Here is a 288358-nt window from a genome sequence, read left to right as displayed (position 1 = left end):
AAGTCATTGGTAGCTTGATGGGGATGGCATTGAATCTATAAATTACCTTGGGCAGTATGGCCATTTTGACGATATTGATTCTTCCTACCCATGAGCATGGAATGTTCTTCCATTTGTTTGTATCCTCTTTTATTTCCTTGAGCAGTGGTTTGTAGTTCTCCTTGAAGAGGTCCTTCACGTCACTTGTAAGTTGGATTCCTAAGTATTTTATTCTCTTTGAAGCTATTGTGAATGGGAGTTCACTCATGATTTGGCTCTCTGTTTGTCTGTTATTGGTGTATAAGAATGCTTGTGATTTTTGTACATTGATTTTGTATCCTGAGACTTTTCTGAAGTTGCTTATCAGCTTAAGGAGATTTTGGGCTGAGACAATGGGGTTTTCTAGGTATACAATCATGTCGTCTGCAAACAGGGACAATTTGACTTCCTCTTTTCCTAATTGAATACCCTTTATTTCCTTCTCCTGCCTAATTGCCCTGACCAGAACTTCCAACACTGTGTTGCATAGGAGTGGTGAGAGAGGGCATCCCTGTCTTGTGCCAGTTTTCAAAGGGAATGCTTCCAGTTTTTTGCCCATTCAGTATGATATTGGCTGTGGGTTTGTCATAGATAGCTCTTATTATTTTGAGATACGTCCCATCAATACCTAATTTATTGAGAGTTTTTAGCATGAAGGGTTGTTGAATTTTGTCAAAGGCCTTTTCTGCATCTATTGAGATAATCATGTGGTTTTTGTCTTTGGTTCTGTTTATATGCCGGATTACATTTATTGATTTGCGTACATTGAACCAGCCTTGCATCCCAGGGATGAAGCCCACTTGATCATAGTGGATAAGCTTTTTTAATGTGCTGCTGGATTCGGCTTGCCAGTATTTTATTGAGGATTTTTGCATCAATGTTCCTCAAGGATATTGGTCTAAAGTTCTCTTTTTTTGTTGTGTCTCTGCCAGGCTTTGGTATCAGGATGATGCTGGCCTCGTAAAATGAGTTAGGGAGGATTCCTTCTTTTTCTATTGATTGGAATAGTTTCAGAAGGAATGGTACCAGTTCCTCCTTGTACCTCTGGTAGAATTCGGCTGTGAATCCATCTGGTCCTGGACACTTTTTGGTTGGTAAGCTATTGATTATTGCCACAATTTCAGCTCCTGTTATTGGTCTATTCAGAGATTCAACTTCTTCCTGGTTTAGTCTTGGGAGAGTGTATATGTTGAGGAATTTATCCATTTTTTCTAGATGTTCTAGTTTACTTGTGTAGAGGTGTTTGTAGTATTCTCTGATGGTAGTTTGTATTTCTGTGGGATCGGTGGTGATACCACCTCCTTTGTTAAAGGACTTAAATCCCGCAATGTCACGCCATATAGAAAAAGTGGAAACTTACAAGGCCATGGTCATAAAAGAAGCAAGGGCATAAATGTCTCACCTTCCCATTAGACACACAGAGAGGCATCCTAGGGCCAAGGCATGGATTTGCATCTAGAAAAAACTCCCCTGTTCACTCTCAATCTTACAGCAAATATGACAGAAAATGTCCACAAATATACTCCTAGGCACCAAGCTATCCGGATTTGGGTCCCATCTGTTTACAGGAGTTGCCTGGGACCACCAACTCACCCGTACCTGGGGCCCACGGGGTCTATGAGAAGCTAAGCTTAGGTACAGAAATACTCCCACTGGGAGAAATTGCACTGACTTAGCTGAATCAAGTATTATGTTTAGTAATGTAATATTCTGTTGAAGATTTCTCTCTCTCTCTCTCCACACCCCGCCCACCATTTCTGAGAAATATAATGACTTGTATATTATACCACATATTTCCATATTTATGTAAATTGTGCTATTGAGAAACAGATAAGTTGCTTTTTATTTAGTTGCCATTTAGTTATCATTATTTAAGGACCGTTATAGCTAATTTGCTTTTTAACAAATGAGATGACATGATTAGATTTATGTCTCTAAAAATAATTTTATGAACAAGAATAGAGATTTGATTAGCAAGTTAAGATTGGGTACCCAGTCACTCCTGCTGGGAGAAAGTGGGGGCCCCACTCCAGCCAGCTCATTAACCAGGACACCCACAGTGAGCTGCCTGGGTCTCTGTTGTACAATCTAGATCCTTGCCTCCCAGAACCACTGCAAAATACTAATGTTTTAGCAATATCTTGGTGGACTATTTCAGTGAGCACTTTTAATTTTTCTGCTAGAGATGCCCTGATGCTCATGTGCACCATTCACTTCTTACAACATTCTCCTTGCTCTGCACATATACACTAGCTAAAAACCTCAGCTACCTACACTGATTACAGAAAAAAAAAAATGTAACTCTGAGTAGACACATTTACTAGGCAACTAGCCATATGAACATCCAGTCTCTTAAAAAGTAATTATAAATCAAAACAAGTAAATGACATTTGCCATCACTGTATCGAAATTCCAACAAGGTAGAGATGTACTTGATTGCTAAAATACAACCTAGGAGAATCAGAAGGGGCTAATGAGGACTTTTGATGTTGGGCTGGGAAACAATGGGAATACACTGACAAGCAAAACGTTGCCTCTATCCAGATTCTCTCTCTGGCCACCACTGCATTCATTAATTTTCTGCCTAGATGACAGCATGCCTCCTAATGTTTGCCTTGCCACTTTTATTTTTCCCAATCAGCTGCAGCAGTCCCCTTGCAAAAGAAAGTAAAAACAAATGCCTGGCAAAGAAAACACAAACAAAGCTTCATTGGTCTAGATAGACATATGCCATCATCAGCTCTGACAGCAGCCTTAGAATAGGAGCAGCCAAAATGTTTTCCTTCCACTCCTAAAAGAAAGAGAGAGCAAGAGAGAAAGGATAAAAATTACAGTACATATTGGGGAGATTTTCCCCAAATGAAGGAGGTAGTAAAAAATATCACCTTGTGTTTCAACACAATTGATTTTCAGTGTGTTTATAGCACAGACAAAATAAACATGAAGGACTGCAGGTAAACAAAACTGGAAATGTCATTTGGTACTGAGGGATGCTGCACCCGAACAGGGATAGAATCAGTAATCACGTTTTCTTTCAGCCTGTGCTTAACAAATCAGATAGAAGCACAGGGCTCTCTAGGTATAATGGCGTGCTAAAAATAACTTCCTCGCTTCCTTACGTAACCCAAAGGCAATCTCATTCAGTTTCTAAATTTAGAGCCCTCAGCAAAGGCCAGTCTGGTGGGGAGGTGGTTTGTGGTGCCAGTTAGCAGAATGACTCATAGGGCTCAGCTAATAAAAATTAAATTTATCTCTCTCTGGAATATATGAAGGGATACAGGTATAGCAAGCATTTTTAAGAGCCTCAGATGAGAAAAAGTTAAGCTTTGTTATTGCAGTCAGGGAAGGAGAGGATGAAAGGGGACCATTAGGACTCCAATTACCTTGTAATAGAAACAAAAATCATATTATGTTTATCTGGTAATCTTATGAGGAGGAATTTTGAAAGCATCTACACAGCCACAGCTTACAGACCATTTCTAAGTGTGGGTCAGCAACTAGATTCACGGTGACAATTTCCGAAGCAGAAACAAGATTTACTGACTTTGAAGTTTTCCATTAAACAGACATATGATTTCCTTCTGGGACCCATTCTGCTGTACTTCTCCTGTATCAGTTCTAACATCAAGTTTACAAGCCGAACTCCACACACACATGCACACATACATTACACAATCATTTCTCCCTCATAACTTACGAGGATGGTTAAATAATAAAATCAGCTTTGTTTCTGGTCTCTAAGCACAAATTATTATTTACCTTGGTAAGGTTTCCATTTATCCAGCATGTACACTGCCAGAAAATTCTAATGGCCAGAACCGTTTTGCAGTAATGTTCCACAGTAATAAATGCTCACAACAGTTTTCAATATCCTGAGGTATCCTTTGAATTATGATGGAAAGATAGTTTTCTGGTATGAAGGAAATATATTAGCGTTCTTTGAAAATTGTTTATCTGTGGTTGGAGAAGAGGAACTTTCCATGGGCTTCAGGGACTGAAAACCTGGATTTCAGTCCAGATTCATTGGCAATTTATTTCAGGACAATTCATTTCAACATTCTGAACCTCAAAATCCTTACCTGTAAAATGGGGCTAATGATAATATCTTAGTAAAGTGCTGTAAGCATACAATGAAATATTATATGCAAGAGTACTTTGGAAATTACAAATCCTATAACCTTGGTTAGTTTTGTTTTTAATCTCTAAAAGCTAGGTAGAATGGGAAATTTATCACTGTAACCCTTTTTTTCACGTAGTCAAATATATTAGGCAAAATGTTATCATAACAAAGACCCTGAGAAGTCCTGCAGTTCTTAAAAGTCTGCTTGTTTTTAAGACTGTTCCAATATCTTTAGCATACATATAAACCACTATGGATTCAATACTGAGAAATTCTGGACTAGATAATTCCATTTTCTCCTTCTAAAATTATTTCCTATATATTATAAATAAAAGAGATCGGTACACCATAGGAATAAGTATAATAAACTTTTTTTATTTTTTTAGAAAATGAAGTCCCAGTTTCAAATAGTCCAACTTATTGCCATCAAATGTTCATTCACATATGATACTTTTTAGTTTAAAAGGCATGTTAACCAATGATAACACTTCGTAGATATTCAATGGCTGACTCATTCAAATATACTCTGATAAAAGGAAAAGAGCACATTATTAGATGGTGTGTACTAAAATATATATTTGCAACCACATTGGACCGCCCAGATTTATTTTTCATTTATCTGAATCCCATCAAGGAGATAGACTTTCCAACACTATCTCCTACATCTTTGCTATTTCTTTCTTTATATGTGTGTGTGTTAAGAACATTTTACATGAGATACAGCCTCTTAACAACATTTTGAAGTGCATGATAGCACATTGTTAACTATAGGCACAGTGTTGTACAGCAGATCTCCAGAACTTACTCATCTTGTATTACTGAGACTTTATAGACGTTGAACAGCAACTCCCCATTTTCCCTTCCCCCATCCCTGGTATGAAGCATTCTACTCTCTGCTTCTATGAGTTGGACTATTTTAGAAACCTCATGTAAGTGGAATCGAGAAATATATTTATTGTACTTGATTTATGTATTTGTTCGGAAACAAAATTGGAGATATATCCACAATGGAAGAAGACATTAATCAACTTCATAACTTACACTTTTATTTACATATCCATTCCCAAAGCTAATTATTTATTCAAATATGAGCATCTTCCCTGAGGAGAGCCTGTAAGGAAATGAGATGCTGGACAAGATGGAAATATGATAATAATAGCTAACATTTATATCGCCCTTACGTTATGCTAAGCGTCATTCTGTACTGTTTGAAGTACTTTACAATATCGACCTATTTAATTCTCCTAACGATCTTCTTAGTAGATACTATTATTATCTTCATTTTGTAGATGGGGAAACTGAGGTGCTGAAAGGTTAAAAATAACTTTGTCCAGGTTTCTCAGTGTCTGAGTGGCAGATGAGAAACAAACTCAGAGAGTCTAGCCTCCAATTCTAGGTGCTTTACCACAATGCTATATGGCCTGGACCCTGAATCTGCTTTCTCTTCACGTTGAAGATGCAGCCTGCTGACCCTGAGTTTGATTCAAGATCCAGGAAGGGCTCAGATACTTGTCACTGTTTCCTGTTAAGGATATACGTTGTTTGTGGAAATTCTTCCTGGATGGTCACGTTAGCCAGTTATAAAAGACTCAGGCACAGCACAAAAGGAAGCACTCCAAGGCTAGCAGGACCAAACGTGTCTCAGGATCAGAGGTATCAAAGGCTGCTCTGCTGTGGTCCCCTGCACCTGCTCTTCTTTCTATAGCTGCAGCCCCCTCTCTTCTGTGAAGCTCCCAATCCTCGATTAAATCGATCAGGAATTTGCAGTGTAGTGAGTGTGGGCACTCTCACCATTCCATAGCTAATGAAGAACACTCATCACAATAAAGCCAGTATGCACTTTGCAAGTATGTTTCTACCTCCAAAACATTTAAAATTCACAAGGAAGGGTCAGTGTGACTAAAATGCTAAATAAATTAAAATAAACTAGATAACAAAACTAATCAGGGGTCCCAGTTCTGTCTTGTCACTGTCACTAATTAACTAGGGGATGGAACTTGATTGGATCGTTTAACCTCAGAACTCCTGTGTCATCATCTACAAACAATGCTCATTGGGGAAGAAGAACTCCAAAGCCTTTTATATAAAATTCTACAGATCTAAAGATAGACTTGACTTAAATGAACAAAGACACTTAGAAGTAGAAATATAGACATAAGAACAAGTATGGAGTTTGGCTTTTTCTTTGTTCAACAAAATAATAAGTCTAATCCTTGCCCAAGAAATCCCAAAAAAGTCTTGGGCCCTCAAGGCAAATGAGGTTCTAAAACCTGACCAGAATGTTCATGACATTCCCACTTTCAAGTGTATCTGCCAATGCAACCAAAACATCTGCAAAGTATTAGCCTGCCTTGGTATACAATACTCTGTCAGCCACATCCTCTAAACATCCAATCAGAACCATAGAAGCCTCCCATTTAGTGAGCCAGATGTGGAGGGCTTGGTGAGCATTAATGCTTCAGAGAGAAAGAAATGCAATGGAGAGCCAATTACTGAAGCACTGGAAGGAAATGGTATCATGGTCTCTGAATTCATAATAAATAATCTATGAGGGATGTCCTGGGAAGAAAAGCACACGCAAAGAATATGGTCACAATCCTCTGGTGTATAATTACCTATTTAGGTAATTAACACACAGAACATAGTCACTAAATTACAAGAATCCAAATTTCTGAGCAAACAAAATGTGTCAAGTTCATGCACAAAGCTAATACACTTTACTCATAGAAAGGGGCCTCAGGTCCTTAAGAGTATATGTGTTCTAACTTTACCTGCTGCTCCAGCAAACTTAGTTGTCTCATTGCCGTATTAAAAAAAGATTAACAGCTCTAAGTTTGAAATGGCGTGGGGGTGGAGATAATTGGCAGAAACAGGCACACTGACTAGGGGAATAGAGAGAAAAGACACAGAAACTTAAAAAGAGAAACCCAAGTATAATAGTATTCAAAAGATACAGTAGTGGCAGGCCATTTAGAGAATCAAAGCCCCTTGATTACATCAGTAGGGCCTGAAAACTTAGCACAACCATCGTTGCGTGATGCATGATCCTAAATCATCCAAAACATTTAGACCACATTCAGAATTCTGGGGTGAAGGAATAGAAGAAGATGGAAATACATTATTAAAGATTTCCATCAAGTAGTTAAAATAAAATGCTGACATGCATAGATTTTTTTCTCTCCACGGAATTTTTTTTTTATTTGAACCAAACCATTTTCTTATAATGCCAGCATGTTTGTTGGTGATCATCCTGAATAATCCTTGCAATGCACCGTACTAAAACCTTGAAGCAATGGCATGCAAATTAAGACATTAGGAGAAAATACAAAAATAGGGTTTAGGGTTTAGGGTTTACTCTCCAGGCAAGGTTAATGGACAGGCTGAATGTGATGAAGAAGGTCACCAATGATGAGACAGGAGAGGGAAGAGCATTTACGGTTGGAATGACGTTATCATTTTAGATACAAAAACCCTGAAGTGATGCTAACATTATCCGAGCTCGGATCGTCAACATTCTTATCAGATGTTAAGAGCTGCTATCTTTGAAATTTTAATCCCCGATCCTGTTTGCTTATGATATCTTCAGATTGCAGCACCAACACCTCAGATTTCGAGGGATGCTTTTAAGTCTCTGCGAAACAGCAATATTCTACAAAATCCGGTTCCACTGTGTTTCAGTGCCATGGGGAATCCCATGTAAGGTACTTGCTGTTATATAAGTACCTTTAAAGGCAAATGAGCAAATGACACAGCCAGGAGATTTTTGGGGGTGTGGAGCCTGGCTGGACAAATCTTCGTCACATTTCAAGCTAGCCATGAAGCACTAAGTAATGTGGTGCTTCTTTTGTGCCACCAGGACGAGGAGGCTCAACAAATCCTGATATATATATATAGATATATATACATATACATATTTAGCTGAATCCACAGCATAAATGCTCTTTATTTCCTCCTAGAAGTGCAGACTATTGATTCAACTGCTATTCCTGGGCAGAAAGCCAGAATTAAGGTTTCATCTATGTGCCTTTGTATAGAAATCTTTTCTATCCAATGGGACATGGAGGAATGACCTACATGGGCAGGCACTGGTATGTTTTTCTTTCTTTCTCAGTATTTTCCCTATATATGTGCATGTATGTACATGATTGCTTCCCCTACGACTACATAGAACTGAAAGAAGTTGGAATAAGATGACAGAAAATTCCCTTACAGAAATCCCAACTGTCAAACAGCATCTCTTACTGAGTCATTTACTCCTCTAACTGCCTAGAAAATGGCCTCTTCCAGTGAACTAAATGGCATCTCAAGTTACTTGAGAAATCTAATGCACCTCCTTCTACCAGGCAATCTGTTCTCTTTTCATATGTAGCATTAGGTCTATTATCCTTAATTCCACACCCACCCAGGCCGTTACCTAGGCAACAGCATCCCCAGATTGCACTGGTCAAACCAAAAATGTTGTCCATCTTTATGAATCAAATGGGTGGCTAATATAATCAAATAGACCCACATTTACTTTCAAAAGAGTCATAAAAGGAAATTTGTAAAAACAGCTAGAACCTCAGTGGTCAAAAGGAAGGTTGGTGTGTGCAGGGAGGTGTTTAGTTGGTAGTCAAAGCAGAAGGAGAAGGTGTCTGCAGGCCAGATTAGTTTGCCTGATTTAAGTAGCAACTGAGAAGGTGCTGATGGTGGATTGGGGAATTTTGTTTTCTGCTCCTTAGAGGAAAAATCAAAATGTATATTGTGTCAGTCTGGGCTCTTCCAGAAGCAGACCCTGAGTCAAGGATTTGGGTACCAATAGTTTATTTGAGAAGTGATCCCAGGAAGCATTCTAAGGAGGTAGAGGGGAGTGAAACAGAAAAGGCGGAAAAGCCAGCAATACATTAATAAGCTGGTTAGTGCTGTGGGCAATTGGTCACTGGAGACGATCTAAAAATGATGTGGAACACACCTCGGAATTGTCTGACAGCAAGGAAGCTGGGGCACTTATCTACCTATTCCTTTCCCTGGTAGGTTGAGAATGGTTCCCATGCATTAACCCCCAGGCACTTGCAGCCTGCCCCGTACAGAGGCCTAGGAGACACCTACTGCCAGAGAATACCTCCGCCTCTAACAGAGACACGGAAACCTGGTGGTAGATACCAGAACCGTCTGCAGTGACCTCCACAGCCTCTACTGCAGTACTGAAAGCAACTGGAAACAAAATTAAATTCCAAACCAATTTCAAAAGCTGATCAATAAAATTTGCAAGAGTTTCAAATATGTAGCCGAAATACCATGATTTGAAATGAGGCAAAAAATGAAGGTCCAAATATTAATCAGGATCAGTATTAATTACACCATCACGATTTTTCTGACAACACACCTCAGAAAGAAGGTGGCCTCAGAAGGTGGTGTTGTGATAAGGGCATATGCACATCTGAGGTCCTCACACCACACAGAAAGGAACTGGTATGTTGAAAAGGAATCCACACTAAGGAGAAAGTCAAAAAAGCTGCCCCTTATCAAATGCATATGTAAGAAAGCCAGAAGCCTCCACTCTGCTCCCTTGGGATCAGCTCTGACGTTTGGATGTTTGATGGTTGCCCAGAACGTCAAGGAGAAAGCCAACAAGTCGTGGGTTGGGAAGACATGAAGATCAAGGCATTGTTGGGTGTTGCCTCAAACCAGAGGACATGGTGGCAGCAAAGCATCTCAAGGAGTAATGAAAGAGTCTAGGAGCCATGTCTGACCTACCAGATTAGTTAACAACTCTCCCCTCACCCGCCTTACCCCCTTGCATGATTGGTCTAGACATTGAAGGGCCCTTGGACAATGGGGTGAAGGGAAGGGAGAAGAACAGCCATATATCTAGCCAGAAGGAGTCCTGGAGAGCAGCATGCAGGTCAAATGAAGCTGGGACTGACAAAGGAGAGGCCAGGTGTCGAAACCATAAAGAACACAGTGATTCCGAGCGCAGGATTTGAAGTGAGACACATCTTGCTTTCACCAAGTTTCCTAACTTCTCTGGGCCTCAGTTTCTTCGTCTGTAAAATGAGGATATATTAGTCAGTTCTTACATTGCTATAAGTAAATGCCTGAGACTGGGTACTTTATGAAGAAAAGAGGTTTCAGTGGCTTATGCTTCTGCAGGTTATACAGGAAGCGTGGTGCTGGCATCTGCTTGGCTTCGGGGAGGCCTCAGGAAACCTACAGTCATAGCAGAAGGCAAAGGGGGTGCATTCACTTCACATGTCCAGAGCAGCGGGCCAGAAAGTGGGGAAGTGACACACACTTTTAAACAACCAGATCTCAGCAGAGCTCACTCACTACCATGGGGAGAGTATCAAGGGGATGGTGCTAAACCATTCGTGAGAAATCTGCCCCCGTGATCCAGTTACCTCCCACTAGGCCCTACCTCCAACACTGGGAATTGCATTTCAATATGACATTTGGGTGGGTACAGACATTCATACTGTATCAGGGGATAATACTAATATCTACCCCAGAATTGTTGTGAGTTAAATGAGATGATGTCCATAATGTACTTAATACAATGCCTAGCATACTCACTAAATGGTAGCTTTTGAGGGGCGTCGGGGAGAGAAGGGCTTGATTGGGTTTGCAGATGGAGGCTGTGGAGAGCAAAATGTTTAAAGGTAGAGTTGGGAAACAACATCCTAGAGGGAGGGGAAGGGGTGGAATCAGGAATCAAAAGCTTTCTAGTCTCTAGGGAATTCTGTTTAAAACTTTCTAATTATGATATACCTTGTTGTGTTACAATTAACTGTTTATGGGGTCTAAATTTCCCCCTAGACTCTGAACTCCTTCATGAACCTATGCTTGCTGAGCTCAACCTATATACCAGGCACTGTACATAGGCACTAAATGAGTGAACTAAACAAAGTACTCTGCTTTCATAGGGCTTACACTAGAGTGTGGGGAGACAGGCATAAGTAAAGACACAAATATACGACAGGAAAAGTCATCTTGAGAACTATGGGTAATAATTAAGCAGAAAGAGAGAGAATGGGGCACCAGCGTGAAAGGCAAGGAAGATGTGGAAAGGCTTTCCTGGTGAAGTAACGTTTGAGCAGAGACCCCATGAATGTGGAGGGAGGGGCCCTGTAGCTATTCTGAAAGTAGCATTCCAGGCAACAGCACCACTGAAGAGTGTTGGGGAAGAGTGTGGGGCCAGCGGGGGCTGCAGTGGAGAGAGCCGGTGGGGAGCTGCCAGAGCTGAGGCTGGGGAGGGAGAAGGAGTATGAGGTCATGTAAGGCAGAGGGTCTCAAACCCCAGTACAGTATAGAATCACCTGGGAAACTGAAAAAGCCTGAATGCCGTCCTGCAGCACAAGCAAGTTTAATCAGAATCTGGAAGTGGGATCCAGGCATGGAGTGTTTTAAAGAACTCCAGATAGTGGATGTATATGAGTGCCACTGACCTAGGTCTTTGAAGTCCATTTTAAGGACTCCAGCTTTTACTCTGAGACAGGAAGCCATTGTGGGTTTTGAGCAGAGAAGGTACATGATTTGTATTTTCAAAGGCTCACTCTAACTGCTGTATATAGAAATGGACTAGAGGAGAGAGAGAGGAGTGACACGGCAAGACCAGTTAGGAGACAAAACACCATTGTATTGATTTTCTGTATCCACAGTGCCTAACACAATTGCAGACATAAAATTAATATCCCCAAAACGTTCCCTCTGCCTGAAACCTCATCCTCTGGATCTGTGAATGGTTTATCACCATAGTTCCTTCAGAGGATTGCCAGATAAAATTCAGGACATCCAGTGAAACTCAAATTGCAGATAAACAATGAATACTTTTTCAGTATTGCATGAGACATATTTATACTAAAAATTATTGGTTACCTGGTATTCAAATTTAACTGGACTTTTTATATTTATTTTTTATTTTAACTGGATCCCATCTTTTTATTTGCTAAATCTGGCTGCCTAACCTTCAAGGCTTACTCATAGGAGGCTTTCCCTGACTATCAAATATAGAAATAAAGCACTCTCCCCCAGGATTCTCTATCTCCTTTATCCTACTTCATTTATTTTCAAAGCTCTGATCTTTGCGTGAGATGATATACATTGATTTGTTTCTCAATTGTCTGCCCTGCTAGACTATGAGCTACAGGAGAGCGGGAATTCTGTTATATTCACTGTGGTATCCTCAGAACCTAGACCTATGCCTTGCATATACTCAACAAACATTCATGGAGGGAAGGAAGGAAGGGAGGGAAAAGAGAGCAAGCATGGGAGGAAGGGAGGAAATTGATAAATATGGGAGAAAAGAAGAAAAAAATGACACAACAGATAGGTTTTCTGGAGGAGAAATGGGAATTTAGAAAGCTCTATTCAGACGTTCTTTTCCTCAGGGTATAGGAATCGGGGTTATCTGCTAAGTCTGTAGGAGGCAGGATTAGGCAGAAATTTTAATGAGAGAGACGAATGTTTAGAAAGGTCAACAGAGGGGAAATGGGAAAGTGAGTAAACAGTGGAAAACAGATAATTGTCAGAGTAAGGAGGATCTACATGAGGTTGACAAGCATCATCTGTAAGGAGGCTCATCTTGGTAGGCTTGTGATTGTCTCCAATGGGGCTTAGCTGGCTAGGATTCATACACATAAAGGCAGTTTGGACAAAGAGCTGAGGTTTGAGAGGGCCAAATGATCAAGGAACCCAGAAAATTAATTTTTAACTTAAGATAGCCTCAGATTCAGGCTAGGTTAGGAGGTGAGAAGATCTCGAAGGAAGTTACTAGACTTATACCTGAGGAAGGGGCTGAAAACCGAATTTTGGTGCGGTGGGGTGTACCAGTCCATTCCCACACTGCTATGAAGACATACCTGAGACTGGGTAATTTATAAAGGGGAGAGATTTAATTGACTCACAGTTCCACATGGCTGGGGAGGTCTCAGGAAACTTATGGCAGAAGGAGAAGCAGGCATGCCTTACATGGCAGCAGGTAGGAGGGAGAGAGAGACAGATCATGTGAAGGGGCAAGAGCCCCTTGTAAAACCATCATATCTTGTGAAAGCTCACTTACTACCATGACAGCACCATAGGGAAAACTTCCCCCATTATTCAGTCACTTTCCTCCCTTGACACGTGGGGATTACAATTCTAGATGAGATTTGGGTGGGGACACAGAGCCAAGCCATATCGTTCTGCCCCTGGCTCCTCCTAAATCTCACGTCTTTTCACAGTTAAAAGCCAATCATGCTTTCCCAACAGTCCCCCAAAGTCTTAAGCCATTTCAGAATTAATTCAAAAGTCCACAGTCCGAAGTCTCATCTGAGACAAGGCAAGTGCCTTCTGCCTATGAGCCTGTAAAATCAAAAGCAAGTTAGTTACTTCCTAGATACAATGGGGGTACAAGCACTGGGTAAATACACTCATTCCAAATGGGAGAAATTGGCCAAAACAAAGGGGCTACAGGCCCCATGTAAGTCCAAAATCCAGCAAGGCAGTCACTAAATCTTAAAGCTCCAAAATGTTCTCCTTTGACTCCATGTCTTATATCTGTGGCACACTGATGCAAGGAGTAGACTCCCACAGCCTTGGGCAGCTCCTTCACGGGCTGGCATTGAATGCCTGCAGCTTTTCCAGGCACAGGGTGCAAGCTGTTGGTGGATCTACCATTCTGGGGTCTGGAGGATGGGGGCCTTCTTCTCACAGATCCACTTGGCAGTGCCCCAGTGGGGACTCTGTGTGGGGGCTCCAACCCCACATTTCCCTACCACACTGCCCTAGCAGAAGTTCTCCATGAGAGCTCAACCCCTGCAGCAGACTTCTGCCTGGACATCCAGGTGTTTCCATACATCCTCTGAAATCTAGGTGGAGGTTCCCAAACCTCATTACTTGTCTGTGCACCCACAGACCCAACACCATGTGGAAAGCTTGGGGTATGCACCCTCTGAAGCCATGGCCTGAGATGTACTTTGGCCCCTTTTAGCCATGGCTGGAGCTGGAGCAGCTAGGACACAGGGCAGCAAGCCCCAAGGCTGCACAGAGCAAGGGCGTCGCTGGGCCAGGCCCACAAAATCATTTTTCTGTCCTAGGCCTCTGGGCCTGTGATGGGAGGAGCTGCTCTGAAGGTCTCTGACATGACCCGGAGACATTTTCCCCATTGTCTTGGCTATTAACATTTGGTTCCTTATTACTTATGCAAATTTCTGCAGCCAGCTTGAATTCCTCCCCAGAAAATGGGTTTTTCTTTTCTACCTCATGGTCAGGCTGCAAATTTTCCAAACTTTAATGCTCTGCATCCTCTTGAATGCTTTGCTACTTAGAAATTTCTTCCACCAGATACCCTAAATCATCTCTCTCAAGTTCAAAGTTCCACAGATCTCTAGGGTAGGGGCAAAATGCCTCCAGTCTCTTCACTAAAGCATAGCAAGAGTGACCTTTGCCCCAGTTCTCGATAAGTTCCTCATCTCCATCTGAGACCACCTCAGCCTGGACTTCATTGTCCACATCACTATCGACATTTTAGTTAAAACCATTCAACAAGTGTCTAGGAAATTCCAAACTTTCCCACATCTTCCTGTGTTCTTCTGAGCCTTCCAAAGTGTTGCAACCTCTGCCTGTTACCCAGTTCCAAAGTTGCTTCTACATTTCGGGTACCTTTATAGTGGTACCTCACTACCTCTGTACCAATTTACTGTCTTTACTTTATAAAGACATACCTGAGACTGAGTAATTTATAAAGGAAAGAGGTTTAATTGACGCACAGTTACACATGGCTGGGGAGGCCTCAGGAAATTTACAATCATGGCAGAAAGAGAAGCGGGCACTTCTTACATGGTGGCAGGTGTGTGAGAGAGAGAGACAGAGAGAGGGAGGGGGGAGGGGGAGGGAGAGAGGCAGAGAGAGGCAGAGAGAGAGGGGGCCCCTTATAAAACCATCAGATCTCATGAGAACTCACTCACTATCATGAGAACACCATGGGGGAAACCCCCATGATCCAATCATCTACCTCCTTCGACAGGTGGGGATTACAGTTTGAAATGAGATTTGGGTGGGGGACACAGAGCCAAACCATATCAGGGGATGTATAAGTGAAGATATTGTGCTCAGAGAGGAAAATTTGAGAATCTGAATCATTGGAAGGGGTAAGGTGATATCAGAGCAGTTAATGCCTCACCCTCTGAAGCCAGACTGTCAGAGGCTGAATCCCAACCCTGCTACTTATTAGCTATGTAACTTTGAGTAAGTTAGTTACTTTCTATGCCTCAGTTCCCTCATCTCTAAAATGGAGTTGATAATTATACTTAGATAAAAAATTATGCTATGGTAATTAAATGAGTTAATGTATGTAAAGCACCTAGAATAGTTCACAGTGGGTAGTTTGTACGTGTTAGCTATTATCACCATGGGTACTGGTTGTTACCATTTATTAGAAATGAAAGTGATTGTAATATAGGAAGCTCACACTGAGACAAATCAAACTAGCCAGATTGGTTGCATCATAAGAAAAAGGCAAAAATAACTCCAATGAAATCCAAAGACTGGAAAAGTAAAAATAAATGTATAGAGAACAATCTTGAAAACAGCATTAACAACAGAACTGATTAATTAATTCAAAACTTAGTTTTTGGAAAAGCAATATGTTGGGAAAATGCTTTAAAGTAAAATATTACTTTTGAAGGTCTAATTTTTATAAGTGGCCAATTAAATGTAATCCTTTTACAATAACTATGGGTGTGTCTGTTTCTCCCCTCAGTTCTGCCCATTTTTACTTTAAGTATTTTGAAGCAACACTATTGGCTTCTTTTAATACCTTCCTGATGCATTAGCTCTTTTATTGTTGTAAAATATCTTTCTTGGTTTCAAATATTGCTTTTGCCTTACTATCTACTTTGTTTGATATTAGAATAAGAGAAGTGGCTGTCTTTTGGTTATTGTTTGCATGGTATATCTTTTTTGCATAATTTTAATTTTAACTTTTTGTGTCCTTAAATTCATGTTTCTCTTATAGAAAATGTCACAGGTGTGACTATATGGGCTGGTGTCGTAGGCAGTAAAGGAATTTACCAAGACAGTTGTACATAAAAAAAGGCAGATTTATTACAGAAGGTATGAAAATACGTTGCAAGGTTGCAACAGGCAGCACAGTAGAGAAGGGGCTGTCTGCAAAGAGGCATTTTTTCCAATATATTTTCTTTTACTCCATATATGTATTACTTACATTGTCCTTTTCTTTTTTTTTTTTTCTTTTTTTTTTTGAGACAGAGTCTCACTCTGTCACCCAGGCTGGATTGCAATGGCATGATCTTGGCTCACTGCTACCTCCACCTCCCAGGTTCAAGTGATTCTCCTGCCTCAGCCTCCCGAGTAGCTGGGATTACGGGCGCTAACCACCATGCCTGGCTAATTTTTGTATTTTTAGTAGAGACAGAGTTTCGGCATGTTGGCCAGGCTGTTCTCAAACTCCTGACCTCAAGTGATCCCCCTGCCTCGGCCTCCTAAATAAAGTGTTGGGATTACAGGTGTCAGCCACCGCGCCCAGCCCAATCTGTCCTTTTCAATAGCTGTATGTCAAATACTGTTTTAAACTGACAAATGAAATAATAGAAATACATTTAACAGTGTCATTATAAATATTAAGAAATTAAATACAATCAGGTTAAATCAAGTGGTAGAGTAGGGGTAAGAAAGAAGCCTACTGATTTTATCATTTCTCAAAATAAGAGATTAATAGATACTTTCTGAAGAAATAGAAGATTAAAAGCATTATATGAAATTATAATTATAAAGCTAGCCACCAAAACAAATACGTGAACATTTCTAATTAGCAGAATAGACTCACAAACAGGAAATAAAATGGACCAATGGACAATGAAGAATGTTTTCAAGATCTATACATATAAGAACTATAATAAAAATTAAGATGAGTGGACTTCTAATAACAGATTAGGTAATTTGGTTACACCTTCTCACTAAGAACAACTAGAAAAGTATTACAAAATATTTTTAAATTTGCTTAAGGGCCTTATAATAAGATAGAGAAGTATTACCTGGACAAAACACAGGGGAGAATGGATGCCCTGAGAAATGACCCCTGTGTTTACACTCTACTTCTAGGGGTGTTTAATGGTCCCGGAGGGGACATCTGAGAGGCTAAGCAGTAATTCAGTCAACCTGGTGAAGTTAAAGGAACAGACAGTGGTCAGTGGCATTGGAAGCCACCAAGAGGTGGGTGGGGGAGGGGCGCTGGTTAACCTTCCTCGTTTTGACTTGGATCTCAAAAAGTCTGCATCCTAAGATTAGTGTGAACTGGAAGTACATGAGCTATTTCAGGGATTGTAGGTCTAAATCCTCTCAATCCCTGAAATTGAACAGAGGTGATCAAGATTGCTAGTGCCTTTGGGCATCTGGCAGAAGCAAATGAGAATCCTCTTAGGAGGAAAATAGCATCATCTTGGACTCAGATAATTTGTACTAACAGTTTTTTCAAATCCCAGGTCCAACATGCCGACAGAAGCAGACAGGCCAGAGATAAGATGACATGAATTAAGACCAGTAGGGGGAAAAACAATAGAAATAGAATAACAAGGAAGGATATTGGAGATATCAGACAGACACTTTGAAATAAACATGCTCACCAAATTCAAAGAGATAAAAAGCAGTTTTCAGAATCGCAGTGGAAAAATGGAAACTATACAAAAGAATCAAGGTCCTTCTCCCAGCACCAAAAATCTACACGTCAAGTCCAAAAACAAGTGGACATTTTTATAGCATTGGTGTGTGAAGTTATTGATTCATTTATTTAATAGGCATATATTGAGCTTTTCTGTGAAAGCCACAGTTAGATTCTGAGGAAGATGGGAAGATAAATAAAACATTGGTACGCTGTTATAAAGGACTTTGCAGCTAATTACCATATTTATTACACATATTATTTAGTCAAGCACTGACTGAGATTCTCCCTATGTTGCTTTTTAAAAGGTGAAGAAAACAAAATACATTTTGATGTTTAAATGGTCTGATCCTAAATTTATTCTATAGGGGAGCTTCTAAATATGGGTGAATGAGAGACCATCATTACTGTGTGGTGTGCACAAGGGCTGGTCACTTTAATCTGGAATGGCAAGGGAAGAGTCACAATCGTTCATACCACAGAGTACAATGGCTTCAGTCTAAGTATTATGATCGCACAGGACTTCAGGTCAGCACCATTCTTCAGTCCACATGAGAAGTGTAAGAAACTTGGTCCCATCTATATTTGAAGGGGTATTGATTTGGGGGCTGTTGACAGCAATATATTTCTTTTCAATTTCTTTAGAACAGGAACCTGCTGGGGCCTCCTGGAGAAAATAACCTATTCTCAATGCTGAAAGGACACTTGAATTAAATCATAAGTTACTTAACTTCCATGATAAATATCTCTCACAGCAAATATGGCCTTGAAAAGTTTCCATTTGGAGCCTGGTGGGGGGAACAAAGTCATTTCTTAGAAGCGTGAACTTCTTCTCTGAGACAGATTCGTGAACAAAGGGAATGAAAGCTGGTCTGTCAAAAGAAAACATGTCCTGCACATTCCCTTTGTGAAAGGACTATAGGAATGTAAAAAAATCAATGTCCTCTTACACCACTCTCCTAATCTGTGTTCCTGTTTAGCCAAGTGGTCCATGGGTTGAACCCAAGGTAACATTTCTTAGCTTCATATGTCATTGTTGCATTGTGTTATTACAGATGCATTATACTTCCAGAGTGAATCCACAACCCCAATGGCTCCTAAACTTCTGCAGTTATAACAATCTGGGTGATCATGTTTGGTTCTAATAACACATGCAAAATAAAGCCAAAAAGTTACCCTCAAGATCAGAACATAACAATGTATTGCCCTAAAATAAAAGCCATATAAGGTAAGTAACTTGACATTCTGTGCTTAGATTGCCAGGTAATTTTCTCAAAACTTCTCTTCCTTCAACTAAAATCACAGTCTTTATTACCTTCAACACACTTAAACGGAAAGAAATTTTGTTCTGGCCTCTGCTTCAATGGCTAAAGGTACTGTTTGCCAGGGCTTTCTATTTTGATGTAAGATAGTAAGTAAAAATGTCAGATGTATTCTACCTAGTACACATTGTTCTCCTTAACAATACCCGAAGGGAGCTTTCAATTCAGGATTAGTAAATATGTTTTTAAAAATTAACTATCGAATTCACAGTACAGAATAAACTCAGCTTGAGATAAGTAGTCTTGCACTTAATTTGAAAATTAAGTATTGAATTCACAGTGCAGAATAAACTTAAGCATATTCTACAAACAGGGCAACTATAAATATCAGGCATGCATAGTCACAAACAGATTTAGAGGAATTCTAGTTTAACTACTCTTCCTTTCTCACCAGAAAATTGATAAAACCATTGCTTAAGGATAATAAATGATAGCAAGCTTGTTCGCTTGCGAGTTACTTTCTTTCATCGTGTCACTGGTACACCATCCACAAATACATTTCCGTACTGACCAATGTAGGTCTAAACTTGTCCATGTTGGACTGGTCCTTCTCTCCTATTAGCCACTACTGTAAGTCCTGGGGCCAGGGCTCCCCTTTTCAATAAAACGTACTAAATCACCACAAAGTTTCCAAACCATTTTCTTCACAAGGAAAGACAATGAAAAAAGGGAATCCTAGATTTCTCCAAAGAGCTTGAGAGTTAAGGCAAAAGGCGATATCAATTTTAATCAAATCTCCAAAAGTCAAGAATAAATTTTGTGGTTGGCAGAATAATATCCCTCTCTACCCTCCATAAAAGTCCACATCCTAATCTCTGGAATCTGTGTATATGTGTTACATAGCAAGATGAAATTAAGTTTGCTAGTCAACTGACCTTAAAATAAGGAGATTAGCTTGGATTATCCAGGTGGATCCAATGGAATCACACAGGTCCTTAAATAGAGAAGAGGAGGCAGAAAAGTCAGAAGCAGAGAGATGGCACCATGAAAAAGATTCAACCCAGCCATTGCCAGCTTTGAAGACAGAGGAAGAGGCCATGAGCCAAGGAATGTAGGCAGCCTGTAGAAGCTGGAAAAAGCTCAGAAACACGTCCTCCCCTCAAGTCTCCAGGAGGAACTCAGCCTTGCCAACACCTTGATGTTAGCCCGGTGAGACCTACTTCAGACTTCTGACCTCCAAAGTTGTAGGATAATGAAGTTTTATTGTTTTAAGCCACTAAATTTGTGGTAATTTGCTACAGCAGCAAATGAATGCAAGTGTTGAAATACTTCTGGGCATTCTGGACTTCTTTAATGTTGTCGGTCTATTTACAAAAAGCTGGCACAGAGGACAGTGTTCGTGTAGCATTCATGCATCTTCTTCCAAATCATTCCCAGGCATGCCACCATGGCCTGCCAGTCTTTTCCTATCACAAAATATTAAATGATGTATTCTTGACACAAATTGCTGGGTCTCACCCTCAGAGCTTATGATCTAGGGTATGGCCTGAGAATTTGCATTTCTAACAAATTCCCCGATGATGCTGCTGATATTGCTGGTCATTTTGAGGCCCACTGGTCTAGTGGAAGAGAAAGGCGTGTAAACAATTAAAATACAGTGTGCTAACTGGCATGATGTAGGCACACAAATAGTCCAGCAATCACAGTGAAGAGGCGTCAAAATCATGTGCTTGTCTGGAGAAAGATTTTTCGAAGAAGTGAACAAGAAAAAAGACAAGACACGGAAAAGTGAGAGGGGGAAACAAAGGAAAAGAATATGTCTGGCAGAGGGCAACCCCATATAAGAAGACATAAAGGGGAAACTGCTTTTGTTTTTAGGACCGTGAAAATATATAACTGGAGAAAAGAATGCCCAAGGGCAGGTGGTGGGAAATGAAGCCAGAGAGGGAAGCAGGCCAGATATGAGGGCATTTCTGTGCTAAGCAAAGGAGTCTGACATTGTCCCAGATGCTACAGCAATCCACTGATGTCTAAAAACAGACTTACACATTAGAGGACATACTTGGCAGCTGTGTTGGATGAGTGGGGCTGGTGATAAGACCAGAAGCAGAGAAAGCAATAAGAAGGCTCTTCCAGGAGTCCACCTGAGAAGCCACGAGTGCCAGCACCATGGTAAAGGCAGTGGTTTGGACGGCGTGGCCATGAGAGAAGCATAAAGATAGAGTCTGTAGACCATGGTTACCAATTAAATATGGGAAGTGAAAATGGAGTGTGGAAGACAAGAGAATGACTGCCAAGGTTCGGGCTTATACATTTGGTTGGCTATTGGAACCATTCACCAAGAGAGGACTGCCTAGAGGAGGAGCCTACCGTCTGGGGGAGGTGATGATTGAGTTATGATTCACAGGGCATAAAGTGCCTACATTATACCCAAGGGAATATGGCCAGATGAGGGTTTTAATTAGCTATAAGTTACCAGGATATCAAAGCACAAAATAAAATAGTGTTCAAATCAAATAAAAATGTTTACTTAAAGACTTTTTAAAAATAAAAAATGGTTTTATTTTGTCAGATACTTTTTGTAAAACAGTGTGCAACGTCCTCTCATTCTTCCCCAGGCCTAATGTGTGGCCAGTCTCTTTCAGAGTCAAAAGCATGGGAAAGGGAAAGGAGAGTAAGAAAAGATTTAGGGATGACTTATTTGTGATAGAACGCACCTACTAGTAACTATAGTGACTGAGATAGATGCTCCTTCTCAAAGCACGTTTTAGAGTTGGCTACCATTTTGTTCCATTCCCGGGGGTTGTGGATATGTTCTGTGTTTATCCTGAAGGCAGAACCAGGCATACTGATTGCAGTACAACACAGGGCAAAGTATGGACTGAATTAGAGTCAATGTTTTTAATTTTAAGAGACCATACAGACATAGCAGTAAGAAATTAAATAATTTGTGTATATTGAGCCCCAACTAAAGCATATCAAATGGCATTATATACTAAAATGCAAATAAGTCATTTGCTATCAAAAGTTGACCCTGTAATTTAATTTAAATAATTAATAATAGATTATAGGAAAGGTGCATTCTGGGAACTTTTGCAGAACACCATATAAATGCATGTAAAAATATATACAGAAAAAAATCACCTATAGAATCACAGATTGCTTTAATTTGCATTTATCCTTTCCTGTATTATATTTGTATTTAATAATGTACATGTCGTGCTCTTATAAACTAAAACATGAAAAATATTTTAAAGCTAAAATTTTCTTAATTAAAAATACAAGTATTTTTAAGTATATTCTGATGGAAACCTGAGATTATGCTGACATTGGTTCCTAAAACAGATGGTTGCCCAACTGCCTCCTCACCGTCTAATATGGAGTCAAGTGGCATCCAAAGTGATGTCAGCCTTGGTGTCAGACATCTAGGCTTACGCACAACTAGGGGACTAATAGCTTGCTCATATGTGTTAAAAATATAACAGAGAGAGGTGGAAAGGCTGGACTAAACAGGGGAGAGAAAGTTTTAGGACATCAATTTAGAAAGCTGTTTCAAATTGTTGGGAACCATGAAAGGATGAGGTTAAAAGGTTTTTCCTCTAAGGTAGCCCATGCTGACTTGAACCTCCTTAAATGCAACGATAAAGACTATGCTCCATAGTAACTATGGCTGTATGTACTACCTGAATGCAGCCCTGTCACAAAACTTAGGGCTAAATCTTCAAAGTAAGATCAGGCCACCATAGCTTGGCTATTACCCAGAGGGCTCCCACAAATATAGGAGATCCAAAGACACCTATTCAGAAGATAAAATTAGGAATAAGAATTTATGCTTATAAGCATGGTACTTCACATATATACCAAGACTCTAGGTAACACCAGCTACATATGCAATGCCTGCTTCAGCTAAATCCTCTGCAATTTGCTCAAGGTTACTGTGCAGTTTACTGAAGGTTAATCCTCCTTTTGACTATTAATGAGAAAACTGAAAAATAGGTGAAGATGACAAAACCTGAAGAAAATGTTTACTATTTTAAACCCTTTCAAAGGTGAATTCTTTTCATGTCTAAACATCAAATATTTATAATTCATATCTTGAAAACATCTCACATTAGTGCTAATTTTATTGTAAAACTGGACAGTGTGTAATTCTCTAACTACAGGGGGGAAATGGGAGTAAAAATGGCTTGTGTCAGTTAGCTACTGCTGTGTAACCCATCATCCCAAAACTCAGTTGCTTAAAACAATAAGCATTTATATTATTGCTCACGAAACTACAGATAATCTGGGTAGTTCATCTGGTCTCAGCTGGGCTCCTGCATGGGTCTGCAGTCATCTTTGGGTTGGGTTGGTAGCTATGTTAGTCTTGGTTGGGCATTCTCACATGTTTTGGAGTTGGCTGACTGTAGGTTGGTCTAGGATGGCTTTGAATGGGGGGATAATGAGTTTTCAGTGTGTTTTGTCATCTTTCAGCAAGGTGGGCCAAGTTTGTTCTCATGGAGGCAGTGCTCTACAAGGAGGTGGAAGGACAGAAGGCCTGTATGCTCAGACCTGGTACACTGACACTTCTACCACATTCTGTTGGCCAAAGGAAGTCATATTCAAAGAGGTGAGAAAATAGACTGTACCTCTTGATAGGAGGAACTGTGAAGACACATGGGAAGGGGTAAAGAATTGCGGCCAATTTTGCAATCAGTCTGCTATATGCATAAACCAAACAGAATACCCAAGTCAATTATTAGGGGAAAAGTTTAAACACAAATGAGTGATGGTCAGCAAAATAAGCAGACCATCTGTTTCTTATTGTGTGATGATATGTGATGAAAAATGCTAGTTTTATGCAGTAGAGGGAAAAAGTTTTATACCTCTACTCTATCCCATCCAAATAGAACTCCATCTATACCACATTTTTACCTAGGGCTGACCTTGGAAGAGACTTAAAAAAATGACTTAGTTCTTTCTATTGGAAACGAAATATATCTATTGACTCTTTTGTCAAAGAAAAAAATGTATAATTTTACTCAGCATAATGTTACTGGAACTGTTAGGAGATGTGCCAAATTCTGACACTTTTTAGAATGATTCAGATACTAAAATTTTGCCGAGAACATTTCAATACCTGAGGCATTTTTTTCTGAATTATCCATTTAATTGTGCACTTCTCCTTCGTTTGTTTTTTGTAGACGCAATTCAAACGGATTGCGTTTTCCCATCTGGGGTTTCTGAGCCATTTGAAAATAAAGCATAGTTGGATCTAGAGTAATAATAAAATTATTTAACAAATAGTATGGCATGGGCACTGGCCAATAAGAACACAGTCTGACTCTAAATTTTGCTATGCTGTGCGTTCTACCACCACCATTCCTCTTAGGAAAGGGATGAAGGATGCCTCCCACATCACCTCCCAGGAGAGAGGTGCTTTAACGAGACCACTCCAAGGGCTAAATATTTGTTCTCTGGAACATTAGGGACACTGTGGACTGGTGTCTGGAAAATCAAAGGTGCAGGAGACAGGCTAATTTCTTTGACAGCTGAGGGAAAGGAAGCTGGCAACATTGAGATTGGCCAGCACACCCAGAGTTTATCCGGGAAAAGGAGATGTGTTTCTCATGGGCCAGGTATGGCCCCTCACTAGAGGGAGCTGGAGGGATAAACACAACTCAGCTGAGAGAAGCTGTAGGTATTGCCAGATTCTCAGGGGCTGAGGAAGAACTAGGGAACTAACTGGAAGAGAGAAGCATTCATATTCATCAAGGGAACTACAAGTAGAGATCTGGATCAATGAGAGCAATTCTTTCTTACCAACCATGAAAGTGTCATTGAAAGAAAAAATTAATTCTTAAAACCTGAAGTTGGGCCCAGAAACTACTAACCCAGTTTCATATAGTACCAACCAAGTGAAGACTTTTCCTACTTCCCTCACCTCTCCTGCCCCAATCCTTTGCATTCCAACTCTGAAGGACCAAGACCTCCACCTAATGAAATAGGGGAGAAGAAATCAAAGCAAAGGTGGTTAAGGCAAGAAGTTGACCACAACATTCTTCCTAACTGCTGGTCTTCCACCAGCCACAGCTAGGAAAGTAAAGAAAGGACTCACCCTTAAATCGGTTCTAAAGTTTGACTGTCCCATCAGACTGGACATTTTAATAACTTTCCATTTAAGAGCTTTCCATTTAAGAGTGTAGAGGAAAGTTATGAGATGGCCCCAATTTTCACCTCGGAAAGAATAAAATGTAAAAAGAAGAAAACAGCAAGAACAAAAAATAAAACTGCTTTGTTATATATCACTCTTCATCCTTCTTCGATGGACTAGTACAAAGACCCACCTCTCTTGGAGATAACATTTTTGTGGAGGAAACAAAAAAAAAAAAAGAAGCAATTAGTAATTAGTTATGTAATAACAGGTAGTGATAGAGAATGAAGGAAAATAAAGCAGGGTTAGGAGATGGGTGTGTGGAGGGCAGTGCTATCTTCCACAGGGTAGCCAGGGAAGGCATTTGAACAGAAACATGAAGTGAGAGAGCCAGCCTTAAGAAGATTTGTAGGAAGATGGTCCAGGCAGGGGGGAAAAAAAAAAAAAAAGAAAAGAAAAAAAAAGCAATAACTGTAAAATGTGAGGCAGGAAGGAATTTGGTGCTCCAAGGATTTTTTTTTTTTTAAGTTTGTATGGCTGGAATAGGGGGAATGGAGAGAGAAGGGTAGGTTATGAGTTTTGAAAATTCACTAGGAGTTTAACCATATACAGTCATGAAACAGGAATTGGACTTGAAGTGCAACACAAAACTATTTGAGGGCTGAGTTCCATTCTTTTTTTTTTTTTTTTTTTTCTGAGACGGAGTCTCGCTCTGTTGCCCAGGTTGGAGTGCAGTGGTGCGATCTCAGCTCATTGCAACCTCCACCTCCCGGGTTCAAGCAATTCTCCTGCCTCATCTTCCCGAGTAGCTGAGATTACAGGCGCCTGCCACCATGCCCAGCTAATTTTTTGTATTTTTAGTAGAGACCGTGTTGGCCAGGCTGGTCTCAAACTCCTGACCTCGTGATCCACCTGCCTCGGCCTGCCAAAGTGCTGGGATTACAGGTGTGAGCCACCGTGCCTGGCCGAGTTCCATTCTTAAATGATTACCTTGGTCGCTGGGTACAGAATGGATAGTAGACCACTGAGACCGGAGACTGGGTGTCCAGTGACAAAATTTTTGAGTCAACCGTTTCTGAATCACCTAGGATACTTACTGAAAGAACAGATTACTAAACCCTATCCATTGCCAAAACCTACTGATTCAGAATCTTTTGAAAATAAGTAAAGCAAAGGATGCTAATTTGTGGTGATGCTCCAGGAGGTTCTTTCATGCTGTCAGAATCAGGAATCACAACCCTATATTAATGACCATTTTATGAGCACCACAAGAGAACTTTTGCTCAGTGTCACACTTATGTTTCCCGTGAAATGTGCATGCTTTTATCTTGCCTGTTTTGCTTTAACTACTTTTCATCCATCATTAACAACAGTGCAGGAATTAATTGTGCAAATTTTTTGCTTCCAACTTTAACTTGGACTCAATTTTACTATTTATCCGACCTTCATTTTCCCTTTCCCTGGTATTTCTGTTTATTTTTTAGTATTTATGGATCCATATTGTTTTTCAGACTTAAACTGCCACCTCAGTAGTCTTCAGAGCAATATAATGGAGCATACATACATTTAATTTAGACTTATGCCCATTATAGCTTCAAAGCCTTCTCTGAGTAAAAGGAAAGGATTCATATTATTTTTCCCTTAAAGAAACACTAATGGTAATTTTGTGATTCTTTTACCTGTCACTATCATTCAAACATAACTGGATGAGTTCATAACCAATATCATTTAAAAATCTTGTCTGCTACAACACATTCATCTGTTCTGCTTTGCTAAATAACATATTGCCTAAACCTAACTGAAAATAAATAATTTTTAAAGGCTTCTTCTAACATGTAAAATTTTATAATGATACTTTTTTTTGTCTAATGCATCATTTAAGTGGTTTCATACTGCCTTCAATCCTAGAGAATGTCAATAAACATAGAAGAGCTCTTCATAGATAGTTGAGAAGACTTAAATTGAATTTGGCTTTTATTACATGAAACAAAAAATTATATTGGATTTTAACAGTAATATTTTAACAGCTTCTAAGTAGAGGTAAGAAAGGAAATCAAGTGTGCACCAGTCCAAGTACCTATAATAATATAATAGAAGCATTTACCAACCAACATTTCACATAATCACATGCCATGCTCCTAATAACAAGGCTTTTTCACTAGAAATATTGCATTAACATTAGACTCTCAAATTGCTAGGTATGAAAAATCACTCACTTAAAAAAGAGTCTATTACTTATTTTAGGCTGGTCAAGGTTAAAATGGCCATTTATATATTTCTAACTTCAGTCCTAAGCTCAGAGAGCATCTGATCAGCCAAGACAAGAATTTATTTTGCCTGTACCCAACAGAGTAAAATGATAAGTTAGCCATCAGTTCATCCTTTGCTAAAAAGAAATATCTCCTAAATTTATATACTATAAACCATCCAGTAAATAATATCTGCATACTATACATTTCATATTTATGTTATGCACTACGGAAAGGGGAGAAAAATCTTCATGAGGGTTTATTCAAACGATATAAAATATCCCAAGAACCTCAGCTCATCCATATGAATTCTATACAAAGTACAGAAGTGTAAGTGTAAGTGGTCATCATAGCTGGACCGTAATTAGCCCCTAAAATGCAAAAGCTCATTCTAAAGACACTTAATAAAGCAGTGAAATTCATATAAGTCATTACTTTTCTCCAATATAAAGTCATCTAGTAGTCTTTACTGTTAACGTCATGCTAAAATGTCCCAAGTTTAGACTGTTTACCAAGAAAAGAAATAGGAAAGAATTAATAGTTTTTCATTTCAAGTTAGAGGAAAAACCCTTATCACACAATAATGAAACCCAAGCAAGTCCAAGTTTGTAACTATAACAATGCCCCTCATTAACAGATTATCCAAATTCCTCCATGGCGTTCAAACTGTAGTTTAAAACCTAATAAACAAACAAACAAAAAAACCACATAAGAACCGGATCAAACTCCACCATGAAATGAAGAATTATAATAAAGTTTATTCAGTCCTGAATATTTAATTTAGGAGCATGAGCAAAGTAGAACACACTTCATCTAAGTGACACCATTTAAACAGTGCTATAAAATAATGCTACTTAAGACTAGTAAGTGTGGTACATTATGTGATTTGAATGATTCTGTAAAAAAAAGCATTAACAAGTAACGTTGTCCCCACCAGCTTGGAGCCTACAGATACAATTACTTTGGCCATATCTTTCCAAATGATTTAGTAATGCTTTTTAACATTGCAAACATAAATCTATCATAGTACTGGAATTCTGATATATTTTGGTGCTTCTGGGGCTGCCTAAAAATGAAAAGGCATCCAAATGAAATGCACTATACACTTATTATACCTTAAAATTTCAGTTCCTAAAATGTGAAATAATTATCTACCATTTAGCTGTCTGCTTTAACTGTACATTGTAGTAGAATTTTACCTCTAGGATTTGTATTGTACTTTGGGAAATTAGTGGTAAAACAGGTTTAAGAAACAGCGTGTGACTATGCTTGAGTTCACATAAAAGAGCATTTTTACAACTGTATTGAAATTTAATCCTTTTACACAGGTTAACATATCACCAAAAAAATAAAAACCATAATACTTTTGAAAATGTAACATTGCATATTTATTTCAGGAAATCATCAGAGATCACCTTTAGGTGAGTGTACCACACCAGAGGAACAAAGTTGTTCAACTACAGCTCTGCTGAACTGAGCCACTTATCCACAGTACAGTATAGAACTTGAAGTTATTTTTCCCATCAGGTCTTCAGTTCAAAATACTATTATCATCCTTAATATGGTCTATGTCTTCTCTGGTATGAATGATGTGATCCACCATGTAGGGTTGAAGGAGGTGGACTCCACGTTGGTGGACAAGGTGGCAGTCCTTTCCATGCAGGCCATCTTCTATGATCCATTGCATCTGTTTGTGTAAACTGAGGGCTCAAGGTTTCTTGATTTTCAGTGAACTGAGGTAAAAAGTTAGGGTTATAATGGTGAAAAGCAAATTCACTTGCAGATGGATTACCATTTTGAGACTGGGGAGCACATGGTGGAGGAGAATTCATATAAGGTGGCACCTGGACAATAATATATCGAGATGATATATCATAGGTCGTGGTTAGAGCTGGCACTTGGCTACGAACCACGTTAGGAGTAACTACATCCTGAGGAGGATATGGCATTGGATGGTTTACTGGTAATGATGGAGATGGAGGTGGTGCATAACGCTGTTTCTGAGGTATAATATGATGAGGGGACGATACCGCTGGTTGCCTTTGATACTCAGGATGATGGTCAGGAGGTGTTGGCTTCTTAACACCAGAATCTGAGTTATTCTGAATATGATCAACTGTTAAATTGCCGTGTTTTCTCGTAAAAATACTAACGGTTTCCCACTGGATGGGAAAAGGCGGACTTAGAGATAGTTCTGGAGGAGGAGCCTGAATAGCCTTATGTGGCTGATTATGTTGCTCGTGTAGCATATGTTGCACAGACGGTAGTGACATCATAGTGTGCTGCTCTGGTGGAATATAGCTTAGATGGTCCCTGTCTAGCAGTCTTTTAGGGATTTCAGAGATTTCAGTTCGTGGCGGAGCAATATGAGGACGAACTTTTTCAAGCGAAGCGCTGGTAACTTGTTTTCGAGCTCTCTTATGGCGGCGTTTGATATGAGCCTGTAGGCTTTTCTGAGACAAGTATGTTCTCTTGCATTGCGGAACAACACTACACATGAAGACAGAACCTCGTTTATGCTCCTCAATTCGCAGCACGGGATAACGACAGCGTGGACATATTTTATATCCGATTTTGTCATCTAAATTAGCACAGTCATAGCAAAAAGCATGCTTGCATGGAATTATTCGCCCATAGATTTTAATAGGCAAATCACATTTGTCACAGAAATGAATTGGTGAATCATCCTTTTCACCTATGATGTTTATCTTAATGTCCCCCCAGTGGTAACCAGGAAATTTTTTCTTTTTTCTCACCAGTTTAACTCCTTTAGAGTAGTACTTCCCTTCTTTGTTATATTCACATTCTTGTTTACCAGCAGGCATCTTGTTCATATTCCTTGGAGTTCAGACACATACTTAGGTCTGTCTCCTTCCTCAAAAATGACGTTTAAAGGAATTCTTCTGCTAACACCAAGGCCACCCAACGATCCAGAACTATGAGTGCCTAGTAACCCATTATCAGCGTCATTAGGATCCAAGTTTCGGCTCACAAGGGACCGGGAGTCATGTGGCAGTAACACGTGCGCATTACAACGCACGTGCACCATCTTCCCAAGCCTAGGAGGCGAAAGTGCGATCCGATCCCTCCCCAACCCTCCACTGCTTTGACGTTTAAGGGCTTCCTTCTCTCCTCACCTACCCTGTCCCACCACTCTAGTGAGGGAGTTTGGGCAGAGAAAGAAAAACTTCAGTGTTGAGGTTGCTGATGCTGCTCTTCAGTAGTCAAAGAGAAAGGGGTCTTTATGGAAACAGAAACTGATGGGCGTGGGGAATAAATTCCCAGCAGGCCCTGCAGAGCTTTGCCTTCTAGGACGGACTTATTTTTATCCTATTGCATTTTTGTGAACTACCTTAAATCACTCATTGGAATAAGACAGGATGATATGTCTGTGTGTGTGCATGTATATGTACATACACACAAAATACGCACACCTTTTAAGATTTTTGTGATTTCACGATACAGTAAGTTTAAAATCACGTTTGTCTGGAAGAAGGGAGCATTACATTTATCTCGTCAAGGAAAAATCACGTAAAAAGCAGTGCATAGTGTCAGGCGCCTTGGCTCACTCCTATAATCCCAGCACTTTGGAAGGCCGAGGCAGGCAGATCGTTTGAGGCCAGGAGTTCCAGACCAGCCTGGCCAACATGGTGAAAACCCATCTCCACTAAAAATGCAAGAATTAGCTAGGCATGGTGGCACGTGCCTGTAATCCCAGCTACTCAGGAGGCAGGAGAATCGCTTGAGCGTGGGAGGCAGAGGTTGCAGTGAACTGAGATCGCGTCACTGCACTCCAGCCTGGGCGACAGAGTGAGACCCTGTCTCAAAAAAAAAAAAAAAAAAAAAAAAAGTAGTGAATAGATGGTAACTTCACTGGGCTTAGACATTTGCTGTTCTTGCTTAATTTTAAAAAGGGTTATGGGTATTTAGCCCACATTTCCTCACGTCTTACCTTGCCTCTAAGTACAAACTGGATCATAAAAACAGCAACACACCATATTTTTCTGCCTCCACTCCACCCATAATTGTGGCACCTCTATTCTCCTGAATGTGCAGACATTCACCCTTTTAGCTTTGTTGGCTGTCAACCCCTACTCCCTGCCCTCCCCTAAAATACTAGAAAAACGTCACTGATCAATCCAAGTGAAGTATCTTATGAGACTTACTGCAGTGTGAGAGAACTCTGCCTTAACAGTGTCTAGGCAGTGTCTCAGAGGGGAAATGACAGGATAGGTTATTAGGGACTAAGCTGGGTGATTTCGGGGCAGGTCTTGCAAGGCAGGCCTCTAATTGGGATTGGGTAGATTTTGTGACGTAATAGCTATAGATTGGTGGGCACAGCAGGAGGAGAGAATATTGAAGCAAGTTTTGATGGGGAAAGTGGTATTCTTGTTAAGTAAACTCTTTTAGTTGGTTCAAAATTTTAATTTTCAGGAAAAAGTATTTCCTGGAGCAAGTAGCTAAGTTTGCTTATTCTCAACATGGATTAATATGGGAACAGAAAACTATTCCCACGTCTGTTATTGTTTCACACAGCGACAGAGAATTATGTTGGCTTCAGTACTCAGTTACCACATAGCAGTGATCATTTTCCTTTTCTCTGGCTCTGGCTTGTTGGGTTGTTGACTCTTTTTTTTTTTTTTTTCCTCCTTCCAAGTAGATGGGACTATAGGCATGTGCCACCACGTAGATGGGACTATAGGCATGTGCCACCACACCTGGCTAATTTTTGTATTTTTAGTAGAGACAGGGTTTCACCATGTTGTCCAGGCTGCTCTCAAACTCCTGACCTCAGGTGATCCACCCACCTCGGCCTTCCAAAGTGGTGAGAATTACAGGCGTGAGCCACTGCACCCGGCCAAGTTGTTGACTCTTGACTTCACTAATGGTGACAACGCAACAATGCCCCAATAACCACCACAGGCACCAGTGTCCACCAATATGCAAAGTCACAATTGCCCCAGCAAAGACACAGTACTCACTGAAGGGGCCACTGAGTCCAAGAAGATAAATGGACTTCTGTGCTCCCTTTCATTTCCCTCTATTACATGGCCTACAAAACATTTCAGGTTTATTCTCCCCAGTGTCTTAAAGAGATTATTCTGAAATCATTCCTTCACTTGCTCTTAGTTATTGCTCCTCTACCAAGGACTCAGGTTATAAGCTCATGGTGGCTAGTTTAAATTTAAATGAACAGTGCCCCTTGCCTCTGATACTGTCCCCTAGTTCTTGACCTTCTCAATATCCCGGCAATGCTACTCTCTCTTAGGGTTCGTTCATTCACAGGAAGCAACTTCATCCCTCATGCAAACAAATTCCTTATGGGCTCCTCTCATGGAGTCTCCAAACATACCTAACCTACCTAAACACTAAGGCCAATGCATGTTTTTCTCTCAAACCATTACATGTTGATTTAAGTTTTAGATCATTTGAATTTCTGTTGGCTTAGAAACTTTTAAAGCGGTACTGTATTTTTTTTTTTTTTTTTTTTTTTTTTTTGGAGATGAAGTTTTGCTCTTGTTGCCCAGGCTGGAGTGCAATGGCGCGATCTCAGCTCACCGCAACCTCCACTTCCCGGGTTCAAGCAATTCTTCTGCCTCAACCTCCCGATTAGCTGGGATTACAGGCATGCGCCACCACGCCCGGCTAATTTTGTATTTTTAGTAGAGACAGAGTTTCTCCATGTTGGTTGGTCAGGCTGGTCTCGAACTCCCGACCTCAGGTGATCCGCCCACCTCGGCCTCCCAAAGTGCTTGGATTACAGGCATGAGCTAGCACGCCTGGCCGTTACTGCATTTTTTATAGGCCAAAGTGGTTCTTACAAAAGCATGGATGTTCTGCCCTATTATAAGCAGTGAACCAGAATTCTGAGCAAAAACTAAAACAGCATTAAAACATATGCGAATGTTCCTGTTTTAAAATTACAATTACTCATTTGCCAGGCTCTTTATGAGGGTTCAATATTTTTTTAATGACGTGCATATAATTCAAATGCCATGAATACAAAGGGAAAAATCTGTCAGATATAATGTCCCATAACTTGTTTTCTCTTTCCTTGAAGCAGTGTTAATTTTTTTTTTTTTTTTTGGTCAAAACTGAGACATTTTTCATGTGGCAGAATTCTATCTTTACCCGTGACCCTGAGTGAAAAAAGTCAGCTTCTTTTCCAAGTTGACTACATTTGCATTTGTCGCTCATTGGGTCTGCTTCAAATTAATTTAGAAATAAATTAAAAGTTCAGCTTTTGAGTAATGAAAGCGTGCTTTACCATAGACAAGCGATGTTAGCTTCTAGCTCCATACCCAGCAACTGTCCTGGTTCAGCACTTCCAATATCTCTGCTTGGAGTATTTCCTTGTTTATAGCTGAGAAACCCAATGTGAAAGTTCTTAGTAAATATTATTTGGTGAAATTGTTGATAAGAAAAAGGGTATTGACCTCCCATTTATCCCTATCAGATTTAAGAAGCTATCTTGCTACACCCAGAAAGCCGTCTTTACAAATTGATCCTTATTTAGTACCTTTAAACAAAAAATTAAATGGGCCTCCATTCAGCCACTTCCTTTAGGGCAAAGAGACTCACTCTTTCCTTCAATCTCATTGCTCTTAAAAGTTGCTAGACTTACATTCAATTGACAGAAGGGAGATTCAGTGTCTGTCAGCCTATAACAGTGATTGGATAGAAAAAGGTTTGGGTTTGGAGCTTTTGAAATAGCTTGAATTCATGGAGGCCTGCTTGAGTTCAGCTTCCCCTCAAAAAAAAAATCTCAATGAGGTTGACAATGAAGAATTATGGACTACACAATGGAGGAGTATCAATGTGCACAATTAATACAAGGAAACAGGTTGAGACATCTCCGTTTAAGCTACATGCCATCTGGCCTAGAAGCAGTCATTCTACCCGAGTGACATCAAAGGTCAGCAGGAGCGAGAGCCGTATGTCCCGCTGCCAGGCTCCTGGATTTTATTTCTCATTTAAGAGAAACTGATCTGTCATTCCTCTGGCTCCTTTGGGCTTTAAATTCACATAATCAACATATCACTGCCAGAGACTTAGTAATAGCTGAGGCAGTTTAAAGGTGAGTGGAGAATAATCGTGCTCCCAAGCCAGATGCCTTCAGTTCTGCAAGGAAATAAAAAGTCCATCTCGGGCTCCAAAAAGGAAGGCAAATTGCCCTGTTTGAAGGAGTCCTCACCTCTCCTCCCAAATGTGGGAGTAGCTACATTCTGCGTCCTGGGAGGGCTGGCCCTTTGCAAAAGTTTAAGAGCAGTGGTCCTCAAAACATGGTCCACAGACCCTTGGGGATTCTCAGGGACTTTTCTGAGGGTCATTGAGGTCAAAACTATTTCCATAATAATAGAAAGATGTTATTTGCCTTTTTCACCATTTGACATTTGTGACGATAGTGCAAAAGCAATGATGGGTAAAACTGCTGGCACCTTAGCATGAAGCAAGGTAATGGGACCAAATTATACTAGTAGTCGGTGTATTTTCTTACTGCTACACAGTAAAAAGAAAATGTCAGTTTCACTTAAAAATGTCCTTGGTGAAGTGCTAACAATTATTGTTATTAAATGTCAACTCATGAGTATAGATCTTTTTCATATTTTGTGTGACAAAATGGAAAGTACACATAAAGCACTTTTGCTGCACACTGAAGTACAATGGCTGTCTCAAGGAAAAGCACTAATGCCATCATTTGAGTTGGAAGGTGAACTATCTGCTTTTTTTTTTTTTTTTTTTTTTTTGAGATGGAGCCTCTCTCTGTCACCCAGGCTGGAGTGCGGTGGCACGATCTCGGCTCACTGCACCCTCCACCTCCCTGGTTCAAGCAATTTCCCTGCCTCAGCCTCCTGAGGTGCACACCACCACGCCCGGCTAATTTTTTTTTTTTTTTTTTTTTTTTTTTTTTAAGTAGAGATGGGGTTTCACCATGTTGGCCAGACTGGTCTCGAACTCCTGACCTCAGGCAATCCACCCGCCTCGGCCTCCCAAAGTGCTGTGATTACAGGCGTGAGCCACCGCACCTGGCCTATCTGCTTTTTTTTTTGAGGAACACTATTTTTATTTGGAAGAACAACTGACAGAATGTGGTTATTTGAAATTGGGTATTTGGCAGATATTTTCTCAAAAAAATGAACTAAATTGGCCAGTAACTTCAAAGAAAATAACTGGCAGTATTTATTGCCAATGATAACATTCAAGCTTTTGAATGAAAATTGGAATTTGGAAAATCTTGTATTTGCCACCGTGAGCCTAACAGTTTCCCAGCACTAAAAACTTATCTGATAAGATCAGTGGTGATTAATAATCAAGACAATCTTTTGAAATTGTATAATGAAATGTGCTTATATTTGGAAGATCTGCATAATTTGGTGCACTCAATATTTTCCAAGTGCCCAAGGTTTGGTGTTACAAAATCATAAATGATTAAAAGACACACTGAAATAAAGATAGCAATGGATTTTGTTGTAACAGAGCATGAAAACTTCATTGATATGTTTTAGATTCTGCATTGCAAGTAATCTTTAACTGTTAACAGTGTATTGTACGTTTTAATTTTGCTGAGTAAATTTCAAATGTTCTCACTACAGAAACTTAATTATTTTGACTTCATTATTCCCCATTTTATTCATAAATCATGACATCACATTGTGCCCCATAAATACATACAACTATAATTTACCAATTTACAATTGAAAACATTTCTTAAACTACCACTTGTTGAGTTTTGGTTTCATTTCAAAGAAGAATATCCACAATTATCTAAAAACCTATTCAAATACTCTTATGCCCTTTCCCTTTGTCAGCAATATATCTGTATGAACCTATATTTTCTTCCCATATTTCACCAAAAGCAAATACAGATGCTCCTTGACTTACGATGGGGTTATGTCCTGATAAACCTATCATAAGTTGAAAATATCATAAGTCAAAAATGCATTTACTACACCTAACCTACCGGACATCATAGCTTAGCCCACCTTAAACATGTTCAGAACACTTACATTAGCTTACAGTTGGGCAAAATCATCTAATACAAAGTGTATTTTATCATAAAGGGTTGAATAGCTCATGGACTTTACCGTACTGAAAGTGAAAAACAGAATGGTTGTATGGGCCCTTGAAATATGGTTTCTAGTGAATATGTATCACTTTCACACCGTTGTAAAATCAAAAATCCTAAGTTGTACCATTGTAAGTTGGGGTCCATCTGTGTTAAAGGAGATTGAACGCAGAAACAGAATCAAGAATCAGCTGTCTTCTATTAAACCAGACATTAAAGAGATTTGCAAAAATTTAAAACAATCCCACTCTTCTCACTAATGTTTTGAAAGATATAGTTATTTTTCATAAAAATGTGTTATATACATTAATGTATAATGGGTTTGTTATTGTTATTTTTAAATTTAAACTTTTTTTTTAAGTTTCTTGATAGACATACTCCGCATAAACAAAAGCTCTTTGGGGTCCTCAATAATATTTAAGAGGGTAGGGTAGAGGAGTCCTGCAAGTAAAACGTTTGAGAACTGCTGCTCTAGGTGATATTTAATGCCCTTCTCTTCCAGAGACAGCGCCATGCCTTCCCACATCCACTGCCCTAAGCTCTGTCCCAGGGGTCCCAGAACATTCCCATCTTCTAAATTAGCTGATGGTGGCATGAGGAAGGGAAAGAAAGATCAAAATCACTTTCGGCCAAGCACTGTGTCATGTACCTAATATATATCTCATTTAACCCTTACAACAGCCCCGTGAGGTAATAATAATAATAATAATAATACGCCCAAATAGTGGGGCAGCAGGACACATAAAGAGCCAACATCATTGATCATTGTAAGGGTGAACAAAGCCACACGCTGGCTAAGTATTAGACCAAATAAATAAAAACATCTTAAATACAGTTACAGCACTACTAATTTTCGAGTACATGGTGGTGATGCTATACCTAAATAAAACTTCATTGTAGGCCGGGCGCAGTGGCTCACGCCTGTAATCCCAGCACTTTGGGAGGTCGAGGTGGGTGGATCACAAGGTCAGGAGTTCAAGATCAGCCTGGCCAATATGGTGAAACCCTGTCTCTACTAAAAATACAAAAAAATTAGCCGGGCATGGTGGCACATGCCTGTAATCCCAGCTACTCGGGAGGCTGAGGCAGGAGCATTGCTTGAATCTGGGAGGCGGAGGTTGCAGTGAGCCAAGATCGCGCCACTGCACTCCAGCCTGGGTGACAGAGCGAGACTCCGTCTCAAAAAAAAAAAAAAAAAAAGAAAAAAAAAACTTCATTGTAAAGCATTAGCAAATTCATAAAAGCATCTGATCATTAAGGTATTTTTAAAAATGTTAATCAATGAACCACAGCACACTTGTTTATTGACAATGGAAAGGGAACAAAGAGATCTTCATCTTGAAGAATATTGAGAATCACCGCACTGTAGCATTGTAAACTACGCTGAAGCCACAGCAAACTCAGTACCTCCAGAACAATGCTAAGCTCTTTGGAATGATTTCCTTAACTCCAAAAGTCCACCTTTGCCATCAAAGTATTTAAGACACTAGCCAGGGAAGACAACAGACACATATTAAAGCCAACTAACAGCCCAGTATAGTGTAAGATTAGATGAGGGAAACTGACAGAAAGTGCTGTAAGAGATCTGGGGACATAGAGAAATTTTGGTCAAGATGATCTTGGATAAACTAAGATCAGATCTTCATCTTTCAAGATAGGATTTACATGCGCACAGAGGAGAGCCACTGGCCTTCCAAGTCAGGGAACAACATGGACAAAGACAGACATAGAAAGGGCAATATGCTTGACTCAATAGAGGACTCATACAGAAGCAATGGGAGATATGGTCGGGAAAGCTAGTTTAGGGCCGAATGTTGGAGGGTCTGGATGGACTAAGAAGCAATATAAACTTATCCCTATAGGTAATTCAAAATCCTCAAGTGAAAATATAAAAGAAAGACAGCAGAATGTGGCATAGATTGGCAAACAGGAATAGGAATCGAGAGTCCTATTAGGAAGCAATTTACTGTTCAGGACCGAGATTGTTCAGGTTTGACCGAGGAAAATAGAAGCAAAAAGGAATGAGCATGAGAGACATTGAAGAGTCACAGTTTGGTGATTAAGGCAATGGAGAGGAGGGAAAGAGAGAGGACTGAAGTTTTCAAGCCCAAGAGACTATCACATGGTCCAACTAGGGAGGGACCATTTGGGTTGGGGCCCATCTGCTTGCTCTACACCCTCTTAAGTTTGGTCCTGGTCCACTAGAAGGTCTGAGGCACATGTTTAGTGACATGGAGGAGTTTTGACTTAGTCTCACAAGGCAATCCGAACAGTCTCCTGAACTTACTGCTGGTCAGTTCTTCAGCTGTCTGTGAGATGCCTGCCCCTTCCCAGCCCAGGACTCTCAAGATCTAGATTTGCTTCAAGGCTGCAGCTGTCCACTCACTACTCAGCCCACATCCAGGCCTGCTGCCCTTACAGAACAATTCCTCTGGATTCTCCCTGGGCCTTTGAACCAGCAAGGACTTCGGGCTTGGCTTTCTTTTTTCTTTTCGTTTTTTTTTTTTTTTTTTTTTTTTTTTAGAATGCGGCCTTGGATTGGGGCCTTGGTTTTGGACTCAGTTGTACTCAGCTTTATTCCACAGCTGTGGGCAAGCAGCACCTACCTGTACTCTCCCTGTTGCTTTCTCAGACATTTTTTTAACCTGCCTTGTCCCCATCAGTTGGACAACAAGATCAGATAGACTTTTTGCATAGTACTAGGTTCAGTTCTGAAAAGTGTTTGGCAACAGTTAAAGGGGATCTTAGAAATGATAAGGAGAAGGAAAGGAAAAACCTAAAGATGAAAATTGTCAGTCTGGAGAATGGGAGGGAGGATGGCACGATGATGAGATAATCATCTTTGGGTACAGAAAGGGCTCTGCTGGAGAGAGGAAGCCTGGCTGCCCTCCCATCTGGCCAAGGGCAGACCAAGGGCTTAGTTACAGCATGGGGGATTTACGTAAGATAAAAGAATTTCTTGAACAAATGCGGAAATGGGTTTCAGAGGGGGTTTGTGTAATTGCCTTCACGGGAGATGGCTAAGAATAGCATAGCTCCTCCAGCAGCCGGAAGGCAAAGAGGTGTTCTGTGGACAAGCAGGAGGTGCACTTGGGTCATTTCTTTTGCCCCTTCCATAACTCCTACCCTCTTCTTTTTCTATAGGAATATACATTTCTGCAGTCTGTTAGGCCCCTGTGGAAGAACTCTGAACCCTTCCCCAGAACAAGGGCTCTTGGCCAATTCCTGGTATTTTTAGAAAATCAGCCTGTAAAGACATTGCCTCTGTGGCTACCAGAGCACTGTAGTGGTGATCATCTCGAAAGCCACAGACGCAATTTCTGACTAAATGATATCCTAGGCAGACTCAAAAATTGTTTCTTTAACTGAAGGGTTGCATGGCTGGGTTTTAATTAGAATGGATTAACACAGTGTTCCCGTTTATAAAAACCAAAATCGAAAAGAAGGAAATGCAATGAGGTAATTAAAGTGAGGAAAAAATCCTCTGGATCCTCCCCCACCCAAATGGAACCATTAAAAAGACAGGGAAAATTAAGTAAAAATGTATGTTATTTTTTGTATACCCTGGTAATGTCTGTATATAAAATCTCAAGAGTGTCACATAGCCGTTTAAGCTTCTAGTGTGTATATACATACATGTATGTTTGTTCATGTGTGTACATAGTTTTGCACTATATAATCATATAAACACATATACGGATTGTTTTTTGTTTACAGTAGTATATGACAGTATATATAGGTAACACTTTTTTCCTTTTTTTTTCCTCTCAACTGACTGATTTGGCAAAATCAAGAAGTTTGCATGGTAGCGCAATAAGATGACCTACTTGATTTACCACTGCAAAATTTTGAAATGTGTCATTGGGTTTTCATTCCAAGCAGCAATGGGAAATCATTGGTAAGCGTTCTCTCGTTCGTCATGGCAACATCCTTTGATGTATACCCCTGTAGAAAGGTGTTAAAGGGGGGGAATAAGGACAAAGGCTACATGTGTTTCATCATTTATCAAAATTAAGGTTCTACCAATTTTTTTTACTAGAAAAAAAAGTACCATGCCTACATGTCAATGTCAAACCCATCAATTACTGAGTCCTGTCAGAACAATTTTCTCCTCAGTAGCTCTTATGTCTGTCCCTACTTCTCCATCCCATACCACCAGCCTGTCGTATCTCCCGTGAATTACTGCAGTGGCCTCCTAACTGGTCGCCCAGGCTCCAGTCTTCTTAACCCTCTTCAAGTATTTCTCACACCATCACCATCTTACTCTTCATTAAGTAGAAACTTAATTGTGTCACCTGTTTGATTTAAATTGGTCAGTGGTTCCCAGATGCCTACAAGATTAAGTCCAACCTCAGTATCATGACCCTTTAAGATCTTTCTCTGTCTGACCTTTGCCAAACTCTCTTGCTTATCATTAACCCCTCCTCAGCTACTCTTCAAGCTCTAGCTCCAGCAAGCTCTGTCCACTCCCTCCCAGTGGGTTCTTTCTTTCCCTACCATACCTTTTTGCTTTCGAGTAGCCTGGCCTCTCTCCCTGGAACTGCCTGCCATCCACTTGCTTCCCTGGCTGTCTCTAATGGATGCTGCAAAACTCAGGTCCAGCTTCATCTCTTCCAGGAAAGCTTCCCAGCCAGAACCCCACACCCAGTTTAGTCTCTTACCTATGGTCCTACAACAAGTACAGGATTACCTACCATTGCCAGCAAAAAAAAAAGCGCTCCAAAAATGAGGGGAGAAAAGCTTTTTAAAAGAATTTGATATTCAGTATTTCCCTAGAAAAGCATCAAAGTGATTGTTGTGGGGAAAAAATGAGGACTTACTTGGACTTTCTTATATTTATTTTAATGTTATTTTTTTAAGAACTTTTTGATGCAATACACAGACATATACAAAAGTGCACAAATCATTAATGTAAAAAGCATCCAGATCAAGAAACCCAACATTACCAGAACTTCAAAAGCCCCACCTTGTGAACCCTTCCAGTTCCTAACCCCCAAGGGGTAACCACTCCTCTGACTTCTAACAGATTCGTTTTGCATATTTTTATATTTTATGTAAGTAGAATCATAAACTGTGTTCTCTCTTGTGTTTGGCTTCTTTCGTCCAACATTATGTTTGTGAGAAACACTCAGCTTGTTGCATGTAGTTGCAGTTTGTTTGTTCTTGTTACTGTAGATCAATATTCGATTATTTACCTTCTCTATTGTCGATGGGCATTTGGATATTTTCTATTTTGGGACTCTTACAGTGCTTCTTTGAAATTCTTCCACATCTTTTGGTGAACAGAGGTGTGCATTTCTGCTGGGTATACATTAGGTTAAGCAATATAAAATTGCCAATATTCAACCATTGTTTACCTACTAAGATGACAACTTAATACCTAGGAGTGGGTTGCTGGGTCGTTGGATACAAGTATATTCAGCTTTAGAAGATACTGTTAAATAGTTTTCCAAGGTGGCCATACAAATGTATACTCCCTCCAGCAGTCTATGAGAGTTCTGCTTGTCTAAATGCTTTTTGATTTTAGCCATTCTAGCGGGGAGGGGGTAAATAGTTGAATCATGTTGTGGCTTAAATTTGCATTTCCTTCACGACTAGTGAAGTTAAGCACCTTTCCATCTATTTGTTGGCAATTTGGAATATCCTCTTTTGTGGTTAGTTCAAGTCGTCTGCCCAATTTTCTATCGAGTTGTCTGCCTTATTCATTCTGTATTATTTTTTATTTCACAGCTGAGGCCATTAGAATTTTTTTCATTGCTTAGCTCTATAAATACTTTCATCCAGTTTTATTTCCAAAGAACTCTGTGTTCACCTCTATTCAATTATACATTACACTGCTGAAATTTATTTATATATCTACTGTTCCTTATGAGTAATTTTCAAATTGTTAAACAATTGGAAACTACAACCTTATTCATCATATTCCCAACCCTAGAATAAGATCTATTAAGTGCTTCAATAAATATTTGTTCAGTTAACTGTTATACACTTAACATTGTATACCTCCTAAATTTGTGTTAACTCTTTTGTACTTCTCTGTATAAAGTTTATTTCAGTAAGACAAATTGTGTGAAGTATTCTGCCCATCTCCATTACCTTACAAAGGAACACCGCTACTTACAAATGTACAAAGATGAGGATCAGAGAGTAGCAGAATTGTTTTCTAGTTAAGTAAGTGTCTATGAATAATAAGCAACAAAAACTTACCTAACTGATAAGGAAAAAATCAAAATCTTCTTTATTATTATACTTTAAGTTCTGGGATACATGTGCAGAACTTGCAGGTTTGTTACATAGGTACACACATGCCATGGTGGTTTGCTGCACCCATCAACCCGTCATCTACATTAGCTATTTCTCCTAATGCTATCCCTCCCCCAGCCCCCCACCCCCTGACAAGCCCTGGTGCGCAATGTTCCCCTGCCTGTGCCCCTGTGTTCTCATCGTTCACCTCCCGCCTATGAGTGAGAACATGTGGTGTTTGATTTTCTGTTCTTGTGTTAGTTTGCTGAGAATGATGGTTTCCAGCTTCATCCATGTCCCTGCAAAGGACATGAATTCATCCTTTTTATGGCTGCATAGTATTCCATGGTGTATATGTGCCACATTTTCTTTATCCCGTCTATCACTGACGGACATTTGGGTTGGTTCCAAGTCTTTGCTATTGCGAGTAGTGCTGCAATAAACATACGTGTGCATGTGTCTTTATAGTAGAATGAGAAAAAATCAAAATCTTAATAGCCTAATGGGTGAAGGGCCTTGATATGTGGGTAATTTATATCAAGAGAGGTAAAAACAAAAAAGCAAATTGGTAAAATTAACCAACCAGTCACACTTTATTTATTTACTTATCTACTTACTTACTTCAGGTTCTCACTGTCACTCAGGATGGAGTGCAGTTGCGCAGTCATGGCTCACTGCAGTCTCAACCTCCCGGGCTCAAGTAATCCTCCCTCCTCAGCCTCTCCAGTAGCTGGGACTACAGGTGCACATTCTATGCCCTGCTAATTTTTATATTTTTTGGTAGAGATTGGGTTTCACCATGTTGCCCAGGCTGGTCTTGAACTCCTGGGATCAAGCAATCCACCTGCCTCGGCCTCTCAAAGTGCTGGGATTACAGGCGTGAGCCATTGCATTCAGCCTTATTTATTTAATGAACGCAAAAATTACTAAAAATGAAATTAATAACACCTAAAGCTGATAAGGTTTTTCTAAATGTGGTACCTTCTTACGCTGTTCTTCATTGTGCTTTTTATTACAGCTGATGGTTTACACATCTTCTTCCCACATTATATTGTAACTTTCTTATGAGCAGGACCTACTTCTGATCCAGTTCTGTTGTAAAACCGGTAGGTACCCGCATGCATACAACCTTGTTAGAATGCAGTTTGTTAGTGCATTTCAAAAGCCACAACAGCATATACGTGCCTCCTTTGATGAAGTAAATTCACTCTTAAGTATTTATTTTAAGGAAACAACCTATAGGAAAGAAAATAAATCTACATATTAAGATTTTCATCTCTATTATTTACAATAGTGATAAATGAAATCAATAATAAATTTCTAAATAGAAACAATTGAACAAATTATGTCACAGAAACTCTAAAGAATATCATTCTGCCATTAAAAATTGAAGATTTTGCCAGGTGTGGTGGCTCATGCCTGTAATCCCAGCACCTTGGGAGGCCGAGGTGGGTGGATCACTTGAGGTCAGGAGTTCCAGACCAGCCTGGCCAACATGGTGAAACCCCATCTCTACTAAAAATACAAAAATTAGCCGGGCGTGGTGGCATGCGCCCATAATCCCAGCTACTCGGGAGGCTGAGGCAAGAGAATCGCTTGAACCTGGAAGGCGGAGGTTGCAGTGAGACGAGATCGCACCACTGCATCTAGCCTGGGCAACAGAGTGAGACTCCATCTCAAAAAAAAAAAAAAAGATTTTGAAGCACCTATGGATGCAGGCCGATGCTATTAGATGAAAAAGATTCAAAATCATATTATCCTCAGAATAAAATTATGCCATATAATTATACATGGGGCTATGGAAAAACACAAATACAAAAGAAATAGGTGGAAATTTCAAAGTAACAGGATGATGGAGTGTTTCTTTCTTAAATTTTATTATCGTTCATTCACTCATTTCCTCCCCTGCTCCTCTCCTGGACACAGCCACCATCATTTCTTGCTGGGATGATGGCAACCACTTCCTAACTGGTCTTCATGCTTCTTCCCCTGTTCAGCCACAGTCTATTCTCAACACAGCCAGAGTCATCATGGAAATCACAGGTTGGATCTTGTCACTTTTCTGCTCAAAAGTCTCCAATGGCTTCCCATCGCATGCAGAGTGAAAAAAAGAGTTCTTGCAGCAGCCTATATGACCATAGACAAGCTGAATGTTGTTGTTTTCATCTTGACATCATCTCATTCTGCACTCTTCCTTGCTCGCTCTGCTCCAACCACACTAGTTTCCTTGCTCTTCTACAAATGTCCTGGGATGCTCCTACCTCTAAGTCTTTGGACTCACTCCTGCCTCTACCGAGAAGGCTCTTCTCCAAGATAGGTTCTTTGCTCAAACATCTTCCTGACCATGCTATTTAAATTTGCAACACTCTGACATCCACATATTATATCCTCCTCTCTCCTCCATAACAAGTATTACCATCTACTATATCATGTTTCACTTATTTATTTTATTGTCTGTCTCCTAGAGTATAAGCTCTATGGAAGCAAGGCCTTCTATCTGTTTGGTTTACTGCAATATCCTCAGCAGCCCCTAAAGAGTGCCAAGCACATAGTAAATGATCAATATTTATTGGTGAAATGAAAGAATAACTTTACTAAATGTTTATCCAAGGGCCTATTATTTTTCAGACCCTGTTCTGAGTGCTAGAAATATAGTAGTGATGCTAGAAATATAAACAAAAGAAACGCTTATTTTTTTTGTTTTGTTTTGGTTTAGAGACAGGGTCTCACTGTGTCATCCAGGCTGGAGTGCAGTGGCACAATCATACCTCACTGCAGCTTCAACCTCCTGATCTCAAGCTATCCTCCAGCTTCAGCTTCAGCTTCCTGAGTAGCTAGGACTACAGGTATGTTCCACAATGCCAAGCTAATTTTTTTTTTTTTTTTTTTTTTTTTTTTTAAAGAAACTGGGTCTCACTATATTGCCCAGTCTGGTCTCAAACTCCTGGCCTCAAGCAATTCTCCCACCTCAGCCTCCCAAAGTGCTGGGATTACAGGTACGGGTCAACGTGCCTAGCCCAGGAGAAAGTTTTAATATCATGGGACTTACAAGACAGTGGAGGAAGACAAACAATAGGAAAGAAGAGAGAGAGGGAAGGAGGGAGGGGATAAGGAGGGAGGGAGGAAGGAAGGAGAAAACTAGCAACAGTGGTAAGATCTATGAAGGTGTCAGCCAGGTGAGGTGATAGACTACATAGTTAAGGGGCCTAATTTCAATGAAGTTATGTGAAAGACATACAAAAAGCATTTCAGGCAAAGCAGCAAAGGCCCTGAGACTGAGAAGATAGGAGAAAGTTTAGTAAATTTACAGAAACAGAAAGACCACCAGTGGAGCTAGAAAAAGGCTATGAAGAAGTGACAGCAGAAACAGAGCCAGGTCCTGTAGGCCGCCCTTTAAGTCAGGGAAAGTTGTTTCGATGTTATTATAAACACCATGAAAAAAAATCGCTAAAGGTTTCTTAAGCATAGGAATGACAAGGCTGTTATAATATTGTTCGTGAAGTTTTGGGCTAAAGTCACCAGAGTCCTGGATTACTCAAATTGCAATATGACAACTAGCACTCTGCCTCATGTGTTGTAGGCAGGCATTAAATGACAGTTGATTTTTTTCCTTATTCTAAATATCACTTAGTACATATCACCAACTGACCTAGGTGAGGGAATACCTTTATGATTAGCGCCTTTTGTAGTTTTAATACGCTGCATGTTTTAAAATGGTTTTTATTCAATGCTTAAAATAAAATTGAGATACTGAACTTTCTGTTCCTAAAGAACCATTTATCCTTAAAAAGGTTTTTGACTGATTTCTTCCCCACAAGCTATGTGCATTAACTCAAACTCAATCTGCACCAGAGACTCTTATGTGTGTGCAAATGAGAGTTGAAATGTGAATCTCCAGGGAGCGAGCTTAGCCCTTGTTGATATGTAAAAATTTCCTCCAGAGCATTTGTGACAAATCCACTCTAGCATTCTCCTAGATGTACTCCTAGGCAACTTTGGAAGGTACACAGAGATAGGTTCCTTCAATCTCAGATGAATTCTCCAAAGGCTAAGTTCTATGTCTTCAGGGGAAATGAAAAATACCAAATGTTCGTGTGTGTTTATTTTATTAAATTAACTAAGAAAAAATAGGATGGGTTTCTGCGTAAAATAAAACCTCCTAATATTCAACAGTTTAAAGGAAACTTTAGACTCTTTAGTCACAGACATTACCGGGGAAAGGCAATAATTCCATATAGAACTGTATCTATAGCAGCATTTCTTTCCAAATAAATTTTTATTAAATATCCCCACTAAAAAAATTAAATGTAGACTTCCAGTTGAATGTAGGAGACTTGGATGTAGATCTGCTCACCCTGTCACTTCAAAAAGCTAAAAATATATTTTTTGAAAGGTATAAACCTACATAGACAAAAATATTGGACCCCCCTACTAGAAGCAAACCGAAATACTCTACTCTGTAGAATACCAAAAGGCCTCAGGATTTGGAAGCTCTAGGTAACAGCAAATGTCAGAATGCATGATAAAGCTACAAGTGCTGGCAAGGATGTGGAGAAAAGGGAACCCTTACACACTGTTGGTGGGAATGTAAATCAGTACAGCCATTATGGAAAACAGTATGGAAGTTCCTTAAAATATTAAAACTAGAACTACCATATGATCCAGAAATCCCACTACTGAGTATATACCCAAAGGAAATGAGATGAGTAAGTTGAAGAGATATCTGCACTCCCATGTTTATTGCAGTACTGTTCACAATAGCCAAGACGTAGAATCAACCTAAGCGTCCATCAAGGGAGGAATAATGTGGTATATATACACAAGGGAAAATTATTTAGCCATAAAAAATAATGAAATTCTGGGCTGGGCGCGGTGGCTCACGCCTGTAATCCCAGCACTTCGGGAGGCCAAGGCGGGCAGATCACGAGGTCAGAAGATCGAGACCATCCTGGCTAACACGGTGAAAACCCGTCTCGACTAAAAATATAAAAAATTAGCCGGGCGTGGTGGCGGGCGCCTGTAGTCCCAGCTACTTGGGAGGCTGAGGCAGGAGAATGGCGTGAACCCAGGTGGCGGAGCTTGCAATGAGCCGAGATCGCGCCACTGCACTCCAGCCTGGGCGACAGAGTGAGACTCCGTCTCAAAATAATAATAATAATAATAATAATAATAATGAGATTCTGTTACATGTGACAACACGGATGAACCTGGAGCACATTATGTTAAGTGAAATAAGCCAGACAACAAAAAGATAAATACTGCATGACGTCACTCCTGTGAAATCTCAAAAGTTGTTCTCATAGACGTAGAGAGTGGAATGCTGGCTGCCAGAGACTACAGGGTGGGGAAGATAGGGAGAGGTTGTTCAAAGGATACATAATTACAGTTAGATGGAAGGAATTAATTCAAAAGATCTATTGTACAGCAAGGTGACTGTAGTTAATGATGATTTATTATGTTCTTGAAAAATGCAAAGAGAGTGAATGTTAAGTGCTCTCCCCACAAAAAATAACTGCATGAGGTAATGCAATTGTTAATTAGTGAGATTTAACCATTCCATAATGTGTATATATACTTCAAAACATCATGTTGTACATGATAAATACACACAGTGTTGTCAAATCTTAAATTTTAAAAAGAATGCATCATAGGGTCAAAACCAAAGTGATTGCTTAAAAGTCTCTCAACTACCCATAGGCAGGGCCACAAAGATTTTGTTCTCTGGAGAAAGTAACCTGCAAACTTTTTGGTTTCAGGGACTGAACAGACAGGGTGAGGGTAATCATGGGGCTGATCACAGGTAGATTTCAGGGAGGTCTGCCAACTGAACTGAGGGGATACCCCAGCCTGGACATCCAGGACTTAGAGTTACCATAGTTAACGTTTGCCTAAGAAAGCACTTAGACCAAACTGGATTCAAATCCATGCTGCCAGTTGCTAGCTAAATGATCATGAATGAAGTCATTACCCTCTCCAAGCCTCAGGTCTCTTACCTGTAAAGTAGAGATAATGGTATGTATCCGAGTTGTTGTGATAATTAAATTAGATAATATAAATAAGGTATTTAGTACGTGTTTGGCACATTATACACAATAAATGGTAACAAGCATTATCAGTAAAGAGCAGTGTCTAGAATCCTTTCTGAAGGACTTGAAACTACCAGTAAGTATAAATTATTGTAAACTGACTCCTTTCTTTACATTATTTTCTAACAGATTACTATAGAAGTATAACCTCAAGTCTTCAGTAAGTCACAGGTTACAATCATGTTAACATTGTTCTATATCCCAGGAGAACACTCGAGAATGGGCTCTGAAGTTAGACAAAATTGACTATTTCTGGCTCTTGCAATTACTAATGTGATCTTGACAAGTCACGTGTTTCTCACCCGTGAAGTTGGAACAGCAACAGCTATGTGCAAGATTGGTGTGAGGATTGGCCATAAAGCAGGCATGCCCCAGCAGAGTGCCTGGGACATAGTGGCTGTCAACAAACAGAAGCCATTTTCACTACGATTATTATTAGGCCAAAAAAAAAAAAAATACAAATGCCAATTGAAAATCTGGTCAACTTTGGAATAAATATGCTTTGGGCTATTTTTGACATTCATCAAATGTCACTGGGGTGGGAGGGCTGTCTGACTGTTATCCAAGTACTGGGATTCCACTGACTTCTAAATCAATTTGGAAATTAACACAGTGTACTTCTAAATGGTAAACTATACTTCTTTTTTTTTGTCTAGGACATTTGCAGACATTTCAGCCAGACTGGCAGGGAAAATGATACTCAATATTTTAGGTAGCTTTTTACACTGGGATTTTAACTTACTCAGTTTTTCTTTCACTGTAAAGTGGAGTCTCCGGCCAGAATTAATTAGAACAGCACTTTTGTGGCTTGCACATGGACACTCATCTTCATTTCTTGGACTCTGAGCCTCAATTTCTCATTCAAGTGGAGAAAGCATATAACGAGAATATGGTGAGTAGTATTTTTCATCTCCTAATCAATGGAGAAGTAAAAACTATTGTATATAAATTCTCTGAAAATACTAGAAAATATTGCACTTTCAACAGTATTTTGTAGGGTATTTTAGTTACTTTCTCAATGGTATATATTTTAAAAGCTTAGAACATATTATAAATTCATGGCTTTGCCACAGATTCTTATGTTCAGTTACCTTTCTAATTGAACCAATTAACAAAACAAAATACACATTCAAATGAAACATGTATCTAAACCATTTAGGAATAATTAAAATTATAGATCAGGTTTTCTTTCACTGATCACAAATCATGGTAATGCTTTTGTGGTGCTCATTTCCGGGCTCACTTTGGTGTGTTTATTAAAGCACAGTATTGTCAGATCACAGGGAGTATCTCATTTTCATTTTCGTATCTCCAATTCTAACGGGGATTAAATTATCCAATTAAGCTGTTAATTAAAAAGACTCCTACAGAATCAACTGCAGGCTACCAATGGCATTTTCAGTTTTCATTGTGCTGTGCTCAAAAGCAATTTTCTAAATTCAAAAGAACTCAATTTACTGCCCCATATGTCACTTTATAAGGTGTGCCTGGGAATGCTCCCTGAGAACTAAACCCATTTGCTCTTCATTCTGGGCACACAGCTAGACTACATGTCCCAGCCTCCCCTGCAGATAGATTTGGCCAATGCAATATGAACAGAAGTAATGTAGACAACTTCAAGGACAATTGCAAATCTTCCACTCAGTATCTTCCACGGCCTTTTTCCCTCCACTGGCTTCTTATAGATGAGCATACATTAAATCATGTGTTGAAAATGGCAGAACCACAATATGGAAGGGGGCTGGGTCCCTGAGTCACCGGTTAGAGGAGAGAAACTCACTGATAATTAATACCCATTATGTATAATGAAAACAAGAAATAAATTGGGTTAAGCCATTGAGATTATCTGCTTCTACAGCTAGTGTGATCTTAATAAAAAAAAGCAAGTGAACTTGAGGCACATGCAAATATCTTAAAACTAATTGGAAACAACCTCTTGCAAATTTTGATCAGGTCCACTTAGATACATATCTAACACTGTCATTTATATGCATCTTTCCTTGTGCCACTTCCCTATACACAAAAATTCTCATTTCATGGATCGGCTCAGAAACTAGAATAAACTCGCCAAGAAGGGCACAAATAGGCCATACTCAGCTACTTATTACTCACAATCTGTGTCATCTGATGTCCATTTCCTGTACATGATGATGATATGACCTATTACACAGAAGGGCTGACCTAGGATCCTACAAACCATTACTTTTCCAGATCTTTTTTTTTTTTTTTTTTTTTTTTGAGACGGAGTCATCTTGCTCTGTCCCCCAGGCTGGAGTGCAGTGGCACGATCTCGGCTCACTGCAAGCTCCGCCTCCCGGGTTCATGCCATCCTCCTGCCTCAGCCTCCCAAGTAGCTGGGACTACAGGCGCCCGCCACCACGCCCGGCTAATTTTTTATATTTTTAGTCGAGACGGGGTTTCACTGTGTTAGCCAGGATGGTCTCGATCTCCTGACCTCGTGATCCACCCACCTCAGCCTCCCAAAGTGCTGGGATTATAGGCATGAGCCACCGCGCCTATCTTAGAACATATCAGTGCCAGAAAGGTGTTTAATCAACAGGGGACTCAGTTTGCACTGTCAGCATAATGCTAAAAGACACCACAGAGAAATCAGTATAAATTCTATTATATGCCTCTGGATTTGTCTGAACTCAGGGAGGTAGTCAGGCATGCAGAGTCCCATACCACTCAGTCATTGTCTAAGGGTCACCAGGCACTTCCACGTCTCTGAAAGTGCATTGGGCAAAGAGGCTCCGGTAGCATGAGGGCAGCCATCCCAGAGAGCCACAGCCAATTAGAAACAAAAGCAGACCGAAGATGAGATAAGGCCACCCAGTAAAAGGAATTTGCTGGGATCTGTGCAGAGGAAACACCAATAGTATCCACCAGACAAAAGTTGAATAATTCTTTCTTTCTCTGTGTTCCAAACCACAACCTGATTTACTTCTATATCATAATCACTCAGTAGGGTAATTGAAACAGTTTATACATCCATCATCTCCCATGTTAGACCAGACTGTTCACTGAAGCCCAGACACTGTATATTATCCACCTAAATATAGCTAGTTTGGTGATTTAAATATAATGGGTGCTCAGTTACCGTGTGCTGTATGAATAACTGTAAATTGACTGGATTGTTAAAGAATGATGATAACACAGAGATTCTTTGATTTGATAGTAACTGTGATGTTCATTGTCACTTTTGTGAGATCAGCCCTATCCCCTATCATCATCGCTGATAATTTCCTCAGAGGCATCTCTTTCTCTATAGAAATATTATTACAAAGGGAATAAACCATATCTGCTGACTTACATTCTGGAAGAAAATATAATGACAACCTCGTAAATACCTTCTTGTCTATGGAGAAAGTTACTGCATTCAAATCTCACTTTTCTAAGCCAAGAAAGCTAGTAAGTACAGTTATTGTACACTGTTTTTTGGCAAATGTTGTATAAAACAGGACGGAATATGTTAGCAGATCTAATAGATTTTAATATTTTTAAAAAAGAAAGACACAGAAAGCCTTCAACCAACTTTTTATTGTCCTTAAAATGATTGTTCACATCGTTTCACGAGTAGGAGAAGAAAATACAACCAGTCTCACAATAACCATTTAGATATAAAATGCATAATCCAAGAATATCTTTCTTCAAACCAGTAGGACACTGTCACTGGTGATGAGAATGTTGTTATGTGAAGCAATCGTATATTCTTCCATAATTTAATATGCAACTGAGGCGTTGTTAAATGTATCAAGGAAGAAGCCTATCAAATGCTAAGTGATTATAGAAATACTGATTGAATAAATGTATTTAGAAATGGGATAATCTAAGGGATAGAGTTTAATCCACAGGTCAGTAGACCAAAGCCCAAAGACTACCTTTCCTTCCTGTGGGATACTTGACAAGAGATTTCAGGCTTCTCCACTTCTCTGGCACAAGCATAATCTGTCTGGCAAGCCATAGTTCCTAGCTGCTTCTTAGTGATGCTTCGGGGCTAAATAAGAGAAAATTTATGTGCTATGCTTTAAGCTCCATTGAGGCAAGGCCACTAAATAAACTTCAGGATAATTTATGAATCCTGTGTTTGCATTAGTGATGTCCAAGTCCATCTCATCTCATAAAATGAATAAATGAGAACAGGAGGCCAATGCTGAGCACTTAGTGCAAAGCTCAGTACACTTTGGGCAATGGTGATGAGCCCAAATAAAACCACTTTATATCTAGAAAATTTTTTTACTAATCCAGGAGATTTTTCACAAACACAAAAAACCTAACTAACTCACTCCTTCCAATGCCCAGACAATAGTTCACTGGCAGAACATCTGGTGTGTGAATCAGAGAACTGTATTATAGTATAGCAGCCCTAGTCTGAGATCCAATATCTAATATCCTTTTAATTTACCATAATTATTTTTGTAAAACTTTATGGCTCTACTCCAGTGAATGTGCTTAGCAAGGAATGCCAAAATCCTGTCTGTCTTCTCTTCAGAGCCACATCCATAGGCCAGCTTCTCCCTACTTTTTTCTTTCCCTTCCAGTTGCATTTTACCTTTCTCTTTCTACCACTTAATCAGTGTCTGTTTATCTTAGCAATCTGTATCCAAGAGAAAGGACAATGAGAATGTAATTGGAAGAGTTAAACACAAGCATATATTTGGAAATTCAATCCTTCTCATTGTTCTAGCTAGTAGTGATGATTTGGTATTGCTGCTTTTGGTTTGTTGTTTTGTTTTGCTTCGTTTTGTTTTAGTAATGGACATCCTACCTACAATTTTCGGTATAAGAGTTACAGCAAGTAAAGTTAATCAGGATAAGGTAAGCTTCTCATCTAGAAACTGTGAGGGCCCCAACTAATCACCAACCAGTTTTGCTAAACCAACAAGTGACTTAATTTATCTTCCCAAAGCCATAATTAATTCTATGCTTTTATCAAACACTTTCTCTGACCTGCAGGAATGTGTTTATTTGGAGTTTATAAAGGAAATCTAGAAGGGAAACAAACACTATTCATATAAGCATGATGATAAACCTCAGCTGATTTTAAACACCCAAGTCCAGGAATAAAAGAGTATCTTATATGTCTAAACCAAGTTGGAATGCTTCCTCCAGAGAAAAGACACATACATTTCCTACCTAATACTGCTTGTTTTTAGAAATACAAACTAAGGTCACATTAAGCCAGGTTAAGAAGAGGAGGACAAGGTAGCTGCCCTTCACAAGTAAGTTTATCCATTCAGAGAGGAAGAAGTCAAGGGGAAAATCGCTCTCCTCTGACTAATGCGGTATAATTGTTTCCTCATGATGGTGCCCCTCCATTTTTCTCCCTTCAAACGTTCCCATGGCTACAAAAGGACATGGCACACACTTACTTATATATATTTTAAAAGAATGACAAATCACAGGGACACACAATGGCTTCCTGTGGTTAATCTGAATTTGTCATTTTGCTTTTGAGATTTTCCTATCGGCCCACTTAACCCAGCACCTCATGTATAATGAATAATGTAAAGGGAGTATGGGGATGCCTATTTTAAGAAACCAAAAATGCCAGGTAACAACTTTAAGGCCATTACAGTTTTATCCGACACACACACACACACTCAGTAATAAGAAAGGAGTTCACTTACTTAGAAGGATAATGCTCGAAGGATAAAACACATGGTACTGCTCTTTCTCACAACTCTTTAGATGACTTGAAGAGTAAAAATTATGTTTATTTGGACTATGCAGGGAATTTTAAATTGAATCAATAAATTCTAGAATGTCATCAATCAAGAAATTTTTCAAAAAAAATTTTTTTTTTTTTTTTTTTTTTAAAGAGAGGTAACATTAAGCTGAAACAGAAGGGTACATTTCTCCCTCCTCAATGTGATGTTTGTTCCTTTGCACTAAAGGGAAATGAAAATCATATATTCCTAATGGGGAATCAGAAAATTGTTTTCTCAATGTCTGCTCATTTCAAAACCAGTACAGTGCACACATATGAAGGTAATGAAACAAGAATTAGGCTAAAAAAAAAAAAGTGTCTAGCAGACAGACAATCACTGCAGTTCACACAGATTGGACAAAATTTTGGAGATTTCATCTCCTAGTTTCCCTGCTGTTATGTAACTAGGAGGTTTTGCTTCTTCTGGGACCTAAAGATATGTCCTCATTCCCTTTTTTCTACTGAATAAACTCATATCTGTTACCTAGTAGCCTTTCTGCGAGCTTTGTTCATGCTGACTTGAACAGGGCAATCTGCTACATCAGATGCAAGCTGTGAGACACATTTTCATTCCAACAGACTCCAAAGCTGAAGGCAAGAACTTCATCAAAAATTGTAAAATGGAGATCAAACATATTTCTAATTTAACTACCTCAGAGTTGAGGAATGCTGTGTAATTACTGTCCATAAAAACTTGCAATGCATTCCACAGAGCAGCAAGCCCTCCCAGGTATTCATGCACATGTCTTCATCATTGAGAGGCTACAAGTTTAATAGATTGAACTTTTAAAGGATACATCAATTTAGGCTTCCCACAAAGCTATAGATTGAAATGCTATGTACCACGTAACTGTGGCTAACACACTAAAATGGACAATAGCAACAATTTAGCAGATAGCATTTTAACAAAAGTAGCCTAGGGATTTATTTTTGTTGGTTTGATTTTCTAAAGAAGCATACTTAGTTCATTCTTGTATTCCATTTTATAAGCCCTACAACTTTGAACAGATACTGTCTAGATCCAAGCAGGTCACCTACCCAAATAACGAAAATGCACTAAAAATGAAAGTCTCCAGGCCTAAAGCCTCTGCTGGCACTGTGCAGCTGTCTCAGGATGCCATAAACCAGCGTCCCAGCTACCAGAGTCGGCAGGAGTCCATGCCTCTGTTCATCGTGGAATTGGGTGGACAGTTAAAAGCTTTCTGGAATTCTTCGAAGTTACTAATTGCACCATTGACCCTGAAAAAAGATATGTCAAAGCATATGTCATATAATTCTTGCACATCAACAGGTTCTGTATAAAACTGTAGCAGAATATTGCTAGAAAGAATGTTGGCATTCTTTTAATGTGTTTACAGGGAGACAACTAAAGCCCAAAATGATTAAGTACATTTCCAGAAAAAATTAACAGACTAGAACCAGCATCTCCTGAATGCCAAGCAAATGCCCCTATTACTCTTCCAACAGTCTTCAAATTCTTTTAAAACTGCATCATCACCAATATTAGTTTTTCTAACTTTTTAAAAACTTAATGGAAAGTATAACTGACATAAAGTATACAAAGTACTAAATGTAGAACTTGCCAGTTTTTGTGTGTATATGCCCATATTACTATCTGCCAGAGCAAGACATTCCAGCACCCAGAAGGCTCCTGCCTGTTGCATACCAACAGCATCTCCAAAGATGATAACTACTATTCTGACATCTATTGCCATAGCTTTGCCTGATTTTTGAACTTCATGTGAGTGGAATCCACGGCATGTACTGTTTGGTCTTTGACTTCTTTCACTGAATATAATGTCTGTAAGAGTCACCCATGTTGTTGCATTTCCAGCTATTTTTAAAGAATTCATTCAATCTACAAAACATTTTCTCTGAATTAGTGTTAGGTATGGAAGCTCATAGTTGCCCAGAATTTGATTAATGCAACAATCAATCAATTAATGAATGGTATCTAGTTATTACTGATAATTCTTCACTGGAGTTAGCTCCAATATACCACATTCTTACAGGCTTCCAACTACAGCAAAGACTGGATTCCTACTCCGCACTTTGATTGTAGCTGCCTTTTGGAAGTGGTATTGCCATTGTGTGATTTCTGTTGCACTCAAAATCTATAGTTACTGCAGACCTCAGTAACAAGCCAGCATACACACACACACAAACAACTTCCCCCCCTTCTATTTCTTACTCAACTCCATGTTCAAAGGGTTGACTAGAGACTCAGCATTTTCAGTCCCTGACTATTTCTTCCCTAATGACTTTGTTACCTACAGGCATTTGAATAAATGTAATGGACTGTATCCAAGAAATCCTCATAACCTCTTGTGTTTTAGCTGAATATATGGGTAGGGATGCATATTTCATAGTGTGATTCACCCTAGGCAAGTGTTAAAGATAGAATATAGCTGATAATTAGGAAGCATACACTATAAAATTCAACATTACAGGCAACTAGTTAAAGGAAATAAGTTTCTGAAAACTTATCTGTTGAGTAATTAATCTACTATGTGATTTCATCTGCACCATTTGTCAGTGGGAACACATTTTAGTACATTCGAGACCGTCAGCCTTCATGACAGTTTAGCCCAGTGGGGGAGAAATTTCCAACATAGTGATTAGATTTTTATGCTAGTGGGTAATTTATAGTCAATTTCTGAAGCACTTCTAAGGCAAGATCTTAAGAATAAGATTTTAAAATATAGAAGAAATTTTAGATGGCTTTCTTGCAATATGCTAATGGATCCGTTTAAACATTAAATATAAAGATATCCAGATATAATGCCCTAAACAAAGAATGAATACATATAAATTATTATGGTTTTTGGATTTCTCATCATACTCATCTTTCCTGTACTATAGAAAATTTCTGTCAACCTACAGGACCGAGTACAGGGTGAGTAATATTAACTTTAATTTTATTTGTACTTTATGTTTTATACATTCTGACGAATAAGACTGTAATTCATAATCCTTTTCCTTTTTTGTATAAGCTACTGTTTCAAAATATGATCCAACCTGAAAGCCAAAATGTAGACTCTCTAACTCTAGATATAAATTATAATTGCTGAATAATGCAATGTATCCTCCTTTGTGTTCAGAGCTATTCAGAAAGTGGCCATTCATTCATGTTTGCTGGCTGACTGTGTGAAAGAACAAGAGGTATTAAAGGGGATATTCTTTAAAACAAAATAAACCAGAGCTCTCGGCGTTTTAAGGCAGAGTACATCAAATCTCATCCTTTCCTAAGACAATAAAGGCTATTTTTTTGGACCAAAAAAGTAAGCAGCTGAGTAAGTCCAATAATGCAGTTTACTGAGACTCTTTCAAAAGCTAGAAGATAATGGGATGTAATACTAAAGCTACGATTTGGATTCCAAATTACCTCTGGAGTCTTGTATAGTCTCAATGGCACTTGATGTAGCACTAGACTAGATATGTACAAGTACCATCAGCAGAAATTCAGGTGAGAGAGTGCTGACTAAACCAGCTTACTACTAATGAAAGAAGATATTTAGTTTCTGTGTGGCCAGATATTTTTTGGCTGCAAAATGGAAATCATACGTTCACAATGTGGGATTTTTTTTCAGATCACCTATCTGGTAGAGCCCTTGGATGGCTGGGTGGGGGAGGAAGGGGGGAGATGCACAGTTAAAAACTGCCGTCACCCATTTGCCCATTTACCTAAACTGAGGGGGACTGTGAGCACCAATTTGGACTTGTTCTCGGGCAGCTTCTGGTCTGTAGGAATTGCACCTCACCTAGAAGAGAAAAGCATCCCAACAAATGAGCTTTCATTCCAATTATGTATTTTCTACTGTTTTAACTGCTCCAAATTATACTGAGGAATAATTTTAGAATCAGTGGATGACAAACAGTTTTAGTAGATGAAATAAAACCGTCATCGGTAATAACATCTATTATTCTGATCCCCAGAGTAGAAGGTTTTATCAATGTGAATAATTTCACAATTTGAGTAAGTGAGAAAGGTTTCCAGACAAGTGCTTTAAACCAAGAGAATCGTATATGTGCCCAGGAATCGACCACTGTATTCATTCAATGAATTTAATGTTTGAAATAGTCCTTCTCAAATTTAACCATACTCATTCAAATCAATAAAATGAATCAGCCACCCGTTATTGAGGATGGTGATGAGAAGTTAGTAGTCTGCCCCTGAGTGCCTTGCTCGCTTCACCCTAGTCTGGGCCTAGGATTGAAGTACACTTCTCCATCTCCTTTGAAGTTGGGCATGGTGACTGTGGCTTGTTCTGGCCAATGAAGTGTTAGCAGAAGCAGAAGTAATATATGTTACTTCCTGGCAGAAGCTTTAAAACCTGACAGAAGTTTTAAGAGCCTTAAGAACAATTTAAGATGCTACACTAACGGCCAGTGCACATATCCTCGTATGTCTTTTCTACTCCTGTGGTATCCACAGAAGCACGTGCCAAGATACAGACTCTAAAACCCAAGTTTTTTGTTTGTTTGTTTGTTTTCACATGGAGTCTCACTCTGTCACCCAGGCTGGAGTGCAATGGCGCAATCTTGGCTCACTGCAACCTCCACCTCCTGGGTTCAAGCGATTCTCCTGCCTCAGCCTCCCAAGTAGCTGGGATTACAGGTGCACACCACCACGCCCAGCTAATTTTTGTATTTTTTTTTAAATTATACTTTAAATTCTGGGGTACATGTGCAGAACGTGGAAGCTTGTTACATAGGTATACACGTGCCATGATGGTTTACTGGACCCATCAACCCGTCATCTACATTAGGCATTTCTCCTAATGCTATCCCTCCCCTAGTCCCCCACCCCCTGACAGGCCCTGGTGTGTGATGTTCCCCTCCCTGTGTCCATGTGCTCTCATTGTTCAACTCCCATTTATGAGTGAGAAAATGTGGTGTTTGGTTTTGTGTTCCTGTGTTAGTTTGCTGAGAAGGATGGCTTCCAGCTTCATCCGTGTCCCTGCAAAGAACATGAGCCCATTCTTTTTTATGGCTGCATAGTATTCCATGGTGTGTATGTGCCACATTTTCTTTATCCAGTCTATCATTGATGGGCATTTGGGTTGGTTCCCAGTCTTTGCTATTGTTGAACAGTGCCACAATAAACATACGTATGCATGGCATCTTTATAGTAGAATGATTTAAAATTATTTCGGTATATACCCAGTAATGGGATTGCTGGGTCAAATGGTATTTCTAGTTGTAGATCCTTGAGGAATCGCTACACTGTCTTCCACAATGGTTGAACTAGTTTACGCTCCCACCAACAATGTAAAAGCGTTCCTGTTTCTCCACATTCTCTCCAGCATCTGTTGTTTCCTGACTTTTTAATGATTGCCATTCTAACTGGCATGAGATGGTATCTCATAGTGGTTTTGATTGATTTGCATTTCTCTAATGACCAGTGATAATGAGCATTTTTCATATGTTTGTTGGCTGCATAAATGTCTGCTTTTAAGAAGTGTCTGTTCATATGTTTCACTCACTTTTTGATGGGGTTGTTTTGTTCTTGCAAATTTGTGTAAGTCCTTTGTAGATTCTGGATATTAGCCCTTTGTCAGATGGGTAGATTGCAAAAACTTTCTCCCATCCTCTAGGTTGCCTGTTCACTCTGGTGATAGTTTCTTTTGCTGTGCAGAAGCTCTTTAGCTTAATTAGATTCCATTTGTCAATTTTGGCTTTTGTTGCCATTGATTTTGGTGTTTTAGACATAAAGTCCTTGCCCATGCCCATGTCCTGAATGGTATTGCCCAGGTTTTCTTCTAGGATTTTTATGGTCCTAGGTCTCACGTTTAAGTCGTTGATTCATCTTGAGTTGATTTTTTGTTTAAGGTGTAAGGAAGGGGTCCAGTTTCAGTTTTCTGCATATGGCGAGCCAGTTTTCCCACACCATTTATTAAATACGGAATCTTTTCCCCATTGCTTGTTTTTGTCAGGTTTGTCAAAGATCAGATGGTGGTTGATGTGTGGTGTTATTTCTGAGGGCTCTGTTCTGTTCCATTGGTCTATATCTCTGTTTTGGTACCAGTACCATGCTGTTTTGGTTACTGCAGCCTTGCAGTAAAGTTTAAAGTCAGGTAGCGTGATGCCTCCAGCTTTGTTCTTCTTGCCCAGGACTGTCTTGGCCATATGGGCTCCTTTTTGGTTCCATATGAAATTTAAAGTAGTTTTTTCCAATTCTGTGAAGAAAGTCATTGGTAGCTTGATGGGGATGGCATTGAATCTATAAATGACCTTGGGCAGTATGGCCATTTTCACGATATTGATTCTTCCTATCCATGAGCATGGAAAGTTCTACCATTTGTTTGTGTCCTCTTTTATTTTGTTGAGCAGTGGTTTGTAGTTCTCCTTGAGGAGGTCCTTCATATCCCTTGGAAGTTGGATTCCTAGGGATTTTATTCTCTTAGTGGCAATTGTGAATGGGAGTTCACTCATGATTTGGCTCTCTGTTTGTCTGTTATTGGTGTATAGGAATGCTTGTGATTTTTGCACATTGATTTTGTATCCTGAGACTTTGCTGAAGTTGCTTATCAGCTTAAGGAGATTTTGGGCTGGGACGATGGGGTTTTCTTAATATGCAATCTATACAATCATGTCATCTGCAAACAGAGACAATCTGACTGCCTCTCTTCCTATTTCAATACGTTTATTTCTTTCTCTTGCCTGATTGCCCTGGCCAGAACTTCTAACACTATGTTGAATAGGAGTGGTGAGAGAGGGCATCCTTGTCTTGTGCCAGTTTTCAAAGGGAATGCTTCCAGTTTTTGCCCATTCAGTGTGATACTGGCTGTGGGTTTGTCATAAATAGCTCTTATTATTTTGAGATACGTTCCATTGATACCTAGTTTACTGGGAGTTGTTAGCATCAAGGGGTGTTGAACTTTGTCGAATGCCTTTTCTGCATCTATTGAGATAATCGTGCGGTCTTTGTCATTGGTTCTGTGTATGTGATGGATGATGTTTATTGATTTGCATATGTTGAAACAGCCTTGCATCCCAGGTATGAAGCCAACTTGGTTGTGGTGGATAGGCTTTTTGATGTGCTACTGGATTTGGTTTGCCAATATCTTATTGAGGATTTTCGCATTGATGTTCATCAGGGATATTGGTCTAAAATTCTCTTTTTTTGTTGTGTCTCTGCCAGGTTTTGGTATCAGGATCATGCTGGCCTCATAAAATGAGTTAGGAAGGATTCCCTCTCTTTCTATTGTTTGGAATAGTTTCAGAAGGAATGGCACCAGCTCCTCTTTGTACCTCTGGTAGAATTCGGCTGTGAATCCGTCTGGTCCTCAACTTTTTTGCGGTTAGTAGGCTATTAATTGCTGCCTTAATTTCAGAACTTGTTATTGGTCTATTCAGGGATTCAACTTCTACCTGGTTTAGTCTTGGGAGGGTGTATGTGTCCAGGAATTTATCCATTTCTTCCAGATTTTCTAGTTTATTTGCATAGAGATGTTTGTTAATAGTATTCTCTGATGGTAGTCTGTATTTCTGTGGGATCGGTGGTGATGTCCCCTTTATCATTTTTTATTGCGTCTATTTGATTCGTCCCTCTTTTATTCTTTATTAGTCTGGCCTAGTGGTCTATTTTGTTGATCTTTTTGAAAAGCCAGCTCCTGGATCCATTGATGTTTTGAAGGGTTTTTTGTGTCTCTATCTCCTTCAGTTCTGCTCTGATCTTAGTTATTTCTTGTTTTCTGTTGGCTTTTGAATTTGTTTGCTCTTGCTTCTCTAGTACTTTTAATTGTGATGTTAGGGTGTCAATTTTAGATATTTCCTGCTTTCTCTTGTGGGCATTTAGTGCTATAAATTTCTTTCTACACACTGCTTTAAATGTGTCCCAGAGATTCAGGTACATTGTGTCTTTGTTCTCATTAGTTTCACAGAACATCTTTATTTCTGCCTTCATTTTGTTATTTACCTAATAGTCATTCAGGTGCAGGTTGTTCAGTTTCCATGTAGTTGCGGAGTTTTGAGTGAGTTTCTTAATCCTGAGTTCTAATTTGTTTGCACTGTGGTCTGAGAGACTGTTTGTTATGATTTTCATTCTTTGGCATTTGCTGAGAAGTGTTTTACTTCCAACTATGTGGTCAATTTTGGAATACGTGTGATTTGGTGCTGAGAAGAATGTATATTCTGTTGATTTGGGATGGAGAGTTCTGTAGATGCCTATTAGGTCCACTTGGTCCAGAGCTGAGTTCAAGTCCTGGATATCCTTGTTAATTTTGTCTCAATCTGTCTAGTGTTGACAGTGGGGTGTTAAAGTCTCCCACTGTTACTGTGTGGGAATCTAAGTCTCTTTGTAGGTCTCTGAGAACTTGCTTTATGAATCTGGGTGCTCCTGTATTGGGTGCATATATATTTAGGATAGTTAGCTCTTCTTGCTACATTGACCCCTTTACCATTATGTAATGCTCTTCTCTGTCTCTTTTGATCTCTGTTGGATTAAAGTCTGTTTTATCAGAGACGATGATTGCAACCTCTGCTTTTTTTTTTTCTTTCCATTTGCTTGGTAGATCTTCCTCCATCCCTTTATTTTGAGTCTATGTGTGTCTCTGCAAGTGAGATGGGTTTCCTGAATACAGCACACTGATGGGTCTTGACTCTTTATCCAGTTTGCCAGTCTGTATCTTTTAATTGGGGCATTTAGCCCCTTTACATTTAAGGTCAATATTGTTATGTGTGAATTTGATCCTCTCATTATGATGCTATCTATTTTGCCCATTAGTTGATGCAGTTTCTTCATAGTGTTGATGGTCTTTACAGTTTGGTGTTTTTCAGTGGCTGGTACCAGTTGTTCCTTTCTGTGTTCAGTGCTTCTTTCGGGAGCTCTTGTAAGGCAGGCCTGGTGGTGACAAAATCTCTCAACCTTTGCTTGTCTGTAAAGGATTTTATTTCTCCTTTGCTTATGAAGCTTAGGTTGGCTGGATATGAAATTGTGGGTTGAAAATTCTTTTCTTTTCTTTGAGATTGTTGAATATTTGCCCCCTCTCTCTTCTGGCTTGCAGGGTTTCTGCCGAAATATCCTTTGTTAGTCTGATGGGCTTCCCTTTGTGGGTAACCCGACCTTTCTCTCTGGCTCCCCTTAACCTATTTTCCTTCATTTCAACCTTGGTGAATCTGACGATCATGTGTCTTGGGTTGCTCTTCTCGAGGAATATCTTTGCGGTGTTCTCTGTATTTCCTGAATTTGAATGTGGGCCTGCCTTGTTAGGTGGGGGACGTTCTCCTGGATGATATCCTGACGAGTGTTCTCCAACTTGGTTCCATTCTCCCTATCACTTTCAGGTACACCAATCAAACGTAGATTTGGTCTTTTCACATAGTCCCATATTTCGTGGAGGTTTTGTTCGTCTCTTTTAACTCTTTTTTTCTCTTCTCTAATCTTCTCGCTTTATTTCACTGAGTTGATCTTCAATCTCTGATATCCTTTCTTCTGCTTGATCAGTTCGGCTATTGATACTTGTGTATGCTTCACAAAGTTCTCGTGCTGTGTTTTTCAGCTCCATTGAGTCATTTATGTTCTCCTCTAAACTTGTTATTCTGGTTAGCAGTTCCTCTAACCTGTTTTCAAGGTTCTTAGCTACCTTGCAATGGGTTAGGACATGCTCCTTTAGCTCGGAGGAGTTTGTTATCACCCACCTTCTGAAGCCTACTTCTGTCAATTTGTCAAAATCATTCTCCGTCCAGTTTTGTTCCCTTGCTGGCGAGGAGTTGAGTTGTGATCATTTGAAGGAGAAGAGGCGTTCTGGTTTTTGGAGTTTTCAGCCTTTTTGTGCCGGTTGTTCCCCATCTTCGTTGATTTATCTACCTTTGGTCTTTGATGCTGGTGACCTTCGGATATGGTCTCTGACCGGACATCCTTTTTGTTGATGTTGCTACTATTCCTTTCTGTTTGTCAGTCTTCCTTCTAACTAACTCAGGGCTCCTCTGCTGTAGGTCTGCTGGGGTTTGCTGGAGGTCCTCTCCAGACCCTGTTTGGCTAGGTATCACCAGTGAAGTCTACAGAACAGCAAAGATTGCTGCCTGTTCCTTCCTCTGGAAGCTTTGTCCACAGAGAGGCACCTGCCAGATGCTAGTGAGAGCTCTCCTGTATGAGATGTTTGTCAGCCCCTACTGGGAGGTATCTCCCAGCCAGGATACACAGGGGTCAGGGACCTACTTGAGGAGGCAGTCTGACCCTTAGCAGAGCTCGACTGCTGTGCTGGCTGTCGGGCAGGGACGTTTAAGTCTGCTGAAGCTGTGCCCACACCTGCCCCTTCCCCTAGATGCTCTGTCCCAGGGAGATGGGGGTTTTATCTATAATTCCCTGACTGGGGCTGCTGCCTTCTTTTCAGAGAGGCTCTGCCTAGAGAGGCAGTCTGGTCACAGTGGCCTTGCTGAGCTGCCATGGGCTCTACCTAGTTCAGACTTCCCAGTGGCTTTGTTTACACTGTGAGGGTAAAACTGCCTACTCAAGCCTCAGCAATGGTGGATGCCCCTCCCAACTCCAAACTTAAGCATCCCAGGTCAACCTCAGACTGCTGTGCTAGCAGCGACAATTTCAAGCCAGTGAATCTTAGCTTGCTGGGCTCCATGGGGGTGGCACGCACCGAGCCCGGTACTGTAAGGAATCTCCTGGTCTGCCGGTCGCGAAGACTGTGGGAAATGTGCGGTATCTGGGCTGGAGTGCACTGTTCCTCCTGGTACCGTCTCTCATGGCTTCCCTTGGCTAGGAACAGGAAATCCCCCAACCGCTTGTGCCTCCCGGGTGAAGTGCCGTCCCACCCTGCTTTGGCTCACCCTCCGTGGGCTGTACCCACTGTCCATCCAGTCCCAGTGAGATGAACCGGGTACCTCAGTTGGAAATGCAGAAATCACCTGCCTTCTGTGTCAGTCCTGCTGGAAGCTGCAGACCAGAGCTGTTCCTATTAGGCCATCTTGCCTAATTTTTGTATTTTTTTTTAGTAGAGACGGGGTTTCGCCATGCTGGCCAGGCTGGTCTCAAACTCCTCACCTCAGGCAATCCACCCGCCTCGGCCTCCCAAAGTGCTGGGATTACAGGCCGTGCCCGGCCCAAAACCCAAGTTCTTGAGTAAAAACTACAAGAGCCCCACTGCTGACTCATGTTGGACATGGAGAGTGAACAAGAAATAAACTTTTGTCATGTTGTTTCTGCAGCATAACTTACTTTATCCTGACTTGCCATGTGACTTGAGGTATGATATGGTCTTAAAGTACGAATTGAACTAGGACACATAAATATGGAAAAAAAAAATATTCTAAGTGGAGGGGGAAATGGGAGCAAAGACATGTTTGAGGGGAAAGAGAACAAGACATTCAGCTAGGCTGGAGTATATGATGCAATAACGGGCAGCAGTGGGAGAGGAAGGACAGTGTCAGATTTCTGAAGTCCTGAGCAGTTGGCCAGAATGTTTAAACTATATTTAAAAGTCATTCTTGAGTAGGAAAATAATAAAACCCAGATTTTAAAAAGATTTATCTGGCAGGGGTGTATAGTGGAAGGAAGAAATTAGAGACTAGTTAGATTATTTATAGATACCAGGAAGGTTCTCAATGGATGTCCACTAAATAAGTAGAAAATAGAATGGAAAGAAGTAGAAGGATTAGAAGAATATCTGAGAAAAATGAGAGGTCACAGCAACTACAGGGACATAGAAAGCAGGAAAGGTGATATGATGTTGTTGCTTTTGATGAAGATAAACCACCAGTCACCGTGGTTCTGAATTTGACTTTGAAGATGTTTTGTAATGTGATTCCTTTAACTTCCTCAGAAGCTGGCTAATGTGAAGTAGTTTCTGGCATTTGATTTTACCTCATTTCTTATGTTATTTCTTCTTATATTCTTATATTATAATATAGTATTGTCTTTGCTTAATGTATCACTTAAGAGACTTCTGAAAACACATTATGCCTGCTACTGTTTTCTTAGTACCTTCCCAGGAGGGAAAGTAATTTTACTCCTTACAAGCAGACTCACTTTAAAGTGCAAAAGATTGAAAAATCTCTTCATTCTGTCAGTGGGAAAAGCTCCAAGATAAATTTCTCACTAGTGATATAAAATAGCTTTCCACATTTCCCCCCTAAATCTATCTCTTAAGTTTAAAATCAATCAATCAGCTATAGTTTGGTATTATATCTGGAAACATTTCAGAATTATAAGTAACTTCACTATCAATTATTTTATCTACAAAGAGATATTGTGGGCTAGGATGTAAATAGTAAGAACTGATAGATCACTATACTTTGTCCTCTAGAGCAGGGGTTAGCAAACTTTTTCTGAAAAGAGACAGATGGTAAAGATTTTAGGCTTTGAAGACTATAAGGTCCCTGTTTCAATTATTCAACTCTGCCATTGTGGCACAAAACCAGCTACAGATCGTGAATAAATGAAGGAATGTGGCTGCTTTCCAATAAAACATTATTTACAAAAACAGGCAGCAGGCCATATTTGGCTCTAGTTTGCCAGTCCCAACTCTATTTTTGTATACTTATTTTATATATCTGACCCAGTAAAAGGGAGTCTCCTTAGTTGAATTGTTGGTTTTGTTTTATTCATTTCAAGCAATAATTGTTAGTTTTATTCATTTCAAGCAATTGATCTAAAAATATCAACTGTCTTCAATATACCCAGCATCTTTGCTGGGTGCTATGGAGATAGGAAGTGTAAGGATCCAGAAGATTAGCTGTGGAGATAAAACTAAAATTCTTGAACATTTGGAGAGCAGTTAAGTACTCAACTGCATGGTAATGAAAGTAAGTGTAAAAGCAGTTGAAGATAGAATAATAAGGACTGGAGTCCTTGCGGAAGAGTTTATGGAAGATGTGGAGGGAGTGGAACTCAACATGGATCCTGAAGGATGAAGCTTAGATTGAATAATCATCTGAAGGGGAAGAGTAGGAAGGGTTGCATTATAGAAGGAGAATCAGAAGCAAAGCCAAAGAGACAGTAATGGGCATGACACTGTAGGGTAGAAGTGAGGATACTTGCCCCACTAAGGCTGAGTTTTTTCTCACCCAGTGGAGTTATGGGAAATTGAATTGGATTGGGTGGAGTTGGATCACACCGAAAACTTGGGAAGCCAGATGGAGGTATTTATTTGGCTTCAATGCGGTAGGCATTTGGGAGCCACTGTAGTTCTTTCAGCAGGTTGGTAATGAAATAAAAGTGGTATTCCAATGGTATGTAAAACAGTGGTTAATAAAAAAATGCTGAAGTCAGATTAACATTCCATAAGACTGTTGGGATTAATCCAGAGTAGAAGATATTAAGATTATGCCTATATATGATAAGATAGGGTAATGGGGATGCTATGGACTAAATGTTTCTATCCCCCAAAATTCTTATGTTGAAGCCCTAATCAATATGATGGCATTAGGAGTTGGGCCTTTGGAAGGCAATTAAATCATGAGGGTGGAGCCCTCATGAATGGGATTAGTACCCTTAGAAGAAGAGGCCAGAGAGCTAGCTAGCTCTTTCCACCATGTGAGGACACAGAGAGAAATTGGCAGTGTGCAACCCAGAAGAAAGCCCTCACCAAAACTTGATCCCACTAGCACTCTGATCTCAGACTTCCAGCCTCCAAAACTGTGATAAATTAATTTCTGTTGTTTATAAGCCACCTAGTCTATGACACTTTGTTATAGCAGCCCAAACTGTCAAAAAACAGGAGAGAAGATGTCAAATCTGAAAAGCACTTAAAAGTATGAAACCTCCAGAAGAACTAGAAAATGGCCAAATAGGAACAGCACTGGTCTGCAGCTCCCAGCGAAATCAATGCAGAAAGTGGGTGATTTCTGCATTTCCAACTGAGGTACCCAGTTTGTCTCATTGGGACTGGTCGGACAGTGGGTGCAGGCCACAGAGGGCAAGCCGAAGCAGGGTCTGGTGTCACCTCACCCAGGAAGTGCAAGGGGTCGGGGAATTTTCTCCCCTACCCAAGGGAAGCCATGAGGGACTGAGCCTGAGGAACCGTGCACTCCAGTCCAGATACTGCACTTTTCCCACGGTCTTCGCAACCTGCAGAACAGGAGATTCCCTCCAGTGCCTACCCCACCAGGGCTCTGGGTTTCAAGTACAAAACTGGGCAGCCATTTGGGCAGACACTCAACTAGCTGCAGGAATTTTTTTGTTGTTGTTGTTTGTGTGTGTGTGTGTGTTTTTGATACCCCAGTGGTGCTGGGAATGCCAGCAAGACAGAACCGTTCACTCCCGTCAGAAGGGGTTCTAAAGCCAGGGAGCCAAGTGGTCTGGCTTGGCGGGTCCCAACCCCACAGAGCCCAGCAAGCTAAGATCCACTGGCTTGAAATTCTCACTGCCAATACAGCAGCAGTCTGAGATCGACCTGGGACACTTGAGCTTGTTGGGGGAAGGGGTGTTCTCCAATGCTGAGGCTTGAGTAGATGGTTTTACCCTCACAGTATAAACAAAGCCACCAGGAAGTTTCAACCGGGAGGAGCCCACCACAGCTCAGCAAGGCCACTGTGGCCGGACTGCCAGATGTCACCTCTCTGGGCAGGGCATCTCTGAAAAAAAAAAAAAAAAAAAGCAACAGCCCCGGTCAGGGAATTATAGATAAAACCCCCATCTCCCTGGGACAGAGCACCTGGGGGAAGGGGCGGCTGTGGGCACAGCTTCAGCAGACTTAAACGTCCCTGCCTGACAGCCAGCGCAGCGGTCGAGCTCTGCTAAGGGTCAGACTGCCTCCTCAAGTGGGTCCCTGACCCCCGTGTATCCTGAGTGGGCGACACCTCCCGGTAGGGGTCGACAAACGTCTCGTACAGGAGAGCTCTGGCTGGCATCTGGCAGATGCCCCTCCGGGACAAAGCTTCCGGAGGAAAGAACAGGCAGCAGTTTTTGCTGTTCTGCAGCCTCTGCTGGTGATAACCAGGTAAACAGGGTCTGGAGTGGACCTCCAGCAGACCTGCAGCAGAGGAGCCTGTTTGTAAGAAGGAAAACTAACAAACAGAAAGGAATAGCACATCTACTAAAATACCTCATCCGAAGGTCACCAGCATCAAAGACCAAAGGTAGATAAATCCACAAAGATGGGGAGAAACCAGCACAAAAAAGCTAAAAGTTCCAAAAACCAAAATACCTCCTCTCCTCCAAAGGATCACAACTCCTCGCCAGCAAGGGAACAAAACTGGACGGAGAATGATTTTGACGAATTGACAGAAATAGGCTTCAGAAGGTGGGTGATAACAAACTTCTCCAAGCTAAAGGAGCATTGTTCTAACCCATTGCAAGGAAGCTAAGAACCTTGAAAACAGGTTAGACGAATTGCTAACTAGAATAACCAGATAACCAGTTTAGAGGAGAACATAAATGACCTGATGGAGCTAAAAAACACAGCACGAGAACTTTGTGAAGCATACACAAGTATCAATAGCCGAATTGATCAAGCGGAAGAAAGGATATCAGAGATTGAAGATCAACTCAATGCAATAAAGCGAGAAGACGAGATTAGAGAAAAAGGAGTCAAATGAAATGAACAAAGCCTCCAAGAAATATGGCACTATGTGAAAAGACCAAATCTACGTTTGATTGGTGTACCTGAAAGTGACGGGGAGAATGGAACCAAGTTGGAAAACACTCTTCAGGATATTATCCAGGAGAACTTCCCCTCCCTAGCAGGACAGGCCCACATTCAAATTCAGGAAATACAAAGAACACCACTAAGATACTCCTTGAGAAGAGCAACCCAAGACACATAATCGTCAGATTCACCAAGGTTGAAATGAAGGAAAAAAAGTTAAGGGGAGCCAGAGAGAAAGGTCAGGTTACTGACAAAGGGAAGCCCATCAGACCAGACTAACAGTGGATCTCTCAGCAGAAACTCTACAAGCCAGGAGAGAGTGAGGGCCAATATTCAACAATCTCAAAGAAAAGAAAAGAATTTTCAACCCACAATTTCATATCCAGCCAAACTAAGCTTCATAAGCAAAGGAGAAATAAAATCCTTTACAGACAAGCAAAGGTTGAGAGATTTTGTCACCACCAGGCCTGCCTTACAAGAGCTCCTGAAAGAAGCACTGAACACAGAAAGGAACAACTGGTACCAGCCACTGAAAAACACCAAATTGTAAAGACCATCAACACTATGAAGAAACTGCATCAACTAATGGGCAAAATATCCAGATAGATGGCATCATAATGAGAGGATCAAATTCGCACATAACAATATTGACCTTAAATGTAAATGGGCTAAATGCCCCAATTAAAAGACACAGACTGGCAAATTGGATAGAGTCAAGAACTATCAATGTGCTGTATTCAGCAGACCCATCTCACATGCAAAGACACGCATAGGCTCAAAATAAAGGGATGGAGGAATATTTACCAAGCAAATGGAAAGAAAAAAAAAAAAAGCAGAAGTGGCAATCCTAATCTCTGATAAAACAGACTTTGAATGAACAAAGATCAAAAGAGACAAAGAAGAACATTACATAATGGTAAAGGGGTCAATGTAGCAAGAAGAGCTAACTATCCTAAATATATATGCACCCTATACAGGAACACCCAGATACATAAAGCAAGTCCTTAGAGACCTACAAAGAGACTTAGACTCCCACAGAATAATAGTGGGAGACTTTACACCCCATTGTCAATATTAGATAAATGGACAGAAAATTAACAAGGATATCCAGGACTTGAACTCAGCTCTGAACCAAGCGGACCTAATAGGCATCTATAGAACTCTCCACCCCAAATCAACAGAATATATATTCTTCTCAGCACCTCATCGCTCTTACTGTAAAATTCATCACATAATTGGAAGTAAAACACTTCTCAGCAAATGCAAAAGAAAGAAAATCATAACAAACAGTCTCTCAGACCTCAGTGCAATCAAATTAGAACTCAGGATTAAGACACCCACTCAAAACCACACAGCTACATGGAAACTGAACAACCTGCTCCTGAACGACTACTGGGTAAATAACAAAATGAAGGCAGAAATAAAGATGTTCTTTGAAACCAGTGAGAAGAAAGACACAATGTACCAGAATCTCTGGGACACATTTAAAACAGTGTGTAGAGAGAAATTTATAGCACTAAATGCCCACAAGAGAAAACAGGAAAGATCTAAAATTGACACCCTAACATCACAATGAAAAGAACTAGAGAAGCAAGGGCAAACAAATTCAAAAGCTAGCAGAAAACAGGAAATAGCTAAGATCAGAGCAGAACTGAAGGAGATAGACACACAAAAAACCCTTCAAAAAATCAATGAATCCAGGAGCTGGTTTTTTGAAAAGATCAACAAAATAGACAGACCACTAGCCAGACTAATAAGGGAGAAAAGAGAGAAGAATCAAATAGATGCAATAAAAAATGATACAGAGGATATCACCAAGAATCCCACAGAAATTCAAACTACCATCAGAGAATACTATAAACACCTCTATGCAAATAAACTAGAAAACCTAGAAGAAATGGATAAATTCCTGGACACATACACCCTCCCAAGACTAAACCAGGTAGAAGTTGAATCCCCGAATAGACCAATAACAAGTTCTGAAATTGAGGCAGCAATTAATAGCCTACCAACCAAAAAAAGTTGAGGACCAGACAGATTCACAGCCAAATTCTACCAGAGGTACAAATAGGAGCTGGTACCATTCCTTCTGAAGCTATTCCAAACCATAGAAAAAGAGGGAATCCTCCCTAACTCATTTTATGAGGCCAGCATGATCCTGATACCAAAACCTGGCAGAGACACAACACAAAAAAAGAAAATTTTCAGGCCAATACCCCTGATGAACATCTACGCGAAAATACCCAATAAAATACTTGCAAACCAAATCCAGCAGCACATCAAAAAGCTTATCCATCACATGATCAAGTCAGCTTCATACCTGGGATGCAAGGCTGTTTTAACATATGCAAATCAATAAACATAAACAGAAGCAATGACAAAAACCACGATTATCTCAATAGATGCAGAAAAGGCCTTTGATGAAATTCAACAACCCTTCATGCTAAAAACTCTCAGTAAACTAGGTATTGATGGAACGTATCTCAAAATAGTAAGAGCTATTTATGACAAACCCACAGCCAACATCATACTGAATGGGCAAAAACTGGAAGCATTCCCTTTGAAAACCAGCACCAGACAAGGATGCCCTCTCTCACCACTCCTATTCAGCATAGTGTTGGAAGTTCTGGCCAGGGCAATCAGGCAAGAGAAAGAAATAAAGGGTATTGAAATAGGAAAAGAGGAAGTCAAACTGTCTCTGTTTGCAGATGACATGATTGTATATTAAGAAAACCCCATCGTCCCAGCCCAAAATCTCCTTAAGCTGATAAGCAACTTCAGCAAAGTCTCAGGATACAAAATCAATGTGCAAAAATCACAAGCATTCCTATACACCAATAACAGACAAACAGAGAGCCAAATCATGAGTGAACTCCCATTCACAATTGCCACTAAGAGAATAAAATCCCTAGGAATCCAACTTACAAGGGATGTAAAGGACCTCTTCAAGGAGAACTACAAACCACTGCTCAAGGAAATAAGAGAGAACACAAACAAATGGAAGAACATTCCATGCTCATGGATAGGAAGAATCAATATCGTGAAAATGGCCATACTGCCCAAAGTAATTTAGAGATTCAATGCTATCCCCATCAAGCTACCATTGACTTTCTTCACAAAATGGAAAAAACTACTTCAAACTTCATAGGGAACCAAAAAAAAAAAAAAGAGCCCATATAGCCAAGACAATCCTAAGCAAAAAGAACAAAGCTGGAGGCATCACGCTACCTGACTTTAAACTTTACTACAAGGCTACAGTAACCAAAACAGCATGGTACTGGTACCAAAACAGATGTATAGACCAATGGAACAGAACAGAGCCCTCAGAAATAACACCACACATCTACAACCATCTGATCTTTGACAAACCTGCCAAAAACAAGCAATGGGGAAAGGATTCCCTATTTAATAAATGATGTTGGGAAAACTGGCTCGCCATATGCAGAAAACTGAAACGGGATCCCTTCCCTACACCTTGTACAAAAATTAACTCAGGATAGATTAAAGACTTAAACAAATGTAAGACCTAAAGCCATAAAAATCCTAGATGAAAACCTGGGCAATACCATTCAGAACATAGGCATGGGCAAAGACTTCATGTCCAAAACACCAAAAGCAATGGCAACAAAAGCCAAAATTGACAAATGGAATCTAATTAAACTAAACTAAAAAGCTTCTGCACAGCCAAAGAAACTATCACCAGAGTGAAGAGGCATCCTACAGAATGGGAGAAAATTTTTGCAATCTATCCATTTGACAAAGGGCTAATATCCAGAATCTACAAAGAACTTATACAAATTTACAAGAAAAAAACAACCTCATCAAAAAGTGGGCAAAGTGTATGAAGAGACATTTCTCAAAAGAAGACATTTATGCAGCCAACAAACATATGAAAAATGCTCATTATCACTGGTCATTAGAGAAATGCAAATCAAAACCACTATGAGATACCACCTCATGCCTGTTAGAATGGTGATCATTAAAAAGTCAGGAAACAACAGATGCTGTAGAGGACGTAGAGAAATAGGAATGCTTTTACACTGTTGGTGGGAGTGTAAATTAGTTCAACCATTGTGGAAGACAGTGTGGCGATTCCTCAAGGATCTAGAGCCAGAAATACCATTTGACCCAGCCATTCCATTACTGGGTATATACCCAAAGGATTCTAAATCATGCTACTATAAAGATGCCATGCACACGTATGTTTATTGTGGCACTATTCACAATAGCAAAGACTTGGCACCAACCCAAATGTCCATCAGTGATAGACTGGATAAAGAATATGTGGCACATATACACCATGGAATACTGTGTAGCCATAAAAAAGGATGAGTTCATGTTCTTTGCAGGGACATGGATGAATCTGGAAACCATCATTCTCAGCAAACTATCACAAGAACAGAAAACCAAACCCCGCATGTTCTCACTCATGAGTGGGAGTCGAACAATGAAAACACGTGGACACAGAGAGGGGAACATCACACACCAGGGCCTGTCGGAGGGTTGGGGGCTAGAAGAGCTATAGCATTAGGAAAAATACCTAATGTAGGTGATGGGTTGATGGGTGCAGCAAACTACCATGGCACATGTATACCTATGTAACAAAACTGCACGTTCTGCACATGTACCCCAGAACTTAAAGTATAATTTTTAAAAAAAGTATGAAACATCTGGCTTCTGGAATACATGTTATAAAAATGAGGACATATGCATCAAATAAGACCTAAGAATCCAGGCTTTCTAACCAGGAAAATCTAATGACGGGATGTGATGATAGAAACGGGAAAACTAAAAGGAAAGTCATGTTGTTGATGACTAGAGTTTTGTTGACATTAGGTTGCTAAATAATAATTTATTTAGTGTTTTTATATTAGCTTTAAGAAATAAAAGACCCAAGGCAAGCAAGCATCCTTTGACCAGAGTGAATTATAGAAGACTTGTGTGAGAATGAGCTTACTTAGCAGTGAAAGCAAAGACTTAGGAACAAAAGGTTGTACTGATGAAGATTTTTGTCTAGCTTTGAGCATATTCATACACATTTGCCCACTGTGAGGCCATTCATTAGAACCTTTATTGACCTATCCCTGACTTCTTTGAAAAGGCTGCCTGTATGTTTATGACATAAACCAGTATAATAACTAATAAAGATTTGGCACTTGCCTCATTAGCCAGAGACTCAGACTCAGAACTGTGCTTTATTTCGTGTACATCTTCCTTTCAATTTCTGCTCCAAGAGCCTATTAAACTCACAAAAGACTGACATGACTCTCCTTGCCTTCGTTCTTTTTCAGCTCTACGGGTCTCTGCATATGCATTAGACAGTTGGGAACATGACCCTGAGGGTCCCCCACAGGCTGAGAGTGGTGGCATAAAGTCAGCAAATGAGGCAAAGGAGGAGCAATATAGGAAAGAGCAGGCCCATGAAAGCCAAAGAACAAGTTATTAGAAATGGTTACAAATAGTATCAAACAGATTAAGAAGTCAAGATACATTGAGGAACTATCAAATGAACTACCACAGGGCTGCTAACCCATTTGATTTAAAAAATACCAATAAACCTTGATTCAATCACTCAATTAATTATGTACTATAGAACATTAAGAAGGTGAGATTTACCCTGAAAATAATCAAGATAAAATTGTTGCGAAAAATCAAAGTCATGCCATTAAACTTTTGTTTGAAATCTTTGATCAAGGGAGCAAACTCAAGTCCTGCATCTCATCCCTGATGCCCCTTCCTCAGTCTACTCACATGAGCGTAACTCAGGAAGAAGAGCTGGTTGTTGGTGAATGTGATGCCTGGTAGAAGAGGCTCCTCAACTCCCTGCCTTCTGTCATTTATCCATTTCCTGTAAGCCTGGTGAGAGAAGAAGAAGAGATGAGTCTCTGCAACGGTGGGTTTTTCTCTTTGCTTAGCTAGCACAGGAATAGCAAATATATACTCCTGCCATTGCAAAATGCATCATGTCAAAGTTTTCTTAAGAAAAGAAATGCTTGGAAACACAAGTCCATGTCCTATTGCTTACCAGTGAGGCAGGTACACCTGCAAAAAGGCCTTATGCTCAATGTATACCAAAGCAGCTGGACCAAAGCGTTCAGATGTTAAATAACTCTTGGGGAAAAAAAGCTGTTCTTTCTTTCAATTCCTAGCAGGGGACAAACAAATCTAATACAATGGCAAGGCCCCTGTGGCAATACATTTTGGGGTCCGCATATTACCTTTTCTCATTTTGACACGTAAGAGAAAAGCTGTCATCTTCTAGTGCCCTCATTTTTTCAACTAGAATATAGGAAGGATATAACCAGGAATAACAGTCTGGTCATTAAATTGAATGCATTTAGCTTTAGGAAATCTTTCTGCATTATCCTTATGCTTCTTATTTGACCACAAACTAGTGGATGATGGAAACGTTATTATGAACTATCACTTGGCCCAGTATATGAGAACCACTACCCTCTGGTCATAATTTAGAAGTTTGATATTTTAAGAGAAATTTATAGGAGGACTACAGGAAGACCTGTACTCAAGGAAAACAAATGAACCTAGCCCCAAGGAGATTGCTGTAGCATGCTTCGATCTGATGCTGAATGTATTTTCTAAAAGCTATTCTTTAAATACGTGATTCTTAATAACAAATATTATTCTTTAGGGTGACTTCACACCCCAAAAAGAAAAAAGAAATATAGTTCTGTTTATATAATAGGGTCAATGGGGAGACACACTTCTATTTACAGAAATTCCATAATATCGAACTCCTCAAGAACATGGCTACGGTATGAACTGAGGTACACCCGTATGGTGTTTTATGGCTTGATTTTTAGAACCACAGTAAATGTAGCAGCGCATACCCTAAAAGCTTCCCGCAGGCCTCCGTTATCAGCAATATTTTCTCCCAGGGTCCTCTTCCCCTTGACCTAACAGAAAGAAAAAAGGAAAAAAAAAATGAGTGTTTCATGGTCAACTATCATTCAGCAAGAGGCATGAATATTATAGCAAGAAAAGTATCATATTTTAAAGAGAAAATCACATTCAATAAATCAGAGGTAGGCATAATATATTGTAAGATGGCAAACTATCCTCAGCAAGGTGCTCCTGAATATAATACTTTCTATTTTATTATGCTACAGGCTTCTTTCTCACCTACCTCTTCATTCTAACCAATCTAGCCAGCTCCAATAAAATGTTAACAATATTCCGAGTGACTCTGGTTTAATGGGGAAAATACAGGAATGTCAATACACAGGTTACTTTCTCTGATTAGCTCACATAATTTGAGTATTCTTCTCATTGTGCCTGTGTTTCCAAAAATTTACCATCCACACAGGAACAAGATTTCAAGACCAACTATCATCATTTTACCTTCAGCAATTTCCATGAAAAATTAAAAGGAAAGTGGTTCTCCTAGGGAACAAACATCAAATAGAAGTAGTTCAGATCACAAGGTCGAGGTCTGCGATATGTATGACAACCAACCAGCCAGCATGGTAAAAAAAAAAAAAAAAAAATTATTCCCAATATTCGAGATTGTTTCTTAAAACTTTAAATGAGCTAGGACACAAATATTCTAAACTGATACAGCCCACACGCCAAATTCAACCTGCTGCTTGTCTTTGTACAGGCTTTTCAACGACTGGGGAAAAATCAAAAGAAGAATAATATTGTTGTGGCACATGAAAATTATATGAAATTCAAATTTTGGTGTTCATAAATCAAGTTTTATTGGGACACAGCCATGCCCATTCATATACATATTGTCTGTATTTGCTCCCTTGCTACAATGGCAGAATTAAATATTGTAACAGAGACCATATGCCCCACAAAGCCTAAATTTTTTACTATCTGGCCCTTTACAGAAAAGTCGTTCAACTCTTGTGTAATAGGCAGAATAACGGCTTCCCAAAGATGTCTGCGTCCTAATCCCTGGAATCTGTGACTATGTTACCTTATTCACTGCAAAGAAAGATTCAGGCACAGAGGAATGGTCCCTACAAAATGAAGCTGGAAAAATAAAGCATGGCAAAGGAGACTTTTATGATGTGATTAAGGATCTTGAGATGCAGACTTTATCCTGGATTGTCCAGGTGGACCCAGTGTAATTACAAAAGTTCTTACAAGAGGAAAAGGGAGGCAGGAGAGTGAGTGTCAGAGTGATGCAACATGAGAAGACTCCACTGGCCATGGCTGGCTTTGAAAAACGAAGGGGCCATAAGCTAAGGAATGTGGGCAGCCTCTAAAAGCTAGAAAAGGCAAGGAAACAGATACTCCCCTAGAACCTCTACAAAGGAATGTGGCCCTGCTGACACTTTGATTTTAATCCACTGAGATCTATGTCAGACTTCTGACATACAGAACTGTATGATAACAAATTTATGTTATTTTAAGCTACTAAGTTTATAGTAACTTGTTACAGCAAGCAACAGAAAACTAACATACCTTGCTTTTAACTTTCAAGCCATGGATCTTACCAACTCTTTACTTTAAAGCTAGCCCAGTCACCCAGGTATCAAGCAATATGAAGGAATAAAAACAAATCTTTGGAAAATATTATTCACTGTAATCACTCAGGACCCTCCTAGCTTCAGTATACAAAAGCTACCATTCCTGCTTTACGTATATTCTTTGTTATCCACAATCCTATGAGGTAAGTGCTAATTACCACCATCCTTGCTCAACAAATGAGGATCTAAAGCTCAGAGTGTGTAGCAGATGTCGATATCCCACCAGATCCCCTTTTCTACCTAAACTGTGCACCCATTCCCACAACTGCTAACAGCTCAGATCAACCTTAGCTTATGGGAATCACCTCATCTGGAGACTGCTGGGAGGTTATAACCCACCTTCCAGTAATTGACTGATGTGCAGTTTCAACAGCCCAGTACCTGGGCTGAACAATTTCTGTGGTGCAATTCGTGCTCCAGAATCCTCTGTGGAATCAGGGTGAGGCTAAAAATTTCCTGAAACCAACAGGTTTCCCTCATTCCATTATAGGTTTTTCCTGAAATGACTTTCTGAATAAATCACTGACCTAGGCTGGGTGCGGTGGCTCACATCTGTAATCCCAGCCCTTTGGGAGGCCGAGGCGGGCAGACTGCCTGAGGTCAGGGGTTCGAGACCAGCCTGGCCAACATGAAGAAACCCCGTTTCTATTAAAAATACAAAAATTAGCCAGGCCTGGTGGCTGGCACCTGTAATCCCAGCTACTGGGGAGGCTGAGGCAGGAGAATCACTTGAACCCGGGAGGCAGAGGCAGAGGTAGTAGTGAGCCGAGATCACACCACTGCACTCCAGCCTGGGTGACACAGCGAGACGCTGTCTCAAAAGAATCAATGACCTAAGGAACCCCTTCTTGGGCTCTGCTTCTAGTGAACCTAAGACAGAGTGACAAAGTAAACTGCTCGTATGTCACTGGGATTCGAACCCAAGCAGTCTTCTGTCTCCAGAGCCTTTGCTTCCTAATATGCTGCTTTCTCAAGTCCCAACTCCTCTTGGCTCTTGAAGATTATGATTATATCCACTCCTGCTTAAATTTAATCTCCTTCCTTTTTACTCTGAGGGGTGTGTGTGTGTGTTTTGAGACAGGGTCTCTCTCTTTCTCCCACACCGGAGTGCAGTGGTGTGATCATATCTCACTATAGGGTTCAAACAATTCTTCCACCTCAGCCTCCTGAGTAGCTGGGACTACAGGCATGCACCACTACACCCAGCTAATTTTTAAAAAACTTTTCTGTAGAGACAGGGTCTCCGTATGTTTCCCAGGCTGGTATCAAACTCCTAGGTTCAAGTGATCCTCCCACCTTGGCCTTCCAAAGTGTTTAGAATACAGGCATGAGTCACCATGCCCAGCCATTCACTCTAAGCTTTATATCTAATTTAGAGCCTTTTGGAGCAGCCTCACCCCTTTGGCTCCTTGAACTCTGGTCTGCCTCAGTAGACCACATGGCCCTAGGTTTGGACTCTCAAGACTCAACAGCTACAAAAAGGAACAACAACAAAAAAAGACTCAACAGCTGCTGACAGTCTGCATCTGTAGTGCCCCATCTGAGCTCCCCCGAATTCACTACAAAGCAAGATTCAGGCACAAAGGAATGGCTCCTATAAATGAAGCCAGAAAAATAAAGCATGGCCCTTATATCCACAAAGGAAGCCACCCACTCTCCTGTGGGAATGAAACTGAAGCTGTTTTCTGATGGTTAAGTGGATTTATGCTAAGACAGGCATGCCCTTTCTATCGTCCTTGTGACAAAGGTACACATTTGTCAGAATTAAGTTTCAATCTCTGACACTTTGGCCAAAATGAATGGTGAAGAGCAGTCCACCCACACATCACCCAGATATAAAATGAACTTAACTTAAAATAAGAACCTCAGCATGATATAGGGGAAGCAGTATGGACTTTGGAGTTGTACAGACATAAACTCTAATCTAGACTCTACCATGGATTTTAATCTCTTTGAACCTCAGTTTAATTCCTTTGAACCTCATATGCAAAACCTGTACACTTAGTAATAATCTGTACCTCTCAGGACTAGTATGGGGATACATTTGTTTCAATTAAGTGAAAAGTTTCATCTTCATGCCTGTATATAATAATCATCAGGAAATATAAATTCCCTTCCTCCAAGAAAACTGTTCTATTGTTTTTTGGGGGGTTTTTACCCCAAAAATCTTTGGCTTTGTTTTTTCCTGGGATAGGGTACTAATGAGTATGTCACGAAGGATCAGGAATATTAACTATCTTTTATTGAGCACTTGCTTTATGTCAGGCCTTGTGCTAGTGCTCCACATTGCTTTGCTCATTTAATTCTTACAACAAATCCATGAGTTCAGAAACATTGACCCATTTCACAGATGAAGATGCTGAGACTCAGGAACATTAAGTAACTTGCCCAAGTTCATAAAACTAGTTGAACCTAGATTTGGACCCATGTCTGACTCTAGAACCCCTTTCTGCTATGCTTTTCTTGAAGCAACATATACTCCAGATGAATTTTCACAGTGTGAAAACCCCTGCACTATATAGAGATACATAGAAGCACCCATTTTAGGTCTTCTCATGTCACAGTTGTAGATATTTAAAAATATATAGGCAGAGAAATGGCAGTCCAGGACACTGATAAAAGAGCTAGACACCATTCAAGGATACAGACTCTGGTTTCTCTGCCTGAATGAGCAGTGGTCTCACTTGGGCTGAGCATGGTTTAAGAACCAGGAGAACCAACTCAGTGTTTATAAACATTCCCTTTAAAAGAAGCACATGGATTTTTACCTAAATTCATCTACAAGTATAATAGATTTGAGGCATAGCAAGGATTTAGGTATTTTTCCAGCCCTAGTAATATATCAGGAAAAAGTTCATGCCTGGTTAAGGGATGACCAGGCCCCAACCCCAAAGATTCTGATTCAGCAGGTATGGGGTAGGACTCAAGAATGTTCCCAGGGAAGACAGATGCTGTTGATCTTGTAAACACGCTTTGAGAACCAATGGTTTAAAGCAAGCTAATGTCCAAATGAGGAAAAATGAACCACAAGGTGCCCCCTTAGCCACAGTTGTACTCACATTTAAGCCAGCTTTCTTCCAATAATAGTTGCTATACTGGTTAATCATGCATTTTGTTTTTTCCTTAAACTTTTCTTCTGATTCAGTAGACCACCAAGGATCCAGGTTTCCATTTTTATCATATTTTCTACCTAGCAAAAATAAAAGTTCGAAGACATTTGTGTTATTTATGGAAACTAAATTCATCTTTCCTTTCCCTCACCTCGACAGGCCTTCAAAAAGCAGTCATAACAGCAGGGAACACTCTTCCTGAGATCAGCTCCTGCATTCTCTCCAATGTCACAGGTTAATTGTAAAAAGGGTGAAAAGGATAAAGACAATTGAGGAAGTTCTTTCCTTCTAAGGAACAAAGAGCACCTTAAAAATGAGATTCATCAATTTATTACATATACTAGTCTTATTCAGTCTTGGATTCTGTGTCTTCACCTGATTTGACCCAAAATGTTCACTGGATTATGAAATAAAATGGCTTCATTCAGAAAGCCCACGGAGGCAATCAGAGCATTACTACCAGTGAAATTCCAAATGATCCATAGGAATAGCCCCAGTGAGCCATCCATACTGTGCGATCATAGACCCTGACTCAGCCCTATAAGAACCTGTTTCCTCCAAGTTGCCAGGAGCTGAAAGACACATAAAACCTCTGTTATGAATCATTCCACAGCCACTAGTGTGGATGGAAGACCCATCTGTCCTGCTTAGACAAGGAAGATTGCTCTAAAAAGAAAACTTGGAATAAGAATGAAAAATCTCCAAAACATAATGGGAAGAAAGATTATACATGCTTTCTTGCTATGTGTTCACTCTTCATTTTCTCTACATCCTTTGAAACAAAATTTGGATGCTGCTAGACTGTCTTCTATATTCAAGGTTACTATGAGAATCAGAGGCATCGTTTAAATTTAATTATACAGAGAGCTCACAAAAAAGTCCCCTAAGTAAAGTTGTTAATTAGAACAATCCAAAACTCTTCAGCAAGGCTACATACTACTAACACCACCCCCTGGGATAGTACGGAGTCACTGTCCTCTACCCACTAACCAACCAATCATTAAATAGGTACCGGGCATGTACTTCTTATATGTGCAATGCACTGTTCTAAGCATTGGTTACAGAGTGAAATTGCCACCATTAGATTCAGTCCTTTGAGAAAGACTCCAGAAGTTCTCCAGAAGGTTCTGGGGAGGAACTGTACTTAAATTTCCTATCAAGAGAGGCCCAGAACGAAGAAAGGACTATTCGCTTTTTTTTCTTAGCTAAGATTCTCATCTCAGATAAACCAAACACCCAAAGGCAGAAAGTCTAGCTCTGCAGAGTCAGATAACTACAAGTCAGCCACATTTTAACAGAGAAGGGAAGACCAGAGGAGCAAAAGATCTAGGTGATTAAGGAAGGGCTGGTGGGAGTACAGGAAGACTTTTCTAGAAGAGCCAAAGTGTCTCTGGCCCTGGGGTAGGCATCCAGGAAAGGATGTTGGAGATACTACAGGGATGGAAGAAAGAGGTCCCCTTCTATATAACGTTGCCTTAGGGCAGCTGGTTCCTGAGACTGCCTGTAAATCATTGTGTGGGTATGGATGTGATAGTAATTTGCTACTAATCCATAAGTTTCAGAGATTTCATGTGGCCTTCCGATAATACTCCAAAGTTAAAGGAGAAAAGAGTGCACTTAACGATGATGAGGACTCTCAAAGGAAGCCATTTCTTTAGTTTATGTCATATTCTGCTTTTTCCTTTTGCTTAAATGTCATCAGGATACAAAGCATATCCTATTACATAAATTATCAGGAAAGTATAGATTTTAAAATAATCAGAATAGGCTGGGTGCAGTAGCTCATGCCTGTAATCCCAGCACTTTGGGAAGCTGAGGTGGGCAGATCACGAGGTCAGGAGATCGAGACCATCCTGGCCAATGTGGTGAAACCCCGTCTCTATTAAAAATACAAAAATTAGCTGGGCACAGTGGCACGTGCCTGTAATCCCAGCTACTTGGGAGGCTGAGGCAGGAGTATCACTTGAACATGGGAGGCCAAGGTTGCAGTGAGCCGAGATCGTGCCACTGCACTCCAGCCTGGCGACAGAGCTAGACTCCGTCTCAATAATGATAATAATAATAATAATCAGAATATAAGCCAGTATAGAGAAAAATATAGATTAAGCATTGCATAATCTTCGAAATCATCAAAGGGAACCAGTCAGCCAAGCTCCAGAGTCCTAACTCAACGAGTCCTAACTTGGCAGCGTGTACAATCGTCGTTGGAGCAGAGCTTGCTCCTCCAGGGAGAATATCTCAAGATGATGAATAAATGACAAAGGGAGAAGCTATAAATCAATCTCTGTAACTATTGTGGCAGCTACAGCAATCCTGATCTAAATGCAAAGCTAATTTTATTGAAATTACAAGGCTGCTTTTTAAAGTCTACCCCGATCACCAATGGGAACAATTGTGTATTTATTGCAAGCCATCACAGCAAGACACGGTGAAAAGTTTTCAATCGACAATCATATTGCTTTGGATAATCTTCAAGCTATGATGCTGCTGCTATGCAAAGATAATCATAACAATTAACATCCATATAGTCAACATTATTATAAAAGCAGCAGCTTATAAAATGAACCAGTACTTACCATTATTATCAAATCCATGTGTAAATTCATGTCCGACAATTACTCCTATAGCACCATAACTCAGAGATCTATGGCATAAATACATAATTTGGAGACAATTACAAGCATGAATCTCAGAGCAAAATCCTTTAATTTTTTCAATGGAAAGCCAAGATAAACTGCTTTCTAGTAACCATGGTAATAACAATCTAATAACCATACCCATAAAGCTGTAAAAAATCTAAACATACCTTCCAATTGAAATAGACAAAGAAAATATAAATTCTAACATTGTCATTATTACCACATATGAACCTTAGTGCCCTACTCTCTGAAATTAGGGATGTGAAAGAGATGATTTCTGAAATCCCTTTCAGCCTTAAGATTGCTATGATTTTTTTATCTGCTGTAGCTATATATTTATGAACACCTAAAACAGGGCTTGAAAAGATCCTGTCAGTAAATATATCATTTATATTTTATCTGGAAACTTGTTGAAAAGTCACCATAGCCTTAGAAGTTAAATTGTTTTCCAAATGTAGTCATAAAAAAAGGAATAGAGATTAAAAGGGATCACTCTATTTTCAAAGGTAGTCACATTCCTCTTTCTGTTGTAGACAAGATAACAACTGAATAGCAAAGATTTGAAAAAGGTGCCACATTATTTCTCTTCACCTCTGAAGAAGCATGTGGTAGATTATCTATAAGAGGGGCCACCAACAATTGTACCTACTCCTGAATGCACATAGCCCCTCCTCCCATCAAGAGACAATCTATTTCCCTCTTCTTCAATTTGGACTGGCCTTGGGACTTGCTGTGACCAACAGAATGCAGTGGAAGGGGTCAGGTATGACTTCTGGGTCTGGGCCTTAAGAAACTTAGTAGCTTCCATTTTCCACCTTCTTGGAAGTCACTTGCAAAGAAGTTCAACTACACAGCTAGAGGGAATGATGCCAAATGAAGCAAGCGAGAAACCCCAGAAGTTGAGACTCCAAAGGAAGAGAGAGAGGCCTTGCCATGGCCCAGCCACGAGAGCCAGCCCAACTGGGGCACAGACAGGTGAGTGAAGTCGCCTTCACTCACCTGTCTGTGAGTCCAGCCCTAGTTGAGTGACCCCAGCCAGCACCATACAGAGCAGAGACCAGCTGTCTCATCTCAGTCCTGCCCAAATTACAGAATCATGAGCTAATAAATGGTTGCTTGGTGGTGCTTTGTTACATAGCAAGGCATATTAAGAATATATGAAGAAATCAATAATGGGGTTTCCATATGTATGTCTGGGATTTTCTCTCTCAAATATAAGTTCTGTTGAGGCCACTCTCTTACCTACTTGTTCATTGCTATATCCTCTATGCCTTGTACAGAGTAAGAAAGTAACAATGATTTAACTGATTAGTTAACTTTACCATCTCATGCAAGTGACAGATCTATATGTATCTTAATTTAGTCATTTAACCTGTGGATGAGAATTACACACCACTTAGAATCCTTATTGTGAAGATTCTTCATGCGATTTGCAATTATGCTAAAAATATCTCACAGTTAGTTCCTGACATGCAACATCAAAGTCACCCAGCAAATAGATAGGACCCATAACTGGAAGGAATGGAAATTTTTAAAGTAATATGTTATTACAGGACATAATGATCCTTACCATGCTAATTGTTTGTCTCAACTACAACCAAGGAAGTGGTGTAAGATTTAATTTTTCCCCTTGGTGGCAATGCTTTCCTTTGTTATTTCTTTCCTGTAAGGTAATTTGCATTTGAAAAAATGCTTCCTACTGTTTTTCCATCATTGCAAACCTTCATTAAAGAAGTAACAGTGAAATTATTCATTTCAATCATAGAGCTATCATAGCAGTGTGGGACAAACTTGTAATTTTACATAGTGTTAATTTTTGCGGCAGTAGCTATCAGTGTGCAGATTGCAACATTTAGTTTTTCCAGGTCTCTCAGTTCTGAGAATAAGTACTTCGTCCTCTACATCCCTCAGTCAATGCTGTTGACTGGATGAACTGAAGGCATGAACAATGGAAGCTTATAGAAATTGCTGTGCAATAAATGTCCTTTAAGCGGGGCTGCTCCAACAAGCTTCCTATTTGCAAAAGGTAATGGAGAATTCAGAAAATGATGGAATCATTCTAAGTTTCAGTTCTCAGTTACTTAATCACAATCCTTTGGACAAGAGACAAAGAAAAAGTAATTTTAGATGACTAAGCCTGACAATAATAATATTTCATAATACTAGATTCATGTCCTCTATTTTATCAATGAAGAGTATTTAAATTAGCACGTCATTGGCCGGGGGTGGTGGCTCACGCCTGTAATCCCAGCACTTTGGGAGGCTGAGGCGGGCGGATTACCTGGGGTTGGGAGTTCGAGACCAGCCTGACCAACATGGAGAAACCCCGTGTCTATTAAAAATACAAAATGAGCCAGGCATGGTGGCGCATGCCTGTAATCCCAGCTACTTGGGAGACTGAGGGAGGAAAATCACTTGAACCTGAGAGGCGGAGGTTGCAGTGAGCTGAGATCATGCCTTTGCACTGCAGCCTGGGTAACAAGAGCAAAACTCTGTCTCATAAATAAATAAATAAATAAATAAGCATAAAAAAAATAAACTTGCCCTTTTAAAATGCAACCGTGACTGGCTGGCCAGAAACTGGAAGATTTCTTGCACTGAAGATCTAGTCTTCCAAAAATAAAATGGAGAAGACATCACTTTTACTACCTACTCAGTTTCTCTTTTGTTCTTATTACTCAGTGGGTTTAACATATGCACCGGATTTGCTGTCAACAACAAAACAACTATGCTGCTGTCTAGCTTAACCATGATCTCACACTGTTATCAAGTAAGGGCTGCCTGCCCTATGCCTGAATCATAAATTCATAAAAATTTCTGAGTTGGAAATGGCTTAGAGGTCATCTACTCCAACTTCCTACTAGAGGAATGGGCCCCCTCTAGAAAAACCCATTCAAATGGTTATAATACTCTGCTTGGGTATTTCCAATGACCAAGAGCTCATCCCCTTCTAAGGTAACCCATTCCCTCTTTGGGCGGGTCTAAACATAATAGCTCTCCATAATGCTGATCTGAAATGTCTTTTCTATGGCTCCCATCTATTGGTCTAGTGTAACCTCTAACTGAACACCTGCTGAATCTCCTGAATATAATAAGTCATTCTACCACCTTAACTTTCCTTCAAAAATATGCAGACAGTTATGAGGTTCCCCTTCAAGTGTTATTAAGTTCTTTCAACTCTTATTCTTCAGTCATGAATTCTAGATCAGCATTTCCCAAAACACAGGGGAGTTTGGGAACCTCTACATTTCGAAGGATGGTTACCAGAGTCTGGGAAGGGTGGTGGGGGGCTGGGGTCAGAAGTGGGGATGGTTAATGGGTACAAAAAAGGTAGTTGTGTTAAACACATCTAAATAGGTTTCTTTCTTGCAGAGCTTCTAGGAAATTTTTATGGTGATAATTATTATGATTTCCCAAAACTGAGGGAAGGGGAGGATGACTTACCTCTATTACTGTTTCATGGAACACACACTTTGGGAAATGTTGTCTTCAACCATTTACAGTCCTGATTGTCTCTTCTGGAAACAATTCAGCTTGTTCATGCCCCATAATTAGACTCAACACTCAGGTGAGGACTAAGCTGACCACTGTGAGCAGAAAGGATACCCACTCCCTTGATTCTGGAGGCTATCCATTTATTAATACAGAATAGATGAATGTATGGGAAGCCATCTCACTGGACCGTGACTCCCATGTCTTTAGCATCTTCATATTCCCAATGCTGAGTACCCAAATGATACATAATAGCTATTCATTAAGTGGATGAGGACAAAGAAGTCTTTAGGAAAAAAAAACTCTCTTTCACACTCAAGTATTAACTATGACCTAGCCTAAGGTACAAACAAATAGACACTAACATGCTCACAGACCCAATAAACAAATCACTTAATCAATAACTTCAGAAATCTAACCAGACTATTTCCTAGTCTCCAGCTATATAACCACAATAATAGAAGCTCAGTTAAATTGTTAACAATAAGCAGAATCAAAGAATTATAGGACTTTTTTAGTCTGAAGGGAGCTTAAAGAATATTTATCCTAAACCTTTAATTTTTTAGAGATATATATATATATTTCTAAACTTAAAAGCAGGGCAAATTGATTCCAAACATCTGAACACCAAAGAAAACTATGCAGCTGAGGCCTGGGATATTATTAATGGATTTGGTTAAATGAGAACCTGGAATTTTTATTTATTCTAACAATGGTGCTTCCCTGTAGTAAGCTTTATCGATGGCTGCCCATGTCCTCGTAGCCCTCACTATTTTTGAGCATACCAATCTGACAGCCTTCAAATGTCAGCACCTGAAACTAGTTGCCTAAGGACTTTCTCCAGCCACTACAGCCCTCTTGGCCTAGGACGGGCACTGCCAGGTACCCCTGGTAGGAGCCCTCAATCAATGATGGAAGGTGAGTTGGAGGATAGATAAATACCCCAGCTCCCATGTCCCTGAGGTGGGATCACTCTGAAGCATGTTTTACAGTTCTCCAGCAAGATTGAGCTCCAGTTGCCCATGGTGATAACTGGCTTTGTAACACACATGTGGTAGGTGGAATAATGGCCTACAAAAGATGTCCATATGCTAATCTTTGGAACCTGTGAATATGTTATGTTACACAGTAAAGGGCAATTAAATCTGCAGACAGAATTAAGGTTGCTAATCAGTTGACCTTAAAACAGGAAGATTATCCTGAATTATCTGAATGGTACCAATGTAATCACAAGGATCCTTATAAGTAGAAGGGAGAGACAGAAGATGAGAGTCAGAAGGAGATGTGACTATGGAACTTTAAAGATGGAGGAAGAGGTCATGAGCCAAGGAATGTGGGCCCCCTCTAGAAACTAGAAAAGGCAAGAAAACAGATTCATCTCTGGAGCTTCCAGAAAGGAAAGTAGCCCTGCTGACAACTTGATTTTAGCCCAGTGAGAACCAGTTTGGACTTCTGACCTACAGAACCATAAGCTTGTAAGTTTATGTCATTTTAAGCCACTAAGTTTGTAGCAATTCATTTTGGCAGCCATAAAAGACTCACAGGACACAATTCATTTGGCTTATTTCCCTCACTGTCTCAATTCTCCACTCCCCTGCTGGTGTTTCCTTGTGCCACCTCCCGAAAGAACTAATTGCACTTGAATACTTATCACAAGGTCTGCTACTGGGAAAGCCCAAAGGTTAAATGAAAACATTGCCAACATATTTCTCTTATTGATATATTTATGGGAATCTATATCTTTTAAACCTACATATTTTTAAATTGTCATATATCCAAACCAAAACACAAAAGACTCAACGTATAGAATCAAGACTAAGATTTTCCATGCATTAAAACACCAAAGCAAACAAAAAATATATAATAGAAATGGTGATATTATTGACATCAAATATTATCAGAATCTCTACTATGTATGGAAATTGTGAATTACATAAGTCTACAATCTGTTGGTATTACAATGACCTTTAAACTGGTATCGCTAAGTCCATACACTACCAATTTTGACTTATTCTGTAGCTACACAGGTTATATTTCTAGAGATAAATTCGATTATCTTACTAACTTGCTCAAAAAGTTCAATATTTTCTATTGCCTATTAGTATCCAAGCTCCTTATTTGCCATGCAGAGCCCTCCAATATCAAACCTCAATCTTCTTTTCCACTACTTCCTTTCATATACCATTTGGGCCAGCCAAACTAGACTCTGCCATTATAGAAACACTTTTCCCTCCTTATCTCACACTGTTTCTTCTACATGGAATGGTTTTAGACTTATCCCATCAATTCAAATCCCAACAATCCTTCAATGTCCAAATACTGGTAGTATGAGTTAATGAGTAAGAGAATAAATGCATAAAAATGAAAGCCACCTATGTGTAAGGTGGCCTTCCTGTCCAGCCATTCACCCTCGTAACAAGGATCAGAAAACAAATACCTAAAATGATAAGAGTACAGATGACCCACGCCAGATTCCATGGCTTCTTTCTGCTGAATAACCTTTGACTTTGTTTCTTCTGTCCTCTACCAAAGCAACATGTTCTTCCTAATTGGTCAGCAACTGGTTTCTGTACTCATTTACTCACCGAGGATATTCTGTTCCCCAAAAGAAAGGCTTCTGGAGCTCTCCTGCTGGAAATCCTATGAGAAAGAAAAAATGTTAAGAGATGTAGAGAGATTGATTCAATAATGAGTACCTGGTTCTAGCTATAACACTGAGGTTTCAAAGACCCATCTGAAAGGCACTCCTCCTGGCACTGGGAGCCCTCTAAGAGATCTAGCTGTCTCAATGATATCAATTCAACTGAGTTTGAAATAAGTGTATTAAAGGTTTCAGGGAAACTATTTTGCACCGGTACACTATTGGCAATGTCCAGCCTGCTGTAAGCTGCGCTCCTTCATACATGGCATGCTCATGAGGCTTCAGGCTGTCCAGCAGCTTTGCCTGATACAGAAAGGGCCGGCTTCGTGGGTGTGCAACCTGTGTAGTCACACAGGCCCCACACAGAGAAGGGTCCTGCACTTAGTTTAATCCTCTCCTGCCACTATCTTGAAATTCTTAATGATTTTATCTTTGAACTTGTATTTTTTGAGTGGAGCCTGAGGGGACAATGGAACATGTGTGTGAGAGCAGAGAAAATGTGCACAATATGTGTCTGTTGTTCCTAGGAGCCCCATTTACACACAGCATTCACAATGCCCCAAGAGCACAGGACTCCATCAGGCCCATAGTGCATGGGAGTTCAGTGAGATGCCAAACAAATACAAGGTAAATATGATACATCTAGAACTGAGTAAGCTCTGATAGCCCTAAGAGGCCATACTTTCCATTCGAACCAGAATTTGCTTCAACCACCAAAAGAAGGTAGTGGCATTCTAAGAAACATGAATGACCAAGGAATCCTGTCATAACCTTTCTTATACCTGTTACTTCCCTGTATTGGCCAAACACCTACACTGAAAATGATGACAGAAAAGGACAGAGAAAGGGTGAATTATGTGGTTTGGCTGTGTCCCCACTCGAATCTCACCTTGAATTGTAATAATCCCCATGTGTCAAGGGTGGGGCCAGGTGGAGATAATTGAATCATGGGAGCGGTTTCCCCCATACCATTCTCATAGTAGTGAATAAGTCTCATGAGATCCAATGGTTTCATAAAGGGGAGCTCCCCTGTACAAGCTCTCTTGCCTGCCGCCATGTAAAACATGACTTTGCTCCTCTTTTATCTTCCACAATAATTGTGAGGCCTCCTCAGCCATGTGGAACTGTAAGTCCATTAAACCTCTTACCTTTATAAATTACCCAGTCTCAGGTATGTCTTTATTAGCAGTGTGAGGGCAGACTTATACAATAACCTATAGATTCTTTTCCTTTTAGTCCTTCTTTACTCATCAGTAAACCAAAGGTAGAGAGTATTGGTAGAATGTACATGTATTAAGAAGTGAAATAAAAACAGTTGAGTTTTGTTCAGCATTTCCTCCATGCTGGTAAGAACAAAATACATATGCACATACAAGCTACAAAATACAAACTGAGTAATTTTGGTGATTCCACATACAAGTTAAATGCTCTTATGTTTGCATTTAAAACTGACATTGCACAATATTGAGATGAAAAGTAACACTCATGCTAATGACTTATGTCTTTAATTTTTCTTATAGTAGCACTGAATAGCAAATAAAACAATACCATGACAAGTTGAAAGAGAAAGGCCATTAAAGATAGGGCAAGGCTTTATATTTTAGCCCCTTCAATGGCATTTTTTCCTGCTTTTGGAACAAGAGGCCCCACATTTTTATTTTGCACTGGGCTTCCCAAATTATGTACCTGACATTGAGTGCAGATGAGTGGGAGACATGCTTTGCTTTGCCCTTGCAACTCACCACTAAATTTTGCACCCTGGGTTGATCCTAGGAACTGTACTTACAGGTCACCACAGCTGATAGAGCAAAGAATCATAACCAAAAAGAGAGAGAGAAGCCTTCTGTAGTGTCCTTCACTGCTCCAGAGCAACTGTTCCAGGCCCCATGAGACTGAAAGCTCTTTTGTAAGTCAAAATGTTCTTCCTCCCTCTTCTTAACTTTTTTGTCCTCTCTCTCCTCCATGTCAGAACACATGAGTAGAAACGAGGACAGGAAATCAAGTCCTTAATTTGGAAGGGAAATGGTGGTTCCATATAACCCTTATATATATTCTTTATATTTTATTAATAATATCATAGTTTGTGATTTCAAGGTGCAAAAGCCTAACTGCAAAACAGAGATGGATCCAGCTACTAGTTCTCTGTCAGTTTCACATAAAGGAAAATGCATCTAATATTATTTTGAAGCGGCAACATCATAATAATTGTCATAATTGCTACATTTCCTTAAATATTTGTGGCATATTTACATCAATATTCCATCCTCTTTTTTTGGTGATTACATTTAGTAAGTCATTCTGACTCAGATATATATACATATGCAAATATATATTACATATAAATGCAAATCACAGTGTTTATATGAAAACTCAGTTTCACATAATAAATCACCAAAAAGCAATGATATTTCCTAATAAGAACAATGATCATAAACCAATGTGATTTCATTATTAAATCATTATGGCTTATCCTGCCCGGTAATGTGCCCAGCTGGAAGCATTTACGTCCATTGCCAACCTCTTTACAGGAAAACATCTGACACCTGCATGAGCCTCTATTTCTGTCACTTTTGCTGTTAGCAGCCCCAGACTCAAGAGCTGAAGCCACCACATCACTCTGTTCAGCTGTATCTGCTGAGCTTGTTGGGGCCAAGGAACCCAATACTGATAAACAGAAGAATCTGATGTCCTTAGGCATGTTTTGCTGAAGTGAATGGATTAATAGTGTAAGCTGCATTTTTGGAGACGTCAACCAGCTAGAGTGATAGATGAAATCCTACAGGGTCAACTCAATATCTTATCTCATAAAGTGGATAAGTTGTATTTAGCAAAGGTAGAAGTGAAAAATAAGTAGAAAGGGAATTCCTTTTTTCTGCCTTTTTAATAAGTTTTTATGTTTTCTTTCATATCCTTTTTTTTTTTTTTTAACCATTTCAACACCACCTCACCACCTGTTTCACACTTTTAAAGTTCCTTTTTCTATCAGTGTACTTATGGGAGGCATTCCTCACAGTGTAAATGTCTCTGTGGAGGTGGGGGAGAAGAGAGAGGGAGGAGAGAGAGGAGAGGGAGCAGAGGGAGGAGAGGGAGGAGAGGGAGGAGAGGGAGGAGAGGGAGCAGAGGGAGGAGAGGGAGGAGAGGGAGGAGAGGGAGCAGAGGGAGCAGAGGGAGGAGAGGGAGGAGAGGGAGCAGAGGGAGGAGAGGGAGGAGAGGGAGGAGAGGGAGGAGAGGGAGGAGAGGGAGCAGAGGGAGGAGAGGGAGGAGAGGGAGGAGAGGGAGGAGAAGGAGCAGAGGGAGCAGAGGGAGGAGAGGGAGGAGAGGGAGCAGAGGGAGCAGAGGGAGGAGAGGGAGCAGAGGGAGGAGAGGGAGGAGAGGGAGGAGAGGGAGGAGAGGGAGCAGAGGGAGGAGAGGGAGGAGAGGGAGCAGAGGGAGGAGAGGGAGGAGAGGGAGGAGAGGGAGCAGAGGGAGGAGAGGGAGCAGAGGGAGCAGAGGGAGGAGAGGGAGGAGAGGGAGCAGAGGGAGGAGAGGGAGCAGAGGGAGGAGAGGGAGCAGAGGGAGGAGAGGGAGGAGAGGGAGGAGAGGGAGGAGAGGGAGCAGAGGGAGGAGAGGGAGGAGAGGGAGGAGAGGGAGCAGAGGGAGGAGAGGGAGCAGAGGGAGCAGAGGGAGGAGAGGGAGGAGAGGGAGCAGAGGGAGGAGAGGGAGCAGAGGGAGGAGAGGGAGCAGAGGGAGGAGAGGGAGGAGAGGGAGCAGAGGGAGGAGAGGGAGGAGAGGGAGCAGAGGGAGGAGAGGGAGGAGAGGGAGGAGAGGGAGGAGAGGGAGCAGAGGGAGGAGAGGGAGGAGAGGGAGGAGAGGGAGCAGAGGGAGGAGAGGGAGGAGAGGGAGCAGAGGGAGGAGAGGGAGCAGAGGGAGGAGAGGGAGCAGAGGGAGCAGAGGGAGGAGAGGGAGCAGAGGGAGCAGAGGGAGGAGAGGGAGGAGAAGGAGCAGAGGGAGGAGAGGGAGGAGAGGGAGGAGAGGGAGCAGAGGGAGGAGAGGGAGGAGAGGGAGCAGAGGGAGGAGAGGGAGCAGAGGGAGGAGAGGGAGCAGAGGGAGGAGGGGGAGCAGAGGGAGGAGAGGGAGCAGAGAGAGGAGAGGGAGGAGAGGGAGGAGAGGGAGGAGAGGGAGGAGAGGGAGGAGAAGGAGCAGAGGGAGGAGAGGGAGCAGAGGGAGGAGAGGGAGGAGAGGGAGGAGAGGGAGGAGAGGGAGCAGAGGGAGCAGAGGGAGGAGAGGGAGGAGAAGGAGCAGAGGGAGGAGAGGGAGCAGAGGGAGGAGAGGGAGGAGAGGGAGGAGAGGGAGCAGAGGGAGGAGAGGGAGGAGAGGGAGGGAGAGGAAGGAGAGAGACATTTAACTAGTGGTTGGCAAAAGTTAATAAATGTGATAATAGTTAATATTGGCCAAGGTGTAGGAAGCATGTTGATGGGAGTGTAGGTTGTTGCAAGAATTTTGGCGATCAATTTAGTCATCTCTTAATGCTTCAAATGCCATTAAAAAAAAAAAACGAGTAACTATGTGGTGATATGGAAAAAGCTCTAAGAAATATTAAGTGAAAAACAGCATTCAGTACAGTGTATGGAGTTATTTTGTGTAATGTGTGCAAAAGAATAAGCATCCATACATACAGCTATGACACCTGTATTGAAATGGCAAATTTATTCCAAGGAAATTGATACACTGGGGGAAAACTTGGACATAACTCCAATTTCACATTTGCTTATCCACAAGAAATGCAAGGGAAAAGCAGAAAAATGCACCCAAATGGACTGAGCCATAAAGGAATACACAAAATGCACACACGCACACACCTCAACATGACCAACTGCCTCAGTTCACCACGTGCGGCAGGAGCCACACTCACCACATCTGGTGTTAAAACTTACCTTCCAATTTCATGTAACCCTCCTTCCACCACTACCCAAAAACTCACAAGGGACAACCCCTCCAATACCAACTTACACAAGCAAATTTCTGGTCTGTTCAAGGGAAGGTGCCATATTTACTGTAGCATTTGTGTATTTACCCATTTAACATGTATAAAACCGCACTATCATTTGTATTAGTCTCCCAGCTTTTGTTTTTAATGTGTCACTGATGAAGTTTTTAACTGTTGTGCCCCAACCTCATTTTCCTCGTAAATCCTGAGGCCTTTTATTACATACTTTTGCATAGCACAGTGGTGTTTAAGAACACATATGTTAACATTATAGAACTGACTGTATCCGTACATGTATGTCTGTATAAACAGACATACCTGCCAGTGGTTTTCAAATTGTACAATGCATCAGATTCACCGGAGGGCTTGTTAAACTACAGATTGCTGGGCCCCATCTTCAGTTTATGAGTCAGTAAGTCTAGGGTAGGGCTAAGAATTTGCATCTAGCAAGTTCCCAGGCGATGCAGATGCAGCTGGTCTGGGTGCCACCGTGAGAACCACTGCCCGATCACTTGCACAAGTGCACTACAGAATTCATTGCTGCATGGCTTGTAGTTGAGAAGTGTGCAACAAGCTAAATGTCCAAATAAGAGGGCAATTAATTATGGTATAACCATATTGTGGACTGCTATGCAGTAAGTGAAAAGAAGGAGGTAGGTCTTAACATTCCAGCATGGGAAATAATACCCAAGATATGTTGTTGGCATAAAGCAAGGTACAGATATAGATATATAAACACCATTTATTTTCTTACATAACTATCCTACCAGTGTGAGCATATACATGTACTGTGTGTATATGTGTATACATATGTAAATTCTTTAAAAGTCTGTAAAATACATATCGAAGTGATCATAGTGGTTACCTTTTGAAGAAAATCAGGATTTGGGGTGGTGGCTGATAAAAAGGGCTCTACACATAAATGTAATGTTTTACATTTTGATTATCCAAAGATAATCAACTTGCGTAATTAAAATTAATTCTTTTAGAAATAAGTGTGTGTGTACACAGGAGCCTGTCGGGGGATGGGGGGCTAGGGGAGGGATAGCATTAGGAGAAATACCAAAAGTAAATGACGAGTTGATGGGTGCAGCAAACCAACACGGCACATGTATACCTATGTAACAAACCTGCACATTGTGCACATGTACCCTAGAACTTAAAGTATAATAAATAAATAAAATAACCCCTGGATTTTCAAGCCTTAGTATGAAATAAGAACATAAAACATCTCTTTAATAATTTTTGTATATTGATTACATATTAGAATGAAAATATTTTGGGTATATAGGGTTAAATAAAATATATTACTAAAATTAAATAAATTTGAGAATTAGTTTTGTCTTGATTTTGCTTTTAATGGTGACAATGTCAGGTAAATTTAGTTAATAGAGTAATTTTGTATGATGACAACAGTATGTATAAAAAACCTCCTGTTTCTTATTTTAGTTGTTTTCTTATTTTTGTATTTTCATGGAAATTGTACCCAAAAAACTAATATATTCTTATCATACATTTCAAGACTTACTTTAATAATTATTACACAGAGGTAGATTTCATCGAATAGCTACACAGTATGTTATGTAACAATTATTAAAATTTCTTTTAGCATCTCAAAAAAAAAAAAAGAAATGTGAGTATATTATAGAAAATTCTTCTAAAGGCTATTGAAAAAGTTAACTAAGCTTATATACTATTATTTTGTTCTTGCATTTGTTAACACCAGCAAATTCCACTCCTATTTCAGGCAAAAATACAAATTGTGGTTATACCATTTCAATGATTAAAATTCTGACAAAAGAAAATATTGGTCTTTGTAATAACCTAATTATTTATTTATCAGTAATAGTGTCTCTTTCAAATCTGCACCTGGGAAAGCCACGAGAACCTGCTTTTGGTTTTCTACTGGGGTCAACCTCTCCTTTTTACTGGTGTTTCTCATTACAATTCTCCTATAAGTAAATATGGAGTAACCTAGTTGGAGCTTAGCAAAATGCTGACCGTAAAAGACAGAGTGCTTTTGTTTAGGACACAACTGCCAAAGAACCAGTCACATTCAGTGGGTGATTATCCCAGGTTCAACTATTTGACTTTTATAGTCATAAATCATACCCTGACGGTAGCTACAGCTTTCCCAGAAAAGTTAAATGCCTCAATGTGTCTGGGTTTCAGTACACATTATTGTAAGCTGCATTAATTAGAGTTTTTTTTAGTACAAACAAGTATAGAGAAGAAAACAAATTTAGCCCATTATTCCACAGCTCAGACCTCAAGAAAACAAATAAATAAATATACTCAGGCCTAGCAAATTTACACTGTATAAAAGGACATGCAAAAAAGGAAGAATTTTCCTTTTGCCCTACGCCCGTCTTCCCCTAACCTAGAACCTACTTTCCGCCACTATCTGTATGGTTCGCTTCAGGTATGTAGGCTAAGATCATCCTCTCATTAATCCCTTCCCTAGGGCTTTTTAAGGGGCAGGATGTTATCCTACCCATTTTCTTGCTTTGTAACTCATCATAACACTTACCACCATCTAAGATAGTTTACATTTGACTTATTTTGTATGCATTTTCTGTCTTTCCCCAACTAGAATGCAAGTTCCATGACAAAAGAGATTTTTATTTTTTTTACTATCCTTTAATGGTGATATCTTCAGAGCTAGAACAATACCTGGTTCATGGTAAGCACTCAATAAATACTTGTTGAATGAACTGATTCTGTATCTTGTGAAACTCAGAGGGATGACTGGGGTTGAAGCATTAGCTATCATTACGAGTACATCTTGTTAGACAAAGTTTAAAACCTTACATGATACTATTAGTAGTACCAATGTATTACTTCTTGAATTTTCCACATTCAGTATCAGATCTGAGATACATCCCATTATTCAAGTTCTGGTTTTCATTTTCCTTCTACATGAAAGAATGTGTTGGTTCCATTCTCTTGCTATCATTGCTGAACTAGTGTAGTTTTCAGATCAGCACATTTTTCCAATAAACTTTCAATCACAATACAGATATTAACAAGCTAAATAGTCCTGCCAGTTTTATGCAAATTCCATCACTCCTGTATCCTCTTAGCCCTCCCTGCTGACCCCCAATAAAAGTGGAATATTATTCCTTTTTATGTTTGTGATATATGCTGGAAAGAGAAAATTAGACAAAATATTGATCAAAGGCCTTTGGCCTGCAGAATATTGAACTAATTTAATCCATTTTCCCTACCTTCATTGTTGCTTTCACTTTACTGCAGCATTAAGTTCCATATTCATAAGTGTATGGTTCAGAAAAGTTATCATACAGAAAATATTTTTAAAACATTACCTTCCAAAATTGTACGTTATTTGAAAGTTTTTAAAAAAATATTAACACTTACAAATGCTGATGATTTTAGACAACTATGAACCAGACTCAGACATCTTTTCCTGTTATTTCCACGTTTGGTCAGATTTTACAAAATAGGAAGCCTCCAACTTTCATCGCCAGTCTTCAGAAACCCAGACCACGTGCTTTTCTCCTTTCTCTACAGCAAACATTTGTAAGTGTAGTAACACAATGCAAGACAACTTGAACTCATCTACCTTCAGGAGCATTTCATTCTTAAATTCAACATCTCTTTTGACTCCTCTGAAGGAATTAGCATTATTGAATTTGTTCATTTAGGATCCCTGCAGCAGCCTCTGGACAGAAGTGACAGAGCCAGGGGCAAATGACAAAGTAAATTCAGTCCAAAAAAAGGTGACCAAGGGAAAATTCCAAAGGAAAATTCAAAGGGCTTGAGGATGTGTGCGGACCAGCATACACATTCAGCTGTTTATTGAACCAAATCTGTTTCCATATTTGCTGTAGCTGCTTTCTCCAGAAATATACTTGGGTTTTTTCATTAAGTGTGTACCTGTGTCTGTTTTCTTTCAGTGTGGATGTTTGTGATAGTTTTGTTAAGGGGTGGACTATGTCAATACATTCTATTGCATTATTAGTTTTGTCAAGCAGTGGGATATTTGGTCATTTGCATGGATTTTTTGATGTATTAATGTGGCTTCAGTACAAGTTGTGACAGTTATTTTTTTTTCAAAAGCCTTAAGTGTGTGCTTATATTACTAAAACTACTCTATGTATCAGTCCACATTTCAGGGCTATTGCTGATATATCATCTTATCTACATTATTGTCCTTCTTGGTGAAATTCACTTGTAGTTACCTTCTGCTAACTTCTTTGATTATTTTACTTGTCCTGTGCAATAGCTTCTACTTCTCCAAGTGAATACGTTTTATGATCCTAATTTTGGAGTGTCGGTCTATTTAGATCCCATTATAAAAACTGCTGGGAATAGTTGGGTTTGGTTATGATGATGCAATTTCTATGCATAACCATTGACTACTAACATTTACTGAGCACCTATGATGTTCTAAGCCACATGGGCAAGCTTTGAACAAACAAATGTCCTCAAATAACCTACAATCTAGTGAGGGAGAAAGGATACCACTCGACAAATAATCCTATTTTGCAAGACCTAAAGAGGTAAACCCTATACCAAGCTTTCTAAAATATGCTTTTTAATTGAAATATGTTTCAAACTCAGTAGAGAAAAGAAATACTGGATACGTGGGAGTAGATGTGCAGAAGTGTTTTGAGAGGGAGTTATTTATTCACATGTCTAGCTAATGGGTGACAGATGTGGTTTGTAAGATTATTTGGGGCTTGGAGTAGGAATGGTTTAGGAAACTGGTGCTCAAATCTTGGTCTGCAGACCAGCAGCATCAGCATCACCAGGGCACTCCTTAGAGGTGCAAATGTTTGCGCCCCCACCTCCCTAGACCTACTGAATAGCACTTCAGGCTATTCTGGTACATGCTAAAGTTGAGACCCATTGGTTTATATCAGGGTAAGTACAGTATACTCAACCCCAAATGCACATCACCTGGGGAATTTTGTTTGTTTAATATCTATGTCCAAGCCCCTGCCTCAAACCTATTAAGTCACAATCTCTGGGATGGAACCCTGAACATAAGCATTTTTTAAAAGCTCCCCGGGTGATTCGACTATGAAAACAGGTTCAGAACTGTTGGTTTAGGAAAAATAAGGAATTTCTTATGTTTAACTGATCTACAAATCAGCTCTCCTGTCTTTCTCTCATCAACACCATGCATGTAACAATGTAACGTATGATTACTTTTATTAAAATTTTGCACACTATACTTTCAAAACTGAAACTTTACATGCCTTATACGTTATTGACTGTAGTAAAGAACAAAAAGAGTTTAAATTGCACCCGCTTTAGAAAATCCGGGATGAATGCTTACTCTAAGAATGAATGTTACATCTTATTCAGGATTAGTTCCTGTAATCAGATAAGCCCGACACCATTCTAGAATCTAGGGGGCCATCAGTCAGGACATGGAAATTGCTGCAATTACAAAGCACTTTTGGTTATGGTTTTTGCTGTAAAATGATTTCATTGTCATCACTGCTAAGATTAATCATGGCTTTTTTTTCAACTTGGCATCTTGCAGTAGTTTGGTGAATGCCAACCTTCCCCTTTCCAGAAAGTATCAAGTTCTAACAGCTGTGACTCCTGTCAAGGGATTCAGCAAGATGCCTTAGCCATCTGCTGGCTTCCTGCAGGTAACCTCCTGCCACCACATCTATCAGCCTAGAGCTGACAAGCAGAAAGCAGCTTCTGAAATCTGCCCTCCATCTTGAAACCTTCTCTGCTGGCCCTTCTATTCTTTTTCTGCCATAATTACCTTTAGGCTGCAATAAAGAGAACCTCCCTTCACCCCTGCCACCCTTTACCAGGATGACCAACCATCCCTGTCTAGCTGGGACAGAAGGGGCTCCTGGGATGCGAGACTTTCTGTGCTAAAACTGGGATGGTCCCAGGCAAACCAGGAGAAGTTAGTCACCCCACCTTTACCCAACAAGTCTGACCTCTTCTGCATTTGCTGCATTTTTATAGCTCAGTGGTCCTCAATCTTTGGCATCTTGCAGAAGTCTGGTAGTTAAGACCTTGTTAAAACATAAATTGCTGGGCCCAAATCCCAGAGTCTCTGATTCAGTAGGTAGGGCCAGATAATGCCCATCTATCACAAGGGATGCTGATGATCCAGGGACCACACTTTGAGAACCACTGCTATAGTTTAACATCTGGCAAAGAAAACACTAATTTCCTTCCACTATGAAGCTCAGTGTCTCATATTCTACTCATATTCCAACAGGTCCTCTCATTTATTGATTGCTGTACTAAGTATGTGAAACTGACACTAGCAGCAGGGATATTCAGCCCAGGCCTGGGAGCATGGTAGGTACTCAACAAATGCTTATGTGGGTTCACTGAACCATATCTGGTTATGCAATAATGGTCTCAAGAATGAAATGTGACTGACATTTTCCCCATATCAGTTAGACAAAAAACTGAGTCTCTCTATTCATTTCCTCCAACAGTATCTTTAAGATGAAACTCATTAAAGGTTACACCATCTCATCTGTTGTTACTGGAAATACAAATTTGTACCGCTTTCTTGAGAGAAGCTGGGTAAGATGCATTTCAAAACCCTCAAATGGGGCATACCATTTGAAACAGCAACTCCTCCACTTCTAGGAATTTACTCTAAAGAAACGGTCTCAGATTTAGACAAAAAGCCACAAAACTTATCAATACAGAGGGTTGTTTAACAATAAGGAAACAGCGTAAATGTCCATTGGGAAGTAATTAAATAAATTAAGGTGTTTTCTCAATTGAACACTACACTCGATGACTTAGAAGAATATGTAATAAATGGAAAAAAATATTCATGTTACAATGTTCAGTGGGGAAAAAGTACTATTGGATGAGTCCGTAGTTAAACTGTAAAATATTTGTAGATAAACATACATTTCAGTGGTATTCAACATAAGTATTAACCATGACTATCTTTAAATGATATTAACTTTTTAAATTTTTAGTTCACCTAAAATTTTTCTAGATTTTCTACAATAAATATGAACTACTTTTGTAATAAGGGTAAAAAACAATTGATTTTTTAAAGAGAAGACAAATGAGACTGTGACCATCAAGGTCAATTAATGAGATTTCTCCCTGACATCCTGTCTCCTGTTTCCATGGCTGGTTTTTAGGTCCCTATGCTCACCTCACCCTGGCTTACTTACATCCAGGTAGTTGCCAGTGAGTGCCCCACCCACACCCCGTCTTTAATCAGGTTGACTCTGATAATCATTTCATGCTTTCCTACTACCAGCCCTGCAGCCAACCTGACCAGTGCACTATGTCTGAAAACAGCATTTAGAAATACCCTACAAGCGGCAAATTGCATCCTTACAGGCATTGGTTCTGGGACTTACCATGGTAACAGGAATCCCATGAGATTGCAGAGCTTTCCAGATGAGGCTACCTTTGTCCTCCCATGATACTACCCAGAACATCATTCTCAGATGCCTCCTTGGTTAGGCTTCAGAAACTGGGGGGCTGTATCAGGACCTCCAAATTCCTCAACTAGACCAGGACAAGAATGCCTTAAAATAGGTGTAGCAGGCCTGGGCATGGTGGCTCACACCTGTAATTGCAGAACTTTGGGAGGCTGAGGCAGGTGGATCACTTGAGGTCAAGAGTTCGAGACCAGCCTGGCCAACATGGCAAAATCCTGTCTCTACTAAAAATATATATTTTTTAAAAATAGCCAGGCGTGGTGGTGACCGCCTGTAGTCCCAGCTACTCAGGAGGCTGAAGCAGGGGAATCGCTTGAACCCAGGAGGTGAAGGTTGCAGTAAGCCAAGATCGGGCCACCGCACTCCAGCCTGGGTGACAGAGTGAGACTCTGTCACAAAAACAAAAACAAAAAAGTTGTAGCAGGTGTTCCCCAGACTTGCTAAGTGCATCATCTCTCAATTTCGCAAACTATTCGAAGTTTGTTCATGACTTAACTTCAGCTCACTTAACAAAACTTTAAAAATCTCAGTGTAAATTTTGGAAAGTAAAGCCTTTTGGGGGAGTATATCTAAATACTCCTTTTAAGCTAGCTTATGGAATAACCCTTCCTCCACTCTTCCCATAAGCTAAAGACCCAAGGAGATCACAGGCTTAGCCAAAAAGCTTGCAGAGAACAGCACTCTTAGAAGAGGCAGTAATGAACTGCTTGATGCCACAACCCTTTTGGACATGAAATCAGGAGGACTTGGGGACCATCTAAACTTCTCACTCTCACCTCCTGGCTGCCTTACATTCTATATCTGGTTTCCATACCAGAAGAGAAACAATCCCCCAACCAGTGAATGAGCAGCGTAGGTGAGGGGATGATACAATAATGATTACTCCAACACATTTATATCATACCCTTAACCTTTTCAGAGTGTGTTCATGTATATCATCTCATGGCTATTTTTTATTTTATTTATTTTTTATTTTTATTTTTATTTTTGAGACAGAGTCTCACTCTGTCACCCAGACTGGAGTACAGTGGCACGATCTCAGCTCACTGCAACCTCCGCCTCCCGGGTTCAAGTGATTCTCATGCCTCAGCCACCCGAGTAGCTGGGATTACAGGCACTGGCCACCATGCTCAGCTAATTTTTGTATTTTTAGTAGAGACAGGGTTTCACCACGTTGGCCAGGCTGGTCTTGAACTCCTGGCCTCAAGTGATCCACCCACCTCAGCCTCCCAAAGTGCTGGGATTACAGGCGTGAGCCACTGCACCCAGCCTATCACATGACTGTAATTCTCACATTTCCTATCCAGTTTTGAACAGTGTAGTGTGACGATAAACAGGATGCAATCAGATAAGCTGGGTTATACTCCCAGCTCTGCAATTTGCTAGTTGTGCAGTCTTTTGCAAGTTACATCACCTCTCTGAGCTTCAGTTTCTTCTTCTGTAAAATGAGCCCATAATACCAAGTTTATAGAACTATTGTGAAGATTAGAGATAACATACATTAAAGTACCTGGCATAATGGTTGGCATATTAATGGTTCCTCAGCAAAGCGTAGCTGCACAGAACAGTTATAATCTGCATTTGATGGAAGTCCTGTAAAGCCCTAGTGGAAAAGTTAGAAAATTACAGTAGTCCCCCTGTCTTGTCCTTGGGGGATATGTTCCAAGACCCCTGGTGGACACCTGAAACCTCAGATAGTACCAAACTAATACACACACGCACACAATGCACAAATTTCTTTTTCCTCCACAACTTCATGTGTAGAAGATTCGTTCTTACTGTAGATCTTAGCAACCTCAGTATATGTTTTCTTTTTAAATTTCCTTAAGTGGAGAACTTTCACCTTAGCACTGAAAGGAAGCTTCTCTTTGGCATACCTGAATTGCCAGCATCACTACTCTTATGCTTTGGGGCCATTATTAAGTAACATAAGGGTTACTTGGGCACAAGCACTGTGACAGTTGATCTGATAACTGAGACAGCTACTAAGTGACTAACAGGCAAGTGGCATATACAGCATGGATACACTGGACAAAGAGATGATTCACGTCCCAGGCGGCACAGAGCTGGACGGCAACAGATTTCATCATGCTATTCAGAATGGCACACAATTTAAAACTTAGGAATTGTTTACTTCTGGCATTTTCCACTGAATGTTTTCAGAACTTGGTTGCCCGTAGGTAAGTGAAACAATGAAAAGCAAAACCATGGATAAGGGAGGATCACTGTGCTATCTGTATTATCATTATGCAGTTATTTGACAATCATCTCCTGGGATATGATTTATAGCCTTCCTACTCCTCCTCACCCCTGTCATTGCCTAAGTTTAGGCCCTCCCCATCCTTCTCTTGAGCCATTTGCAAAACTCCTAACTGGTCTTAGTGGCTGCAATCTGTCCCTCTCCAGACCATGATCTTTAATACTAGGATTAAGGAAGTTGATATGGTTAGGCTGTGTTCCCACCCAAATCTCATCTTGATTTGTAGCTCCCATAATTCCCACATGTTGTAGGAGGGACCCAGTGGGAGGTAATTAAATCATGGGGGCAGGTTGTTCCCATGCTGTTCTCATGATACTGAATAAGTCTCATGAGATCTGATGGTTTTATAAATGGGAGTCCCCCTGCATATACTCTCTTGCCTGCCACCATGTAAGACATGCCTTTGCTGCTCCTTTGCCTTCCACCATAATTGTGAGGCCTCCCAGCTATGTGGAACTGTGAGTCCATTAAACCTCTTTCCTTTATAAATTACCCAGTCTTGGGTATGTCTTTATTAGCAGTGTGAAAACAGACCAATACAGAAGTAAAACTTAAGCTATTTGCCTCCCCACAAAAAAACTATAATAGTTCCCTCTGGCCTGTTCTTTGACATGACCCACAAAGCCTTCCTTCCACATAACATCTCCCATCATTCCCTTTGCTGTCTCTTCCACCAGTGCAAGCTGTGCCCCAGCATTTGTGGCCATCTCACAGTCTGTTCCTGTGCTATGTTCTGCCATATCTGCTGGCTTTGCACCAAACAACAGTGCTTCTTCCTAAATGCCCTAATCTCACTCCTCTGCCCAGAGAAATTTCTTTTTCTTTCCAAAGTCCACTCAAACATCAGTTTCATAGGGAATCCAATCTTGACTCCCCCAGGCTTAACTGCCCCTCCACTGTGGCTCCCAGAATGCACTGCACACCCTTCTGTTGCCCACTCACCATGATGTCCTCTAAATGACCTGATAACAAGTCTCTCTCTCCCAGCTCCTCAAAAGCAAGGACTAATAGTTAATGTTTATTGAGTGCCTACTATGAACCATACTCTATACCAAGCATTATATATATATATAATAGTAGTAACCATCCTATAGGGTTAAGATTAAATGATATTATATATACAATATTAACATATATATGTTATGTATAATTTAATATATACTTATATATTACATATTGATATATATTATATAAATATTATATAATATATATGTATAATTTATAATATATAACTACAAATGTATATTAATATTAGATATAATTAATATTTATTAATATTATATATCTAATATTAGATTATAAAATGTACTAGAGAACATTAGATATTATATATATAGTATCATTTAATCTTCACAAAAACCCTATAGGATGTTTACTACTATTAGCTCCATTTTACAGATAATTAAACTGAGGCTTAAAGATGTTAAGTAACTTGCCCAAGGTTGCAAGTTATTAGTGGCCAAGCCAGGATTCAAAATCAAACTGTCATACTTCAGAGCTCATACCCTTAACCACTAAACCACACAAAGTTATATACCCTCCTACCAAACTCAGTGAGTACCTGGACATGTTCTAATAGCTATATTAGTTACCTCTTGCTGTGTAACAAATCATCCCCAGACATAGTTGCTATCTCCCCATTTCTCTGGGTCAGGAATTTGGAAACAGCTTATTTGGGTGGTCCTGTATCAGTGTCTCGTGAGGTTGCAGCCAAGATGTCAGCCTGGGCCATGGTCATCTGAAGGCTTGGCTGCACTGGGGATCTACTTCCAAGATGGTGCACTCACATGGTACTCCTAATGGGCAGGGGGCCCCAGTTCCTTCACACGTGGATCTCTCTGTGAGCTCCTTGAATGCCCTCACAATGTGGTGGTTGGCTTCCTCCAGAGTGAACATTATCCAAAAAACAAAAGCCACAATGTTTTTTATGACCCAGCCTCAGAAGTCATAATCTAGAATTTCCATAGCATCCTATTAGTTACAGTGGTAAGCCTTACTCAGTGTGGCAGGGGACTAGACAGGGGCATGAATACCAGGAAGTGAAAATCATTGGGGCCTTGAAAATTCACTTGAAAATCAAGTGAATAAGTGGAAAAAAATTACTAAGAACTGCTCTGAGTGTCAGGATCTCTTTTAGGTAGTGAGAAATTCGGATGAGGTGACCACTTAAGTTTCTTTCTAGCTCTAAAAACAATGGAAGACTATTCCCAAATTCTATATATTAGTCTTATTTTCTCATGTCCCCAAATGGAACATCAAGTGGATTCAAAGATTTAATTTCATTAAATTCCAAGAGAAGCCACAGGTGAGTATTTGCTAACTTAGCTTTTACTTTATGGTTTCAGGCAGAGCCAATGAAGTATGAGAAATTCTCCCAGTTTGAAACACAGTTATTTCCTTAACAGCAAAACAAATCTATGTTTCATTTCCAGATTAATTCCATAATTCGATGCCAGCATAAGCCCAGCCTCTGGACAAAGGCTTATCTTCGTTAGCAGAATATCTGTGATTAAACTGAGGGAAAAAAAATCCCTTTGTGTATAACAGCAAAGATAATAAAATCATTGGTTTTAGCCCTTAGGCCATGCTTGTTTTCAAGCCAAGATCTTATCTGTTTAAAATACTTCTTTAATTTGATTTGAGATGTATGAAAATAAAAACTAAATACTTAAATGAGGTGCTTTTCAAATATTCATTGATATTGAATACTTAAAATGAATTTTCTTCTAAAGACCAATCCATGTTAGTAGAAATGAAAACCAAATATGAGCTGTTCACTCTTTCCACTACTACCACTACCTGAATATTGCCACCTGTTTTGTAAATACAGTTTTACTGGAACACAGCCAGGCTCATTGGTTTATGAACTGTCTATGGCTGCCATGGCAGAGTTGAGAAATTGCAACAAAGACAGTATGGCTTGCAAAGCCAAAAATATTACTATTTTTGCCAATCCCTGGTCTACACCTCTAGAGACTTAGCCTGAGGCAACCTATTATTAGCTCCAGATGTCCATGCATACTATACGCTGTTCCAAACATTTTTATGGAGAAAAGGAGCAGTGTTCCTATTTATTTTGAGGTGTCACTTAACATACAGTAAAAGCATAAATTTTTGTTGTTGTTAAAGACAGGATCTTGCTCTGTCACCCCGGCTGGAGTACAGCGGCATAATCATAGCTCACTGCAGTCTCAAACCCCTGGGCTCAAGCAATCCTCCCACCTTAGCCTCCAGAGTAGCTGGGACTACAAGTGCATGCCACCACACCTGGCTAATTTTTTGTTGTTTTCTGTAGACACAGGGTCTTGCTATATTGCCCAGGCTAGTCTCGAACTCCTGGGTTAAAGCAATCCTCCCACTCTGGCCTCCCAAAGTGCTGGGATTACAAGCGTGAGCCACCATACCCAGCCAGACACAAACTGTAATGATAGAACACGGTGAGTTTTTACTCTTGTATCACCTGTGTAACCACCTCTGAGATCAAGATAAAGAATGTGTCACATGTCTCCTCTCAGTCAATACCCCCAACAAAGGTAGTCATTATTTTAACTTCTATCATATAGATTTATTTGCCTGTTCCTGAACTTTATACACATGAAACAGAACAGTATTCAGTCTTATACCTGGCTTCTTTTACTCAGCATTTAGTCAGTTGCATTCATACATATTATAATGTGGAACACTATAATAAAATCTCTTTTTTTTTTTTTTTTTGAGACAGAGTCTCACTCTGTCGCCCAGGCTGTAGTGCACTGGCACAATCTCGGCTCACTGCAACCTCCGCCTTTTGGGTTCAAGTGATTCTCCTGCCTCAGCCTCCCGAGCAGCTGGGATTACAGGCGCCTGCCACCACGCCTGGCTAATTTTTATATTTTTAGTAGAGATGAGGTTTCACCATGTTGGACAGGCTGGTTTCGAACTCCCAACCTCAGGGGATCCACCTGCCTCAGCCTCCCAAAGTGCTGGGATTACAGGCGTGAGCCACCATGCCCGGCCTAAGATCTCTTGAGGGCAAAAGTTTGAAATAATCCCCCGTGCCGATCTTTATATTTTGCTGTTTGTCCTGTGACACAATGGTTATCGCAGGGATTCCTGGCATGCCAGGTTTAGATATACAAGCCCAGAGCTTGGCAATGTGCTGGCACTTTACAAATTCATCTCATTAAATCCTCCCCTAAAACCCTATGGGCTAGATAGCCTCAACATGTGGCAGACAGGACAATAGGGGTCTGGAAGGATAAAAACCTCGACTAAGGCCATACAAACTAGATCTCTGATTCATGTTCTCACCTTGCCACTCTGAAAAGCAGCAAGATCAGTGTCGCAGTTATCACAAAGTTAGGGTTAAGCACCAATCATTTCAGATTTTTGTTTTCCTCTTTAACCACCTTATTCAAATATAATTAAATTTTATGACAGCTACTGAGTATAACTCCTCATACAGCAGATTTAAATCATTATAATTTCACACTATGTTCCATGTCTAGAGACGTTGCTATCCAGCTTTACAAGGGAAGAAAAATAAGAAGTTGTAACCACCCTGTAAAAATCTAACATTGAAAGATGGCCACAAATCATAGGGTTCCACACAAAGGCATGGATTTGAAAAAGAAAAAAAAACTGCAGGTTTTTCTATTTTCTATTCAAGTCTCTATTGTGTGCAGAAGCAGATATAACTAGCATAAATCAGAAAATGATAATGGGAACAGAATGAAATTGTCATAAATCACGTTACTAAGTATAGTTACATCTTAGATGTAAAACCCAATTAAACAGATGGCCACATGCTGTCAGAATCAGCCCCTAATCAATAAAGATGTTCATTTTAGAGAATCACCTCAATTTTTCACTTCTTCAGCAAAGCAAAAAGAAGGCAGTTGTAGGGTGGGGGAAGTCCCAGGAAACCCGGTGGGGAAGTGTGTAAGAAGAAACTCCACCTGTCTTAATTTGTAGTCCAGAAAATCAGAAAGGAGAGAGGGGAAAAAAAAAGTCACCCAAAGGATTGCTTGTCATCTTGCCTGGGAATGTAATTTACAATGAGAGCAAGCACTGGTCATTAGGAAAACAGAAACAGCTTGAATCTCTTAATTAAAATACTGTTTCAAATTGTTCATTTTAAAAAACCCCTCTGCCCATGAGCTTTCATGAAACCATTGGGTTACCCCGAAATGGTTTCTTCCTCAGTAAACCTCTGATAGGATTAGCCCTTGCCAGGCAAGAAAAAGGCTGAGCAGGGGTGAACCCTGGAGATGGAACTATTATTAGACACACTTAAGTACCCCAAGGAGCAGTAAGCCTTCAGTGACATTTTAAAGTGAATGCGGAAACGTCGGCTTTTCTTGCGTAAGAGCTGATCTCTTACACTCGCTAGACTGGTGAAAATTAAATCTACCAATGCCAAGAGCTGATGAAAATGAGGAACAACAGAAACACTTCTGTACTGTGGAAACCAGCTTTGGAAAACATTTGATGTTATCTGGTAGATAACTTCTTCCTATCAGCCAATAATTCCACTCCTGGATGTATACCCTCAGACACTTGTTTCAAGAGACATTCACAAGAATATGCAGAGCAGCACTGTTCATAAGCAAAAACCTGGGTGTGGGGACACATAGGCTGGACAACAGAAGAATAAACAATCTAGGGGTACAGTCATGAAATATTATACAGCAGTGAACATGAAAACAACCTACCACCACATGCTACACGGACAAATCCTAAAATCATGTTGACTGAAAAATCGCAGTTGTTTAAGACTGCATACAGTAAAGATACCATTTTTATTATACTAAGAAACAAGTAAAAATAAACAACATATTGTTTAGGGATACCTATATAAATAATTAAAGTTTTATTTTAAAAAAACAAAACAAAAATGATAAACCCTCAAATCAGAAGAGTGGTACTTCTGTGGTGAGAGGGAAGGATGGTTCCTGATGGAGTGAGGGCGTCATAGGCACATATTAATTTCGTCATGTTTTCATATATTCTTTATAACTTATATGTGCCAAAATGTTACATATGTTCTTTTGCATGTACCAAATATTAGACAATAAAACGTTTTTAAGTGAATAATCTAAACAATTTCTATTTCCCAATAGAATATCCTAAATGTGATTATAATTAATAATAAATTATTATAAGTATTAGTTATAATTAATAACTCAAATATCATAAGTTCCCATATAACATATGCAACTTAAGTTCTCAAGTTGGCATTTAGGGCCTTAAGAAAGCAATGGTAGTTTCGTGATAATGAATATTTATACAGTAAGAAGTGACATTCAAAATATTTAACAACTTACTTGGTTATGTAAATTAATGTATAAATTAAAAAATCCCGCCATCTGCTTGTCTTTGGTCTTTCTGTTCATTCCTCTCTCAGACCAAAGTCGGGCAGAGACTGCCATTCCTCACAGTGGCCACACGAGGGCGGCTCTAAGAAGATGTGCCAGCTGGTAGTGAGCAGCCACAGCCTTCGGGCTGTCCTCTGACCAGAGTCCTGTAGGAACAACGGCCAGTATGGAGGCAGACTGGCCAACTGGCCAGAGGGAAGGCAGGATGCCTCCCTAAGGAGGTGGCCTGGCCTTTGAATAAAGATTTGAAGGAAATGGGAGCATAAACCAGGCAGGTCCCTTGGGGAAGTTTTCCAAGAGAAAGCGAACCCCAGGTATAAATGCTCCCAGAGAAGAGCGTGTCAGATGTGCTCTACAAACACGAAGGAGGCCAGTATGGCTGGAACAGAAGGAGGGAGGAAGGGGGAGAGTAGCAGGAGGTACGGGCAGAAAGATAACAGACCTTAAGGCCATTATAAATAATTTGGCTCTTTCTCTGAGTGAGATGGGATGCTGATAAAAGCTTTTGAGCAAAGAAGTGACACGATGTGACTGTAAAACATCTTAAAATCGCTACAATTTTATATTTAGAATAGACTGAAGGGGGGAGTAAGAACAAAAGCAGGGAGGCCAATGAGGAGGTGGGAGATAGTAGTGGTATGAACAAGGGTGATAAATTCCATCCCCTGCATTCAACACTGTAGAAATGTGATTAAAACCATGAGACTAGATGTTATCACCAAGCAAGTGAGCAAAGATGGAGAGAAGAGAACAGAAAAGGTGCAAAGACTGAGCCTTGGGGCATGCCATCATTAAGAGATATGGGAGATGAGGAGAAACCAGCAAGGATTTGAGCAAGAGTGGCCCACCCTCCCCAAGACAAGCCACCACCAACCGGAATTTGGTGTTTGTCATTCTCATGAATGTCTTTACACTTACACTACAAATGGATGGACCTCCAAACCATGTGTAGAATTGTTCTGCGTGATTTTCAACTTTATTTATATAGTATCATACTTGATATATTTTCCCAAGTTGTTTTACTTGTGAAATTCATCCATGTTAATATATGTTGCTCATTTTTCACTGCTGTATGGTGTTCCTTTGTGTGAATATGCCACATTTGACTCATCTTCCTGCAGAGGAATATGTAGGTTATTTTGCTTTTTCTACTATTATAAACAATACTGTTATGAGCATTTTTGCATGGGCTTCTTTATGCCTTGTGCAAGAGTTCTCTAGGGCAGCTGTTCCCAAACTTTAGCATACATTACAATCACCTGCAGGTTTTACTGCACCAGATTTCTGAGCTCCACATCCAAAGTTTGATCAATAGACCTAAGGTGGGGCCTGGGAGTTTGCATTTCTAACAAGATCCTCCATGATGCTATTACTGCAGGTCCAAGGACCACATTTCAAGAATCACAGCATTAGAGCACATTCCAGGAGCACACATCATGGTCATAGGTATGCATGCACATCTTCAGCTTTCTGAGATATTGTCAAATTGCCCTGCAAAATGGATGAGCCAATCTATCTTTCCACCAGCAGTGAGTATGTGTCCTTATTGCCAAGGCTGGATCCTGTCAGACTTTTTATTTGTGCCAATCAGACCTTAATAATTTTTTAAGGCCAGGTGTGGTGGCTCACGCCTGTAATCCCAGCACTTTGGAAGGCCAAGGTGGGCAGATCACTTGAGGCCAGGAGTTTGAGACCAGCCTAGCCAACATGGCAGAACCCCATCTCTGCTAAAAATACAAATAAAAAAAATTTAGCTGGGCGTGACGGTACACACCTGTACTCCTAGCTACTCAGGAGGCTGAGGCACAAGAATAACTTGAACCTGGGAGGCAGAGGTTGCAGTGAGCCAAGATCGCACCACTGAACTCCAGCCTAGGTGACAGAGGGAGACTCTGTCTTTAAAAAATAATAAAAATAATAATTTTTTAAATTTATCATGGTATTTTTAATTACATATACCTGATACATGTAAGTAGAAAACCTCAAGACCTAACTTCCTAGCGTTAATAAGAATCTTTCCAAGCTTCTTTCTTACATACAGATGGTCCGCTCAGGTTCTACAATCTCCTCAGTTACCTGCTGTTTTCCCCACCAATCCTAGGAATGAATAAAATGGTATGGACAAAATCAGTAAGGCCATTATGAAAGGAAAGTGGAAACTTGCTCCTTTTCATGGCAAACTTCATTGTGGTTTAATGTGGTTTACTGTAGTTGATTTTTTTTCAATCAGTGGTGACATAAAGCTTTAAAAAAAACTAGTAAGGTGAAGAGAGTGAGGAAAATTTGGCAAATAGGTAGGAGAACAACCTTCCTTCACCAGCATACCCTGCCACTTTTGGGGGAAATAAGGAATGCCTTACCCTCCATCATAGTCATGGAAAAGTTCTTTCCATTTTATACCAGATTACCAAGGAGACAAGGAACCAGTACTCACGGATCTGGTTGGTGGATGCACTGTAGAAGGCATTGACGGTCGTTGGATTTGTAAACCACCTGTAGAAAAAGAAACAAATGCCAGACAGTAATCATCATTATACAGGCAGGCGGGAAGCAAAGACGAAGACAGCATGGCTGGGTTTATTAGCAGATAACATGGAACAATGGGGATGTTGGACATGAGGGGAAATTATTCCCTCAGTTTAGGGCTACTGTACTGCTCAAGGAACAATCTCATCCTAAACTGAACATGGCTCAACAAAAATATATTAACATGCCCAGTTATTTCTTGTTACTAACTTAACAGAAAAAAAGTCAGCACACCAGTGCTTTTGAAAAAGTCTTAAAGAGAAATTCTAGAATCTAAAGGGCTCTCCCTGCAAATGGAAACACAGCAACTATATATTTGCCAGGCCCTATTCAATGGGTTGAACGGACAACTGTGTTTCTATGCTGCATCACCTCTGGCCTGTCCATTTAAAAGTTCTGGATTGGTGACAACACAGAGGTCCATTTAAAGAAAGATGAATAAAGTCCAACTATGCTACCCAGAGGGTCTTCCTGCTCCAGTGGAAAGTGTACTGCCTCTATCACTAACTAGCTGAATTGTGTGGGAACAGTCACCTACCTTCCTCGGGTTTGGTTTTAGCTATAAAATTAAGGCATTGCATTGGGACATCTAAAGGATCCCTTCTATCTAAAAGGAGTCTACACCCAAACCTTAAATGCGCAATAGGTTACTGGGATCAGCAGTCAGCAAATTTTTTTCTGTAAAGAGTGAGATCATAAATATTTTAGGCTTTACAGGCAAAGAGGCAAAATCAAGGATATTACGTAGGTACTTAAGAGCAAACTGTCCACAAATTTTACTGATGAAATCCAAAAAATAATAATAGTAATCAAGTACAATTATTTCTCTTTTTTCTTTCAGAGACAGGGTTTCGGCATGTTGGCCAGGCTGGTCTCAAACTCCTGACCTCAAGTGATCCGCCCACTTCAGCCTCCCAAAGTTCTGGGACTACAGGCGTGAGCCACCATGCCCAGCTGAGTACAATTATTTCTAATATAGGCCTATGAATGAGAATAATGGAATTATTTTGGGATGAGATGACATTTTGCTTAATTGGGGTTCAAAGTTATGCTTCTCCAATTTGGAGGTTCCTCAAAGAACTAAAAATGGAGCTACCATATGATCCAGCAGCCCCACTGCTGGGTATATACTCAAAGGAAAGAAAATAATCGAAGAGATATCTGCACTCCCATGTTTGTTGCAGCACTGTTCACAATAGCCAAGATTTGGAAGCAGCCTAAGTGTCCACCAACAGGTGAATGGATAAAGAAAATGTGGTACATATACACAACGGAGTACTATTCAGCCATAAAAAGAATGATATCCTGTCATTTGCAGCACATGGATGGAACTGGAGGTCATTATGTTAAGTGAAATAAGCCAGGCACAGAAAGACAAACATTGCATGTTCTCACGTATTTGTGAGATCTCACGTATTTGTGGGATCTAAAAACCAAAACGATTGAACTCATGGAGATAGACAGTAGAAGGATGGTTACCAGAGGCTGGGAAGGGTGGTAGGGGAATGGGGGAGAAGTGGGGATGGGTAACAGGTACAAAAAATGTATAGTTAGAAAGAATGAATAAGACCTAGTATTTGTTAGCACAACAGGGTGACTACAGTCAACAATAATTGCACATTTTAAGATAACTATAATAATATAAGTGGATGGTTTGTAACACAAAGGATAAATGCTTGAGGGGATGGATACTCCCATTTTCCATGATGTGATGATTATGCATTGCAGGCCTGTATCAAAATATCTCATGTACCCCATAAATATTTACAACTACTACATACCAACAAAAATTATTTTAATTAAAAAACAAAAACAAAAAACAAAACAAAGTTAGGGCTTCCCCATCATCAAACCAACTGCAAACATTTATCTCTAAAAATTATTCTTAGCTCATGGGCCATACAAAAACAGGCAGCAGGTGAGATTTAGCCCACAGGCCCTAGTGGCCAAACCCTGACTTAGATGGTTGTGAGTTTCAGTGACTGCTTGTTATGATTAAAACCAAGCAATTCGTCTTAAGCTAAATTGCTAAAAATAAACTCCTAAGCCCAGCAGTGGCATGCAAATATAGTTCCAGCTACTTGGGAGGCTGAGGCAGGAGGATTGCCTGAACCCAGAAGTTCGAGTCTCTAAAAAAATTCAAAAGGAAAGAAAAAAAAAACTTGTATAAATCCCTTTCTAGAATAACTGTATTACTCATTTATGTCTAATAGGATAATTATGTCAGACTAACAAACTAATTTATATCAGGTTAATATGAAACTAATTGGAGACCCAATTGTTGATACTAGTTGGTAAACTCATACCTTCTCCCCAACTATAAAGAAGTCTATGAATATGTCATTCTGTTATCATTATCATTATATTTAGCTAACATTCATCGAGCACTTACTATGTCCTAAGCACCTTCTATTCATCAGTTTTTCCCCATGGCAACACAGGAATTATTAACCCATTTCACAGATGAGGATAATGAGACTTATGAGCATTATGTACTTGTACAAAGCCTGGTCTGTCTGACTTCAAACCAGTTCGCCTAAGCATTATATTATACTGTAGACATTACTGGAAATCAAGAAAGAACACCTCCTCTCTTTTCAAAACCGAAACCTAGACATATTTCCATAAAATGCATATTCTTTTTCTTCAAATTTAGGGTATTTCAATTAAGCCCTAGTGTTTAACATAAACTTGCTGGTTGGCCTACTTTCCTGAGGAAACAAATGAAGGGCAAAGCACCTCTACTGACCTAACTTGGCTACCTGTAGTAGGTAAAATTATGGCCAAGTCCTAATCCCTGGATCCTATGAACATGTTACATTACATAGTAAGAAGGACTTTGCAGGTATAATTAAGCTTAAGGACCTTAAAATAGAGAGATTATCCTGGATTATTCAGGTAGGCTCAATCTAATCACAAGCCCTTAAAAGCAGACAACCTTGTTTGGCTGGAATCAGAGAGATGCAACAGAGGAGGAAGTCGGAGAGGAGGAAGGGTGAGAAGGATTTGACACGCTGCTGGCTCTAAGATGTAGGGGCAATGGGCAAGGACTGCATAAAGCCCTCTGAGAACAAAGAGTGGCTTCCAGGCGATAGCCAGCAAGGAAGACCTTACCCCTACGACCAGAAAGAACCGGATTCTGCCAACAACCTGAATCCCCTTGGAAGGGGATTCTTCCCAGAGCCTCCCCATAAGAGCCCAGCTGGCTGACACTCTGATTTCAGCCTTATGAAATCCAAAGCAGAGAAAACAACCAAGCTACCCTAGACTTCTGACCTAGAGAACTGTGAGATAATAAATCTGTGCTGTTTTAAGCTGCTTAGGTTGAAAGAGCTTGTTACAGGAGCAATAGGAAACTAATACACTACCCAAAGAACCCAACATTTGTAGGTCAAGAGGGGAAAATCCAGGTGGGTGCCTTGGCTTCTAAATAACACTGGACTGAATCATAATATATACAAAAGATAACATGTATTCCTAGAGCTTGTCCCTTCTCTTTGTGTTCTTCCCAACTCCCCTCTCTTTAAAATAACAAACTTTTAAAACATTCAGGTAAGGGCCATGCAGGGAAAATGTTCCTAACTGCTGGTAGACGAAGGTAGACAAAGCAAACCAAACAACCAGTCTCTGAAACTAGACCTTAATGGGGCTTCTGAAGCTTCAACAAGAATAACGAAAACATCTTATTTCGGACACATGATCTTACCATTCCTGACCTCCCAGGGCTCTTATTGACTCTAGGGCACGTATGGAGCCTTGATAATACCCAGAGCTGATATTAAGCAGCTGCACCAGTAGATCCTATCAGTTGTTGATGCTGTTATTTCTTCTATTGGTTCAGGGCCCATGCCAAACCAGCTGTTAAACATTTTGTATATCTCCCGTATTATATCCAAGTTTATTATATATTTAGTTTTACTATTCTCTGATGTAATGCTACATGTGCTAGTTTTAATATGTGTTTGTGAACTTTTTTACATTCCACCCATTAAGAGATGGAATCTAAACTCCTCTCCCCTTGATTATCGGTTAGCCTTAGTGACTCACTTCTAAAGAATAATATGCAGCAGAAATGACAGTGTGACTTCCAAGGCTAGGTAATTAAAGGTGATACAACTTCCCCCTGATGCATACAAGCACACCCTCCCTCCCTCCCTCCCTCTTTCTCAGAAAAGTTGCTCTTTGAAGTTTCTATATCAATCAACATGCTGTAAGGAAACCCAACATACATGAAGAGGCCATATGTAGATGTTCTAGTCAACAATCAGCATCAACTATTAGACATGTGAGAGAGGTAGCCTTCCATATGACTCCAGCCCCAGCCACTATCTGACTGTAACTACATGAAAGACCACAAATGGCCAGGTGCAGTGGCTCATGCCTGTAATCCCAGCACTTTGGGAGGCTGAGGTGGGCAGATCACCTGAAGTCAGGAGTTCGAAACCAGCCTGGCCAACATGGTGAAATGCTGTCTGTACTAAAACTACAAAAATTAGCTCAGCGTGGTGGCGGGCACCTGTAATCCCAGCTACTCAGGAGGCTGAGGCAGGAGAATTGCTTGAACCTGGGAGACGGAGGTTGCAGTGAGCCGAGATCACGCCAATGTACTCCAGCCTGGTGACAGAGTGAGACTCTGTGTCCAAAAAAAAAAAAAAAAAAACCACAAACAAGAACCATGCAGCTGAGCCTAGTGACTCCCAGAACCATGAGAGAGAAAAATAATGACTGTTGTTTCAATACTCTAAATTTGGGGGAAGTTTGTCACACAGCAATAGATAAATGGAATGCTGAAAAGTTGGCTATCCACAGACTAAGTCCAACCCAATGGGCTGAATCTTCCCAGAAAACTGTTTTGCTTGCCCAACAAATGGCTTAACAAACTGTTGAATTGGAATTCCTTTAAGTGGTGTGTGTAATTACTAGTTTTCCACAGTCCGCACCACTCCCTGTTTTTACACCCATGTAGGTCAACCATTTGTTAACTGACTGGCCCCTGAAGGCATCTGAGTTTGCACAGCTTATGTCCCAACAAGATTTTAAGTTGCTTATGGGCTTTGACTGTTGCCCAAATGGTAAGTGCTGAACAGAAGATCACTAAATCCATTAAAATGAATTTATTGTATGTATACATCCACTTCAATAAACAGAGAATATCATTCAAGTGCTTTAAATTCTTCTTACTATGTCTTTAGGGTGCTTCTGCAGTCTGTGTTTGAGAAAGGATTTGGTGGATAAGGTAGGGAGAGGTCTCAGAGAAATTTCAAATCCCAAAATAATGGGGATGAAATTATACTGGAGAATGAGATACATAAAAGGAATATAATACCAAAATACAAGAATCTGAAGAAAAAGACATTGGTACACCTATTTCTTTGGACCATATAAAATAGACATACATCAGGCTAAAGTTTTACATTTTTCTTATCAACTCTTACAGATAGTCTAGGGAATATGGAATGGAAAAGCCATAGTGTATTTATTGCTTTCTTATTAATATCCTGCAGATGATATCACTCCCATTCCATGCTATAGATAATGCGTTTGCAAACAAAAGTTCTGGGCAGGAACAGAATTTATAAAGACACTTAATGTATTTTTACATATTTTTCAAAAGATAGAGAATTCAGACATGTTTGGTCACAGTGGAATGAGAGTGAGTTAACAGTGAAGCTGGCTTAAAATAATTTCTGTCAAAGAAGGTGATCCTCAGGGGAAGAAATTACTTTCAACTCAAGCCGAGCAGTAAGTAAATCCTCTATTTTTAAGCAAGCTGATGAAGTGACAATTCTGTGAACCAAACCCTAAATATGTACCTTCAGGGATGACCACCCAATTAATTTCATTCTTGCTGACATTTCCCATCGTCTTAGAAACTTCTTAATGCACATTAGTGCAGCTAAAATGGATTCCATGAGAATTAAAGATAAAGGGTCTTTATCTCCTATACCCACAAAGAAGCAAAATGTTATTTCAGGGCTTTGTGAAAATATAATCATGATGCTGTTCAAAGTAAACTAGTGTAGTAGAGCTACTCCAGAATGATCCCCACTCGATTAACTCATGAATTTTCAGACCTGAAAGATGTCAATTCAAGCCAATGAGTATCATGAGGCTAAAATTCTCTACAATGCCTGAAAAGGACCAGCCAGATGTTTCCTTTAAAAAAAAAAAAAAAAAAAGAAAAGGAATTTACTCATATCCCTTTACTATGCAAAGAAGACCTTAAATTTCTAAATGTTATTTCCCTGAAATAGACATGTAGTCTGAGGAAACAAGAATTACAAGCATTGCACTGATTTCCATTTCTGGAGAACTTTTCCCAAAAGTTAACCAATTTAATACCCTTGTGAAAGAGCTATTTGTTTTTCAGTGACAGAAAAGAAAACCACACAAATCTCAGTTTGCCTAAGCCCGCAAAGCCAGTATATTTCTAAGGCATAAGTAAAATATTAGAAATAGTTAAGACCATTAGAATCTGACAGTTCATCAGTATCCTAGGATGATGTTAAAGATAACACATTTAGGAGTTTTTCAATTACTAACCCAGGCCTTTCTACACACCTAAATGAATAATGACATTTTGAAATCAAACAATTAGACTGACTGTATTGCCAATATGCAGGAGCCCCTGAGAAGACCCTGAAAATTCACCAAAAAATTGGTGAAACCCTTCAATTTTCCACAGATTTTTTTTTTAAAAAAGAGTTGGAACTGATCTGAAGCAAATATTAAACGGCAAGATTATATAGATCTGTGACTACCGTATTACATGTAGATGGTCATAGGGATACTGGAAATCATTTGCCAAAGTCATCAGATTTGAGTATTGGATTTAAGAAGCCTAAATCTAAAACTATTGAATAATTTAGATTGGGAATGAAACAGGATAGGTGGACTGAGAAATAACGTGATGAGAGGAAAGAACCAAAGACAGTGGAGCGAATGGCTTTAAACCATTATCTATCATTTTTCAAAGCAGTTCTAAAGCTGTTTTCCTTTGTGCTTTTGACTGGAGTCAGGGTTAGGTAGGGCAGAGATTCAGCTTTAGGCCTACCTCTTAAAGTCAGTAACCTCCAATGAATTTTTCAGGTGCATATTATAGGAAGGTTTGAAGGGCAGAGAGCAGGGATGGCCAGATGGAAACATGAGAGGGAGAACTGGTAATCACCACATAAGCCAAGGGAAAGCACAGGGGCTCAGAGTTTCTAGAAGCCAGGACAGAACAGGGACTTGAAAGGGAGAGTAGCAAAAGACTAGGCAGCATAAAAACAGCCAGTCAAAGATCTAGAAATCAGAATATTAGCCAAGGTTAAAAAGTGGACCATGACAAAAAAAATTGTAACCCATGGAAGCCAGGCTTGCAGGTATAAAGCCATGAGAAGGTTGACAAATCATTTCTACAAAAACCAAGTATAAAACTGGACAACATTGTCAACAAATAACCATTTTAGGAATCTGGGAATTCATCAAGGGGAGCAATAAATTAAACAAAATTTAATATTGAAAAACTGCTAGAACTTGGCATTAAGTAGAGCAGGCACTATGGCCTTTTTGCCTGAGACTACTCCTGTCCCTCCTAGCTCAGTGAGACCTTAGTTTTGTCAGAAAAAGGCTGGCTGGGAAATCAGCAGCTTTGCTGCCCCAGTGGGTAGACTCAACTGGGGGTGGCAGTGAAAAGCCACAGCTTTGTCAGATAAAAATGGCCAACATAGAGGATGAAGCAGAGCAAGAAGGCTGTAGAAACCTCCAGCAAGTGTCCTCCCTGCAGGAACACCAAATTGAACAACTAGCCACACACACACACAAAGCATCTTCATAAGAACCAAAATCCAGGTGAACAATCACAATACCTGGTTTTAACATCACATCAAGGAAAGAGGCACTGAAGAGGGTAGGAAAGCCAGTCTTGAATTGCCTACACCATCCTTCCCTCATTCCCCAGCAGCAGCCACATGGGCACAGAGGCACAAACCTCTGTGCTTGGGGGAAGGAGAGTATGGTGATTGTGGGACTTTGCACTGGAACTCAGTGCTGCCCTATCACAGTGGAAAGAAACACGGGGGCATATGATCATGTAAACTGATGCTAAAGAAGCATTTAATAAAATTCAACGTCGTTTCAGGATAAAAATCCTCAAAAAACTGGGTATAGAAGGAATATACCTCAACACAGTAATAGTCATATATGACAGAGCCACAGTTAGTATCACACTGAATGGGAAAAAACTGAAAGCCTTTCCTCTAAGATCTAGACAAGACAAGGATGCCCACTTTTACCACTATTATTCAACATAGTACTAGAAGTCCTAGCTAGAGCAATCAGACAACAGAAGGAAATAAGGGACATCCAAATTAGAAAGAAAGAAGTCAAATTACCCTTGTTTGTAGACAATATGATCTTATATTTGGAAAAACCGAAAGATTCTACCAAAGAAACTATTAAAATGATAAATAGAGTAAAGTTGCAGGATACAAAATCAACATACAAATATCAGTAGCATTTCTATATTCTAAGAGAAAGCAATCTGTAAAAGAAGTCAAGAAAATAATCTCATTTACAATAGCTATGAATAAAATAAAATACCTAGGAATAAACTTAACTAAAGAAGTGAAAGGTCTCTACAATGAAAACTATAAAAACATTGATGCAAGAAATTGAAGAGGACACAAAAAAATAGATATTCCATGTTAATGGATTAGAAGAATCAATACTGTGAAAATGCCCATACTACCAAAAGCAATCTACAGATTCACTGTAATCCCCATCAAAATATCAATGACATTCTTCACAGAAATAGAAAAAAATTCCTAAAATTTATATGGAACCACAAAAGATCCAGAATAGCCAATGTTATCCTGAGCAAAATCAACAAAATTGGAAGAATCACGTTACTTAACTTCAAATTATACTACAGAGCTATAGTAACCAAAATGGCATCATATTGGCATAAAAACAGACACATAGACACAAAGATCTGAATAGACATTTCTCAAATGAAGACATACAAAAGGCAAACAGGTATATGAAAAGGTGCACAACATCAATGATTATCAGAGAAATGCAAATCAAAAATTACAATGAGATATCATCTTACCCCAGTTAAAATGGCTTTTATTCAAAAGACAGGCAAAAACAAATTCTGGTGAGGTTGTTGAGAAAAGAGAACCCTCGTACTCTGTTACTGGGAATGTAAATTACTACAACCACTATGGAGAACAGTTTGGAGATTGCTCAAACAACTAAAAAAAGAGCTACCTTACAGTCCAGCAACCAGTTAAAATGGCTTTTATTCAAAAGACAGGCAAAAACAAATTCTCGTGAGGTTGTTGAGAAAAGAGAACCCTTGTACTTTGTTACTGGGAATGTAAATTAGTACAACCACTATGGAGAACAGTTTGGAGGTTCCTCAAACAACTAAAAAGAGAGCTACCTTACAGTCCAGCAATCCCACTGCTGGGTATATACCTAAAAGAAAGAAAATCAGTACATCGAAGAAACATCTGCACTCCTGTGTTTATTGTAGAACTGTTCACAATAGCCAAGATTTAGAAGCAACCTATGTGTTCATCAACAGACAAATGGATAAAGAAAATGTGGTATATATATACAATGGAGTACAATTAAGCCATAAAAAAGAATGAAATCCTGTCATTTACAACTACATGGATGAAACTAGAGAATATTAAGTGAAATAAGCCAGCCCCAGAAAGAAAACTTCACATGTTCTCACTTATTTGTGGGAGCTAAAAACGAAAACAATTGAACTCATGGAGACAGAGAGTAGAATGAGGCTGAGAAGGGTACTGGGTCAAGGTAAGTGGGGATGGTTAATGGGTACAAAAATATAGTTAGATAGAATGAATAAGATCTACTATTTGACAGCATAACAGGGTGACTACAGTCAACAACTTTTTATAGATTTAAAAATAACTAAAACTGTATACTTGGATTGTCTGTAACATGAAGAAAGGATAAATGCTTGAGGCTATGGATACCCCATTTACTCTGATGTGATTATTACACATTCTATGCCTGTACTGAAATATCTTATGTACCTCATAAATACATACACCTACTACGTACCCACAAAATTTTTTTTTAAAATTTTTGAATAGCCAACTTAGTAGAAAACTAACAAGGAAACCCCAGTCAGAAATTTAAAAGAGAGATCCTGTAACTGAAATAGTAATAGAAGGGCCAAATAAGCACTCCACACATCCCTGGCTGACTGGGAAACTAGGCACATGTGCAGGGAAGACCAGTGAGGGCCTGGTGGAAGGTGAAATTGAAGGTGGACTGAGAACTGGCTATAACTTTGAAGGTGCTCCCAACCCACACACAGAGCAACTGGCAGAGGGTAGAAGCCCTATAGACTCAAGGTGTTTAAGCACAAGCTCTGACCTAATCACTGATTGAGCACTAAGCTATGTAGACACAGGGACAACCATCAGGAAGTGAGGCTAATAACTACAAATAAGAGTTAAAAAACTGAGTGGAGACATCGACAGCTGCATACCACAGAGAAGATCTATTCGGCAGTATAAGTTACGACAGTTACTTTTGGTTTAAAAAAAAAAAAAAGCCTCAGAAAAATAAATCAGAATCCAGAGTTGCTACAACATGCTATCTAAACTGTCATTAGCAACAACAACAAAAAATGTTATGCAGAGGAAAAACTGTAAAAAAAAAAATTAATTAATTAATTTTTTAAAAAGGCAATAATTAAAAAAGGAGCCAAGATGGCCGAATAGGAACAGCTCCGGTCTACAGCTCCCAGTGTGAGCGATGCAGAAGACGGGTCATTTCTGCATTTCCATCTAAGGTACCGTGTTCATCTCACTAGGGAGTGCCAGACAGTGGGCGCAGGTCAATGGGTGAGCACACCGTGCGCCAGCCGAAGCAGGGGTGAGGCATTGCCTCACTCGGGAAGCGCAAGGGGTCAGGGAGTTCCCTTTCCAGGGGTGACAGACGGCACCTGGAAAATCGGGCCACTCCCACCCGAATACTGTGCTTTTCCGACGGGCTTAGGAAATGGTGCACCAGGAGATTATAGCCCGCACCTGGCTCAGAGGGTCTTACACCCACAGAGTCTCGCTGATTGCTAGCACAGCAGTCTGAGATCAAACAGCAAGGCGGCAGCCAGGCTGCGGGAGGGGCGCCCTCCATTGCCCAGGCTCTCTTAGGTAAACAAAGCAGCCGGGAAGCTCGAACTGGGTGGAGCCCACCACAGCTCAAGGAGGCCTGCCTGCCTCTGTAGGTTCCACCTCTCGGGGCAGGGCACAGACAAACAAAAAGACAGCAGTAACCTCTGCGGACTTAAATGTCCCTGTCTGACAGCTGTGAGGAGAGCAGTGGTTCTCCCAGCACGCAGCTGGAGATCTGAGAACGGGCAGACTGCCTCCTCAAGTGGGTCCCTGACCCCTGACCCCCGAGCAGCCTAACTGGGAGGCACCCCCCAGCAGGGGCAGACTGACACCTCACATGGCCGGCCAGGTACTCCAACAGACCTGCAGCTGAGGGTCCTGTTTGTTAGAAGGAAAACTAACAGAAAGGACATCCACACCAAAAACCCATCTGTACATCACCATCATCAAAGACCAAAAGTAGATAAAACCACAAAGATGGGGAAAAAACAGAGCAGAAAAACTGGAAACTCTAAAAAGCAGAGTGCCTCTCCTCCTCCAAAGGAACGCAGTTCCTCACCAGCAACGGAACAAAGCTGGACGGAGAATGACTTTGACGAGCTGAGAGAAGAAGGCTTCAGATGATCAAATTACTCCGAGCTACGGGAGGATATTCAAACCAAAGGCAAAGAAGTTGAAACCTTTGAAAAAAATTTAGAAGAATGTATAACTAGAATAACCAATACAGAGAAGTGCTCAAAGGAGCTGATGGAGCTGAAAACCAAGGCTCGAGAACTACAGGAAGAATGCAGAAGCCTCAGGAGCCAATGCGATCAAATGGAAGAAAGGGTATCAGCCATGGAAGATGAAATGAATGAAATGAAGCGAGAAGGGAAGTTTAGAGAAAAAAGAATAAAAAGAAACGAGCAAAGCCTCCAAGAAACGTGGGACTATGTGAAAAGACCAAATCTACGTCTGATTGGTGTACCTGAAAGTGACGGGGAGAATGGAACCAAGTTGGAAAACACTCTGCAGGATATTATCCAGGAGAACTTCTCCAATCTAGCAAGGCAGGCCAACATTCAGATTCAGGAAATACAGAGAACGCCACAAAGATACTCCTCGAGAAGAGCAACTCCAAGACACATAATTGTCAGATTCACCAAAGTTGAAATGAAGGAAAAAACGTTAAGGGCAGCCAGAGAGAAAGGTCGGGTTACCCTCAAAGGGAAGCCCATCAGACTAACAGCGGATCTCTCGGCAGAAACCCTACAAGCCAGAAGAGAGTGGGGGCCAATATTCAACATTCTTAAAGAAAAGAATTTTCAACCCACAATTTCATATCCAGCCAAACTAAGCTTCATAAGTGAAGGAGAAATAAAATCCTTTACAGACAAGCAAATGCTGAGAGATTTTGTCACCACCAGGCCTGCCCTAAAAGAGCTCCTGAAGGAAGCGCTAAACATGGAAAGGCACAACCGGTACCAGCCACTGCAAAATCATGCCAAAATGTAAAGACCATCGAGACTAGGAAGAGACTGCATCAACTAACGAGCAAAATAACCAGCCAACATCATAATGACAGGATCAAATTCACACATAACAATATTAACTTTAAATGTAAATGGACTAAATGCTCCAATTAAAAGACACAGACTGGCAAATTGGATAAAGACTCAAGACCCATCAGTGTGCTGTATTCAGGAAACCCATCTCACGTGCAGAGACACACATAGGCTCAAAATAAAAGGATGGAGGAAGATCTACCAAGCAAATGGAAAACAAAAAAAGGCAGGGGTTGCAATCCTAGTCTCTGATAAAACAGACTTTAAACCAACAAAGATCAAAAGAGACAAAGAAGGCCATTACATAATAGTAAAGGGATCAATTCAACAAGAAGAGCTAACTATCCTAAATATATATGCACCCAATACAGGAGCACCCAGATTCATAAAGCAAGTCCTGAGTGACCTACAAAGAGACTTAGACTCCCACACATTAATAATGGGAGACTTTAACACCCCACTGTCAACATTAGACAGATCAACGAGACAGAAAGTCAACAACGATACCCAGGAATTGAACTCAGCTCTGCACCAAGCGGACCTAATAGACATCTACAGAACTCTCCACCCCAAATCAACAGAATACACATTTTTTTCAGCACCACACCACATCTATTCCAAAACTGACCACATACTTAGAAGTAAAGCTCTCCTCAGTAAATGTAAAAGAACAGAAATTATAACAAACTATCTCTCAGATCACAGTGCAATCAAGCTAGAACTCAGGATTAAGAATCTCACTCGAAACTGCTCAACTACATGGAAACTGAACAACCTGCTCCTGAATGACTACTGGGTACATAACAAAATGAAGGCAGAAATAAAGATGTTCTTTGAAACCAGCGAGAACCAAGACACAACATACCAGAATCTCTGGGATGCATTCAAAGCAGTGTGTAGAGGGAAATTTATAGCACTAAATGCCCATAAGAGAAAGCAGGAAAGATCCAAAATTGACACCCTAACATCACAATTAAAAGAACTAGAAAAGCAAGAGCAAACACATTCAAAAGCTAGCAGAAGGCAAGAAATAACTAAAATCAGAGCAAAACGGAAGGAAATAGAGACACAAAAAACCCTTCAAAAAATTAATGAATCCAGGAGCTGGTTTTTTGAAAGGATCAACAAAATTGATAGACCGCTAGCAAGATTAATAAAGAAAAAAAGAGAGAAGAATCAAATAGATGCAATAAAAAATGATAAAGGGGATATCACCACCGATCCCACAGAAATACAAACTACCATCAGAGAATACTACAAACACCTCTACACAAATAAACTAGAAAATCTAGAAGAAATGGATAAATTCCTCAACACATACACCCTCCCAAGACTAAACCAGGAAGAAGTTGAATCTCTGAATAGACCAATAACAGGAGCTGAAATTGTGGCAATAATCAATAGCTTACCAACCAAAAAAAGTCCAGGACCAGATGGGTTCACAGCCGAATTCTACCAGAGGTACAAGGAGGAACTGGTACCATTCCTTCTGAAACTATTCTAATCAATAGAAAAAGAGGGAATCCTCCCTAACTCATTTTATGAGGCCAGCATCATCCTGATACCAAAGCCTGCCAGAGACACAACCAAAAAAGAGAATTTTAGACCAATATCCTTGATGAACATTGATGCAAAAATCCTCAATAAAATACTGGCAAACAGAATCCAGCAGCACATCAAAAAGCTTATCCATCATGATCAAGTGGGCTTCATCCCTGGGATGCAAGGCTGGTTCAATATACGCAAATCAATAAATGTAATCCAGCATATAAACAGAACCAAAGACAAAAACCACATGATTATCTCAATAGATGCAGAAAAGGCCTTTGACAAAATTCAACAACGCTTCATGCTAAAAACTCTCAATAAATTAGGTATTGATGGGATGTATCTCAAAATAATAAGAGCTATCTATGACAAACCCACAGCCAATATCATACTGAATGGGCAAAAACTGGAAGCATTCCCTTTGAAAACTGGCACAAGACAGGGATGCCCTCTCTCACCACTTCTATTCAACATAGTGTTGGAAGTTCTGGTCAGGGCAATTAGGCAGCAGAAGGAAATAAAGGGTATTCAATTAGGAAAAGAGGAAGTCGAATTGTCCCTGTTTGCAGACGACATGATTGTATATCTAGAAAACCCCATTGTCTCAGCCCAAAATCTCCTTAAGCTGATAAGCAACTTCAGTAAAGTCTCAGGATACAAAATCAATGTACAAAAATCACAAGCATTCTTATACATCAATAACAGACAAACAGAGAGCCAAATCATGAGTGAACTCCCATTCACAATTGCTTCAAAGAGAATAAAATACCTAGGAATCCAACTTACAAGGGATGTGAAGGACCTCTTCAAGGAGAACTACAAACCACTGCTCAGTGAAATAAAAGAGGATACAAACAAATGGAAGAACATTCCATGCTCATGGGTAGGAAGAATCAACATCGTGAAAATGGCCATACTGCCCAAGGTAATTTATAGATTCAATGCCATCCCCATCAAGCTACCAATGACTTTCTTCACAGAATTGGAAAAAACTACTTTAAAGTTCACATGGAACCAAAAAAGAGCCCACATCGCCAAGTCAATCCTAAGCCAAAAGAACAAAGCCAGACGCATCCCACTACCTGACTTCAAACTATACTACAAGGCTACAGTAACCAAAACAGCATGGTACTGGTACCAAAACAGAGATATAGACCAATGGAACAGAACAGAGCCCTCAGAAATAACGCCACATATCTACAACTATCTGATCTTTGACAAACCTGACAAAAACAAGAAATGGGGAAAGGATTCACTATTTAATAAATGGTGCTGGGAAAACTGGCTAGCCATATGGAGAAAGCTGAAACTGGATCCCTTCCTTACACCTTATACAAAAATCAATTCAAGATGGATTAAAGACTTAAACGTTAGACCTAAAACCATAAAAACTCTAGAAGAAAACCTAGGCATTACCATTCAGGACATAGGCATGGGCAAGGACTTCATGTCTAAAACACCAAAAGCAATGGCAACAAAAGCCAAAATTGACAAATGGGATCTAATTAAACTAAAGAGCTTCTGCACAGCAAAAGAAACTACCATCAGAGTGAACAGGCAACCTACAAAATGGGAGAAAATTTTCGCAACCTACTCATCTGACAAAGGGCTAATATCCAGAATCTACAATGAACTCCAACAAATTTACAAGAAAAAAACAAACAACCCCATCAAAAAGTGGGCGAAGGACATGAACAGACACTTCTCAAAAGAAGACATTTATGCAGCCAAAAAACACATGAAAAAATGCTCACCATCACTGGCCATCAGAGAAATGCAAATCAAAACCACAATGAGATACCATCTCACACCAGTTAGAATGGCGATCATTAAAAAGTCAGGAAACAACAGGTGCTGGAGAGGATGTGGAGAAATAGGAACACTTTTACACTGTTGGTGGGACTGGAAACTAGTTTAACCCTTGTGGAAGTCAGTGTGGCGATTCCTCAGGGATCTAGAACTAGAAATTCCATTTGACCCAGCCATCCCATTACTGGGTATATACCCAAAGGACTATAAATCATGCTGCTATAAAGACACATGCACACGTATGTTTATTGCGGCATTATTCACAATAGCAAAGACTTGGAACCAACCCAAATGTCCAACAATGATAGACTGGATTAAGAAAATGTGGCACATATACACCATGGAATACTATGCAGCCATAAAAAATGATGAGTTCATGTCCTTTGTAGGGACATGGATGAAATTGGAAATCATCATTCTCAGTAAACTATCGCAAGAACAAAAAACCAAACACCGCATATTCTCACTCATAGGTGGGAATTGAACAATGAGAACACATGGACACAGGAAGGGGAACATCACACTCTGGAGACTGTTGTGGGGTGGGGGGAGGGGGGAGGGATAGCATTGGGAGATATACCTGATGCTAGATGACGAGTTAGTGGGTGCAGCGCACCAGCATGGCACATGTATACATATGTAACTAACCTGCAGATTGCGCACATGTACCATAAAACCTAAAGTATAATAATAATAAAAAAAAAGGCAATCAGTAGAAACTAACTCTAGTTAGTTTGAGCCCACATATTAGATTTAGCAAAGACTTGAAAGTGACTATGATAGATGACTTCAAAGAATTAAAATAAACTTTATTTGAAGAATTAATAGAAAATATGATGACAATGACTTAACAAAGAATCACAACAAAGAAATAGAAACTACAAAAAACAAACGGAAATTCCGGAGTTGTCAGCCATAAAAAGGAATGAAATAATGGCATTCACAGCAACCTGGATGGAATTGGATACCATTATCCTATGTAACTTAGGAATGGAAAACCACACATTGTATGTTCTTACTCATAAGAGGGAGCTAAGCTATGAGGACACAAAGGCATAAGAATGATACAGCAGACTTTAGAGACTTAGGGGGAAAGAGTGGGAGGGGGTGAGGAATAAAAGACTACACACTGATACAGTATACATGTACACTGCTCGCGTGATGGGTGCACTGAAATCTCAGAAATCACCACTAAAGAACTTATTCATGTAACCAACCACCATCTGTTCCCCCAAAATCTACTGAAATAAAAAATAAGTTAAAAAATAATAATACAATTAAATTAAAAAAAGAAATTCTGGAGTTGAAATCCAGACCAATAGAAATTATCCAATCTGGAGAACAGAGAGAAAAAAAGCATTGGAGAAGTGGGCCTTAGCAGAACAGAATCCAGTCCCAGGAATCAAAAGCACCAGCAGACAGAACAAAACGTGATCCAAACCTAAGCTGAAGAATTTCTCAGATGTAAGCCTTTTATTTTCCTGTAAAATGGGGATAACAGTACCTATACCACACAGAATTCATATGAGGATAAAATGAATTAAAAATTGTACAGCACTTTCTGGTACAATGTAAACAAATAATAATTGTTAGCTGCTACATTCATCACTGACATTTTGCTAAGGGATGAAATCATAGCTGGTGGGCCCTGGGCCTAAAAGTTCCTAAGGAAACTCTCCTATCTGTAGGAAAAACTCCTATAGGCAGCTGAGAGGAAGGCAAATAAATCATAACTGCTATTAGATAAAAACAATATAGCTAACAGTTCTTTGACAGGCATTACCTCAACAAATATTTTCTAGTTGCTTCTATACATTTACTTTGACATTTCTAATCATAGTTTAAGTATTTATTCTTTTTTAAGATCTTCAAAAGTTACTACACGAATGTAAAAATCCAGAGAAATTATTCCCTCTATATATATTCATAACTAGATCTAGAAATAACTTTAATGTTTGCATCCTAATAAGCCTTCTCTTGATATGTGTTGATGCTAGAAATGGGGGACCTGTAATTAGACTTAAGATCTGAATCACGTAATATAAAAAATAAGAGTTGGCAAAACATGACACAGATTTTGCTAAAACAAGTTAACTGGCAAGCCAGCTACTCTGACTTGAGGGGAATTACAAAGTTTAATCTAAAGAGATTCTGCTTCTCACCAATGTATTTATCTATTTAACTTTTTTTTTTTTTTTTAATACTCACTCTGTTTTTGGAACGGCTTTTCTTAGCCAGAAGAAATCAGACTGTGCTAAATACTTGCGAGTTTGTAGGACGTTGCCAAAGTAGTCGGATTCTGAAAACTTGATCTGAATAAAACAAACCACAACATCATTGTTCTAAGTAAAGATAAAAGATGGCTCTAAAAAAATACTTCAGCATAGGAAGGAGCAACTAGCAGAAGCTGCATCAGTCACAGCCTCTCTCAGCTGTTTTCAGTTAACCCAGAATTCACAAAGCCATGAAATTTAGTCTCAGTGATTTTCTGTTAACGTAAAAACTTCAAAAATCAATATAGTCATTTCTGGATCACAGTAAAAACACAACAAGAGAAGCTTCAGTCATTTACAATGCGTTCCATTTACTTTCTAATTGAAAAATCTACTTTAACCTTTATAAAACATATTATCTTTGGTTTGAAATTTCTTGGCTCACGAGTCCTTGATCTTTTTTAAAATGTGTACTTTGTTTATTTGTCACGTAAGTTTTTTAAGTAACATGCAGCTTAGTTGGCTGAAAACTCATTTAGCTTATGGACAATGGTTTAGTCAAATAAGTGGTAGTTGTTCGTAAAGGAAAACAATAAATGTGATTCAGAGACCTATTTTCCACCATAAGCACAATGAAGTCACCAGAATCATTATTAACAGAATGTATCTGTTAACACTCAAAAAGTCTCTGGTCACTAAATATTAATGAAATTACAGAGGCAAATCATAGATTATAGCTTGCTTGGGAACACAGAAAGTTGATAGCAGCTCACAACAATGTTGTCTATTAAGACAGGGAAACAGACATAATTGATCTTTTAGTTCCTTTTCTTGTTTTGGAAGGAGAATGGCAGACAGTTTCCATTCTATAGGCGCTCCATCTACAAAACTAGCAATACCTAACCTAGCTATTTATTGTAAATAAGATCTGTGGAGCTGTTCATGCAATAGTTTGTAGTGACCGCCAATGCTTGGGTTTTTAAATATATTACTATGGAAATTAAGAAAAATACACATTTGAATAAGGAGATAACCAAGGGTAACCAAATTCTTATTAACTGTAATTTTTATAACTTTAATAGTCTTTTAAAAGCAAAAAGTAAAATACGCATGTATATAAAACCCACAAGGCATTACATTATAGATACGAGTGTATATATGCAATTTGATGGTAATAGGCTCGACAGTCACCTACTTGTTGACAAATGTCTGGCTCACATTTAGCTCCTCCCAACACAGAGTGGGTACTCATCTCCGTGGAGAAGTTTTTGTTAAGGAGTCATCTTAACAATCTTTCCAGGAGACCAAGCCAAAATATAAAGGAAGGAGTAAAATAACTGAAGGCACATGGAGAAAGGCAGAAATAAAAATATTGATTCCTGGCATCCTCTCTGTTCTGCTTGGCCAACAAATTATAAAGCTATGACTTTAAATTGTCCCTCAAACTGCTTGCTCAGGGAAGAGGGGCTGATAAACAAATTGTGGTATATTCACATAATGGAAGGCAATACAACAGTTTAAATGATTGTTCTGTATGCATGAACATGAAATAATCTTAAAAATTATGCAGAGTGAATAAGGTAAGTTATATCTATGAGGAAATCTAAAGTTTTTAAACATGCAAAACAACACTGTATGCTGTTTATGGACGCGTACCTATGTAGCAAAAGCATAAAGAAAGGCATGGGAATAACAATAATAAGACTGAACTCAAGGTAGTGTTTATACGCAGAGATGGAGATAGACACACAGGAAGGAGATTAGATCAAGGAAAATTACAGACAAAATTTCAAATGCATCTGTTTTGTTCATTTAAAATGTGTGTGTGCATGTACAAAGCTAATATGGCAATATGTTTAATATGTGTTAAAATAGATGTGTTCAAATTATTTTACTCATGTTCCAACATTTGAAATGCTTCATAATAAAAAGAAATCATATATACATATATATACACACATATATATACACACACACATATATATATATATATATATATTTTTTTTTTTTTTTTTGAGACAGAGTCTCGCTCTGTCACCCAGGCTAGAGTGCAGCGGTGCAATTTCAGCTCACTGCAACCTCCTCCTCCCAGGTTCATGCAATTCTTGTGCCTCAGCCTCTCGAGTAGCTGGGATTACAGACATGCACTACCATGCCCAGCTAATTTTTATATTTTTAGTAGAGATGGGGTCTTGCCATGTTGGCCAGGCTGGCCTTGAATTCCTGGATTCAAGTGATCCGCCCGCCTTGGCCTCCCAAAGTGCTGGGATTACAGGTGTGGGCCACCACGCTGGCCAAAATCTTATAATTGATTGTATTTTAAGATAAAGGTTTTCTTTTAGCCTCAGAAGAAACAGAGTAAGCACCTTATTATAGAAAGCAACCTTACTAGCAATCCTAAGGCATTCCCAGATCATATGGTTAAAAGATGTGTCCACTGTTCAACCCTTTGCCTTTTTCAGCTTTTGTTTCCAAGACAGCTCTGCCAAAACCTTCGGAATATGATTGTAACTGATAGAAAATTCAGGTATGTTCTTGGGTTCAGAACACATTTTGGGAAATTCTCTCAGAGGAATTTCTTTCAAAAATATTAACTTTTTAAAAATAATATCAGTGGGGTCAGTTTTTACTTTTAGAAAACTTGCTAATTGTGATACTTTCATTACTGTTCCATCTGAAAAAAAAAAAATCCCTTGACATTCAGATTGGTCTACAGACATTAAACAGAAAGCCATCTCAAAACTTTTTAAAGGGCCGGGCGCAGTGACTCACGCCTGTAATCCCAACACTTTGGGAGGCCCAGGCTGGCAGATCACTTGAGGTCAGGAGTTTGAGGCCAGCCTGGCCAACATGGTGAAATCCCGTCTCTACTAAAAATATGAAAATTACCCAGGTGTGGTGGCACGTGCTTGTAATTGCAGCTACTCGGGAGGCTGAGGCAGGAGAATCATTTGAACCTGGAAGGCGGAGGTTGCAGTGAGCCGAGATTGTGCCACTGCACTCCAGCCTGGGCAAAAGAGGGAGACTCTGCCTAAAAATTAAAAAAAAAAAAAAAACTTTGTAAAGAAGAAAAGCGTTCCAAGTCTAAAAATACATTAGATAAGTAAGGACCTACCAGAACCCTGAAAATAATTGGGGGGAACAAAACTCAGAGGTAATTAATTACAATTTTCCATAGCTTATTTATGTTTAGAAAGATAATTTAAAAATTGTTTTCATTATTAAGTTGAGAATATTTCTTCTTTCTTAGCCTGGTTTAATTGATCTATTCCATTTATTTAATGGAAATCACAAGTAATAGAGGACAGGTCTTACGTTTTTCCTTGAGACAGGTTAAGTGTTTGGGGGTAGGCAGGGGCCAGTCACTGTTATTCACATATGATAGATGGGAAACAGGGCTAAGGAGATTATGGAATTTGGCAAAGCTACACCGTCCTAGTCATTTGGCTCTGACTCCAATGTTATTTTCATTGGTCTTAATAAGAGAACCAGTGATTCAAGGACAAAGTAAGATTGAGGAAGGGAGTAGAAGCAGTGATTAAATAAATCATGATACAACTTACTTGAAATACTATATAACTGTTAAAATAATGGTAACAAAGGCTATAAAGACAGTAACAAAACAATATGTTAACTGTAAAGGTTGGTATACCAAATTATATGTAAACATCAATTACAGCTGTACAGAAATAGAGAAAAACAAATTAATAAACTGTAACAGAAGTATATATTATGTAGCAATATTATGAGTGCATTTTCTCTAGTTCCCAAATTTTCTGCCAAAACCTTCAGAATATGATTATAACTGATAGAAAATTCAGATATGTTCTTGGGCTCAGAACACTTTCTGGGAAATTTTCTCAGAAGAATTTCCTTCAAAAATATTAACTTTAAAAAAATAATATCAATGGGATCAGTTTTTACTTTTAGAAGACTTGCTAATTGTAATAATATTTTGATAATTTTAAATATTTCAAAAGGTCCTTGGATGAGAAAAAGAATTGAAACCTAGCAACTATTGAGAAAGTTCTGTTTTTTCTAGAAGTAGAAACAAGAATGAATTCGCATGAATATTTTAAAGCCGCTTGTAATCTCCAAAATGAAGAAATTAAATTCGGCAAGAGACAATACTTGGCTCAAAAGCCTCTTGTCCTTTCAGTTACTGGAAAAAGTCTAGGTCAAGTTGATGATCACTTTCAATCAGTTCCATCTCTTGACTTTTCAATTGCATGACCTTTGGGGAATTAATTGGGACTCTTGTGTCATTTCCCAGGAACAGCTATCCTGATCGTAAAATTCAGGAGAGCCTACATTTCTCTTCTTGAATATCCTACCCCAGATCCACAGACTAAATGGAAGAATAAAGTCATTACCACCACCACCACCCCAAAGGTGGGGAACCTGTAATAAGTGCAGAACAAGGAAATGTGTTCAGCTCCTCTGTAGGATAAGTACATGTTTATGAGACAGTACATAAGAATGCAAATGATCTGTAGTATAGGCTTCGGCCCACATGTAAGAATAGGCAGATGAAAAATACTGAAGCACTAATTGTGGTACTTTCCTTACTGTGCCAGTATGAAGTGTAAATTCTAGGACACCTTTCATTTAATTTAAATCCATTTAAAGATACTCAGAGATATATCCAAATATCTATTAGAAAGATTCTATGTTAGGCACCCAAAGGATTTTCTGAATACTTAACGGAATCCGTATTTTATATCTACATGTTCCCTTATTCAAACAACAAAGCAATATGCAAGACCGGTGTGTTTAGATGGCTTTGTCCAAAAGTAATGTGTGTCTATACATGTAGACATACTTATTATGTTGGTGCAAAAGTAATTGCAGTTTTTGGCATTAATAGTAATGGCAAAAACCGCAATTACTTTTGCACCAACCTAATATATACTGAGGTGATGTTCAAAATGTTTAATAATCCACATATACAGTGTACCATGGAGGATGCAATTCCCACAAACAGCTATGTGAAGGTGGGTCTCAGGGAGTTCCAGCCAGCACATTAGCACTGGAACCAGATGTCCCATCTCCACACTGGGGCTGGTCTTGGTCTGCTCTGACCAGCGGAACAGTCTGGATGAAGGCCAATGTGAGAGAGTTACAGAGGCCTGGCTGGAAGGTTGGGGGGCACCAGGGTGCCCTACCTCCAATGCCCACCCTTAGCTCTCTAGTGCCATGATGGCCAGGGATCCCTTGAAAGAGCTGAGCGCAATGTTTTGTGTTTTTTAACAAATAGTAAAGAATTATTTTAATCTTTTAACAACCTTCTTTTCTGCAGCATTCTAGCATTCCATCTGAATATCACCTCACTCTTGCATAGTGGCACTCTCTGTCATGTATACACACACACACACACACACACACACACACACACACACACACTAGTGTTTCACCGGCCAAAGCAGACCAGACCCACCACAGAGAATCTTACATAGGTTCACATATCTGCATATCCCTATATGCACATTTATATGTATATATGTGTGTATCACTCACCAGAAACTTTGGCCTCTGAAAAATTTCTCATTTCCAATTCTCCTAAGTAAATGGAGGCCAGCCATGATTCTGACTTTAGTCCTTAGTAACGTCCCTAATTGAGCTGGTTATTTACCTATAGTTTTCCAGCTACATGCCTACCCTTTCACTCTATTCCGTGATGCTGGGGACTGGGAATCTGAAAACTGTTTTCCAAGCTCCTTTGCCAATTAGCTTCCTGCAAATAGGAGGCACTAGAGGAAATCAGTGGGTTGCAGGAGGGAAAAGGGTGCTGTGTTGCTCCCTGTCACTCTCTCTCCCCCTCTACTCCTCCCTTTTCTTTTTCTGACAATGACTCTGGAAGAATCTTTAGTTCCTCCTGCAAAGCTCAGCTCTGGAGTGGCAGTTCTCCTCTACTCTCCTAAGTGACGGTACCATCACCTCCTCCCTTCTGTGACCCTAGGCACAGGAGTAGCAGCTGCTTTCTAAAGTTACTAACCTGTGGTTTGTCTCATTTTTCCCTCTTCTTGCCTTCAAACATATTTCATGTATTAAATTCCCTGTTTAAAATACCTAGTGTGCTTTTTGCTTTCCTGGCTAATACTGAAATATTTCCGAAATTGGGAGAAACTCACTGCTTGAATCTATTTCTATTAAGAATCAATGAAATGGAATACTTTATTAGGCTGATTTGAAAATGGGCTCATGCCTACCTTTTTAGGCTAATAGGCTTTCCCGCATGTCGATGGGGGTTCAAATAAAGGGCATTTTATTTCTTCCTGTTCTTTTCAAAAACTACAGGACTGTTGTTCAGAAATGCTTTGCTGAGTACCTCAGTTTACCTTGTCATCCTTAAAGAAAAAATTTCTGATTCCTTTGCATATTTACCTCTTAATTCTATCTCATTTGCTTTTATTTCCACATGAGCCCAACTTCAATTTTCAACACTTCTCCTTGACCTTCTTCTGATCCATCAAGTAATCTCGCTCCTCTTTCCTTTTGCATTTGTGCCTGATGAATCATATCTCCACCTGTCTCAAATGCAGCATGCTGTTTTTCATTTGTAACAGCCTCTCATGCTCAGAGCTCATATTACCAGAAATTTCTCATAGGTCCTATAGCAGTCCTTATCTACATGTTTCTGAAAACTGAAAACAGTCTCATTGTGTACCAGGAATACTTGAGTCTTTTTGCTATTGCCCTCAGTGACAATGTTACAATCTATCATATCATCCTTTACCTATTTTTAGGGTGGGTTTTATTCACTTTCTCTATCAGTGATATGATTTGGCTCTGTGAGAGTCACAGGAGTACACAGCTGCTACTCCTGTGTCTAGGGTCACAGAAGGGAGGAGGTGACGGTACCATCACTTAGGAGAGTAGAGGAGAACTGCCACTCCAGAGCTGAGCTTTGGAGGAGGGACTGAAGTCATTGTCAGAAAAAGAAAAGGGCGGGGGTTGAGGGGGAGAGAAAGTGAGAAAGCCCAAATCTCATCTTGAATTGTAATCCCCACGTATCGAGGGAGGGACTTGTAATCCCCATATGTCAAGGGAGGGAGGTGATTGAATCATGGGGGCAGTTTCCCCCATGCTGTTCTTGTGATAGTGAGTTCTCATGAGATCTGATGGTTTTAAAAGTGGCAGTTTTTTCCTGAACTCTCACCCTTCCCTCCTGCCGCCTTGTGAAGAAGGTGCCTGTTTCCCCTTCACTTTCCGCCATGATTGTAGGTTTCCTGAGGCCTCCCCAGCCATGTGGAACTGTGAGTCAATTAAACCTCTTTCCTCCATAAATTATCCAGTCTCGGGTATTTCTTTATAGCAACATGTAAGTGGACTAAAACAGTCGGTTTCTGAATACAAATGTCTTTTTACTTCATGTACCTGGAATTTTTTTCACTGTCAGGTTTTTAAACTGTTAAAACTCTTGGGTGTAACTGTGTCTGCTTTGGCAATGAGTCAGATGAAAGCCATTTCTTCAAAGAAGTGATTAAAAATCTTGGTGTGTAATGTCTTCAGTTCAGGCCTCAGAGAAACAAAGAAGCATAGCCAACATGGCATCCTGTTTGGCATCTGGTTTCTTTTCACAAAAGATATTGCATTCAGTGGGTCCTTAAATTTGGGGCTCCGAACTTAGCAACAGAATGCCAACAAAACTTGATCGACTAAATATTGTGAGTAAGCCTTAAGTGCTACCTTATTCGATTAAAGCTTGAGACTGCTCCATCTGTATACCCTTTTAAATCAATTTGAGGGACATGGACAGTGCATGAGTTAATTCATGAGGACTTTTTCAAACCAAAATAGTCCACTACCACAAGTGTGAACTGAGGATGTCATAGCTAACACTTATATTGTGCTGATTGTATGTTAGGGTTCATTCTAACACTTTAAATATGTTAACTTATTTGATCCTCCCAGAAATCCTGTACGGGAGGGATTGGTATGACCTTCATTCTTCAGATGAAGAAAGGCACAGAGAGGATACATAACCTACCCTAGGTAACACGGTAGTACATGGTAGACTGCGGGTTTTACTCCAGGCACTTTGACTCCAGGGTCCCTATTGATAACCTCTACATCAAACTGTCTCTCAAACCTTCTCATCCACATCCTGACTCAGAATATGTACCAATAGTATGGAGTTACCCAGGTTCTCCTGCTAAGGTACTTTGTGCCCTGGTGATACTCTTCTTAGTAGCAACAGCAGTTTAACCTGTGGTTTATCTATTTTCCCTTTTCTTGCCTTCCTATTTCCTGTATTAAATTCCCTGTTTAAAATACCGGGTGTGCTTTTTGCTTTCCTGGCTGATATAGAGATATTTCCAAAATTGGTAGAAATTCACGCTTGAGTCTATTTCTATTAAGGATCAATGAAATGGAATATTTTATAAGGCTGATTTGAAAATGGACCACAAATGGTCCATATTGATCCGCAAAGCTACCCTTTATAGGAAGTAGGCTATACTCTGTGCCAGAGTATTATGCCAGGTGCTTTTACATTTATATAATCTCATCTAACCTTCCCAACAATACTAAGACTTGGTTATTATATTTCCAGTAGCCAGATAACTAAAGGAAGGCTAACTGAAGTTAAGTAACCTACACAGGATGAAATAACTAGTAAGTGGAAGAAGCGGAATTCAAACCCAGGCCCATGATACTGGAGCTCTTAACCATTTGATAACATGGCCTTCCCTCCAAGTCTCCACCCTGATGCCTCTGTTCCTCCAGCATAGCTGCCTAAAAAGGACCCTCAAGAATCCCTTCTCTGATTACAGGCAGAGCTTCCTGAGCCCAGATATCAGTCCTGGCTCTGAAACTCTCTGTGGAACTGAGGAGCTCACTTAAATTGCTGAGTCTCTATGTCCTTTTCCGCAAAATGGGAATGAACATCATCTATTTCACAGAATCACTGAAGGAATTAAAAGATAACGTACATGAATATGTCAAGTGCTTCAATATTTTTAGTTACGATAATAGTAATGGGATTTTCAGCATCATCAAAACAGTGTATAATAAGATAGACTGAGTTTTAGGATGCTATGAGGCATAATTATTTTCTTCCAGAGCAACTGTATCAATATTTTGGGGGGCTATATCTTAGAGCCCAATGGAGGAAGATTCTAATTAATGCTTTCTCTCACTTTTGAATAGTCTTGTAAAATTTTGATGCTCCTCTACAAAGCTGGGATTGTTTTCAGATATGCCACTTGTTGAACCACAATTTCAGGAAAGAGCTATACCTCAGAACTATAGTTACTTAAAGAATTTCAAAAGACTACATTTTCAAGAAAATCTAGTGAATGGTAAAAACAGGTTTTTTTAAATGAGGAAGAAAAATCACTTATCAGAACTATTTGTAGGAGAGGAAATAACAGTGGTTGTGATTAGAAAGGCTTGTAATTAATACACCTACTGGAAAATACATGTCCAAAAATATTGAAATAAAAAAGAATTAGGACTATTTTTCATCAGTAACTTACTGCAAATATACAATCCAATTCACAATAAATTATAGAGTGATATGTATATGCATTTAATTTGCCAAAACACTCACAAAGTTTAATGAAGTTAACTCCCAGCAGGCAGATTTATTACTATTCATTTAATATGAATGAAGCAAATAAAAAGTGTTTAACAACAAACATGATGCATTTGCCATTAAAACATGCCCACTAATTGTAACATACTTAATTTGCTTAATTCTTTCTTTTATGATCAAATTAGGCCAAACCCAAGTCCATTTGTTTTTTGGTACCCACTCAGCTACGCATCGTTTCTGACACTTCCTTTATTTTGAATCTGCCCTAAATCTTGTGATCTGCCTGGCATATTCAGGCTCATATCTAGCCAAGGAATTAATCAAAAGTTGGTGTTTTCTGGCATCACCAGTTTTAAATGCTTGGACTTGGGTTAGGTGAAAGGCACAAGGCCAGTAAAACTTGCCAGAAAAAAAAAAGTACAGTAAATTTAGCACTTACGGCTTTGAGGTCTTCATTAACATGAGTATCATTCATTATAAACTCTGGATAGCCAACTTTTGCCAAAACAGCTCTCGCCTATAAAAAGGAAAAAGAAAAATAATGTCAGAGTTTCAGCACTTAAATCATTAATAATCACAAGATGTAGAAACGCGCCCTTCATCTGAAAACTCCATTTACTGAATACCTACTATATGCAAGCCACTGTGAAGGGCAAAAATATATAGATATATATTGAGAGACCTCAGTATACTAAAAATGTAGTGAATATAGCAAATAACTGTCTAGTACAATGTAAACAAAATAAAAATTTTAATAGAAATAGACAATATTGTTATCAAAGTCCAGAGCAGAGACTGTTTCTGCATGGAGAAAATGCTCAATGGAGAAGGTGACTGAATCGAGTCTTAAGAGAATGGTTAGGATTTCAAAATGTAGAGCCAGAAGAACATTCCAGGAGAAGAAACAGGGGCAAAGACAGAGGCAAAAATATGTGCAAACCACACATCTGATAAAGGGTTAATATCCAAAATATATTTAAAACTCAACTCAATATCAAGAAAGCAAATCGCCTGGTTAAAAAATGGGGAAAGGAGGTCGGGCACAGTGGTTCGTGCCTGTAATCCCAGAGCTTTGGGAGGCTGAGGCAGGAGGATTGCTTGAGGCTAGGAATTCAAGACCAGCCTGGGCAACACAGCGGGACCCTGTCTCTACAAAAATAAATTTAAAAAAAAAAGCCGGGCATGGTGGCACCTGCCTATAGTTCCAATTACTTGGGAGGTTAAGGCAGGAGGATCACTTGAGCCTGGGAGGTAGAGGCTGCAGTGAGCTATGATCATACTACCGCACTCCAGCCTGGGTGATGGAACAAGACTCTGTCTCAAAAAAAAAAAAAAAAAAGAAATTAAAAAATTAAAAAGGGAAAATAACATGAAAATACATTTCTCAAAAGAAGACATGCAAATGGTAAACAGATTTTTTTAATGATCCACATCATTACTCATCGGAAATAAAAATTAAAAACACAATGAGATATTACCTATCACCAGTTAGAATGGCAACTATCAACAAGACAAGAGATAACAAGTGTTGGTAAGGGTGTGGAGAAAAGGGAACTCGTGAGCACTGTTGGTGGCAATATAATTTGGTACAGTCACTATGAAAAACACTATGGAGGTTCCTCTAAAAATTAAAAATATAACTACCATACAAAGCAGTAATCCTACTTCTGGGGATATATCCAAAGGAAATGAAATCAGTACGCTAAAGAGAGTGCCTCCATGTTCATTGAAGCACTATTCAAAATAGCCAAGATATGGAATTAACCTAAATGTCTATCAACAGAGGAATGGATTAAAAATGTAGTATATATACGCAATGGAATATAAAATGTAGTATATATACACAATGGAATACTATTCAGCTTTAAAAAAGAAGAAAATCCTGTCATTTGTGACAACGTGGATGAACCTGTAGGACTTCATGCTAAGTAAAATAAGCCAGGCACCAAAAGGCAAATACTGCATGATCTCATTCATGTGAAATTTTAAGCAGTCACACTCATAGGAGAGAGTACAGTAGGATGGTGGTTACCAGGGGTGGGGGAATGGGGTTAGGGAGTTGGTCAAAAGATACAAAATTTCAGTTAGATAAGAGGAATAAGTTTAGGAGATGTATTGTACAACAAAGTGACTATAGTTAATATCAATGTATTGTACACTTGAAAATGGCTAAAGGAGTAGATTTTAAATGTTCTTACCACAAAAATGATAAATATATGAGGTGATGGATATGTTAATTTACCCATTCTCTAATGTATACATGTATCAAAACATCATGTTGTACATCATATATATATATATAATTTTGACAGTATATAGTCAGTTTAAATACATAAAAATGAAAAAAACTACAAGGAGATAGCAAACACACACGATATGGCATATTGGAGAGAGGGCGAGTAATTTAATGTAGCTGGACTATAAGTACATGAGGATGGAGAACAGAAAATAATGCAGGAAAATTGGCCTGGGGTCAGATCACAGGGATTCCTGAATGCCATGTTAACAAGCCTGTATTTTATTTTATAGCTAAGAGAGAGCTAAATATGTTTAGCATGGGAATACAAGGAGATGAGTCATGCTTCAGGAAGGTTATCTTTGCAACATTGTGAAAGATGGCCAGGATGCCAGAAAGATTGGAGGCAGTGGTCTAGAATAATTTAAGATACATCATAATGTCATAACCATCATTTAGATAGACAAAGGTACTAATTATCCTCTGTGTTTTATAACAGATAGGGAATAAATAAAGGAAAAACAAACTTAGGCACATATAAAGAACCTCAAGAGCAGGGATTGGCAAAATATGGTCCCTGGGCCAAATCCAGCCACCCTACCCCTGTTTTTATAAATAAAGTTTTATTGGAACATAGCCATACTTATTTGTTTACGTGTCAACTATGGCTGCTTCTGCAGTACAGTTGTAGAGTTGAATAATTGGGTCAGACACCCTGTGGCCCACAAAGCATCAAATATTTTATCTGGCCCTTTCTAGAAAAAGTTCGTCAACCCTTGCTTTAGAGAAACTTTACAGTTCCATGTGAAAATTTCTCTCTCCCTTCTCCAGATTCTGGGTTTCATAAAATCAAAAGAGAAGCTTACAAGTACACTGTCAGGGCTCTGACCAGATTCCCTGGGATCGCTTTTATAACTTCTGTACATCCCTCCAGCATCTATGTTTTTTCTTTTCTAATGGCCAACACCTGAGACTTTTTGAAGGCCTGCCCTAGGAGCTACTAGAGCTCCTTGCCTGCAATCAAAAACAGCTAGTTCCTGGGGGTTTATTTGCCTTCTACCCATTTTCCTGCACCTGCACCTCCGCCTCCACCTCTGCCTCCACCCAAGCAGCCCTATGCAGCAATATGAAAGCCCAGCCCCCTTGCCTCAATTCAGGACAAACTCTGAGGTATAATTGGTACTTCCAAAGTTCCCTGCAGGATCAGACTAGTTCTGAGACGTCTCCTGAAATTGGACTCTGATCCCTCCCTGTCTTGCTTCTCCCATTCCCTTACTGATTTCTCTTTGGAGGATTTGTTTAATAAATCACTTACACAGGAATTCTCATCTCCAGATCTGCCTCCAGATGACCCAATATAAGACCTAGGCAACCCCAAACACGTTGGTTTTATTCCAGCAAAGCCACAAAGCAAAACCAGTGACCTCTGGACACTGCTCTTGGCAACGAGTTCTTTCCTTTAGTCCCTTTCAATTTTCCTCACTCAAGAAATAAACATAGTAAGATAGTACACTTTCCTTATCTTCCTTGAACTAATTCAAATATTAAATATCAGCAGAATCCTGAAGCTCAAGACTTAGGATTTTACAAGGGCCATAGGACATAGTCATAATGGGTTTTGCTGTTTCAGAGACTCAAGTATAGCACAGATCAAATTATACCTTCAAAACCCTGTGAGTTGCACACACTAAAAGCTTGATGTGACCCAGATAGCAGATAACTAGAGGTTACAACTCTACCCACAACACCAAACTATGTCATATGTCTATAGGTTACCTCATTCTGAGATTATTCTACTATTTCCGGCATTGTATTTAATTTTGCACTATATTTTATCAGCTCGCTATAAGTCATATGCATAACTATAGCAAGTAAAGAACTCCAGATAGTTTTGGAGAGAAAGTGAGAGAGAGAGAGAGAGAGAGAGAGAGAGGAGAGAGAGAGAGAGAAGAGACAGAGAGAAGAGAGAGAGAAAAAAGAAAAGAAAAGAAAGAAAGAAAGAACGAACAAGCTGAGTCATCCACAATTGTTTTCTGAAGACTGGTCTTTCCAGAGCGTGCTGGTGAATTATGCATTGTTTTTTAAACCTCATCTCTGGGACCCCCCACTGCACTACAGAGCCTCACAGAATATATTACCTTCTGCACCATTTATGCAGGTTATTGAATCCTTTTTTATTATTTATTTAGCATCACCATGACTTGAAGATAATCAGAACACATACAAAGAATCCCTATTTACCTCCCAAAGATACATACCTAGAATAAGGTAATAATACTAGTAGCAACATTGCCAACATCTGAATAGAGTGTTCTTCTTCCTACAATATGCTATATATGTACGCCTCTATTCAGATTCAAATGTTTTTTTCTGCCACAGAGTTCGTTGTCAATTCCTCCTCATCCTACCCCACCCCACTCTACATTTTTCCCTGAGAAGCTTCAGAACTGCATCTTGCAATATCCCATGGCTCCAAGTTAGACTGCCAATGAGAAGCACTCATAGGCAATTCCAAAGGTAGAAGAGGAGATGCCATTCATTTGCTGTTGGTAGCCTTTACAGACATGTGGGCATCTGCAGACAGCAGATACAGCCCTTTTCCAGCAACTTCCAGGCATTCTCCTGAGAAAGACCTCTTTGGTGTACAAGCAGCAGAGATCATTGACAGACTCTGCCCTTCACTCCCCAGCCCTCTGAAAGGTTGCCTAAGCCTCCAATTCCCTGTATTGTCTTGCTGGTTGATACACTCAGAAGAGTGTCTGTTTTCCTGAATGAACCCTAAGTAAGGCAAATAGTAATCACATCACTTTTTAATTTTTCAAAATGGGAGAAGTGAAGCACCAATAGTTTGATGGCTTGAAGGGCAAAGTATTAGTGAGTCAGGTCTGAGATTAATTACCCTACTGGTTACATGGACAAAAAGGAAAGGCAAGTCCCACTGTAAATGCTGAGAGAGCAGTGATACAAATATTTAACAGATTGCATATTATATCTATCCTGCAAGAAATATTTCCTAGGCTGTTTGTGGCTGATCAAAAACTCCAGGGATTTCCATACCCAGTGCATGCATTTTCATGCTTTATTCATACAGACATCTGGAGAGAAGCTGCACTTGACAGCTGGACATCCGTTCCTCAATAGAGGAGGTTTACGCAGCTGCTGATCTTCACTACCTATGTGATCTTAGGCAGAGTACTTAACTTTTTGAAATAAACACTGCCTACTGTCTACCTAATAACTATTCTCCCTTTCTTCTCTTACTGTCAGGACTCCAATTCTGCTCAGGATGACAACAGGCTCAACAACAACAACAAAATAGCTGTGTTGCCCAGCTTCCTTTCCAACTGGAGTCAGCTACAGGATGAGATTCGGGCCAATGACATTTAAGAAAAACTTCTTGTTGCACTTCCAATAATCCATTTTAAAAGGGGACAGATTCATCAGCATATGCTTTCTGCCTTGAGTCCAGGGTTTCTCAACACTTTGGGCCAGATAATTCTTGTTGTGGGGTTTGTCCTGTAAATTGTAGGATGTTTAGCAGCATCTTTGGCTTCTACAAATTAGATACCAGGAGCAACCCATGTACCCCCTCCGCAAGTTGTGACAACCAAAAATATCTCCATATATTGCCAAATGTCCCCCTGGTGGCAAAATCATCTCCAGCTGAGAACTACTGCTTTAGCCTTTCCTCTTCTTCCTTTCTGGAATGCTGATGCAATGCCAGAAGCAGAGCAGAGCAGCCATCTAGTAATCACAAGGCAACACGTATGAGGAAAAAATCTACATGCTGAAGATGGTGGGATGAAAAGCTGATGGCATTTGAAGGCCAGCATATTAGACCTGGACTGCCTCCCTCTTTTCCCTTCATGACATACAGAAAATAAAGCCCTTATTTGTTTGAGGCATTATGTGTCATGTTTTCCATTGGCTAATGTAATCCTAACACACTCTCCTTTACATCAGATGTTGAGAAAAAAATTACTAAAAATTAGTACCTATTTCATGGCATTGTCTGCAAAAGTTCAGGATGACATTGCATGTAAAACACTTTTTTCCCTTGGTCCAGAGTACATGATGAGCAAATGTTAGTTGTAGACTACACCAAGAAAGTAGAAACGTGACTTTTTCCAAGGATTTGGAGTAACTGTTATGTGTGCGTTTGGAGGTCTTCCAGAAGAGTCCAGGTCATCTTATACCCCTAACCAAATACCTGAAACCCCTGAGAAATAATGTCACTCTCTTTAGTCATAGGTCCAGTTTCAGAAGGCCACACTTGTGGTGAGAGAAAAAATAATGAGAAAAGAAATGCTTAGGGAGAAAAGCTATTGAGGCAACCCTCTTATCAATGGAAGACAAATGTACAAGCTTCTTGGAGCATGGTAGGAGGTTTTCCTAGCAAAGCCAAACTCCGCATATGAGTCAAAAGAATCCAGGCTATTTGCAGCCCCGCAAATTTGGAGGACTCTTTTGAGAGCCACTATTGGCACGCCTCTGAAAACAGACACAAGAAACACTACCAAATCTAACCCTAGAAAAGATCAAAGATACAGGTTGCCTTTAGCACTTGCTGTCTTGGTTTCTGCCTTCCTCCTCTTTCTCTTTCTTTTATCTGTTCCTTTCAACACCTAGCAGGTCCTATGTGTTCATACCACTTGCAATACCATCGTACCCTAGTTGGCCTTTCCTTAGCAATACTCTGTGCTCCAGAGATATCTCCCCCTTCCCTTCTCATCCACCAAAACTATTAATTTTTCAAGGTTGCTAATCCACTAGCTGCCATTGGGGCCTCAAACTAGTTTATAATAGAATGTAAGTGACGAATAGCAATCTAATGTATTTACTCTGGAGAAATACTTTTATTTAAAAGAGTAGTTTATTAGCCAAAGGAATAAATACAATTAAATGAGAGGTTCTGTAGCTGAGAGAATCTTCTAATACTATTCAAATTAAACCAATAGCCTATTCCACCTAATCACCATGTTACCACAGGTAACATAGCAAGTGACCAATATTCAATAAATATTAATTCATATAATGAATAATTTGATAAACCCACTCTGATCAATGTCATCAATAGTATCAGAAAATATAAAAGGCTACATTTTATATTTAACCTTTAAATATAAGAGATTAACATACAATCATAAATATCATTCAGTGCTGTTCACACCAAGGTACGTTTCTCTGGGTTTTGTTGTTGTTGTCTTGAGACAGTCTCACGGTGTCATCCAGGCTGGAGTGCAGTGGCACGATCTCGGCTCATTGCAACCTCCATGTCCCAGGTTCAAGTAATTCTTGTGCCTCAGCCTACCAAGTAGCTGGGATCACAGGCGTGTGCCACCATGCCCAGCTAACATTAAGGTATATTTCAATATTAACTGATCTTACCACAGGAGAGAAAAAAGGGGGAAAAACGAGATATTTTGTGAGAACATATAAAACATTCTGGAAAATTAAGCAAGATATAAAATCCATTGCAATTAATTGTTTTTTTGAGATGGAGCCTTGCTCTGTCACCCAGGCTGGAGTGTAGTGGCACAATCTCAGCCCACTGCAACCTCCACCTCTCGGGTTCAAGCATCTTCTGCTTCAGCCTCCCACCGAGTAGCTGGGATTACAGGCATGCACCACCATGCCTGGCTAATTTTTGTATTTTTTAGTAAAGACAGAGTTTCATCATGTTGGCCAGGCTGGTCTCGAACTCCTGACCTCAAATGATATGTCCACCTCAGCCTCCCAAAGTGCTGGGATTACAGGCATGAGCCACCACACTCAGCTTCCAATGCAATTAATTCTTGGTGGCAAACAAAACTATATATTTTATGTAAGCTATTTCAATCAATCAGCAAATACTTACTGATATGGTTTGGCTGTATCCCTACCCAAATCTCAAATTGTAGCTCCCATAATTCCCACATGTCATGGGAGGGACCCAGTGGGAGGTAATTGATTCATGAGGGCGGGTCTTTCCTGTGCTGTTCTCTTGATAGTGAGTAAGTCTCAGGAGATCTGATGGTTTTATAAAGGGGAGTTTCTCTGCACATGCTTGCTTTCTTTTTTCTTTTCTTTTCTTTTTTTTTTTTTTTTTTTTGAGACAGAGTTTCACTCTTGTTGCCCAGGCTGGAGTGCAATGCCGCAATCTCAGCTCACTGCAACCTCCACCTCCTGGGTTCAAGTGATTCTCCTGCCTCAGCCTCCCGAGTAGCTGGGATGTCAGGTGCCCGCCACCACGTCTGGCTAATTTTTTTGTATTTTTAGTAGAGACGGGGTTTTACCATGTTGGCCAGGCTGGTCTCGAACTCCTGACCTCAGGTGATCCACCTGCCTCAGCCTCCCAAAGTGCTGGGATTACAGGCGTGAGACACTGTGCCCAGCCTGCACATGCTTTCTTTTGCTTGCCTGCCACCATGCAAGATACGACTTTGCTCTTCCTTTGCCTTCCGCCATGATTGTGAGGCCTCCCCAGCCATGTGGAACTGTGAGTCCATTAAACCTCTTTCTTTATAAATTACCCAGTGCCAGGTATGTCTTTATTAGCAGCATGAGAACAGACTAATACACATACTGAACATAAAATCGAGGCTCAGGACTCTCCTTAATGCTGAAAGAACATACAAACGTAATATTATCCATTACTTAACTGCATTTTTATTTAAAAAGCTGAGGAAAACCATTCTATAACAAGTTATCATCATCACATAAGGTATTAGCAATACCTGAATTTTCTGAATCTCTCTGTTCCTCAGTTTCCTCGTCTGTAGAATATGGATACATTTAGTTCTAATACCAATAAAGTGAAATAGAGAGTTGGGAGAGTATTCAGATAATAAAGGAATTATGAAGTTTGCCTTACCCATAACAGGAATAAGCAAACTTTTTCTGTAAAGGGCCAAATAGTAAATATTTCAGGTTTTGCAGCCCATATGGCCTCTGCACAACTACTCATCTCTGTGATTGTACTTGAGAAAGCAGAAACAAGCTAGAACAACACATAAATGAATGGCTGTGACTCTGTTCCAATAAAACTTTATAGACACTGAAATTTGAATCTCATACAACGTTCATGTATCATAATATATTCTTCTTTTGATTGTTTACACTTGGTGTGTTTTTTTGGTCCTTTTTTTTTTTTTTTTTTTTTTTGTGGAGAACGAGGTCTCACTATGTTGCCCAGACAGGTCTCAAATTCCTGGGCTCAAGCAATCCTCCCACATCTCCCTCCCTAAGTACTGGGGTTCCAGGCATGAGCCACTGTACCAAGCTGATTTTTTAAAACTATTTAAAAAATGTGAAATCCATTCATAACTTGTGGTTCACACAAAAACAGGCAGAATGCCAAATATGGCCCAAGGGCCATAGCTTACTAAGCCAACACAGACAATTAAATAAAGCTAGGGTATTCGCTGAGTTGCCTCAACTCATGACACAGGGGCTAGTACACAGTAAGTGCTTAACAATGCTTCCAAACTGATCCATGCTCAACAGCATCATTTACATGCGACGGATCTCAGTTGCTTGGGAATCGACTCCCTGCCCTAAAGTCTTAGGGCTAGAGCTTTAAAAATCACAATTTCCATGGAGACAACAGAGTTTGTAAAGATTATTATTTGAAGAGAGAGACAATAGCTATCACAAATGAACTCAGAAAAATGAGGAACATTGAAAACCTAATATACAACATGATTTAAACTCTCAAATCACCCACCTTCCCAGAATTTTCTTTTTTTTTTAATTTATTATTATTATACTTTAGGTTTTATGGTACATGTGCGCAATGTGCAGGTTTGTTACATATGTATACATGTGCCATGCTGGTGCGCTGCACCCATTAACTCGTCATCTAGCATTAGGTATATCTCCCAATGCTATCCCTCCCCCCTCCCCCCACCCCACAACAGTCCCCAGAGTGTGATGTTCCCCTTCCTGTGTCCATGTGTTCTCATTGTTCAGTTCCCACCTATGAGTGAGAATATGCGGTGTTTGGTTTTTTGTTCTTGCGATAGTTTACTGAGAATGATGATTTCCAATTTCATCCATGTCCCTACAAAGGACGTGAACTCATCATTTTTTATGGCTGCATAGTATTCCATGGTGTATATGTGCCACATTTTCTTAATCCAGTCTATCATTGTTGGACATTTGCGTTGGTTCCAAGTCTTTGCTATTGTGAATAGTGCCGCAATAAACATACGTGTGCATGTGTCTTTATAGCAACATGATTTATAGTCCTTTGGGTATATACCCAGTAATGGGATGGCTGGGTCAAATGGTATTTCTAGTTCTAGATCCCAGAATTTTCAATACCGTATACTACAACTTGATAATGCTGGTGGGAAGAACAGAATCAGGCATAATTCTGCTTTATTTAGCTGTGAGCTCTGAAATGGCATCTACTTTTTATATATGTGACTGAACTGATTTAAAGATTGGCTAGGTTGACTGCTTTACTCCTGAATTTTCAAAACCACTTAGTATTAAGCTGATCTACAGAAAGGAAGACAGAAAGCTCATTTATTTTAATCCCCACTGACTTGGCTATTTAGGAGAGTCAGATAAATTCTCAAATGTCTTGTATGTATCACGTCAAAGAGATCACTTTAATCACTTAATTAAATACCTGTATGTTTAGTATACGTGGTTAAGTCTCACAGCATATTTTTTCTTTTTTATTAATTTAACCAACATAAGAAAAAAATGGAACAACTGATCACTGCCCTTTCATAAAAAATTTATAGGGCAACTTTCCTAAGCTTGCAGTGGCTTTGAAAGCTTCAGTCAGGCTCAATCATGCCAAGGCCTCATTTTCTCTGATGAGTTCTGTAATAACTATTAAACATCAATCAAAATTCTGAGCTTTAAGCACCCAGAAGTTCAGGAGACTGTACATGAATTACACTATCATTCAAAACAATGGCAGTTTCCATAATGCCAAACAAATGATTGACTAGTATAGATGCCTTAGCTGAAGATATTGCCCTAAGCAGAGCTAATGGTATTGATGAAAATTAGTCAGGGGAACAGGCTTTAATATCCTCTGGGTCTATCAGGATCCCACAAATAATAACAATGCAGTTATCTGATGAATCAAATTTTATTCTCTTGATAAAATTGAACTGATTTATTATGAGTCTTCAAAAACTTTAATTCTGCAAATTGCTTTTGGGTGTGGTCCACAAGCAGATGCATCATGCAGGGGTAGAAGATAGATAAGCACTTCCATGAATCAGAAGGCTCTCTAAGTGCAAATCACAGTTCTAATTGTACAAGAACTAGAAGACAGGAAAGATCAGATTTCAGGTCATCCACCCTCAACCCTATGTGAGTAATGCCCCAGTATAGCAGACAACCCTCATTACTCTCTAAGATAGACAACATTCTAAGAAGGCATGTTCCAAATTATAAACCAGCACCATCCATGCTCTCTCCTAAAACACCAACTCAATGTATTTTGGAGGTGGGCAGTTTCTTCTGTCTGCAAAAGGAAACACTCTGGTACAAGTAAATCTTAATTTTGCCATACTGGCACTAAACATTTCCCTGGTGTCTCTGTGATGCTCCTCTTACTTGGGTGAGCCCTGTACTGAACAGAGTTAAAGAAAGAAAGTAATATTTGAGTTTTCTTGGTAAATAGATGGAGCAGGTAGTAGCAATAGACTTTAGAAGCCAAAGCCACCTTATGATTAATTAATAAAACAACACACCCATCGTCCTTAGAGTGATAGCAATATTACCTTAAAAATAGAGGCAACTCTCATTTATTTCCTTTATTTGTTTGTTTGTTTAATATAGACAGGGTTTCACCATGTTGTCCAGGCTTGTCTCAAACTCCTGGACTCAAGCAATCCGCTCACCTCTGCCTCTCAAAGTGCTGGGATGGCAGGTGTGAGCCACCACGCCCGGCCCATTTATTTCCTTTAAAACTGGGCAGGAGCTAGGCACTGTGGCTCACACCTGTTATTCCAGCACTTTGGGAGGCTGAGGCAGGTGGATCACTTGAGGTCAGGAATTCCAGACCAGCCTGGCCAACACGGTGAAACCCTGTCTCTACTAAAAATACAAAAATTAGCTGGGCGTGGTGGCTTGTACCTGAAATCCCAGCTACTTGGGAGGCTGAGGCAGAAGGATCACTTGAACTTGGGAGGCAGAGGTTGCAGTGAGCCAAGATTGTGCCACTGCACTCCAGCCTGGGTAACAGAGTGAGACCCGCCTGGGTAACAGAGTGAGACCCTGTCCCAAAAGATAAAAATTAAATTAAAAAAAAAAAAAGGATGAAAAGAAACTGGGCAGGAGAGTGGCCAAATCATAAATTTTTAGATCAGTGTTTTTATTGGTTTCGATTATATGTGGTTAACTGCTCAAAAAGTTTGCAAATAGAATGGCTGCCAGACCTAGTCAAATGAATACCTAAGCCTCAATTAGCTAAGCCCATTTATCCAGACATAACCAAAATGATAACAGCCCAAGAGTGGGAACAATCCTATATCACATTTAGGCTTTTATATGAGCCAAAATAAATTGTTTGTCTCTGTCTCACTCACAGGGCTGTATATCAGAGGTCAGCAAACTACAGCCCAAGCCAGCCTACCACATGTTTTTTGTAAAGAAAGTTTTATTGGTCTGGAATATGTTACTGTAGCAAAGGACTATTTTGAGCTGAAGGTATCTGAGAATCAAGACAAGCAGAAAGAGGCTTTCTCCATGCTTCCCTTATCGGCCTACAAGCAGAGCCTTCCAAAAGAATTCAACTGTCGTAAATCCCCCTTTTAAGAGAGACTTCCTGCACCGGGGGAAAATAACTCCTCTCACCGGGGATAAAAAGTTGGCGCCAGGATGAGAACTTTATACAAACAGACCTCACTAAAGCGAGCCTGACTTTCTGTTAGGTCCCCTCATATATTTCTCAGTCATTTCCCACCATTTATTGTCCCTTGAAATCCTAACCCTGCTCCTTCTTAAGACAATATGTAAGCCCCCAATTCTGTTTCTCTGGGCTCTGTTTTCTGTAAGCTCTCATGCAGGTTAGTGAATAAACTTTGTTTCTCTCTCGTTAATCCATCTTTTATAGTTTAATTCACAGGCCCTGACATTAAACCTAAAGTGGTAAAGGAAAAGTTGCTTTTTTCTCTCTGACAACAGCCACGTTCATTTAAGTATTGTTTATTGCCACTTTCACGCTACAACAGTGGAGTTTGAGTAGTTGCAACAGAAGCCATATACCCCACACAATGCCTAAGATGTTTACTATTTGTCTCTTTACAGAAATGGTTTGCCAACCCCTCTTCTACACAAGAGGTTTCTCCATTTTTCAAAACCAATAGTAAAGATAGCACGGGAAAAATAAGGCACAAAGGTTAATCTTTTCGGAAAGTTTCATCAGGATAGAAATATATAATTAAATAATATTTAAATAATTCTATAATTAGCTGTAATACTCATTCATATTTTGTTAAGGTAAATATCTACATTTAAAACACAGCCAATATAGAAATATTAACCAAAATGGGAATAAATACTATGAAATAAATCAATACATTTTTGGGGGAATGGGAAAAAATACTTACAAATTATTTAAAAACATTTTCAAATATCAAGGTTGAAAGGGCTTAGAAACACACCTGCAATACCAAGGCCCTAACAACTAACGTTTCTCAGAGAAATTTAATCAGCTACTTAATCCTCCTCCAGTTGTTAAATTACTTATTTAAACAGGAGGCAAGTTGGAGATTAACTTAGATAAACATATCCCCTTGTCTCATCAAGAGTTCGAGTGGGAATTGTTGTCATTCTTTCCTTTAAGGTTAGCTCTTATATGAACAGTTCTTTACCACCTAAAAACCTTGTGAAGTACCTCCCTCATAAAGTGGAGGGGACAGATGAAATTAGATAACTTTGGTGAATTATTAAATTAGACAAGTGTGGGCTGGGCGCGATGGCTCACGCCTGTAATCCCAGCACTTTGGGAGGTCGAGGCGGGTGGATCACCTGAGGTCAGAAGTTTGAAACTAGCCTGACCAATATGGTGAAACCTCGTCTCTACTAAAAATACAAAAATTAGCTAGGCATGGTGGTGTGTGCCTGTAATCCCAGCTACTTGGGAGGCTGAGGCAGGAGAATTGCTTAAACGCGGGAGGCGGAGGTTGCAGTGAGCCGATATCACTCCACTGCACTCCAGCCTGGGCAACAGAGTGAGACCCCATCTCAATCAATCAATCAATCAATGCAAGTGGGGATTTTCATATCATTTTTCTAAAAGAAGGGAATGTCATAGGGCCAATGCCCACATATATGGCTTGTTCCTTTGACACTGGCATCCTCTAGCTTAGGGCTTCCCAAAGCTTTGTCTTTGGACTGGCAGCATCTGCGTCATGTGGGAGCTTGTTGAAAACACAAATTTGTGGGACAATGCTAGATCTCTTGAGTTAGAATGCTTCTGAACTGGGACCCAGAAATCTGCATTATAATGAGCCTTAACATAAGGCAGGGTTTCTCAACCTTGGCACTACTGACATTTGGGAAAGAATCATTCTTATCTATGGGGACTGTTCTGTGGATTGTAGGATATTTAGCAGCATTCCTGGCCTCTACCCACTAAATGCCAGTAACACCCTCTGTCCCCCCAGTTGTGATCAAAAATATCTCCAGACATTGCCAAATGTCTCCAGGTGTGTAATATCACTCTGGGTTGAAAACCACTACTATAGGGGATTCTCATGCCTGCTGAAGTTTGAGATACTCTCTGCTCTAGATCATGGTACTTGCCATGGTACCAAGGCTTCTGGACCCACTTCTGGGAACCCCCAACACTGTGTTATCGGTTCATAAGTAGGGGACTCATCCTCTGCTTCAATAATCCTTAGGGATTTCTACTAAGCTAGTAGGTGCACTTTATGTAGAAAACTCTACCACCTTCCCTCCCACTCATTTTTTTTTATTTTAATTTTTAATTTTTGCGGGTACATAGCAGTTGTACATATTTGTTTTCTAATTTTTATTTTTAATTTTTGTGGGTACATAGTAGGACATCAATTTTCCAGTGTGCCTCAGGCACTTGCAATTCAACCCAATTTCTGGCCAATGCCACCTAAATCCCAGGATGATAAGGGACAAAGAATAAAAAACTATTGGAAAATGCTTTTGCAGCTGTAAGTCATGATATAAATATACCTCAGGATCTTAGAGATGTTTAGATTAAAAGTTCTAATAACTTTTCTCTCAGTAACTTGGCAAAATCTATTTTTAAGTACTTTCAGGCATCAAAAAAGCCATGTTAATACAATTACAGTTCACTGAAAAATTAGCACGCAATCCAGTTTGAAAGCAAAAATCAGTCATAGCAGGATAATATTCCATTTAATTATAAAGATTAATTCAACCTTCATTTATTTGTGCATGTGTTTGGTCTTTTCATTTTTCATAGAACACCCGAGATTCAAATGCCATCTGGTAGAATTGCCGCACAAGTGTCAGTAGCATCTATTAGAGTTGCAGATTTTATTTCCAAGTAGAATTGATAAAAGGACAAACGGAGGGTGGGAAAACAGGGGCATAGATGCAATAGACAATCAATTAAAAATGAGGTTTTCCACCAATCTGACAGGACTATATCCTCACTCTGTGTTCCCTGCCCTGCCACCTGCACCAACTGTCTGAAATTGCAAGTCCTGCCATTCGCGTTTACTATATTTTCTGAAACAGCTATGTGAAGATTCAAGTAGCGCCATGAATAACAGCGTGAATTCTGGCTATAAATTATGAATTATGTCTACCATGTTTTCCAAAATGTATGCTACATCTTCCTTAAAATTTGGTCTTGGTCACATGGTGATTAAGATTAACCACTTAGGGCCAGGTACGGTGGCTCACACCTGCAATCAGCATTTTGGGAGGCCAAGGTGGGGGCTTGAGCCCAGGAGTTCAAGACCAGCCTGGGCAACATAGGGAGACACCATCTTTACAAAAAAATAAATTAGTTTGGCATTGTGGTGCATGCCTATAGTCCCAATTACTCAGGAAGCTGAGGCAGGACTATCTCTTGAGCCCAGGAGATCGAGGCTGCAGTGAGCTATGATGGTGCCACCGCACTCCAGCCTAGGTGACAGAACAAGACCCTGTCTCACAAAAAAAAAAAAAAAAGTTGATCATTTACTTCACCATGACATCCGTTAAATATTCAACCTTTTACTGAATGATCACTAAAAGGCAAATAAGCCCTGCATACTGGGAAACATCTTCTAAAATTTTTATTGCACTATAACATACAAAGTGCACAAATACTAAGTATACCAATCAAATATTTTTATATTTAATTTAATATTAAATTAAATATCTGTGTTAGTAGGCCTGAGACAAGATTTAAAACATTTATAGCATCCCGAAGACTCCCCTGGGTACCTCCCCAGCGAGTAACCCTTCTACCTTCAAAAGAACCACTAGCCTGATCTCTGTCTCCATAAATTACTTTTTCCTATTCTTGAACTTCAAAAAAAGTGTGTACTCTTTTGTATTTGGCTTCTTTCACTCAACAACACATCTGTGAAATTTATCCATGTTGTTGTGTTTAGAAGGAGTGAAGACACACAGTTTAATAAACTGGATTTCTTTCCTTCAGGAGTTCATAGTGGCTCATATGTAGAGAATGTGATGTAAGAGAAAAAACAACAGAAGAAGGTAGAGGATCAGATGGAATGGATGGGAAGGGAAGGGCCTTGTGGAAAGGACATTTTCAAAGAGGAGGAGATCTCAGAGCTAAACAGAAACAGAAACAATAGACATAATTTTTTAAATAACAGAAGTAATGCTCTTCATTAAACCCCTACTATAAACCAGGTACTGTGCTAAGTACTTTACTTCATCATCAGATCCAAATCCTACCCTAACTGTACAAGGTAGGTACAGATCATCCCCATTTCACAACTCATAAGCTAAGACTCAGAAAATGAGCGCAACTCACCCCAAGTCTACACAGGCAATGAGGGCCAAAACCAACTCCTCACCCAGATTAATTTAGCCTTAATCTGACTTCAAATTTCATGTTTTCCCAACATATATTGTCTTCTGAGTGATTAAAAATAATATTCTATTATATAATTATTATTCATTTTTTATAAATCAAACTGAATAACATGTAACGCACAGACCACATCTGCATTAGTAACCATATTCAACATGCCAAGACAAATAATATTCTCAGATGCAAGGATGAAAAGACACACACAGATAGAATTTTAAGTATGCTTTTAAGAGGTTCTCCCTCCCTCTCTAAAAATAATACCACTGAGCTTTCTGTTCTGGACATCGGTGGGACTAAACTTTGACTGAGAGCCCCTGGAAGACAAGACTTGGCCAAGAGAGAAGATCAAAACGGAAAAGGAAAGGCAAGAAAGTACAAGAATGATAAAGAAGCAGAAAGCAGAGAGGATAGGCTTTCCTGTCGGGAAATGTCAGAACATTTATTTTGCAGACCAGTTAAGGCACTAAGGTAAATTAGATTTTACCAGCAGAGAGAAGGTGGTATTCCAGAAAATGGCACCTCAGGGAGAGAAGGGTCAATCTCATGGAGGAAATTCCCAGCCAAAACCATGCTGAGGAATGGAGTCTGCCATAAGCATCCCTGGCCCAAGGATTCCTGGCCCACATCCTCCCATTTCAGAAAAGGAGTAACACCTCTCCCTTAGGAATCTTAGCACTGTCCCAAAGATAGATGAGAGTCTGTTTCAGTTTTGAACCAATTAAACTGAAAACTTTCCTGAAGCTTAGGCCTAACTGACTTTGGGGTTTGAAATGCAGGAAATTTACCATGAGCAGCAGACCAGGAATCTTGCACCTTACTCCTGAAGCCCACAAGATGAAACCCTTCTGAGCTTTGAGTCCTTGGTTCCAAATTTGGGTCCCCCCAAAACTCTGACAACTTGGTTCTGTATTATCTACTTATTAGAATATATTATCAGCAACATTTAACTCTCTGCTACCATTAATAGCCATATCTGGGGCATGACCTATCTCAACACAAACTGTACATGTCCAGGAACCTCTCTGCTCTCTACCTCTCAGATAGCCAAAATACCAGCCTCTGTCGCCCTAGACAAAACTCCAGAGATGAGTTGTAAAATGCAGGTCAAGGAAAAGTGGCCTGAAGCCACCCTCTGCCTCCACAGTTCAGACCTGGTTCTTTACTCTGAGATGCCCATGGGCCACATTTTAGAATAAACCCTAGCTCTGTTTGGATCCATCTCTGAAGAGGCAGTCTAGGGAGAGAAATCAGAAAGGCCACCTATATTCAAGGCAAAGTAATGAGCCACAACCAAGGGACAATTGGGGCTGTTTGTAAACAGAGCCTAAATGTCATCATCAATTATTCATCAGGTCAACAAAGCCATTGAGTAACCTCTTTCAAAACCATTTAATTCTTAAGATTCAGCCCAACAAAACAGGGAAGAAGCAAGATATTGCTCAAAAACTTGAGACAGGGAAAGCTCTAGACCAAGTTGGCAAGTCACAGCCTATAAGACAAATTCAGGATACTGCCTGGTGTTGTAAATAAAGTTTTATTGGCACGCAGCCACACCCATTTGTTTGCCTGTTGCCTATTGCTGCTCTGTACTACAGGTATATTTGGGTTGCTGCAACAGAGACCACATGACCTGCAAAGCCCAATATATTTACTCTCAGACCTTCATATGTGAAAAGTTTGCTGCCCCCTGCTCTATATTCTCAAAGTATGGTCCATAGTCCATTGTCCAGCAGCATCGGCCTCCATTGGGAGCTTGTTAGAAATGCAGACTCTCAGGCTCCACTCCAAACTTATTAAGAATCTGCATTTTTAACCAAGTTCCCAGGAGATTTGCATGTACATTCAAGTTGCAAAAGCATTGCTCCAGTAGGGCTCTGCTTCTCAAACTTGGCTGCTCATTTGAATCATCTAAGAGTTTTTATTTTTTTTAATATTAATGACCTGGATCTGAAGTGACATCAGGCTGGAAACTTCGTAAGAGCTTCCAACTCCTACTCAAAAGGTCACATGGCATCCCACTATGCTCTCATTCTCATTAGGTGCTGATAAATGATGCTCAAATAAGTAACCAGTGATCAGGGGGGCTTGGGGAAGAAGAGAGAAAAGAGATTTTCTCCTTTTCTGTTCTGTCATTTTTTCTCATTTCAAAAGTGGTATCTCTCTCTCTCTCTCTCTCTCTCTGATGAGCTTATTTTTTCATGAATCATTTTTAATGGAGATCAGAAATTACTTCGAATTAATTGGACCTCATTAGAACATGATGTATTACGGATCTATACAAATCACTTTGCCAAAACTTAACCTTCATTTTCTTTTTTGAGACGGAGTCTCACTCTTGTTGCCCAGGCTGGAGTGCAATGGCATGATCTTGGCTCACTGCAACCTCCGCTTCCCAGGTTCAAGCGATTCGCCTGCCTCAGCCTACCGAGTAGCTGGAATTACAGGCAGGCACCACCACGCCTGGCTAATTTTTTTTATTTTTAGTAGACACAGGGTTTTGCCATGTTGGCCAGGCTGGTCTCGAACTCCTGACCTCAAGTGATCCACCCACCTCAGCCTCCCAAAGTGCTGGGATTACAGGATTACAGGCATGAGCCACAGGCCCAGCCTTAACCTTCATTTTCAAGAGCCTGGAAGAACAAGCTGAATTGTTCCATAAACTTATAAACTAGCTTTATAGCTTAACATCAGAGTTGAGTAAAGGTTCTGGTCTGTGGCCCTAAAGGGCACAATCTCACTGTTGTCCTCGGCTTCACTCTGCCCTGGAACAGGTCTATTCCACTCAGTTCTAATCCTTACAAACCTCTGTGAGGAAGCTCTCATGAGCCTTCACTAAGACTGCCAAAGACAGAACACCAGAATATACCAGGGTGGCAGACCTGTCCCCTTCACCTTAGCTAAACAAAGACACAGAGTGGAGCATCAGCTTTCCAACGCTGAGTCTTTGGTTATGGTGTATAGGACCCCATAAGTCAGTGGAGGGCGTGTCTATATTGGAAAGTATACGTATTTACTAATGAACTCAAATATAAAACTGGAAAATGATTTGCCTACTAGGATGGGTTGGGTCCCTCGTGGCCTAGTCCAGTTCTGGGCCCTAAAACCTAGTAGGAATTTCTTACACCTGTACACAAAGGTCACACGTCCCAAGGCTGAATCCTTTCCCCATCACAGTTCAACAATGATTAGGCTTACTCAAATATTTCTGTGGGTCGATGTATACACTGATCTTGAGCTAAACAGAAAAAAATAATTCAGTCAATAATGAAAAATAGCCTAATCAACCAAACAGAAAAATAGAAAAAAAATATGCTAAGTAAGCAAAGCACAGAAAGAAAAATACTGTATAATCTCACTTATATGTGGAATCTTAAAAAGTTGTTCTTACAGAAACAGAGAGTAGAAAGGTAGTTACCAAAGGCTGGAGGGAGGGGGAGAGATAGGGAAAGGGGAGATTTTGATCAAAGGGCACAAAATTTCAATTAGACTGGAAGAATAAGTTTTAGTAACCAATTGTACTGCATGGTGGCCACAGTTAATAATAATTTATTATATATTTCAAAATTGCTAAAATAATAGATTTTTAATGTTATTACCAAAAAAATAAGTTTGTGAAGTGATAGATATGTTAAGTAGTTTGATTGAATCTTTCTATAATGTATACATACATCAAAACATCACATTGTACCCCAAAAATATATATACAATTATTATTTGTAAATTATATTCTGGGACTTCTGAGAACAGACATTAAGAGGACCGGCAGCTTCTGCTTTCTCCTCTTGGCACTCTTAGCTACCCTGTAGGAGTACCACAGCACCCTGTTGAGAAAGTCACATGAGGAACACTGAGGTGCCAGACACATGTGTGAAGAAGCCACCTTGGACGTCCAGCCACAGCCACCATCTGACTGCAACTGCCTAAGGGACTCCAGGTGAAACCAGCAGAAGAGCCACCCAGCTGAGCTCAGCCAAACCACAGAATCATAGGAAAGAATAAAATACTTGTTTAAAGCCAGCAAGTTTTGGGGTAATTTGTTATGCAGCAATAGATAACCAAAACACAGACAACAACGGTAACTGAGTCATTCTACCTAGATGGAAAAAAAAAAAACTACTCTGTTCCTTGGGCCTTTCACTGATCCAGAGAACCAAAACAAAACAAAACAAACAAACAAACAAAAAAAAACAAACAAAAAAAAAACGAGTGCAAAACTCCAAAATCTTTTTTTAAAAAGGAATTTTGTTCATTTGAAACACCACAAATGATGGCATTTACAATGAAAATTAAATTTATTTTGTAAAGTTGTCAGCACCTCTGTCAGAATACTTGGTCATGTTATTTCTTCCTAACACTGTTTCCTCTGACTTTTCCAACCCCAAATCTTTCCCTCTTTTCCCAGTATATTTCACTCTTTCTTCTCTTGGTATCAGGCTGTTTCTCCAGTTTGTATATGAGATTCTGTCAGAAATGGATTTGCTGTCATGCCCTCTGCTTGCCTTTACCCAGCTATGCTAGGGTTTCAAAAATGACAACTCAGAACACTGGGTTAAATGCAATTTCTCTCTCTTCACCCATTTTCCACTATCTGCCTGTCCGGCCCTGGGGTTATTAATGGAACTGACATTCCTGTACAACTGACTGAGCAGGACCAGCAGCCAGATAACAAGGGTGCAGCTGACAGCAGCAGACGCAACCCTAGAGATAGCACCGAAGCAGACACATTGTGGCTATTAGTTTCATCTTGGGCCAAAGAGAATGAGCAATACAAAATATACACAGAAAACCTGAACATTCCTAATGGACTCTTTCCCCCATGAAATTAAAAGTCAATACATCAAAACTGATTATTTTTATTAAACCAAACTAAACATATTTTTAAGTGAATTCCTCACATAATTTGGATTTGGATTTGGATAAGAAAAAAACAAAAACAAAAAAAAACAAGAGACGCATTAAATCACCACCACCCACCCCATGAATAAAAGTAATAAATATCCTCCATAATTCTTAAGAGGCATCTCTCTGCTTTGGGTCTCTAGAATTTTATCCTGAGGCTATTGTGGCATTTCCCAGCTGCTTTCAAAGTCCCACAGACAATTAGTCTCTTACATACCCTTAAAAACCAAACACTTTTACAGTACATGTTTAAACTATTACTACTCGTTGATATTGTTAGAATTTTTAAGTATTTACTATTCCAAGTATCGTCTTTTATTTTTTTAATTTATTTATTTATTTTATTTTATTTATTTAGTTTTTGGGGACAGAGTCTCACTCTGTTGCCCAGGCTGGAGTGCAGTGGCACAATCTTGGCTCACTGCAACCTCCGCCTCCTGGGTTCAAGCGATTCTCCTGCCTCAGCCTCCCAAACAGCTGGGATTACAGGTGCGTGCCACCACGTCCAGCTAATTTTTGTATTTTTAGTAGAGATGGGATTTCGCCACGTTGGCCAGGCTGTTCTCAAACTTCTGGCCTCAAGCAATCCGCCTGCCTCAGCCTCCCAAAGTGCTGAGATTACAGATGTGAGCCACCACACCCAGACTCATCTTTTAATATAGTCCCACTGTTCCACAAATTTGAAATTAGTTATATTCCTCAACACTAGCATTATTTGTTTTTAAAATGTATGACATGGTTATATACATATTTGTATTCTTGATGATCAACACTGAAAATGCAACATTGCAGAGGTTTTCAAAAACCATGGAGTATATATTACGTGTGTTTCTATTGATATAAGCTACTGCCCCTTACAAAAGATAATTTACATCAGTCTCTAACAGATATTTCTGCAAATTTGCTCATTAATAAAATGCTGTATTTCAAGTTGGTAAGGTGCTACACTTTCCCCATCAGAAAAAAATCAATATACTGCTCATTGGTGGGAGAACTAATTTAGGCACTGATTTACAAATTGTTCAAAACAGCTTATGATTAAATAGAAGTTAAACATTAAAGAGGATATCTTGTGCCAGGAGGCAAAGATGCTTTCAAAAACAACTAGGGTCATGTTAAAATTCACTAAAGGAAGAGCCCCACATTGGCCAAGATAGGACAATCTGAGCTTCAGTGAATGATGATCATAATAAATTTAAACACATCAAATACATAAGATTCCCTGAGTTGGTGATACTAAAAAGAAAACTATTTTGGCACCTCTGGAGGTGCTTAGGGCACGAACTTGTGAAAATTAATCAAGAGAAAGATAGCCATTTATGCTGTCTTTCCTGTATAAACGATATGTCAGAGTATTCAAGTGGTTGATGAGGGAAAATCCTTTTTTATAAAAAGAGCCTAGCTAATAAATGCAAAAAGAATGATAGAATTTGAAAATCAAACACTGTAACACCTAATGGAATCATGAATCAATGAAATATTATCAATGGCCACTGAAACAATTAAGTCAGTGGTTTCAACCCTGACTGCACATTTGTACCTCCTGGGTAACCTTTTTTTTTTTTTTTTTTTTTTTTGAGACAGAGTCTTGCTCTATCACCCAGGCTGGAGTGCAGTGGCATGATCTTGGCTCACTGCAACCTCCACCTCCTGGATTCGAGCAATTCTCCTGTCTTAGCCTCCCAAGTAGCTGGGATTACAGGTGCATGCCACCACACCTGGCTAATTTTTGTACTTTTAGTAGAGATGGGGTTTCACCATGTCGGCCAGGCTGGTCTGGTCTCAAACTCCTGACCTGAAGTGATCTACCCACCTCGGCCTCCCAAAGTGATGGGTTTACAGGCGTAAGCCTCTGTGCCCGGCCCCTCCTGAGTAACTTTAGAAAATGCCTGTGTCCCACTCCCAGAGAGTCTGATCTTCATATGGGGTGTGGCCTGAGCCTCAGGATTTTTAAAAAGCTTCCCAGGTGATCCTAATGTACAGCCAAGAAACAGGACGGCTGCACGAGGAATGGTAAGAAAGTTCAAATGAAAGGATCAGGCTGACAACACCTGAACACACGGATTGCCCTTCACTTTGGAAGGGGGACAACGTGGCATTGTGAGCCTCTTGATAGATGCAACAGGAAGCTCACAGCACTGCCTATGAAGTCTTCGTACCCAAAGAAAATTGAACCTGAATCTAATCAAACCTCTAGATAGAACCAATTACAGAAAATGTAAGAGACAGAACAACATGTTAAAAGACAACATTAAGAAATAACTAGCAAAACAAGATTGTTGAAAATTCTACCGGACAAATGACTCAATTTATTTCATAAATAAATTTCATGGATGGAGAGGGGGTACCCTTAAAATTTAAAAAGCTTTAAAAGATGTACCTATTAACTGCAATATGCAGACCTCGTCTGGATACTGATTCAAATCAACCTTTTTTTTTTTTCAAAAAAAAAAAAAAGCAAACAATTTTGAGATAATTATAGAAAACTACACACAGACAGGATACTAATAAGGAATTAATGTTAATATTGTCAAGTATGTTAATGGTATTATAGTTAGGTTTTTTAAGTTCCTTATCTGTTGGAGATACATAATGAAATATTTATAGTAAAATGGTGTCAGAGATGGAATCATAGTAAAATGATTTCATAGATGGAATTAGCTTTAAAATTCTCAAGCATAAAAACAAGTAGGGGAGTAGATGAAATCAGCGTGATAAAATATTACTAACTGTTGAGTCTGGGTGATAAGTATACGGAGATTAGTTATGTACATTTTTGTGTACATTTTTAAATTTCCATAAAAATATTTTTAAATATTAGAGGCAAAGTGTAATAAAATTCTATTTTGTACCTCTGCCCCAAAGAAAACAATGTAATTGGCATCACTTTTTCATTCCCAATTTTAAGAGACTATAATGGAGCATGTTATTTAGTGAGGGAGGCAGTAAGAGGAAACTTGGAAAGAAAAATGAACATGTCATCTTACTAATACTCAGCACTTACTCTGTGCTAGCCACTGCACATATATTAATTGTTCCACTCAGTAAAAATAGGGACAAAAGTATTTGTCCCCATTTCGTGAGTGAGGAAACTGAGTCCCCCCAAACTGTCCATCTTGCCTGAGGTCCCATAGCTAGTGTTTGGTAAAGCCATGGTTCTTACTAAGGTCTGCCCAGTGGTCAAAGAACGGAGTGTCAGATCCACATTAGGTTCTGAAAATACAAAAATAAAGTAGTCAGACATACTTCTTTCCCTACAGGGCTTGCTTCAATTCAGTAATATATAGCTGGGGGATAGTTTTTCAGCTATGAATAAACACTACGATGCTACTGCAAAAAGTTCAGAGAAGACAGGAAAGATCTCACTATCAGAAATGCTACAAGGGTTTATTTTGCTATTCTTCTTCCAAGACTATCAATGGGGACGCCGATTAAAAAGAATGAGAAGATACACGCTACAAAGTGGATGAGTCTCAAAAACATAAGGCTAAGTGAAAGAAGCCAGTCACAAAAATCGCACTGGTGCATGATCTCATTCACAGGAAATATCCAAAATACATGAATCCATAGAAACAAAAAGCAGATTGGTAGTTGTCAGGGGCTGGGGGAGTGGGAAATGGAGTGACGGCTTAATGGGTACAAAGTGTCCTTTGGGAGTGACAAAAATGTTTCGGAACTGGATAGAGGTGGTGATCACACAACACTGTGAATGTTCTAAGTGCCACTGAATTGCTCACTTTATTATTTTTCTTTTATTGATGCATAATATTTGTACATATTTATGGGTACATGTGAGTAGTTTTTACCTGCATAGAATGTGTAATGATCAAGTCAAGGTATTTGGAGTGCCCATCACTTTGAATATTCATTATTTCTATGTGTTGGTAACATTTCAAGTCCTTTCTTCTAGCCGCTTTGGAATATACAATATACTGTTGCTAACTGTAGTCCTATAATCTGCTATTGAGCATTAGAGCTTATTTCTTCTATCTAATTGAGAATTGTTCACTTTAAAATGGTTAGTTTTACATTAGGTGAATTTTACCTCAATTAAAAAAATGTTTAAGGATGAGAAGCTAAGGGAGGGGAATAACTACAACAGAAATGGTATAAATTTGAGAGCTGGTAGAAAGAAGCAACAGGATTTGTGCTTACAAGTTGGCTAAGAGGAAAGACTGAGATTTCTGATTTGGTTGTCTGAACAGCTGGCTGTTTTCACAGAATGATATAATCTGCACTTAGGTAACATGGAACTTCAGAAAAATGAGAACCCAGTGAAGCTTTGTTTATTTCCTCAGGTTTCCACATTTTAAACAGAACAATACATTGGTAAATTAAAGAATGCCCTAAATACAGTATAACTGGATGATATCAAGGCATTGCTAAATATCTCATGGTCTCCTTGCAGGCGAAATGGAGAATTTAAATCATAGTTCCATGGAGTTTATCCAAAGTAGAACAACTAGACCAAAAATCTATTAGTTAGTGAATTGACTGGCACCTAACAAAAGACACCACTTAGAAGTTTCTCCCTGAATATTTTTGTTCAATAGATAAATCTGGAAGGGCATCGCCAAAGGATGAACAAATTGGCTGATTCCAATTCCTTTTGAGCATGTCCATTCATAATAACCCCAAAATAATAAAACTAAAAAACAAACTTATCAAGTCATGAATGATATAGAAATAGAAACAGTAGTTGATATACTGAAGGAAAGAGTTGACCTTTTTAAAGGTTGTCTGAGATGCCATTCTAAGGAATTAGTCCTACATTTAGGGAAAAGGCATTATGCAAAAGATGTTTATCATAGTAATAACTATAACAGCACAACCTAAATATGCAACTATAGACAAATGTTTAAGTAGTATCTCCTGTGCCACCACTAGAAGAATATGTAATAGTAGTGAATATTCTTTTGTGTGTGTGTGTGAGATAGAATCTCACTCGGTCGCCCAGGCTGGAGTGCAGCAGCATAATCTCGGCTCACTGCAACCTCCGCCTTCCGGGTTCAAGCGATTCTCCTGCTTCAGCCTCCCAAGTAGCTGGGATTACAGGCACCTGCTACCACACCCGGCTAATTTTTTGTATTTTTAGTAGAGACAGGGTTTCACCATGTTGGCCAGGCTGGTCTCAAACTCCTGACCTCTAGCGATCCACCCGCCTCGGCCTCCCAAAGTGCTGGGATTACAAGTGTGGGCCACTGTGCCCAGCCAATAGTGAATATTCTTGCATAAAGAATATGCAATAATACAAGAAATGCTTATAATAAATGTTAAGAGAAAAAAGAACTCAAATTTTTATAAACATCATTGTTCAAGAATGCCTTTCAAAGACTATGTATGGGAAAAAAGTCAAAGTGATACATCAAAATGTTAGCAGCAGTTATGTTTGGATGATGGAACTAGAACTTTTTTTTGTCTTTCTACTGTTGTGCTTTATTTTCCAGATTTTTAAAATGAGTATAGATTTTTAAAACAATAATAAACATGTAGGAGGTCCAGAAATATATTTTTTGAAAGCCAGAGCCATGAACCAAAACAACTAAATGGATTTTAATAAGAATAAATGTGAAGTTCTGGGATGAGGGTTTTGTTTGTTTGTTCGTTTTTTAATGCCAAGTTTAGGACTGGAGCAACAGGGCTTAACAACAGTTCCTGTGAAGGGGGAAAAAAAAGACCTAGAAATTAACTGACTAGAAATTCGTTATGAGCCAACAGTGAATGGCTGAGGGGAAAAGATAGCCATAATATAAACTTTGGATTTCTTAATATAATTTGTATGCAAGACAAAGGCAGTAATAATATTCCCATTGTGCTGTGTGAGTTACACTATACCTAGAATATTGTGCACAGCCTTGAACTTAAGCTTCTAAAAAAGATATTGAAAACTGGAGAGCAGCCAGCAGGATGAGGCATCAGAACCACACCTTAGAGCAGTGGTTCTCATACTTGGGCTGCATCAGAATCACCAGAAGGACTTATTAAAGTACAGATGCCTAGGACCTCTCCCAGAGTTGCTGATTCTATACATGTGGGATAGAGCCAAGAATCTGCATTTTTAGCTAGTCCTGAGTGATGGCGATACTTCTGGGCTGGGGACCACACTTTGAGACCCACTGGCATTGCGGATAAAAGCACAGACCTCTAGGGAGGGAATCCCAGCTCTTCTACCTACTAGCTGTGTGACCTTGGGTAAGTTTGCTCACACTCTCTGTGCTTCAGTTTCCTCATCTGTATTTAAAAAAAAAAAAAAAAAAAAGTACCTACTTCATACAGATATTATGGCATTGAGATAGCTAATATTTGTGAAGCATTTAGAACATCCAGTCTGACTGTAATGTTGGTTAATTTAATGTGAGAAACACTAAAGGTGTTTTATCTGAAATAGAAAAAACAGCCAGGCGCGGTGGCTCATGCCTGTAATCCCAGCACTTTGGGAGGCTGAGGCAGGCAGATCACTTGAGGTCAGGAACTCAAGACCAGCCTGGCCAACATAGCAAAACCCCATCTCTACTAAAAATACAAAAATTAGCCGGGCATGGTGGCACATGCCTGTGGTCCCAGCTACTCGGGAGGATGAGACAGGAGAATCGCTTGAACCCGGGAGGCAGGGGTTGCAGAGAGCCAAGATTGCACCACTGCACTCTAGTCTGGGCCACAAGAGCAAGACTCTGTCTCGAAAAAAATAAATAAATAAATAAATAAAATAAAGAAAAAAGAAAAACATTTAAACATCTTCAAATGTTGGAAGGGCTTTTATGTGGAAGACTTAACCTGAGTAGTTCCTGGGGACAGATGTGGAGTCAAGGAGCAGAAATGACCAAGAAAGAGCCTTTGGATCTCTCTCAAGAAGGGCTCTTTAGCAGAGACAGCAACAGTAGAGTAGGTGGCCTGGCTGGGTTCTGGGTGTCCTAGTACTCACTCAGGGGACCCACCTGCGAGAAATGGTGAAAAGGGGACTCCAGTAAGAGGTAAGACAATCACTTAATGAACATTATACCCCTCTATTAACACAGGCTTGGCATAAGGAAATTTTCACTTGTAATCACCTAGAGCTCTCAAAGCACAGGCCCCAGACCAGCAGCATCAGAATTGCCTGAGAACTTGTCAGAAATGCAAATATCCAGGCTCCACCTCAGCCCTACTGAATCAGAAATTCTAGGGGTGGGGCTGGCAACTGGTCTTTTAACAAGCCCTTCAGATGGCACTGATGCATGCTCAAGTGTGAGAATGAATGACCTAAAGCATCCCCCTAAATGACATTTACATGAGGCTCTAAAGCATGGAAAATCACTCCGGTAAGATATCACATGTACTATGCCTTTAATAAATATATGTTGGCTGGGTGTAGCAGTGGCTCACACTGTAATCCCAGCATTTTAGGAGGCTGTAGCTGGTGGATCGGTTGAGGCCAAGAGTTTGAGACCAGCCTGGGTAACATAGTGAGATCCCATCTCTACAAAAAAAAAAAAAAAAATTAAGAAAACCACTTAGCTGGATGTGGGGGCACACACCTATAGTTCCAGGTACTCAGGAGGCTAAGGTGGGTGGGGGCACACACCTATAGTTCCAGATACTCAGGAGGCGAAGGTGGGTGGATCGTTTGAGCCCAGGAGTTTAAGGCTGCAGTGAGCTATGATTATAACACTGCATGCACTCCAGCCTGGGCAACAGAGCGAGATTTTAACTCGAAAAAATAAATAAATATATGCATCCAACTCCCACTTATACCAGATATTTACTTCTGTGTTTAAAATATATATCACAATGACAATACTGAATTTGTTCAAAACCACAAAATCCAAAATCCAGAGAAAAGAAATGCATCCCCTCCAACACCCTCTCAGCAGGGACTGCTCACAAACATCCCTCCTCTCACCGTCTGGTCCAGCCAAAGCCTCCCCTCCCAGAGGCACAGCAGTTTGGACCAAACGGCTGACAACTTGGGGAGCCTTTCTCATGCTCCAGGCATTCTTCTAAGTACTTTAGGCATAGTGACTCTTTTAATCCTCATAACAAATCTTCTGAGACAGGGACCAATCTCCCCAGTTTATGGATGTGAAAACTGAGGGTGGAAGAAGTTAAGTAATTTTCAAAGAGTCATACAGTCAATAAGGTGTAGAAGTTGGCTTGGAAACTAGGCAGTCTCCCACCTGTCTATACTCCTGACCTCTATACCATACTTCCTGTTGAGGCCAGTGAGAGGAAAGAGATACAAGTATGAAGGCCGCCATCTTGGTCTGCATGTATGTGAGAGAGACTGAGAGACATGGAGCCAAAGAGAAGGGACAAGCTCAGGAAGGTGGCACATGGGAGGGAGCCACAGCCCGCAGTTTCCATGCTGGTCTACCAGTCACTGTCCCTGGTGAGCCCTGGAGTGGATGCCAGACGCAGGGTGACTGCATTCTTGAGCGGTTATGCAAATGTGCTAGAATCTGTAACTGGAAAGGGCAGGAGACAGTTTGATGAAAGCCCTTCTGTTTCTTTTCTCCCACAAAACAATTTAAAATGCACAGTGAGGTGAAGCAGGAGTGAAGGTACCAAGGGGAAGTGACAGCCAGATGCAGAGTTGGGATTAGTAAGGAAGGAAGAGGAAGACTTGCCACAAGGCTGCAAGACAGGGTGTGGGAACACCACAGAGGAAGAGAGAACGGGGCAGAGTAGGTACTTCCCAAGTAAGGCATCCTCACATGTCATGTTTGAGCTCCGCCAAAGCCTCCTCCCCTAGACTCCCAGGACCCCTTTCGTCTTCATCACATTACCTAACACTTCTCCTGGTCTGCCCTGCATCCATGGCCTCCTGTGCTCTCCTAGGAGCCTGAAGGCCCCTGCAGAAAAGGGACTGTGGCTGCTCATCTCTGAGTCCAAATCCTGGCTCAGCACCTAGTATGCTGTTGGTGTGCTAGAAATGTTTGTAGCATTGAGTCTGCTGAAGCAGTGCTAGCAACCAGACTTGGTGAAATTTGCTGTTGCCTTACAGGCAAAGAAGCATTGGGAAAGCACCCCAGGGGCTGTGTCCTAGTTGGGAAACCCCCAGAAACAGACTCTAAGACTAGGATTCAAGTGCAAGCAATTCATTTGGGCAGCAAAAGAAACACTGGTGGGAGAAAGAGGAACTATGTAGAGAAAGAAAGGCAGTCAGCAACGAGTATCTTAGCTAGTATAATAGCTCTAGCCCACTGGAAAAGCTCCCAGAGCCCGTGTGGAACATGCACTAGAGGGATGAGGGAGCGGGGGCCACACACAGCAACTCCCATCAACTGTTGGGTGAGGACTTCTGAGAAAGGTGTGGTCATTCCCCGTCCTTTGGGCCCTCTTTATGAGTAGCAAAGCAGGCTGTAGCAGGGAGAGAATGCTCTTGGCCAAAATGCAGGAGGTTGCAGTTGGAAGTCAGGCAGGTGTGCTGTGAAGTGGTAAGGACAAGGCAGGGGTTCCCAACTTTTTCATGCAGTAGAATCACCAGATAAAACACAAGGCACTGAGCCCTACTTCCAGAGCTCAGCAGGTGGGGATGTGAAAATTTGCATCTCTAATGAGTTCCCAGGGACCACTGCTGCTACTGGTCTAGAACCACACCTTGAGAACCACCAGGCTCGGGATATAAGCAGAGCCCTGACTGCATACCTGGGAGAAATCCAGTACCTAGGCCTGGTAGAGCTTAGAGACAAAGCCAAAGAAGTGAGCTACACCTGTTTCGCCCTCTGCAAGAAAACTCTCACCACCTCACTCAAAGCCTGTGTGTGGGAGTCACATGCCAATAAACTTAGGACCATTCAGCCGACTTCTCTGCACCTGCTGTGGCCAAGGTTAAGGCCACTCCCTCAGAGCATCATTAGGATGCTACCTCCCTGTGAGTCCCATCCTGCTATTTTTCTTTGGATGTGACCTGACAAACTTAGGTCCCAGGGGCAAAGAGCACAAACAAACAAACAATTCCAAAGGGATCCAGCTTTTGGCTATATAGTCAAATCCAGCTGGAGATAAGCCAAGCTCAGGAAGTTGCTCCTCCTGATCTGACTCTCTCCTGCCAGGTTTCAGTCAGAATCCTGATGTAGCAACCTTGAGATCCTCCTTTTCTACTCTGGCAAGGGCAAATCCTCCAGAAGACACGCCTAAAATCATTATTTTATCACCTGACACTCATTCAACAGCTGTGGTCACCAGAAAAATAACAGATGCCCTGTCCTTTGCTGCTTATTTACAATAAGAACACATGCTTGCAGGGAACAGAGAATCCTAAACAAAAAGCGGTGCTTATTTCACAATACTAAATTTTCACTTGAAACCTACACCATCAGTTTCACAATACAAAAACCACTCGTGACCTCTTAAGAGATGAGTAGGAAAAGGCAGGGAGGCAGAGATAACAAATTTACCCTTCACGGGAGCAGAGGCATCCTCATTTTTCTTTTACAGTGAACACCCCTAGCAAAGAGTACGACAAAGCCACATCCACACACTTCCATTTTGAGACGAGGTCGTTGCTACAAAAGCCAAGGTATTAGGCCTCAGAACACTGCAGCTTTCTGTACCTGCCCGGTTCAGGAGGTCGGTCACTATGGAATGCTGAGGTTAACACTTCTTAGGAGGCTCTGTAATTAGCTGCGGTCCAGAGCTTCATGGTGAGGGAAAGAAAAGCTTCTCCCTTTCACAAATCAGAACATTTTTCCAGCTTTCCCAATGGGTTGCCAAGTGACTCAGCACTGGCCCAGTGTGGGCACTATTATTGATGAGAAATCTTCCGCCTGGGTGATACACTGCATACAACACATGCCCAAAGAACAGTGCCAAGTCATACCAGGAAGAGCAGGCGAGTTATTCACCTCCACTTCAAATGCAGGCAAATCCTTTCTTAATGCAGGGGCTACTCAGTATCACAAAGACAAAGCCCTAAGATAGTGGGAGATTTCCATCTAAGATTCAAGGAATTATTAGGCAGAGTCTCTCCTTTCTTGTTGACTATTAAAAGGCAATCAAATCGAGGACAGCAGAGAAAAAGGGCAAGAAAAAAAAATTTTTTTTTTTTTTCAAAAACAAACCCGGAGTAGAAAGCTGCATAAAAGCGCTCAACGCCGCTAGTGTTCTTTGTGAGTACCACGAGCTCCACCCAGAGGTCATTTTGAGAACTGCATGTTCATTTAATTTTGAGGAAAAAGAAAAAAAAAATTACATCTTCTGGGGTCCAGGAAAGGACCCACTTCAAAGAACTGCTGAAATTGCTTCGACAACATCCATCTTTCTTGCATTTCGTTAAAGAAACTTCTCTGAACTCTGAAATGCAAGATACAGTCGGGGAACTTTGTGAGATCCAATTTGCCTTTGATATTTGTACCTGTGGTGGAACTAGCAGAGTTCCTGGCAGGTTGAACTCAGCTCAAAGAAAGCAGAGTGTTCAAAGAGTGCTTTTAGAAGAAACACTGACAGCTCTCATTGAAATAAAATAGAAGACTGGAGAGCAACTCGGGAGGCAAACAGGAACATGTCTAATATTAGAAGAACTGAGAATAGTCCTGCTTCAAGAAGGACCCATGGGCCACTTGCCGAGAAGGGCCAACTGTGAGGCACCCACTCCCTTACGCAACTCAGAAGAGCTCCCTGAGGCAACTGCAATCCATACTGCTCAAAGAACTGACTGCACTTCCCAGAACATTCCCCTGGCATCCAGCTATTCATAACACATTACCCCCAACACGTATACATACACACACACTCCACCCCACCCTCCACCCTGGTGGTCCTGTACTAATTCATGCAAGCACCTCTTCGGTCCACGTGGGGTCAGGCGAGGATAAAGAGTCCTTAATACACTAAGCGCTCAACTGCCCAGGGCAAGACACATCCTGTTCCACATACCACAAGCTAGCTCAGTAAATAAATGAAGCCTTCATAAAACAACAATATGTTGGTGTTGAAAGTTGTCTACCATCTGGAGAGTTTCCCATCACAGCCCATGTGCTCTTGCCTTCATCAGCCTGTGCCTTATGTGACTGAGGACAGCTTTGACAGATTTTTGAAGGGGAAACAAAAAATCAAACCTACTCTTTGTCTTCCTCCAACGCTGCCTTGCCACCCACCATCCCAGTTCTTCCTTCATTATAAACACTGAACAAACAGCCTTTTCACATCTATTGACAAAAGTATCTATGGCAATGTTTATCCATCTCCAGTGCCATGAGTTTAAAGCACTAGAAAATATCCTTGCTAAAACTCTACGTGTTCTCATTTCAACAAGGTTAAGCGTTCCCAGAATGCTGAGGCAAAAATATTTGTGCTCAGTATGACTCAGTATGACTCCAAGCAGTGTTTCCCCAGACCTGCCTAGTGATAACAATCACCCGGAGACGGGCTAAAGTGACAGCTGTTCAGCCTGCATCCATGATCCATTAACCCAGGCCTTGCTGGGAAGGGGCCCAGAAGGCCAGAGCGTCCAGGCAACCCAGGTGATTGTTATACTCAGGAAGCTTTCAAAAATACCTCTAGATACAAGAAATGCTCCTCATTTCAGAATCTCTCAGCTGCAGAGAAGCATCCATCAAGAGTCTAGCAGGTGTGCTCTACCCACTTGAATTCCAGCTCTATCAGAATCTCTGGAATTCAAAATGGGTCCCATTTATTCATTCGTTTATTCAGAGATGGAGTCTCACTCTGTCACCCAGGCTGGAGTGCAGTGGCACGATCTCAACTCACTGCAACCTCCGCCTCCCGGGCTCAAGCGATTCTCCTGCCTCAGCCTCCCGAGTAGCTGGGACTACAGATGCCCGCCACCACACCTGACTAATTTTTTGTATTTTTAGCAGAGATGGGGTTTTGCCATGTGGGCCAGGCTGATCTCAAACTCCTGACCTCAAGTGATCCACCTGCCTCAGCCTCCCAAAGTCCTGGTATTACAGGCATGAGCCACTGCGCCCAGCCCATTTTCTACTATTAAACAGCATGGGTGTCAATACTTTTCTCCTTTGTTCCCTTATCGTGTCGCATAGTATCAGAAAATTTTACAAGGCCCAGCAAGTGTCCACTTCTAATAGGAAATACTTTCGTAGTCCTAAGCAATGGTAGAACACTGGTCTGCAGTTTATAAGTATACTATTCGGGTCATTTGTGCCAAATGATGGGTCGAGAAGGAGATATGCTTGGTTACAGGAAAGGATTTGCCCCAGGACATTTGCATGCATCATGCACAGAGCAGAAGGACATGTGGCCAATATGGGTTTTCTTCTTCTTGGTGTCTTAGGGGCTCTTGTTCCAGCTGCTCCCTGTGACTCCCCACTGCTCTGCATTCTGCCATATCCAGTGATGGTTTATGACACAATTCACCAGGCAGTAAGCCAAGTGCCTCTTACAGACGGCAATTAGGAGAAAGGAAAGGCCGAATTGCAAGGTATTTGAAAATGCAGTTCGAAAAATTCAGATATTATTTTCTCTTACCTCCTGGTGAAACAAAAATCTATGTATTCATCCAAAAGCAGACAGCTAACTCTGGGGTCATTCAGAGTCAACAGTTCAGTCAATATAAAAACCAACTACACAGTCAATGTCAAGCATGAAAATCCATTAAACCAGAAGTCTTATTTTTTTTCATCAAAAGGAATCCTTACCTTTTCTTTGGCTTTCCTTTTCGTTCCTGCATCCATCCACTCATTTTCTTTCTCCAGCATGTCAATAAAGGCCCAGCGAATGCCCTCAATCAATTCCTCCATCTACAAGAAAATACCCAAAGAGGGAACGTCAAAGCCAAGAAGCTTCAGACGAGGTTTTCTGGAACAAAATTGGCTTGCATGAGAAATGACTCTTTATTCAACATGGTAAGTAAGGGGTTCTTTCAGCTTGACTCCATGCTCTGGCAACACTTCTTTTTCCAGGAAGATTCCCTTTTTTCCACCACTAAAAGATAACTAACCAGGCCCAGCATGGTGGCTCATGGCTGTAATCCCAACACTTTGGGAGGCCGAGGCAGGTGGATCACTTGAGCCCAGGAGTTCGAGACCAGCGTGGACAACATGGTGAAACCCCATCTCTACCAAAAATATAAAAATTAGCTGGGCATGGTGGCTCATGCCTGTAATCCCAGGATTTTGGGAGGCTGAGATGAGCAGATCCCTTGAGCCCAGGAGTTCAAGACCAACATAGGCAACATGGCAAAACCCCATCTCTACAAAAAATATAAAAATTAGCTGGGTGTAGTGGGGAATGAGCCCAAGAGGTGTAGGTTGCAGTGAGCCATGACCACACCACTGTACTCCAGCCTGGGCAACAAAGCAAGACCCTGTCTCCAAAAAATAAAAAACATTAAAAAAAAAAAAACAAAACCATTTCTTTCCATGAGAATAATGTGGTGGTCCAGCTATAAAATGAATTATACGGGTATACAGGGATAGGAATTCACCATAGGTTATGACAAACCAATAACTTACCTGTCTGTAGCTACTAAACTAGTTCATCCTCATCAAAGTACCAACTAATTTTAATCATTTAATAAAGGACTGAGAGAGACAGGCAAAGGCATGGGCTGTGCATTTCAGATAGGTATTGCGGAAGAAAGTGAACAGTTGAAAGAGATAACTGTTAACACAGAGAAATGGGCAGGGACAGTTAGCACCCCAAAGGACACTTCACCAATATGAATCACACTTATGTCAGGACCCCAGTTCTTTCCAAATTTAGTTCCGTGGGTTAAACTAAATGTTCGGCTGTTCTATATCATCTTCCTACTCCCCTCTCTACTCCTTGGCAGCTCTGAAAAGTCTTGTTATTTCAAATTTAAAAGGGTAGGCACAGGCCAGGGGCAGTGGCTCACCCCTATAATCTCAGGACTTTGGGAGGCTGAAGTGGGAGGATTGCTTGAGGCCAGGAGTTCGAGACCAGCCTGGGCAACACAAGAAGACCTCATCTCTATAAAAACAAAATTATTTTTAAAAGGCCAGGCATGGTGGCGCCTGCACCTGTAGTCCTAGCTACTCAGGAGGCTGAGGCGGGAAGATCACTTGAGCTCAGGAGTTTGAGGCTGCAGTGAGCTATGATTGTGCCACTATACTTCAGCCTGGGTGACAGAGTGAGACCTTGTCTCTAAAAAAAATAATCATAAAATAAAATGATAGGTCTAAAGGGGGCTGCTACAGAAAGGTGGTCTTCTGAAAGACCTATTGCAAAGCATTTGAACAGTGAGGCCACACCCATAGTGAGGATGTATGTGCCTGGCTTTGCTGCCAGTGTCTGTGGACCAGAAGAGAGGACTGGAGGAAAGGAGCTGCTGACACGTCACATTAGAAGCCACCTGCAGCAATGTGAGGAGGCCCTGCCTGTTCATGGATACAAACCCCTCGAAATCCAGTTCTCCTGCAGAGATGCTTTGGCTTTCTCAATGGGACACCCAAGAAAGAAAAAATACTGGGTTTGGCCCCAGAATGAACTTTTTCATTTGAGAGCATGGGGTTGTAAATCAATTGTTAACGTTAACTCTAGAAGAAAAGACGTTGAAATGTTTCCTTGGTTCTATAATAAATTGTCAGCATGAAGCTCAAAATAATTTTTTTCTGTTTAATAAGTTTTCAGCTATGTTTTCAGTTCAATAACAGTTGTGAGGGAACCAGAGCTATAAATCAGTGGGCTGGGTTCCATCATATGTAAATAAGAACAAACAGCAGATGGAAGGGGGTCGGGGGAGCTTCACAGCTATTTCTTCCCAACTTGGTAAAAACATTAAGAAGAGAAACTTCAACTTGGGATAAAACACAAACTGCTAGAAGAGCAAAGAGCAAAATGTTCTTTAAAAATCATTAAGTTGGTGGTTCTTAACTTTGTCTGCCCATTAGAATCTTTGGAGGAACTTTAAAAAATACTGACAGCTGGGCGCAGTGGCTCACACCTGTAATCCCAGCACTTTGGGAGGCCGAGGTGGGCGGATTACTTGAGGTCAGGAGTTTGAGACCAGCCTGGCCAACATAGTGAAACCCCGTCTCTACTAAAAATACAAAAAATTAGCTGGGTGTAGTGGCAAGCGCCTGTAATCCCAGCTACTCAGGAGGCCGAGGCAGGAGAATCACTGGAACTCGGGAGGCGGAGGTTGCAGTGAGCCAAGATTGCGCCACTGCACTCCAGTCTGGGTGACAGAGCAAGACTCCACCTCAAAAATAATAATAATAATAATACTGACAAAAAATTTCTAAATAAAATAAAAAATCCTGAGGCGTGGGCATCGGGATGCTAGTGTCACTGTTCTGAGGTCCAGCCTGGGCATTGGGAGGGTTTAAAAAGTTCCCCAGGTAATTCTAATGTGCCGTCACGGCTGAGACCCACTGGACCAGGGGAAACCATTTATTCGTCAGATAAGGAAATTAAGAGTCAAGGAGTCTATGATCTGCTCAAGCTGACACAGCTAATGAGGACCAGAGCCAGGACCTGACCAAAGAGCTAAAATAACAGTGGAGAGCTCAGAGCCTCTAGTAGCAACAGAAGATCCCTCCCAAAATCAGAGAGAAATGCCAGAGAGTGAAAAGGAATCAACTGAGAGATGCATAAGTCATGATTTCAAACAGAAAACCCACATGAAGAGGATGTTAAAATGACAAGGAAATCTCCAGGGACTAGATCTTTTGCCTATCAGCATGCCTAAGTCTTTTTTTTTTTTTTTTTTTTTGAGAATGAGTCTGACTGTGTCGCCCAGGCTGGAGTGCAGTGGCATGATCTTGGCTCACTGCTCACCTGCAACCTCCACCTCCCAGGTTCAAGCGATTCTTCTGCCTCAGCCTCCCAAGTAGCTGGGATCACAGACATGCACCACCATGCCCAGCTAATTTTTGTGTATTTTTAGTAGAGACGGGGTTTCACCATATTGCCCAGGCTAGTCTCAAACCTCCGAGCTCAGGTGATCCACTCGCCTCAGTCTCCCAAAGTGCTGGGATTACAGGCATGAGCCACCACGCCTGGCCCTAAGTCTTTAGGAACTCATCATGTAGCAACATGCATTGGCTGGCCCATCACGTTCACAGAGAAAAAGAAATTATATCTTCCCAAATTAGGGAGGGGCAATGGGGAGGGAAAGAAGTGGGTGGACTCAAAGGAGAGATTTAGTGACCAAACCAATGGAAACAGGTGATTCATTTAATGTGGGAAAGTGAGGAACGTAGAGAGAGTCAGATTCATTCCTAGGCTTCAGAAAGGTATGGGCAACCACCGTCATTCAATAAGACTGAGAAAATTGGAAGAAAAAGAGGGATGGGGACAGAAGCCAAACTAGTGGGATGAAGAGTGTATGGAAAGCGAAGACAGCAAGTCTGGACAAATTAATTGAGTTTGTCTATGAAGGAGAAAAAGCAAAGATAGGAGAGAAGTAGATGTAGGGTTAAGGGAAGGGTCTGAGGGTTTGGAGTTTGGGTTTCATGCATATGCTTGCTAATGCTGTTCCTACTGTTTTTGTTGTTGTTGAAAAGCTGAGAGATTTGACTATGTTTAAATACCAATAGAAAGGATCCAGCGAAAAGGAAGAGACTGAAAATATGGGACAAAGCAAGCCATGAGTGGTGTCTCAGAGGGCAAAGGAGGTGACGGGATCCAGAGACTATGTGGAAGGATTCACCTTTGACATGAGACAGACTTATGAGAGGAGAGAAGATTAAAATGATAGACAGGCATGCAGAAGAATCTAAAGATTAGATGTAGAAGGTTGAGAGAGTCCTAGTATAAACGTGGGTCTTTTCTCCATGAAATAGGATTGAGACCTTCTGCTTAAAGGGAGGTTTATCTAAAAAATTATATTTCTTCACACATGGCTATGTGCATCCTGGCAGAATGAAGATATTACTAGGAAGAGAAGTACAGTAGTACCCCCTTATTCACGATTTTGCTTTCCATAGTTTCAGTTACCTGTAGGCAACTGTGTTCTGAAAATATTAAATGGAAAATTCCAGAAATAATTCACAAATTTTAAATTGCACACCATTCTGATTAGTGTGATGAAGTTTTATGCCATCCCAACTATCTGGCCCGGGATGTGAATCACCCTTCGTTTGTCCAGCATCTCCACCCTGTATATACCCACCCAATAGTCACTTGCTAGCTATCTTGGTTATCAGACAGATCATAGGAAGTACATGCATGAGTTCAATACCATAAGATACTTTGAGAGAAAGAGAGACCACATTCACATAACTTTTATTACAGCATATCGTTATAACTGTTCTATTTTATTATTAGTTATTGCTGTTAATCTCTTACTGTGCCTACTTTATAAAGTAAACCTCATGATAGTTATATATGTATAGGAAAAACATAGTATATATAGAGTTTGGTACTATCTCCAGTCTCATCCACTGGGCGGGGGTGGGGGGGTCTTGGAAAGTATCTGTCTCAGATAAGGGGGGATTACTATATTTACAGATAGGGACAAAGAGGGCAATAAAAGGTACCCTCTCAATACCCTGGCCAGGATGCAGCAATAATAGAAAGCACCCAATAAATAATAAAAAGTTGAATATGTCCAAAGAAAATATTTATTTGGGATAAGGTGTACAAAAGCAAAACATTTTATTATGTTTTAAAATAAATTATCAAAAAAATAAGCACTCTCCAAGCTAAAAAGATCTTTAGCAAATTTTGGAATTTTTGGATTCCTATGACGAATCTTAAGGTCATTTTGCTCCTGTTCTCTTTGGGGCATTTTTATGGAGTATGTGGTTATTATTAAAATGGGGCTGAGCGTTTCCAGATACTTCTCTCTAAGCAGCTTGGTTTCATAGGATCCTCCCCGTCCAGCATCTCCTAGGCATTAAAATGGCTATCAAATTCATTAAAATTTAATGCATTTTGAAAAGGTTTTCAGGGCGGGTACAGTATCTCACGCCTGTAATCCCAGCACTTTGGGAGGCTGAGGTGGGTGGATCACCTGAGGTCAGGAGTTCGAGAGCAGCCTGACCAACATGGTGAAACCCCGTCTCTACTAAATACAAAAAAAGAAATTAACCAGGTGTGGTGGCACATGCCTGTAACCTCAGCTACTTGGGAGACTGAGACAGGATAATCGCTTGAACCCGCGAGGCGGAGGTTGCAGTGAGCTGAGATTGCGCCACAGCACTCCAGCCTGGGCGACAGAGCAAGACTCCGTCTCTAAATAAATGAATAAGAAAAGGTTTTCAAAGCTCTTTGTCTGTAACCCGTTGATTGGCATTCTAAATGAAAGTAAAAAGAGGCAAAAAGATTTCAGCCCACTGCCAGAGTGAAAAATGACAAATAGTTTATTCACATGCCACTTCCTCCCTCCTCTGCCTTTTCTTCCACCTCCTCCCCTGCCCCCACCACCTCTGTCTTCCCTGAATCCACACTTCAGTAACTCACTTTTTGTGGCCCTCTCACATTTGTCAAAACGCGGGGAAATCACTTTTTTTTTTCCCATGAGCCTCAGCTGCTCTTTGCTCTTGTCTTCTCTGGCACCTCCACTCCCCACACCATCCCCCATCTCAGGTTCTCAATTTTTTTTTTTTCTTTGGCAGACTTTACAGATTTATTGTATAACATTTTCTGTGAAATGTTGTTGAACTACCCCAGCAGACTTCAAGAACAAGGAAAATCTTTGAAGGTGATTAATTTCATTGGTTGACATGTCAATGCAAATAAGAGAAATAATTATTTTAGCATGCTGGAACTAGGAAGATAAATCACTGAACACTTCTGATTTTTATCTTTAGACTACTCTACAGCATCACATAATAACAATGCCTTCAGTCAAGTCAAAAACCTGCCGTAATTTTAAAATAAGAAAAAAATAGAGAAATAGTATTTCTTCACCAAACTTTGACCTCACACCTCAACCAGGCAGCATATAACATTAATAGAAATCCCTTAAAGTGGAAGTCTTAAGGTGAAGTTATCCTTAGGAAATATTTATTTAGAGCCAGTCAAAGGTCAAAATATAACATATAAAAATTAACTCAAGTGTTATTATGGTAAAATCTGCCATATTCAGGGTAAGAGCCCTCTAGGCAAAGCAATGTTTTGTTAAATATCTATTTATTTCAGGGGCAGGGCGCGATGGCTCCCACCTGTAATCCCAGCACTTTGGGAGGCCAAGGTGGGCAAATCACCTGAGGTCAGGAGTTCAAGACCAGCCTGGCCAACATGGTGAAACCCTGTCTCTACTAAAAATACAAAAATTAGCCAGGCATGGTGGCGGGCAACTGTAATCTCAGCTACTCGAGAGGCTGAGGCACAAGAATCGCTTGAACGCGGGAGGTGGAGGTTGCAGTGAGCTGAGATCACCCCACTGCACTCGAGCCCGGGTGACAGAGTGAGACTCTGTCTCAAAAAAAAAAAATAACTATTTCAGATTTTATGGATCCACACTATAAAAATACAGTTCATTTGGTTGTTCTATGGGCAGTTCTTAGTTCTTTTCCTCAACCAGTGTTATCTAAAAATAGGTTCTTCCTTTTTCGTTCTTTGCACCCCAGGATTTTGCCCATAGTGTTCTACATCAGACACCAGACATTGGTGAGTCACATATGTATAGGCACTTGTTACTCTTCCATCCAGGGCTTTACTTTAATGAGATGCTCCTATATTAGCAAATTATAAATTATCTCTCCTGCTCCTCTCTTGACCTCTCCTTACCCTTCCTCCCATCACACGGACATAAGAATTTTGTACTTTGCATAAATGAGTCATGATGGTTCTATTAATACATTTGAAGGGACATATGCCAACATTGCTTTCAGGAGGGATTAGTTTGCCCCATTATCGGTTGTAGTTTTCTTCAAAGCTTTGTCCCTGACAATAAAGAAATCCCACAGGGCAACTCAAATCCTATCTCATACCCATGAATCCCAAACACTTAAACCCACACTTTCAATTCCCTCTCTGAGTTCCTGTGAGGCTTAAAATCAGAATAATACATACGTGTGTGTTTAATTGTTGTCTTTTCATTTATATTTATTTGGTCTCCCTAACAAGACCCATAAGCTTTGAGAACAGGAACCACGATTTAGATCAAATGAGATCATGAATATGTAAGCAAACACAAAAGTATTCTGCTAATTTAAGATTTTGTTAGTTTTATGATTTCATATCTCATGTGATATGATTTTTCACATGAATCCATATCTCACATTCATACCTAATACTAAAATATAGCAGATGCTCAGTAAATACAAGTTGATCAATTTATGCTTTTTGAAACCTTCAATTGGTACCTAGCAGAGTTGAAACTGAATCAAATATCTTTCATATATGCTAACAGATAACAGTTATTCCAATAGTATAAAGAGAAAATATTAACAAACTCGCTCATAGAAAATATGGTGCTGTGCAGATATGATCATAAGATTTAACAACATGAAAGCTGAAAAAGGAAAAAAAATGCATGGTACCCTTTTTAGGTGAAGTCATTTTTGAAAAGAGAGACCTACTCTGATTTAGTAATTCAAAGCCTGAATCCATGAATAGAACTTATCAGTGAATAGAAAATCCATCGTTATATTAGGGGACAAGGTTCACAGCAAATGTCTCCAGAATGACTGTAGCCTACTACCAAACACAAACTTTAGTGGAAATCAAGTGACTCAGTAAGTTAGCCTAGTCCATTCTAAGATAGGTGATGTCAACATGGTACATGACAAACAGCTAGGAATGGTTTAAAAATATAGTACATATCTAGTAGGAATAATTATAGGCTAGGACTTCTGAAAAAGAAAAGAAAGGAAAAAGAAAAAAAATCAGTAAGGTTGATTATGTGCGTTAACCTTAAACTAATTTAATGTTAATAAAATTCTTAACGAAAAGGCATAATGTTGAGTAGGCTTTCCTCTTTAATATACTTAGAAGTTATAATATCTGGAAAAAAAAAACATGAGATTAAAATGTTTCCAGTCTTCCCATTGCTCTAGAACAGGGCAAGTTTTCTTGAGTTGTAACCACTGATTAGCGGAATGTGAAAAATGGAAATCGTTGTTAATAATTTATGTGGATAACCCTGAAGAAATAGCCTTTAATCTCAGGGGGACTCTTAAAATTTTCTTTCTGGCAATTGTCATTTTACTAGAAACACAGACATTAAATAAATCAATGCACCAATAAATATTAAATATTCATTAATTAATTACTTATACTATAACTATTTATAAAAATGACCTTGGATTGGCTCCTGATAAAAAATAATGGCAACGAAATAAGTAAAAAGTGACCTATATTGAAGTGGGACATGTGGTTAAACCAGAAAAACTAAGGATAGTTAGAAAATGCTGAGGTTTCTGGCAGCCAAGTGAGTGGCTGCCAAACTGATAAATCATATCAGTTTGTCAGGATTAGCAGTGTTACATAGCTATTAAACATTTTGGCAAAAGAAGAAAAAATCAAATTATTTGGTGCTATAAAGTGGGTTATTCTGGTGGTACAGGAGGAGTTTCTCATGTCCTTTTATCTAAAGGCATATATTCATAAGACTCAGGTAAATATTTATATTTATATTTGCTGGATATGAACATATAGGCTGTGTTCTAATTTTATAACTCATCTTTTCCTGTTTTCCGCTTTCCAACTTTAAGAGAGGATGGATCAGAAACCAGAATAATATTTACAAGTCAATCAGTCTCAAATAGTCTAGCCTTTGGCTGTGGGTAAATTCTCCCCAGCAAGTAACTATGTCTGGTCACTTCCAACATTGAGATCTGTTGGAAGGCATAAATGTTTTCTTTAGGTAAATGAATTTCTAATACAGGGTCTTCACATTCCATAGGTCTGACCAGATCTGCTTGACAAGACTGTGGCTGATAATATGTGGCAAAGGCAACACTGCCCAATGCTAGCCAGAAATGGAGAAAACAAACAAGAAAGGTGGGCCAATGTGTCATCGTCGTGGCAGCACACTCAAAGACAAGGACAAGAGTAAGTGTTCAAACTTATTTCAAAAGAATTCCCAATGAGCTATCTAAATTACTTGTTTTGCTGGATGTTACTTGACCAAAGATTGCATAAATGAGCTGTCACGATTGGGACCTGATGATATTTGTTGTAACAAGATTTAGCCTGCAGAGGGTTATGAAATCTGGACCTATTCTAGAAATTATATGGCCGGGTGTGGTGGCTCATGCCTGTAATCTCAGCACTTTGGGAGGCCGAGGAGGGCAGATCACGAGGTCAGGAGATCGAGACCATCCTGGCTAACACAGTGAAACCCCATCTCTACTAAAAATACAAAAAATTAGCCAGGCGTGGTGGCATGCACCTGTGGTCCCAGCTACTTGGGAGGCTGAGGCGGGAAAATGGCGTGAACCCGGGAGGCAGAGCTTGCAGTGAGCCAAGATCGCACCACTGCACTCCAGCCTGGGCAACAGGGCGAGACTTGGTCTCAAAAAAAAAAAAAAAAAAAAAGAAATTATATTTGGCTCCTCGAGTAATTTCATGAGACTCTTGTATGAGCCAGACTTGGCGTTAAATGATAGAGTGGGTTCTGGAATGTGGCCAGGGCACTAGCATGAAAAGGATCTCTATTCCAATGAAAGCTACTACACTAGGCATATATGGAGGAGTAGCAACAGCAAAATCCCCCAGGCACCTCCCTCACTCTATGATAAATTAAAAAGAGGCAATCTAAATGCAGAAGTTGCCACAGCCTGTGCCAGGAAGTTGATGTTATAAATTCTATCTTAATTATTAACATTAGGCATGGCAATATTAGCAATAAGAGTAGCTGACATTCACTGAGCACTTTTTGTGTACCAGGTATTATGCTAGGCCTTCTACATAGATTATATCATTTAATTCTCACCTCAAATGAAAGAAGGAGGTACTACTTTTATCCCTATTTGTGATACACAGCACTGACAGCTTTAATGCCATACCCCTTCATTTATCCACACCCCTTACTGTGTGACTTTGCAGATCCTCTCATTAAAAATGCAGAGTTACAGGTGGCTCACACCTGTAATCCCAACACCTTGGGAAGCCAAGCAGGGCAGATCGCTTAAGCTCACGAGTCCAAGACCAGCCTGGACAACACGCCAAAGCCCCATCTCTACAAAAAAATACAAAAATTAGCCGGGCATCATGGCGCACACCTGTAGTCCCAGCTACTCGCAGGCTAAAGTGGGAAGATGGCTCGAGCCTGGGAGGCAGAGGCTGCAGTGAGCCGAGATCGCACCACTGCACTCCAGCCTGGGGGACAGAGCCAGACCTTGTCTCAAAAAAAAAAAAAAAAAAAAATGAGGACCCTATTTCCCTAGTCTGTAAATCTGGACTGGGCTTGTGACTTGCTTTGGCCAACAAAATGCAGATACTACATTATGCCTGTCCTGAGCCTAGGTCTCAGGAGACCTCACATGTTTCTACTTGCTCACTTGAACTTCTGCCATCACCATGAGAATATGCACAGGCAAGCCGGCTGAAGGAAGTAAGACACATGAAGCAGAGCCGAGTCATTCCAATCACCTCTGCCAAAGCCAACCTTGATCAGCCAACCCCCAGAAATTCAAGCCAGCCTGGCCAAAATCAACAGAGCTGCATGGGGGCCCACCACTGACTCCAGATGCATCAGCAGTAACTGCTTATTGTCAAATGCCAGTGAGGCTTTGTGATTGATTGTTACACAGCATTACCAAAGCAACAGAAACTCTTGCATCATTTATAACAGGAAAACAAGCTCAAAGAAGTTAACTGATTTGCCCATGTTGGTAAGAGCAGAACTGGCCTATGAGCTATCAATGCAACTTTGCAGAAAATCAGATGTAATTTCTATATTAGGTCAATATTTTATAAATATATTAAAAAGCCCTTAAAAAACCAAATCATCATGGTTTGCCTTAATTTGGACAGGTCTTCAGCAAAGTTTCTCTGGAAAGTGATCTTGATAATAATAACCAACACCACTTACTAGACAAACAGAAACAGGGGCATTTAGTAGCCAAAGAGAATATCCTTTCTTTCACAATTTGTGATGAAGGGACCATTGTCTTTATCTGTACAATGGCTTTACTGAGAACAACCTTTGTGAGCAGCTGAATTTGCAAGGAACGGAAAACTCCTCACTATAAGGGCAATGCTATAATGCATGACACTGACTTTCATGTGACTTCTGCCATCAACGTTATAGTTACATCTCATTTACTCAACCACTGAGAGAAACAGTGAGCGAGGGAATTGGAGAACTTAAAGAATATTAATGGCAGTACATCAATTCAATTATCTTAGCTCACTAATGAGGTGAACTTCTAGTGTATTGAGGTTGCAAGTTCAAACTCCGCCACTGCAATTGGACCCACGTGGGTATTTAAGTCTTCAACACCAGACGTAGCAGTATGGGGTGGGAGGAGAATTCTTTTCTTAGGATAAGAATTACTACTGGAATTGCTCAGGCAGAGAGCAGCTCAGAAAAAATGGAAGATATTTTAGGTCATCCATGGCATCACTTGGGGACATGAACAATGTCTTTAAAGAGAAATAGAATAGCTGCTAGAGCGCAGGAGAAATTAGTGAATTGTTCTACATAGGGAGTCAAGTTTTAGTTCTTCACTTAATAAAGTCTGAATCTGAAGTGTAATAGATTTGCTCTGCTTTAACTAGATTAACCTTCTGCATATAGAATGTTTTAATATGTGACAGGAGATCAGTGAGTTTAGCTTTGATCTGAGGGCTGACAAAGACTCTCTCCTTGACCAAAGTTTAGTCAGGCTCCTCTGAGCCCTCTTCTCAAGTACGTCTTGCCCTTACCCTCCTCCCAGCCTCCCACCCCCATCCTGTCCTCGTCAAGCCCATCTAGTCCAGTTGTAGCAAGAATCCTGCTAAGTCACTTTAGAAAGAATCCCCATCCTGATCACCTTGGCCTGCCTTCCACAAGAATCCTGTCAAGTTGGTTTAGCAAGAATTTCCCTGCTCTTGATGTCTCCTCTTCAAAATTTTCCATCCACTGACCCCCTCATTCTCCTCACTGGCTATAAATCTCCAGCTATCTTTGCTGTATTTAGAGTTGGGCCTAATCTTTCTCCCCTGTTGCAATAGACTTGACACCTCTTGTAATAGTCCTGAATAGTCTTCATTACTATTTTAACAAGTGTCAAAATAATTATTTGCTTTAGCAGGGTTTACTCTATAACAAAAATGCAGAAAATTTGAGGGAGCAGCAAAAAATACCTACTAGCAGAGATGAGATATATGAATAAAGATAAGTAGTTCGGGGACATAGTGTCTACAATGAAACAAACCAAGACATGGTTTATACAGAAGAACTTAGCCCAGCCAAAATGTTCACATGGGAACTTCAGCTTTACTGAATTTTCTAGAAACTAGAGTTAAAGCAACAAGGCCTTTTTTCCCATCAACACAATAGAAAAAAATTTTCTTTGATGTATATATTCACATTTCCACCTTAGTAGAGAATGGTAAACATTTTTTTTTAAACTTTGATAATAAATCTTACAGAGCCTTTGGGTTACCACTGCAAACATCAGGGATCACTCTTTAGAATGACGTATTGTACAAAATACGAGAAATTGAGCTCAGTGTGTAGACTGAGCCAAAGATATACCTGCAAAGTTGTTCTTAGATTAAATCAATAGTAGCTTGCTTCTTATCATTTCCGTCTTTCTCCTGAGAATTATATGAATACAAAAATGTGATGTCAACTGGTTGGATTTAAATTAGGTTTCCACTATATTTATATTTAAAATTTTGAAATACTGGAAGCCAAACCTATTCCAACTGTTTCCTACCTCTGAAATGTTAAAAAATATGAAATGTGTGCCTTTTTAGGATCTTAATATTAGAATAATTTGCTAACAAAGGTAATTATAAGATAAGTCACTAAGAAGGTTCTGGTCTCCTCATATTCATAAAACTGGCAAAGATTCAAGTGTCTTCCGAGAGAAGCAAGGGAATGGAACACTGGTTTCCATGTAGATTGTCTGGGCTTGAACCCCACCTAAGCCATTTTCAAGCTATATGACTCCAGAGAATTTACTTCAACTCTCTGAACCTGTTTCCTCATCTGGAAAAGAGGGCACTAACAGCAGTAACAGGGTCATTGTGAGGATAAGTGAGTTCACACACTGAAAGCACTTAGAAGAATACCAGACAGCTAGTTAAACCTCAGTGAAAGCTAACTGCTACTGTTATTATCATCACCACATTTTAAAACCAATATGTCCTGACCATCACAGTCACAACTAGGCCCATGGTGACAATCCCTTCATTCCCTGGCCTTCGTTGGAAACTTCATCTGCCCTCGATGGACATGAGTATCTATCTGGGGCACTTACTTATACATTATAGATATAAGTAATAATAATAATAATCAAACAAGGCCAGGCGTGGTGGCTCACGTCTATAATCCCAGCACCTTGGGAGGCCGAGGCAGGGAGATCACTTAAAGTCAGGAGTTCAAGACCAGCTTGGCCAACATGAGGAAACCCCATCTCTACCCCCAAAAAAATACAAAAATTAGCTGGGTGTGGTGGTGCACACCTGTAATCCCAGCTACTCATGAGGCTGAGACACAAGAATGGCTTGAACCCAGGAGGCAGAGGTTGCAATGAGCCAAGATCATGCCAGTGCACTTCAGCCTGGGGGATGGAGCAAGACTCTGTCTCAAAAAAAAAAAAAAAAAAAAAAAGAAAAAAGAAAAAGACAAGAGTATTAAAAAATAAAAATAAATAAAAGAGAAAATTAGCAAGTGATAACTTTAGACATCCTTCGTGAACACAACTAATCCTCTCTCCTGCCATTTAGGTCACGAGCATATGGATCAGGGCTTGTCACAGTGGAACGAGAGCATCATCTCTATTTACGGTGATGATACATCATCAGTTCTCTAGGGGAGTCCCGCTTTCATGTAACTTTCCACAAAAGTAATATTAAATGCTTCGCTAATGGAATATGTTTTAAAATTATAAATAATCTTCATCTAAATAACATAAAAAATTAAAGAAGTCCTCTGAGAGACAAGGTTATGATTTTTAATTCTGGAGAATGGGGGAAGAAAGGGAGGTAAGGAGGGAGAAAATGTTAACATAAAAGTCAGTGGAGGCCGGGGTAGTGGCTCATGCCTGTAATCCCAACACAGGGAGGCGGAGGTGGCAGTGAGCCGAGATCACGCCACTGCACTCCAGCCTGGGCAACAGAGTGAGACCCTGTCTCAAAAAAAAAAAAAAAAAAAATGTGGCTCATATTCTAGTTCAATTGGATAGTGCTACTTTGGACGGCAAAGACAAAGCAACACTTGCAGCCAATCCCACATGAGTTAAGGCTCTGTCCCACTAGCTGGGAGGCAAGGGATTGTACTATATGACCTCTTCTGGTGGCTTTCTGTTGAAGGACTCTCCTTTTCTACATGCTATTCTACTCATTTCTAATTAAATTTGCTAAATTCCCATGGTTATGTGTGTGAATGAGTATGAGAGCATTGGTATGTCCAAATGCACACTTGGATGTGGGAAGTCTTAATGAAACACTAATGTAGAATTATGTGTTTTCCCCAGTGAAAAAGAGGAGAACACTGATAGGTAGAAAACTTCAATGTGAACTGCTCTCTCCTACCCACTCTCTAGAAGAGAGGGTACCAACCACAGGCAGTTGGGCCAACTCTGTCATCAAGAGGTTCTCAAAACAGAGATACGGAGGAGAAGTGGGGCAGGAGTCTCTTAGTAAAACCTAGGTATCAGTTTTCAAAAGATAACTACATAGTTGGTGGGTGGCGAACCAAGCCTGGAGGTCCTAATGCAGGGTTTTTCACAGTCCATTTAAACCAATCTGAATCACAGAAATTTTCAATGATCTGAAAATTAAAGCAGTTACTTGCACTAATGTAACCGGTTTTGGTAAATAAAGTACTGCTATTCACGTCAACTGGCCTGGCCTGCTCTTGTGACTCACCAGGGCTTTTTTTTTTTTTTTTTTTTTGGTGCTGTTTACAAACAAATGAATCATGAGAAGACCTTGCTGCTCAAAGTGTGGTCCACGACCAGCAGCAGCAGTCGCACCTGGAACCTTGTTAGGAAAATTCTTGGGTCCTACCCCAAACACAACTTAAAAACAAAAAAACAAAAAAACAAAAAAACCTTGTTAAAATGCAATGAGAATCTGCATTTTAACAAGCAGATGCTAATGTGATTTGTGTACACATGTAAATTTGAGAGGTACCTGAAGTTTAAGCTTCTGACTGTATTCATTTGATTAACAAACTTTTTTGGTAAATAAACAATGGCAGCCTTCCATCTGAGTTAGGGTCTCTGGAATTTGTCCCTTTGGGGATCTTTCTGTTTTTCTTTTTCTTTAGACTGTAGCTAATAATACTGAATGTTTTTCAAGTAAATCAGTGGTTCCAGGTGGTTCTTGAATGGGAGCCCTATAAAAAAAAGGCTATAAAAGGCCAGATATTTCTCTTATAAGTTTCCAACCTAAGTATTCCCTGAGGCAAACAGCTTCAGCACAAGGGAGGCAAACAATCTTACGTTAAAGAGATGAGTATCTGCCTAACTACCAAACTACCCCCATGTACATCAAAATAAGGGGGAAGATGCCAAAATTAACTTTATTTTAGAATGTCACACCCTGACACAAGGAAAAGGGACTTTCACACCAAAACTGAGAAAAACAAGTTTAATCCACATACTTTTCATATTAGTTAAAATTCTTCTACTGCCAAAAAACCTGCTATAATTTTTTTAAATCTTTCATTATCCTTTGTTTTTATAGCCTTCCCAGAGACTATAATATTACTACTGTGATTATCTGATAAGATCTCAATCTATTTACTCTGACCAAGGAGCAAAAGAAAACACGCAATGAGAATATTGAGTATTTTGAAATAAGCCATTAATTCTTCGGTGGAATTATTTGCAAAGGAACTTTCAGGTTCAAACATAAAGTCTCATACTTAGACAGTAAAAACAAGTTAACATAGGTCAATTTGTTCCCAGACCAAACTGAGGGTCAGGCTGCTATTTCTTACGGCCCAATAACGAGATGCAAATGAACTGGGGAAGAAGAGAGTTTTATTTTCTGCCACTGGTTACAGGGAGAAAGCCTGGAAATTATCACCAGACCAACTCAAAGTTACAAAGTTTTCTAGAGCTCATATGCCTTCTAAGCTATATGTCTACGTGAAAGTGTGCAATCGTCGAAAGACGTAAGTGATTAACTTCTTTTAATCTTATAACTAGGTCTGAGTCTTGAAGACCTTCTTCTGGAGCTTCAGTAAGTTTACTTAATCTAAATGGGTCTAGGTACTGAGGTAATTACCCTTTTCTTGTCTCCTGCTAAATCATAAAGGTTTGGGGAGTTCCTTTAGACCCCAATAAACTTGTTTGTGGAGGCCTGTGGAGTTTCTTCAGACCCCCAATAAAAATTGTTTAATCCTAAAAGGGTCCTGTTAAGAATTCATTTATTATCTTGTCATGCTTCAAGACCCAGGAAAAGCCTAGGCAAAACTCTTGGTGGGCTCTTTGTTACTTTCCAGCCTTTGTATATGGGCAGTGGCTCAATCAGCTTTTAATGTTTAACCTAGCTACTCAGTCCGTGCTGGGACAGTTGTAATGGAGGCCTGTGTTAGTGAGACCTGGCCTGCCACAAATGTACTTAGATATGGTATTGCAAAGCAAACTTCAGTGCATAATACATAATCATGTATTATGTATCAATAATCACTATGTACTGATACATAATACCAACCATTTGGTATTATTATGTATCACTACATGATACCAATCATTTGAACAATCATGACATTACAATGTCTTTGCCCTTAAATTCAGTGTTTTTTGACCACCTGCATCCAAGCTGCTCATATATTTGTATCTTATTGACTACACAGACTGTTATTAATCATGCCTGGATCTTTTACTTCATGACATTTGTAAAATATAATTCATCAAAAATAAAATGCAGACAAAAAACCTGGCCAAATCCACGTTTCTAATTCAAAATACACCCTCTCAATAGTGAAAAAACAAATAACCTGATTAAAAAATAGGCAAAAGATCTGAATAGACATTTTTCCAAAGACGACACATAACAGCAGGTTTATGAAAAGGTTTTCATCACTAATCATCAGGGAAATGCAAATCAAACCATAATGAAATAGCACTTCACTACCTGTTAGGATGGCTATGATCAAAAATTTAAGACGTAAGTGTTGGCAAAATATTCCTGGAAAAAAAGGGAAGGCTCATATGCTGTTGGTAACAATGTAAACTGGTACAGCCATTATGGAAAATAGCATGGAAAATCTTCAAAAAATTAAAAATAGGACTACCATTCAATCCAGCCATCCCACTACTGGGTATATATCCAAAGTAAGTAAAATCAGTACATGGAAGAAAGATCTGCACCTTCATGTTCATTGCAGCATTATTCATAATAGCCAAGATATGGAATAAACCTAAATACCCTTCAATGGATGAATACATAAGGCAACTGCGATGCATGTACCACACAATGGAATATTCGGCCATAAAAATGAAGAAATGAAGAAAATCCTGCCTTTTGCAACAACATAGATAAAGCTAGAGGACATTATGCTAGGTGAAATAACCCAGGCACAGAAAGACAAATATTATATGATCTCACTTATATGTAGAATCTTTATAAAAGTTAAAATATAGAAGCAGAGAGTAGAACAGTAGTTGCCAGGGGCTGGGGGCAGGGAAATGGGGAGATATTGATCAAAGGGTACAAACTTCTAGTTCTAAGATGAATAAGTTCTGGGGATCTAAAATATGGCATGGTGACTATAGTTACTAATAATGTATTGTATACTTGAATTTGCTAAGACAGTAAATCTTAAGTGTCCTCACCCCCCCCCACTCAAAACACACACAATGGTAAATAAGTGTGACAACAGATGTGTTCATTTGATTGTGGCAACCATTTCACAATGTATGTCAAATCTTCATCTTGTATACTTTGTGTTTGTTTTGAGACAGAGTCTCACTCTGTCGCCTTGGCTGACGGGCAGTGGCACGATCTCGGCTCACTACAACCTCCGCCTCCAGGGTTCAAGCGATTCTCCTGCCTCAGCCTCCCAAATAGCTGGGATTACAGGTGCCTGCCACCACGCCCAGATAATTTTTGTATTTTTTTTTAGTAGACATGGGGTTTTACCATGTTGGCCAGGCTGGCCTCAAACTCCTGACCTCAAGTGATCTGCCCGGCTTAGCCTCTCAAAGTGCTAGGATTACAGGTGTGAGCCACTGCGCCCAGCCGTATACTTCGAATATATACAATTGTTTTTAGTCAAATGCATCTCAATAAAGCTGAAAGAAAAAAAAATACACCCTTTCCTCCAATGCAGTTGAAACAGATGGAGAAGAACACGTTGCCACAGTGATGAGTCCCTCTTTAAATTCAAGACCTCGAACCTCACCTACATCTGGACATGCCTGCCTTCAAGCAGCTATACTACATTCCCTCAGTTTATTCACTCTCCCACTCCGCTGGACAACTACACACCTTCTCTCTCCTCTGACCTTCAATACCTGCTAACTCACCCTCACTCTCATTTGATGACCTTTCTTCCTATTTCACTTAGAAGTTGAAAGAATCTGAAGACAATACCCACAGGCCACTACCACCTGGAAGGCTGACATTAGCCTGCTGAATATACCCTTGTCAGATCTGGCTAAATTGCCGTTATTTTTTGCTAGCTGGGGAGTACCACTTACCATTTCCTTCTTATCTTCCTGGAAGTACACATCTACAAACATCTTTCCAACAACATAAGGGAGGGCACTTTCAATAAAGTTTACACATTTGTCCCATTGAGGCAGCAAAGTTGTGGTCCCCTGGATTACCTGTGGGAGATAATTGATCCAGATTAAACTTCATTTGGATAAAACCCATGGCTGAAAACAATTCAAACAACCTGAAGAAAACAGTCTACAAAACACTGCACACCCTAACCCATATATATGCATCAGATAGTAGAGGCAAAGGTAAAATAGTTGAAGAAAAAAACTCTGCTTGTCCCCATTATATTTCAACCTAAACGAAAATGTTTTAGGCCAGGCACAGTGGCTCACATCTGTAATCCTAGCACTTTAAGAAGCCCAGGTGAGCAGATCACCTGAGGTCAGGAGTTCGAGACCAGCCTGGCCAACATGGTGAAACCCCGTGCTTACTAAAAATACAAAAATTAGCCAGGCACGGTGGCGCATACCTGTAATCCCAGCTACTCGGGAGGCTGAGGTGGGAGAATTGTGTGAACCCAGGAAGTGGAGGTTGCAGTGAGCTGAGATCGGGCCACTGCACTCCAGCCTGGGCAATAGAGTAAGACTCTGTCTCAAAAAAAAAAAAAAAAGAAGAAGAAGAAAAGAAAGTGTTTTAACAGTTAAAATAATATATGTATCCTTTCTTTTTTTAATTATTATTATACTTTAAGTTTTAGGGTACATGTGCACAATGTGCAGGTTAGTTACATATGTATACATGTGCCATGCTGGTGTGCTACACCCACCAACTCGTTATCTAGCATTAGGTGTATCTCCCAATGCTATCCCTCCCCCTCCCCCCACCCCACAACAGTCCCCAGAGTATCCTTTCTTCCCAATTTTCCCCATTAAACAAAGAATCTGGACAATGGTATCACTTTTCTGCAGTCAGCAGGGACATGAGAGGATGCTATCCAAGTGTCCAGATAATATTTAATATCTACTGAGAACTAAAGTTCCACTAAGAAGGTCTAGAATCAGTGGGTGATCAAAGTTCCTGCCCAGCGAGGGTTTCCTTGCTCCGAGTAGCACACTCAACAAGGCAGACCAGGAGAACTCAGCCCACCATGAACAACACAGGGAGCATACTTACATTGTGTCACAGCAAAAAACACACTGATAAACTAGCAAAATACAGATGTAAACGCTTTGCCCATCTGTCCCAATTATACCATTACAAGCAAACATTTACAAACAAGTAAGAAGTTTCCCAAGCAGGACCTGGGTCAGAGGTTTACTCTTGGGAATAAAAGCAGAGAAATAAATATAGTGTAAGTTGCCCTTGGAAGTTGGGGGTGCAGGCAGGGAGGAAGGGAGGCCCTGAGCATGGTGGCCAGAAGTGTCCTTTGCACAATGTTAGACCCAGGTTGCTTTGAGGAATGGGATTAAGGCTTAATTTCATCTATTCTTCCTCTGATTTCTGGTAACCTCTCTCAGAGGTAAGGGATGAATCTATTTTTAAAACCTCTAGAGAAAAAGATCCTACAACCTTCTTCGGCAATTCAATATTATATTTAGCACTTCGTGCCCAAGAAACATCCCCTCATACCTAACCTTAAATGTTCACACACTGCTTCTTACACCTCTCTCATTCTCTTCACAGTAGGGGTGGAAAGCAGCTGGGCATCATCTTTTATGTGACTCATAGCAGTTAAAAATACACACACACACACACACACAATCTACTTGTTTTGTATCTTAACCCATCAATATGACCTAAATATATATATAGTTGTTTTATGCTGTTCTCTGTAAAAAGACTTTTTTTTTTTTTTTGAGATGGAGTCTTGCTCTGTTGCCCAGGCTGGAGTGCAGTAGTGCCATCATCTCAGTTCACTGTAGCCTCCGCCTCGTGGATTCAAGCGATTCTCCTGCCTCAGCCTCCCGAGTAGCTGGGACCACAGGCGTGTGCCACCATGCCCGGCTATTTTTTGTACTTTTTGTAGAGACGAGGTTTCACCACGTTGGCCAGGCTGGTCTCAAACTCCTGACCTCAATTTGCCTGCCTTGGCCTCCCAAAGTGCTGGGAGTACAGGCCTGAGCCACTGCACCCAGCCCTAAAGTAACTTTATATGCTAGTGACTTTATAGGGTCAAAGCACATCCAAAATAATTGCACTATTCTTCCAGAGTAATGGCCCACTAAGAATTTCTATACTTACTAGATCCTCTAATAACTGAAATGCCTCTTGAATGAAATCATAGCTTATAAGATTCACCATTCACTTAACTTTAAATTGATAGAAAAATAACTGTTTCAAAGATACAGAATCCTTACGGCCTCTAGTGGTAGGAGAATTAGTCAGACATAATCCTCAAAAACAAAGATGAGAGTAACATGGGTATAAACTGGGAGGCGAGCAAGGGTGGGAGAGAAGCAAAGATTAAAGAGCCAGGTGAGGCCCGGCACAGTGGCTCGTGCCTTTAATCCCAGCACTTTGCGAAGCCGAGGGGAGAGGATCACTTGAGCTCTGGAGTTCAAGACAAGCCTGGGCAACATGGCAAGACCCCATCTCTAATAAAAATAAATAAATAAAGAGCCAGGTGAGCAGGTGGAGGAAAACCATCTCAGACCGTTGAGCAAGAAAACTAAATTGGAGCTTCTTGGACATAGCAGAGGATAGATTCAGAGATGGAAGGTATAGGCAAAGCTTAAGACAAAATTCCATTTCCAAATTGAAAACGAAGTTCTACCATCTAATATCTCTATCATGCACATTTTAAATATTCAGAATACTGAAAATAAAAGATAGTTACAAATGTCACAAAGAAATGTTAAAACTGTAATTACAGTGATCCAGTTAAAAACTCTGGGGGAAAATGGGAATACACTGATAAGACGGGGAAGTTTGAAAACAATGTGTGGCCTCAAGTATTTCTCTAAATATCTTTATATAACCCATCAAAGTAAAGCTTGAGTGTACCTTATCATATGTAATTTATACCTAAATAAAAATAAATAAGGCACACACACACAAATAGAACTTGGGCTACAAACTCCCCGTCTAATCCCTAAAGATGATTTTTACTGGATCAGTTAATATATGGACTATTACAGCATGTAAAGTTATCCAGCGATGTAACACTGCAATCTTCTTAAACTTACCCTTGAGAATTCCAGCCATCTATACTGAAAGCGCCTGCTAAGGTTTGGAATTCTGGAATAAACCATTCTCCACACCAAATAGTTGGCAATGGTCCTGTTAACAGAGAGAGATGCCCATTTATTGTATTTTAGGTCAATATCTGATGCTCTGCAGAACACCTTGAGAAAAACAGTTGGCAAAGCTCCACCGAGGGACCTCTTACTCATACAAAAATGCAGAACTTTCACTTGAGAAATGACATAAGATGATACAATGTCAATAAGCACAACCAAAACTGGCTTGCTTTTCACCACCTAACAGAGATAGATGAAGGAAAGATTCCAGCCCCAGCCCTCAGAGTGAACATTTTGCTTTCACTCTCAGGGTATAAAGTCCACTGTTACACAGCCTTTCATGTCTGGAAATTGTGAGTACCTTCAAATTACAGCAGATCCTCGAATAACATCATTTCATTCAACATCCTTTTGTTATACAGTTGATAAGGAAAAAACCAATTCTGGGCCAGGGTCACTGTCTGTGTAGAATTTGCACATTCTCCCCAAGTCTGCACAGGTTTTCTCTGGGTACTGTGGTTTCCTCCCACATCCCAAAGATGTGCCTGCTAGGTTATACCAGCGTGTCTACACATTCCCAGTGTGAGTGAGCATGGTGAGCTACTGCACCCTGCGACAGGATGGCGTCCTAGCCAGGGCTGGATCCCACCTGGTGCCCTGAGCTGCCTAGATAGGCTCCAGCACCTGCAACCCTGAACTAGAATAACTGGGTTAATAATTATCTTACTTTCCCCTTCCTGTGTCCAAGTGTTCTCATTGTTCAATTCCCACCTATGAGTGAGAACATGCGGTGTTTGGTTTTTTGTTCTTGCAATAGTTTGCTGAGAATGATGGTTTCCAGCTTCATCCATGTCCCTACAAAGGACATGAACTCATCATTTTTTATGGCTGCATAGAGGGAGGGGGGAGGGATAGCATTAGGAGATATACCTAATGTAAATGACGAGTTGAGTTAATGGGTGCAGCACACCAACATGGCACATGTATACATATGTAACAAACCTGCACGTTGTACACATGTACCCTAGAACTTAAAGTATAATAAAAAAAATGAAAATGAGGATTAAAAAAAAAGAATATGTCTACAAAAACATTGAATGGGTTCCAAAGATCAAAAAAAAATTATCTTACTTGCTTTTATTTGTCTTTCTTAAATGTATGCATAGCTCACATGTATTCAATGTTCAATATTAGAAGTGTTTTGGTCTTTATTTAGAAGTTTGGTGATGTTTTTGTGAGCAGGAATATGCCATGGGAACTTAACTCTTGTTTACATCAATTAGCCTATGGTAAAATTGATTTCATTATCTGTCATTTTGCTTAAAGTCACAGTTTCCAAGAAGCTATCGATGATGTTAAGTGAGGACTTACTGGATTAGGTGACTTGATACAATGCCTATGTATTCTTTACCTTTGGAAACTAACAGCAAAATATTGGCTAATACCAATTATCTAATTTTGCACCCACATTCTAGACTTACTAAATATGTGAGTTTGGACAAGTCACTTAAGGTCTGTGATTTTATCTTTATTTGTCATACAATGAGGATGATCTCTACCTTACAGGGTTGTCGCAGGGTTCAAATAAATAACAAAATGCTTGACAAATAGTAAATTTCTAGGGTTTTGTCTTTCACTTCCAAATGTATGAACAACCTCATAAGCTCATGTAATGCCTATAATACATATCTTTAAAAATCTGTTAAATTTTAAGGGTTGCCTTTTTCTATAAGCAAAAGATGACCTGACCTCAGAAGAATGTGTGATCTGAGTTAATTTCTAACTCAATAGTGATGATGGATTTTTAATGATCCATTCCCCTCCCAGCTGTGCCATTACCATGGTGACTAATAACACACATTCCTGAAATGGCTTTCTGGTCAGCCAATCACATGAGAGCAGTATGACATGATGATGATAAAAGCCCATCAAGAACAAACTACACTCTCATTTGTATGACATTCTGACACAGTGGACATGCGCTCCTACTAGTAAAATATTTTTCAGCATACACACCCAATACATGGATGTTTAATTTCTATAGAGATATACTAATAGACTAATATATTAGGAATATTTTTAACAAATACAAAAACAGAAATTTCAAAAGATGAGGTAAAATGAAATTAAAAATCTTCAAAAGTCATTAATCCTTCAAACACCATTGGGTTAATTCTTCAAGACATAGTGTCCATATAGGATTTGGTTAATACAACAATGACAATGAATATCAATCCACATTTCTTAGAGTCTTCTTGACTATTTCAAAAATTTATGACATGTCTTTGTCAGATTGCCATTGTCCTTGTTCTTGTTAGACCACCATTGTATTTGTCATCTGGCTAGCCAACATGGCATACCAGCCTGGGAGAAGGGTCACTTCTGCCAATTTCCAGCTGTTCTCTTGTGCTTATATCATCAATAATCATTTCAATTCCTGTTTCTCTGCAAGAATTTTTAAGCCACTTATCTACTTTGTAAGTAGTAAACTAGATAATAAAATTCATAAATCCACAGCTATATGTAAACCGCTCAAGATTTTTTTTTTTTTTTTTTTTGAAGATGGAGTGTCGCTCTGTCGCCCAGGCTGGAGTGCAATGGCGTGATCTCCACTCACTGCAACCTCTGCCTCCTAGGTTCAAGCAATTCTCCTGCCTCAGCCTCCCGAGTAGCTGGGATTACACATGCCCGCCACCACGACTGGCTAATTTCTATATTTTTAGTACAGATGGGGTTTCACCATGTTGGTCAGGCTGGTCTCAAACTCCTGACCTCAGGTGATCCTCCCGCCTCAGCCTCCCAAAGTGCTGGGATTACAGGCGTGAGCCACCTATCGGCTGAGATTATTTTTAATATATTGAATGAAAACAAGCCAGTGAGGGTGACAGTGCCCCTCTCACATGTTCCATACAGATCAAATGAAGGGTCCATAGCCATCAATATAGAACTCAATAAAGTGTAATTATTTTTCTTTATAAAGTTTTTTTATTTCAATAGCTTTTGGGGATGTAAGTGGTTTTTGGTTATATGGATAAATTGTATAGTGGTGAAGTCTGAGACGTTAGTGCACCAATCACCCAAGTAATGTACACTGGATCCAATCTGTAGTTTTTTTATCCCTCATCCCCTTCCTACCCTCCCTGCTTCTGAGTCTCCAAAGTCCATTATACCACTCTGTATAAAGCCTAATTATTTTTAAATTTAAATAAAGATATAGAAGTTCTAAAATGTTCTTCTCAGACCCAATGGATCTTGTTAGGGTATGCGCATTCCCCTAAGATACCACTGCGTTAATCAGCGAAGTCCAGCCCTTGCCCATCTCTGTTGAGGCCACTAAGTGGTTTGGGGTCATTCCTTTGGCTCTTTTGCATTCACATCTCCACTCCTTAATAGGACAAGAAGTGCTCACTGAGCACTTATTGTTGGCCAAGTATTGTGCCAGATGCCATGAGGAACGTAAAGAGGTAAGAATCCAGCACCTACAGTCAGAGAACTCAAAGTCCAGCTGGGAACACAGGACTTCAGATTTCAGCTTGTTCATGTAATTGGGTTGTTTAATTGAAGGGACACACTGTAAGTATATAAGGGATCTTTCTTTCATTCACTCAATCAACACATCCTGAGCACCCACATATATACTAACAGTTCTCTGTGCTGGGGAGATGGATAGTCCCTGACTTCCTGAAGCTTTTAGCAGAGCAGGGGAGATGAGGCAAGTGCATAAATAATGATTTGGTAGACCCTAGCACCCAAAAGTGTGTGCCAGACGCTTCACTGTAAGGATAGTACATCTCAAACTGAGGGCTAAGAGTAGGCTTCATGAGAGAAGCATGCCGAAAGGTTAGAAGGCTTTGGTGTTACAAACAGGAACGTGAACTCTGGACAGGCTAAATAATGATAGAATTGGCTGTTGTGTTGGAGAGGATGGTGAACAGGATCATCACTCAAGGAAGTGGGCAGAAAAGCCAGCCACACTGGGGAGATGCAGACAGCGACCAGGTCATGGTGTCTAGCACATTAATGGGCCGATCTTGGTCCTAGTGCAAGGACTTTATGTTCTTTGTCTCTAAAATACCTCTTACCAGGCATGTGAACCATGCTGGATCCATAGGTGGAGACAACAAGGAGGTCAACAGCCAGCAGATGTCCTTTCATCAGTTCAAAAGATATTCCCTCAAAGGGGTGGTGATGAGCCAGAATAACGGGGGAAGTTGTTAGGGGGCCCAATGGTGGTGGTGGAAGATGCAGTATAGCAAAGTATACTGGGGTTTGAGAAGCAGGGGCCCTTCCAGTTCGCCTGAGATCATCCCATTTAGGCATCTCACATTAATTATGATCCTCACAGTGCTGCTGTAAGAGAGATGTTATTATACCCATTTTACATATGAGGAAATTTCAGGCTTAGAACCATTAAGTAAACTCACGATCACATATTCGGTGAGTCTCGAACTAGTAGAATCACCTGGGGAAGTTGTTAAAAGTCCACATGCCTAGGCCACCCCAGGCCAATTAAGTCACAATCTCTAAAGTGGGACCCAACATAAATATTGCTTATAAATCTCCTCAGCTAAGTCCAATGTGAGGCCAAGTTGAAGAACCACTGTAATAAGCAATGGAGGCCGGACCAGACTCAGGTGTGTCTAACTGTAAAGCCTGCATGCTTTTCCCTATGCCAGATAGTGATGAATTAAAGCCTCTATTTGGTTGTTTTTTTTTTTTGTTTTTTTTTTGAGATAGAGTTTCACTCACTCCTGTCATCCAGGCTGGAGTGTAATGGCACAATCTCAGCTCACTGCAGCCTCGATCTCCTGGGCTCAAGGTAACCTCCTGCCTCAGCGTCCCAAGTAGCTGGGACTATAGGCATGCGCCACTGTGCTCAGCACATTTTTTTTTTTTTTGTATTTTTGGTAGAGACAGGGTTTCACGATTTTGCCAAGCTGGTCTCAAACTCCTGGACTCAAGCGATCCGCCCAACTCGGCCTCCCAAGTTGCTGGGATTACAGGCATGAGCCACCACGCCTGGCCAAAGCCTCTAATTTAGCTAAGATTTCCTGGCCAGTCAGAGAGACCCCAAAACACTCCAACAAAGATGCTTCACAGAAATCTATGGGCACAAAAAGAATTATGATGACTTCCTGGACAAGGCATTACAAAGGTGATAGCGTAACAACCAGACCTCTGCAAGCTGGAAGCTGTAATGCTGAGAAGTTCACACAGCGAGACAATGGCACTGATGAGTTTCTTCAGTGTGTTATAAATACACTGACAGAATGCTATGGAGCACAGTTTTGGAGTGCTAATATTACCACGCCAGGAACAGATATAACTATAATGACTGAATCACTGTCACCTAATGCTCAGATATATCAAAAAGCAAAAATCAGACTCAGCAACAGTCCTTGAAAATAACACATAATATCCTTTTCTCCCAAAAAAACACATTTTCAGCCATATGGTAATTTCCCCAAGTGGCAATAAATAAAATAGAGAAAGGCAAAGCATCTCAGAAGAGAACCCACCACAAAGAGAGCAACATGAAATCATTTCCTAAAGCCTCTGACTTGGAAGATTTTTTTAATGTTTAGATTTGGGATGCTCAATCGGTAAATATAATGCAAATATTCCAAAATCTGAATAAATCCAAAATCAGAAACACTTCCAATCCCAAGTATTTTGGATAAGGGATACTCAACTTGTAGTGGCAGCTTACAATTGTATTACATTTAAGAGATCATAAAATACCTTCTTTGATATTTATAACAGTGCTGTGAGGTGATTATTATTATTATCCTTATTTTCAGATGAAGAAAACAAAGGTAAGAGGTCAAGGTACTTCCAAGAATGTGTCAAATCTAGGACTAACATCTGAGTTTTCAGATTCCAAAGCTTGCATTTGCTCGTCTTGGTCATGCTATCTGAAGTGAGCCACAGAGGCTCTTCTTAAAGGTTCTCAAAGCCAGAGATCTTCCTACAGGCTGCCTAGAGGCTTATGTAAGGCAGTGATTCCGAAAGTGTGTCCCTGAGCCAGCAGCTTCAGCATCATCTGAGAACTTGTTAGAAAATTCCTAGGCCTTACCCCCAGACCTGCTGAATCAGAATATGTGGGGTGGGGGGCCAGCAGACTGTATTTTAGCAAGCCCTCCAAGGGATTCTGATGCGTGTCAGATTTGAAAACAGCTGGTCTAGGAAAACTCCATCTCCGCATCGTTCTACACACACAGCTCAACTAGGACTTCCTAAATCCCACATCAGTGCTTCTTAAACTTGAACGTATGTATGAGTCCCCTGGGGATCTTATTCAATTTCAGCCTCTGATTCAGTAGGTCTGGGGCAGAGCCTGAGAGTCTGCATTTCTGACAAACTCCCAAGTAATGTCTCTGCTGCTCATCTGTAGGCCATTCTTTGACTAGCAAGACCCTAGATCACTCTCAGAAGAGCTGGCCCCCAGGAGAGGTCCACATAACAGCACATTTTCCAGGTCATCCTTTGGGAACATGCAACAAGAATCATCTTACTTTAATGTACATTGTACTTGCTTTATATGAAAATAAAACTAAAGACAGGAATACTTACAGGGTCCTTGACAAAACTCCAGGGGTTTGCTCTATGCCAGTCTGCTAAAAAACAAAACAACGACGACAACAACAACAAAATAAAACATTCCTGGTGCAGATGATCTCCATGGAGCCAGCCCTGGCCTGGAAGAGGAAACCATGTCAACTCCTCCTGATGCCAACCTTCCTTGGCCTGTCCTCCTCCCACTCTTACTCCTCAGATAAAAGTAGATGGGAAGTGTCTGAGGCAGCCTCATGTCAGGAGTGAGGAGGAGAGTTGAGGGGGACAGAAAGGGAGAGAAGTCTATAGTGCCCCTCACCCAGTGATGTGCTAGTAAATGTTACCAACTGCCTTGTCAAGAAAAAAAAAATGATTTGTTACATTTGCCAATTTCCATGGTGTCAAAATCCCCCATAGTTGAATTGAAACTATCAACATGAGATCACTGAACGTGTAGTTAGGAAGAGATGCACATAACATGAGGGATCATCACTATCTCCTTACCCACCCCCCCGCTTTCCACCTCAAACACCAGCTCTTGTTCCCCACAGGCAGCCTCCAGCTCATTCCTCCAACGGTCGCTCCCTGGCCACCCACCCCGTTGGACTGCAAGGGCTGGTGTGGTTTGGCACCACCACCACTGGAGGATCTCATTGCTCTAATTCTGTACCATGCACCACCTACCAAAGAGTCAGTGCCACTGTCCCCACAGCCACTCAGTCAGAGAAAGAGGCCTAATCCCCTAGACTGGCAGTGGGAGTAATATAAGAAGGGAGAAGCAGCAATTGAGAAATGAGCAGCTGAAAGAAAAAAACAAACAATCCCATCAAAAAGTGGGCAAAAGACATGAATAGACAATTCTCAAAAGAAGATATACAAAGGGCCAACAAACATATGAAAAATGCTCAGCATCACTAATTATCAGGGAAGTGCCAAACCACAATGAGATACCGCCTCACTCCTGCGAGAATGGCCATAATCAAAAATCAAAAAAATTACAGATGTTGGCATGGATGCGGTGAAAAGGGAACACTTTTACACTGCTGGTGGGAATGTAAACTAATACAACCACTATGGAAAACAGTATGGAGATTCCTTAAAGAACTAAATAGAACTACCGTTTGATCCAGCAATACCACTACTGGGTATCTACCCAGAGGAAAAGAAGTCATTATACAAAAAAGATACTAGCTCATGCATGTTTATAGCAGCACAATTTGCAATCGCAAAAATATGGAACCAACATAAATGCCCATCAACCAACGAATGGATAAAGAAAATGTGGTATATATACACCACGGAATACTACTCAGCCATAAACAGGAAGGAAATAATGGCATTCGCAGCAGCCTGGATAGAGCTGAAGATGATTATTCTAAGTGAAGTAACTCAGGAATGGAAAAACATATATCGTATGTTCTCACTTACAAGCAGGAGGTAAGCTATGAGAATACAAAGGCATAAGAATGATATAATGGACTTTGGGGACTCAGGGGGAGGGTGGGAGGGGGTGAGCAATAAAAGACTACACATTGGGTACAATGTACACTGCTCAGGTGATGAGTACACCAAAATCTCAGAAATCACCACGAAAGAATTTTTCCATGCAACCAAACACCACCTGTTCCCCGAAAATTATTGAAATAAAAATAAAAATTAAAAAATAAGAAATGAACAGCTGACACCAACACAGGATGGCTTTGAACTCCTGAAAACTGCAGGAAAATTGCCAAAGCTAGCAATATCTAACTAGCTGAGGGTACAATATGCTAGCATCTCCAAAATGAGCAGTAAGCATCTGAAAAGTATCTCTTTTCACACCGAGACATTTATGGAAAAAAAGGGACAAGACATAGAAATGAGGGTGGCCCCCATTTAGAATCTCAGCTGTTTCCTCTTAGAGGTGTGATCCTGGCCAAGTCACTTAACCTCAGCTTCCTCATCTGTAAAGTGGGAACAACACACAGAATTGTTGTAAAGATCAAAGATGTTAACCATAATGGTGGTTAACATCACCATTACCTGTATATGATTTTTATAGGCAGATTCTCGAAACAGAGGCACAGCAGAGATGCCCAATGTGAGAAGGCTTGGCTGGCTTTTTCTTCAATGGTGCCTCCAGGGGAAAGGTAGGAGGTGGGGGGATCCTCAGAACATTCATCTGATGCTTTTCCTCTACATATCCTGAGCCCAAGCTGGCCTCTCAGCTCGCTAGCCCCCTGCCTTGCAGACAACACCCAAGTTCACATTGGTTCCACCACTGAAGATACTTACCATCCCCTTTTCTCTAATCTTCCCTACCTAGAAAATTCCTCTTCATCCTTTGGGGTTCCGTTCATATGTCACTTCCTTGTGGTGGTGATGGGGTATCTGGTTAACTTCTAGAATTTTTAAAGTGTCTACTACATGAGAAGCACTGTGCTAGGTCACAACACTTAAAAAAGCAATCACAAGAGAGCCTGCCAGAAGCAACCTAAGTGTCCATCAACAGATAAACAGATTTTTAAAAATGTGGTACATATACACAACGGAGTACTATTCAGCCATAAAAAAGAATGAGATCCTGTCATTTCCAGAAACATGAGTGGAACTGGAGATCATAATGTTAAGTGAAATAACCTAGCACAGAAAGACAAACTTCACATGTTCTCACTTATCTGCGGGAGCTAACAATTAAAATAATTGAATTCATAGAGAATAAAAGAGTGGTTACTAGAGGGTGGGAAGGATAGCAGAGGGGAAGGAGGGAAGGCGGGATGGTTAATGGGTACAAAAAAAATAGAATGAATAAAACCTAGTAGTTGCTAGTACAACAGATAACTATAGTCAAAAATAGTGTAATTGTACATTTTTAAATAAATAAAACAGTATAATTGGATTGCTTGTAACACAAAGGACAAATGCTTGAGGGGATAGATACCCCATTTACCTTGATGTGATTATTATGCATTGCATTCCTGTATCAAAATATGTCCTGAATTAAAAATTAAAAAAAGAGTGCCTGCCTTCAGGTGCCCACAGTGTGTCACAGAGGTAGGGAGCAGGGAAGTATTTGCCATTGAGAGAAAAATGGTCATTTCAAGAAAATGAGATACGCTCTTTGATAAAGGCATGTCTAGGGAAACTCCAACTCCTTTTCCTTCTGGGCATATAGCTAAACTGTATTTCCCAGTCTCCCCTACAGCTAGATGAGTCACAAGACTGAGTTCTGGCTTATGGAATATGGGTAGAAATGACATACCCCACTTCTAGGACTTCCCACCAAAACCTATACAAACAATCCTCCACCCTCTCTGTTTCTCCATCCTCCAGCTGAATAGAGAGGATGCCAAACATCCAAGGGAGGGCAGAGCCATGAGATGAAAGGAGTCTGGGTTCCTGAGTCACTATTTAGAAGCAAGATCTCTTACAGGGACACCCATGTTCAGACTGTTCCATGAGCAGAGGGTACAATTTAGCCAATGAGTGTTTAGAGGTGCTGGTTATAGCAACTGGCATATCCTGACCAATATGGCAATTATGGGAACCCAAGAAGACTTTTCCTCAAGTAGCCTTGTAATGCTACACGAGTGGTGATCAAACACGATCGTCAATGGAAAAACATGACCATAGTCTGCAAATAAAATGCTGTCAGACTTCTCATGACGTGTACGTTGTCTTGAAATCTCACAAGAATATGCAGAATACAAGTTGCTTTTTATAAACTGGTGGTTGAGGGATAAACTGTGTGAAAGAGATTTGGGTTTTGGCTTTATTTTTAATTTTATTTATTTATTTTTTAAGACAGAGTCTCGCTACGTCACCCAGGCTGCAGTATAGTGGTGCGAACTTGGCTCACTGCAACCTCCACCTCCTGGGTTCAAGCGATTCTCCTGCCTCAGCCTCCCAAGTCGCTGGGATTACAGGTGCCAACCACCACGCCCAGCTAAATTTTGTATTTTTTTTTTTAGTAGAGACGGGGTTTCACCATGTTGGCCAGGTTGGTCTTGAACTCCTGGCCTCAAGTGATCTGCCCACCTCAGCCTCCCAAAGTGCTGGGATTACAGGTGTGAGCTACAGCGCCTGGCCAATTTTTGTCCTTATTTTTAAATGAAGTTGTATATGTACATAACGTCTAAGGCGATTTTTCCATCTATGTTTTTTCTACTGTTGTTCACTATGTTTATATTTGTCCAAGTTATCATTTTGACAAGAATCAGAGTAAAATCTCCCTCCAATTGTGCTCTTTTCCATTGTTATGAAAGGTCCTGCAATTACCAAGTAAAATCATCACGATAGAGATGCTTTTTCTAATACAGTAAACCAAATCCCAATCTATCCCCTGATTGTAAATTAGGCTTTTTTGGAAGTAAAATTCATCAGTGTTCAGAAGTACCTACTCTTTTAACACAGATACTAGAAGAAACTGACTCACGAGGTGAAGGATGAATCTAAAGCAGGCCAAACTCCACCTTTCAATGGAAATTACCACCAAAATTTAAAATGTGCTCCGTAACTCAATGGCATATGAGTAGAAAATCGTTTGGGTCATATTTTATAGTATTTGAGAGCTAGGAAGTACTTACAAAGAAATTTTCTAATAGAGTGATCCCCTTCCACTCCCCTAAGAAAAGCTAATCATAAGATTTTCCTGAGGTACTTGTTTAAAATAAAGATTACTTCGCCTCCCCTCCAGCTCTACTGTATCAGACTCAATGGAGGAGGGCCTTGGAATCTGCATTTTTAACAAGCACCCGAGGTGATGCTGCTGACATTCCTGGTCCATGGAGCAAGGTTCTACCCCGCAATATAATTATGTACCTCTAGATTCAATTTTCATTTAGAAAATTTTCGAAGAAACCTGGCTTATCTCTAAATGATAGAATTTTAAGTAAATTAATTGTTTCTTCTCTCCTTTTTCTGTATGTTTTCCTCAATGAACACAGATTACTTTTATCATCAGAAAGTATCTTAAAAAGAGCAGCAGCTCCTCTCAGGTGTCTAAGTGTCTCCATAGGGGATAAATGCTACATTTTACTCCTAGGACTATTGTGCCTTTTTTAAAAAACATAATTTCTGGCAACATAGCCTTGTCTGAGTCCAAATAAGAAAATATGATTTTAATCATGGCCCAGCAATTAACTCAGTAAAGTGTTTTGTAAACTCGTTGATTCATTTTGTAAGCTCTGTGATTCATTTTCTGTAGTCAAAGCTGAATGCCTTAATGAACCTGTAAAATTCTCCTTCCTGGAAAATTTGAAGATTTTTCTTTGTAGCAAGAAACTAGCAAAGCAACAAATTCTAAAACATTCTTTAAAATAAGAAAAACCTGGCAGTTCCTAAAGTTGTTTTATCAGTGCAATTTTTCTACCGCTCTCAAAGTGGTCTTGTGTCTTTTCAATACAGTTACTTTAGTTTATTGCCAGAAAGTGACTTGGTGGTTAAAAAGGAACCAGGAAAAAAAAAAAAAAAAAAAAAAAAAAAGCAGCAAAAGATTGAGAATGAACTGGGGAAAAAAAGATGTTCACATAGAAATTTCAGAAAATAACATCATTATATAACTAGTTCCCCAAGCTCATAAACAATTTAGGATCTCGAAGAGAACAGCATGGAGAAAGACCAGAAATAAAGGGCAAAAACATTTGTTATCATTGCAGCAAGTAAATTACACCAGACAATGCTTTTGGCCAGTTCATCACAAAGGATACCGGGATTTTCCCTATGACTCTTTTGATGTAACATTCTTTAAAAACAGTTTTCAAAGGATGTGAGAAGGGAAGCCCTTATAATTTAAAGAAAACACAAAAGTCACAGTAAAATTCACATGAAAGTTCTTACTTCTTTCTCTCAGACCCTAATATCCTAAACAAATCTTTAAAGTACTGTGGGACGCGGACCACCACATTCTCGGAGGGGCTGATGTCTTTCAGATGGGGGTAGAGTCTGGTGTCAATGACCTTCTTGATGTAGCCCAGCCAGTCGAACTGAGGGGAGAGAGAGCAAAACAGAATGAGAGAATCTCTGTTAGGTAGCAAGTAAGAAAGGCAGATAGAGTAGATTGAGCATCATTCATTTCTTTTGATTTCACACCTAATAATTCAAGATGCAGCTAGTCAAGTCTAGAAAATAAACTCCTGATCATTGTCATCCAGACCTATTGTCTTTTTTTTTTTTTGAGACAGTCTCGCTCTATCACCCAGGCTGGAGTGCAGTGGCATGATCTCGGCTCACTGCAACCTCTGCCTCCTGGGTTCAAGCAATTCTCCTGTCTCAGCCTCCTGAGTAGCTGGGATTACAGGCACCTGCCACCACACTCGGCTAATTTTTTTTTTTTGTATTTTTAGTAGAGGTGGAATTTCATCACGTTGGCCAGGCTGGTCTCGAACTCCTGACTTCAAGTGATCCACCCACCTTGGCCTCCCAATGTGCTGGGATTACAGGTGTGAGCCACCGTGCTCGGCCTGACCTATTGTCTTAATCACAAATGGAGCATGTGTTCTGTACCATCTACATCTGGACAACACCCACACACACACTAACACAGTAATATGCACCCTCACTCCCTTGGCCCCCTCCAGTACTCTTCCTGCTTCCTGAACTCTCCCCTCTGTCTTTCTCTCCCCGTTCTGCTCTCTCCCCGTCCTGTACTCTTCCTCTATTCTATACTCTCTTTCTTCCTGCCATACTCTTCCCTCCTCTCCTGCATTTCTCTTCCTCCTTCTAAATTCTTCCTCTATACTGTACATTTTCTCTCTCCCTCCCTCCCTTTCTCTGTCCTGTACTCTCCCTCACTCTCACATACACACAGAAACAGATGCCCCACTACATAATTCGTCTCTGTGACACAGCCCTTTTTTTTTTTTTTTTTTTTTTAAACACAAGAGGAAATAAGCAGCAACAGAAAGTAAATGCAGCCAGGCATGGTAGCTCACGCCTGTAATCCCAGCACTTTGGGAGGCCGAGGCAGGTGGATCATTTGAGATCAGGAGTTTGAGACTAGCCTGGCCAATCTCGTCTCTATTAAAAATACAAATATTAGCTAGGTGTGGTGGTAGGCACCTGTAATCCCAGCTACTCAGGAGGCTAAGGCAGGAGAATCACTTGAACCCGGGAGGCAGAGGTTGCAATGAGCCAAGATCATGCCACTGCACTCCAGCCTGGGTGACACAGCAAGACTGTGTCTCAAAAAAACAAACAAAAACACAGAAAGTAACATGCCTCCATTCTTCAGAGCATCCCTATCTTACCTAAAACACCATATGGTGTTTTTTAGATTGGCTACTCTAAAAGTCTTTTCCCAACCTTTTCTCCCTTGCCTGTGTCCACTGTTGAAATGGAAAACCAGTTACTCACCTGCCTAACCTCCCCTGTGGTTAGGAGTGGCCACGTGACCCAATCCTACTCAATAGGAAATAAAGTGAAGACATCTGGAGATGTTCTGGAAAGGCTTGTTTATTTTTCCTAGCAAAAGAGTTAGACACATCACTGGCCCTTTCACCTTCTTCCTGCTCTGACAACAGATGTGATATATGGAGCTGTGATGGATACCTTGCAACCATGAGTCATCAACATGAAGTCAAAAAGCCAACACACTAAACACAGCAGGATAGATAGAAAGAACTTGGGCCTTTGACAACATTGTTAAATAGCTGAGCCAATGCCAACAATTACCTATGTCTAGACTTTTGTCATGTGAGAAAATAGGCTTTAAGTTTCTAAGCCACTGTTGGAAAGATGTTTTGTTCCCTGTAACAGAAGGCATCCCAATACACAGACAAGGGATATTTTATGTGATTGTTGACAAAGATGATGATAACCAAGACTCAGAGCAGGTTTTACAAGACAGAAATTTACACACAGACGAAATCCAATCCCTTCTAAAATGACGAGTTGAGAGAAAGTTTTCTGGATAGTTTTCACCAACCTGGGGAATCACAGCACTCAGTTCAGAAATGTTCATTTTGTTGTACATGGCCTCACTGGTTCGGTTTTCATGTGGAATCATTATCTATTGGAAAGAGATTTTTGTTATTTTTTTTCAAGTGAACCATTTCTTACGGTATGATTCCTTCCTACACGTGCCAAAACATCTGCATAGTATTATAAAGTTGTTCAAGGCTTTGGTGTGGTGCCCAACTTGGGGGAAGAGAAAAAAAGACATCACTTTAGGCAGGATTAAGAAAATAAACTTTCATATCCTCCTCTGTGTGAAATATTGTCCCCAGTACAAAAAGAACTACCCAAAATCTCCCTCCCAATCTATAATGTGGATGGGCAAAATCTATTGATGGCTCAATTTTGACAATCAAACTTAAGTTGGACGTTGAGGTAAACATCCCGTTGTCGCCTGTGGTCTCCAGATAATGATTTCAATATTCCATGAACCATAGACCATCCCTTCACCTCTAGGGGCAAATTTTCACTGATGAACACAAGACTATCTGGATGCCACTGTTTCCCGTGATCATTTTGTCAACAGCTCATTCCCTCATTTCCCCTCTTGTTTCTTTGGCCTTGAGATTTCCCTAGCCCCATTGCTGGGGGTATGGATTCAGTCACCGCCTGGACACACATTTCAAAACTTGCCTCTCTCTAGCCCTGACTCTATACTCTTTCAATTCCTAATACTCATGCTCTTGGCCATTTGGCCAACACCAAATCTGAGCTTCTAGCCTCCACTATGTTTAACCTAAGAACAGCAGCAATGATTATCTTCCTCAAGGATCATCTTAATCACTTCCATTGACCAGCAGTAGCTCACATATCCACCCCTCAATCATGTCATGACTTTGCCTTCGGGCCTTCCATCATCTAATTCCCTTGCATTAAACTTGCCTCTTTCCCACTGCACACATGACTGTCCTACTCTTGCATCTCCTATCCACCATCACCACCTCCATGGTTTCAACTATGACTCAGGACTGCCCAAGACTCACTGCATCTAGCAAGCCTTTCCAATTACACTCCACTTGGTTCCAATCACAAGGGCTACTCCATCAATAAGACCTCTCCTTGTGCACACATCTCTCTAGCTGGATTGGTTAAGTATATGCTTCCCTGGTTGTAATTACAAGGACGTATTTGTGCTGGGCTGGACTGTCTTGTCTTCCCAGCTTCAGAAGTTTCCACAGGACTATGTATCCCACTAATTTTAAAAGTACCTAGTGACGCGTAGTGTAAGATATGGAGGTGAGCATTACTAGCAGTGATTTTTCAAGGTAAAAATTACAGAGGGCTGACTGGCAGACGTCTGGCCCCTCTTTGCTAAATGCTTCAGTGTCCTTAGCTTCCCTTTCTTCACCCTCCACAGGAGAGACCACACGTAACTTACAAACAGCCTCCTGGCTCTGTGTGAATCATTGCCTCAGAGGATATCCACACTCCTCTTCCACCAACCCCTCCTCCGCCCTCGGAGTCTCACAGCCCCAAGTTGGAGCCCTTTGGCCTCAGAGCTGTTTTCAGCTCTCTGCCAGCCACTCCTCTCCATACAATAGATTTGTCACTTCATTTAGCCTTTTGACAATTCCCAGTCTTGCCTCAGCCCAGCTGTTTTTAGTTCCCTTTTTGGTCCAAATCCCTGGCTCAGGGCAAGGCCTTCCCTGCTGTTTCAGAGTTTTAGTCCAAATGAGAGCCCTGGGCCTCCTATGTGCCTGGAAAGAGAATTCAGACAGACTCTAGACATGGCTCAGAGGCACAGTCCTGGACTTTGAAACATCTGCGGCAGTCTTCACAGTCTTCAAAGGTGACATGCAGGAATGAACTTTTTGCACTGCAAGTAGGAGTTTGGAGAGAGCTATACACGAACATCATCACGGCCGAGAGAGAGACCAACTCCTCCTTACCCTTATCCTTCATCCCTACTCCATACCTCAACACACCACCACCATCTCGCCAAACAAAACCAATCAACATTTGGACTCTTATTCATCTCGAGATTTTTACCAACTTCTCTTGTAAAAGATTCCCAACACATATGCAAAAGTTTCCTGGTAAAAAGTAACATTTTTTTCACTACAGGGTTTCCCCAGAAGCAGATTTTACCACATTGATTCCCTCTTGGCCTAGGAACATATAGAGAGATTTTTACACTTTCTTTCTTCTAGAAAAAAGTTACTCCATAAACAAAGCTAACCATTTAGGAGTTCTCATTATTTTGCCCACAAGTTTGTTTTTACATCTTTTTGTCTCTACAATGAGCCAACAAGAAGTTAAGGTAATTTACATAGACATGTAGTTCTGTGTCACGTATATGACACAATGATATTCATTAAAGTAGGGCAAGAAAATAATGAAAAACAGGGGCAGGTACAAAGTAATACCAGAAGGTTCGTTTAAAAATGCTTACCAGCATGTCCTACCTATTTCTATACCAACTTTTATATCCAGTATTGGTGGACAGACTTCCCTGAGCCCAGAACTTAAGCCAGAATGACTCTAAGTGGGGATAGCATAAAACATGGGCTAGATTAAAAGCAACCTTCCATTCAGGCCCGATTACTAAGGATTTATTAAACATCTATCTCCTATTTAAGCCAAACATGAGTTTCTCCAGGAAAAACGGTGAGAAGGTCTCTCTGCTGCTATTCTTTGGCCACAGCTGAGCAACGTATGGACACTGAATGAGCTTAAACCAGGAGGTGGAAGGAATGAGGAGCTTTTCTGCCACAGTCCTTCTTGTTACTTCCTAGAGGCGATGCTATTAGTTCTACCTTGGGCCCAAAGGGCAATGACACAAAATGCTATTATTTGTTTGCAATTTATATTTTCATTCAGGATATACTGCCTTTAATAAAAGGAAAAGAAAAGAAAGTAAAGGAAAGAAAGAGATGTTCAGTGAAGACTTACCTCAGCTATCTTAATTTCCAATCTGAGCACTGACTTCATGTCATGCTCCGCTCTGGAACTGTTAGCTCCTAAAAGCACGGCAGTATCCACCATGAACTTGTAAAGGGCATCCCGATACTGTAAGAAATAAAGATCAAAGTGACCATGACAATAGCTTATTAGGAAATATGTTTCAGAGACATGGAAGAGCAGAAAATAGCAGGTGGAAATAAATGTCTTTTATTTTCACTCTGTACTCAAGGTATGGTGCAGGCATTATGCAATATCAGCCACCCACATAACACTTTGGGAGAAAAAAGAGTGATGGCTACTTGAGTACTGTTTCCATGACAGACAGAGATGTCCAGCCATCAAGCAACAAGAGAACTAGTTTTCTGGCAATCGTCGATATTATGGATACATGAAATAACTCCAAATGAGACAAGAATAGAAAGTTAAAGGTCAGACTTCCTCTTTCCAGACAAGTCAGGCTTTAATAAAACAATGGGAAAGAACTGTTTCTAAAAGCAGGAGGCCTGATCCATAAAGAATGGTGGGAGTTGTGATTTATTCTCTTGCAACTCAATTTACCCACCTTCACACTAAGAAATAAAAGACCAGTGACAGCAGCCCTGTGTCTTTTCAGTTTTTTACAGTTTTCACAAAGTCCTGCTCCCTAGCTCAGGAAAAAAAGGAGAAAAGAGAGGAATGATGATATGAAACCTAACAAACAGCAAATATAGAATTTCTTTCTTACATACTCATAAACCCATTTTGGGGATAATCATATGTCATTGGGTGGGGCAGGGGTGACCTTACTTAATGGGAATTAAAGAACTGCCTTAGGCCCACCTCTCATTTCAGATATATTTGTGAGATCTCAACGCATAAGGTATTAAATGACCTCCTTCTCATGCATTGGGAATAAGATTTACTAACTTATACCTTGACTCTGTAAGCTATTCTTACTATGTGTGTGACCTTAGGACCTATACAGTACTTAGCATATAGCAGGCCTTTAATAAATCTTTGTTGAATCAGTAAGCAAGCTTTGAAAATAGTCTTAAATAGGCTGGGCGTGGTGGCTCATGCCTGAAATCACAGCACTTTGGGAGGCTGAGGCAGGTGGATCACGAGGTCAGGAGTTCAAGACCAGCCTGGCCAAGGTGGTGAAACCCCTGTCTCTACTAAAAATACAAAAAAATTAGCTGGGCGTGGTGGCGCATGCCTGTAGTCTCAGCTATTCGGGAGGCTGAGGTAGCAGAATCACTTGAACTCAGGAGGCGGAGGTTGCAGTGAGCCGAGATTATGCCACTGCATTCCAGCCTGGGCAATAGAGGGAAATTCCGTATCAGAAAAAAAAAAAAAGAAAAGAAAAGAAAAGAAGTCTTAAATAGAAATAATATTCTGCTATTCCTAGTTCAATTCAAAACATATTTATTGGCCGAATGTGGTGGCTCACACTTGTAATTCCAACATTTTGGGAGGCTGAGGTGGGCAGATCACTTGAGGCCAGGAGTTTGGGACCAGCCTGGCCAACATGGTGAAACCCTGTCTCTACTAAAAATACAAAAATTAGCCCGGCATGGTGGTGCATGCCCATAATTCCAGCTACTCGGGAGGCTGAGGTGGGAGAATCACTTGAATCCAGGAGGCAGAGGTTGCAACGAGTCGAGATCATGCCACCGCACTTCAGCAGGGGCAACACAGTGAGATTCTGTCTAAAAAGAAAAACCAAAAAACATATTTATTGAGTACCTACTCAAATGTACAAGGTGGCTTGGTAGGCCGTCTGTGCATATGTTAGGAGAGAGTGGTACAGAAAAAAAATAATAATGCAGTGTCTGGTTCCCAAGAGGGAGATAAACATGTAATTATTAACTGTAACATTAAAGACATCAAAATAACTTCCTTAATAAAGCTGTTACATGCTTGGAAACTGAATATCTGGAGAGAAAATCTAGCCTGGAGAAACTGGGGACATAGCATTTGAGGGAGACTGGCTCCGATGCAGTGAAGAGTCCTGTGAGGTGGGTGATATGGTTTGGCTGTGTCCCCACCCAAATCTCACCTTGAATTGTAATAATCTCCACATGTCAAGGGTAGGGCCAGGTGGATATAATTGAATCATGGGGGTAGTTTCCCCCACATATTCTCATGGTAGTGAGTAAGTCTCATGAGATCTGATGGCTTTATAAATGGGAGTCCCCCTGCACAAGCTCTCTTGCCTGACACCATGTAAGACGTGACTTTACTCCTCATTCACCTTCTGCCACGATTGTGAGGCCTCCCCAGCCACGTGGAACAGTGAGTCCATTAAACCTCTTTCCTTTATAAATCACCAAGTCTCAGGTATGTCTTTATTAGGAGAGAGAGAATGGACTAATACAGTGGGCAAGCTGCTTTTGTTGGGGGAAGAACAAATCCAGACGAGATAGGAAAGATGACTTGGGATAAAGTCATGAGGCAGCCTTGAAAGCCCTCTAAAGAATTTAGACCCTGTCTTGGGAGCAAAGGCATGCTAGGAGCAGTGCTTTGAGAATAGAATTTGTCAGCTGGTGCTAAGGAGGCAATGTAATGAAGGAGAAGCAGTAACAGTTAAAAGGCTACTTGCTGTAGTCAAGGCAAGAGTTAACAAGAATCTGACCTATAGCAGTCAGGATAGAAAAGAGGGACCAAGTGGTTGGAAGAGATATTTTTAAGGTAGAATCCACTAGGACTTGACTGATAGGTTATAGGGGGAGATGATTTTGAGCCTGGTTGCTGAGACTCCATCAATACCAGGGGTACACCCTCCCCCCACATTGGCAAATGTTCATTCTGTCCACTTTTAGGAAGGAAAACTTGCCAACCCTCTTTGATGAGTGTCCTCAGCAAGAAAGCTGCCCAGCATCTTAGTTAGCTTCCCTCCAGAGCCTTCTATGTATAGAAGTTAGTATCAGCATAGACCCAGGGGACCTAGGTCTGAGGCTCCTTTGGAAGTTCAATAAAGTTTCCAAAATAAATTGAAAGTGTCAGAAATGAACCAGCTCTTTCCAATATCCAGGAGACTGCTAGATTTCTAAGCCAATCCAAGAAGTCTAACATGATTGATCCTTTCTGATTCTTATTAAACCTCCATTAACCTGGAACACCTGTTAAAAATATAGATTCTCAGACCCTACCTCAACTCTAAGTCAGACTCTCCAGGGCTGTGACCCAAGAAGCAACATTTAATGAAAGCCTCCCAAGTGATTCTAAAGCAGTACAACTTGGGAACCATTTGTCTCCTGGGTATCCCTTCCGATGCTTTATTTCTGCAATTGATAGTGAGCTCTCTGCACTTCTAAGGAATGAATGACTGCAAGCTCATTTCTTTGTTACTTCATTTGGGAGTGCTGTCTCCCAAGCTAGATAAGGGCATTGAGTACTGAGACTTGTACAGCCTTGATGAGCAGACTTCTAGAAAGACAGGGAGTGGAATTTATCTGCCTGAATAAAAGTCTTCCTGCATTGGGAATATAGTCATTGAATAGCCACACTGCTCATTTCCAATAAAGAAGCAGCGGCCTTAGAACAACTAATGGGCCTGACGGCAGCCTGGTAAGGCACATAGTTGAATATGAGTAAAACTTACAGACTTGGCTTCTGTACTGTTATCAAGGTAGTCTTCCCTCACGGCTAGGGAGAGTGTTGCTTGGTCCAGCTGTAAAAACAAAAACAGAAAGCATTCTGCTAGCACTGTAAATTCTTACGTACCATGTTAACAAGAGTGATGAAATCGTGTGCATCCCAGCCATATTTTGAGCTCATGTCACCATTACAAAAAGAATTCAGTACACTCAGAATTACATGCAAATAGGCACTTTGGCAATGACAGATATAATAAACTATCAGAGACCTGCCCCTGCTTTTCTAATTTATGTTTTCTAAACCTTTTGAGGTCCTATCAACACTGAATAACAACAAGGCTATTTCAGTTGGAATAGATCTTAGAGATTATTAGCTATTCTCCCTTATTCAATGGAAGGAGAAACAAAAGCCAGATAATTGATGTGACTTTCCCAAGGTAACATGATTGGGCAGAGCTCAGACTAAAATCATTGTCTCCTATCACCAGATCCAGTATTTTTCTCATTGCAGTATTTTGCAAGATGCCAATCTGTGTAGAGTTGATTAATCAGACTTTTCCAACTCCTTATCTCTAAAATAACATATGGCATTGACTTTTTTTATTTTAATGGAATCAAATAATAATTTTGTTTTGAGAAACCTTTGCCAATGTTAGAACCCTCTCTGGAAGGTTCAGGATAAGTGATAAAAACACAAATAATAACCAGACAACTAAATAAGCAGAATTATGGTCATAGAAAAGTACAGTATAAATTCTTGAATTAAAACTTGCAGCACCTTAGGCTGGTGTGGTGGCTCACACCTGTAATCCCAGCACTTTGGGAGGCCAAGGCAGGTGGGTCACTTGAGGTCAGGAGTTTGAGACCAGGTTGGCCAACGTGGTGAAACCCCGTCTCTACTAAGAATATAAAAATTAGCCAGGTATGGTAGCGTGTGGCTGTAATCCCAGCTACTCGGGAGGCTGAGGCAGGAGAATTGCTTGAATCTGGGAGATGGAGGCTGCAGTGAGCAGAGATCACGCCACTACACTCCAGCCTGGGCAACAGAGCAAAATTCTGTCTCAGGAAAAAAACAAAAAACAACTTTCAGCACCTTAAAGGTAAACAAAAGAAAGAAGACAGGCTTTTCAAAGAGAGTGTTAGAAAAACTGGACATCCAGGCCTTGTGTGGTGGCTGATGCCTGTAATCCCAGCACTTTGGGAGGCCAAGGCAGGCAGATCACTTGAGGTCAGGAATTCAAGGCCAGCCTGGCCAACATGGTGAAACCCAGTCTCTACTAAAAATACAAAAATGAGCCAGGCGTGGTGGCATGCACCTGTAATTCTAGCTACTTGGGAAGCTGAGGCAGGAGAATCACTTGAGCCCAGGAGGCGGAGGTTGCAGCAAGCTGGGATGGTGCCACTGCACTCCAGCCTGGGTGACAGAGTGTGACTCCGTCTCAAAGAAAAGAAAAACTGGGCATCCATAAGCAAAAAGAAAATAAACATTTACCCATACCTCACGCCTTAGTCAAAAATTTACTGAAAATGAATCATGGCCCTAAATGTAAAACCTAAAACTATAAAACTTCTGGAAAAAATATCGGGAAAAATTTTTGTTACTAGGGGTTAGACAAAGAGTTTTTAGACATGACAAGAAAATCACAATCCTTAAAAGAAAAAATAAATTAGACTTTATTGACATTGAACAAATTTGCTCTTGAAAGAAACTTAACAGAATAAAAAGACAAGCCACAGAATGGGGAAAATATCTGAAAGTCACATATATGACAAAGGACGTGTATCTAGAATACATAAACATTCCTCAAAACTCAACCATAAGAAAAGAAACAACTCAATTTAAAATTGAGCAAGCGATTCTAACAGACGCTTCATCAAAGAACATATGAAGATAGAAAATAAGCACACGAAAATATGCCCAACATCGTTAGTCATTAGGAAAATGTAAAGTAAACCCACAATGAAACACTACTATAGATCTGTTAAAATGGAAAAAAAGAATCTGACAACTGCTGGTGGGGATGTGGAAAAGTTGGATCACTCATGTATTACTGGTAAGAATGCAAAATGGCACAGCCACTTTGGAAGGAAACCAATTTTACAGTTTCTTATAAAGTTCAACATACATTTACATAAGAGCCAGCAATCCTACTTCTAGGTATTTACCCAGGAAAAAAATTTAAAGTCACACAAAAACCTGTATGTAATTTTATTCAATATCACCCAAAACTGGAAACAACCCGAATGTCCTCCAATCCATGAAAGCATAAACTGTAGTATACAATGGAATACTACTCAACAATAAAAGAGAATGAACTGATACAACATGGGTGAATTTTACTTACATCCTGAAAAAGCCAAACCTTACAGGAACAGGGAACAAAGTGATGGCTAACAGGGTTTGGGCACGAGAAGAGGGCTTGACTTAGCAAACGGATAACATGAGGTATTTGGGGGTGGATGATGGGACTGTTCTATTTCTTGATTACAGTGGTGGTTACATGACTCTATGCATTTGTCAAAACTTAGACATGTACATCACAAAAAATGAATTTATGTAAATTTTAAGATACTTTAAAAAAATTTCCAGCACCTTCTCTAAATCTATGGTTCGTTCTTTCTTAAATATCAGCAACTGACTAAAGATAAATAAAATGAATCTCAAGAAGGGTAGATTTTTCCAAATTAAATCTCTAATTCACACATTAAACATTAAGCCAAAATAATAAGAAACAAAATCTAAATAACAAATTAAAAATTAGTAATATCTGAATAAAAACTGAATCCTACATGCCCATACCATTAGTTCATATGACTTTAAACTGTTTTGATCCATCTCCTCCAGCTTCTTTTTCATCTTACTATAATCTTAAATATTTTGTTCTTAAATACATAAATTTGTATAAGATTACAGTTTTCCATGAAACTGCCCTTAACATACAACAAATTTTACAAAGGCCACATTAAGAATTAGTGATATTATGAAAAATTCCAGGAAAAACATAACTTTTGTTTCAAGGGAAAAAAGGCACTTTCAAAACATCCATCTTGTCTGTGTATACTGCTAAAATCCTCAAATTATTTTGTTCAACCCTCTCTAATTGGCCTGAAACAACAAAGTCACAAGCCTTCCTGGCTTCGTCCTACTGCAATTCCCAATCTGCCACTATTTCTTCCAAAAATTAAGCAAGCCACAATCATGAAACACAATATTATGATTAAGACACTTTGCTTTCAATTAAATTTGGACCACTTGAAGAATCTTTTGAGCTTGAGTATCATAGGAAAGGAAACTGTGTAGATATTATCAAGAAAGCCAAAGTTTCCCTCTCATGAAATAAAGTTAAATCCACTTGTTGTAAAAGTTTAGATAATTCAAGTGAGGTTACCAGACCTTTTATAAACTTTCAGATTGTTATGGTTTCTAGGGAACATTTTAAACACACCAACCAACAAATTGAATAAGGTCAGTCAAACAAATCTCATTAGAAACATACAAACTCTTGAGGCAAAAGACTTTCTCAGGAAGCCATCAGGACACTGCGTTATTTGAGATTTTTTAAATCCTTGCATTTACAACTGATCTAAATACTGTAAGCAGAAAATAAAGTATGTTTTTTAGGAAATCCAACACATTTAACTGAAAATATAAATGTTTTCTCCAATGACAACTGGCATTCCAATGATAATAAACCTCAAGTTAGAAGACAAAGTAGTAATACAAGAAGAAAGAGCTTACAAATTATGAGGTAGGAAATGGAGTCTGGACTTCAGGTTTCAAAATGGTGATGGAGACAGAAGCTGGCTTCCCTCCCCACTCCAACATATACACAGGAAACTAAAAACAAATATACAGCACTAAGATTCTCACCAGCAATATCCCAGAACTCAAATATAAGGATGAATCAGTTGCTGAGGCCACAGAGAAGTGAAAAAACTCGAAGCAGACAAAGGAGAATAAAATTTCTCTATGATGCCCTTCCAACCAATCTGTCCAGCAACAAGCCTGCAGAAAGTTTCCCTGACTCATAGTTTCTACACTGGAAAAAGTGAGATCAAGGTAGACAACCAGCTTCCTGACCATCTTGGGTTCTTTGACAGAAGACCTGCCCATACCTTAACCCACAGAAGGTATCATGAGTGCCTGAAGGGAGATATATTCCTGAAGACAGCAAGAGACAAAGAGGGGAGGTGGGACTACCATACCCAGCCCTGGAAACTCTGCTCCGTAACTCAGCCAAAGGAGACACCAAATCAGAGTGGCTGTTCAGCAGCATTATGCTATAGGAGGTTCATTCCACAGGTCACCTGTACACTAACCGCCAGCCAGCTTTTCCACACTGCCAGGATATCCTGTTTAGGACCTCCCCTATATCTGGACTGGGAGTGCTCTGCTCTTGGGCTAGAGTCGAAGCAAACGTAGGCTTAAGGTGCCATTTAGTGCCAGAAAAAAAGGCAAGGACCTAGTGGAGATATAGCAACATACTGCCTATCTCAACTATAAATACCTATGCACCCAACACTGGAGCACCTAAGTATATAAAGCAAATATTAATAGATCTAAAGGGAGAGGGAGACTGCAATACAGTAATGATAGGGAACTTCAACACTCCACTCTCACTAATGGACAGATCATCCAGACAATCAACAAAGAAACATCAGCGTTAAACTAGACACTAAGCCAAATAGGCCTAACTGACATTTACAGAACATTTCACCCAATTGCTGCAGAATACATATTCTTTTTATCACCATGTGGAACATTCTCCAGAATAGATCATATTTTAAGCCACAAAATAAGTCTCCACAAATTCAAAGAAGCAGAAATCATATCAGTTATCTTTTCTGACCACAATGGAACTAAAAATCAATAATAAGAGGAAACTTGGAAAATACACCAACACATGGAATCTTTTTTTTTTTTTTTTTTTTTTTTTTTGAGATGGAGTCTCACTTTGTTGCCCAGGCTGGAGTACAGTGGAATGATCTCGGCTCACTGCAACCTCCACCTCCCAGGTTCAAGCAATTCTCCCACCTCAGCCTCCTGAGTAGCTGGGATTACAGGTACCCGACACCATGCCTGGCTAATGTTTGTATTTTTAGTAGAGACAGAGTTTCACCATGTTGGTCAGGCTGGTCTCAAACCCCTGACCTCAGGTGATCCACCCGCCTCGACCTCCCAAAGTGCTGGGATGACAGGCATGAACCACCGTGCCTGGCCAAACACACAGAAATTAAACAATATGCTCCTGAATGACCAATGGGTCAATGAAAAAAATAAAAATGAAATTTAAAAACTTCTTTAAACAAATGAAAATGAAATTACAACATATTAAAATCTATGAAATACAGCCAAAGGAGTACTGAAAAGGAATTTTATAGCAATAAAAGCCTACATCAAAAAGGTTGAAAGACTTCAAATAACGATTCATAAACGATCTAATGATACAACTCAAGGAACTAGAAAAATAAGAACAAACCAAACCCCAAATTAGTAGACAGAAAGAGATAATAAAGATTAGAACAGAAATAAATGAAATGTAGACTATAAAAACACACAAAAAAATTAATGAAAAAAGTTGGCTTTTTTTTGAAAATCAACAAATCTTTAACTAGACTAAGAATAAAAGAGAGAAGACACAAATAAATAAAATCAGAAATGAAAAAGAAGACGTAACAACTGAGACCACAGAAATACAAAGAATTATAAAGACTATTATGAACAACTATATGCCAACAAAGTGGAACATCTAGAAGAAATGAATAAATTCCTGGACATATGCAACCTACCAACATTGAACCATTAAGAAGTAGAAAACCTCAACAAACTAATACCTAGTAACAAGATTGAAGCCATAATAAAAGGTCTCCCATCAAAGAAAAGCCCAGGACTTGATGTCTTCACTACCAAATTCTACAAAACATTTAAAGAAGTAATACAAATTATATTCAAACTCTTCAAAAAAAAACAAAAAAAACTGAAGAGACGGGAATACTTCCAAACTCATTCTATGAGTCCAGCATTACCCTGATACCCTGATACCAAAACTGCACAAGGACACAAGGAGAAAAGAAAACTACCAGCCAATATGATTTAGGAACATAGATGCAAAAATTATCAACAAAATACTAGCTAATCTAATTCAACAATACATGAAAAAGATCATTCACTATGATTGAGTGGGATTAATCCAGGGATGCAAGGATGGTTCAACATACACAAATCAATAGACATGATATGCTGGGTGCAGTGGCATGCACCTATAGTACCAGCTACTTAGGAGGCTGAGGCTAGATGATCACTTGAACCCAAGTCCAGCCTGGGCAGCATAGTGAGATCCCATCTCAAAAAAATAAATTAAATGGAAAATCCAAATTCAAGTAAATAAATATAAACACATCACATTAACAGAACCAAGAACAAAAATCACATAATCATTCTAATACATTCTGTAAAAGCATTCAATAAAATTCAACATCCCTTTATGACAAAAACCCTCCACAAACTGGGTACAGAAGGAACACACCTCAAAAAGTAAAAGCCATATCTGACAAACGCATAACCAACATCATACCGAATGGTGAAAAATTAAAAGCCTTTCTTTTAAGATGTAGAACAAGACAAGGATGCCTGTTTTGTCTACTTTTATTCAACACAATACTAGAAGTCCTGGCCAGAGCAATTAGGCAAGAGAAATAAATAAAGGGCATCCAAATGGGAAAGGAAGAAGTCAAATTAGCCTTGTACACAGATAACATGATCTTATATTTGGATAAACCTAAAGGCTCTACCAAAAAACTATTAGAACTGATCAACAAATGTAGTAAATTTGGAGTATACAAAATCAACAGCATTTATATACACCAAAAGCAAATAATCTGAAAAAGAAATCAATAAACAATATCATTTACAATATAAAACACCTAGGAATCAATTTAACCCATGAAATAAAAGATTCATGTAAAGAAAACTATAAAATGTTGATGAAAGAAGTTGAAAAGGACAGAAAAAAATGGAAGGATATTCCATGCTTATGAATTAGTAGAATACTGTTAAAATGACAATACCACTGAAAGCAATTTACAGATTCAACACAACCTCTATCAAAATACCATTGACATTCCTCACAAAATAGAAGAAACAAATCCTAAATTTTATATGGAACCACAAAAGACCCCAAATAGCCAAAGCGATCCTGGGCAAAAATAACAAAGCTGGAGAATCACATTACCTGACTTCAAAATATAGTACAGGGCCTATGTCTGGAATGGTATTTCCTAGGTTTTCTTCAAGGGTTTTCACAGTTTTAGGGTTTACATTTACATCTTTAATCCATCTTGAGTTGATTTTTGTATATGATAAAAGGGAGGGGTCCAGTTTCAATCTTCTGCATATGGCTAGCCAGTTATCCCGGTACCATAGTCCTTTATCCATTGCTTGTTTTTGTAGACTTTATCAAAAATCAGATGGTTGTTGGTGTGCAGCTTTATTTCTGGGCTGTTTCCATTGATCTATGTATCTGTAGTTGTACCAGCCACACTGTTTTGGTTACTACAGCCTTATACTATAGTTTGAAATCGGGTAATGTGATGCCTCCAGCTTTGTTCTTTTTGCTTAGGATTGCTTTGGCTATTTGGGCTCTGTTTTGATTCCGTATGAATTTTAGAATAGTCTTTTTCTAATTCTGTGAACAATGTCATTGGTAGTTTGACAGAAATAGCATTGAATCTGTAAATTACTTTGGGCAAGATTTCATGACGAAGATGCCAAAAACAATTGCAACAAAAACAAAAAATGACAAACGGGACTTAATTAAACCAAAGAGCTTCTGCACAGCAAAAGAAGCTATCAACAGAATAAACAGACAACCCACAGAATGGCAGAAAGTATTTGGAAACTATGCATCCGACAAAGGTCTAATATCCAGAATTTACAAGGAACATAAACAAATTTATAAGCAAAAACCAAACCACCCCATTAAAAAGTAGACAAAGGACATGAACAGACACTTTTCAAAAGAAGACATACATGTGACCAACAAGCATATGAAAAAAAGCTCACCATCACTAATCGGTAGAGAAATGTGAATCAAAGTCACAATGAGATACCATCTCACACCAGTCAGAATGGTTATTATTAAAAAGTCAATAAATAATAGATGTTGGCATGGATGTAGGGAAAAAGGAATGCTTATACACTGCTGGTGGGAATGTAAATTAGTCCAGCCACTGTGGAAAGCAGTTTGGTGATTTCTGAAAAAACTTATAACAGAACTACCATTTGACCCAGCAATCCCATTATTGGATATATCCCAGTTACCATGATTTGATTATATGAATGTATCAGATTATCACATGTACCATGAAAATGTGTAGTTACGTATCAATAAAAAATGACAATAATAAAATAAAATTCTATGTTCTGTCAGTTCCTGAGAAAAAAAGGAAAAGGAAAGAGAATGAAACTTTTCAAATTTTCTTAGAGTTTCTCCTTGCCATTTTTTATGAGTTTTGCTGAGAGCCAGAAAAATGCAGGCTGTTGAGAGATGATGACTTTAAGTTGTTGTCTTCATTAACTAGTAATACATACTGGGACAACCTTGGCCTTCCAAATACTCTTTCAGGATCACATATACTCACGTCTTTTATTGTCCCTTAAATCCTCATACTATCTCCTGACATAGAATAAATCCAAACATGTGTAGCAAGAGAATGTTTTTGGTCACTAACTTCTGTTGTTTTCTTTATTTTTGGAATTCCTTTATCTCATTTAAGCCTGTCGCAAACCCTGTGTCATTTCGCCACAGGGGAGCTTTGCAGAAGTACGCTGTGTAGATTGGAGCGATCCCTGCTGGCCAAACTGCATGTCTTTGGCATGGGGAGATATCTACCCCTTAGAAAGAGTGCTTCTCTCTTCACCCAAAGGCACCATCTGCTCACCCAAAAGGATGCCCACAGTGCTGTGCCTGCCCAAAAGGCCCTTCTCTTATTCCTGTCGGTTTGTGGGATTAGAAAAGCTAAGCACACCGAGGAAAATTGAATTTGATGGAAAAGGAAGCCTAAGGACATTGAGGGAAGAGAGTTTCAGGTAAGAGGGATTTCTCCCAGAGCAGAAAGAGGATCTTTCAAGCAGCAAAAGAAGTCAAGAATTCTCATGAGCAGAGGAACTGATCACTCCGAAACACGGCAGGATCTGAGAAGGAATGGGAGTCGCAGGACCTCAGCATCAGAGGGGCACACTTGAAGGGGCTACATGGTTCCATAGTGGGTTTCTTCTCAGAAACCAGATAACTGGTTATTGGAGTTTCCCAATGCCCTAGGAAAAGACTGAGAAATGGGGCCACCAAGAGGGGAGGTAAATGCCTAGACTAAGGTTCAGTTTCCCACCAAAAGGTTGGGTGGGAGCTAAAAGTCAAATATTAGGTCGAGTAAACAAAATGCCTATTCCTTGCACAACTGAGTTTGAGCTCTGAGAGGCATATCGGGTACCACATGCCAAAGAAAAACATTCTCCAAATGGTCCTGACCAGTTGTTGGGTCATGCTTGAAGAGTAGGTTCGGAACCTTGTGTCATGTGCTACTGTGGACCAGTATCTACCGTGAAAATTGTCACAAAAGTCAATTCATTTGAACGTCAATGACGATTAAAAGTAAATTCCAATTCGCCCTTCCGTACACATGGGAAAAGTGAAATCAGGGAGGTGAAGTAATTTGTACAAGGATATTCAGTGAGTAAATCACAAAGCTAAACTGCAAACCTCAATCTTTTAAATACCAAAGCCTATTCTTTTTTTTTTTTTTTTTTTTTAACTATACCAGTAGTTTTCAAACTATGTTCCACAAAACCTATAAGGGCGGGGGGGGGGGGGGGCTCCAAATGTTCATCCAATTAGATTTTGTCTTTTATAGTTTTAACTATTTTTAAATGAATAAAAAAGCAACACTTGCAAATTCTACAACTTTGGCAGCCACCAGTACACTAATTTTTGTTATCAGGTTCATTGGGTTTCATGCAGCTCTCAGAATAAAGCTTCTCCTACCACCTCCAGATACATGCTCGAACTCTTGTAAATGCATCATCAGGAAGACTATAATTATACCATATCTGAGGGAAGGCAATTAGTTCAGATGTGTGAATATTCAGTCATGGAAAATGGTACAAACAGGAACAGAACTTAAGCAAACGTTTGCCGCACTCAAATGCCAAACAATGTTCAAACACCAGTTTGGAACAAGCTGCCATCTTGACAAAAGAGAGCAATGATAAGTACATGGGTGCCTCCTTACATTTGGAAAGTATTTTATCATTGACATTTTAGTGTTTCTAGGATCAGTTTAATTGAATATTAAGTATACAAGGCAAGCTATTAAAAATTGGTTACCATGTTTCTCTATTCCCCATGTTTTCTGTAAGCTCCTATTAAAACTAGAGGCTCAATTGTGGGGGCACGACAACATCACTGGTGATAGTGTGCACTTCCTACTGATACCAGGAGGCACACAGTATCTGGTTGCCCCACTTTTAGCAATGCTATCATTGATATTAGGGTTCAGGTGATATTGGTCTGATCTCTCTATCATGAATTTCCCAATCAACCATTTACCTAATGGTTTTAGCAGCCATTGATGATAATTGCCTAGATCCATCCTTTCCTTAGGGATTTTTTTTTTTAAATAGATAGCTTCCTATTATTTCTTCTGCATTTTTAAGCTGTGATTCTCCTATAAACAAGAACTTTCGTCAGCTATTAGATTACCCTGAAAACAGTCAAATTCAGAATGTAAGACAGTTTACAGGACAAATACTCCAGTTTCTTCAACAAATAAATGTGGTTTAAAAAACAAAAATAGGGGGATCCCTTGTGGAGTAAAACAGACATGTCAACTAAGTTCACCTGTGATTCTTATTTGGAGATTGAATCAAAGACCAACTTTTTTTTTTTTTAAGAACATGTTTAAGACAATCAGAAAAATTGAAAATTAACTAGTTATTAGATGTTAATTATGGAATTATGATTATCTTTTTGGTTGTGATAATAGACCTTTCCACTAGCTCAGCACTGAAGTATTTACTATGCAATGATATATTTTTAATTTGCTATAAAACGTTCTATCTAGCCACCTCCCAAAAAAAGGAGGGGTCTAGATTAAAACAGAACCGCAGAAAGAAACATAACAGCAGAAGGTTGAGAGCTGTTGAAGCTGGGTTGATGGATACATGGGAGTTTATTATTCTATTCTTTAATTTTTTACATTTTAATAATAAAAAGTTTAAAGAAATAAATTCAACTGAGTAGACCCAGAAATAGGTGAGAAAGATAATAAAATGGCTACCGTTTGCAATTATTCATCTGTGTGTGAATCAAGATCTTCTATCACTCAACAGAATGTATAAACTTAAACTTAAGTTTGGAAAACAGCCTTCAGCTTACTTCAAAACACCACTTAAGGTGTTTGAAAGAACATCATAATAGTTCTGGAATTGATAATGATAGTCTTAAAACCTAGTTTCAAAAAATGAGTGATATATCAACACAGTACAGAGATCAGTTGGGTCATCATCATCATTGTGTCTTACATAGCACATCTTATCCTGATAGCATTAGAAGATGGCTCATTTCATCACCAAACATAGAAACACAGTTGTCTCTGGAACTCAGAATTTCCTCCTGAGTAGAGGGGAGTCCTTTCAATGACCAAAGATTTTTACTGAGAATTCCATTGTCTAACCTAGAGGTGAGAAAACTACAGCCACTGGGCCAGCCCGCCATACAGCCATACCTTTGTTGTCTACAGTTGCTTTCCCAGACACAATGGCAGAATTAAGTAGTTGCAACAGAGACCAGATGGCCTGCAAACCCTAAAATATGTATCATCTGGCCCTTTACCCAAAAAATGTGCCAATCTCTGATCAAACGATGACCAGCTTCAATCAAACGATGAACTTTAAGATTTGGATTTTAGAAGGTTAAAATGCATGAGGTGAGGGCAATACATGTCTATAATTTGAATATCAATATTTCATTAACATTTTCTGATTTGACTAAGGACAGAATTGGGGAGAAAATCAGTCATGCAATAACATTTTCATTATCAGTCAAAGTAACTGTGGAAGCAAAACAAAACAAAACCCAGCAGAATCAAAGCACAAAACTATTTGACGAATGTTATTTGAATTCTTGCATAGCTCTTTCATTGGTGAGTCTTTAGCTGTTGGTAGTTTTCTGACAGCCTCCTGATTTTACCAATGCGATCTGCCTCAGGGTATGTCCATGTGGCCCATTGCTTTATGGAAGACATGGTTAGTCTTCCAGCAGAAAACGCAACCAAGCACTTGGAACAGAACAAGTTTTGCTGTATCTTTGGAAAGGAGGGAGGAGAGATTCAGAGTGAAGTTGATAACTAAAATTTAGGTATGTGCACAAGAAAATGTTAGTGAAAGAGGAATAAAAAATCATGGCACGTGTTTTCTCCTCTATCAAGGGAATCAGGAGGCAAGGACAAGAGCAGGCCTCAGAAAATCTCTGCTAACAACAGGAGACCTGCAGTCCCCTTCCCACTGGAATTTAGGAACCCTAGGCTTGCTCTGAGTAGGCATATGAGGGCCAGATCACAGATCACTTGAAACTAATTCACTAGTTTTCCAAAAGGCTTACAAAACTTGTGTGGTAATGGTCTACATTCTGCAAAGCCGGGAGAAGGGAATATTCCAGATTCCACTATTCAATAAAAGTGTTTTATGTTATTATTTCACTAAGGCAGCATGAGTCTCTTACCCCAGGATGGCACCCCAAAAGGCTAATCTAGGACTGAGCAAAGAAGATGAATGAGTCCTCATTATACCTTCAAGATATGTTCATTGGATGCTTTGTCATCAGGGGACACGTACAAACGAATGAACACAGAATTGCTGTATTGACCACGAAACGTTGCAAGTGTCTGCAGAAGGCTGAACTTTCTCTCTGACCAAACCCCTTCAGGGCCAATATTAGATTCAAGCACGGGCCAGCGGAAAGGTGAATGCCGTAGGATGTGTAGCAGTGGCTTGGCATCTGCTTTTTCAATCGCTTCTGAAAGGGAGCAGATATGAAGAGAAAGTTAGAATTGCAAACTGGATCAGCACACTAGAATTCAAGTGCATCTTCTCAAGACAAAATTCCCATAAGGCTCCAACTTAAAATTTCAGCTGTTAGGGAGTAGGTAAAAGAGGTGGGGTGGGATGAGCATAATCACAGAGACAGAACTACCTACGATCCACGCTTCAATGTGACTGTCAACACCTAGTGTTCTTGCCAGGAGAGCTGACCAGGGAAACTGCTGGATATTCACTACAATAAACATGGATTCTCTACATGGAACACAGCCAATGAATAATACTTGGTGGGACTAAGGTACAACCCTAACTAAAGGAATGCCTCAATAAAGCCAATCACTACCCAGTGAAGAAGAAGTGATGCTTCAGATTCCTGTCTTTTATTGCTCTTTTCTAGCTCACCACATGATACCCCAAATCCTAGACCAGCTGACACACTTCCCACAGGCACTGGCTTCTTCCTGCGGTGGCCTTGAGAAGGCAGACCAGGTCAAGTGGCCAGTATCTGTTCTGATGCCAATCAGACCCAAGATATCGACACAGGGCTAAGGACCCAACAAAGATGCCTGTTAGGCTGACACAGGAACCTGGCATGCCTGGGAATCTGGATTTCTCTAGGCTCCGGTAGGTGCACTCCCTCCCAGTCTCTTTCTCAAGCCAGACTTGGCCTGGCTTCTGGATTCTGTACCAGATACAGTGGAGTTTGCCCTGCTGACTTTGTCTAAGTTTCTCAGGGAGTAAATGATACCCAAAGAATCCAACTCATATAAATAAGATTTTCTCCACCAAGCCAGTAACAACATTAACTAAGATGGGACTAGTCAAAATCCAGTCTTTGACCATCATTCCTTTAACACCTTTAAACATTAATAGAATTCTTAGTAGTTCTCTTCTTCCTCAAACAATATATTAAAACATTAATAGAACTCTAAAGGACAGGGATGGTAAATATTTTATTTAGTTTTCTTCATCACTCACTCTCATTCATGCAGGATGAATAAAGGATTTTGGCTTTCTGTATGGCTTCGGTGTCCCGCCTCCTGCTCATTGATTTCTCCAACAGTTCTGGGAAGGTTAAGAAAGGATTCATTAGTATCCACCCACATGTGGTGCCAAGTTGGAAGTCATTTGATAATCACAATTCCAACCTCCAGAAAATTAAATATAAAGACAGACAACCCTGGAAAAGACAAATCTATCAAAGATACGCAGACAACAGAACAGATTCCAAGTTGCATGAGGTTCAGATAAAAACAATTTTACATTCTCTTATCCAGGGCACTCCTAACTCAAAAGAAACCAAAAGTTTAATTTCCGACTGAGAATGGATGTTCTACAGGGGTTGATTTCTTCTGCCACCTACACAAAAGGAAACAGAATTCATTTATTCAAGAATCAAAAATAACTGAATTCTGTCCCTTGTTCCTGGACCAAGTAATATTCTCAACGGAGCCAATTTCATCAGGGTTGTGTTTCTTAAGATTTCTCCACAGCCCAGCCTCTCAGGGAGGTCACCCGGAAGAAATTTCCCATTAGAAGTTTTATCCATTGTTGAATAAACATGCTGTGGACATGGGAGAAGTTCTTTAGACAGGAAATGGAGAGACGAGATTGGAAAACCTACCCGAATTGCCTGAAAACTTGCCCATTTACACATGCAAAGTCCTAGACATCTAAAAGAGTCCGTGTGTATACAATGGTTGCCAGCACAGACATAGGCCCACCTGGAAAATAATTTTCTATTTACAAAATCACTAATAATAATGTTTGAAGGTAGAAAATGATAGTTGTCACTATTTCATTAAATAAGGAAAGAGGAAAGCCAGGACTCAATGAAAACAACCCTCTCCCGAAAAAGAGAACCTTGAACATACTTGAGAATATCAATCTACCAACATGAAGCCAAGATGAAAAATCCCTATGGTGACGGCAGCACCAGGGCACTGCCTTCACCAAACTATGTCAAACTGCCTTGTCAAGGCATTTGGGAAACAGCCTAGCAGCCGTCATAATCACAGTACAACAGAAGTTCCTATAATACTCTGAATAGCTTCAAGACAAAATGTATGGCACTAATTAAGTTAATAAATAATTGTATATCTCCTGAAGAGGAATCTTACTTCTAAATCAGAAGTTCTACAGTTCAAAAAAAAAAAAAAAGCAACCCAGAGCTCCTGTCTAGTTTTTTAAAAATAAGCACCTGTACCTAAAACAAGCCCATATAACTAGATAGATTCCAGTGAAATAAATTAAATTGGGTTGGATGTGAGTATTTTCAATTATTTCAGCTTGTTTGGTGTTTTCTTTCTTGTGTATCATCATAATAATAAAATCAAGATAACTAGCCCCAAGGATTTTTTTTTTTTTTTTTTTTTTTTTTTTTTTTTTTTTGAGACAGAGTATCACTCTGTCACCCAGGCTGGAGTGCAGTGGCAGGATCTCAGCTCACTGCAGCCTCTGCCTCCCGTGTTCAAGCAATTCTCCTGTCTCAGCCTCCCGAGTAGCTGGGATTACAGGCGCCCGCCACCACACTCGGCTAATTTTTTGTATTTTTAGTAGAGATGGAGTTTCACCATGTCAGCCAGGCTGGTCTCAAATGCCTGACCTCAGGTGATCCACCTGCCTTGGCCTCCCAAAGTGCTGGGATTACAGGCATGAGCCACCGCGCCAGGTCCCCAAGGATTTCTTAAAGGAGATTTTTTTTTCGATAAACAGAAAGATCTAAAGCCATATCCACATATATTTCCATTCAAATCGGCTCCTGGACCCTTCCACTATATTGCTTACACAGTCATTAGATTATTTGGGAAACATATTTAGAAGTAAATAATCCAAATTTCATTTAGGGTTGTGATGATGTTCTGATGCTATAAACACTCCACAGGCTAAAAAACATGAATGCCCTAAGGGCCAAACAAGCCACAAGAGCAAAAAGAACTAAAAGCATTAAATATTTACCTGTGTCTGCTTCCAAGGCATGCTATCTATCACAAGGAGGGAAAAAGAGGACCAGCATATGCTAAATAGGGCAATCCCAAAACACTAACCGTGCACTAACTGTGAATATCAATAATTTGTATATGTCAAAATTCTGGTTTCTGTACCAGAATTTGGCTTTTAAAACAGATTCGGCTATCACAAGTTCCTTGCCATACCCTTTTCCTTCTCTTCTTTCCTTCTCACCGAGCCCAAGCAGACAGGACAGCATTGATATGCAGACAGTAATGTGGCAATCAGTTGACAGCATCCATTTTATGTATCTCTGCATGTGAATTAGCAGCAAGAAGAATAAAATGTAGCCTGGAGAGTTATTAATGAGTAGAAAACAAAGCCTGCCTACCACAGGTAATTACTCAGGTTATTAAAATGTCCCCAAAGCATTGAGAAAGGCTCATGGGTCACCCATACAGGGGCATTCCAATCATAGCCTGTGTTGTTTCTTGGAGGATTTCTCAATCCCCACCCCCACCCCACCCAGGTATTTCTTACCACCTTACAACTGCAAAGTTCATAAAACTGCAGGCCAGGCGCAGTGGCTCATGCCTGTAATCCCAGCACTTTGGGAGGCCGAGGCGGGCAGATCACAAGGTCAGGAGTTTGAGACCTGCCTGGCCAATATGGTGAAACCGCACCTCTACTAATAATACAAAAATTAGCAGGGTATGGTGGCGCACACCTGTAGTCCCAGCTACTCGGGAGGCTGAGGCAGGAGAATCGCTTGAACCCAGGAGGCAGAGGTTGCAGTGAGCCAAGATCTCGCCACTGCGCTCCAGCCTGGGTGACAAAGTGAGACTGTGTTTCAAAAAAAAACAAAAAACAGAAAAACAAACAAACAAAAAAAACTATAGCACAGCAAACCTCAGACTTTAAAATTGGTTTGAGAAGTTCTTCTGATCATCAAATTTGAACCCTAAGTATATATTAAGTATTTTTCTTCTCACTATGCTCCATCAAATAACTTTTTTTTTAAGGCAACATAATAGACATGTGGGAAGGGGGTGCTTTGGAATCACACAGACATGGGTTCCAGTTGCAGCTTGCTGCAACTTGCTAGCTGGGATTCAAGCGAGTTATTTAATCCCTCTAAGCCCCAGTTTCTTTATCTGTAAAGTCAAATAATAATAGTACATGCTTCCCAGGATTGTGCTGAGGATTTAACATTTTTAATGCACAGAAAGCCCCCATCTCGGTGCCTGGGCACATGATAACGGATATCAGTAAGTGGTGACTTAAACAGGATTACAGGCAGAATTCGCCCTATACAAAACTGTCAAGTAATCAAGCTTGTTTCTAGTGCTTCCTCCATAACTGTGTTTGTTCTCCTGCTTGCTTCTCAGGATATTGTTGGCCAAAGGACTTATGCTAACCTAAAACACTGCCAGGCTGTGTGTAGGGCTATTTCACAAACTGCACCTGCTCTAGCCACCTTGCAAAGCCCCATGCTCTCAACATTTCCTCTGCTTCTATAGTAGAGGCAATTCTAAATGGGGAGACATATTTTGCAATCAGTGTTAACCTCCAAAAATATTCTGCTCACATTCTTCATCCTGGACAACAAAGCATTTTCTTTTTTTATGTAAACTTCTCCAATGAAAGTACAGAAAAGTACACAAATAATACAACATACAGAAAAGTACACAGATCATAATGTGAAGAATGTTCACAAAGTTAACAGGCTCAAGTAAGCAGCATTATTACTGGAACCCCAGAAGCCCCTTGTGCTCCCTTCCAATCATTAACCCCAAGCAAGAAAATTAACATCCTCTATGGTAAAATACTTATTCAAGTCTATATCACATATTTATAGAGTAATCTACCTTTTTGTTATTGATTTGTAGAAGTGCTTTCTATATTCTACATACAAGTCCTTTTTGAATATATGATAAAATATCCCATTACATAGACTTCATTTTTAATGGTATCTTGTAATAAACTGAAATTATTTTAGTTCAGCTTCTCCATCTTTCTCCTCCATGGTTACCATATTTAGTGTCCTGTTCAAGAAATCCCTGCCTATCCCAAACTCATGAAGATACTCTACATTTTCTTTTCTTTTCTTTTCTTTTTTTCTTTTTTTTTTTTGAGATGGAGTCTTGCTCTATCGCCCAGGCGGGCGTACAGTGGCTCGATCTCGGCTCACTGCAATCTCCACCGCCCAGGTTCACGCGATTCTCCTACCTCAGCCTCTCAAGTAGCTGGGATTACAGACACATGTCATCATGCCCAGCTATTTTTTGTTTTTCGTTTTTGTGTGTTTGTTTCTTTTGAGATGGAGTCTTGCTCTGTCGCCAGGCCGGAGTGCAGTGGCAGGATCTCGGCTCACTGCAACCTCCGCCTCCCGGGTTCCAGCGATTCTCCTGCCTCAGCCTCACAAGTAGCTGAGACTACAGGCATGCGCCACCATGCCCAGCCAACTTTTTGTATTATTAGTAGAGGTGGGGTTTCACCATGTTAGCCAGGCTGGTCTCAAACTCCTGACTTCAGGTGATCCACCCGCCTCAGCCTCCCAAAGTGCTGAGATTACAGGCATGAGCCACTGCGCCCAGCCTCTATTTTTAGTAGAGACGGGGTTTCACCATGTTGGTCAGGCTGGTCTCGAGCTCCTGACCTCAGGTGATCCACCCACCTCGGCCTCCCAAAGTGCTCGGATTACAGGCATGAGCCACCGCGCCTGGTGACAGTTTACATTTTCTTCTAAAATCTTTATTGTTTCACATTTAGATCTACAGTCCATCTAAAATTTGTTTTTGACCATGGTGTGGACAACCATGCCTTTGTAACCCAAGCCTAACCTCAAAGGGGATGAAACGTGAGAATTTTAATAATAAAGATATTTTTGGTCATTGGGCCTCAAATAATATCACCAAGAAATACTTTTGGTATAAAACATTGGCATTAACAATGGCTATGCTCCATTAGATTGAATACTCTTTTGGGCAGGGGCTGGGTCATATTCATCTTTGAACACCCAGGACCCAGAGCTTGGCATGGCTGGTGCTTAGTGAATGTTCGCTGAGTTGAATTCCTGACAAGGAAAGTCTGAGAGAGACTTTCATCCAATTGAAAAAGAACTATGAGAAGCTGGACTGACTACTTTTATTATTTCTTTTTACAATCAGCAATGCCCTGATCATACTAACACCACCATCTCTTTTTTTCACATCTCAGTCCCTGTATCATACAATGAAATCCAAGACTTCATTCATCTGTTTTCATGAACGCCAGTTTTAAGAGTACCTAAGTTTTATTTTCATCAACTGTCTCAGCTTTATCATCCATTCCCAATGCCCTGCTCTTCTACACTGGGGAGAAAAAAATATTTAGTTATGCTCGGAAGCTGAGAGAGGACTATCAATCCTCACTCAATTCAATTCTGCTGCTCAGACAGGACATTTATTGAGCGCTCTAGAATACAAAAAGGAAATTCCAAAGGAAGGATGAGGCCCTTGAGGATTTTACAGTACCATGCTTAGTCAAGAGTTCATAACAGCCATCTGCAGCTCAGGCCAATCATTTAAAGTTTCTACAGTATCTAAGACATATCCACCTAATACATTTTTCAAAAACTCCACATATGCAAAGTTTTAGGCCTACGAGCAAAAACCTACCAAGAACCTTGATGTTGAGCTGACATTTGAATGAAGTGGCTCAGGAGCACAGGAACACTTAAAAAACACCCTCCTTTGGGTTCTTTCTCCTGACCCTGCAATATTTCCGTGTGCCTATTCTAAAAGGGGTCCTCTGGCTGTTTGCTAAGAGACCAGTGAATCCTGGAGCCACTTGCTTGATTTGCTTAACGGGTACTTTTAGAGACAGGGTCTTGTGCTGTCACCCAGACTGGAGAACAGAGGCATAATCATAGCTCACTGAAGCCTCAACCTCCTGGACCCAAACCATCTTCTCACCTCAGCCTCCCAAGTAGCTAGGACTACAGGTGCACACCACCACGCCATGGCTAATTGTTTTATTTTTATTTTTGTAGAGATGGGGTCTCGCTATATTGCCCAGGCTGGTCTTGAATTCCTGGTCTCAAGTGATCCTCCCAACTCAGCCTCCCATAGCGCTGGGATTACAGGCATGAGCCACTACACCTGGCCAGCAATTGCATTCTAAAATCTTCACATCAGTGTCACCAAGGTAAATTCTCAATTTCATGCAGATTGTGGTAACATTTCTCTTTTGGAAATCAGAGGGAGTGCCCTCTGATTCTGGTGAAAGAAAGGACATGAAAAATTAAAACTCTGGAAAACCAAATCTATACTTTAAGCTTCCACATCTACATAATGAACAGAATGTTCTCTAGACCTACATTTTTTTAAAACTTATTATAGAATGGCCTGCCTTCTCCTTTGGTGGTACTTAAAAACTACCTTTGGATGGTCTATGGTTGAATGTTGCCTCTAATCCTACTATTTTTAGCCCTTGTTGATTTTCTAGGCTGCAGATTTCAATTTGGTTTCCAGGCTCCTCAGTTTATTTACTATACTGAAAATTTTCATTTTTCTAACTCACAGTGCATGGGTATTAAAGGTATTAAACTCTTACGCAGTTAAACCTGCAGACTCTAAATCAGCTTGCAAAGCTTATCGTTATTCTCATTAAAAAATAAAATTCAAGTTAACTAAGTCATGGTCCGTGGATCCTGTAACTCTCATATATTTTCACACGAATTGTGTGACACTCAGCTTGGCAGTTCCTCAGCCCCACGGCCAGTCAAGCATGGGATTAACTGAATCTGTTTGACATACTGAAAAGCCAATAGGAGCTGATCTTTCTCATTCCTCTAGAAAACTCCCACCTAAATATAGGGATAGAAGCTGTCAGAATTATTTTCTCTGTTCATTTTTTATGATCTTATAAATGATAATTGTTGGTTAGCATCAGCTTAAGAAAAAGGTGCAGAGATGATTTTAAGGGGATTAAAATCCTCTAAATCAATCTAAATCATGGGTTACCAAATAACACAAAAATGTCCCTGTTAACACAAAAGACCTCTTCGTCCATAATGAAATTAATTATATAAAATTGCCAGATACTACAAAACTCTAGCAGAAGGTAACTCTTTTATTATGTTCACTTATAAGTGAATTTATAAGAATTATACTTATTATTAAGGTTATACTTCAAAATAATTTCCATTTTAGCATTATTCTTTGATAGCATAGCATTACAATGAATCTGCCAATCTGATGTTTTAACTCAATATAAATAGCTTTCCCATTTAGATATTTTATATCTTAGCAGATAATTCCATGTAAGGTCTGTGCCAAACTTGAGGTTTAAAATAAATCTATCCTCAGTTTTTTCATATTGCACTTTTACTACTAACTGTAATTATTTATATTTTTTCTCCCTCCTATTTAAGACAGAGTCTCACTCTGTCACCCAGGCTGGAGTGCAGTGGCATGATCTCAGCTCATTGCAACCTCTGCCTCCTGGGTTCAAGCGATTCTTTGCCTCAACCTCATAAATAGCTGGGATTACAGGCACGTGCCACCACGCTCAGCTAATTTTTTTGTGTGTTTTTAGTAGAGTCGGGGTTTTACCACATTGGCCAGGCTGGTCTCAAACTCCTGGCCTCAAGTGATCTGCCTGCCTCGGCCTCCCAAAGTGCTGGGGTTACAGACGTGAGCCACCACACCTGGCCTCTGCCTCCTATTTTATCCATCTTAACATTACAAGGAAAAAGCCGTGTGTGTTTATATACTCCCTGCAATGGTCCTTCCTGAACAATCCTAAGACATCCAAGGACCAGTAATGACAGTGTTCATTTTTTAAGTACCTGCTCTGTGCCAGGTGTATTGTATTAATACATAACCTCAATTAACCTGCGCAGCAATCCTAAGAAACATATATCATAACTCCATTGTACAGGCAAGAAAACTATAAGAACTTGTCCAAGGAGACTCAGTTAGTAAAGGTTAGAGCTAGGATTTGGACTCAAGTCCCTGACTCCTGTTAATTCAACCATCAGATACCCAGAAAAATTCTGCAAGTTGCTTTCCTGTGAGAGAATGGGCCCCCAGTGGCTAAACGAGAGGCAGCTACGCCCTCGTGGAATTCCCCGACAGATCTCTCCACCATAACTGAAGGAAAGACCTTCCCTGGTTACATCATAACTTCTTTTTGCAGTGGTGGAATGACTTTGTGATGAGCCATCTACTCCCTTTGCCCTGTCACCCTATTTTTGACCAGGGACACAGACTCCTGAGGCACCTAACCAGAGGTAGGAGGCCTGGTGAGGTTAGAACAGAACAAAGTTGGCTGGTCCTCAAGGCTTGACCTCACATTTTGCTCTAGTCTAAGCCAGTGGTTTCTAAACTTGAGTGTACATTGGAATAATAAAGAGAGCTTGTTAGGCCAGGCACGGTGGCTCATGCCTGTAATCTCGGCACTGTGGGAGGCAGAGGCAGGCGGATCACCTGAGGTCAGGAGTTCGAGACCAGCCTGGCCAACATGGTAAAACCCCATCTCTACTAAAATTACAAAAAAAATTAGCTGGGCGTGGTGGTGGGTGCCTGTAATCCTAGCTACTTGGGAGGCTGAGTCAGGAGAATCGCTTGAACCCGGAAGGTGGAGGTTGCAGTGAGCCAAGACCGTGCCATTGCACTCCAGCCTAGGTGACAAGAGTGAAACTCCATCTCAAAAATTAAAAAAAAAAAAAATGGGAGCTTGTTAAAACACAAATGGCTGTGTTTTAACTTCAGTGTCTAATTCAGAAGGTCTGGGGTGGGACCCAGGATTTCGCATTACTAACAAATTGCCAGGTAATGTTGATGCTGTAGGTCAGGGGAATACACTTTGAGAACAACTACTTTAAACCAACAGCACTCACTGGTCTTTCTTGATGCCTGCAATCCCAGGAAACATCACCAGCCCAGATTCCCACCTCTGCCTTTCCTACCCTACCTCAAATCAAAAAAGGAACTTTTGTCCTGTCTTTACTGATTTCCTCACTCTGCAGCTCCATTTTAACTCGGTGTCAACACTCTTCAAGGAGGACACTAAACACTTTGTTTTGTTTTGGAAACACTCTCCTTGCATAGGCCCATTTAGGTCTAAGTTTCTCAGTTCTGCCAACCTCAGCTTTAAAAAGTTCCCTTCTTAAACATAAAATGCAATAGGGATTTGATGTGAGGGTTGATTCACAGATTCAAGAGCGGAAAAAATATTAGCACTATGCCAGAAAGACTCTCAAAGTGAAAGAAAGAATACCATACAGGGTACTTTTTTTTTTTTCTTTTTCTTTTTTTCGAGACAGGGCCTTACTCTGTTGCCTGGGCTGGTGTGCAGTGGCACGATCTTGGCTCACTGCAACGTCCGCCTCTTGGGCTCAAGCGATTCTCCTGCCTTAGCCTTCTGAGTAGCTGGGACCACAGGCATGTGCCTCAGTTCCTGGATAATTTTTATTTTTAGTAGAGATGAGGTTTCGCCATACTGCCCAGGCTGGTCTTGAACTCCTGGGCTCAAGCGATCCACCCACCTCAACCTCCCAACGTGTTGGGATTACATGCATGAGCCACCACGCCCAGCCGGGTATCTATTTTCAATTCCAGTTTATACCACATCCTCAAGAGAGGAAGAGAGAGATAAACATCACATCCCTGAAATCCTAAAAAATCTGAGCTTCAGACAATTCCTCCCTCGTCTATGAAAGTGGCATCAAAACACTGTAAACATAGGTTTAAAAAGCCACTTCCCAACTAACCCCTGTTTTCACTCCCACCTTCTATGAGGAGGTGAGAGAAGGAGGGGTTCTATTCCTGGCTGTTCAAACCACAAAGTGTGGTCGAGGGAGACTGCTCCTCCAGAACTGGGTTTCCGACAGTGAGTGATTAGGGGTAAGGCTTTCTTTCCTTCTCTATCCAGAATCCTCTCCCCCAAAAGGTTGGAAGCAACAGCACCTTTGGCACAAGCAGTGAACCCAAAGGGGCAAAAGTGTTGGTAGAACGAGTACTAACTACCATGCCCACCAGTAGCTGCCATGACTTCCCTGGCGGATTTTGCCCCATGAGTGGGGTTGCTTGACGAAATACCTTCCTAAGTTCAAAGAAATCAAGGGCAACAAAGAAGAAGCAATGATCTTTCATGTTGACCTAAGGAGAAAATAGAGAAAAGGATAAACAATCATGCCTTGGTATTTTCTGTAACAAGGAAGTCAAACTCCACCTTCGTTTGGATACCAAACTAGAAAATAGATCAGCACGATGGGGCCCGTAAAACATGAATTGGTCGCCATATGCCAGCTACCTCCTCCAAGCCACTGTCCACAGAGAGCAGCACTCTCTGGCAAAACATATCACTCATTGCATCCCTCAACATGACATTTACAAACGCCTTCCCATTGCCCTAGGATAGAGTCTAAAATCTTTACAAGGCCTACAAAGCCTGTATGCTCTGGCCCCCGCCTTTCTCCTCAATGTTGTCATTTATGCCTCTTCCCTTCCAACTCAGAGCTCCAATCACACTGGGCTTCTTGGGTTTCCTCAAAGGCACCAGCTAGACAGAGTCTCTGCGCTTGCAACTCTTTCCGCTGGGGTTAAAACTGGAGACATTTGAAATGAGAGACCCATAATCTGTGGGGAACAAATTATATGGCTGGATTGGTTTGGGCAAGTCACGTAATCTTCTTGACCTTCACTTCCTCAGATATAGGGCAAAGACAGAAATCAACAATGATGACTGCTGACATCACAGAATTAGAGTGAAGACAGTAGAGAAAACAAATGATTCTCTAAAGAAATAAAATGAGTATCAAGAAATGTTTGGGCCGGCCAGGCGCGGTGGCTCACCCCTGTAATCCCAGCACTTTGGGAGGCCGAGGCAGGCGGATCACGAGGTCAGGAGTTCGAGACCATCCTGGCCAACGTAGTGAAACCCCGTCTCTACTAAAAATACAAAAATTATCTGGGCATGGTGGCACGTGCCTGTAATCCCAGCTACTTGGGAGCCTGAGGCAGGAGAATCGCTTGAACCAGGGAGTCGGAGCTTGCAGTGAGCCGAGATTGTGCCACAGGACTCCAGCCTGGTGACAGAGCAAGACTCCGTCTCAAAAGAAAAAAAAAAAAGAAAGAAAGAAAAAAAGAAATGCTTGGGCCTTGAAGAAGTGAACTTGGGAATTTACAATAGACCAGTAGGTAGTAGAAGCAGTTCCATTCGGAACGTAATCTAAATGGCCACTATAGGAAGTCTTTCTGCCTAGTGACATAGGCAAACTTATGAGTATATTAGTACATATTTGTGTTTGTGCTGCTCTCTTTCATAAATATCAGTCCCTACACCTATTTTAACTGTTCATGAAAATAAAATTTCCTTCTCATTTTACAAATTAAAAGGTTCATGAATGTTTTTTAAAAAAGTACCTCTCACTGCAAATATCAATACCAATGAGGCTTTCCAAACAAACATATCTTCTTTGTGACAAGCTATTATCCAACCAGCATATAATTAATTTTCCTGTTATGGGTAGTGCCTTTTTACATGGAATGTTCTCTTGATGCTTTAAAGCAAATAGTCCATCGTTACAAATTCATTAAGTATTCACATAGATGCTATTAATCATGATGAACTAATGTGGTATTAATGGGTAGGTTATTAATCTGCAATTACATGCATATTTCCTAATAAATTCAAGTTTCCCAAGTTTGAGAAAGACAGCAAAGGAAAAGGAAATGAACAAATCTTTCATAAAACAAATTAAGGGGAAAAAATCTCTCTCCCTGTACCATAAGATCAGACATACAAAATTCCTGCTTTCTTCCTTCGTATTTACCCAATGCAAGGCAAAGAAGTTTGCAATATATACGTTTTCATCAAAATAATAATACAAATGGAAGAAAAATTAAAACATCCATGTACCCTGGAGAGGTACTGAATTTCTTCACTGACATACTATGTCCTTAGACACACTAAAGCCTAGCTATTGAATGTGTGGTCCCCAAACCAGCAGCATGGGCATCGCCTGAGAACTTTCTGGAACTACATAAAGAAAATGTGGTACACATACCACGGAATACTATGCAGCCATAAAAAAGAATGAGATCATCCTTTGCAGGAACATAGATGGAGCTGGAGGCCATTATTCTCAGCAAACTAATGCAGGAACAGAAAACCAAATACTGCATGTTCTCACTTATAAATGCGAGCTAAATAATGAGAACACATGGACAGAAAGAGGGGAACAACAGATACTGGGGCCTACTTGAGGGTGGACGGTGGGAGGAGGGAGAGGTTCAGAAAAAAAAAACAACCATCGGGTACTATGCTTAGTGTCTAGTGACTAAATAATCTGTACACCAAACCCCAAGTCACAAGTTTACCTATATAACAAACCTGCACATGTACCCCTAAACCTATAATAAAAGTTAAAATAGTTTTTAAAAGTTATGTCTAAGTCAGGCTAAAAGAACTTCAATGAACACAAAATAAAATTCCAAGTGATAAAAAAGCATCATGTAATAGCTTACTCTTTCTTAGCTCATGTGAAACAATGGTGCGTCTTACAGTTGACAATATTTTTGATTTGATGAAATATGGTATTCATTTTGGTAAGGCTGTGGAAGACTCTGCAGTGTTTGCATATTCTCTGGCTTAATTTGAAGTCAAATAAACATAACTAACAAAATTGAATATAACTAAATAGCTACCACTTCAGAAGAACTAGTATTTCCATTCTGGAAAGTAATAAATATGTCAGAAATATTGAAGCTATATTTGGATTTAAATGAAAGAAGCCAATATAGAAATTATTCCAAATGACTCCAAAAGCATTTTAAGGACAACTGAACCTCCGGATGAGATGAGACATTTTAATTCTTCAGTATTGGGTTTCATATCCAGGGTTCAGGGGCAGAATCAAAAGTTTGGTCCAGTGGGAAGGTGGACGCAAGGCTTCTGGCGAGGGCAGCTTTGTGAACGTCCTGAGACACAGCGGGCTGTGTAGCCTTCAGACCTCAGGCGAACCACAATTGCCTCCTTTCTTCACCCAGCACCTCCCACGCATTCCCCACTAGACTTGTCTCATTCTGGCAGCCACCTGCAGCTTTCAAACCCCAACTTCCTCTTCTCCACAGCTCAGAGATTCCAGGCTGACACCAACACCTTTGACCTCAATTAAAAGAGTAGAATTTTATGTCTGAATTTACTTTCACTGGTATGTATCCAGACCAATGTGTAAATCAGCAAGAGAAAGAAAATCTCTTTTCTTTTCTTATATTATTCTGGAGACTCGGTCAACATGTCGGGAAATGTAAATGGAGAGAAATTAATAAATTAGCTAGGGCATTGCTTGGCATTCATTAATGTCAACTAGCAAAGCATACTGCCAGAGCAGTCATTTTGAATGGTTCTCATCTCAGAAAACTCACAGAAACTTCTCTAATGTACAAAGGCTACAGTTTTCTACTCAATTAGTTTGGGCACTGCCTGGTCGGGAGGGAGGTGGTTAAAAATCCTCACATCTAGCCAGGTGCAGTGGCTCATGCCTGTAATCCCAGCACTTTAGGATGCCAAGGTAGGCGGATCACTTGAGGTCAGGGGTTCGAGACCAGCCTGTCCAACATGGTGAAATCCCGTCTTTACTAAAAATACAAAAATTAGCCAGGCATGGTGGCACACACCTGTAATCCCAGCTACTCGGGAGGTTGAGGGACGAGAATCGCTTGAACCTGGGAGGCAGAGGTTGCAGTGAGCCGAGATCACACCACTGCACTACAGCCTGGGCAACAGAGCAAGACTCTGTCTCAAGAAACAAACAAACAAACAAACAAACAAAAATCCTAACACCCAAGCAGCACCCCAGATCAATTCCATGAGAATCTCTGAGAATGGGCCTCAGGCATCTGTGTTTTATAAGCTCCCTAGTAATTCCACTGCACAGCCAGGGTTGAGAACCACCACTCTAGAATTGTTCTTTTCAGTAGTCCCACGAGGCTACTGGGTATTGCAATGTGGCTGGTCCAAATGGAGAAGTGTTGCAAGTTTAAGATATGCACCACATTTGAAAGACTTAGTAAGAAAGAAAGAAGAGAAAATGCCTCATGGATAAGTTTTCTACATTGATTACATGTAGAAATGATAGTATTTTGGATATATTGGGGTAGATAAAATATATCATTCCAACTGCTGTCATTTTTACTTTTTAAAGTGTGGCTCCTAGAAAACATAAAATCACATGTGACTTGCATTTGTGACTCACATTATATTTCTATTGGACAATACCACTCTGGAAGTTATCTTTATAGGTCTGTAATTGTGTGAATATGGGTAAATTACTTAACCTGTTGTTATGGTTTGGCTCTGTCTCTACCCAAATCTCATCTCAAATTGTAATCCCCATAATCCCCACGTGTTGAGGGAAGAACCTCACGGGAGGTGATTAGATCGTGGGGGCATTTTTTCCCCCATGCCGTTCTCGTGATAGTGAATGAGTTCTCAAGAGATTTGATGGTTTTATAAGGCAATTTTCCCTGCTCTTGCTCACTCTCTCTCACCTGCTGCCACGTAAGACATGCCTCCTTCCCCTTCCGCCATGATTTTCAGTTTCCTGAGGCCTCCCTAGCCATGCAGAACTGTGAGTCAATTAAACCTCTTTCCTTTATAAGTTACCCAGTCACAGGTATTTCTTTACAGCAGTGTGAAAACAGACTAATACACCTCTCTAAGCCACAGTTTGCCGAACTGTAAAACAGGGATAATATCACCTTCCTAGTTTTCAGGGCTTTTACCAGGCAGTAAAGGTCAAATGGCCCAAATCTAATCCTGGCTCCATTGCGTATCAGCCGTGTGACCTTGGGCTAATTATACTGCTTGGTGCCTCTGTCTTCTCATCTGTAAAATGCAGATAAATCTTACATCTTACGTGTTGGGAGCTCAGTTCGGAGTCCAATAAACGATAACTAATGATAATATCAAATAAGGTCACCTCAATAAAGTGCCCAGCCCTGTTAGGTCCTGCCCTATGTGATATATTCTTACAACTTTTTTAATCTATTAAAGGCTCACTTCACAGTAATGAATTGAAATATCTCCCCATTAGTAGTAAATCAGAGGAGAAATGGGGATTTTGTCACATTGTAAAGATGCTTGACCCATCCACACCTCAGTCACAGTTGAAAAGTTCTCAGAATTGGGGGTGAGAGCATAGCTAAAACAATCTAATCAGAGAGTCTGGAAATACAAGGATAAAATTTTCAACTCAGTTCCACTATGAATATTAGCATGCAACCAACTTTTAAATTTTTATAGGGCTTCCATTCTGCCGTTGACCAATTCAGAGCATGGTAAAGGTAAGGGATTCACGCATCTCTCTAAGGCGCAGGACATCTGAGTCATCTGCTTCTGCTGTGAAATCTGAATGCCCCTGGAAGTCCTCACAAAAATCCCATATTCTCAGCTCCATTATTATTCTGGCTTCTGGCAACCAACAGCAGGAACACGTGGACCCTTGGAGAAGCTTCAGGAATTGTTACCACCAAAGCTCACGTGGGTATGCCTCCCAACTGTTACCACCAAAGCCAGCTAGGATTTTTCTTTCCTTTCCAAACAGTCATCCTCTTTCAGGAAGTAGTCTTTCAAAAACATGCAATCCTTCTGAACAACTGCAAAGTAAAATACACTTAAACATACCAACCTTGTAAAACAGGACCTGGGTGTGGGCAGGTGGAAAAGTGTCATTGTGGGTGTATACGTCTTTCTCAGGATGCACATATCCTGTGTCATTAGTCATGCTGAGGAACTTATAGTTAGTCAAAGGAACCTAAATTTAGTCCACAATCTTCTAAAGTGAAATGTTTCTTTCCTCCTACAACATTCAAGCTAACTCACAGGAAACTTTTCATAATGTGTGGCAATATTTATGCTACAAAAATGCCCCCTTGTCTGCTTTCCCATTCATTTTTTTCAGCCAATATCCCCATGCATAGCATTTTGCAGGCTGTTGCTCCACTTCTCAGAAACCTTTGCATTCCCTGCTGCAAGTCAAAAATCTCGCCAATGGATTTCAACATCTTTTATCTCCTGTCATCTCTCACCAAGGGCCCTGTTCATTCCTTCCTTCCAACAAAGCCAAGCTATATATATTGGGTCTGACCCTTAGGACTTAGCTCCCAGCACCTCCAGGTTTGCAGTTCCCCTACTCCCTTACTCCCCACCCTTCTAAGTTCAATCAACAGCCCCTGTCTTCAACGTTGAATAACGAGCTAGCTCTTTTGTACACCATGTAGTATCTACTTATGAATAAACACTCTACTTGGTGTATTACTATTTCCAATCGTTTGCACTGTTCACAAAAGCTATATCACTTCAAATAAGAATTGACTTTTTTTTTTTTTTTTTTTTTGAGACAGGGCTTTGCTCTGTCACCCAGGCTGGAGTGCAGTGGCACAATCTTAGCTTACTACAGCCTTGAATTCCTGGGCTCAAGCATTCCTCCATCTCCAACTTCCTGAGTAGCTGGGACTACAGATGTACACTGCCAGGCCCAGAATTGACCTTTAATGCCCTGCTTTCATGATAAGCACATGGCAAGCCTTAGTAATTTCACCTGAAAATATACAGGTTCCATGGCATAGACAATCATAAAGCCTGCATTTAATCAGTTCAAGGGTTGGTACTGGCACAAGCTCCAGTTTCATCTAATATCCTCATAAACACATATTAACTGTCAGTAACATGCTCATTACCCAGGGAGTCTAGACAGTGAAGTACTCAAAGATTTGGGCATGAGTGGACCCATGAGGCCACGTAATAGTCAACGCCACTCCAAGCACCTGAATTAAGATGGATCAAGAAGCTGGAGCTAAATAAAACTGCCTTCTTGAATCTTGCTCCAGCAATCCTTACATACACTGGGGTTGTTAATGGTTTCTTCTGCCTACATCTCTTGGGCAGTCTGTTGAAACCGATGGACCATTCTGAGAATAATGTTTATAAGTGCATAAAACAAGAAACATAGGCTTACAAAGAAAAGCAGGTATTTCAAAACACAGTTAGCAAAACTTTTTTTACTGTGTGAAATTAATATATATATGTGCCATTTGATTAATTCATTAAATACCAAGCCCTAACTTTGAGTCTGACAACTACTATAATTTTGAAGTAGTGATACATGTACATAACATTTCAAGATACCTGCAACATCCGCAATAAGGTAGAAAAATAACCATGATTGCGGTTGGTAACAAAGTCACAGGCACTGCTAATAGTACCAGGGTTTGTTGCCTACATTCATAATTAAAGAAAATGCTAAAATTCTGTGAGAGGTTAGTGAAAATAAAGGTGCAATTTTTTCCCATCCAAGTACCTGAATTGTATTGACAGCCCTCTTGTGGGAAGACTGTGGACTCAAGTTAAGGATCCCCCAGGGATGAGAGAGAAGAGAGAACAAAGGGAAATTGGGGCTGTGCACTATGGCTCACACCTGTAATCCCAACACTTTGGGAAACCGAGGCGGGTGGAACACCTGGGGTCAGGTGTTCAAGACCAGCCTGGCCAACATGTTGAAACCCTGTCTCTACTAAAAATATAAAAATTAGCCAGGCGTGGTGGCAGGCGCCTGTAATCCCAGCTACTCGGGAGGCTGAGGCAGGAGAATCATTTGAATTGGGGAGGCGGAGGTTGCAGTGAGCCGAGATCGTGCTGTTGCACTCCAGCCTCGGCGACAGAGTAAGACTCCGTCTCCAAAAAAAAAGGGAAATTGGTAGAAATTTTTTAAGTGGCATCCAGAGAAGCTCTAGAGCGGCGTAAGAGGATACTTATTCTTATTTTTACCAATTCCCTTTTCCTCTTCTTTCTCTTCCTGTAGGAGTGATTTAAAAATCACATGGCCTCCAATAAATGTGTTATCTGACAATTAGATTATCAAAACCGTCCAGAGTTTAGGGTCATGACCAAGGTCTGGCAATGAAAGTTGGGAATATGTACAAATGTCCTCATCTGCTGTTTTTTTATCTCCAGCCTTGCCTCTTTCAGAATCAGCTTCCTTATTTACAGGCATGTGGGGAGTTTGAGAAAAAAAACTACATCACAATATTTTATTTTAATAGTGATGTCAAGGTCTTCTTATAAGTTATTTTTATTTGGCTGGAGAACATTTCTTAAGCATCTACTATGTGCCAAGTGCTTTTAAAACATTAATTTAACCCTTGTGAAATTAACAGTAGTAACAGATTCCATTTATTGAACCATGTGTAGAAGACTTTCTACGCATCTCATTGGATTTGTCCAACAGTATTACCAGATAAGAAACTGAGGCTCAGAAAGAAGTAGTTTGCCCATGGCCACACAGCTGATAAGTGGCAGAATCCCTTTTTTTTTCTTTTTTCAGAACCCAAACTTGAACCACCTGCAAGTTATTTTTCTTGTCTGTAACTTGCATCAGATCCCACCAACAGGGAGTCTTAGAAGGGCCCAGGCCTGTCTCATTGCCCACGTCCCTGTCCTGCCTTCCTGAGGCCCACGACTGATGATTTTGCTTCCCCTCCTTTCAGGGGCAAGCCCCAGTTGCATCTCAAGAGTCTTCTGGGACTGTGGGCACAAGAGGAGATGGAGTGAAAGGGAGAAGAAAAAGCCACTCCTCCCTACCCAGTCAGCTGCCCACACAACTGTATTCAGCCAACCACAGAGGGCACATTCTTTTTCTCCTTTCTTTAGGAAGTATTTACTGAGCACCTCCTATGGCAGGCACTATGCTTGGTGCTGTGGTCACAGTGACACCCAAAATGGACAAGGGGCTGGTTCTCATGGAGTTTAACATCTACAGGAGCGGGGATGGGTGTAAGTGAGAAGAGCGGCAAGCATGTACACAAATGAGTTCATTTCAGATGGTTATAAGGACCACAAAGGACACAAATACAAAGGGATTGGAGATTGGGTAGGGGACTTTTTTTTTTTTTTTTTTTTTTTTCGAGATCGAGTCTCACTCTGTTGCCCTGGATGAAGTGCAGTTGTGCAATCTTGGCTCACTGCAACCTTGACCTCCCCGGCTCAAGTGATCCTCCCCCCTCAGCTCCTGAGTAGCTGGGACTACAGATACATGCCACCAGGTCTGGCTAATTTTTGTTGCTGTTTTTTATTCTGTTGGCCAGGCTGGTCTCAAACTCCTGGCTTCAAGTGATCTGCCCACCTTGACCTCTCAAAGTGCTAGGATTACAGCCGTGAGCCACCGCACCCAGCCAGAGGACTATTTTAAATAAAGGTGTTCTCTGAGCTTTCTCTAGCACTGAAATCCATTTGAGTTATTCCCAGATAGTTCACCTTGCTAATAGCCTGTTCAGGGCTCTAGAGCAATGCTGTCTGGTAGAAATATTACCCAAACCACATATGTAATTTTTAATTTTCTTGTAGCTAAATTTAAATAAGTAAAAACAAACAGGTGAGATGTTTAATGGTATATCCTATTTGCCTTAATATAACTCAAAATATTATTTCTACATGCAATTACTGATTATAAATGAAACTATCAATTAATGAGAGTGCTTTCATTTTTAAAAATGAAGTATTTAAAATTTGGTGTATATTTTACACTTACATCACACCTCAATTCCACCTAGCCATATTTTCAGGTACTCAAAAGCCACAGTGGTTAGTGGCTACCATGCTGAGCAGGACAGTTCTAGAGTATTGATTACAGTACCTATGGGAACACTCATAAGGTGCAGATTGTAATTTCCATGAGGATAGTCTAGGGGATATTGTTATTATTATTATTTTGAGACAGAGTCTCGCTCTGTCACGCAGGCTGGAGTGCAGTGGAGCGATTTCGGCTCACTGCAACCTCCGAGTAGCTGGGATTACAGGCTCCCGCCACCACACCCGACTAACTTTTGTATTTTTAGTAGAGACAGAGTTTCACCATATTGTCCAGGCTGACCTTGAGCTCCTGACCTCAGGTGATCCACCCACCTCAGGCTCCCAAAGTGCTAGCATTACAGGCATGAGCCACCCCGCCCAGCCTAGGGGACCTTATTCATCTTTGTACATCTGTATCCCTTGTGTCTAACACAATGCCTCTTGCTAGATATGAATGAGGAAGTATAAATTCTGGTTATTAGCAACAATCTCATGACCAAACAGACTTAGAAGGAAATATGACATGGTGGATGTCAGAGTAGAGAGAGAAAGAAAAAAAATGTGATCCTTAATGACATGGTTCAGCTGCTGGATCAGCCCTTACCTGAAATCTACATAATTACGAGGCTTTTTGGTTACATGAATCAGCATATTTTATTGTTTAAGCCAGTTTGAGTTGGGGTGCCTGTTACTTATGATTGAAAGCAATTAGTGCCAGGAATAAAAGTAAATGCTCGGTAAATAAGACTATTTTCACAGAGTAGTACAATCAAAATGCTGTGCATTTCAATCTATTTGAAGTGGTGAACTTCCCCCCAGCTGAATATCATACAACTTGGAATGAATGTAATGAACAGAGCTGGTTCTTACCAAGCATATCCAACTTATTCGTAGTAGAAACCACTAATGACAGAGGAGCTACATTAAAGCAATAGGGGAAGAGATCAGATCTTAAAATGGAAGGCTTAGAGCAGACAAGAGTCAAAAAGTAAGACAAGGACATGCACTGAGGGTGGAAAAGCACACATAAGAAGAAAACCTGGCCGGGAGCGGTGGCTCACACCTGTAATCCCAGCACTTTGGGAGGCAGAGGCAGGTGGATCAACTGAGATCGGAGTTTAAGACCAGCCTGGCCAACACAGCAGAACACCATCTCTACTAAAAATACAAAAATTAGCTGGGCATGTGGCACGTGCCTGTAATCCCAGCTACTCAGGAGGCTGAGGCAGGAGAATTGCTTGAACCCCGGAGGCAGAGGTTGCAGTGAGCCGAGATAGTGCCAGTGCACTCTAGCCTGGGTGACAGAGCGAGACTCCACCTCAAAAAAAAAAAAAAGAAAACCTGACAGGCTGACGGTCAGAACTACCAAAACACAAGCTTTTACACACAGTAGTCACTCTGATGGCCTCTTTAGTTCATTCAGCTATTTAGAAAGAGAACATATCCTAGAAATACATTCACATCTTCCACAGAGCCTTCAGAAAAAAAAAAAACCATTTCTACATTTGTCCAGTTTTCCAATTTTCAATGATTATGAATACATTATAGTTTACATATTTATGGGGTACATGTGATTATCTGATACAAGAATACAATGTGTAATGATCAAATCTGAGTAACTGGGATATCCATTGCTTCAAACATTTATCATTATTTTGTGTTGGGAATATTTCATATCTAGCACTAGGTCTGGTTTTTTTTTTTTTTTTTTTTTTTTGAGCTGGAGTCTCGCTCTGTTGCCCGGACTGGAGTGCAGTGGTGCTATCTTGGCTCACTGCAACCTCTGCCTCCCAGGTTCATGCAATTCTCCTGCCTCAGCCTCTGGGGTAGCTGGGATTACAGGCGCCCGCCACCATGCACAGCTAATTTTTTGTGTTTTTAGTAGAGACGGGGTTTCACCATGTTGGCCAGGCTGGTCTCGGACTCCTGACCTCAAGTGACCCACCCGCCTCGGCTTCCCAAAGTGCTGGCGTGAGTCACCACGCCCGGCCCTACCACTACAGGCGTGAGTCACCACGCCCGGCCCTAATCTGACAACTTCTTACCTTCTCCCCACACTCCATGCACCACGCACACCTACCAATACTCACATGGTATATCAGAGCAGGAAAACCATGAACAACAACAAACTTTTCAAGTAAAATTACTCAATCTCACATTCCAAAAGTCTTCGATACAGGCCCAAATCTTCATGCAGCACCCCTTTGCACATATAGGACTGTAGTGATATATTTGTAACTTGGCAATTTGTTGCTTCCTATGTGGCCACATGAAAAAGAGCCAGCATGATCTGAGAAAAATGGGAATCTTCTCTGAGGGGGTGCACCCAGTTTACATAGGAGACTCACACAAAATTACAGAAGCTGAGTTTTCACTAGTAATAAAAAGCCCACCACAATGGATGCTTGGTCCTTAGCACTTCCCCACTGCATCCCCACATTTACCAGTCTGATATTACTTGTTTCAAAGAACTTCATGAAGTGGCCGGGTGCAGTGGCTCACACCTGTAATCCCAGCACTTTGGGAGGCTGAGGTGGGCGGATCACCTGAGGTCAGGAGTTCAAGACCAGCCTGGCCGACATGAGGAAACTCTGTCTCTACTAAAAATACAAAAATTAGCTGGGCATGGTGGCAGGTGCCTGTAATCCCAGCTACTAGGGAGGCCAAGGCAGGAGAATCACCTGAACTTGGGAAGTGGAGGTTGCAGTGAGGTGAGATGGTGCCACTGTACTCCAGCCTGGGCAACGAGAGTGAAACTCCATCTCAAAAAATAATAATAATAAAATAATTTTTTAAAAAATTAAGAACTTTATGAAGTCAAAGCTCTACTATATATACAACATGAGGAAAATGACAATTCACTGTTTTCAATAATCTGAACTTCCTAATTACTAAATGACTTAATAGGAACTGAAGTTTTCAGATTTCCATTGTCTGCAAAAGATGATTTGGCTAGGATCATTTACAGAAAAAAAGATTATTGGGGGGGGGTATTTAATTACGAGAACTATTTGAATCTCAGCCAGAAGGTATTTACAAATAAATGGTCTATGAATCACAATCATCTCTATCTGTTCATTAATGCAGAGTCCCTACTTCACCTTATTGTTCTGCTGAAGCTGTGCTTGAAAATAATATATTGCATTTCTTCACAAAATATTGGCAAAGATAGCTATTCCGTAATAGAGATGATCTGGCCGTACCTTGAGTCATCTGTCTTCTATGTGACATAAGTGTTCTATCTCATTCATTGCCTCATGTTTCATAAGTGCTCATTTGCTAAATTTCCATCTGCTCATTCATAAGCAATGCATGCTGTGTCTTCTTCATGGTCACATGAAGACAAATTTGGGGGGTTTACAGAATGTGGATCTTAAGACAAACATATGATTATATTTGGCTTTTTAAAAAATCTCATTTCTTGGAGAGAATAAGAAGTAATTTTATTTCCCAAGTAGGAATCTGAGTCTTATATGCCATTCAAAGAAAAAAATTCACAAAGCCAGGTTGCTCACTTCAGTAGAGGACAATTTTTCATCAGCCAGGTCTGTCAAGTCCATTTTATTTCACAAATTGGACAGCTGTATCTGTGTGTTTTCTATCAGCCTTAAGAAAATGGTATTCTTTTGATTGGTAGTATTGGGTTTTATTTTGGGATGTTCTCTCTTTTTATCAAGAGTGAGGAAAAATATCTTGACAGTATTCAATATTTTTGAAAGCACATGATATTTACACAAAGGATAAGACCAGAATAAAACTTAAAGCATTTGATAGACATTACTTCATGAATCTTAGAACTATCTTTGAAACAAAGAGAGGAACAAAGGACAAATATTTACGGAAGGTCTGCTATGTGCCAGGAACTGGACTGGGTAATTTATATAAATCATCTCCTTTAATCTTCACAAAATCCCTATGATATGGGTATTCCTTTTTTCCCCTTTTTTCAAAATATATATATATTTTTTATTTCAATAGCTTTTAGGGTACAAGTAGTTTTTGGTTATGTAGGTTAACTGGATAATGGTGAGGTCTGAGATTTTAGTGTACCTGTCACCAAGTAGTGTATTTTGTAGGCAACCTGTAGCTCTTTTATTCCTCACCCTTCTCCCACCCTCCCCCTTTTGAGTCCAAGGTCTATTACACCACTCTGTATGCCTTTGCATACTCTGATATGTGTATTCTTATCTCCATTTTAAAGATAAGAAAACTGAACTAGGTGAGATCAGTAATTGGCCCAAAGTGATATAGAGGGTAAATGAAAGGGAATCAGGATTCAAATCCACCTCTTGATGTTTCTAAACTCATGCTCCAAGTGGCTTACAATGAAGAAAACATAAAAAATAACCTAAATAACACAGGCATTGATTAAGTAAATTATAGTATATCCGGCTGGGTACAGTGCTCACGCCTGTAATCCCAGCACTTGGGGAGGCTGAGGCAGGCGGATCACCTGTGACCAGGAATTTGAGACTAGCCTGGCAAACATGGCGAAACCCTGTCTCTATTAAAAATATAAAAATGATCTGGGTATGGTGGTGCATGCATGTAATCCCAGCTACCTGGGAGGCTGAGGCATGAGAACCACTTGAACCCAAAAGGCAGAGGTTGCAGTGAGCTGAAATCGTGCTACTGCACTTCCAGCTTGGGTAACAGAGCAAGGCTCTGTCATAAATAAATAAGTAAATTAATTAATTAAATAGAATGTATTATATGATCCCTTAGAAGATATGTATAATTTTATACCTATATTTGCATTTAAAAAGTTGTTATTGCTGGGTGGTGAAGTATGCTTCTTTTGCTGTTTATCTGTGGTTGGTCTATGATGAGCCTGTATTACCTGGATAGAATGATAAATGAATAGATAGTTGGATGACTAGGTAGATAGACTGACAGACACATAAATAGATAGATATAGAATATGTTAAAAGATATAGATAGAATTTAAAGATTCAGTGTTTCAGGAAAAGAAATAAGATTTTTAGCACATTTGACATTTGAAAACCTCTATACACTTTAAGAATATCTAATCATCTGTAACATACTTGCAGAGTTCAGAAAAAAATCTATATATCTGTATCTATATTTTTATCTATACATTTATAGATATATTATTTTATCATATACTATCTGCCCATGTGTATAAAAGTATATAAGTATATATGTAGAGGATGATACACTATATATACATTTACAGATGGACAATGAAAGTATATATATAATAGAACAAATGTAGTAAATGGTAATAATCAGGGAATCTGGGTAAAGGGTACATAGAAGTTCCTTGTGCTATCTGTTCAACTTCTCAAAGTTTGAATTATCTCAAAATAAAAAGTTTTTAAATCTAATGGATATTTTATGCGGTTGTTTTTTGGTTTTTTTGAGATAGAATTTTACTCTGTCACTCAGACTGGAGTGCATTGGCACCATCTTGGCTCAATGCAACCTCCGCCTCTTGGGTTCAAGCGATTCTCCTGCCTCAGCCTCCTAAGTAGCTGGGATTACAGGCACCTGCCACCACACCCAGTTAATTTTTGTATTTTTAGTAAAAACAGGGTTTCGCCACATTGGCCAGGCTGGTCTTGAACTCCTGACCTCAAGCGATCCACCTGCCTCAGCCTCCCAAAGTGGTGGGATTACAGGCAAGAGCCACTGCGTCCAGCTATTTTATATTTTACCTATTTTTGTTAAAAGATACTAATTTTAAGAGATCCTTTTCCACCATTTGCTCTCCTTCTTGACATATGAAGCAAGAACCCTACAGTCAGTTTGTGAATTTGGCCTTTACAGTGCTTGTCATAGAGTAACTTGGGATTTATTGAATTATGTCTTTCCCAGAGCATAGAAACATATATAGGAAGCCTCCCACTTTGTTTGACAAGGCCAGCACAATCTTAACAACAGAATTTGACAAACCTAGCACACAAAACAATCACAAACCAATATGAATCATAAATATAGAGACAAATGTATGAAACAAAATGCTAGCTTCTTCAATTCTGGTAATGTCTTAAAAAATACAAACCATTAATAGGCAGGATTTATTTCAAAATTATAAGTTTAGTTCAGCATGGGTAAATCAAGACAAGTTAAAAGAGATACTCCATCTGAGTCTCTTGATAAATGGCAAAGAGGCATTTTTCTTGGGCAGCAGCTTTTTGCAAACTAGGAATAACAGAACACAAAAAAGAATAACTATCTAAAAGAAACAAACAAAAAAAGTTTATGTTTTCAGGGAAAATACTGGAGGCATTACCACCCAAGCAAGGAATAAGAAAATTACACCCATTATCATTGCTATTATTCAACACCGTTCTGGTTTTCTTTTTTTTTTTTTCCTGAGATGAAGTCTCACTCTGTCACCCAGACTGGAGTGCAGTGGTGAAATCTCAGCTCACTGCAACCTCCGCCTCCTGGGTTCAAGCAATTCTCCTGCCTCAGCCTCCTGAGTAGCTGGGATTACAGGTGTGAACCACCATGCGTGGCTAATTTTTTTGTATTTTTGGTAGAGACGAGGTTCTACCACATTGGCCAGGCTGGTCTCAAATTCTGACCTGAAGGTGATCCACCCGCCTTGTTCTCCCAAAGTGCTGGGATTACAGGCGTTAGCCACCATGCTCAGCCTATTCTGGTATTTCTTAACTTTATTAACTATCTAAAAAATTCAAAGAAGCTACCAAGGAGCTATCAACTAATAAGACAGTTCTAATTGAACCCAACACATACATTCAAAGCTTTACTTTATACTAGGCATCAGGGATTGGCAAACTGTCTATAAAGGTCAAAGAGTAAATATTTTAGGCTTTTTGGGCCATCCAGTTTCCATTGCAACTATTCGACTGTACCATTGGAGTGCAAAAGCAGCCATTGATAATTCATAAGCGAATGGGTGTGGCTGTGTTCCAATAAAACTTCCAGGCAGTGGATTGGATTTTGCCTACTGGCCATGGTTTGATGACTTCTACTTTATACCACAGAAAGCAGTTGATGGGAAAAAGTTATCCTTTAAAACATCAAAAAAATATAAAGACCTAGAAACAAACTTTTTTTTTTTTTTTTTTTTTTGAGACAGAGTTTCATTCTTGTTGCCCAGGCTGGAGTGCAATGGCATGATCTTGGCTCACTGCAATCTCTGCCTCCTGGTTCAAGTGATTCACCTGCCTCAGCCTTCTGAGTAGCTGGGATTACAGGCACCACCACGCCTGGTTAATTTTTTTATTTTTAGTAGAGCCGGGGTTTCGCTATGTTTGGCTGGTCTTGAACTCCTGACCTCAGATAATCTACCTGCCTCGGCCTCCCAAAGTGCTGGGATTACAGGCATGAGCCACCGTACCCAGCTGAAATAAACTTTCTTAAAGGCAATTTGGCTATATGCATCAAAAATGAAATTTAGAGTACTCTTTCAACCCAATAATTCCATTTCTGGAAATTTATCCTAAGGTTACATTTAGATAAGGACATAAAGACGTGTACACAAGGATGTTTATTACAGTGTTATTTATAATACAAAAAGTTGGCCAGGCGTGGTGGCTCACGCCTGTAACCCCAGCACTTTGGGAGGCTGAGGCAGGACAATCACTTGAGGTCAGGAGTTCGAGACTAGCCTGATCAACATGGTGAAACCCCATCTTCTACTAAAAAATACAAAAATTAGCCAGGCGTGGTGGCAAGTGCCTGTAATTCCAGCTACTCGGGAGACTGAGGCAGGAGAATCACTCATTTGAACCCAGGAGGCGGAGGTTGCAGTGAGCCGAGATCGTGCCATTGCACTCCAGCCTGGGTGACAAGAGGAAAGAAAAGAAAAGAGAAAAGGAAAGAAAAGAAAAGTTATCTACTGACATAATCTATGTCTATGAGGAATGCATAGCTTTAAGTTACAGAGTAGTATGTATAATACCAACTAATTTTTAAAATTAAGTTACAGAGTAGTATGTATAATATCAGCTAATTTTTAAAATACATAGGTGTGCATATGAAGTTATGCATATGGACCCACACATGCAACAAAACCTGGAAAGAAATAGCCCCAGTTGTTTTATTAGCAGTTATTTCTTGTGACGGATTTATGAGTGACCTTTCTTCTAATTTTTGCTCTTTTTTTATTTCTTCAATGGAGCTGGGAAATAAAATTTTTGATTTTTAAAAGGAAGCTAGCAAATACAAAAACCCTGTGCTTAACAATTTACTTGCATTTCTATTGATTTTGAAGGAGCCTGTAGATGGTACCGTCCTCAAACAAAGCATATTGATACTGATTTTAACTTTTATGTTAAAATTCCACACACCCCTGGAAAGTTAAGTTATCATTAACCACTTCATGTCCTGAAGATAGAAATCTTTGGGTTATAACTAATGCAAAAGGAGCATATGTCTGGAAATCTTGTAGTTTTCTTATCTTTCAGTAATGTTTCTGTATGCATGACTGTGCGCGTGTGTGTGCGTGCACGTGTGTGTACACATCTGTCTATTAAGAAAAGCCAGAGAAGGGAAATAGGAAATGGACAAGAATGGTCAATCAAAGACCAACATGAATTAATGTTCTACAGGGAAATAAGTATTAGTAAACTCACTCCTCAAGGTCTTATTTATGATTTTATAGTATGAGAATTTTCCTTTTGGGTTAGGAGAAAACCCTGACACCCTTGTAAATTCCCATTTATAATTTACCAAGACTAAATTTGGGTCTCCTAATAGAAAATATAAGTCCATGTGATTTATATCTAGTTGAGAAATTTAAGCACATTTTTCCTTACAATTGACAATAGGTATCTAATTATTTATTTTGCCAAGAGTTTTACTTATTGTAAAATGATACATATTTATTTTTCATGTATTTAAAATTTTGGGAAAATGTAAATGGGAAGGGAAAATGATTTTTATAACTTATCAGGAGTTCTTTGTAGGTGTTACTGAATGCAAGTTACATGGTGTAACTCACAGTTGTCAAAAAGAGCCAAAAAAAACCATACTATTTTTGCCTTCTCAAAACAATTACCTTATCTGGCTTTGAAATCTTCCTACTTCCCTCCTGAAGTGGCCTTCTCCAATAGCTTAGCATAAAAATGAGATCCAATGCTAACAGAATATCCTCCAATAACAGACATTTCCAACTTTGGTGGGGGGCAGGGGGATGTATTTGAGAACATATGTATGTTTGTATGCATCCACGTGTGAGTATGTGTGTGTGAGCTTGTCATTGCTAGAGTGGCCATGGGAGAAAAGTCAATCTCCCTAGAGCCAACTTAGAAGTTAACAAGAACAATATGACAACCACAAGGTCATCCAGAGTTCTCAAAAGTGATGTCAAAAGATGATGAGGTGTTAAGTACATTTTGTAAGCCACGAAAATCCAGGACACAATGAGCAAGAAATGAAGTTTACTCTGAATACAACAAATGAGTCTATTGATATAATTTTCATTAACTATTCCTTTGCTTCCAATCTCAATCAAATGCTCTTTATCCTTTGGCAGTAGAATTTACTATTACCAAACATGAACATAACAACCTACATGAGTCTTATGTTGAGATCTGGGAGTCCAGAATTCTGCAAACTTTCCTTTCAACCTCTCATTTTAAAAATTCTTGGAAATGAATTTAGCATGGTAGTTAAAAAGTGAGAAGTCATGCTTCAAATCCCAAATTATGTTTTTCCTGTCAAATATTGCTCTCTGTAAAGTGTATCACCAAACCCCAGTAGAAACTTACCCTTCAACTTGAGGTCAACATTATGTCTCAGCCAAGGATAAACCCCATAGCTTGGCATATCTTCGGGAATTGGATTATTGCTTATCCAGCCATCACAAGCAAACCGGAAGAAATTATCACAAGGATCCACAGACAGATTTACTTTACTTAAGATGGCAGCAGCTATTTAGAAAGAAAATCATAGGATTAATGATAAGCACTGAATGTTGTATACTGTTCTTTTCCAAATTAAACAATAATTTCATATCAGCCAGTTTCCAAGCCTTGGCATTCATATTTCCCCTTAAATAAACTCTCTGAATCTACCTCACTATATGAAATGACTACATTCAAAGTGAATGGATAGGCCGGGTGCAATGGCTCATGCCTGTAATCCCAGCACTTTGAGAGGCCGAGGCAGGTGGACCACCTCAGGTAAGGAGTTCGAGACCAGTCTGGCCAACATGGTGAAACCCCATCTCTACTAAAAATACAAAAATTAGCCAGATATGGTGGTGCATTCCTGTAATCCCAGCTACTCAGAGGCTGAGGCAGGAGAATTATTTAAACCTAGGAGGCAGAGGTTGCAGTGAGCTGAGATCACACCACTGCAGTCCAGCCTGGGGTGACAGAGTGAAACTGTCTCTCAAAAAAAAAAAAAGTGAATGGATAAAAGTTTGGTGGTATTATCATCACTGGTTTTTGCAGGGCCATCCCTAACATCTGTGGGGTATGGGACAAGAATACAAATAGAGTGTGTGGTCAATTGTTTGCAAAGATAACTGTGACTATTTCTTCTATCCTGCTTGTCCTTCTGCAAAGTGACCTTGCTGCTCTTCCCATCAAGTGGTAGAGTCTATTTCCCCTGCCTTGAATTTGGACTGACCTTGTCACTTGCTTTGACCAACAGAATTGGCAGAAGTAACTTTCTGTGAGTTTCAAAGCTAAGCCTTAAGAGCCCTTGCACCTTCCATATTAACTCCCTTTGAATGGAGCCCTTTAGCTGCCCTTTGAAGCAGCCTCCTGGAGGACAAGAGGCCACATAGAGAAAAACCAAGCCAACACAACTGCCAGACATTGACTGAGGCCATCATTCGCCTTCCAGTCCAGGCACCCGTCTAGCTGAATGCAGTGGCACAAATGAGCCTAGGCAAAAATCAGCAGAGAAACCATCCACCAAATCCACAAAATCATGAGAAATATCCAATCATTTTTGTTCCAGGCCTCTATGGTTTGGGTGGTTTGCCTCACAGTGAAGGCTAATGGAAACAGAAGTCCGTATGTCATCTATCTAAATATTTAAAAGTTATATTTACAAAATACTTTCAAATTCTTGAGCTCCTTGATATTCAGTGTAACTCTCAGAGAAATAAAGCCCCAGAAGAGACTCACAGAGATCCTGGAAGGGAGCTTGGGGCCATCAGGCAGGGAATTCTGGGGTGTAGAAGGAGAGGGCTGCCTACTTGGCTCCACAGACGCCTTGATTGAAGGAGAGGCATGGCCAGAGGAGGGCCAAAGTAGGGTGTTCTAAATGAGGGACCCAGGTCTAGCAGTAGAACTGAGTATGTGTATAAGTTAACAGAAAGACACAATAGACTCATCTACCATTTTTTTCCTCTTTCATAAGCCCATACACAATTACATATAGAAGATAACCCATAGGTAGGAGATGTGTGCATAAATACGTAACCATGAACTTTAAAAGAAAACCCTTCATTACAAAATGAGACGTTTCCAGAATTCCCAATATTGAACTCCAACGCTCTTCCAGCTGCCATACAATTGCTGGCTACCATTCTAGCACAAAGATATGTACCAATTGATTTTTTAAAAACCAGCCAATATTTTAATGACATTGGAAAGATGACATTCTGGGCAATTTTCATACTTTAAATAATGCCAGAATATATTTTTGTCTGAAGTAATGAAAACCCAAAGAGATTTCAGCTAAATATGAATGAACTGCCCCAAAAAAGTACAATCTGTGTAATTTTAGATACATATCTTACAGTTTGGTTACATGTGTGGTTCCTCCAGGTTTAAAAATAAGGTTAGATATTTCTCCAGCCTAGACTTTCTACAAAAATTTCAAACAGCCTTTTGTCTTCAATGAAGTGAATAATATAAAAACATCCTAATTTCTACAGGACCTCAAAATCCCCACCATTTTCAAACCTCCCCCAACGACACACACACACACACACACAAAAAAAACACTAGCAAAAAATTAGTTTAGAGGCCAAACACTGTGGCTCATGCCTGTAATCCCAGCATTTTGGGAGTCTGAGGTGGGCAGATCACTTGAGCCTAGGAGTTCGAGACCAGCCTGGGCAACGTGGCAAAACCCCGTCTCTTAAAAAAATAAAAATAAAAAATAAATAAAGACTTAGAAGTTTGATAAATTTCAAATTGGCTTAACATTTTTGTGCTTCAGAACTAGCATCAGTTATCTCTAATTACATTTTTAATTATTGCTACTTTTTTATTTTTTATTTTTTATTTATTTATTTATTTTGAGACAGAGTCTTGCTCTGTCGCCCAGGCTGGAGTGCAGTGGCATGATCTCAGCTCACTGCAAGCTCTGCCTCCCAAGTTCACGCCATTCTCCTGCCTCTGCCTCCCAAGTAGCTGGGACTACAGGCACCCGCCACCACGCCCGGCTAATTTTTTTTTTGTATTTTTAGTAGAGACAGGTTTCACTGCATTAGCCAGGATGGTCTCGATCTCCTGATCTCATGATCCACCCACCTCGGCCTCCCGAAGTGCTGGGATTACAGACATGAGCCACCCTGCCCGGCCACTTACTGCCACTATTTTATCATTAATATTTAATGCGCAAATGTGCTAGGACATAACAAAATCTTTCTTTTGGTTGGTATTTATATGCAGCCACAGAATGACTCTGCTCTGTGACACCTCAGAGACATGGATCACACGTCTCAGTCCCACATAACATTTACAGTCACACAGGGGAGCCCTCACCCGCATTTTTACCCACATGAGTACACTGTTTTCCAGCCTCCTTCTCAAACTTTCCCTGCCCCCAACCCTCAAATGTATCCTCTCCATCTCGCCAGTATTCTTGCAGATACCTAGAAAAACTGCAAGGTCAGCTCTGACCTTGTCCCTGATACAAGTTGGGAAATACATCACTCACATTGAATTTGGAAAGAAGCCTGCTGAGTGAGAAAACTCTAGTTTCAGCCTCCCAATTCATCATTCACAATTCACAGCGGGGCACAGGGCTACAGTTTCTGCAGGGGAACTGTGACTTCAAATTGCAAGGGACCATAGTTGTCAAGACACTGAAACGCCTTTCCCCCTACTCAGCTCCATGGAGAAAACCCAGAGTCTTGTTTTAATAAAAGAAATATGATGATGAAGGAAATCTGTGAAAGCTCAGGCTGTGTACTCTTCCAAGTCATTATATATAAGGTTAATTGTCACACAGTCTCCAGCTGGTGTTTATGTGGTAGAGGTGGAGGCATCCTCCCTAAATACCAGCCTCTGTTTTTAGAGTTAATCAAGGATGAAGAGACAGAGTAGTAATAATAATAATAAACAATAATAAAATCACCAATATTGAGTATTTCCTTTTTGCCAGGACCTACACTAAGCCCTTTTTATTTTATTTATTTATTTATTATTATTATACTTTAGGTTTTAAGGTACATGTGCGCAATGTGCAGGTTAGTTACATATGTATACATGTGCCATGCTGGTACGCTGCACCCACTAACTCGTCATCTAGCATTAGGTATATCTCCTAATGCTATCCCTCCCCCCTCCCCCCACCCAACAACAGTCCCCAGAGTGTGATGTTCCCCTTCCTGTGTCCATGTGTTCTCATTGTTCAGTTCCCACCTATGAGTGAGAATATGCGGTGTTTGGTTTTTTGTTCTTGCAATAGTTTACTGAGAATGATGATTTCCAATTTCATCCATGTCCCTACAAAGGACATGAACTCATCATTTTTTATGGCTGCATAGTATACTAAGCCCTTTTTAAGCAATATGGTATCGTCACAAACTCTAGTCAGACCACTTGTGTTTGAATGAGAGAAACACCACGCAGTAGCTAAGACACCTTAGGCAGGTGATTTAACCTGTGTCTTGGTTTCCTCACCTGAAAATGGGGATAATAATAGCACCCCATAGAATCATTATGCAAATTAAATATATGTAAAGTGCTTAGAATTGTGTTGGGCACATTACCGTATAAATGCAGGATGCCCGGTGAAGTTTGAATTTCTGATAAACAACCACCTTTTAGAATAAGTAGGTACCAAATATTCCATGGGACATACACCAAAAAAAGTAGTCATTGTATATCTGCAATCAAATTTCACTAAGCATCCTGTATGTATGTATGTATGTAGTTAGCTAAATCTGGGAACTGTAATTCCACAATCACTTATCTGAAACTCTTGAGGCTAGATATGTTTCAGAGCTCATAGATTTTTCAGAGTTTAGAAAATAAATACATTGCATATAACCACAGATCATGTAATACTTCAGCAATGGCTGGAGTGGCAGGCCTGAAGCAAGTGCATTAATATTTCTATAAGGAAACATATGCATATTCTTATAAGTAGGATAAATGAAATCTGAAGCAGCCTCACATGAGTTAAGATCCAATTTTGCCATCAAAGGAATTGCGATCAGGCCCCCATCTTGTCAACTGAGAGTTACAACGTTTTCCGGGTTTGGGGTTAAGAATCAGCATTGTGAACCTAAATTACTGCTACTACCATTATTATTTTCTTTTTCTTTTTTTAATTTTTTTTTTTTTTTTTGAGACGGAGTCTCACTATGTTGCCCAGGCTGAACTGCAACCTCCCCCTTGGGGTTGAAGTGCAGATTCAACCTGCAATCTCGGCTCACTGCAACCTCCACCTCCCAGGTTCAAGTGATTGTCCTGCCTCGGCCTCCCAGGTAGCTGGGATTACAGGCTTGCGCCATCACACCTGGCTAATTTTTGTATTTTTAGTAGACATGGGGTTTCACCATGTTGGCCAGACTGGTCTTGAACTCCTGGCCTGAAGTGATCTGTCCGCCTCGGCGTCCCAAAGTGCTGGGGTGGCAGGCGAGAGCCACCGTGCCCAGCTCATTATTATTTTCTTTTATTCTCACAACTAGTATAAGTAAAACCTGTTATTCCCATTTCACACATGGTGAGACTGAGGCTCAGGGTGGCTATATATTTAGCCCAGGATCATGTGGCTTGTAAATAGCTAAATCATGCTTCAAACCCAGTCAGCCTGTCTGTCCTTATCTGTGATCATGAGCATGCATGCTCTTTCCTTGTTTCTTTGCATTCTTTGTACAGCTCTTATTTTGAAAGAGGGATTAAAATAAGAGGACACAGAGAAGAGGAGAGTTATGGAGAGGAGGCATCGCAGAAGTGGTTGGCACCTGCTCAGAAATGGTCCAGAAGGCGATCAAACACTCTAGTCTTCTGAACTTTCAGCATGCACGCCCACGCACGCACAGCCTCTTGTTTAAGGCCCTGGCTTGGCCGCAATTCTCCCGTCATGTGTACTCACAGCTGTTCTGCAGACCCCTGGGCACACTGAGGCTCACGTTACACTAAAGAGAACTGGGTCTTTGGTGAGCCTTTCACTCCAGAAACAGCAAAATCAGTATTTTTTCTCAACATTAGAAAGCCATTCGCCAATGTGAAAATTAAAAACAGGACAGCAAGGCAAAACACACTAGCTGGCAGAAGGCAACATCTTTGAATGTCAGTCTGTAAGTTTTAGTCTTGCATTATTATGATTCATAATACAGAACTAAAACTCATGAAATAAGTGGCCTTCCATACAAAAAAAGTGTTCTAAACTCAAGTTGAAAATTTATGAGCTCAAAAATTCCCATTTCACACATCTGCAAGAACCCCACCACAGCCAAAGCACCAGGTGACATAAACTCTAAAACCTGTCCTGATAGTTCCGCCTGCTCTCTCACCCCACTCCATGACAATCTCTCACCACTGGAGAAAACCCCAGGTCAACTACTCAAGCCTGGAGCAGGAAAGGGCCTGGGAGTTCTCAGTTCGTTCCAGGGCCAAAAAGAGTTGCCTGGCATGGCCCCATATCACCAAGGAAAAGACGGAAAGGAGCCAGACATGGACACGAAGTCCAGCTCTGCTACTAACTCAGGATGAGACCCTGGGCAGTTATTTAGCCTCCAGAAGCCTCTATATCCTCATCTGTCAGTGAGGCTGGTGATAGCACTGACCTCATAGGGGTCTTATGAAGATTTTATGAGATGGTGCCTGTAAGTCACTCAACACACAGCCTGGTTAAAATATACATATATATATTGATCACTTAAGAATGGAACAAAAAAAGAACTCTACTAACATAATTATCTAAGCCACTAACTTTGTATAAGGTCTCAGAATTTACAAGCTTTCACCTATTTCCCATCTCAGTAAACACCACTGCCCAACCATCACCAAAAATCTAAGCATCACCCACAATTGTCTGCTTTTGTTCACAGCCCGCATCGAATCCTTCAATAGGCCCTCTACCTCCTAAACCTTCCCCCATTATCCCTCTCCATCTCTTGAATTCAAGACAGCATCGTCTGTCACCTGGCGTACGGAAATAAACCCACCTGAGCCACCTTCTTCTATTCTTGCTCCCTATGGTCTCTTCTCCATCAAGAAAGACCCCCTCTAATGGAGCCCTCCACCAAGACATCTTTTGAAATGCTCCTAAGATGTACTCTCTTTCATAAAAGCCTCCAGAGGCTTTTGAGCGCACTTAAGGAAAGCCCAAACTCACTGGCACTTGGGCCCCCCATTGACTCTTCATCACTTGCACCTCACCTAGCAAGCTCCTCCCATTCCTCAAGTCCACCAAGTTCATGCTTCTACGCACCCTTTGTGCCATCTGTTCCCCCCACCTGGAAAGCCCTTGCCTCAGTCTTCACACAGCAGTTCCCTCCTCATCATTCAAAGGCCACCTTCAAGGTCATGTCCTCTGGCTTTTCAATCTAGCCATCCTGTCACTTGCTATCACATTGTTCTATTTTTTTTTTAAATTTTCTCTATAACATGTTCCACTGACTGATATTCCTCTTTCTTTCTTTTAGAGATGGGGTCTCACTAATTTGCCCAGGCTAGCCTCCAACTCCAGGGCTCAAGCCTCAGCCTCCCATGTGGCTAGAACTAAAGGCACGTGTCACCACACCCAGTTTCATAATTTTCTCATTGTATTAATTGCCTTATTGTCTTTCTTCCCATACCTGGTTCACCGCTCTATTTCCAAAACCCAACTCAGTACCTCATGTGCAACAAATATTTGGTGAATTTGTTCATTAACCTCTTAAGGCCAAGAGGAAAGTGAAAGGGCCACATGCTTGTTTGATGACTTTCCTTTTGGAAAAAGGAAAAAAGTGTCCCCGCCCACTTAAAGAATGAGGGTGAGGGCTAGAATCTGGCTCCCTGAAATCTAGGCCCTAACACTGATTTAGGAGGGAAACCTAATAGCTGTGTGTGGGACCCCCAGGTTTCCCCTCACCTCCCCACTGCCGCTTTCAGTGTCCTAACCAAAAACTACAGAATACCCTGACCGCTCTGTGACCCAGCCAGCTGCAGGTTTGTTTTGTTTTTTTTTGAGACAGAAGTTCCCTCTGTCACCCAGGCTGGAGTGCAATGGTGCGATCTCAGCTCACTGCAGCCTCTGCCTCCTGGGCTCAAGCAATTCTCATGCCTCAACCTCCCGAGTAACTGAGATTACAGGCATGAGCCACCATGCCCGGCTAATTCCAGCTGCAGGTTTTTCCCAGCAGGCTTAGATCCAAACTGGACCCTTGAACATTCCCAGGCACTGATGAAGGTATCTAGGTTGATGCACAAAACACTGAAAGAAACTAGTACCGGCTCTGAGCCAAATTCCTTAAACCCGCATATAGTCTCCACACCCTAATGCCCTAAGTAGAACACCCCTTTTCTCTCACTGTCTTGAGGATACACTGCAGCACTTTCAACATAAGTTGCACTAATAAATGCTTTGGACTGACCGGCCGCTCTGGCATTTATTTAGTGCTTCTTTCTTTAGAATCCCAACTGGCCCCATCTCGGGATGGGATACTCCCTCATGGGAACTTCCCTGTCGCTGCTTTTGGGGTTACTCCAGCCGTGAACTCGATGGGATAAAACACTGTGGCAAAACTGCAGCCACTTTAAGCACTCATCTTCACCCTGGGATACCCACTGATACACAGCCTGGTCACCTCAAGAGAAGTTTGACTTGCAACGTGTGACAGAAAAAAGAGATTCCCAGCCAGGCACAGTGGCTCTCGCCTGTAATCCCAGCACTTTGGGAGGCCAAGGCGGGTGGATCACTTGAGGTCAGGAGTTCGAGACCAGCGTGGCCAACATGGTGAAACTCAGTCTCTACTCCAAATACAAAGATTAGCCAGGCGTGGTGGTGGGCACCTGTAATCCCAGCCACTAGGGAGGCTGAGGCAGGAGAATCACTTGAGCCCAGGAGGTGGAGGATGCAGTGAGCTGAGATCGCGCCAGCCTGGGCAACAGAGCAAGACTCCGTCTCAATTTTAAAAAAAGAAAAAAGGGACTCCCACTGACAATGGAAGCATGGATTTATTTACAAAGGAGCCTTGCTTAGAGGCAGGCGAGTCAGACCCACAGACCAGAAAATACGCAACTGCTTAAGGTAAAGAGGAATCCACAGCCAGCGGAGCCATAGGAAGACCAATGTTCTCTGCTTGTGGGTCTTAAGAGAGGCCATTCAGCTTTCCAAGCCCCTTCCTGATTTCCTTGTAACAACGCTTAGAATACCACAGTTTTTGCAAGGAAAAAGAAAACAGGAAACCTAAGCTCCACTGTTTCACACCAAAACTTGAAAATAAACTTAAAATTTCTTCAAAATTGCATTTCGTACTTGGTAAACCTCAAGCAAACAGAATACTAAAAATACCACCTGTCTTCTCTTCCACTTCCCAAGGTACCATAATTATAACTTGACACAGGATGGAAAACTGTGACTTACCCGCTTCGATGCATTCTGGCTTCAGGCAGTACTCCTGTTTAGCTTGGAGACTTAAGAGACCTTGACTCACTGAAAAAACAGACCAAAATAAATGGCTGACTTGTAGCAGACCACCATCCGGTAAACCACCCTCGGAAACATACGCAAGATATTTGATATCGGTTCATCCTTCTCAGTGTTGACACGGTATTCCAAAACCCAGTTGGTTCAATGTCACGAAATCAGACTCTAGTTGCTAGCTAAATAACCTTGGTAGGACTCTTGGTTGCTTTGAAACTCAGTTCTCTCGTATGTAAGATAAGTAAGTATAACTAGACCAGAGCTCCTAAGAGTGTGGTCTCTAGAGCAGCAGCTGCTGCTGCTGCTGCACCTGGAAGCTTGTTAGAAAGCCACTCCATATCTTGACTCAGAAACCCTGGGGGTGGGGCCCAGCCATCTGCGGTTTAACAAGCCCCCCAGGTGATTCCGATACATGCTCAAATATGAGCACCACTGGGCGAGACACTCTCTAAAGTCGCTTCAACCTCCAATTATCAGTGGTTTAAGTCTCATACTTTCACTCTATTGGTTATAACTCCATGCCCATGTTCAAGATGGGAAAATTGAAACTTTTAAACTATGTCATTTGGAGCCAATCAGAATGGAAATAGAAAGCTAGCATGTTTGGCTTTTAGAGTTCTGGATCTTATCTAAACCATCCATACACATACGGACCAAAAAAGGGGTAGGGGTAAAGAATATACTGAACATATCTCAATCACCTATTGATAGCAAAAGTCATTGTCCGCCTGCCCTGAACCCCACAAACTCTCCACCCACCAGGCCCAGCTTAGCTACCAGACATTTGCAACTTTGGGGATCAAGCTTCCAGCTATTTCCTCCCTTCCCCCACTCCAAAAAAAAAAAAAAAGTCTAAAATTGAAATAGCTTTTCACCAATGGCTTAATGTCCCCATCTGGCTGGCAACATTATCTAAATAGGTGTCTGCAGAAGTACAGAAGGGTGCCCAATTTGTCAACCCCAGGTAGCACCTGGGCATTAGCAGATGTGAGTTTAAGATTTCAAAAATATTTGTAGTAGCTGAGGAAATTCTGGGGAATTCATTCTTGCTGTGCTCTGTGAGCAGAAACAATGAATCATTTGGAGATGTGGCCATGGGGAGAGGGATGGTGGGAGGTGAATGGGGACCAAGGCCCTCTGTGGCAGAAAGCTCGGCAGTACCTATATTTCTGCTAGAGATGGAAGACCTATAGATTACTAGCCAGTGTGGCGAGTTTTTATTATTTATTAACCCACTCTCTAAATGGAGCCTGCTTTTCCTTTGTTCTTTTCTCTGCTGCCATCCTCCAAACAGCCTCTTTGCATTGTGTTACATTAGAGATTCAAGAAAACTGCCGATGGAACATCTCAGTCCTTTTTTTTTTTTTTGAGACAAGAGTCTCGCTCTGTCGCCCAGGCTGGAGTGCAGTGGCGTGATCTTGGCTCACTGCAAGCTCTGCCTCCCGGGTTCACGCCATTCTCCTGCCTCAGCCTCCCGAGTAGCTGGGACTACAGGCGCCCACCACCACGCCCGGCTAATTTTTTTGTATTTTTTAGTGGAGACGGGGTTTCACCATGTTAGCCAAGATGGTCTTGATCTCCCAACCTTGTGATCCGCCCACCTCGGCCTCCCAAAGTGCTGGGATTACAGGTGTGAGCCACCGTGCCTGGCCCATCTCAGTCCTGTTTTTAAGAAAATAAGTTTCTTAGCAAAAAGGTGTGTTTTGATTTCTGTATAAAGCAAAAAAAAAAAAAAAAAGTTAGGTAAAAAAATATATATGGGCAGCATAAAGATTAGTGTGCAATATTCCAATATGCCTGGGTGGTAGAACCTCAGGGGGAATTTTCCCCATCAGTCAATTTTTATATGTTGACCTAATGTTCTTTAGTGAGCATGTGTTCTTTTACATAATGCAAAAATAAGCTTTATTGTAAATAATATTTTTGTAATTCTGGACAATACCTTCTTGATCCTAGCCTTATTTTAAAAAACAAAAGAGCTAATAAAATCGTTAAAGACTTATTCCTTTCATGAGAAATAATTCTTGACCCAAAACCTCAAAGGAAGAAGAAGTAAAATCAGGTATCTTTATCTAACGACAAGTAGAAGGAAGGTTTTAAATATAACTAATTAGGCCAGGCGCGGTGGCTCAGGCCTGTAATCCCAGCACTTTGGGTGGCCAAGGTGGGCGGATTACCTGAGGTCAGGAGTTCGAGACCAGCCTGGCCAACATGGTGAAACCCCATCTCTACTAAAAATACAAAAATTAGCTGAGCGTGGTGGTGCGTGCCTGTAATCCCAGCTACTCAGGAGGCTGAGGCAGGATAATTGCTTGAACCCAGGAGGCGGAGGTTGTAGTGAGCCAAGATCGCACCACTGCACTCCAGCCTGGGTGACAGAGTGAGACTCCGTCTCAAAAAAAAATATATATATATATACATATATGTATATATATATATATGTACATATGTGTGTGTGTGTGTGTGTGTGTGTGTGTGTGTGTATATAATTAATTAATTGGGACACTGACAGACCCAACCCCTCAAGGAAGAGCATTATCTCCATGGATGGGGTTATTTTAAAATCCTCCAAATAAATGAGGATCAATAAGCCCAGATAATGTGAAGGTGTAAGTGAATGAAATAGAGACAATAAAGAAAATATTTTTAATATAAAAATTAAGATGTTACTTTTGAATGGTTAGGAGCTTTAAAAAATACATGTAAATAGCAGTTTGGTTTCTCATTGTAGATTTCTCTATAACCAGAGGAAATGCCCTTAGGATGCAGTGGAGTCATCCACAGATCGAGAGCATAAGAATGGCCAGAAAGCACGGGTCAGCAAACTGTGGCCTGTAGGTCAAATCCATTGCCTGTTTCTGTACAGCCCATGAGCAATGAATGGCTTTTACATTTTTTTCATGGTTGGGAAAAATAAAAAGAAAAATAATATTTCATGACATATGAAAAGTATATAAAATTCCAATTTCAGTGTCTAGAAATCAGATTTTCTTGGCACACAGCCATGCCCATTTGTGTACATATTGTCTATGGATGCTTCTGTGCAACAACAACAGAATTGAGTAGTTGCAAGAGGCCGTATGGCCCACAGAGCCAAAAATATTTACTATCTGGCTCTTGGCAGAAAAAGTTTGCCGGCCAGTGCATCTGAGAAACAGATTGTGGAGAGGAAAGACAGGGGAAGGAGAAGAAGAAAGGACACTTGAAAATAAATAAACTGGTTACAGGCATATATGTTTTCCATTCTGGTGCTCTGTAGCTTCTCTGAAGCCACTGCAAGGCCACTGGCGATCACTCTTACTGTAGAAGCACTAAGGTTTCGAGGAGATATTATCCCAGAGCCTCAGATACAAAGATGAGGTAAGAGGGGATGCTAGAAATTGCAGGCATGTAAGTGAATGTGGACAGGCAGAGAAATATACCACAAAGTCAACCAGGAAGCCCCTTGAAGAGAAGACGACTCTAACTAGGATATTGTCATGAAGAGCATTGCTGGGCAGGTCCCTGGAGCTTTTCAGACAAGCACTTTGCCTGGGTGCAGAGTGGAGGTGGGTGGCAGAGTTGAGGAGAGGGACGGGGAGAGGGGGTAAGGGGGTGATTCTAAAATAGTGCAGAAATATTTGACAAAAAGAAGTGTCCCTGAATGTATACATCCAAATAGATGTGGTCACCTGAAGCAATGCTTCTCAAACCTGCATCTGCAAACAGTCCCCTGGGGGTCTTATGAAAATGCAGATTGTGAATCAGCGGGTCTGGGGTGGAGCTCAAGCTCCCCAGTGATGCTAATGCTGCTGGTCCACAGAACCCATTTTGAGAAGCAAAGTTATAGAGGCCACAGCCTTAGTTTGCCCTTATTCTCTAACATCATTTGAGCTCCTCCTAGAGAGTCAAGGTGAGAGCCAGGTTATTGGGCACGCTGGAAAGTTCTCTTTCATATTTTATGCAGACCTCCTTATCCATAATAGTAGTGTCTGGCTTGATGAATTTTACTTTGCTCTAAAAACATCGGCACTATTTCCTAAGAATAATTTTCTCTGAAAGAACGAAGATTTGCTGCCATGGAGAATCTTTCAACGGATATGCCACGGCCTCAGGATGTAATCATAAAAGTAGAGTTTTGTAAAAGTTTCGTGCAGTGGCAATATCATTAAAAAGAGTACACATTTTTACATAAACAATAATTATTGGGATTTTTAAGTTTGGGAGCATTTGCAAAACCTAACCTTGCAGTCACGTTCCACATAGCATGTAGTCTTTTGGCATGCCCATAGAATTTTTCCTCTCGTTTTGAATTTCAGCAGAGGACACTTGTCTAAACCCTAAGTGCTGAGAAATCTCACAAGAGTTTTCAAGAGCCACAGATTCAGTTGCAGGAGTAGGAGATTTCGCTTTATCAGAAAGCAATAAACCCATCTAATTTCCTAAATCTTCAGCCACAGAAAACATGGAAAGATGGTTTGCTCATTTTAGCAGTTTTCAACCACACAACCCTAACTCTTTTAAAGTTTAATTACTGGTTTACCCTTGCCAAAATAAACATGGCCTCCTGCAGGTTTGCTACATTTCAAACTGCACCTAGAATCTCCTCGTTCCTACGTAACGTTCAAGCTAATGAAGTATTACGGGTTGTATGAGAAAAATTAAAATGGTAATAGTCAAGGGTTCAGAAAGCCTAGAATTTTAGAAAATCCCTCACTCCTTTCCAAGATACTTGATTCTTTTTCATAGGAATACACTTCTATCATCCTATATACTCTCTGGGTACATCATTCTCACCAAGAGTCATTAAAATAACTGAATCACAATATCTTTCAAATCTTGGGGGAAAAACCTCTGTTTTCCTTCATATTAATTTGTAAATCAAATTGCATCTCACCAGAGTCACTGGATAAGAAAGGAATCGAAGAATATCATTAAAAGCACACTTTAAAGGACTGATTTGTGTTTTGTGAATTAAATTTCATGATTCGTTCAAGCAAACACTAATAAAAGTCAAATGGAAAGACACTCCAGCATGGTTTTCATCACAATGTAAAGTCTTTCCTCAAAATATAAATGAAACTATGTGACTATGAATTCACAAACACTTATTTTGCTAAATGTACCACATAAAAATTTTTCCACCCAATGCAACAGAATCAGCCAGCCACTCGAAGCCACTTACACCCACTTTGCCTTCTGGACTATACATTTGGTACTTGGGTGTATTTATTTATTTAGGCTCCTTAAAAAAGCCTTCTTTATCATTTGCATATTTGATAGAAACTAAAGATGCACCACCTACGAATGCAGGCAAACAGCCCTATACCTGTGTTATGACAAGTTTTGCTACAATAAAGCACAAGGAAACTTCTCGACACACATCCAGTTCCCCCGGCCTCCTGCACTCCACTTACCTAGAAAGAGGATCGTGCCCAGAACTAGGGTGCCACCGACAAACACAACCAGGGCAATTCGAGTGCCTCTGCTGGCCTTCTTTCCAGTCTCCACGCTGCTCCCTGTTTCTGCTTCCATCAGAAGGGCCGTAGCGAGCACACGAGAAGAAAGTCACTTTTTGTGGTTTGGTGGCTGGTCTCAAGAGTGAGGCGTTGACATCCAAGGCTCTCTTGCTCTTCTACTAATGGACAGCTTAAGAAACTCCCGTCAGGAAATCTCCCCTCGCCACCCTTTCTCAAATAATTCTTCACAAATGAAAATTATAAAAACCAAAATATTGGTTGCCTTGGCTTTCCCCCTGACTAGACAAAACAAACAGTGTTGCTTTATCTTGGTGCTCTCCCTCAGCAAAGTCCCTCTCAACCGATTGTTTGGCAGGCTCTTCTCTCAAGCGTTCCGAGTATACATGTTTTACTATGTTGCTGAACAGATGTTTTAGCTATTTAAATGTATAGTCACTTGGGGAGGAAAAAAACAATTGTTCTATCAAAACTGGATTCTCGTGAAACTCCCCCAAATCATGATAAGTTAGGTGGCCAGGATTCACCACTTCAAGATCTCAATTAATCATGTAATTCTGTTGCAATCATTCTGCTTGCCTGAATTGTCTTCATCAAAGATATTCTTTCAGTGTGTGAGTCCCTTTTTAAAGCCTTCTAAGAGTTCCTAGGATATCCTGGAGCATTTTATTTTAGGAACTTTGTGTATGATAGCATGTGCCAAAAATCAGTCATAGTCCAGTGCAGTGCAAAGTAGCAATTAAGACAACCTACAGAGACTGATGGTTTGAACTGGAACTTTTTCTTAAAGGAAGGAGAAAAAGCACTTCCTCTTTGTGGTACTAAGAATTGTACAAAAAAAAAAAAAAAAAAAAAACCCACAAAAAAAAACAAGTGCGTGAATTAAGTTTATTAGCAACTACAAAAGATATGAAGAAAAATTTTTTCCTTGTGTGTTTTTGATGAAAAGTGCACCATGTGTTTTGTCTGCCACTCCTACTGAGGCAGCCATTCATTAGGATGTTTTTGTGTTTACATAAAGTGTCCACTTCAGCAGATTCCCCAGGATGAATTCAAAGGCAATTGGTTTCAGGCCGGGCGTAGTGGCCCACGCCTGTAATCCCAGCACTTTGGGAGGCTGAGGCAGGGGGATCGCTTGAGGCCAGGAGTTCGAGACCAGCCTGGCCAACAAGGCGAAACCTTGTTTGTACTAAAAACACAAAAATTAGCCGGGCATGTTGGTGAGCACCTGTAGTCCCAGCTACTCAGGAAGCAGAGGTGGGAGAATCACTTGAGCCTGGGAGGTGGAGGTTGCAGTGAGCCAGATCGCGCCACTGCACTGTAGCCTGGGTGACAGAGAGAGAGACCCTGTCTCAAAAATAAACAAACAAAAAACAAAGGCAGTTGACTTCACTGGAAAGACTGATGAATGACTGGGTCTTTGATTTTTTTGATTATGATAATGATTTAAACGACAACAATGTGCTTCCTTCATGGGGAAGGGCAACTGATATTCCAGTGCTACCACTGAAATGATACAGATTTTATTATCCAAAGATATAGATATCGTTAATTCACAACACAATTACTACCTACCTGCTTTTGTTTTGCTGGAGGTCATACGGCAGTGGGAGTGGGGGTAGAGAATTCAACTATATCTAGAAACGAGTAGAGCAATTATCTCAATGCAAAACTTGTGCACATGGCTTTAGAGGTGACACAGGAGCTCAGCAGGTGCTGATGAGCTCAGTATAACATGGCCACACATTCATGGTCCTGTCTGGCTTGTCTTGGTCAGGGCTTAAGCCCTTAGCATGGGATTCTCTCAAGTTTTGGGGCTTATTCCATAACATACGTTACTTTCTGCTCATTTCATGTTGCACCAAAGTCAGGGGGTCATAAGCCTTTGTCCAAGTTATGACATCATGGTGTGTTGTAGTTATCCTGTGCTCATTGGCTATTGACGTGATTTTGTTGCTGTTATTCCATAACACACCCTAGCAGGCCTTTGGCCCCTAGTATGGGATTCTCCCAAGAGTTTTTGGACTTGACTCTAGAACACATCTTAGACCATGAGTTCCACAAAGTCAGGAACCATGTTCAATGTTGCAGCTCCAACATCGACATTTCCTGGCCCTTCACAGTGAAAAGGAGAAATAAGAGCAATAAAAATCATACAAGTTAGCCCTAGCCACTTACTCTTAAAAACCAGCTTCAGCCGGGCGCAGTGGCTCACGCCTGTAATCCCAGTACTTTGGGAGGCCAAGGCGGGTGGATCACGAGGTCAGGAGTTCGAGACCAGCCTGGCCAACATGGTGAAACCCTGTCTGTACTAAAAATACAAAAAATAGCCAGGCGTGGTAGCAGGCGCCTGTAATCCCAGCTACTCAGGAGACTGAGGCAGGAGAATTGCTTGAACCCAGGAGGCGGGTTGCAGCGAGCTGAGATCATGCCACTGAACTCCAGTCTGGGCGGCAAAGCAAGACTGTCTCGAAAAAAACAAAAACAAAACAAAACAAAAAACCAACTTCAGGGCCAGAAGTGGTGGCTCACACCTGTAATCCCAACACTTTGGGAGGCTGAGGTGGGCAGATCACTCTAAGTCAGGAGTTCGAGATCAGCCTGGCCAATGTGGCGAAACCCTGTCTCCACTAAAAATACAAAAATTAGCCAGGCGTGGTGGTGCGTGACTGTAATCCCAGCTACTCGGGGAAGCTGAGGCACAAAAATCACTTGGACCCGGGAAGTGGAGGTTGCAGTGAGCTGAGATTGAGCCACTGCACTCCAGCCTGGGTGACAGAATGAAACTGTGTCTCAAAAAAACCAAAAGGCCAAGGTGGGTGGATCACCTGAGGTCAGGAGTTCGAGATCAGCCTGGCCAACACGGTGAAACCCCGACTCTACTAAAAGTACAAAAATTAGCCGGACGTGGTGGCAGATGCCTGTAATGCCAGCTACTTGGGAGGCTGAGGCAGGAGAATCGCTGGAACCCGGGAGGCGGAGGTTGCAGTGAGCCGAGATCGCGCCATTGCACTCCAGCCTGGGCAACGGAGCGAGACCTCATCTCAAAACAACAACAACAACAACAAACAACAAACAACCAGCTTCAGCTTCAGGAACCTCACATGCTAATGTCTGCCGGGGGAGGAAGGGTGTCATCTTTCAAGGCCCTAATTATTCCCTCTCAATGCTCAGCTAAAAATGATACTTCATATAGGCATAGCACATTCGCTTTAACCTCATGGTAAATCTACATACTTGATAGCAAAGGTATTTTAACTCTGTTTTTACAAATAAGGACACTGAGACCAAGGAATGGCCTCAGGTGGCATGGGAAAATCACAAACGGATAGATGGGGGATGGGATCATTGCCATACACGGCATGTCTGCTGCTTGACAAAGCTTCCTGTGCACAGCGAGAGGACAGTCACCCAAGCACGACACCAGGACTCACTTCTTTCCTCTTTCCTTCCTCCCCCCAATGTCCTCACAACTTTCAGTGTCCCCACTGACATTGAATAGTGGCCGTGAGTTCCTAGCTGGAGTAGCCTTCACCTGCCTTGAACTTGCAATTCCCCCAGAGGTGAGGGCAATTTGAGGATTCCTTGAAGTTATACCTGCCCATCACTTACCGACAGGAATTCATTCCTGAACGGTCAACTGCTGAGTGAAAAGCCATTAAACCAAAAAAATACTTTCATTAATTGTAATAGGAAAATTATGATGCATTCTATCCCAAACTAAGATATGCAAACACAGATAGAAAAATGTATTCATTTAACTTAATTGTAAATTTAAAAATAACTGAAAGACTGCCATTGGATAAATGCTTGAGGGGATGGATACCACATTCACTACGATGTGATTATTTCACATTGCATGACTGTATCGAAACATCTCATGTACCCACAAATATATACACCTAATATGTACCCACAAAAATTAAAAATTAAAATAAGTAATTTAAAATGTATTACTTGAACAATGAAAACAAGTCTGTAAGAGTAATATAGAACTGTCAAAATATTGAAAATAAGCATAGTTTGTGTAATGTAATGTAATGAAGGTTTCTTTTATTCACCAAAGGAATAAAGGAAAACTTGAGAGTGGCGGGACTGACAGAGGAGAGGATGTGGGAGAATCACTCATTACAAGGTACATTGTTCATTCTGTGCCATTGTCTGCATTAATTTTTCAACCTTTTAGGAGATGATGATTATCTTGCCCTCAAAATAAACCACACTTAAAGTAGCATGGAAAAGAAAAGAAAAGAAAAGAAAAGAAAACCCTTTAGGGCAAAATAAAGAAGTTCAAAGCACAGGGAAATAATAGGCGCTCACAGGACTAAAGCGGGGGTCTGCAAACAAGAGTACATGGGCCAAATTTGGCCCACTGCCTGTTTTTGTAAATAAAGCTTTTTTTATTTTTCACCTTTTTTTTTTTTTGAGACAGAGTCTCGCTCTGTTGCCCAGGCTGGAGTGCAGTGGCGCAATCTTGGCTCACTGCAACCTCCACCTCCTGGGTTCAAGCGTTTCTCCTGCCGCATCCTCTTGAATAGCTGGGACTACAGGTGGTGCGCCACCACTCCCAGCTAATTCTTGTATTTTTAGTAAAGATGGGTTTTTGCCATGTTCCCCAAGCTGGTCTCGAACTCCTGGGCTCAAGTGATCCACCTGCCTCGACCTCTCAAAGTGCTGGGATTACAGGTGTGAACCATCATGCCCGGCCTGTAAATAAAGTTTCATTGGAACAAGGCCACACCTATTTGTTTGTAGATTGTGCATAGTTGCTTTCATGCTGCAAGAGCAAAGTTAAGTAGTTTTGCAACAGAGACATTTTGGCCTTTGAAGCTTAGAATATTTACTCTCTGGCTCTTGACAGGAAAAGTTTAGCAACCTCTGCACTAAAGAGTAGTAAAAGATGCTACCTCTAGCCGGGAGCGGCAGCTCACACCTGTAATCCCAGCACTTTGGGAGGCCAGGGTGGGTGGATCATGAGGTCAGGAGATCAAGACCAGGGTGAAACCTCTACTAAAAATACAAACATTAGCCAGGTGTGGTGGTGCGCGCCTGTAGTTCCAGCTACTTGGGAGGCTGAGGCAGGAGAATCCCTTGACCAGGGTGAAACCTCTACTAAAAATACAAACATTAGCCAGGTGTGGTGGTGCGCGCCTGTAGTCCCAGCTACTCGGGAGGCTGAGGCAGGAGAATCCCTTGAACCTGGGAGGCAGAAGTTGCAGTGAGCTGAGATTACGCCACTGCACTCCAGCCTGGAGTAAGACTCTGACAAAAAAAAAAAAAAAAATGCTACCTCTTCACCCCATCTACGTGGCATACAAAATAAAATGTTTGTCCACACTTGAACTGTAACTCAAAATTGTTCCATTCGAGATTCTTTGAACAGAAACTGTCGTGTCAGGGAAACTGGTGAATGCCTCTTTGCCTGAAACTGTAATATTGAAACTATGATTTCAATATTATGATTTAGCATACGATTTAGTGTGTTTGGGAGTGAGAAGTCATTATTCTGGAAAAAAAGGGGAGGGCCATTATTCTAAAAATTTGTACAACTATTCTAGAGCTGTGAAAATTAGTTCATTGAAAAGTCACTAAGCAAGGTAAGTCTGTTAATAGTCTGCTCTACACCCACCCAATTATTTCAATTAAGAACATTCAGGACTACCTTGGACATTCACTGGATCAATGAATGAATCAACAGACGTTTCTTGAGCATTTCTCAGGTGCCTAGCCCTGTGCAAACCCTCATGAAGCAAGACCAAGAACCCATGCCGGAGGTTCTGGACTGGTCAACTGGATGCAGCCATGAAAATACGGTATGGGAAACCCAACTTGGCCACATGACCCTAAAGCACGCAGGCCTGACCATAAGGGCAGTCAGTGCCCAGAGAAGCAGAAATCCCAGAGCAGTAGATTCATTGGGAAGACTTCCAGAAGGAGTGCTTGCGAGAACGGGCAGCTTGCAGGACAAGAGGAAGGCTTCCAGATGGACCGAGCCCCACCCCAGGAAGGGACTTGCCTGGGCATTTACTGCTCTCCCTGCAGGACTCACAGGTACAATGATTTATCCGAGGTAACGGAATCCAGCAACAACGGCCCAAGCTGCTAACTGGCCGGGATGACAGCTGAAGCCGTCTTTATGCTAGACATGAGTGCATCTGGTCATTATTTGGATGTAGAGGGTCCTCTGTTTCAAGCAGTAAAATCCCATGTGGGCCATAATTTTAGTGAGAAAGAAGGAAATGATTCAAATTCTGAAAAATGTTTTCATCCATCCATTGGAAGGAGGAGGGAGGAGGGAAGAGGGAAGGGAGGAGAGGGAGAGAAGAGCTATTAAAATAAATAGTGAAAGCTCAGATCTGGGGATTGTGGTGGGCTCTGTTACTTATTGGCAGGTCCTTCAGACTGGAGGAGCTCAAATCCCAGGCCTTTCACTAATGAGATACATTACTTACATTGTATCTTATCTTTTTAAACATCTTCCTTAGGTAGGTGTTCTTATCTCCTTTTACAGATAAGGAAACTGAAGTTTGAAGCTATTAAGTGATTTGCCGAAGGTCACAGGGCCAGTATTTGTCTTAAGGCCAGAATGGTTTCAAATTCCAACCTCTTGTCTCTCTGCTGTGGTTCTTGATAAGTTTCCTTATCGGGTAATTAGTGAAGGTAGGTGTAGCATCTCAAAGTGACACTTGAGCAGAGGCAAAGTGATAAACTATGCTTCCTTTAATTCTCTTGTTTAAAAGAGTAATTATCAGGCTTTATTTCCTTAACAGGAACAGCAGCCATCATTTAATTTGTTGGGGGATACATTTTTCAGTTGAGGAACAAAAATAGCAATACATGAACTATCTCCTGATGTGTTGCTGCTAGTAATTGAACATTAGGAAGGATATATACATCTGAGAGGCTATCTATCCATGTGTTATACTTGTTCATTTCTGAGCCTTAAAGGGGATTTTATCCATTGATTTTTCTCACCTCCTTTCCACACAGCTACTATTTCCTCAGTGCCTGCTCACTTTATGTGTATTATCATCAGTCCTTAGAGCAGTCCTACAATATAGGAATCTTTTGCAGATAAGGACACTGGAGCCAGCTGAGGATAAGTAATATTCCAAAGGTCACGTGATGGGTAAATGACAGAGCCCAGTTGGAACTCAAATCGATGTGGCTCCTGTGTTGAAATGTACTTGGAATTTGTTTTAATCTGGTATGGTTAAGATAACAAACATGGAGACAGCCCTTGAAAAGGGTTTATTACTCACAGTTTGGAAGATGAGAGGGCACACTGATACGGACAGGAGACAGGGAAATACTGGGTAGAAGAGGGCGGTTCCCTGGCAAAGGCCCCACCCTCAAGCATGAAGACCAGAGGCCCTAATGAGGACAGGCATTTCCGTTTTCACGCCCAAAAAGTTGCCTTTTGGTCCACCACACGCCCTACCCTGGCCCCATATAAACCCTGAACCCCAAGCTCCAGAAGAGAACCCCAAGCAAAGAGAGGAGGAGGCAAGCAGACCAGCAGACCAGTGACGGCAGAACGATGCAGCAGAGAGAGAAGAGGAGGGACGTCTGGACGCCAAGGGGAGTTCGGCCAGGGGCAGTCAAAGAAGAGTCTGGTTGCTAGGCACCCCGACTCCAGGGGAAGACCACCTTCCCACTCCATCCCCCCTTCTGGCTCCCCATCCATTTCGCTAAGAGCCACCTCCACCTCTCAGTAAAACCCTGCACTCATCCTTCAAGCCCACGTGTGATCCGATTCTTTTGGGACACTGGGGAAGAGCTTGGGATACAGAAGGCTGTCACACTCGCCCCCCGCCCTTGTGATAAGGCAGAGGGTCCATTGAGCTGATTAACACACAAGCCATCCATTGAGCTGATTAACACACAAGCAGATGGCAAAGCTAAAGGAGCACACTGTAACATATGCCCACTTGGGCTTCGGGAGTCACAAACACCCACCCGTAGATGCTGCCACAGGGCCAGAGCCCAAAAGCGCTCACCCCGGTTCCTGCACCTGCTCATCTGCATGCTCCCCCTCCCATAAGGGGTCTGAGCTGCGGGGGGCAACCAAACAGGCAAGCCACACCCCTGTCTCATATCCTGCGAGGGGAATCAGGGAACTCCCCCATTTCAATGCTTTGCCACACAGGGCCATATGTGGGCGCATGAAGGAGCAGAAGGAGCAAGGGAAAACCATAGGCACTTTATTGTGATTTTCAAAGAAAGGAATGGGCAAGGCAGGGTAAGCAGCTGAGCAGGTTTAGGATTGGGTGGATAGCATGAATAATTTCAGCAGGCCCTGGTCTCTAGAGGTGGTCTCTAGCACTCTCGTACCTAGCCCTGGGATGATTTAGGGTGGAAAGGTAGGGGTATAGTGTCCTCGACTGCAGGAGTCTGGTAAAAGGAAGTGGGGGGGTATATGAATGTGAATTGGTTGATTTGCATATCAAAGGCATGCTCACAGGCAAGTCAGTTACTATCTCTAGGAATTAGCTAACCCTGGGAGGGACAGACCTTCCCTGGGTCTGCAAGGCACCAAGATGTCAACACATCATAAAATATAGAAAATAAAAAATATGATTGATACAGCTCCCAAACCCACAATGTTAATACCTTTTCCAAAGCACTCCACTGCGTAACAATTTTAAAATGAAATAACTATTCATCCAACTAGTGTTTACTTGCTGTATCCTCAAACTGGTCATACTCACCCTACTCCTTGGTTAGACTATTAACCTATAGAAGTTTGTATGCCCTTGATTAATAACAACCAATTGTTCAAGGATGGCTTACCTAGATGTTTATGAGGACAAGAGGCTTAGAGAAGTGGGTCTCAGATTTGAGTGGGCACCAGAATCTCCTGGAGGGCTGGTTAAAACACAGATTGTGGCCAGGCATGGTGGCTCACACCTGTAATCCTAGCAATTTGGGAGGCCGAGGCAGGTAGATGGCTTGAGACCAAGAGTTTGAGACCAGCCTAAGCAACATGATGAAGCCCCATCTCTGCAAAAAATACAAAAACTAGCTGGGTGTGGTGGTGAGCTCCTGTAGTACCAGCTACTCAGGAGGCTGAGGTGGGAGGATTGCCTGAGCCCGGGAGGTCGAGGCTGCAGTGAGCCTTGATTTTGCCACTGCACTCCAGCCTGGGTGACAGAATGAGACCCTGTCTCGAAATTAAATTAAATTAAAAAACAGATTGCTAGGCTCCACCCCTAGAGTTTCTGATTCTGTAGGTCTGAGATGAGCTGAAATTTAAATTTCTTTTTATTTTTCATTTATTTATTTATTTTTTGAGATGGAGTCTCGCTCTGTCACCCAGGCTGGAGTGCAGTGCCACAATCTCAGCTCACTGCAACCTCTGCCTCCTGGGTTCAAGCGATTCTCTTTCCTCAGCCTCCCAAGTAGCTGTGATTACAGGTGCCCACCATCATGTCCGGGTAATTTTTGTATTTTTAGGAGAGACGAAGTTTCACCATGTTGGCCAGGTTGGTCTTGAACTCCTGACCTCAGGTGATCCACCTGCCTCGGCCTCCCAAAGTGCTGGGATTACAGGTGTGAGCCACTGCACCCGGCCTGAAATTTTAATTTCTAACCAGCTCTTGGGAGATGCTGACGCTGCTAGTCTGGGGACCACATTTTGAGAAACACTGGTGTAGGGCAACCATTAAATCTCTCTGCAATGTGGTAAAGTGGACTGAAGAACCAACAAAACTAAACATTAAACTTATGTAGTGAAAACAGTGAGCCCATTCAA

At 40.4% G+C, this 288358-nt stretch overlaps 2 protein-coding genes and 1 long non-coding RNA gene across 3 annotated transcripts; 1 reads left to right on the top strand and 2 right to left on the bottom strand.

The window, feature by feature from the left end:
• Positions 1–28779: 28779 nt before the first annotated feature.
• Positions 28780–30344, bottom strand: CBLL2 (Cbl proto-oncogene like 2). The gene has a single exon (XM_002831453.5). The coding sequence runs from the start codon at positions 30247–30249 to the stop codon at positions 28972–28974; it is 1278 nt and encodes a 425-aa protein (XP_002831499.2). The 5' UTR covers positions 30250–30344; the 3' UTR covers positions 28780–28971.
• A 15101-nt stretch (positions 30345–45445) lies between these two features.
• Positions 45446–53480, top strand: LOC129052901 (uncharacterized). The gene is made up of 3 exons (XR_008518037.2): positions 45446–45571; positions 49577–49703; positions 52083–53480. It is a non-coding gene; the product is annotated as an uncharacterized LOC129052901 (long non-coding RNA).
• A 2143-nt stretch (positions 53481–55623) lies between these two features.
• Positions 55624–279414, bottom strand: PHEX (phosphate regulating endopeptidase X-linked). The gene is made up of 22 exons (XM_002831452.4): positions 278545–279414; positions 273089–273157; positions 264088–264249; positions 234791–234877; positions 233563–233789; positions 220725–220793; positions 217130–217246; positions 214209–214292; positions 212123–212268; positions 199697–199790; positions 196547–196675; positions 177512–177613; positions 142211–142288; positions 132229–132332; positions 113884–113942; positions 90385–90439; positions 84245–84312; positions 81618–81748; positions 76909–76974; positions 75812–75916; positions 58206–58282; positions 55624–55760 (listed from the first exon to the last, which is right to left on the bottom strand). The coding sequence occupies exons 1-22, from the start codon at positions 278660–278662 to the stop codon at positions 55658–55660; spliced, it is 2250 nt and encodes a 749-aa protein (XP_002831498.2). The 5' UTR covers positions 278663–279414; the 3' UTR covers positions 55624–55657.
• Between the last annotated feature and the right edge of the window lie 8944 nt (positions 279415–288358).

Source organism: Pongo abelii, chromosome X (genome assembly GCF_028885655.2).
Source record: "Pongo abelii isolate AG06213 chromosome X, NHGRI_mPonAbe1-v2.0_pri, whole genome shotgun sequence".
NCBI lineage: Eukaryota > Metazoa > Chordata > Mammalia > Primates > Hominidae > Pongo > Pongo abelii.
This window is presented reverse-complemented; position numbering and strand designations above follow the sequence as displayed.

Excerpts from the sequence above, each read along its gene's own strand:
- CBLL2 (XM_002831453.5), bottom strand. The coding sequence starts at position 30,249 with ATGAACAAGATGCCTGCTGGTAAACAAGAATGTGAATATAACAAAGAA.
- PHEX (XM_002831452.4), bottom strand. The coding sequence starts at position 278,662 with ATGGAAGCAGAAACAGGGAGCAGCGTGGAGACTGGAAAGAAGGCCAGC. Across the intron at positions 217,247-220,724 it reads ACAGTACAGAAGCCAAGTCT|TATCGGGATGCCCTTTACAA; the intron begins GTAAGTTTTACT and ends TATTTCTTACAG. Across the intron at positions 81,749-84,244 it reads ACATGGATTTGATAATAATG|GTAGAAAATATGATAAAAAT; the intron begins GTAAGTACTGGT and ends TATTTTTGCTAG.